The following is a 288,358-nucleotide window of genomic DNA, read 5'->3' as shown; positions in this document are numbered from 1 at the left end:
AGAAGACTATTCAAGCAGATTGCATCCAGCACCCGGGACGTATGGAGCTGAGAGCATTACGGTGCCGTGACGACCACAGCAAACGCTGAAAGGAGTCCAGGCCCTTATTGCATAAGACCTGAGCACTTTCCTGGCAGTGACTGCAAAGAATATGAAAAAAATTGAAACCGAATTTATTCTCAGTTTCAACATCATCTCTCAGAAAGAGTCAACTGGCAATGGAATTTCAAGGGGGAAGAGCTCCTATAAAACTAATGACTTTTTCTTCTCTCTCTGTCAGCGGATGATTAATTCCTGGTGCTGGAGGTGCATCTGAGCAACTTAGAACAGAGTTCTGGAAGTCATGAAGAAGCAAGAGAGGCTTCAACCAAGACTTAATCGTTCTATTCTCAGCCCTTGCTCTGCCCAAAGCGCCACTGATTAGAAGCCAGCAAGAATTTTCCCTTGAAAAAGGCAAAGGAAAACGTCAAGATAATCTCAGTTGCAACTTGGGATATCACATTGACAAGAAACTAAAGCAAGACAGATTAAATGTGATATTTTTTTTTCCAAAGTCAGATGCCTGACATTCAGCACCTAAATCTGTTTTCTGAAACTTGTGTGTCTACTCCCAAAGCCAGCATAAACTGGCTGACTGGGGCCTCTGAAATGTATGCCGCATCGGCTGACACATTAATTTGGAATTGTGAGTTTAATTAGAATGACCAGACCAGAGTTAAAAAAACTTTCAGTGACTCACCGGTGATTACAGAAAAAAAAAACCAAAACCAAAAACCACCAGTCCTGCATCTCTCTCCCTGTTGCTATGTTCTGAACACAAGAGTGTGCAAACCTATGCCCCCCACAACTCCTCAAGCCACAGAAAACTGCAGCGCTTCTGGAAACACGTCCCCCAGCCCAACGCTGACCTGTGGCACTCACCGCAGAGCAGGTCTCGACGATCAATAGCAAAACAACGGAGAAAGAAGATTTGAAAATACTTCCTGAGCAGCCGTTTATAACAAGGACCTTCTAAAAACGTCCTGTGCTAGAGCTGAGAACAGGGAGGGGAAAATAGATACTACTTTATCCTCATTCTCCATAGCTTTAAAAAGTACTAAGCATACAATATAGAACCAGTATGTACACATGTAGATTAGATTACTGTATTGTTTTATATTTAAAGATTGTTACCATTTTTTATTAAGCTCCCCTCCAAACATCTGGAAATTTTAATTTTTTAAAAAATCAGCCTTTTTAGCAAGCAGTAGAACAGCCAAAGTTTTCTTGCCAATCAAAACATTCTCAAATACTGATTTTGGTTTTTCCAAAATTTCATAAATATTTTTGAAAAATCTTCTTGATTTTTTTTTCCCCTGAAACACAAAAACTTGGTTCAAGCAGCACTGCCATTACAGACAGAGAAACTCCTGTTCCTGAGGGAGATACTCGACAGCCTCCACGTGCATTAACCATTCTCCTCCAGCACTGCCCTTCACCCAGCCCACACTTTGGCCTTCTGCAGCAGAAGCAGCAGGTGTCCCCCTTACCAGGTGGCCTGGTGCACCTCTGGAATAGCTCTACCTAAAACACAGTCTTTAAGTGGAAGCTGGTTGACATGCTATGGAAAAAATAGCTCGGGATCACCTAATTAAAGACTGTTTAATAATGCAAGCAACCTTTACTCAGCGTAGGAGGTTACATTAGCATGGCTCATCAAAGAAATTTGTACCAAAGTCTTAATTTCATTCACCTTGCCCTTTGTGTCGCTGTATTTTGTCCTGTCCCCTGAAGGTCCATCTGTTTTCCCCAGTATGATATTTCAATCCTTCCCTTGGCAGATGACTCCCAACTGATTTCCTCAACCCACGCTTTTAGCACACTGCAACTTCTGGTGACAAAGTTATCAATGACACAATTAAACTGGGACACTTTCCAGATGGTGCAGGAGGAATGCCACGGTTCTCTTCCTCCAGCTCAACCTTTGCCCTTTCAGGTGGCATCTCTGTGGCCTCTTCTTTAACCTGTTCCTTACCACCTGCCAGTCTGCCTAAAAATCCCCATCTCCCCCAGGTTAGTTCCATCTCCCACGCAGCTCAATGGCATCAAAGACCTGCTAGATTAGATCTCTACATTTCACTTCCTTTGAAGAGGAATTGTCTTGACAAAGAGAAATATCAATTAACAATTCACCTTTGAAAAACTCCTGGTGCTTTTATTTTTTCTGTTTTCTACTCGCCTTTCTATCTCTGTTCTCTGTTTCAAATCCCTGCATACTACTGAGGTGACACAAATGAGCTGCCCAGATTATTGTTCCCCTCCTTCCACGGAGGGGTGTTACAGGCATTATCCCCCAATCATAAAGCACTACCTTTGAGTTCATAGATTATTAAAAATCCTTTCTACCAGCCTTGCAATTTCCTCTGCCAGATCTCAGGCTATTACGAGATGGACATTATCCAGCTACTCTTCCATTGCAAACACATTCATTTGCACTTCTACAGTTACTCCCAACTACCTTCGTCCCCATAGTCTACCTTACAAAATATAGCCTCATTATAAAACAAAAGTATTCTTTAGTTTGAGGTCATACTTGGACTACCTTTACCTTCGTTCCCTCCTTATTTGACTGGGGAGGGGGGAAGAGAGGATTTTTTTTTGACCCTGCTTCTAACCAGGGTGAAGAAATTAATTTTGGAAACTATCTTGTCTCCAGCGACAGACCTCAACGCATGCCTTTAAAGGGTTCAGATAAGCCACTGATCGCATTGTGTTATGTGGCAGGAAAGTCCTAATACTTACAAATACTCAATTTTGAAGTTTCTTTGCCCTGGAATTACACTGGCCAATACAGTGGTAATCATCTAATCTAAAACCAACATCTGGTCCAAGAGAGAAAGGCAAACCATTCCAACATCCAATAAAACTTCCAATATTTGTCATTTTGAGTATCTATCTCAGCAAAGACTGACCAGAAACTGTTTAAATTACAATCTTACCTGATGTGTTGCAGCCACCCCAGAAGAGCTCCGTCCACGTAGAGAAGCCCCATCCGGGGCTGACGTGCCTGTGCCAAACGCAGCGGTCCTGCAGAGCCCCCCTCACCTGCCAGCTCACCCGGAGGGCACCCCACGCCTCCTGCAACCCGCATAGCCCAAGCCCACCCATCACCCAGCAGACAAAACAAGTGCACACAGCAAGTATAGGGAGAGTTTAACAATTATTTTATGTTTCTCACAGGGAGAGCCATAGGCGGGTATTCATTAAATCCCAAAAACCCTCTTCCAAGTCCTTCTGGCTTGAACGTATAAGGAAGATCCTCCCTTCTCTGTCTCAAGCTCCTTCCATCTTCACCATGCCAAACCCCCAGTTCAAGCCTCATTTAAGCAATATACAACGAGCAATTTCAATCCACTTAATATGTGTAATCAAATAGCTCACTGCTCTGTATATTCCAAAGTTTGGGAACGCTTATGAAGCTGCCACAAAGCTTTCACTGCACTGCAGAGCTCTGCTTTGAACTGCCAAAGAAACAGGAGGTTCTTGCCATAAAATTGAGGTCCAGTGTGTCAGAGTGAACATTGTTTTGTCTAATTTGAACCTGGAAACAATTTTTATGCTTTTTTCAGAACTGGTGAGTAACCATTAAGCGACCAGATTCATGTCTCCACGTTAGTAATGAAAAAGATTTTCACAGTGGGTTTGGCCTTCTAAGAACCATCTGCCTCATGATGCCATGTCCTCTCCTAACTTCCACATATTAAATTTCATTAAAGAACAGCTGAAACAGGATGCTTTTTTCCCTCGCATCACACCTCTGAGAAGACCCTTCCTTTTAGCTTCCATAAGGATTTTATGAAAGACAGAAAGCAAGACACCCCCATAACAACTTCTGTAACACACTGGTCAAAACTGTGTATTTTTAGCCAGTGTCCATAATGTTTTATGTTTAAATTAAATGGCATGCCTGCAAACTATATTCCCATGGGAGCTGCCTAAGCTGGCAGTGGCATGTTGGTGTTCCCAGGTGCTACACACTGAAGCAGAGCTGGCAACAGACCTTTGCGTACAAGGCATGCAGGAGCACTCCTGGGTTTCTGATGGCTTTAACAACATGTGGACATGAGAAATGCCCTCTGGGGCCAGACCAGCCACCCACCTAGTCCTACAATCTATCTGGCACAGTGGCTTGTTGCAAATAAGCATGTACAAATACGAATGCACTCATTTATCGGGCAGAGCGTACTCAATCCCTGTTGTTGCAATCATTGCAACAGAGCACTCTTCAGATTGGTAATGTACACAGTTATATCACGATTCGTACAGTCTTAATGACCAAACAAAACAAACTCGGTCAGTTTAATCCCTTGAGCTGCCCTCAAAGAGTTCTTCTGATTACAAACGACGAGCAGGCAGCACCTCTTAATTATGAAAAAAAAAGAACGAAGTAATAAACAAGCATAAAACCCCCATAGGCTTAACCAGTTTATTAAAATGTATTAAGCCTGGCTAGCATATGGTATCGAGCAAAGCCAAGAAAATGGCTCTAAGTGGGCATGGAGGGAGTCTCCTATTTTGCTAGTCATCTTTGAAAGACACAGAAACCCACTGGAGTAAACTGTATGGAAAGGAAGAGGGAGGTCCCCATGCACCTCCAGAAATCCCCCAAGGCTGCATGGCACAGCTGTTCCTGGCCTGAGGCATCCCAGAAGAATGATGTCCTGAAGACTTCTCCTCCCATGGTGCACCCCATCTCCCCTTGCCAACACCTCTCTTTGGGGTGCAGTCAGGACCGCCGTATGGGTGAAGCCCCAGCTGTCAGAGACATCAATGGGGTCATGAGGCAACCGAACCCCAACAGCCACCGGGCAACAGAGGAGTATACCCAAATCAAACCTTTTTTTCTTTTTTCTTTTTTTTTTGTCAGTCCAATTTTTTTTGTGAAATAATTGTAATTTCCAGAGAAAGCTGCTGGTTTTCTTGGAGGTAGGTGTTCGACTGAAAATGAAATACTTTGTCAAAAAGAAGATTTAGTGAAGAACACTTGATGTTACTTTCTTCCAACTTCCTGCCCAGCAGAGCCTGTGCTGGCCTGCGGTCCCTCTCGTAGTGCCCCTGGACTCAAACGTGCCACCAGTAACTTCTGACTTGGAGGGAGCCCCCTCCCACACTGCTTCCTAGCTCTGGTCTTGTCAGCAGAGAGGAAGGGAGATAGCACTCAAGGAAGGCAGAATCCTTAGAAACGACAGATAATGAACACAGACAACTTAAAAGTTAAATACTATAAAATGACATCGTCAGATGTTCTCAAAAGTGGCCCACAGTGGAGAACTGGCTAGTCATACAGAGCTGGCTCTCCCTAGTTCCACCTATTAAACTGTTATGAAGCTAAAATTGCATGAAATAGTTTCATAACTTCACTTTTCCATGTATGCAATAACTATCCACACCACAAGGGTGTTTCACAACTGCAAAATGGGAAGAGGAGATAGACACAAGACACCCTGATCCATGCTATGAAAAACAAATGAGAACCCTGGATCTGACCTAACTGTGAAGTAATTTCAAGTGATAATAAGATACCAATGATGAATTTGTTAAATCTGGAGTACATGTGGAATTCATCTGAAGCATACAGCCAAAAAATAAATATACTAATTTCAAAAGTGATGCAACATGACATTGTATCCATAAGCAACTAGCTGAGGAAAGTCTAGCCTGCAATTATATTTTTGTAGACATAAGTCTGGTAAATTTTTTATGCATGTTAATAGTTCTTGTTTACATCACTGGTCAGCAAAACAGCATTCTCCTCAATTCAGAGACATCAAAAGTCACTCTGCCGGGTACAGCAAAGGGTCTACCAGCCCTAGAAGACACATAGACACAGCGTATTAGTCTCTTTGCTCAGAAGAAAACCAAATACCAAACTCTAGCTTCATATATATCATAATTATTTTGAACTGATCATGAATTTCTAGTATCAGGGTGTTCAGAAAATGGCTAGATCCAACCCTTACTGCAACCATGTTCTCAATGTGTCCATAGCAGAACCAAAGAAATTAATCTTCTGACATCTTTTCCAGCATGACATTTCTATGATTTCATCCCACCAAATATGTGCTGCCTTGCTCTGAATCAAGCTCCAGTATGCCCAGACTGTCCTTCCTAGATTCTGCCTAATCTCTTCTTGAAAGACCTCAGTGACAGCAATTCGGCTACTTCCCAACAAAGTCTGTTCCAAAATCTAAGCCTTCTGGATATGTCTACAGAGTATCTCTGTTTTCCATCTACTACGTATTTTGTATTTATAGTTCTCTGAAGTTCATTGCAATTTTCATTACTGGCACTTACAGACAAGATTTTGCAATAATGTATCCCATTCTTATACACTGATTTCTGCTTATTCACTGGACAAGGAACTTAGCTCCAAGATGGATTTCTTTTTTCTCTTCCCAGTGCTAGGAGCTTGCAAATCAGTTGTAGAGATGTTGAGCACTGAATCAGAGAATTTAGTCAGGGTTGGAAGGGCCCTCTGGAGATCACCTGGTCCATCCCCCTGCTAAAGCAGGTTCACCCAGAGCAGGTCGCACAGAATTGCGTCTAGGCGGTTTTTGAATGTCTCCAGAGAAGGAGATGCCACAGCCTCCCTGGGCAGCCTGTCCCAGGGCTCTGTCACCCCCAAGGTAAAGACGTTTTCCCTCATGCACAGACAGAACTGCCTGTGCTGCAGTTTGTGCCCGTTGCCCCTTGTCCTGTCGCTGGGCACCTCTGAAAGGAGCCTGGCCCCGTCCTCTCGACACTTGCCCTTAAGGTATGTGTAGACACCGACGAGATCCCTCTCAGCCTTCTCCAGGCTGAGCAGGCCCAGCTCCCTCAGCCCTTCCCCGTAAGGGGGATGCCCCGGTCCCCTCATCGCCCTCGCAGCCTCTGCTGGGCCCTCTCCAGCAGTTCCCTGTCTCTCTTGACCTGGGGAGCCCAGAACTGGACCCAGTACTCCAGGTGCGGCCTCACCAGGGGGCAGGTAGAGGGGCAGGACAACCTCCCTCGACCTGCTGGCCACGCTCCTCCTAATGCACCCCAGGATGCCACTGGCCCCTTGGCCACCAGGGCACCCTGCTGGCTCACGGGCAACTTGCTGCCCACCAGAACTCCCAGGTCCTTCTCCGCAGAGCTGCCCCCCAGCAGGTCAGCCCCAGCCTGTACTGGTGCGTGGGGTGGCTCCTCCCCAGCGGCAGGACCCTCCGCTGGCCTTTGTTGAGCTTGATGAGGTTCCTCTCCACCCAGCTCTCCAGCCTGTCCAGGTCTCGCTGAGTGGCAGCGCAGCCTCCTGGTGTGTCAGCCGCTCCTCCCAGCTGTGTCCCATCAGCAAACTTGCTGAGGGTGCCCTCTGTCCCTTCAGCCAGGTCATGATGGATACGCCGAGCAGGACCGGAGCCAGTCCCGACCCCTGGGGAACACCACCAGCTACAGGCCTCCAGCCAGACTCTGCGCCGCTGATCACAACCCTCCGAGCTCTGCCATTCAGCCAGTTCTCGACCCACCTCGCTGTCCAGCCATCTAACCCACACCTCCTGAGCTTACCTGCGAGGGTGTTATGGGAGACGGTGTCAAAAGCCTTGCTGAGGTCAAGGTAGACAACACCCATGGCTCTCCCCTCATCTACCCAAGCAGTTATTCTATCCTAGAAGGCTATTATTTTTGTCAGGCATCGTTTCCCCTTGGTGAATACGTGTTGACCACTCTTGATAACCTTCTTTTCGTGCACATGCTTTGAGGTGACCTCCAGAATGAGCTGTTCCATCTCTTTCCAGGGATGGTGGTGGGGCTGAGCAGCCTGTAGCTTCCTGGGTCCTTCTTTTTGCCCTTTTTGAAGGCTGGAGTGATACTGACTTTCCTCCAGCCCTCAGGCACCTCTCCTGTCCTCTATGACCTTTAAAGATGCAATCCTATTTTTTGCCCTGCTTCCTCAGATCCTGAACTCCACCATCTCGTGATCAATGCAGCCAAGGGTGCCCCCAACCTTCACATCCCCAGCCAGTCCTTCTTTGTGTGTCAGTAGAAGGTCCAGCAGCACACCTTGCCTTGCTGGTTCCTCCACCACCTGCATCAAAAAGTTACCACCAGTGCTCTGCAGGAACCTCCTGGACTGTGTGTGCCTAGCTGCGTCACCTTTACAGTGGATATCAGGGTGGTTGAAGTCCCTCATGCAAAGCAGGGCCTTTGGTTGTGAGGCTGCCTCCAGCTGTCCGTACAAGGCCTCATCAAATTCGTCTTCCTGACCAGGTGGCCTGTAGTAAATCCCTACAACAGTGTCCCCCATGTCGGCCGGCCCCTTAAGCTGTAAGCTCTCAACTCATTCTGCATCCACCCTTAGGAAGAGCTCAGTACATTCCAGTTGCTGCCCCACATAAAGAGCAACTCCACCACCTTGTCTTGCTGGCCTGTCTTTCCTGAAAGGTACACAGCCATCCATGACAGCATTCCAGGACTGATGGATTTGGATTTAAGTGCCTCTAGCCAACGAGACTCATCAACATACAAATCTGTTTCAGGAAAACATATAGATTGAAATGAACACAGGAATAATTCTATGATAACCCTACAATTAGACAAGCCTTTAGTGGCTAAAATAGTATATCACTTTGCACTGGTTAGCTTTCAGAGAAGGAAAACTAGACACATCCTCATCATCATCAACAGTCTAATTTACTGTCAGGCCAGGTTTTTTTCTAACAGGTTTTAACTTTACGCTACTCAACAACATTTGCCCACTTATCAGCAACTTCATTTTCACTGTACAGCAAACAGTTGAAATATGCGAACACTGCCAAGTAACATAGGTAATGTTAAAAGTCAAAGCATTTTCTATTCCTTTTTTTGCTGTCTCCAGAGCATCACCCCTTCTCTTTCCCATAGGCTAATGCTGAAATCCAAAGTCCAGGTAACAGTTAAGGCATACTTTTATCCCAAACACTGATACGGGAGGGACAGAGATTTACCAAGGAGACAGATGACTAGCGACTCGAAAGTCCGGTGACAATGAAAAGGGAGCATTAAATGTTTAAAGGCATTTTGGAAAAGCTATCTTGGACTGCCCTACGGAGAAATCAGAAAGCTGGAGACATACGTTATACTGCAGCCTTTCACAACACAACAGCCTAAGGGCAACGAGAAGATTTTCATACTGCTGAGGGCAAGTGGTCTGTGAGTTCTGCAGTAAAATATTCCATGTCAGGAAAATGACCTCAGTCTTTGACTTCCGCATGATTCATATTCTTTCAAGTTAATACTGAAGACAAAACATCTGAAAATAAAGTTATGATGGGTGTTTAGCTGTAAACACAGGACTGTCTGGTCAAAACCACATGTAATCTTTGCTCCCTTTACCTTTTTCTTCCTGCACATAGTGTTACTGCTGATAACTAAATCCCCAATAAGCTTCTGGATAGGTTTTCAAGCTAAATTCAATTTATCGAGTGTTCAAATGGATATGTAATGAACATGGGAGCCACCCTAAAACCCTCACTAAAACTTACCCTTTCAATCTTAATGATTTAACTTACAGCAATCATTATCTTCAATGTGCTTTTAGGAACTGAAAACTTGACCAAAAGAAATATTTCTGTTGATTTCACAAACCACGATACAGCTTAACTTTTTTTTAACGTTGTCTTTAAAGACTTGCCATGCCTGTATGGCAACCATGTAGGCAAAACTGTCCCAACCAATAGGTATTTGATAAGCACAGCCACTGTAAATATCTAGTTCGACATTTACAAAGAGCATCATACAAAACAAGCACTGTGTTGCTCCACCACCCTCTGAAAATCTCTCTGGTTTGGAAACATTAAGACTTCCTCCCCAAAAAAAGAACAGTCCAAAACAAATTATAACTACAGTCCACACGCTGATAAAGTTTCAGAACAAGCTGATATAGTACTGACAAGAAAAGGCTGAGGAAAAGCAAACAGTAAGCCTGACCCTCACCTACACTGAGTCTCTTTTATGCTAATTTGGCATTGTAAAAAAAGCCTTTTCTGATGTGCAATATTTATATTTCCACCCATACAAAGACTACTTCGCTTGCCAGAAGAGTACAATGAAGCCCTGGTAAATGAAAACAAACCCCGCATTTTTATATGAAGTACATGTCCCCTCTCTCCTCAGCTGATGGGATGAAGTTTACAAATAATACCTGTTGCAGCACAAACTAGTAGGCTGCAACAAGGCTTTTACCATCAGTCACATTCTACTGCCCATGCTGTTTCTCCTTCCTCCAGACACCAGCCCCCACTGCTACCCCTCCTCCATCCAACCTCCTCTCCTACACGCCTCAGAGCTATTTAACTACTTAGTGGGAACGAGCTACAGCTGCACATGGTCCATGTCAACCAGCCCACTGCCTTCAAAGCACGGCCACAGCTGCATGTTATCAATGCTCATCAGCCCACTGCCCTCACTCCTCTACAAATACCTGTTTGCATAACAGCAAGCCCACATGCACACTCACCTTTACATAATTGCTTAAGTTTCTATTATTATATTGCATATAGTGGTAGGAATCAACATCCCACATGCAAACACCAACATTGCACCTTCAGTTACAGCAACTGCATGTTAAAAACCAGGCCTGGACTCAGCATTACCTCTAGATCTCTATGTTCCATACATCAGAGCTGCAAGCCTGGCCTTGAGTGTCATCAACCTAAAATACTTCATGGCATAACATCCCAGCAGCTACCAAAAGCAATAGGCTTGCAGCAAAGACCCCACCTAGAGCATGTGAAGATGCTCACTTTTGCTTAAATTGCACAAGCATTTCCTTAGCATCCCCAGGTCTGCAAGATATGCACGCTCCTCCTAGAGTTCCGAAAGTACAAGCACCTTGGGTCAGGACACCTACAGAGCACCATCCTCCCCAACGGGTGGGATTAGTCCCTGCAGGAGGGCTGCTGCAGGGAGACTTGAGCTGCCCCAGCCACCTCAAGGCTCTTACGGCGCTGCCTGCTGCCACACAGGCACAGCCACAGTGAGGTGGAGAGGCTTTGCACGTGTCTAATAAGTCCATGTTATGATGGGAAAAATTCATCCAATGCCAAGAGCTCCAGAAAGACCATATAACACTTCATTTGTGTGCTAAAAACTCAGTAGGGATTTAAATGAATTAGATCCTTGTGCAGAAGAGAAAGTTAACCCTTGCTGAATAAACAGAGTTTTTATTAGTGGATCAGAATTAGACAGGATATATTTCTTATGAAGCAGTTTCATTTGAATGGGAATTAAATGCTGACATACCATGTCTTCAAAGGTTTCTTTTTCATAATTTGTTTCTTTTTTTGTTGTTTTATGAGTGCAGTGTTCCACCAGGGTCTTCTTTTTCCTCTGTGTAACAAAAACAAAGATAACTTCTGAAAACAGAAGAAATAAATCAGAACACTCGAAGTCAAGGCGCTTGCTCTGGTTGGACTTGAAACAGAGAAAACAAAGTACAGCAAAAGTTTGCCAAGTCTCTTTAATGACCCAGAAACTGATTATGATGTACTGAATTTTGCAAGTTAGTAAATCTGCCCACATACACGATAGGAAAACAAAATGCTGGGACTCTGCACCAACAGGATTTTCTGTTCAGAATTACACGGATCCAGCAGCATAGTGACTCCCAAGGAAATCTCTTGGTGGTTAACTGGACAAAATCAACAGGCACAAGAAATTATCTGCAGGCACCAGCAGATGCACCTTTGGTGGAACGTTTCTGCCAGCTGCACTGCAGAATCATCCACGGTCACCCCTGGAGCCAAATCTCTATCCTGGTGTTTGTCCCTGTCTCCTCCTCTTGCCATGTACTCTCATCAGCACCCATGCCTGTGAAAATAATCGCACTGTTTCATGCTCCCTTATGCAGCAGTGGAGGACAAAGCCACAAAAGTTGCTCTCAGAGGTATCATCCCTTTTTTTCATTAGCACAAGGCATAATTAGGACCTGACCCAAAGCCATCTCAAGCTGGCTGATGTCTATCTATTCACTGCCCTGGGCTTTTGACAAGCACAGGTGCCAGGGCAGCATAAAACACAGGACAATTATTGTCACACACGAGTACACTGACAACAGGGCACCATCATTTTAAAGATGTCCATGCTGTGCCTATCAAAGCCAAGGGGTCTTAATGATAGGAAACGACTGAATTTGTATACACAAGGAGGAGGCTGGAAAATGAAATTACATTTGCTACAGAAAATCCATCTTCGTTTCCCAAGCTGTTCTTGGTTTCATACTCCAGTGTTTTGTGTTTCCTTCATCAGGAAGCACCACCACTTGAGAATGGCCACGTCCTTGGGTGGACATACGATTCATGGTGTTATTTCTGCAGCTTCTATGTGTCTTCCCAGCGTATTTCTGTCTTAATTGTTCTTCTTTTCTAAAGAAGTGTGCTTTTAAGTCAATCAGGGTTTACAAATATCTCACCAAGTCAAGTGAAGTCCAAGTGGGTGAAAGGCGGTTTTATTTTCCTGCTACAAATTTTCCAATCACACCTATTTTTATGTTAGCAGGGGAAACTCCACGATTTAATAACTACAAGCCATTTAACAAACATGAACTGAAACAAGCACTTGTAAAGAACAAAAACAAATGCTTCACTCTGAAAGGTATGTTTTCCTTTTAAACACTTCTTCCCTTAGAATAGAAACATAAATTTAACTGATTTTTACATTATTTTATTTTTTTTAACTAAAAGTTATTCCCTGCCCCCCCAGCCCAGATGGCTAGATGTTGACTCAGTGCAAGGAATTTGGGAGGTTATACAAACATGAACCTAGTTTGACAATCCATTATAACTTGGCTAATGCCCCTCCGTCACCAATAATCAAGGCTCTGCTAACACTTTCATTCCTTTTTTTCTTATTTTTGCTGAGTAAATTGCACTCTGTTCAGCTGAATCACCAGGATTTCTTTTCTTTTCTTTCAAGAGGGCCCTTTCTTTTAAAGCCTCTTAAGGGAAAAATTGTTTATTTCTCAAATGAAGCCTTTGAAGGGGTTTGCTTCTTGCAGGTGACTTTGCAGAAATGTTCATTTTCAGAATGGTTTCAGGCATAATCTTCTCGCTGCTCCCTGCTTTGCAGATGGCAGCACCATGCAGGGAAACGGTGCTGAGGTGTGGTACCTGACCCTGTACATCTGCCCTGCCCCAGCACTACCTGACTGAAAATCCCAAACTGAGATTTGTTCTTAACAGAGATGCCAAAGCCCGGAGTCTGCCCTGTACAAAGTTCCTCAACCCTAGTGGAAAACGTCCAAACAAAGCAATCCTGCTAACTCAGACTTCCTTATCAGCTGCTTTACGGAGGCCTGAAATACCAGCTTTAAAGGGATATTGGTTTTTTTTCGGTTGGTGGGGGGCACAATGTTAGCCTGTGGGCTCAGCTTCTCCAGCCACCTGAATTCAGGCTCTCGTGGGGAAGCTCAGGGATCCCACGCGGACACACAGTGGCACAGCAATTGACTCACAAGCCCACGTGGACCCTGCAGAGAAGATGTAACGCCACCTTACCTTGTCGGTACCGGTGTCTCTGGAGGCTTCAGCGGCGTGGCCACAGGCTCTGCTCCTGCCCTGCTCCCGCACAGGAAGGGGCTGTGGCTGCATGAAGGATGGGGCTCGCAGGGACTGGCACCCCAGCCCCTGGCTTGGCAAAGGAGTCTGCCGGGTGCTGAGCCAGCACACAACTCGCACATAATGCGGGGGGGACGTGTCCTGCTTCTGCCAGGCAATGTGTCTCCCCTGGCTGCTCTCCCAAGCGTGTCACACCAATGCATCTATCAGTGTGCTGCACCACACGCTGGGCTGAGGGAAGTAAAGCCTGGCAAGTTTGCATTTCCCCGCAGAGCATCGCTTCTGAGGCGGGAGCACCTCTCGGGCTGGGTGAGACATAACGGATGGGGCCCTCCAGCTCCTCCCGCTTGGGGTCTCTTTGATGAAGCAAAGCAGGACTGAATAAATAAACTTGTCTTACCAACCCTCTGTGGGATTCCAAACATTTCTGAAGATTTTGTCATCTGAAGTTGAATACAGAAGCGAGGGTAACATATTGAAAAGATTCTGAGAAAGTAAAGCTTTAAATAAGAGAGAAGTGACTTAGGAGCTCTGGAACTTACTCCTGCCAAAGCCTTCAGATGGAGGGCCTTAAATCACTTACATGATGTCAAAGATTAGGAATTTAGGATTTTTAAAAGGGGTGTCTAAGGCCTTCATCCAGCCAGTAACCTTTAAAATTGTCATATTTTCAAAGGCTTTGAAATCTCATTCCTGCTCCCCTCACGGCAAGGACAACCCACCCAAATGCAGTAACGTTAAAGCAAAAATGCCTCTAAAACACAAACACTTCAACGAAGCTTTTTTCCGTCCCTTTCACCACTGCCACCAAAAGAAGGCACAGCCCTGTGGAAGACCCTCTGCAGCATGAGACCCTCTGGGCAGGGGGTGACAGTGCTGGAGTAGAGCCAGTGGGATGGGTGGTCACCTCCTGGAGACTAGTGCCCCCAGCAGGTACCTGGCGGGCTGAGGGCAGCATGCTGGCAGGGCTGGGGACCGTGCCCTATGGGACTGTCAGCATCAGCAAGACAGGACAACGTGATGTGGCCCCACGTGCCACAGAACATTCCTACCTGCTGGGACGAGCGTGGGGACAGCGAGCTCATCTACCACCACAAAATAAAAGACCTACCTGCTGAGGCAAGGCTGGTGTGCCTGCCTCACCTTTGACACTGCGGAGGAGGAGAGGGACCCAGCTTTCATCAGTGGGAGCATCCTGAAGCACTTGCAGAGCCAAACGGTCAGGGAACCAGGAGACGTGGAGGAAGCCAGTGGAGAGTGCAGCATCCACTTCAGCAAATCCCTTAAGCATGTGTTTAAGTGCTTTACTAAATCAGGACCACAGGGCTTCTGCACAGATGGCCCTTACCAGTTCTGGGATACCTGTTAGCATCCCATGAAGGAACAAGGAGGTGGCTCAGTGCCCTCCAAAAAACAGGCGATGACAAGTAAAGACAGCATGGGAATGCAGGCAGAGCCTGTAGACCTCTGTAGCAGAGACAATCTGCATCCAGAGGGATGCTCCTTGAAGCAGTTCACTTCTCCAGGCATTCACACTGTGTTATTAACATACAGTGTCTTTTTTCTCTTTTCTTTATTGACACGAGGTTTTTCCTTTTTTTTGTTTGTTTGTTCCCCCCCCCCCCTTTTTTTTTACCCCCTCCATTTTTCCCCCAAAACGTTTATTTCAAGTTTCTCATCTCCGCTCTTGAGAGTGGAAAAGCCATATCCTACATATGTTCTGCAGATTATTGGACCCACCTCCCCCTCTGACTGTTTCAACAACAATCAGTTGTTTTCTGTGCAGTGAGAGGGATTACAGCCCTGTGGTGTCTTTCTGCATTCTTTAAAATCTTCTCTCCTCTCTGGGGAAGAATCTGTTTCTGATGTTAATGTGGTGCTACGTGTTTGTAAAGTGTTCTGATCCTGCCTGCTGTCACCACAACATGGTAATAAATTAAGAGTTTAATTTCAGCTTAATTTGCACATGCAGATTAACAAAGGCAGAGGACAGGGCATGGAAGGACAAGAGCAACTCTAATACCTCTGCCTCACTCAGCTCACCCATGTGCATCTCTGGGGACCGTAACTGCTTTGTCCTAGCGCTGATACACTAAAAGCAAAGAAACTGGAAGATCTAAGAGAGTCAATATTATTTTGATTCAGATATTATGGAAGCAGAGAGCTTAAGAAAGACTCCTTGGCAACAGAGTTAACACAAATCCTTCTCATTTGTTTCAAATTTCTTCTCTTCATTCTTAGTACTGCAAGAAGGCACAAGGTGCTGCATTTTCGAAGTATGCCCTTAACCCCAGCTGAGCTGAAGGGTGGTGGATAAACAACTGTTGCAGCACTACTGGATGGAAACAGAGATGTTAGCAGGCTGGTGCAGGCACAAACCCTCCCAAGGTGCTTTGAAGTAGATGAACCCATTGATGCCAAAGGCATGATGGTCATCAGCCCCACAGCCCACAGGGGAGCTGTGCAGGATGCGGCACCTCCAGCCATGGTCACGTATGGACAGCTGGCCTTACAGACCTCTGCAGAGGCACTGAGCCCCTGTGGGGACTCTGCACTCTAAGGCACCCCATTTCTCAGCCCCTTAGAAGAAAGAGACCGGGTCAGAAAACGTTATAAAGAAAAGGATTGGGACAGAGATGCCTCAGACCTTGACAAGACAGTTTCAATTGATTGAAGTGTTGAAAGTGAAGGACCCACATTTTAGCTGTAATATATAAAAATTGTGCTAGGCATCAGGAACTTTTCAAAGAGTGCTAATTTATAGATGCTTTTCTAAGGAGGACAAGTGAGTATATTACTTTTCCTTTAAAGTGCAGCTGCAACAGCAAACCACACACACTCTGTAGGTTTTATAACCTTGCTAATTTTCCCTAAGTCTTGGGAGCTGTTGGTGGTAAGTATAAAGGTATTTTGTTTCAGCCTAAGAAGAAAAAGAAAATTAAAACAAAAGAATTTGTTTTCAGAGTACACTAACTGCTAAACTAAAGAGTTATCAACTCTGATCTCCACAGAACAGCCAGCAATGCCAGGGATACTGGTTTATACCACTTACTCTTGAATCAACTAATTGAATTGGGTTTTTATTTTTATTCTTATTTATATATATATCAATGGGAAAACTGGGCAGCTAAAGTATACAGGGACAAACGACAACCCAAAGGAAATCAGTAACCTTTTTGGCTGTATACAGAAAACCTGCAGTCGTGAGGACAGAGATCTCGGGAGCGTCACACTGGATGAGATACTTGCATGAAGAGGAACCAGCTCCCAGGTCTGCAACACATCTTGCTTTCACGTTCCTATTGTAAAACAGGCAGCTATAACACCAGTTCATGGGAATGTGCAGGAGGCTCACATAGTGCAATAAGGAAGAGCGTGTAAGTGCCGAGACTGAAATCCTCATCTTCCATTCCCATCACCACCTAAGGCACCAACCAGCCATTTTATTTTATGCCAGCTCTTAAAGCTTTGAATGTTGCTTTTGCCCCATAGGAGAAGGAAACTATGCTTTTCATGGCATCACATGAGAATAGTTCAACATCAGGGTATCAGCCTACAGCAGAGAAGACTTGAGTTCATCTTCCCTTTCACCAGCTTTCCTCTAAAGCTTTTGATCTGAGTCAGGAAGAGCAGAGCTTTGACCACAGGTTTGCCTAACACTCTATGCAGAAGGGGTGGAAGAAACTTCCTCTGCAACTAAAGCTTTTTCTGGGGACATAAAATGAATGTCTTCTGCCCAAACTCTAACCACAGTCCAAATTTTTAAACAAAGCATTTTAGCTATGACTTAATATGAGGGCGCAGGCTGCACATTTATTTGCCTGTAACAGCCCAAAAATGGAACGGAAGATTTTTCTCTCTCCCAGTTCTCCAGACTTTTGTCCTTGCTTGACGGTCTACAGGAAAAAATTCACTGTCAAACCCCTATGGAGGTCCAAGATGCAGCAGACGTTCCAAAAGCACTGGGAGAGCTCACATAATAAAATATTTGCTGGAGAGGCACCAGGGCATATTAAGTATAGAGGCAGCCTTAACTCTCACTTTCCATACTTTCATGAGCCTGAGTCAGAACAGTAATGTTATTTGAACTGTACCTATATTTTGGATTTAACTTAAAGCATTTCTTCACCTGTCCAACACCTTTTTATTTACTCCCATATGTTATCCCATATTATCTCATTAGTTACGTTATTTTAGCTGCATTTAGCATGCAGGTGATATTGCCAAATCGCTACCTAGTCATAAAACTATGTATCCTTTTATTGTCATTGGAGTTTTCAAAAATATGCGCTAATTCGACCATCTCACAATATATTTCATCAGCTGAAGAGTACGTTATTAAGCATTTCATTACCGCAATAAAAATGAAAATGTATGAACAGAAAATCACAGATATATTTTTTTGTGTCCTATTCTCATTATTCTAATTTTCATTTGCTCTTGATTCTATATATATCCTGATTAACAAATGTCACATGAGAGATTTAAAACTAAATGGTCTGGAAACAGAAAAAGGAGTTAAGTAAGTTCATAACAGCACCCAGATATCTGCCAAAATAATTTTTAAACTGTTCCTGACCAAGCTATAGAAGTATGTGGCTAGCTATACTCACCAGCACAAAGGCAATGATATCACCAGCTTGCTAATATATTTTAAGGCCGCCAGTGGTCAAGCAGAAGATTCAGCATGTTGGGTTTGTTCATAAATAGTTATTAGTTCCATAAATAGTTATTATGATGAAATTTGAGAGACCTGTCTGGAAGTTATACAGTCATTTACTGAATTCACAGAAAAACAGTTTATCCCTTAAACCTTTACAAATGAAAACTTTATGCTTTGGAGTTAGTCAGCACAACCCACGATTCATGGTGGCTACTTCCTTTCTTAGACGCCAAACATTAAAAGCGTTCTAAACTTCTATATATTCCCTCCTTCTGAAACTAAATGCGGCTGTAGCACACATGAAATAGGTTTCCTAATCTACAGCATTCTTGTGATATTCATAAATGACTAGTTGATAAAAAGAGGACTACATAACATTGACTGAGATGGCAAGTAACAAATTTGCTGAATTATTTCACAAGAACAAGATTTTCTGTGTGTCTCATTGCTGGATTTCCAATCATGATTAACTTATTTAATAGAACTGGTGAAACATTAGGCAAAAGTAAACCGCATCAGCTCCTCTGACTCATGTCAGGCTGTACAGAAAAATCACACGTTGCCCCAGCCCTATGAAAAGCGACAGTGAGACTAAGCTGCAGCAACTGAATTCGCCAAAGATCAAAGCAAAAATAAGAGGCCAGTATCTTGCAGTGTTAGAGTTTAAAGCGTGGGGGTTTTCAAAATAATTTGCAAAGACAGGCCAAACGTTACTGGTCTTAAAAAAACACGCATTCAGTCTGCAACTCAGTTCTGCTGAGCAGCAACAGATGGGCCAGGGTCTTCAAGCTCACAGCAGCTAACTTCAGGAGCTTGTTTCAGCTCTGAAGAGCCTTTCTAAGGATGTACTGTGCACTGGAGCATGTATCAGCAAAACCATCCACAGCTGTACACAGCACCCCTGCTTCCAAACAAGGAAATAAAAAGGACAACCAGCAGGGCTTATCTTCTCCTTCAACCAGAGATACATACCTTACAGTTAGCATGCCTATGGTTCACAGGGTGGGGGAAAATAACAAAACACAACAAACGTAATTCTGTTCCCAAGACTGCTGCTCCAGCAGCCACCATCATCCCCAGGCTCCAGCAGGGCCATTGCCAAAAGCAGACCAAAATCATGGCCCCCAGCCTGTCACCTAGGCATATTTTTTGTGAAACCATGCATGCCAAAGCCTAAAAAAGATTGTGCAGAAAGTCAAACTGTGCATTTTCTGAGGAACAGTCACTCGCACGCTGCATATTAATTGACAACAGTAACAAAGTCTATGCATGCATTCTTTATATGCAAACAAAACCAGTACAGATCTTTGTTACCAGTCCAAACCTGCACCTTTTTATGTCCATCATCTTCAGCCATGCTGAGAAAGTTCAGCAATTATCCTTGAGTGAGGAAAAACATACAGGTCATACATATTCCTTAAACCCAGAGAAGCAATGCTCTGCAGTGGTTCCTGCACTAGGACTCAGTTGAGCCAAAATCTGCATTTGACTTTCCTACAGAAAGATCATGGGATCTTGACTACTCAGTTCCCCCTAATTTCTGAAAACAGAGGCTATGGATGCCAGCTACACATTGCAATGTGTGAGAGCTGAGTGTTACAGCTATTTGTGTGTGAAATACAATACTGAAGTACTATTAATTCCATTACTCTAACCACGTAACTCCATGAACATTGACCTTCATTAACACAGTGTGGAATTATATTCAGTGTCACAGGGTATGAAAATCTCGTAAGAACCCTAAATTACTGTAACTTACAGGTTATGCCAAAAGAGAATGTGTTGGTGATGCCTTCCAAATGATAATTCTTCAATTCTTACTGCAACTTGAGCAGCTCCAGCATCACTTGCCAGTTGTTTCAGAAAGCTAAATTTCTCAACGTGAAACCAATACCATAAAAGTCTGGTCAGGTGAATCTCTTTGGTGTAAAGCATGCTGTCTTGTCTGTCAGAGATTTACCTAATAGATCCTGCAATATTTAAGTTATGTATTTAACTCTATACTAATCTATTTATTGAATAAGACGAAAATTGAAGATATCACATAGTATTTTACTGCCAGCTGTCACATAAAGTATGATCACTCTGCTCCACAAACACAAACAACCCAGAGCTGAATGTTTCTTCAAGACCAGGTCAGTTAAGAAATACCTCCTTTAGGAAGAAAGCGGATAAAGCTCTCTTTCATCTGCTTCTGAAACTCCAGTCACCTACTAGCTTGCATGGCATGAGAAAATACTCCTGAGAAAGGTTGCTGTAATATAAGAAATGAAAGCTGGGAGTCTTGGAATTGTTTAAAAGCAAAATAAAAATGTAGATATCAAATTCCTGAAAGCCACAGGCTTCAGCTTAGGGCTGGTCAAAAGCCCACTAAAATTAATATGAATTTACTGATTTGCTTTAAGATCTGCCTTTCATAACCATTGCGCACGTAATATGAGTACAACCACATTTTGGATTCAGTGGGATATACCCCATTTCTCTTACCGGTTCCAGGAAAGGATCAGAGATATTACATGATGAATATGCTGCACTGAGCTGTGATTTTATTGTCCCTCCATTTCTGCTGCTTTGTGGAATGTGCAGAGAAGCTGGTTTCCATGATGAGGAGAACAATCCAAAACGAATAGGGAATAGAAGTTAAACAACTATTACTGAATTCTATGTATATTCATAGGGGTATTGTTTCTATCTAGTCCCCTGAATGCAGGTTCAGCAGACACCCCTAAGATGTCATCAGTCTGCTTTTTCAGCCATGAAGAGTTACATCCCACTGATGTAACTGGGTATATGTCACATAATTGTTCTGGGACAGCGTACTCTATAGATTTAGTATATGACTCTGTATGTGTTACTGGTTTATTACCAAAGAAGACGACATTAATCATTGTGACAGACACAAAGCGACACTATTCACACTCTGAACTGAGACATCGAATAGACCCACTGCTGATTAGGACGATGACAGCCAAGAACTAAATTTAAAAGCCTGTATTTATTCCCTGCTTCTTAAAATTATTCCTCTCTGTCCCATCCTTCTCCTTCTCACAAATCTGGTAGTTAAACATTAGGCAGCCTCTTCTGCGATCCTGCTAAACACTTTGTTCACAGACACATAATAATGATGATAAATAAGAGAGAAGAAAGCAGTCATTAAGGTATTAGAAGCTGAATGCACACCGTTCAAGCACACCCAGCATTTATATAGCCTTAGCTTGCTTTCCCAAGCCAGCAATACAAAATGATACAGAGCAGAAAATGTAAATCATCGATGATGTAATAGTGACCTGTGAGATACCTTGGAAGGGCTTAAGCATACATTAACATTTTCTTTACAAAAAACCCCATTGTCCTACCCTGAGGTAGGAACGCCTGCTTACTTTCTGCATGGCTTTCCAGAATACATTAACCCTCTGTATTACTTAACACTACATAGGTCCTTATGTCTCTATCTGAAAAGATGCAGCAATATTTTCCTGCACGTGGCTGTGCAGCCAGAAGCTTTTGCCTCATGGAGGATGGGGCTGCATACTAAGAAACATGTGGGGGGATTAAGTTCTATTTTTAAACAACTTGTAAGAAATACTCGGCTGTACTACCAGTGAATTCTTGCTGGTGTTGGTAGAAAGAAAATGTAAAAAAAGGAAAAAGGAAAAAAAAAAAAATGTCCTTCCAGATTTTGTCATGGGAACCTGGTAAAATCTTGTGTAAGAAATGCGCCTAGCAGTGTACAAAATTACTCTGCATAATTTATCTTTGGCTTGCTAAAAGAGGCATGAAGGAGACAAGGAACCTGACACATCCGTACGTGGAAGCTGCAGGCACAGAGACCGAGCAGCACGGCAGAGCTTGCTGGGAGATCCGAATGCCCGATGAGAGCAGGCATGGGCAGAGCCGCCCTCAGCACCAGACGGATTGAGAGGCACTTCCTGAATCCAGAGAGACAGCTGAGGTGAAACTCTCTCCAGAGATAGCCCTTTGCCTGTGTAGACTAATGAGCTGATAGGTGGTGATGACTGATCTTTTTTAAAAAAAGGCTATATTGGGGGATATTTGGGATGTTATTTTCTTTCCTGTTTTCTGAAGTTTGAGGCTTGTGTGTTTGTCAAGTGTTGCTTTGAAATGATCTTTTATCAAAAGTGGTTATGGTTGGGGTTTTTTTAGACAAAACATTTTTATACCATGCTTTGAATAAGTTTCAATAACCATTTCAGAAAAAACTGTCGCTGACATTTTCAGGCAGTGAAGTGTTGGAAAAGTCTAGCTTTTCCCACAAGTATTGTTTTGACCTGAAAGAAGCTCATGCTGGAATGAAAACATATTTCTCATCGAGCTTCAAAACACTTATCATTCTGAGGTTTCATTATTATTTAAGATGGTGATTCATTAGCAGAAGAAAGATCTACTCAAACGGAAAGGGTATCCCAGAGCAAAAAATGTTCACGAGTGTCAGAGGTAATTTGCAGCAGTGACTTACCTTGGTTACATATTCACAGGAGGAAGTCAGAGCAGAAAAGCGACCTCTTCAGCCTTTTTGACCAGAGACAGCACCTGTGTAGAAATAAATGGTTTGTTAGCCTACCTAGCTTTTCTTCTTCTTAGAATATGTAGCTTTTCCTCATCTCCCCTTATGCTGAAATGGCCTTTTGACCTGCCTGCATTTTGCACCTTTGTTTTACTTTTTTTTGGTGGCTGGATTTAAAAAAAAAAAAAAAAAAAAGAGTTACAACCTAGCTGCAATTTCATTGATGTTATTTTTACAAGTCAATATTGAATCAACCACAGGCTGACAAAAGACATAACAGAAGTAAAATAATGTTTCTGCCTAAGTTAACATAATATACAATTACAACAACAATACAGTGAGAAAGAAATGGTCCTTTACAATGGAAACATTCAAATAATTAAAATCATAATGCATAAATTTCTGCATGAAGAAACTAAAACCCTTTGCAGGTAATTTTGGACCCAAGCTATGAGCACAGGGCAGGTAAGTGAGAATATCCACCACCAGGACATTAATAACGAGGGAAGTTCAGTTTTAAAAGAGCCACAAGAAGAAAAACATGAATAGCTCTTAATGTTTCTCATAGCAATGAAACAGCCACTTAAATGGAAAATGAAAATTTAAAGAACAAATGGAGTGTAACACTGATTAAGGATTTGTTTTTCAAAGGCATTCATCTATGTTATACAACTGGTAGACTTCAGTCCCTGTAGTGCAACATGTTCACATTTGAGCTCAGATTTTAGGGAGTACATGATGTTTTGATTGGAAACTGGATATAAGGAGACTCCTTCAAACAATAACCAAAATAAAGACACTGACATGAGGAATTCGGCTGTGGTTTCACATGCAGCCCAGGCAGTCTGGCAGCTCGCTGACCAAGACAGGGCTTCTGCTCTCTTCCCGGCGAACCTCCCTGCTGCTGTCCCAGCCCCAGCCTTGCCCCAGACCCAGGCTGCTCCTTCCCCCCACTGCTATGACTCATCAGAAGGCAGAAACTAACGCATTTTACTTTGGTGTTGGTTTTTTTTTCCTTTTGCCTATTTTTCGGTCATTTGAGTGAGTTAAACCGGCTAACAGAGAGGCCCAGCAGGTACCAGAGGCAGCACAAGGGGAGCACTGGGAGCATAGGGCATGGAGGAGGTGCTGGGGAAGGTGCTTCTGCTCCCTGGGTCCACACCAAGCTCTGTCCACTGAGGTCAACAGGGAGGGTCCCGCTGACTCCAGCAGGCACTTGACTGGTCCCAAATTTAGCAGGAGGAGGGCAGACTCATACATGAAACTCATCTTCACTCACATGTGCTAGTGCACACAGATGCAGGTAACTCTATCTGGCAGCCCGTCTCCTCTTTGGTGGTACTGAACGCCACCGTTAGGGAGCAACACAGGTTGTACCAAAACTGTCATACGGCATTACCTGGCCAAAGTCCCCACAAGGCTTGTATCCTCCTCTTGCCCACAATTTTATTTACCTAGATGACCAAGCCTATGAGTCTTTTGGCTCGTTCCCTGGTTGCCCACACGGCCAGGTGATGACTTTGAGATGCAGTAGGAATTTGGCTGCTTTAATTTTGGCTTTAATTTTGCCGAAACCAAAGACCATCCTTCATTTCATGGACAATTTCAAGTTGCAGAAGGTTAATTACAGACAGCAGCAAGGTGAGAATGAACAGCAGTGGCACCCGTCAAACCATGAGCTGCGCTGGATTTATAAACAGGTTCTGTACTCAATTAATGCTCTCACCTTTGGCACGCAGAACAAGTTTGCTCAAGAGCAGAAAAAGACTGAGTAATACAAAGCTGCACACTGCAGCACATTATTCGTTTTTTCACACTGAACCAAGGACCTAATTAGTTATGTTGGTGTAGAACTAATAGCACATTTATTATGACGTATGTTTCTTTCCTAAACATTTTACACAAAGCTCACAAGTTTGATAGCACAGCATGCCAAAAATAGTGAGAAATGCTTTCTCTGTTCTTGAGAAATCTTGGTCTAATTAGGCTGCTCGTTTTTCTGCCTAGATGCTGAACTGGAAAGACTTTCTCCTGATTAGAATAAAAGATGCCAGAAGTACCCTTTCTTCTGGGTTTGAAAGTGCTCAGGACCCAATCTGTTCTAACCACTGATTGTAACGTTAAAGTAGCAATGACTGTATTTCGGTTACATGTCCCATAGTCATTTGTAAAACTGAGAATACTAAACAAGATACAAATATGCCCATTGGTTTAAATAATCACGGGGCTGGCAAAGGGGAAACTCTGCCAAAATAGTGATATATAGCAATTACATCAGTAATTACATAGTATAGACCCAAATATCAAGGCCTCTTTTCCTTATTTTGCTTTGTACAGTATTTACACCACAAAAGTGGTAACTAACAAAACCAGTTTCCACTCCTGCTTGCTCTTTCAAAGATCTATACAAATCATAGAACGGTTTAGGTTGGAAGGGACCTCTAAAGATCACCTAGTTCCGACCCCCCTGCCATGGGCAGGGACACCTTCCACCGGACCAGGTTGCTCAAAGCCACATCTTCTCTGCTTTTAAGAAAATGCCTGCCTGTGGCAGCCCTTTGCCCCAGCCTTCGCAGCTCCCTGCAGTCAGGGAGGGCAAAGATAATGAAGACAAATACATAGCATGTGCCTAGCCTAAAGCTTCTGCATGGTCACATTTACTAATCACAGTAGTCAACTCTAATAACAGATTTGTCTGAAGACTTCCAGTCACATGCTGGTGTTATTACAGCGAGCGGACACGCTGCTGTAGATCATGCAACACTCGACAAATACTAATGTAAACTTCACACACCCTGCCACGAGCCCTTCTTTGCATATGGCTATGAAAAGCCTAGAGGAGATGAAGTGCTTCAGACACAGAAAGAGCCTAGCTGTGGTACGACAACAGTCTACATGCCAGCTACCATTTGATTGCTCAACATCCCAATCCCTTTTTTAAAATCACATTGCTGATGTTAGCTGAGCATACCTGGGGTGCAAGCAGTTAAGTATGGCTCCTGTGTCCAACACAAATTTACAGCTGAACAGGTCAAAAAACAACAAATGAATACACTAATGGTTGGCAACTTTTTAAAAGTGAGTTAAAGGGTCTTTGAAAAAGAGAAAGGAGGCCCAAACACCCACTGTAATGACTGAGGCCAGGGAAAAGAAAGAAGCCTGGAGCAGAGTCTCTGTGCTCTGCTTACATGTCCTAACAAATGGCTGCCTTAATGTAAAGCCCATAAGCTCGTCTTGATGCATGGGCTGCAACCCAGAACTGTCTCCCCACGTGCACCCACATTTTCCCAGCTGAATGCCCTAGACAATATCAAGTCACACACACTTGTGACACCACCACCCCCTCCAATGAAACGTGATTTATTTTACTTGACGTGGCATAGCTTCAGGAGAAGGGGGCTGCGAGTCACCCTCCCCACACTGCTCCCTGACACCCCCTTTTTTCCCCTGTGGCTGCAGCTTCATTTGGCTTTGAGGCACCTCGGTTTTCCTCCTGAAAGCAAAATGCTCCTGTGAACATGCAACGTGATAGGCAAGCTCAAAACCACCTCCTATGTGGACTGCCCCAGGGAGAAACTCCTTGTCTGGATATTGCACGGGAGAAGGCACAGAACGGTCCTGAACTGCTCCCTCAGTGGTGCACAGCAGAAGAGCTTCATGGTCCCAACTGCAGCACAGCTCCTGGTGCCAGGAGGTACAGAAACCTCAGCGCAGGCCTCTCAAGTCCCTGATTTTGGCCTCAAGCACTGCCATTATTAGGTTCTGGGCCTTTAAAAACAGTTTTTTGGAACACAAATATACAGATAGATTTTTTTTATCAAGATATAAATTTTCCTTAGAAGGGTTACTTTGTTCTTTTATTATCTGTACATGAAGTATGCAGGGCATTTGTTTAGGATCTGTAAAAATCTGTTTCCCATAAGCAGCTTGGCATTCTGTTTTTATTAGCTACAGCATTCATAGAGAAAACATTGTATTATCAGAAAGAATCATTATGACTTTAACTTTATCACACCGGGTGATTACAACTGAGATAATTAGAAGCTAATTTGAGAGGAACTGAAAGGGAAGTGGAAGACAGCTAGAAGTTAATCAGTGTGCCCGTATTTCAATCAGGAGCGCACAGACATTGATTTCCAGCAGATTTTTGCAACTCAAACAGCTCTCCTCGAAGGACATAAGAAAGTACAGAAGAGCTGGAGGAGGGAGGACTGGTGGGTGCAGGGTGGGGAAGAGCACATCTGACCTGCTGCTCCATGCAGAGCGTGCTGGAACAGGCTTTGCCCATCAGCACTTCCAGGTGGGACCCAGGGGCAGAGCTCTCTGAGGAGTGGGAGGAGAGACCCTGCCCTTGGCTGCAAGGATGAGTTGGAGCTGAAGCAGCAGGGCAGGCAGATGATAATTCTGACAGCTGGAAACGTTTAAAAAAAAAAAAAAAAAGACTGCTCTGACTGATATTAGGGGGAGGTGATAACTCTGAGGCGCAGAAGGGGTTATCTGAATCACAGCAATGGCTGCTGGAGGACAGATTATGTCCTGCAAGCTCTTTCCAGAGATGGCAGCTCTGAGGACAGTGCAGGAGGGAGCTGAGGCAACCTTTTCCAAGCTCCCTGACCGAGTATGCCCAGAGAGCCAGCTGCCTTTCCAAGATCCCAAAGCAAACTCTCACCACCACCACCACCACCGCTCTGGGGAGAAACTGGGAGATGTCAGCCCATGCCAAGCCGCACTGCTTCCAGTGTCCTTGCCAGCTCAAGCAGCTCTTCATAGCTCTGTGTTACGGCTCACACATGTACCCCTTTGCTTAGCCCAGCATAACCCACCACAAACACCCAGCCACAGCAGCTCCTGTGCCACTGCTGAAGCTTGTCTGCCCCGCTGTGAGATACAGTAGGGACTAACCCCTGGCATTCTTGCTTGCTGTTGAACAGACTCCATAGAAGGGCTCGTTGCTGACCTTTGCAGAGGAGTCCCTCTGTCTCTGCAGGGACTTTCTGAGCCTGTCGAAGAGAGGAGGACTCTGCAGGCACAGGCGGCACAGCAGAAAGCACCACAAGCTGAGCTGGGTTTCACGGGGAACAAGGGATGCAGGACCAGTTCTTCGGCCTGACTGTGCAGTAGGAAATGTTTGGTAGCATAATTTTTTTCTTCCACAGCCCTCAGAAAATCCTCCTAATGGGTTGTTTGCTTTGCCAGAATACTGTATAACAGGTCAGCACGTGAAATAAGCTATTACCAATAAAAGCACTCTTATGATAGGATAAAGGAAATTTATGGTAGAGCTTTGGATTGCATAGCAATGCGGCTAAGAGAAAAATTACAATGGAAAAAACACTGTTTGCTACACCTGACAAGTGAACAAGGCAGCTCTTGGCTCCTGTTTGCTTCCTCTGATAGCATTTCAAAAGGTCTGGGTCAGCAGGAGTATTGATGCCCCAGTTAAGCGAGAGTGAGCCCTGCCCTGCTGTCCATTGTCCCAGACTCTGCCACGGGCACAGCATTCCCATCACAAACATTTCAGGTATTCTCCCAGTTACCGGCCAAAGTTCATTAAAAGATGGGACGTCCTTGTTTCCATTGTGAGGTGATTCAGCAGATAAGACTGCAACAAGGTGGGAACCAGGGACTCTTTCCTTCCAGACCAAAGCCCCAGGAATCTCCTCTCTCCAGAAGAAAGCCTTCCTGTGCATGTCTGCTGCCTACAGGTGATGTGGGAGTTTGCTGACTGCTTGACTTGCCTAAAGACAAAAAGAGGGGGGGCATGAACTGACACACAAGTGCTAGACACTAATGTCTGGCAACTGCCCCATCTCCGTTTTCTTGCTTCCTGTTTAATAGGCCCTTTAGGGAAGTTTATTGCTGATCTATGCTAGAAAATTACTCATATAATTGAAACATCAGTGTAATATTGTTTGCCCAGTATAACTTTTCTTTGGGAATTTCTGGATGCAATTATCCCTTGTGACTAATAAAAACAATGGCTTAATTGCAAATATATGGTTAGAAATGTCGTTTTATGTTTAAACATAAAACGCCTGTTGTCTCAGCATTTCAGATCAAATGGACTGTCCTTCCAGGGAGCAGGCAAGGGAACTGGAGGAGCAGAAACAAGGTAGGAATGATGGGAGCTAATTATATTTTCCTTGGGAACTTTGCTGAGAAAGCGTTTCAGCTACCATTGCAGTCCTGAGATGTTCCTAAGAGAGTCTCAGATTCATCCGAACCCCAAGGCACCTTTAAACCCACCAGCAATACAAGTGGTGAGCTTCCACTTGTTACAGGTCTGATGGCACCTCTGCCCCGCGGCCACCCCCGTCCCCAGTCCCTACTCTGTCTAAGCAGGAGCAGGGCCACACCATGACCATGGGAGCTGCTCAGCGTTTGTCCCCTGGCTTCCAGCAGGAAATGACAGTTTACAGAAAAACTACCCTGTAAGGGTTTGGTCAGGCCACTTTCATTTTGCAAATCTTTTTATTAAATCCATTTGATGCTCTACATATCTATGTACACATACCAAAAATTCTACATATATTACAGACACGTAAAGACAAGGAGGAAGAGAAGAGTGAATACTCTGTTTTGAACCCCTAGAAAATCCCCAAATTGCTTTTTTTTTTTTAAATATGTGTATGATACTACAAAGAAGAAAACTGTTTTACAGTCCTGGGTTCTGAGAAATAAGAGCTACTGGCAAAACATGACTGAGGCTCAACAGTTTTCAAACCTGGTACAATCTGCACAACTTCACTAGAAACCAACCATAAGGTATTAATAATTTCTTTTCAAAATAATGTTAAACAACTAGCACTCAAACAATCCCAGGAAGTGGCCTAAAAATGGAAAGGTCGGGTACTCAGCCGTTAGCACTAAACATGAGAGTCCTGAGCTCATAAAGTGAACAAATCATGTCCTTCTGTCCCCCTCTACATGAAAGAGAATTCAATATGAATAACATAACATTGTCCACATTCATTGAAATGGGAAAGAATTCCCACGTTATGTCATCAAAATGTTTAATTTTTATTTAGAGAGTTTAAATGTAATACACTAATATTAAGGCAGAAAAAATTAAATGGGGGGGACGGGGGACGACACCAACAACAACCCAGACCTCTAAATAAAAAAGCTGTTTTGAACTTCCTGTGAGATCACTGGGGTCTGCACCTGAAGCACAACGTATTCTTTCCTTACAACAAGCCAAGGGAAGACCATGCTACATGGGAACCACAAAAAAACTTGGATCACAGTTCATGCCCGCTCACAAATGGTTCCTGTCTTTGCAAGAGAGGAAAGCGGTCTCCAAACTCCAAACACCACAAACCCAGAGGAAGCCCAGATGTACCCTGAAACTTTGCAGCTGATGCTTTAATTTATCATGCAGTGCATTCACTTTGGGTTTTAAATGATTTACTACCAATACAGCTTAACTGTACTAAAGTTGAAATCAATGTATTACCATGTATTGAAACAATTTTGGCCTTTCGTTAGTCTTCAAACAACATCACTGTAAGCATTGGCACCAGCGTCAGCAGAATGTACATTTCGATACGTACTGTAAATTAAATATGTATGAGACCCTGAGAACCGCAATGACAATTACTGCACCTTGGAATGAGACTTGGAATATTTTGTCTGGCAGAGTTCAAAAGACTTTTCAGCTGGGAGCAGCTGCAGCTTGGTTAGCGCAAGAATGGATTGATTGCAATTCATAACTTGGAATATGGATTAATGCAATATTCATGGAAAACTATGTATGCAGAGCTCCATATGGCCGGTGGAGCTCTAAAAGCATTTTGCTTCAGGGAAGAATCATGTCACCAGAACGCGTTTGCCTTTACTGTGTCCAAGTTAGGAAGGAAGTAAGCTGTTTTCCTTGCTTAGCTGGTATGCAGGTTGCAGAGTCTAAAACTCCCTTCACCCCTACCCAAGAAGGCCAGAACAGACCTGCTGGTTCCCAGATCAGGGTCTCGGGTCTGACTGCCTCCTGATTTGTGCCCTGCAGACTGCACAATGTGTTAGCTCTATGTAGAGCATCCTCACAAATCCTTTCAGATGGCTCTCAGGAACAGACCTGCTGTCAATATAAACAATAATCAGGACCTACTCACAGTCCAGGTGGACTCTCAATAGTAAAAGGGCCACCACACATTAAACACACCCTGCAGTTTTGTACAGTACGAACAAAGACTTCGGTGACTGAATAAGCCATCAGACACACTCAGACAGGCTTGGGCAGATTAGATGAATGCAAAGACCGCAGTCAGACTGCGGCACTCTCAGTTTTCTGTCAAAGGCTGAACAGAACATTGCAACATCCCGTACGCAGAGTATGAGGGGGAGGCCAGTCAAACTCCCACACTTAGTTATTTGGCACCTGCTTTCTTATTGCTCTGGTGCTATTGAAGATCAACAGCACAGTAAGAAGTCAAGACTGAACCGTACATCAGGCAGATCTCAGCTGGGGAGACAAAACATGACAGACAAAAAAGATGCGATGTCAAATCACACTCCTAGCTGGGTCCCCACTTTTCACACGGCTTTGTTTCAAAGTGCTTCAAAAAATACTAAAAAAGAAGATTTGTCCTAGATCACAGAATGGTTGAGGTTGGAAGCAGCCTCTGGAGTCATCTGGTCCAAGCCCCCTGCTCAAGCAGGGCCACCCTGAGACAGTTGTCCACAGCCACGTCCAGTCAAGTTTTGAATACTTCAAGGATAGAGATTCCACAGCCTCTCTGGAAAACATGTGCCAGGGCTTGAGTGCCCTCAACAGTAAAAAAAGTTTCTTCTTTTGTTCAGACGGCACCTGCTATATTTCAGTTTCTGCCCACTGCCTCTGGTCCTGTCACTGGGCACCACTGGAAAGAGCCTGGCTCCGTCCTTTATGCACCCTCCCTCCAGGTGTTTATAAACTTTGACAAGACCCCCCAAAGCCACCTCTTCTCCAGGCTGAAGAGCCCCAGCTCTCTCAGCTCTTCCTCACAGGAGAGATTTTAAAGTCCCTTCATCTCCGTGGCCCTTTGCTGGACCCTCTTCAGTGTGTCTATGTCTCTCTTGTACTGGGCACAGCACTCCAGGTGTGGCCCCATCAGTGCTAGTACAGAGGAAGGATCACCTCCCTTGACCTGCTGGCAATCTCTCTCCTCCCATTTGCCTTCCTTGCCACAAGCACACATTGTTGGCTCCCCAGTTCCTTCTCTGTTGAGTGCTCTCTATCTGGGTGGCCCCCAGCATGTACCAGTGCCCAGGGTTATTCCTCCCCAGATGCAGGAATCTGCACTTCCCCTGGTTGAACTTCATGAGGTTCCTGCATAAAAGATGCTGTGCAAAGATGCTGCTGTTGGAATAAGCAACCCTCATTTGCTTTGCAAATCTAATTCACTGTGGTAGGCTTCATGCACAGAAATCATTTTCCTTCCAATAGGGTGAAATACTGCAGCTTCACTAATACATGAGGCATCAATTTAACATTTGAAGTAAATAATATTCTTCTGAAAAGGCATTTACTTCTGCAGGATGACCTTGTAAGAAAGGCAGAGTGGAATTATCTGAGTCTGAATTGAGCCAGGATACTAGAGCATGACACAGGTTACCACTCTCATCCTGTGGAGATCATAATTAGTTAGAACAATTAGGAATGCCTTTGGGAGATAAGCCTTGACCATATGAGACCACCACCCACAGCTCCACACAGGGGGGATGCTGCTCTGCAGCACCTGCAGCTCAATCCATGCTTGCACATGCCCAAACCAGGAATCTCAGTCCTTCCTACTTTGTCTTTGGCCCACAAAGATGAATTAGCACGGTAAGAAGAAAAGTTAATAACAGCAGCAGGGAGAGACACCTAATGCACTTCCCAGACACGTATTTGTGGGGAGACAGTTAAGCAAACCGCAGCCTGTTTGAAAATGTGGCCTAGTTCCCATAGTTTCATTTCTGTCAGGAGGACTGTGCTAAACACACTTTCAAAGACTTAATATGGGCATTATACCACCCAACATGCAATCCCTTTTAATGACTTGACTTCCCTTTACACTTACTGAGGCTGTTGTCTTTTCCCTGTGTTGGTTTTACTGGGTGCATGGTGCACCTTCGCACCTTTCCCTGGTGTCACTTCATCTCCTCCTACTTCTCTATGATTTCTGTATTTTTCTGATGAAGTGCCAGCACACTGGGAGCTCCCCCTTGATTCAGAAGGGGCTGTGATCTCACGTACAAATTTTCAGTAAAACCACAGCGTAGCTTTCAGGGAAACAGGAGTGTGCTTAAAGCAACTTGTGCAACTCGCTAGAAATCACACCAGCTATTCTACGGAGGAAGGTGCAATCACTGCATGTTGTTATCTTACTTCTGAGAATTTGGAGAAGCGTTGCTCTAAGTGAAACAAAATCAGTGAAAGATCCCCCACTGATTTCAGAGTGTCAGCAATCCAGCTCTAGGTGTTCAGTGCTCAAGGTCGAAGCTTCCTTGAAGTTCTTTTCCGGAGGTTAAAAGTGGCTTGGGGGGACAATAAATCTTAAATTCTAGGACCCCTGTTTCTCTGCAGTGTTTAAAAGCTACACATTTGCAGCCTGCACAGAACAGCAAACCTGCAGCCAATTTTCACATGATGCCCCTGAAGACATACTTCTTGCCGATTTGTTTTTCAGCAGCATCCCTGTCTGGTAGAGGTTGTGGTAACTTGCTACAGGACTTTATTGTGCTCTTTAGGTTGATTGTTTTCCTTGCATCGTGTCCTCTAAGGCATACTGAAGCGATCTAGGATCTGGCAGATCTGATTTGCAGAGGCAAAATTATCAGATTTGATGCGAAAGTGCATTCCAGTTTGTATGTCTTCTCATTCTTCCAGGGCATCATTTCAATTAATTTTTAAAAACTAGGGTCTCTCCTAGATCCATCGTTTAAAAAAAACATTACGCCTTATCTCCTCAGGACTACTCTACAATTACAAGCATTGCCTCACGTGGGAATATTTCACAAATAAATAATCAAGCTTTCTAGAAAGCAAAGTCAAAGCTGTCCTCCCCACCACCACTTCTTTAACAATATGCTAGAGACTGTTTGTGTTGTCTTCTTAAGGTCATTTTCCCTGCACTCAGGTAATTTTTTCCTCCAGGAGCTCCCACGGTTTTCTGCACACCACACATTTTGACAGCTTCCCTTTCCTAACAGCTTGAGAACTCTTCAGGTGGGTCAGGGCCATGTGAGGTTGTGGCAGAAAACCCAGAGGTGGCAGAAAAAGAGTGAGATGAGACGCCGCTGGGAGCTACAGAGGGAGAGCATCCATCTGATCTCCACCTGCAGCCAAGGAGCGGGGAACACGCACACCTTCCTCAAGTGCCTAAACCTCAATTTCATTATCAAAGACATATGAAAAGCTGGCCTCTGTGGTACTGACGTCTGATTCACAAAGCAAAAGGTCACCAAAAAGCACCAGTATCACCCTCACACAAGGCAAAGATCGACACAGCCTGAAGCACGCTCTCTCTCTCCCCCTCTTTCCCTACCACCCAGAAACCCAGCCAAATGAAAAGCAAAGCCTTCCCTCCAGGAAAACCAAACAAAAGCCATGTGTCTTGAACCCTCATTGTGTCCAGACAGGCACAGGGAGTTTGCCAGAGCAAACAAGTTCCAGAGTCAAAGGATTTCCGCTGAGCTCTCTGCAACCAGTCCTCCTCAGCCCAGCCCGCGCTGCTCAGACCGCGGCAAAGCGGCCTCCCGTTACAATGACACATTTGACGGCTCTGCCAAGAGCACTTGGTGAGGTGCCAAAGCAAGAAGCAGTGTGCTTCCCCAAAAAAAGCAGACATGCTGAGGAGGAATACTTGAAATGCTCCTTCTAGTAAACCTGAAGGGCCGAGCACCCCTGCAGAGAAGGGCTTTGGCTGTTACCCCAGGGGAGAGCAGAGAACGGGCTCCACCGGGCCTCTCCCTCTCCAGCGCTTGTCCTCCCACTCTCTGTGGTGTTCAAGGCATCTGCACTGAAAGGCGACCATCTCTTTCGGCACTTGGGCTCACTTTGAAGGCATTCTTGCCCCCAAATGTCAAGCTCATACCCTGCATTTGCCTTGCCTCAATGAGCAGCACTCAACACAGGGCTTTCAGCTAGGTCTCCCCGTTGCCCAAGCCAAAGCCCTAAGCCTGGCTCCGGCTGCTCGGACAGTAAGGCATGCCACAGTCACCAAGATCTTGCAGCCACATGGAAAAGCCCCAGGAGAAAAACGGAGATGCTCTTGAGAGGACACACAGTATCTGGGCAGCATTACCAGAGAGATTTCCACTGTGCTGAACGACACAAAGACAGCCCTTTGGTTCCAAAGCAGGTGTCACCCCAAAGCACCAACCCTGTGTAAGGGGACAAGGATTCAAAAAACAGTATACTTTCACGTGTCTAGACAGAAACAGAAGCCGCAGGCCTGTCCACGTTTTCTTGCTGTAGGGAGAACCCCACAGAGAAGCAAATGCCGTTAGAGCCACTACAGCACCACTTCCCACGCCCCACAGTGAAAGGACACTTTCCAGAGGCAGAGTTTTAAGGGACTTCGGAGCACAGTGGAACACCCATACACATGCGTATGGATGTGTGGAATGAGCATCTCAAACGCATGCACGATCAGGTCTCCAGTATATTTAGCTGAGGCGTCACTCCTAAACTTGTATCTTGCAGGAAGGTTTCAATACCATGACATAATCTAAGGCATGCACGGGCTCCATGTTTAAGACAGTTGACTTCTGTCTGGTTTACACAACTCCCTCTGATTTTACACACAGACAAGCATAATAGAAGGCTCTTCTTCCATTGCTTTTATGTGCCATACCCTTTCTTTCTGTTTCTTCTTAAAACACATTGAATTTTTTTTTTTTATTTAATGCAGGACTGTGCATCCAGAGCCTTGCAGATGGAATGCATAATTGAACATTATATTCCACTCTTGAGAGACACACCATAAAATTAATATTTGAACCATATTCTTGCTGATCCAGGGGAAGAGAGCAAAATAACACAAAGAAAATATTCTAAAGCAATTTGTGGCCTATCTACAGAATACTTTCCAGACATTAGCATAGTAAGAGAAAGACTTAACATTAATAAAGGTGGTTTTTAATTCACAAGCAGCGTTATACCGTGCTGGATTGCTTTGGGTAATTTTGCATTTAGGGAGTCAGAGTGAAGAGGGTTTGGGATGATCAGAAGAAAAGAGAGAGCAAGAAAATACCAAATTTCAAGGAGGGGTGCCTATCTCCCTCTCATCTCTCAACACACACACAGCTGTGCAGTGGGGAAAGAGAGCAAGAGGCTGCTGGAGATCAAACCACATTGTAGATGGGACCACAGAGGGGTCAGCATTTCACAGCATGGAGGTCCTGGCTTCATGAAAGGCATTTGAAATGCTTAGGACAAAAGATTACGGGTAACATATGATGCAGTACTCTAAAGCCAAATAGAAAAGAAAAAAAAAAGAAGAAAAAAAAATAGTAAAGTATAAACAGTATTCAAGAGAGTCAAGGTCAGGGGAAACAGAAAGGGGATGACCATTACTAATCAGCTACCTCAGTCATTACCACAGCCGTGAAACTAAGATATGAATTTGGAGTAAAAAGTGCCTCATATGGGGCTGTTTTGCCCTGGGATGTTGGTGTGAACAAAGAGATGTCAAGTCATTAAAGTTTGACCTGATGCCAGATAGTCTCAGATTTCAGAGTTAGGATTCAGAGTTTCTATTTGTGTCCAGAACTGTTTCTAGAAGCAGCGATAATGAATTTGAACTTTATCACAGGAGCGCTGATGCCTGATGTTGATATTTACTAGCATCTAAAATTATCTGAGTTATGCATAAACTGTGGTTTTGTGCATTGCTGGGGCTCCATTTTTCATTTTCACCAGAAGTTAAGGTTTTCCTTAGTTAAAACATCGAATTCTGGTATTTGTGGCTGCAGAAACAAATCTTTAAAAGCATACAATGGGCAAATGACATTGTACTGCAGTGCAAACGCACAGCTCAAAATGGTGACTGAAACAGAGATCAGCTTTTTTAACTGGGCTGACATCTCCACACTCCGTAAATGGACGAGGAACAAAAAGAAGGTGCATTATTTTATCCTCTGAAACAGCTAAGGTGCAGAACCATGACTAGCAATTACCAGAGTAAATAATGCTAGAAAAGGTCCAGGCAACAGGTACACCTATACTACCCACTGTCACATCTGCAGTTCAGATGCTTATTAGTCACAACTTGACGTTAAAAGGCCTTCTAATTGGCAAGGATTTGTTCCCTCTGATCTCAGGAAGTTTATAATTGCAAGGGCCATAGACACAACATGAACGATGTCTAAGTCTCCCCCTTTCCTTATGTATCACAGAAAGTATGTGCTGTAGTGCAGAAAGCAGGGTGGCAGTGAATAAAAAGCAGGTGAGCTCCCATCTCTGGTCTACAGGACAAAAAAAGAAGGAACTCCCCACAATGCCCAGGTTAGGTGTAAAACAGTTTCTACCTCACAGCCTCAATTACCTCTCTAACTTTGTGACTCTCTCCAGTGACCAGCAGCCAGACCCAGAAAGTATTTCTGCAACACCACCCGACACACTCCTGCTCCTTCACCCTGTGCAGGAGCCAGCCGGCACCCCAGGGTCCTCCTGACAGGGTGCAGGGGCTGTCCCCCCGCTGGCAGGAGCAGGGCTGCAGCAGCCAGTTAGGGCACAGGTGCCTCGGTGACATGGTGCTGGCCCACACCACACACGGTGCTGCCCACACACAGAGCTGTGATGCCGTGACAGGGACAGTGCGGTGGCACCGCTTTGTCACCACCACCCCATCATCTCCCTTGCTCACCCCAGCGCACCAGGCCCAGCCACTGCTGCCCGGGGAGGAAGCACAGTCTGTTGCAATGCCAGGGATGTTCTGGCACGAAACGTTTCCAGAGAGCTGCACATTTGAGGAGGCACTTAAAAAGCCCAGACCTCTTTGTTTAAACTCCGATTGAAGACAGACCCATAAGCTCTGTATATTATTTATTAGTTATTGTCTTATTTAATCCCCTTTGGAAAGGCAACAATAGAGGAGTTACAGTTCTCCATTTTTTTCCCCAAGCTAGTCATGTTATTCCTTGACTTAGAAACAGAAAGCAGAGCATACCATATATTTAACTACCAGCACAGACGGGTTACTGTGACCCACCACATTTGCCCCATTCCTGACACACCAGCAATCACCATTAGTGATGCATCCATCACTGGCACATCACTTGGGAACATGGGTCTTTGCCCAACTACCTGAGCTCAGTGGGTACACCTCTGTCCTCAAGCAAAAGTGCACCATTCCTGCTCACCCTTGAAGAACACCAGAGGTCTGGTGCTGGAAAACAAGCCTCTTGGGAGACTGCAGGTATCTCACCCCACATGCAATAGCATGCTGGTTTGAAATTCTCACCTTCAGGCCAGACTACAAAGGAAAAGCAGGAACAGAAAGGGGCACTTGCAAAGGGAAAGGAGATTACCACCAACTAAGGATGATGAGCTCATGCTCTCATGGAGGAACACCAACATTCCCACCAGCTTCAGAGAGACTGGGTTCCCAGTGACAAGCAGGAGGAAGCCTCTGTTTTTCACTATCAGCTTCCTTAAAAAAAAACCAAACAAACAAAAAACGAACAAAAAACCCCAACATAAAAAAAAAAAAACCACCACCATCACTACTCTCTCATGCTAGGTAAAAACCTATTAAAGAAGTAGGAAGTTCAGCAGATTTCCACTCTCCCTTCCACACTGAAGTGCCCTCAGACACATGCTTAGTTTAGGCATGTCTGCTGAGATTTTTGTTTCGAAGAGGCATTCATTTTCAGGAAAGATGTGCATAAGAGTCAGACTGCACCCTGAAATCAGATTTTATTCCTTTAATGGTGGGCTTGGGCATCTGGAGTGTATATGTGCAACAGCTAGCCTCCAGTTCAGCTTGTAAAAATCTTTTTGTGGGGGGTAGTGACTTTCCCAGTATTTTTCATGTTAGAATAAATTAACTTAAGTGTGCATGGAAGGCAGGAATACATATGACTGAAATGAAAAGTTGGGCTAAAAATAGCACTAAACCAATTGCATTGTTCATAGTGAGGGAAAGGAAACCTGGGGGAAAAAAAAGAAATATATTTAACAGCTGTCTCAACATAATGTCAGATTTATTCAAGATTTCTAAAATGGTCTTTGACAAGCCTTGACTCATTGTGCAGGGCTGGAAAGGGTATTGAGGGTGGACTATTTCTTGTGATTTATAAGAGACCACTGTGACTAGTTTGAAAAACCTGCCTACAAGTGCAGTAAATTAAAACAGAAGCCTACATAAGATGTGTACCTTACAGACAAAAGGCTTAAAGCATTCTTCAGCTTGAATCACCAGTGTGGTTTGCAAAGGGAAATCAGTTTCAAGAATTTCTGCTAGCCAGAGATGTATTCTCCAATATTTAGAAGAACTAATTTCTTCCATTAGTACATCTTGGAAATTAGAACCTAAACTCGTGTAGCTATATTATGCTTCCAAAGGCACTGCATTTGGACTCTGTAGCAAAAATTGCAGAAGTTTTCAGTGGATCATGAACACTCAATCATGTTCTAGTCTGATTTATCAAAAAGCTTGCATGGCACATACAGCAACTTCTACGTGAGTACAACTTAAAAAGCACTAAAGTTTGCATGTGCAGAAGAGTGGAAAACAAAACCATGTGTACTTGATCAAAGATGGATGTGTTGGCCTTCTCCTTAGCTCTGAGAGATAATTGCACAAATTTTCACATAAAACTCAAACATTACCTAATTCATCAATAGAACCTTGCACAGACTGTACCATAAAGAAAACACTCCAGACATCTTCACAGGAAGCCAGGGGAGGTGAAAACCCCACAGCTAGAGGTGTTCTGCATAAGAAGTGTATTAGTTTCACAGATCGAAGAGAAGTCAGATTGTGATCTTCCTTAAAACCCTGGGTTTCTCTCTCCCTCCAGGCAGATACTCACTCACATTCCCCTGCAGAGTCCAAGAAATTACTGAGCAGAGGTTTACTCTGACTCCCACAGCCCTCTCCAAGCCCTGTGAGTAAATCAATACAGGCAGCCCCTTTGGCTTCTACCAAACGTCTGCAGAAGTACGTGATCTACACCGAATACTTTGGGAAACATGCAATACCTTTCCTATGAAACTCTGGCACTAATTTGGATGGCCAGCATGACTGGACATGCCAAAGGGCCACTTCTCCTTGGAAGTGTGACACAGAACTTGAGATTAGGCCCGAAATCCTTAATTTTACATCATCTAGGGTATGCTAGTGTAATAGGTGGTGACATCCTACTGGAAAAGAGATTGAGGGGAAATGGCATCTTACGAATATGCTTTGCCTCCTATAACCTTTTCACCGTGCCAGCTGGTGATTTGAGTAACACCTGCCTGAAATCACTTATGGGAATTCAGGAGCCAAAACTCTCCCATGACAGTTAGTGCCCAGACTACATGATGACCCTGCAGCCTCTGTGTCACCATGCAAATTTGGGGGATCAAAACCAACAGAGTAGTTAATACACTTTGTATAATACAGCCAGAAAGGTATAGGCAAAGGCAAAGGGCTGAAGAAGAGGGAAGTCACTCCAAAAGAAAAAGAAGAAATTCCCAAACAAGAGAGGGAGCTGAGACTTCCAGCCCCTTCATCATCTCCTGTTACACAGTTCCTAATCAGAACACTATGTTTGGGCTGCTTCTTGACTGATGTGATTATTGCTGTAGGAATTGTTTTGTTGAATGCACTGCTCCCATTTGCTTTGCACAACTACAGTCGAAAAGATTTCTGTATTAAACTTTGGTGGAAAAGGTCCCTGTCCAGTATTAAGTCATCCACAGCTCCTCCCTTATTCCACAGAAACTATCCAAGATATCACTTCCAAGCTTGAGGAGCTACAATTGCCTACAGCAACTTCTCCCCTTCTTTTGTGTCAGCTAAAATAAAGAAGCCCGATTTTGAATTCCCAAACATACCCGTATAAACCCAGCTTCAAGTCAGTGCAGCTCCACCAGAGAACTGCTGTAAGATGCAAAGTGCCAGATTTCCTACACGTTGCTCTGAAATGATGGGTCAGTTATCCCAGCGCTGTGTTCTTCCTGGGCTGAATAAGGATAGGAAGTTGAGATCTCATCGATCACTCAAGCTCCTATTGCTCCTGCAGAGAGAATTGTTATGGCAACAGGAGGCTAAACCCCAGGTTTACAGTAACTGAACAGACAGATTCCAGAAGTCTGGGATGTTCTTGCAATGGAAAAGCTGATGAATTATAGAAGAAAAGTATATGCCACTTAATTAATCTTCTGATTTTCTTTGATTCTTTGCTATGACAAGAAAACAAGTCTTAAGGAAAAAAAAAAGTAAAAAATGAAACAATAAAAGTAAACAGTAATGCAACTGTTGTTTCTACATTTCATGCAGTAGTGACTCCTTCTATGCCAGCACAATGACTGCCCCTTGACCTTCCCACCTCAAAAACCTAGATTTTACCCTGATTTCTGAAAAGGATGGGGCTTATATAATAGCTGAAAAAGTGTCTCCACTTCCTCCCCCTAATCTTTTTTTCCCCACTAACCAACTGCATTAACATTTGACAGAAGGGTAGCAGCCCAAGCGACTATGTTTCTATATGAAGACTGGCAGCTAAGCGGGGGACGGAAACCCAAAAAGCGCTTCCACAGCTAACAGCAGCTGTGGGAGCCTCCACACACAGTTTCATCCTCCCTGGGCAGAGGGAGGGGAGTGAAGACTGGATATGCAATCAAAGGACCTGGTATTACTGCAGGGGATGCTGTACACTTGGTAGGAAAGCCAGTTACACTGCTCAGGAACAGATCTCTGCATGTTTGCATGAAAAGTTAAAATGCATTTCTCCCGCTGCTAAAATAGAAAAGAAAGAATTGTAGAGATGTGCTGTGATGAGGATGCGCACCCTGTGGCTGTGTAAAACAGGAAGAAAACAACTTCTGCATTCAACCTCCCCTCTGTGTGCACACACATGCATGCACACAACCAGAATACATATACACCCACACAACCAGAATATATGTATATACACACAGCACGCACGTACACACATACGTTCGCACACACACAGGGGAACACTTAAATACAGGAATTATTGCAAGTATATCCACGCACATGCACACAGACAAAACCTGGGATTTTCAGCAAAGCTTGAGTGATTCAGTGTAATAAAAAAGGGCTCCTTGCAGCAAAGCACTTAACGAATGGCAGATTGTGTCCAAAGGGTGCCATTACCCAAGAGAGCCAGGGAATTTGGCTGGAGCATGCAGTATGAACAAATGGCCTGAAGATCTGTTAGGGTAAGGACTGGATTCAGCACAATCAGAAGGCTTCATCTCCTCTGAAGCCCTACATATTTTGCCTCCAGAGCAGACAAAGCTGTAATATTTTTCCATACTTTAAAAGTAATTTTTTGTGAGATGAATCTAATTTCTAAAAACTATTTTACCCTCCCAGTATTTTCAGTCAAGTTCTCCTCTCAGGCCCACTAGCAAAAAAACTTGAACTAACACCTATTATTTTACTTTGATTTCATTATTAATTATCTTCTTGTATACCGACCAGGGAAAATTGAAAAATTTAACAAGCAATGACAACTTGCTGCTCTGAATGGCCACTAGAGATCAACGATGGCTCTGACATTGGCTACCTTCTAGAAATCATCTTTTCACTTTCCCCTATAACCCGTAATTTGAAGTATTTGCAACTCCTCTTGCCTTGAAGAAAATATATTATTTACAGCATGTTTTCTATTCCGAGAGCTCAGAATTCCTCCTTGACTCCAGCTCATACATCACTTCTGTGTCAAACTCTGACCTCATCTCTATTTGCATTCCCTGCACTGATGGAGCAGCTATTTCTGATTACAGACTGGCAAAATAAATCACAGAAAATTGGAATTCCAAGGAAAAGAACATTTCATGTTTCATCATGTTGTTGTTATGAGACAGGCAGGCTTTTAGCTTGATTGTTTTATTTTTACCAGGGGATGCTCAGCGCTATGTTTTATGTGCTCTCAGAATACGAGCCCATGTACTCCTGGTGTTCCAAAACCTCAAAACCCACAGTCAATTATACTGCTCAAGAATGATGACTCTAGATTCCTGACAACCAGTTTCTCCTGAGGTACTGCTGGCTCTATCTGTCCCACGCAGCCATACTCCTCGTGGCTTTAAAAGTGCACTGACTCACAGAATGGTTGATGTAGGAAGAGACCTCTGGAGTCACCTGGTCCAAGCCCGCAAGCAGGGCCACCTTGAGACAGTTGTCCACAGCCACGTCCAGTCAAGTTTTGAATACTTCAAGGATGGAGATTCCACAACCTCTCTGGAAAACCTGTGCCAGGGCTTGAGTGCCCTCACAGTAAAAAAGGTTTCTTCTTTTGTTCAGACGGCACCTGCTATATTTCAGTTTCTGCCCGCTGCCTCTGGTCCTGTCACTGGGCACCACTGGAAAGAGCCTGGCTCCATCCTTTATGCACCCTCCCTCCAGGTGTTTATAAACATTGATGAGACCCCCCAAAGCCACCTCTTCTCCAGGCCGAAGAGCCCCAGCTCTCTCAGCCTTTCTCCACAGGAAAGATGCTCCAGTCTCTTCATCACCTTTGTGGCCCTTCACTCTTGTACCAGGGACCCCAGAACAAGACACAGCACTCCAGGTGTGGCCTCACCAGTGCTGAGCAGAGGGAAAAGATCATCTCCCTCAACCTGCTGGCAACACTCCTCCTAATGGATCCCAGGGTACTTCTTAGCCTTCCTTGCCACAAGGGTGCATTGCTGGCTCATAGTCAGCTTGGTGTTTCCCAGGACCTCCAGGTCCTTCTCTGCCAAGCTGCTTTTCAGACTGTCAGTGCCCAGTATGCACTGGTGCCTAGGGTTACCTGTCCTCAGGTGCAGGACCTCGCATTTTGTTTTCTTGAACTTCATGAGATTCTTATGGCCCATTTCTCCACCTTATCGAGGTCCCTTTGAACAGCAGGACAATCACCTGGTCTACCAGCCGCTCCTCTGAGTTTTGTATCACCTAAGGTGATGAAACACTTTATTTTATACCTGCTGAGGGTGCACCCTATCTCAGTGGCTAGGTCATTAATGAAGAGGTTAAATAGAATTGGCCCCAGTGAGGACCCACATGAGGAAAGCACTGAGTACATCAGGCATTTCTGTGTCCTTTGTCACCAAGTCCTCTGCCCCACTCAGCAGCATCACCACATTCTCTCTTGTCTTCCATTTATTGCTGATGTACTTGTAGAAGCCCTTCATGTCACCCTTCATGTCCCTTGTCACATTCAACTCCAGGTGGACTTTGGATTTCCTAACCCCATCCCTGCATGCTTGGACAACATTTCCATGTGCCTCCCAGGTTATCTGTCCTTGCTTCCACCTCCTGTATGCTGCCTTTTATGTTTGGGCTTAGTTAGGAGCAACTTGTTCTTCAATGCAGGCATCCTGCTGCCTTTGCTTGATTTCCTGCTCATCAGGATGGACTGCTCTTGAGCTAGGATGAGGTGATCCTGGAAAAAAAAATAGCAGCTTTCCTGGACCCTTCTTCTCTGCAGGGTCATATTCCATGGGATTCTTCCCAGCAAGTCCCTGAACAGGCCTCAGTTTTCTCTCCTGAAGTCCAGGGTTGTAGTCCTGCTATTTGCCTTGCTCCCTCCTCTCATGATCCTGAACTCCACCATCTCATAGCCACTGCAGGCAAAGCTTCCCCCAGCCTACACTTTCCTAGCCAGCCCACCCTTCTCTACATGTATGAGGTCCAGCACAGCATCACCCCTCACTGGCTCCTCGACAACCTGCATTAGACTTTTACCATCAATGAACTGCAGAAACCTGCATTGCTTGTGCCCTGCTGCATTGTTCCTTCAGCAGATACTGGGGTGGCTGGAGCCTCCCATGAGGACCAGAGCCTGTGAACACGAGGCTCCTTCCAGCTGTCTGAGAGCCTCACCTCCTTCTTCCTGTTCAGGGGGTCACAATTAAATGTATGATTTAATTCATACTAGTTTGTAGCTTGTAATATTTCCACAAGTGTTTCTGTGCAATGATTCTTCACCGAAATACAAAATAAAACCTAATGCAGGAAATACCTTACCTCTGTGGAGTCAGGCCCATCCTTGTTCTTCCAGTCACTTCATCTGCGGGATTAGCAACTTGCAAAGGACACCCAATAACTCAGAACACATTGTGCTGAAATCCATCTATAATAAGTCACAATTTGAGCTACCCTGACTTATACCTTCAAAAGCAGTCCTTGATTTATGGGTGCTCGGCTTGAAGACAGACATTTTGCACTTCAGCTCCCAGCCACCACGTGAGGACTGCAGGGCATAAAGTCCCCTTCTCCAAAGGAGTATGTTTGTAAATACTGAATGGCATCACCCTCAATGAACTGCCAATTTAGCAAAAGGGGAAAACTTTTAAAAAAACTGTCCTGATTTGGTATCCACAGATGGGAAAGAGCTGTATCTTGTTAACACCATCACAAGAAGTCAGGCCCATATTTGATTTATGTAAATCTAACCCAAAAAGTAACACATACCTACACATTTCTATCACCTCAAATTTAGGCATGAGAAAATTAAAGGAACTGATGAGTGTTAGGGAAGTAACTGATACACTGCCTCTTCTCACCATGAGCAATACCAACAGCATGATGATACCACCAAGTGACCCGGGTTCAAATACACATTAAGCTGTAAATGCTCCAAAAATAGCTCCTAAAAATAGAGCCATCTGAAGTAGTCAGATTTTGTTCCCTCCTTATGAAATATGTTCTTCCTACACAAATGTCTGAGTACACTTTAAAATAATGAACTGTGAGCAGCAAGGTGCCAACTTCCCTCATGGGCAGAAGACATGCTGTCCTAAAAGGGAACATCAGAGGTTTTGCTGTATCCGTGAACATTTGTACAGCCAAACCCAAACCCTGCTTCGACAGGTAACAGGGCTGAGCATCCCCTCCCCAAGAGAGCTGGCTAATATTGAAGCATCACTTCCTCCAAACTCAAGACAGGTGCATCACTATGAGCAAGACATCAAGCAAAGAGGGCAGGAGGCCTGCATGGATGAGCAAGCAGCTTCTGGCAAAAATCAAACAGAAGAAGGAAGTTTACGGGATTTGGAAAAATGGACAGACCACTTGGGATGAATATAGATATGATGTCAGAACATGCAGGGAGGCAATGAGGAAGGCTAAGGTCTGGTTGGAATTAAATCTCATGCGGTAAGTCAAGGACAACCAGAAGGGCTTCCTCGGGTACCTGAGCAGGAAAAGGATGACTTGGGAAAATGCGGACCTGGTGCTGAATGAGGTGGGTGCCCTGATGACAAAGGACAGAGAAGGCAGAGTTACTGAATGCCTTCTTTGCTTCAGTCTTCACTGCCAAGGCCAGCCCTCAGGTTTTCCCAGACCCTGGAGGCCAGAGAGGGAATCTGGAGAAAGGAAGGCTTTCCCTTGGTTGAGAAGGATCAGGTCAGAGATCATATAAACAAACCTGACACCCACAAATCCATGGGTCCCAATGGGGTGCACCCAAGTGCTGAGGGAGCTGGCAGATGTTATTGCCAAGCCACTCTCCATCGTCTTTAAAGGTCATGGAGGACAGGAGAGGTGCCTGAGGGCTGGAGGAAAGTCAGTGTCACTCCAGCCTTCAAAAAGGGCAAAAAGAAGGACCCAGGAAGCTACAGGCTGCTCAGCCCCACCACCATCCCTGGAAAGAGATGGAACAGCTCATTCTGGAGGTCACCTCAAAGCATGTGCACGAAAAGAAGGTTATCAAGAGTGGTCAACACGTATTCACCAAGGGGAAATGATGCCTGACAAAAATAATAGCCTTCTAGGATAGAATAACTGCTTGGGTAGATGAGGGGAGAGCCATGGGTGTTGTCTACCTTGACCTCAGCAAGGCTTTTGACACCGTCTCCCATAACACCCTCGCAGGTAAGCTCAGGAGGTGTGGGTTAGATGGGTGGACAGCGAGGTGGGTCGAGAACTGGCTGAATGGCAGAGCTTGGAGGGTTGTGATCAGCAGCGCAGAGTCTGGCTGGAGGCCTGTAGCTGGTGGTGTTCCCCAGGGGTCGGGACTGGCTCCGGTCCTGCTCAGCGTATCCATCATGACCTGGCTGAAGGGACAGAGGGCACCCTCAGCAAGTTTGCTGATGGGACACAGCTGGGAGGAGCGGCTGACAGACCAGGAGGCTGCGCTGCCACTCAGCGAGACCTGGACAGGCTGGAGAGCTGGGTGGAGAGGAACCTCATCAAGCTCAACAAAGGCCAGCGGAGGGTCCTGCCGCTGGGGAGGAGCCACCCCACGCACCAGTACAGGCTGGGGCTGACCTGCTGGGGGGCAGCTCTGCGGAGAAGGACCTGGGAGTTCTGGTGGGCAGCAAGTTGCCTGTGAGCCAGCAGGGTGCCCTGGTGGCCAAGGGGCCAGTGGCATCCTGGGGTGCATTAGGAGGAGCATGGCCAGCAGGTCGAGGGAGGTTGTCCTGCCCCTCTACCTGCCCCCTGGTGAGGCCACACCTGGAGTACTGGGTCCAGTTCTGGGCTCCCCAGGTCAAGAGAGACAGGGAACTGCTGGAGAGGGCCCAGCGGAGGCTGCGAGGGCGATGAGGGGACCGGGGCATCGCCCTTACGGGGAAGGGCTGAGGGAGCTGGGCCTGCTCAGCCTGGAGAAGGCTGAGAGGGATCTCATCGGTGTCTACACATACCTTAAGGGCGAGTGTCGAGAGGACGGGGCCAGGCTCTTTTCAGAGGTGCCCAGCGCAGGACAAGGGGCAATGGGCACAAACTGCAGCACAGGCAGTTCCGTCTGCGCATGAGGGAAAACGTCTTTACCTTGGGGGTGACAGAGCCCTGGGACAGGCTGCCCAGGGAGGCTGTGGCATCTCCTTCTCTGGAGACATTCAAAAACCGCCTAGACGCAATTCTGTGCGACCTGCTCTGGGTGAACCTGCTTTAGCAGGGGGATGGACCAGGTGATCTCCAGAGGGCCCTTCCAACCCTGACCATCCCGTGATTCTGTGTGGTGGGCTAAAAAATAAGGTAAGTTCCAGAGCCCAGTGCTGGGATCCTGGGGTGCCATAGCAGGTATTAATGAATTGACTATAACGGTGTCATAACCCCCTTTACTAGACAACAAAACATACAGAGATGCAACGATTTGTTCAAAATGACACTGAATTAAGCAAAGTGGAAAATAGAAGCCAGATTTTTCCCAGCTTTGTGCCTCTTACATACAGCCACCCCTCTGCTTTCCCTGAACAAGGCAAGTTAAAGTGGGATCATATGCACACATTGCTGTAAAGCAGAGAAAAGTAGCTGGGAACTGACACCAGTAAATCAGTGTGACCTCATCAGCTTAATGTATGAGGCAACATACGAAGGGAAACCTCGAGAAACTTCTCAATAGCCATCATTCTCCACAATCAAATAGCCAAAGGAAAATCTGCTCGAGCATAAGTATTCATGGACATATTACAGATACACTTAATAATGCTAATAGGTCTACAACTACGATCAGAGATCATGGTCAGAGATGCCAGATGCTCTTCTCTCTTCCTCACAAAATTAAGAGGTCTAGAAAAAAAAGCAAACAAACAAAAAAAAAACCAAACCAAAAAACCCAAAGCAAACAAAATTCAGAGACATATCCCAAAAGTAACAGCAGGCATTTCAAATACGTGGCTAGCTCCTATGGCTATAGGCACAGCTGCGCATTGCATAGTGTTACAGAATTAAAGCTGTTACCTGCACACATTCTAAATGCATAGCCAGCATTAATGACACAGGCCATCTAGGAAGGATTAAGGATTAGTTATCATTTCAACCCAATGAAAGAAGATCTATATTTCTCTTTTAGACACGTAATTCACAGGAGAATCATGCTTGCCAACACTCTGAAAAAATAATCTTTCAGAATTCTTGCAAACCCACTGTGTTATGATTTCATCTCATGAAATACAACACCTTTACATTAAACCTCATAAAACTAAATCCTGCTGGATCTCTTCCAGGCTCAGAGAATAAACAGCTATATCAGTGATACCTAGAACAGTAAAATCTGGCCCACTGTCATATGGCATGTTCCCATTTCCAGAGAGGAGCAGGTCTGCAAACAGCTAACTCACTTTGCTACTACAAAATCCTCACATATAATGAATTTCTCACATGATTGGTCTAAGAAATAGTTCAAGGGGGAAAAAGAATGCTTTGAACACCATAATACATATTTATTTCTACTAGTGCTTTGGGTTTTGTTTGGGTTTTGTTGTTGGGGTTTTTTTCAACTTATTCCCCTTAATGAAATATGTGCTGCAGAGCTGCTCTGGTTTTCAGTGAGCAGGAGTGAGTTTAGCCGCATCTGGAACTTTGGTAGATAGCAAAGGGGGGAAATTTGTTGTCAAAACAGTTCAAAAGCACAGACAAATATATCCAATGACATTATTTTGTAAAGTCCGATTATTTTCCCTTTGCAGTCAGAAGAGCTACACAGATTCCTTTCAGTCTTGGCAGTCCCACCCAAAGCCTGAGTAAGAAGGATAGTAAAATAACGAGTATAATTATACCAGGCAGGCAACACAGATCTAACACAAAAGCCCTCCTCAGGAACTCAGGGCAAATGTCCTCCACAGATACGGGTGCATGGCCAAAGAACAAAAGCAATTTTCTACGAGAATTAGACTCTTCCCTGTCCCCCGTGAGGAGCTATGCCTTAATCCCCAAAGCTGTGCAGAGGCTGGCACGTCTTCATGCGGGAACTGCAGTTACAGACCCAGATACGCAGATGTCACACATTCCTTCCATCTTTCCGATCACTTAGCAGGCTCATTACATCTCAGGCCAACCGCAACCAGATCATCTTCGGTGCCAAAGCACACTCAGTGCAAGCACAGGCACCAAGGCTGACATTAACTAACACCACCTCGCACCAGGGCCCAAATTCCTCTAAGGTTCCCCTCTCCATTCCTTCCATTTTGATCACAGCACTCTGGATTTAAGTAGCCATGTTGGAAGATGGTATTTCTATAGTAAAAGGGGGAGCTTAACAGTGCCGTAAACTGCCCGTGGCCAGTGACAAGAAGCAGAGGGAGGGATCCCAAAGCACGCAGGGAAGCAGGCTGCTGAGGTCTCGACAGGTGGGAGCCACTGAGGAAGGGACAAAGGTTCCCTGGGAACTGTCAGGAGGTCCTTTTTGAATCAGGCAGAAGAGAAATGTCCTTGTTAAGACTGTTGATTAGATGAGCTAATGGCAGGGAGAGGTGGCTGACCCTGTCACTGGAAATAATTAGGAGGGGTTGTGCACTCGGAGGGCAGTAGATTGCACCCACAAGGTCCCCATCAAGCAGAGGACTGTGCATGATACCTTCACCACCCAGGGGCCATCACGTACCCAGTCATTCGCTGGGGCTGGGAAGGCTGATGCCCTAGGAAGGCTCTCCGTGGATTTGGGGCTATCCCAACCAGCGAGTGACTTTTGTCAGAAAGCAGCTGTACACATAGGGTCTCAGCGTGTACAAACACTCGGGGCTGGGTGGGGGGAATGGCAGCTGTTTGCACACTTGACCACGTAAGATGCTCTAACTCTCCAACGGGCTTATGATCCCACCCCAGAATTAGCTGCTCTTACTAAAGGCACACACAGGCTGACTGCAACACAGCACCAGGTGACATCAGTGTCTGCAGAGGCCTATCATCCTTAGGGTGAGAAAGGGGAAAAAAGGAACAAAACACAGGTGACAAAATGGCAGGCTAAAGTGAAGCTCTGATCTGACCTAGTATTACCATTCTTAAGGGTTTATTCTGATATTTCAAGCATCGTTTCAACAGAATTTGTGCCAAACCAGATTAAAGTAACACAACTTGGTTTCAGCTTTGTTCATCTTTTCCAGTGTGAACCATTTCAAGCTCCAAATACGTAACTCTAGACATTATTAAGTAGCAAAAGATACATGTCTGTAAACCATGGTACCTTTCTTTTCAATATTTATAGAACTACTCAAAACAACATGATTTCACCATTTTCTTACAGATGTAAATATTAATTCTAAGCTGACCCTAACACACTTTCTGCTACAACTTTAGTTACAGGGACTAAACAAACCCTGTTTGCCCTGAAACCTTAAGGGTGGGGTGGGTTGTGTGGGGGTGGAAATTACACAAGTAAACCACAGAATTACATTCTCACTTTTTTTTTTTCCAAACGTGAATCTAAGTTTTCACTGCAAGGGGTCAGTCAAGCCAGCTTCATACTAGTTGGGGACATGGGTTGTGAGACACTTGCTTCCCTCAAAACCAGCAGAGCTTCAACCAGACCAGAAGAACAAGTATCGACTTGGAGCCCAAGGTCAGATCTGTTGGCTAGGTGTAATTCACTGTCAAGTTCCAGCCTGCAGCACTTTTCGTATCACATACGAACAGTACAAGAGTACCTGAATAAAGGTGCACAATAAAGCTGCCAAGCAAGCTTTCTGTCTAGCAAAGCTGCTGCTCTAGCACGTTGCAAACTCTCCAGAAGATAATAAGGTAGGAAAAAAGCACAATTGTTTTCCTGATACTACATCATGCCTCCCTTACTGCAGCACAAATGCCATGAACAGTCCCGCTAACTCACGCAGAAGTGTGCCTTTGGTCAGGAGCAGGATTTCTAGCTCTGCAAAGCCACAATGAGCTTTGAGGTGGGACAGCAGTCTCCTTTTTTGCAGGCAAAGAAGCCAAGCTGGTGCGCAACAAGGCATTGCACCCTCCCTCAGCATGCTGTTAGCCTGCCTTACTCACACTCCTTCCCAGCTACCGCCTCAGCCACAATGGTTCATGGTTCAGCTCACAAACTATTTGGGCAGAGTTATCACAGGCAGTAGAGTGCTGAGCCGTATGGCTCTGACCCAACTGGCTTGCAGAATATAAATATTAACTACTAGACGGAGCATTTCTAGGTAGGGTTGAAACTCGATCGAACCAAGCCACAGGTTGGAAAAATGCAAGGAAATCTGCATTTGGGGAGAGGGAAGCTGAGATTAATTAGTCATACAGACAACAGAGAGCCGAATTTAACAGAAAAAAATGCTAATAATTAAAAATAAAATAATTTTAAAAAACCTTCAAAACCCTAAAATAATAAATAAATGTACCAGGCAGTTCTAAAACTTACCTCAACCTATATTACATGTATGCATTTGCATGTACTGAGAAAGAAAAAATACATGTGGAGAAGACAAGAGTGTTTAAAATGTATTTCAGACAGGGGTTTCTTTTATGAGCCTCTTCAGGTTTACTTTTCTGTGTCAAGTTCTGGAAGGTAAAACTGTAAATTTCTAGTTTGAAAGCAGAATAGTAGAAGAAAGAAGAAATTAGAGAAGATGACCAAAAGTTTGAATACATGTTAAACAAAGGTTGCTGCTGCTATTTTCAATCATTTCTGACCTTTGTGAATACTGCAGATGTAATACCATCATAAGCCATGTCACCCAAACTGCTTCAGGGTCAGCTTCTTCAAACATCTGGATTTTTTTAACATTTGGAAATACTGACTTCAGAGGCTGCAAATACATTTTAATTACTGATTACCTGCCTACTAGTTTGATTATTTAAATCACTTTGTAATTTAACTCCAATCCAACACAGAGACTAATTTGTTGATTAGGTCAATCTGACATCATGATCAGATTGTTTCATTGCTTTATTTTAAATCAGGCTTAATAATATTTTAAATTGTATAGCTTTAGGCAACGGGGTCTCTTGATTTTACTTCTAAAAATGTTTTACTACAAATTATTATTTAATAATAATTTATTTTGACAAGTAACAGGTGTCTAAACCTCGAGGCCATTAGACTATCTACCTGCAAATTTGACCGTTTCCCTACAAGTAGCAATTAGTTCTAAATATGAGTTTCTATACCTCACCTCTCTCACACACTCATTTATAGTCATCTTCTCTGTTAAGCACTGCAGAAGTGGAGGGGTGGTTATTATTTGCCCATGCAACTGCAGAACTACACCACCCCACAGCGCACAGACCCACACCAAAGCTCACCAATGTCCACAGCTTTGGCCACTCATCAGGGGAAGTACTACAGCAACCACGGATGCAAATGGCTGAAACCTACCAAAGTCCTGATTTGGGGAGTAAGATTTGGAGCTAGACCCTTCACAACCAACAACAACTGCAAAAAATTCTCTGTGGGCAACGTCAGCAGTATTTCTGTCCTGCGCCACCCTGCCTGGGCAGAGACAGCAATTCTCCTTTCTCCTCTTTGCAGGAACTGTGCCCTACCCAGAGCCCAAACATTTTGGTATAAACACCCTGTCTTTCTGTACGGCTCACACAGTGGGGCCCCACTCTGCTCAAGGTGGGTGCACCTCTACTACCAGGCTGCGGGTGGGAGAAAGGAAACATATTACATTATAGCTTTTTAAATAAAATACACTAGGAACACCAGGCACCATGCAATTGTTGTCCCCTAAGGCATGGTCTCTGCTATCTTTGTCATCCAGCACTTAGATTAGACAGATAATAAAGAGAGTGGTAATCACAAACAGACATTTTGCATGTACAAAAATGCTCACCATGACAAAAGTTGTAGCCAGATATAGATGTATGTCAGATAAATTTGTAGGGTCATAACTTGCTAAAGCACGAGCATGCACATAAATCTAAATGGATATACATATATATATATGCATGTGTGTGTGTGTACAATACAGCATCCAAGCACCTGTATTTACCATTTACCAAGCACCTATATTTACCATTTAATATAAACTGTGGGAAGTACAATTCAACATTAAAAAACAGAAACTTAGAACAATATTTAGTAATGTTCCTATGCAAAACATTCTGAATTGGCAAAACTTGGCTGAAAATTTTAAGATACTAAATGCAGGGAAACTATTGAGGGAATGACAACTAAAAAAAAAAAAAACCAAAAAAAACCCAAACAAACAAAAAAACCCCCAAGAAACTAGAAAACTCCTTGTGACTTGGTTTTGTTTCCATTTGAAAGTAATCAGCCCCAGTTTGATCTTTCCCCTTCATGACATCAAACCCTGATTAAAGATGGCCTAGAGTTTCAGGCCCCGAACACTGAGTTTCTGGAGAAGAACTGCAGTGAGCAAAAACACGGAGCGCTGGAAGATCGATACCGGGTGTCACTGGGCAAAGAAAAAACCGACACGATGTGCACAAGCGCCACCAAGAGGTTCCTCTTCCATCGCCCAAAGACGATTTTTTCTCCAAGCAGCACCCTGTGCCGCTCGAGCACACACACTCAGCACCCTCCCGGCATGAGCCACTCACTCGCACCAGGTGTTTGCTGCTGTATTTTCAGTGAGTGTTGCAAATGGAAAGAAAAAAAAAAAAGAAAAAAAATTATTTTCAGGGTTCCTTTCAGAACAGGGAGTGGTGAAAAAGATGTATCTACAGCATGCAGTTTTTGACAATGGAGCTTTGAAATGTTGTGGTAACAGAAAACAAGATCTTTGCCCAGTCCCAGATCTGGAAAATATTAAATTCCACCTTCTCAGCCACCAGAACAGCGTCAAGAGGGATCTGTTGCTGAGCTGCCCCCCACCAAGACCTGTGCAATCCTGATTTTTTCCTATCAAATGCAATTGCAAGATTCAAATAGCAGTAATATTTTGGTAGCGTGATGCCAGAGCCCCTTTTCAAAGGTAAGCAGACATTTTCATCAGATTTTTTCACCATGGGGAAAAAGCCAGTTTTGTCCTTTCCACTGTCATTTTATGGGCTGAAGAGAATGACCTAAAAAGCCGCAGCCTTTTCATTCCTCAAGCCCCAAGTTTATACTTAGCCCCTGAGGTGAGTACCTCCCTGACCTGCTTGGCCTGGCTACTCCCACAAGCGAGTGGCCAGTGAGGCTGGGCACCATTCAGGGGTGAAAGCAGCACCCAGCTGCTGGGGAAGGGTGGGTAGGTGCTTTGCACCACGTAAGGCTTGGCTGCCCATCACAGGCGTGTGCCTTCTTCTGCACATCACTGCTCTCAGCGGGGCTAATAACCCACGGTGGCAAACCAACCTGGGGGCTGCCAGCTCACAGTTTCCTTGAGGAAGGGAAGCAAGGCTGCAACACAGCCTTGAATCAAGAGACCCAGGCCCCAAGGAACCCCAGTGAGGGCTCAGCTGGGTAAGGCTGCCAGCCACCTAGCTAATCTCTGAACTCGGGGCGTGGGTTGGACTAGATGGTCTCCTGAGGTCCCCTCCAGCCACAGTTGACTCTGCAACCGAAAAGGGCAATGCTGCCTGCAGGTCAGTGAGCAAGGAATACGGGGCTGAGGCTGCGGGAGCCATCCGTGATGGCAGCTTTCACCTCAAACGCACCACGTCAGCAAAGCAGGGTCGGGGAGGGGGTAGCGCACAGAGGCCCCCATATACAGTACATAGCCAGGTAAAGGACTAAGGGATCACAAGGTAGTGGATTTGGAAAAATAAGCAACAGGCAGATGAACAAAATGATAGTATTTATAATTACCTGTGTTGAAGCAAATCTTGGCCGCTCTTCAGCAGACAGGCAAGTGTCAATATATTTTCCCTTCCCCACTTCTCAGCTTCCAGGGCTGGCCAGGGCTGGCATAGAGAAGATCTGAGTTCACGCCAAGGGTTGAGAGCAAGAGGAAGGAGCACCACAGTTTAAATGCAATGGCACTGGCCAGGCACATGCTTTAGAACCCAGTGCTACTCTTCACTCCCTGCAAGCACCAAGGGCTTGAGTCATTCTCCCCACAGTTCATTCATTACCACCATCACCCACCTGGAAACATTTGGGGGAGGTGTTGGGTTTTTTTATTTTGTTGTGGGTTTGGGGTTTGATTTTTGTTGTGGGTTTTTTGTTGGGGGTTTTTTTTGGTGGTTGTTTTTTTGGGGAGTTTTTTTGGTGGTTGTTGGTTTTTTGGTTTGGGTTTTTTTTTTTGGGGGGGGGGGACGACACGACTTGGGGTTGGGTCTTTTTTTCCAGGCAGCTCACTCTCCCACTTAACTCCCAAGTGCTAAAGTGATTGAAGCACTGAAGGATTAAAGGTGTTTTAACAGCTTATATTGCTTTAAGCATCTAAGGTGGCTTAAACGCTTATGCTGCTTCCAGCGGTTTAAAGCAGCTTAACTGTCCGTGCCACTTGATGAATTTACAGGCGCTCAGAAGCCTACCCTCTCTTTCAAACCAGACAAACCTCACAGCAGCACTGTATTCCGAGAGTGCCGTCCTGCTTGGCCCCCAGGGCGCTACCCGGGAGGGTGCGCCACCCCCGGCCCCCCTGCCCGGGGCTCCCAGCGCCCTTACCTGGCTGCGGCCCGGCCCGGCCCGGCCCGGCCCGGCGGCTGTGGGCCCCCGGCGGGCAGCCGCGCCCACGCCTGAGGGGGCGGGGGGGGTCACCCGCTCCGGGGTGCGGAGGGGCGGCACCAGGCAGCGGCCGCAAAGAGCTCATTAGTTTCATTCCCAATTAAGCGTGAAACAGGGGCCGTTTATTGGCCTGAGCCCGTGGAGCGGGGCACACCCACACCCACGGACCTACCCACCCCCCCCCCTCCTTACCCCCCCCGGGATCGCTCCCCGGCCGTGCGGTGCCCCCCCGGCCCCGCGCAGCCCCGCTCCCCAGGGGCTGTCCAGACCCGCCCGGCAGCGCCAGCCCCGACCCCCCCAACAGGCCGTGGCGGCGAGCGGGCCTGCCCGGGAGGGCCGGGTCAGACCAGGCCTCCCTGCCCTCAGCAGCCACCCCGCACCGCGGCGGCCCGCACGGGTGTCTCCTCCTCCCCCACCACCACCCCTCGAACAGGACCGCACGGACACCCAAAGCTTCTCTTCACGGTTGGGCTTTGCTAGGCTTTGAGTGTTTAGCATGAAAATTATCTGGGCCCTGGGAACGCCACAGGTTTTCTGGCTGCTATGGCTGGTCCCTGCAGCTTGCAGCCAGCTTGCGATGGCCCACGGGCCCTGCGGAGAGCACTGGGGTTCCCACAGCGACTCTGGAGAGCACTGGGGTTCCCACAGCGACTTTGGAGAGCACTGGGGTTCCCACAGCGGCTGCGGAGAGCGCTGGGGTCCCTGGGCCGGGAACGCCACACACCAGCAAGGAGCTCCCATGGGAGCCTCGTGCTCCAGCGCCTTCCCCTGCGAGGGACCCGAGCGAGGGCAGTCATGATCGCTCAGGTCTGCAGGCTTGGGCTGGTTTTGTTTACATGATCTCAGACCGTTTCAAATTTACAGTGAATGAGTTCGCCAAGGGTGATTAAAAATGGAAATAGTTAGGTCTCATAAAGCCTCGTTGCAAATCAAAGCTTAGTCTAGGAAAAACAATGTGTTTTTCCTCCTTGCTTCCTGTGGGATGGAAACAAACAAGCAAACAGTTCTGGTGAAAAAGAAAAGAGCAGATTTCTGTCAGAAATGTCTCATCCTCCACCACAGAAAATTGTTATGATTTCTAGTCTAAACAGAGTCTGTTCAGATTTGGGTTCTCGCTTCCACACAGCCCAGCTGGCTGGATCTGTGGAAAGCAGTGTATGGGGCTACCAGGAATTTGTGGAGTAGTCAAGTTGTCTTCTCATCATGCTGAGATCAACCTGAAGGGATGTCAATGACTCCAAAAACTGAGTAGCCGTGAAAAAAAAAAAAAAGAGAGAGGAAAAACAAACCACAAACTTGCCCATTTTACAAAGACCTGGTGAATAGCCTGGCCGTTCAGGCTAAGAGCAAAGGTGCTGGCAGCTCTCCTTCCACTGAAGAGGAGTTTGGGGACAAAGGCTGGTGGGACCAGCACCAGGAGCTGGAAGGGACATCTCCTGCAAGTGGCAAACAGCTACAGCCTCTGGCAATCCTCAGGACTTGGCAAAACAGGCTTGAAATGGGCACCAGAAGTCATCAGTGGGGCTCGGTGCCATGGAAGCTGACTGAGGCGAAGAGCTGACAGATTTATTGTTTAAAGGGATGAGTTGAACACAGGTAATAAATGGCAAGAATATGTGGAGCTGTAAGAAACAAACTACTTTTAAGCCCTTCCACAAGTGATACTTGACATTCAGGACATTTCTTTTCCAGGTATGAAACAACTTTAAGAGAGAAGCTGGTCCATAGGGAGATTTCATCCATCAGCATGCCCTCTGCCTTGAAACCTTCAACAAGCTGGCACTGGCTTCAGTGCGTCACAACAGCTGGCCTGGGGCAGCACTGCAGCCACCCACCTTCCCAGTGGGAATGCTGCAGGTCCCCATCTCTTTCCTGTGCCACAAGCAGCGACTCAGGCCTCTGGGAAGCCCAGTCTGGAAAATGGACATACAGGGATCCTGCGGTTTAGAAGTCATCATGGCTAAGGCTGGCTTCCCATAAAACATCTCTATAAGGAGATATATTCAGTAGCTGATTAATTAATGTGGTTTACCACATAATGATACTACACAGGCCTACTCTTTTCAATAATAATCCCATAAATAATATTACTAAAAATCCAAGAGATACCCAAACTGCACTGAAGCTGTGTTGTGATCCCAGTGCCTTGCCTGTTGTCTTCCCCTTTGTGGTAAATCAACACCAACATAATTCTTTAAGGGAGTTTCTCGGTGAAGACAGGAGCGAAGGGGAAGGGACGTGCCTGCGCTGCGCAGAGCCAGGCCCACACTTTTAGCCTCAGAAGAACGTGCCGGGTGATGGGATTTCAAAAGCCCTTGGATGCTCCCACCCGGCGAAAAACCCGTTTGGCGGCCGCGGGCCATCGAGGGGCTGTAGGGCCGGGGTCCACCGCAGCCCCCAGCTCCGGGCAGGGCAGAGCCAGGGGAGGAGCAGGGCCCCCAGCGCAGCCCCCGGTGGCTGGGCGCTGCCGAGCCGGAGCGGGGCCGGGAGAGCCGGCAGCCCCCCGCCGCTGCCTGCCGCTCCAGCGCCGGGCCGAGCCCTGCCGGCACCGCGGGGAGAGGGCGGAGGTGCCAGACACCCCCCGGGGGCTGCGGGAGCGGGCAGCCTCGCTCCCGGCTTGGGGAACCGGCTCGGCCACATCAGGACCCGCTGGCAGCGAAAGCACCGCACGTGGGGAGCCGGGGGTCCCGCCGCCAGCGGCCGTGCCAGCGGCAAAGGCCACCCCCCGCCACCCCCGGCCCGGGGGCTCCTCGGGCTTCCGTGGCTCTTTGTTCGCGGGGATCGTTCCCCCCTTCCCCGTGCTCGCACGGTAACGTTTCTTGCAAGGATTTCCTGCCAAAAGACAATCCCCCTGAGCAAAAGCAGACCGAGAAAGTAGTGACCAATCCTTTCTGGATGGCTGTCACCAGGCTCCTCCCAGCCCCCGCTCCCCCTGCCATTTGCATACAAAAAAATCCAGAAAACTCCCGTTTGCCCCCGCATCTCGCTCAGACCCTCCATCCCCGTCTGGCAGGCAGAAGCCCGGGCTGGGGGACGCTGCCTGCGGCTGAGGGCAGCGGCGCGCCGCCCGCCCCGCCACCCCGGCCCCCCAAGTCTTTCGGCAGCCCCCCCTCCCCAAAATGCAGCGCCGACTCTGCGCCCTGCTCCTGCTGGCGTCCCAGTGCATGGGCTCGGCCGCCGGGCTCTTCCCCTTCGGGGAGCCCGACTTCTCCTACAAGCGCTCCAACTGCAAGCCCATCCCCGCCCCGATGCTGCTGTGCCGAGGCATCGAGTACCAGAGCATGCGGCTGCCCAACCTGCTGGGGCATGAGACGGTGCAGGAGGTGCTGGAGCAGGCCTCCACCTGGATCCCGCTGGTGCAGAAGCAGTGCCACCCCGACACCAGGAAGTTCCTCTGCTCCCTCTTCGCCCCCGTCTGCATCGACGACCTGGACGAGATCATCCAGCCCTGCCACTCACTCTGCGAGGAGGTGAAGGAGAGCTGCGCCCCGGTGATGTCAGCCTTCGGCTTCCCCTGGCCTGACATGCTGGACTGCAGCCGCTTCCCCAAGGACAACGACCTCTGCATCCCTCTGGCCAGCAGCGACCACATCCTCCCCGTCACCAGAGAAGGTAAGAGGGGGCCGCCCCGGGCCGGCAGCATCGCCCCGCCATGAGCCGCCCCGACAGGCAGGGTTCCTCCCCGGCATTCCGCGGGGGGAGCCCAGGCGCCCCCCTCCCGCTGCAGCACGCCCCGCCGCTCCGGGACTGGGGGGAGACGGACCGGGGAGGGGGACGCAGGTCAGGCTCAGGGAAGCTTTCCCGAGGGGACCGGGGAAACCGCAGGCACCGTCGGGGAAGAGGCACCGGCCCGCACCCCGCAGCCTTTGCCCGCCTCCGTCCCCGAGGAAAAGGGCCGGGCCCCCGGACTCGAGTCGCTCGGCTCCCAGCGGGACCACCTCCTCGGCAGGGATCACCGCTGAAGCGCGGAGCTGGGGCGGGCTGTGCCGTGCGTCCTCCCTTTTTTACTCTTTCCCTCGTAAAAAAAAAAAACACAACAACAACAACAAACCAACCAACAACCACAAACCCGTTTGGTTGAGGTGTGACCGTAGGATCAAAGCACACCGTGCCCCTCTGCAGCAAGGTAAGGCGCGTCAGAGGGACGGGGCAGCGCCCGGCCGGGGGGAGGGGGGACGGGGAGGCGCAGGGTCTGGGATGGAGGGATCGAGGGATCGTTTCCCGAAGGGTTCCCGACGCCACCTGCTGTTCCTTTCTCCCCGAGCCTGACGGGGACTGTCCCTTGCATTTCCAGCACCCAAGGTCTGCGATGCCTGCAAAAACAAGAATGAAGACGATAATGACATCGTGGAAAACCTCTGCAAAAATGACTTTGGTAAGTGGAAGCAGAGCTGCCCTCGGCTGAAACTTGAGAGTTGAGGATCAGGTATAACCCCCAGCGGAGTCAGTGAGAGATGTGCCTGAATAAAGGCAGGGCTTTGTCTTATCTGCAGATGGACCCATCTGACCGTTGGGTCATGAAACACAAAATTTCATCTCGGAATAAAAAGTAGCCATTTTTATAGTCCTTTTCTGTTTGGTGTTTTGAAGTAGTGTTCTTTTATGTGGATGTTGCTGGCGAGCCGAATAGAAAGTAAAATGGGGGGGTGGGAGGGGGTAATCTCATCCAGACTATTGCCTGGGGAGAAGTAGAGCAAAGCTTCATTTAGACGTATGAGAAAGAGCTGCATGACCAATCTCACGTATCGTAAGAAAGACTCTCTCTGCAGATTAAGAATGAAGCTCTATATATCATTTGACAGAGAAGGTAATGCACAGACAATTGGGGATATAAACTTAATGGGAAGATCTGGGGTTAGAAGAGGACAAGAAAGCCCCTTCGACACAGGCAACTGAACGGCACATTATCCACTCATTAGCATTTCAAGAGGAAAAGGGAATAAGGAGGGGAATCCTTTTATAATAGGTCAGTGTTTATACCTGGAAACAGATTTGTGGTATAAATATCTACAACAATTCAAAAGTCTTTCTTAAAAAAAGAAACCAAACCAAAAACCAACAAACCATCCAAAACCTGAAACCATGACTGTGGGACATAATTGCTAAAACAAGCAATAGCTTTGGCCTGGCAAATTGCACTCAGATAAATCCTCCTAAAGCTAAACATGCCCCACAGATCTTACAGAGCCCTGTATCCCCCTTCTGGTTATTTTTACCAAATCGAATGCAGCTGTTGGACCAATTTGCCCTCCATGGGATCTATTCTTTCAAAAAAACAATGCATGTGAAACATCATTTCCTTACAGGTTTGCCTAAAATCCTCTCCAGCCTAATAAATTAAGTTTAGAAGTTTTCAGCCGCAGCAGAGATCAGGTTTCAGATTAGGTCTAGGTACTCGCCTCCCCACTCCCCTTCAAACTCTAGTTTCAGGAAGACTGTCCTCTCCCAGCAAAAAACGGAGCTCTGCTTAACATAGCAAACCTGCCCTCTCTCTGTTTGCAAACAGGACAAAAGCTAGAGAAAATATTAATTTAGAAAGAAAGGAAAAAGAGAAGGCGGGGGGGGGGGGGGGGGGGGAGAGGAGAAAAGAAGCCCAAAAACCCCTCAGCCCTAAGGTTGATTCAAACTGAAATGACTTGCGTGCCCTTTGTGGCTTTAGAAATGGAGCCACCTGCTGCCTCTTCTGTCAGCCCTGACAGTTTAATTAGCAATAGAGCACCTCCCTCCCCAGGTCCTCTTTATGTGCACTAATGGGAAAAAACCTCTCAATCTCTCTCCCTCTCCCCACTTCCCCCTCCCCTTGCTCTATTAGCCTTGAAGATAAAAGTGAAGGAGATTGCCTATATCAATGGAGATACCAAGATCACCCCTGAAACAAAGAGCAAAACCATCTACAAGCTGAATGGGCTGACAGAAAGAGATCTGAGGAAGATCGTGCTCTGGCTCAAAGGTGGCCTCCAGTGTACCTGCGATGAGATGAACGACATCAACGTCCCCTACTTGGTGATGGGGCAGAAGCAAGCTGGGGAACTGGTGATCACCTCGCTGAAGCGGTGGCAGAAAGGGCAGAGGGCTTTCAAGCGGTTCTCCCGCAGCATCCGCAAACTGCAGTGTTAGTGGCTTTGGCTCTGGCTGCCTCCAGCAGCTGCCTCTGTGCTGAGCTCTCTGGGCCTCCCACACCTTCTTGCTTTGGCCCCTCTGAGCCTCGAGATGCCACGGTCATCAGACATGGTGACTGCTGTCTGAGAGGGGAAGGACCTCTCCATTTTTGTACATAGGTTAAAATGTAATAAAAAAAAAAATCATGACTATTTTTGGGAAGTATTAAAGTATCTCGCTTAAAGCTTGGGTTTTTTTTAATGGTTGCAAATGTGACTTTGGTCTGAGGTTTTTCCCCTCTTCATTTTGGTAATGCTGGTTCATTTATATTGCTGCTTCTCTGTATACGTGCATGTTTGTTGTGCAAAAGTAGGAGATGCAGAGGAAGACAGCCATGTGTGCAACTGGCCTGTCACAGTGGGTACGACTCTTTCACTGAGGTGAAATGGCTTGCCATTTATATTAACGCTATAAAGGTCATGTTATGACTCTTGCATGTGATACATAGGCACCAGTATGAGTATATTAACCATTCTCACATTTTATTTTCCACAAGTCTGAGCCCTTCTCTCTCAGAAAAAATTAACAAGTTTTGGAGCTGGTTGGCCTGGATGCAACTTTTTTTTTTTTTTTTTAACTCTTTTGCAAATTAAACCATCTGTAGCCTAACTGTAATATACCTAGTGGTTAACCTGAAAGAGTTGTAAAATATTGCTTTAATTAACCTTGTAAATACTCCAGATAAATGTTATATTCTTGTATATAAACTTTACATCATAGTTTACCCATTGTCTTGGTCTGTGTTCACTTTTAATCTGTTTTGGGAGAACTGGGAGAAAATTGTCCAACTGGGCTTTGTCACAGCAAAGCAGAATTTGGCCTTCCACCCTAAGTGGCCCATAGAGAAGCAGAAGGAAGCACCTAGTGCTGCAATCAGAAAAAACATAGTGGACCTCATTTCCCCAATGAGAACCGACAAGACATGGGACTGAGGTTCAGTCAACTCACTTTAATGTGTCAGTTGAGCTCTTCGGGGTGAAGAGTTTTCTGTGGCTCCTTTGTTCAGCCACCTGCATTTTCATCTCATCTCAGAAGAGTCTGCTCTTTGCTGATGTGCAATTGCAGTGAGACCACCTGCTTAAAAATCAAATCTATCTATTTCTTACACTTGAAAAAGGCATATCAAGGAGTGCAAGAGTAGGCAGAACAATCTCATTTGCAACTAGCAGTTCAGAATAATAGAGGCACGCATGTTTTGTGTGTATGTACACTCAACTATTCTGAGGAAGAAAATAAAATCTACCTAATAGTGTAAGTAGAGGAATGTTTTTTAACACTTTTCTTAGAAATCTTTTCTGATTAAGAGCATTACCTGCTAGAATTTTACTGTGCTTACCCTGAAAAATAGTCTTGCTTCCCAGTGTTGTCACACATAAAACAATCCTCTTAGCTTCACCGAGAGGATGAGCTATGTCCAGTATTCCCAGGGACAATGCTTTATGTTAACCATTCACAGACAGAATACAAATCCAACACTAAACTTTTCTTTGAAGTAAAAAACCATACTATTTTCATATATTTAGTGTATTTTTTTTCACCATCAGGATGAAAAAAGAAAATTTTAAGATCCAACATGTTACATTTGTTTTAGAAAAATGAATCGTTTGCCCTCTCCCACAGTCTTAATGCTCTCACTACACCTGGCACAACCAACAGTAGGACTCTGACCAAGCAAGACAAGAGCAGTCCTCACAAATGTCCTCAAAAGCATAACATTTTTTTTTAAAAGCAACAAACCACCAAACAAAAAGCCCTATTCCAAAATGGCTCTTAACAGTTTTTAAATCAGTGTCTTTATTTAAAGGCAAATACATTACTGAAATGTAATTAAAACTTTTCTTCTAAATGGACCTGGCTTACCAGGAAACAGATTTGAGTCTTTCCATTCCACGGTGTAATTATTTTAATACCAGCACTCTCTGTCCATCACCTTACAGAGCTATCAGCATTCAGATGTCTCATTGCTCTACCCATCTGGCTCAGCATATAATGTAATACTTGTTGCTGAACAGCCTTGGGTTTAGAGGGAACAAGTTCACGGATCAAGAGGAGCAGGCTGAAGATGAGCCTGCGGAAAATGGGCTTGTGCTGCCGGGCAGAGGAAAGCCCTTTGAAGAGGCAGTCATTGCAGTGCGGTCTCTTGGGACTGAATATGAACAGCCAGGGCTGCTCTACTTGGCCCGCCTCACAGATACAAAGTCCTCCTACAGCAACCATAAAATTATCTTAATTGGGCTGTCCTAGAAGGCAGCAGTACTGATGTTGATGAGGACAGACAGGTCACAAGTTACTCACTCTGGGGTCATGTTAAGGCCAAGACTAAATAACAGATTTTTGCTAAATTACTTAAATGTATGAAGACATATTACCTATGACCAACATTGCTCTGTCTTAAAAAACCCCCAGAACATTCCCCTTCCTCCATCACAAAATAAACACATTACACCAGTAAAATCCTGTTCCTGTCAGGACAAATTCAGGAGAAGAAGAATAAACTAGACTGGCAAACATTCAATTTTACTAGTATAATCAGCATCCTGGATTAAGAGCATCCTGCCATACAGCATACCCCTACTGATAAAGCCTTCTGCATGTGGCCCTGGGCTGAATCCCTGGGACTCCCACCCTCAGGGTGAATTGGCACAGGCAGAATTACCTTTCAGATAAGCAGGATTTAGGCAAATGTGAAGTGTAATGGGACTCACATTTTCCCCATTTAGTTCCATTACCTTGTTCTAACAGTATCATACCAAAAGATGGGTCATATTCACCTCACCAAGGAGAGGGAGTGTTACTCTTTTTTATACTATCTGTTTCCAAAGGTGTATAAACCAGATATTACAAACTATTCAACTGCAAATTAGGATTTTAAGGTCACAGCCTGAAGAAGCTTCATCTCTCAGATGCTGGCAAAGGAGTCAATGCAAAAATTTTTCACATTTTTACCCCTGAAAATCTTCCACTGTGCCAGGCAAACAGTGAACAAAACATGTAACAAAAAATTACCAGAGCCTGTTACTTCTGATCATTGTGTCACATATACTTCAGAGTAACTTTATTACCTGGTATGGTATGGTTCAGTTCTAGTAGATTATTTATTTTTTTTGCAATTGATGAAAAAAAGCAACCCACTGTTGCATTTTTCAGACACTTTTTGTCTTCTTCTAATTAAAACAACATTGTTAGGCAGCCAATTATGTAGCTCCCATTGTATTTGCTTTCATAAAAGCTATAAAAGCAGTTGACTACAATGGATTAGTTTAAGAACAATAATAATGATACTTGACATTTATACAGAAGTTTCCATTTAAGCTTCTCAGACTGCCTTCACAAAAATAGGCATTAATATCCCTATTTTGCAGATCAGGAAAATGAGGCACAGTGAAGTGAAATAACTCATTCAAAACCACCCAGCAAGTCCTTTACAGTCATGAAAAGCAGCATATTTTTTGTCTCCAAGTTTTATGCTCTAATCACTAGGCCACAGCAATCAGAACGGTGTGCAATCAAGGCAGCACTTAGATTATAATTTGAAAGCATAACAGCAACCAAGGCTCCCTCCAGCTTCTTCTTCCCCCAGAGTGTGTAAAAAAAATGACTGCCCAAATTCAAATTTAAAACCCGTCAACAATATTCCTCACAGTCTTTTCCTTTCTTCCTTATTTATCATTCTTTAATTACTTCTTAATCCTTTCTTTTCTCCCTCACTTCTCATTCACTTCAGACACCCGCAGAGAAGCCACTCAGCCTCTCTCTTGCCCCTCTCATACAGACACTTTCTCCCTCAGTATGGTTTATTAAAGGACTCATGCAGTATAACTACACACAAGCCACAAAAATCCTAATGACCAGCTTAAGACATAAAAAGGACCCATGCGGGAAATTCAGCAAGAGGCATTTAAATTTAATTAATGATTTTCTATGAGGACAGGAGGGTTGTTAGATGCCACAAGGAGCACCGCAGACCCATGCTGGTCGCCTCGGGCATGGCCACTATTCCTATTCTGCAGCAGGAGAGCATAAAGATTTTAAAGAACATAGCAAGCATGAAGAACACACAGATAAAGCACATCTTCCCTTGCATGGCTACATCTCCCACCCATCTCAGCCCCATTGTTATAACCCTGTGTTCCCCACTGGGGCCACGGTGCGCCTCTCTCAACCTCCTCCCAGATGTCTCACTACCTCTCTTCAGCCATCGAGGGCGTCAGCCAAGATCTCAAGCACCATGGCTCAAGAATGGACTGCCTCATCATCTCCTAGGTGCCTGCTGGGGCACAAGTGACCCCCGTGCAGCTGGCAGGGCAGCTCCTTTTTTTGCTGCTTCTGCAGCCTGCTGCCATCCTTGCCAAACCTGCCAGCCCTGTGAGCCCTAGTGATGTGCCCACAGCTGGCAATGCCAGAGCAAGGGTGATGGATTGATTGCTACCACAGCAGTAGGTAGCCTTCCTTAGGTTGGGCAGCCCAGGCTTTTGTTATTGGAGCCAGAAGTTCTTATTTCTAGGCTTCAGAGAAATGTCTGTATGATTTATCCAGAAGTTGCTTTCTTATCAGCAGATGTAGATTCAGTACAGTCCAGCTGTCTGATGAAACAACCACAGGAATGGATCTTGTTTGCCTCTGTACAAAGAGGAGAGTGCAAGATATTCACATCACAGGGATCCGAGACCCCAGACTGTCTTACAAACATAAATTAGCCCATGCTATACCCCTTTAGGGTAAGTTAAATAGGGTAACATTTTCCAAATGCATCAACCCTCTTCAGGGTGAGCCGTGGACTCCTAAATCACCTAGATGCCTTGGAAAATATTAGCCGCTATCCCCCGCTGGAGTTAAAGCCAGTTGGCCGAGGTCAGCCAGCAAGCCTGTCACCCAGCCAGGAGGAACACCTCAGCAATCAGCCAGCCAGCCCATCGCTCTCACGACTGATCAAAATCACCAACCAATGCAGACAGTCACACCGCGAAGCAGCTGATAGAGCAAACTTCAAAACCAATTACGGCACACACGGAGAAGCTGGCTGGCCAGAAAAAGCAACACAAGTTAGGAGGTATGCTCAGTATCTTACAGAACAGACCCAAGCAAAAGCATACATACCTTCTAAGACCCATGATAAGGCAATGTTATTAAATCAGCCCTTTCAAAACCCAGATGCTGCAGGTCATCCTTTTGGAGTAATTTTCAGTCCACAAAGGTGATGCTAAAATCACAGAGAATTTTCTGTTTGGACACAACAGGTTGCCTTTAGAGGCACAGCCAGAACTAGCATCAACTCATAAATTTAGGAGTGATCTGAAAGGGTAGCAGAAATGCTAAATTAAGCACACTTTCAACTTTCCAGATCTTTGCTTTCAGAGCTTAACCCTGGAAGTCTTCATTAGACATGAAACTTTCCATATGGAACCACTGTGGAAAGACAATTGAAGAGTTTTCCATTGATACCTGCTTTTATCAGGCAAGAGATAACTAATCTTTCCCTGGCAATTTCCCTGCATTGTTAGCTTGCTTCGAATCCCTTACGTTGTCTAATTGCCTCTTTTGTTATGTGAATCTCCAGCCATGCACAATAGTGAACCCTGGCTGGTTACACACTGAGGCAGGTGCTTTAGTGGCTGCAGGGCTCACGTTATTAGGCACACACAGAGCTATTAATCATTTCAGTTTACTCTGAGGCACAAACCTGAATTAAGTCAGGCCACTTTCCTAAGCAAAACAATAGCTTAATTGTAATAGGTAAAGCAAAAGAATTTTGAGAGGTAGAGTTTCAGAAACCAGAGCAACTCCCCCCACCCCACCCCCAAATAATTAGGCAAGACAAGAAAATACACTGTAATTTAAGATTTAGGAGGTTTAATAGTTTGTTTTCAACAAGGAAAGAAAATTATTTTTAAGCTAATCTTATCGCCTCACACAGCCTATTTCCTTCAGATGCTGGATCCTTCAATATGGGAAAAATTTTCAGTACTCTCACATTCTGTGATCTGTAGCACTGCAATCATCCCATGATATGAATGGTGGGGTTTTTTCACACAATGTGGATATTTAAACAGAGCGTGTATTTTCAAAAGAGTCTATGAAACTAAGTATAAGCTCAATTTCCAAAATATTTTTAGGTGTTGATTTTTAAGTAACATACAACAAAAGGGAAAAAAATAATTTTGTCAGAAACAATATAAGAAGGCATGTTTAAAATCCTGTTAGATGCTTACAGATGCTTATCTGTTGCTCAAGGTACCCACATACACTTAAAAATTTGGCTGCAACACATATATCCTTAGAGAATTTAATGTATTTGGCACCCAGGGATTTTGGAAATGGGATCTAGACTTTTGAAAACATTAGCAAGTAGTAGTATCATAATTTGTCTCACACGTGAAATGTTAAAATTGCCTCAACCCTTTCGGTTCATCATCGGACAGAATATGAGACTTACTGGGAGAACCAAAGTGCTTCCCCACAGAAACGGACTTTATACATTTATAAGATACTTCTGGAATTCTAAAGCTGGCTCTGCCTTCATAAGAAAACACTGCATGGAAATCCATCCCTCCATCCAGAACTAAATTTTAGAAATCTTGCTAGAAAGGTTAGCATCCTTCTCAAATTTGTACTGCTATATTAAGCAGATGAACAAGAAAAGATTTGTATGAAATACTGCTTTCTAGAGCACACTAAAGCAGGAAACTGCATTAACTGTTAAGACTTGCCTTGCAGCTGCTGCAAATAGCTAGCCCATAGCAAGGAGTAATATAAATGTCAGCAATATAGTTCATAATTAATTCATAAAAGGTCTCTTATTTAATGATATCCCAAAATGGAAGAGACACTGCATTTTCTCCCATATGAAACTCTAAAGGATCACTTGGAGACATCTAGAACATGGATTACAATATAGCACATCTCCTATGCCAGTAGAGTCCCACAACCTAGCTTAGGGTGACGTTCACCTAGCAATAACCACATTTAATGTGGGCATATTGTATTGTATGTAACATATTGTATCTAAATGTGAGTTGCTCCATTTTCTGCACCCCCATCAATTGTGTGCTCCCACCACATCCCTCAGTCACACAAGGCAGGCAGTACGTCTGTTCAGCTTTTATTCAACCCCAAATGAGCACTGAATGAAAATAACTAAATATGATGAGTGGTATGTGATGAGTTCAGCAGCTGAGCAGAAGATCCACCTAGTCCTATGGCTGCACAATCTGATGCAAGGGTGACGCTGGTGGCTGGTAGGTCACACAAAAAGCATCCTAAAAATAAGCCCTCAGCCAAGATATTTGCAAAAAACCCAATATGTTACAGCAGGCTGTGTCTCAATTTGCTGCTGTGGCTTACCCAGCACCAAGGGCAGTTGGTGAACTTGCAGTATCGACTTTGTCTTGCTATAGTCTGTACCTGCAGCACATGGAAGGATTCCCCAGGGACCTACCCATCACAGCAGGCTAGGAGCGGAGCAAGGGCTGGGGTGCTGCTCCAGCCCTTTGAGCCCCCACAGGGCAGGAGAGCAGCAGGCTGGATCCCTTCAGATGGCAGCTAATGACCATCTGCAGGGCAGGGCTCAGCACACTTCTATCTTGGAGATGAAAAATACACCTTTGCAGCTTTATGGTAATCTTGGTAAGGCTGAGCACCCGAGACCCAGGCTTGCTGTATGTGCCAGCTGGGGTCTCCTCCTGCTTGCCTGTCTCCCACACTCATTCTATCTTGATCCTCTGAAGCAGAAAAAGGATCTAGAAGAGCTTGTGGAAAACTTTACACACAGCAGCACTCGAAAAAGAGATAAGAAGAAGGTGCTGGTGAATACTGTAATGGCATAATCTGCTTCAGTGGGAGATTCTCATCTGGCTGATGTATTTCATTTCTGACACATTACTGAAAGGACAGTGCAGAAACAGAGCTTTAAAAAAAAAAAAAAAAAGGAGGGACAAGATTTGCCAGGGAATTTGGTACCAACACACATTCTAGGTAGACTTTATGAAGTGTGAAATGATGGCCTAGAGCTGGTCCTAGGAAAATCAGCTGTAAAATTCCATATACATTAATAGAAGAAGCAGAGTAAACCCAGTATTGACTACTTTTGAAGAGCCTGACTCTTAACAGTAAGAGTATTTATTTTCTAAATGTCATGCTATGTATAAATAAGGACACCAACAACTCCTGCTCAAACTCCAATTAGAAGAGAAGCATTTTGATTTATTTTAATGGAGCCCTGTTGAAGCTACTGCTCTAAAATATTATTAATACAACATCTGACTACGTCTGCATAATACATGTACTTGTATATAAATGCAATAGCAGAAGCTATCTGGAAGGAAAAACAACAACCTTGATTGTCTAGTGTTTCAGCACATAAAGAGGTGGACAAATGACTGTGGTCGGGATGAAGTCATTCTCACTGTATAGCATCAGGCAACCGGCTGAGTGAAAAGCTGCCTGAGGTTCAGCGAAGTCAGCCTGGTGACATGTAGAGCAGATGCTGAAAGTCTGGCAGCTGGAAATGTTGGAAGCACTTCTCATCGGGAGGTGGCAGGAAGCTTATGTCAGCTGGAAAAGAGCCTGGATGCTTATTGCTAGGGCAGCGGAAAGGGTTTTGACAGGTAAAAGTGTTAGTGAACAACAACTAGAGATAAGAGTGCAGATCCCTGGGAAGGCAGAGGAGGGCTGGTTCTTCAAGTTTGTCTTTAGAAACAGGGATACAACAGGTCACAGCAAACCCCCAGTTTGGGGCAGGGGCTTGCATAGTCCTCAAATCATCTGCTTAACTCCAGAAGAGAATTGTTAGTTTGGCATTTCATGCTCATTCTCAGTGTTATGGTACAAATGCTACAGCTAGCAGGGAGGTTGCAGATGGGAAAGAAAGCAGGGGGTGGGGAGAAGAAAATACTCATCTTTAGGAAGAGTTAGATTTGCTAGACTCAACCCTGAGAACCTGAATGACCAAAGTTTGCATACACTTAAGTCTGCACCTGACAAAGCACCTTCTTTTTGTATTTTACTTTCCTCTGGAGGCATTCAGAGTAAAGCAACAAAGACACAGCAGATGTGTCTTTGAGTAAATCTTATTTGGTCCTAAAAAAAATAGAGGTGAGAAAAAGCCCCAAATGTTCTTAATTGAGTCAATAAAATATATGTATGTTAAAGAACGGGAAAAAAACCTGAGGACTATGAAAAAATGCAGTCTTCAGAAAGACTGAAATGTAAGACCTTGTTAGTGGCTGTTTTTACTCCAGATCCAGTAAAAACACTAGAAACCAACAAAAAAATAGAAAGTCTTTTGCAAGTTCTTTTTCAACACGTTTCCCCAAATGTACGATATTGCGCTGAGATTTTTCCAGAGCAAGAGCCTCTCCAAAAAGTGTTATAAAAGTTACAGTATTGATAGCAATTTCAGATAACTGGAAAACCCAAGGTCTATGTCAATTTTCACACTATGAGAGGTTCCTTTAACCAAGTGCAGCTGGCTGAACTTTTTTTTCATTAAATGGTTTATTGGTTTGGATGACTCAAGTAAATTGGGGAAATTCACCTAGTGCTGTTTCTTTTTCGTTTCCAAGGTTGGAAGTGGACATTTCTGAAATTAAATATTCCATTTTGGGTAGCAGACTTGCACAATCACTGGCAGTATCTGTACTCACTTATGCACACTCAAATAGATAGGTGAGATAAGATGGTAAACACTTGTCTAGGCTGTGGAAGAGCCAGCTTTAAATCTGTCCTTTCATCCCCTCTGTGCTCCATGCCCCAGTTCGGATCAAGAACTCAACCAGTAATCAGAGAGTTTGGTAGCTACACATTTGAATGGGGAGTATGCTGGGTGTTTCACTCTCGACTTTTGCTACCGAACTTTTCCAAATTGTATAAAATTATATAATAAATTAGATGGAGAAAATAAGCTTATGGCCTGATGACTAGGTTACTCACTTTGCACAGCAGTGGGAGAACATGAAGTAGAGAGGTCAGAGCCCACCTCTGATCCTCAGCCTCTCTCTTGCCCCTGTAGATGTGTGTCATGGCCTCACGTCAGACTTGTAAACAGAGAAGACTCAATGCAAGAAACCTGACCCACGAGTCCTGATTTTGCTTGCTTGATCTGTTGGGGTTAAGTTTTAGTCTAGGCAACCTAGGAAAGAAACAGAGCTCCATTCCAGAATACTTCATTTCCAGTGTTAAGGCTTTCATCTGAGTGTTAGGTGAACCTTTACTAAAAGCTTGAAGCAGTTGGGAGTCTTGAATTTAAGTTGTTAACATCCCAGGTAAATTGCCCTACTCACTCAACCAGTAGATAAAACAGGAGAGCTGGGACTACTTCCCTCTCATGTTTATGATCCAATCCTTTGCTTTTATTAAACATACCTGAAAACCAAATGAAACAGTTTTCCAGGTGTTAAAAAAAGTTTCTATAACCCCAAATCAATCCTTGTTGCTGTGCTGACAATTCTAAAGAAATGAAGTTTCCATTCAGTTCATAACATATTTTTTTCAGTTCAGCTGCCAAAATGCTTTAAACCCAGCAACTCTTTGCACAGCCCTATAAATTAGGTTTACTAAAGGAAACAATTAGCAAGCTTGTAGCCTACAGGAATTCCAACTGGTGCTGCTACAGTGTATTGTTTAAGTAATTAGAAAATTATTCCAACTATTTTAAGTATTTGCAACACAAATGTGGAGCACATAGATGTGTCCTATTAATAATGGGAGCTATAAAAAGATTGAAAAGCTAGTCTGCAGAGGAGGTCACATGCTTATTAGTCTAACCAGTATATGCTTTCCATTGTCACCGAACAGCAACATTAAAATAAAATAGGACCATACAGGGAAATGTGCTCCTGCACTGCTAAATTTGTGAGAAATTAAGACACAGATGTGTCATTTACTCCATTCAAGCTTAAAAAGATGAGCATCTGGGTGAAGACATGAATATAGTAATCAGTGAAGTTAAGGTGTACCACCAGACTAGAATTCTCTATGAAATACTGAGCAGAACTATAAAATCAGCAGCAAGATGTCATGAAACCAAAATGAGTTTCCAAATGAGTGTCGATTTGCAAATGGAATAGTGTCAGTCATAAATGTTGATCTTGTGAAAACTAATTTAATGGGAAAACTGAGCAGAGATGCTCAAACCACATTTTAATACACTCTACAATCCTGAAATGCAATTAATCTGCTTAAGACAGTAATACTTCCAAGTAATGATTTGCAGCCTTAAAAAAATCTGCACCTCAGATTTAGCTATTAAGCTTTAGAGTTGGGCTAGCAGCCAGATGTTTATAAACTCTTTTCAGGTTACAATTTAGTTACGGTTACAGGGTTAGACAATGTACTCTCATTTAGCCCTTCAACTGACTAGCTTAACCATTATTTGACACTACACTCGGCATATGCACCCTGCTGCCTGCTACTGTCCGATGCCAAGTCATCTATTTCCTCGCTACTGCTAGGCTGAGGCTGCCCCATTCATCCCCGAGACAGCCTTCTTTCAGAGGAGCATTACAGGCTCAACAGACCTCTTTGTTGGAGCTCTCTTTACACCACCATTTTTTTTCACTCAGATTGTGAAAGGAAACAACAGGAGATGGAGAGAAGACGGACTGCTAACACAGTGGACCAGAAGTCATCAACCTCGGTTCTTTGAAGTGATATGCACAGTAAACACGGAAACTATACCAATATGTGGAATAATGTGGTGGTCTAAGTGCAGTTCCCAATAGACACGTGGACCTATATCTACAAAAAGTCAGCATCATAATCATCAATAACTGGCAACCTTCCCTGTTATTTACAAAGAGCTGCAGTGTAATTATTCACCCAGCTCCCATTGATTATAATGGGATTTGGCTGGATAAATCCCCATGTAACTCTTTGAAAATTTGGGAGCTTTCGGGCAGTTGCTGCTCAGAGGTGCAAAACTGAACACACATTCAGATGGAATGTGCTCCCTTCCGAATACAGCTAAAATGCAGCAGCAAGTATTGTGAACCTCTGACTTGATTGCTACGGTCTCAAAAGCTGTTGTGAGCTAGAAACGCACCTCCCTGCAGCAGGACAGCACAATGGCCGTGTGCCTCCTACACACAGGACTGCTGGAGCACATGCTGAACTTTGAAGACGTGTTTAATACCCTTTGACATCAGCAAGACTAAAGCGCACACACGACCGCTTCATGGCACAGATTTCAGCATGCGACCCAGGACATAAGGCATCTGGCAGCAGTCCAGAGGCCTTGCAGCAGCTTCAGTTGTCAGTAAAACCTGGGGAAGCTGCTTTGCATACACACCATGCTGCTCAGCAGCTGCCTGCCCAGTATGCCATGGGCTGGCGTGCTCCTTGCCCACACCACAAAGGCTTCCACAGCTACATCGCTTCACTCCTGTGATTCACCCTGTTGACTTCAGTGGGAGCAACACTCTGCATTTCAGCGAGCAGCAGGACCAAGGCCTTACATGATGGGGTGAAAGACACAGTATGCTCAACAACAAGCTGAGCAGGCATAAAGGACTCGAGTTCAGTGAACTCTGCACCATTCAGAGAGACGTCCTACACCAGAGACACATGTACCCTTGCCGGAGCTGCTATCACTCATTTCTTTGCTGTACTCTGACTGGAATATACCTGTTATCCCCCAGCCATGCTACCTTTTTTGCTTAGTGCAGCACCCTATCACCCAGCTTCAGATTTCTCTCCAGCTCCCAGCTATCCTACTCTGTTCTGAGCTTCCCTGAAAGGCAGCTCCACATTACTTCAGTTGCCAGCCTGTAAGTTTACAAGCACACAGCACCTCACTGCTGCTGTCCGTTCTGTCCGTCAGTCTTTCCAGCACCCTCCCACTCTCCACCACTGCCTGCTAAAGCCGGGATGCCTTTGACAACATAAACACTTCTGGAGGCAAAAGTAATGTTGTTTCTCTATGATAATTATTTCCCATTTCTACGGAGGGACAGATGCCAGATAGTGCTGTTGTGTAGGATAGGTCTACACATGTTGCCTTTACCATGAATCCAGCACCAGTCTTTCAAAACATTTTATTAGTGCCCATATTCTGGGGTCCAGGGATGACAAAGGTCTCACTGCCTTCATTTTATGAAATGTGCATTTTTAGACTTCCTTTTTCAGAGGAAAAAAAAAAAAAGGATAACTAAAAAACTAAAAATTACTGGAAAGAACTGTCTTGTTATTGTGGAAAATTTTCTGTTCCTAAACCAGTCACATCATGGGGGGAACAAGGGGATTGGCTCTTGAATTTTCATTACTTGAAGCAAAAAGGTTTGCTTCACTAACTTCTGCAGATATGAGGAGAAACACATTTTCATGTCCTGCTTTACGGCAGATTAACTTACTATTTTTCCCTTGTCTGGTGTGCTTTGCTGCTTTTTAAGAGCACTTCCTTCACAAAATAAAAATGTTCTTCTTTTATCTGACAATATCCAGAGGCTGGACATAAAATAGACAATGCACAGAGCACAGTGTGTGCATGCATGTTTCAGTGCATAGAAATTTGCACTTTTAATTTTAACTAGTGCAAATGACAATTAAAAGCAATAGCCTTTCAACTTTTGCAAGAAGAGGTCCCATTTTTGCATTTTACAGGGTAGTTAGAAAAACAAAAATTTATTGCCTGTATAGGGAAACAATTTTCAGCGATTTAAGCCTATAGTGAAACCAGCTGATGTCTGTCTTGCTTTATCCATATTGCTTTATTCTTTGATCATAAATGTATCCAATTAATATTTTTATGTTACTTTAGTCCCTTGGTAAATCGTGTGCATCATGAGATAAAAAAAGTTATTACTATTTTTTTATCAGGTTTTCCTTTCCAGTACAATATTGTATTGTAGTTATCACATTGAGAATTTGCCAGAATTATCTGAGACCTGCTCTGGAGCTTCAGCAGTTCTGACATTCCCACAAAAGTTCCAAGAAGAAAAAAAATCCGTTATTTCTGGCTTCCCAGGAGTCCCAGAACTCAGTCTAGTCAGCCAGAAAGAGTTGTAAGGCCAAAGCAAGCCTTTGAAGCATATCAAGTTTATGAAAACATAGGCAAATCCAGTAAAGCAGTCTTTAGGGGGGAGCTCAAAGAATCAAATTTAAAGCGTTTGTTGTGTTCTGCTGAATTGTGGGGTAAAGCTAACAACTGACAGGGCTGCCTGGTCGTCAAGAGATTGAGATGGAAAAACAAGGCCCCAAATGTTAATTGCACATGTAATTTAAATTGCTATGATTTGGCTTACACTTTCTTTGACAGCTCCTTGCCTTTGATTAGAATTCTGCCAAGTGCTCTGAGGCTCTTGTTTGATAAGTGTTGTAAAGGTACAGTACGCATGTACTGAACATGGGCACTGTTGGTTTATGCAGAAACATTCCTCTATCACCTAGTTTCGTTTTGGCTGCATAGTCCTACTTAGTAAAGCACTGATGAAAGAAAGGGAAAATGTAGGGTAACAATATATACAATGTTTCCCTTGAATATTTCTGCTTTGTGGGAGGTAAATGCTCTTTAGCCTTCAAATTGTCCAAAAAAACCCCACCCCACGCCCCCCACCAAAAAAAAAAAAAAAAAAAAGAGATCCTGCTGTTGCATTTTAAAGAGCACTTAGAAATACAAACCCACTACTTTTACAACAGAAAAACATTTAGTGATTTAATGGTTTGATGCATATTCTGGGTTAAATGGCCAATAGAGAAGCTATACAACAAAACCGTGTAACATTATGACATGCAACCCACTGTATTAAAATATATACATATTTTTTTTTTAAAAAAGATATATCTACTTGTAGGGAAATAGCTAGGAAAGGTACCACTACCTTTTCTAGATAAGGCCTTTCCCACCAGTGGCTGATATTAATTAATTATATTACTGTAGCTTTTGTTCATGCACATACTAGGGGCTGCACACAGCCCTGCCACACAGGGAGAACTCTGTGGCAAAGACAGCACAGGTCTCGCTGGCAGGAGGCTCCAGCTGGGGAGTTGGCCAGCTAGCTGGAAGTGATTTGTGAAGCGGCCATACCTGAGCAGCACTTAGCTGCAAATCCAAGCCCCAAGCTGCTCCATACTGGTGCTGAGCCAGGCAGCCCTTGGGTTACTGCAGGGGGTGTCACACAACGAGGATCAGCCCCTGCTTCCCCTCATGGCGGGACTGGTGTCTGCTAGGAGTGAACAGTTATTGACTAACTACTGGTATTTCTCCCCTGTAAAACAGAGACACACTAAAATCCTCCTTCTGCACCACACTAAAAGCAAAGGACCAGGCTGGATGGGGTTTTGAGCAACCTGGCCTAGTGGAAGGTGTCCCTGCCCATGGCAGAAGGGGTGGAACTAGATGATCTTTAAGGTCCCTCCCCACCCAAACCATTCTGTGATTCTATGTACAAACCCTTGGCAACCTTGCCAGTCATGGGTGGCTGTCCCTTCAGGATCCTCAATAACAGACTCAGAAAGGGCCAGACTGCAAACCAACTCCATTTTGGCATCTCATGCATCAGATAATAAAACTAAGTAATTATCTGGCAACAACGAACAATGGTGGAGTTCGATGTGCTGCTGCCTTGGGAGGCTTTGAGCAGGCAGCTCAAGGGATCTCTAACAGGTCACTTCCCCACAGGAGCTCGTCAGGCACACGAAGAAAACACAACAGGGAGAATAATAAAGGCACATATGTCCTCTTTAGTGTTGAAAATGAGTAGCAGAGGTGGGAGACACCAATGGCGGTGGCCTGGGCTGCACTCACACAGCCGAGTGCTGGGGTGGACAGAGCATGGTGCTACCTTGTCCACTCAAGACCAGCCTGCAGCAGTGCTGTTGCCCAGTTCCCTGCTGGTGACAGCGATGCCAGTAAACCTCAGAGCGAGAAAAAACCCAGCCATTTGGTATAATGCTCCCATGACTCCGACTGGTGGATCAGGGACAGGCGGGCAAAGCTGAGCCCTGGCACCACCTGCCCCAGCACTGGCGTCTGGAGGCTCTGCGTGCCCTGCACTGGGCTGTCACCAAATGGCTGCCTGCCAGGGCCACGTGCTGCTGAGGGGCCATGGGCTTGGGAGGGCACCTGGTGGCGGCTCCTTCCTTCCCACCTGTGGCTGGAGGCATGGCTACCACCATGGTGCTGGTCCTGGAGGCTCAGCGGTGGGGCCAGAGGGAGAAGGAGAAGGGAAGATGGCACCTGGAGAGGGTCTGGTGGCATCAGGAGGTGAGGGGTGGCTGCCGTGAGGGGTGTCTGGCTGCAGCTGTGTGTGTGTCTGTGTGTGTACAGGCGTGCATGTGTGTGCATGTACAGGTGCGTGTGTAAGAGGTGCTGTTGGCACTTTCAGCCCCGTCGGCCCATGGGCTGTGAGGGAGCACAGGCCTTGGGGGAGGCCAGGCACTCCCCAGGCCTCCACCGGAGGGGCAGAGAGAAACGTGCACCTCGACACCTAAACCCAGTGCTCCTGTCCCAGGACACACGGGCATCCCTGCTTCTCAGCTCGCCGACTTGGCATCACCCACCCCCCGGCCCAGCTTGGCGGGGCTGGGACCCCTCCACCAGCTCTCCAGGAAGCAAGGCTGTCAGGCCCCTGTTTTCCCCTACACCTTGCTTCCCCCTTAGCAAACGGAGCCATCGAGAGGCTTTCAACATTTTCCTGCACTCATACAGCTTTTGCAGGATTTTATGATGGCTGACACGGGGTGTGACGATAGCTCTCTGTACAACTCTATGCATTAATCATAGTTACTCTTCGTTAGGAGATACTTCGTAGTAGTATCAAAAAGCCCAAGCACAATGTTTGGGTGCTTAGTGGCTAAAGCACACATAAGAACACACAGACCTTCCCCCAATGACCTTGCGAACTAATTTAAAACAAGACACAATAAACACTGGAAAATCAGTACAACACTGAAATAAAGATGACATCAATGATAATGAGCAATGCAGGCATATTTGGAAAACCAACATTTTGAAGACTAAAAAACTCCCAAAACTCAGTCATCCAGCTGAGGAAGTTAAAGCACACATCAGTGCATCTGCTTGTCTGCTCTGAAGTTTTTAATTTCACCCCAGTGTAAATAAACTGGGATTCACCTGGACTGTGACAAGAAAATAGCTCTTCTACTCAAATAAAAGCCATTCTGCCCATTCTTTTAAGCCAGTAGTGTTTTCTTGTCCTGTTGGTCCAGTTTTAGGTGGATAATGTTAGTTTCCACCTCATTAGCGAGTACTTCTTACTCAGAAGCCAGAATAGAGGCCTGACTGCACAAATGACATCTAGACTTTATCCCTGCCTGCTGCTGCTGAGGGATGCTGTGTTTAGGAAAGAGTTTAGTGTTTACAGCAAATACTTTTTTGCCGGGTCACAGTTTGCCACTACTGAGGACAAGGTCATGCCTGTGGCCTATGTTATTCACTGATCATCCATTATACACTCATGTTGCAGTCCCTAGCTGCATCCAAAACCTTTAATTGCCCTTTCCTGGGACAGGGCAGGGAGCAAATAGAACTTGTGGATACCTTAGTCTGGCTGCACATTAAACCAGAGCTTCGCTGTCCTCTTTCCCACTGCCAGCACCCACAACACTCTCCTTTGCTCCCATGCCACGCAGCAGCCCCCAGTGCTCTCCCCTACACTGCTTAGCCAGCCTTCATGGCCAGGGTTGCTCAGGGTTACTACACCCACTGCTACACACAGAGCACTGCGTTGCTGTGTAGAATTCGCCTCTATGCATTGTATTTCTCTGTGGCCACTGTCAATATACTCCACCATGCTTCCTTGTATACACTACTTCTGCTCTTCATTCTCCCAACCCCTCACCACGAACTGCAGCACCCAGGTAGCAGCATCTCATGGTACTTTCCTCAAACCCTCCTGTCCAGTTCACTGCCCTACAGACAAGGCCCATCCTAGCTGCCTTGTTGTGACAAGCCTTCACCTGCTGCTCTGGTCTTTGCCTTGCACAGCACACCCACCTAGCACAGGGCAGCCTTCATCACCAAGCCATTGCCACCACCACAGAGGAGGAGGAGAACAGTCGGAGGTTAAAAAGGGAAGTCTGGAGATGTAAAGATTAATTTCACTGTTAAAAACACTCCATGAACTGTTATTTTAAATGTTTTGGATTTTTAACTACTGCCACATCCAAATGCTGGCACAGATAGGCTGATACCTGAAGAAAAAGTGTCATTATCAGTATGGGTTGGGGGAAACAAAAAATTAGTATTTTGTACAAGTTCTTCACTTTAATAAGTTGGAAATGAGTATACTAATAGAATATGATGAAATACTAGCAAATGGTCTGCTGCCTTGGAAATAAAACTAATTTTATTTTTAAGGCCCAGTAGCCTACCTCTTAACTAGTTCCTAGCTTGCTACAGAGTCAAAATGTTATTGTGTACAGTATTGAGAAAAGTGGGATCTAAACTATCTCAAGTTTATTTCCAGTTTTATTGAATAGTAACAACAGGAATCAGGTTCAATTAGCAAGATATGAATGCGTTCTCAGAATCTGCAAGTTGTCTGCTACTTGCTAGCTGGTAAACAAATAAATAATGCAGTGTGAATTGAAACATCTCTGCTTTGAGCTGTATAGTGTAATTGTTGCAATTTAATTTGCCTGTGATGAGACTACAGTTTGCAGATGTGTAGTCCAGTACTTTTGTAAAAGTAAATTAACATACATATGAGCTGCAAAAGCAAGTCTTTGTTTTATGGCATTTGCTGACTAAGACCGCACTGTCAATGCCTTCGCTTGACTCTGCAAAAGTATAGTGAAGAATTTTTTTCTTCTCTTTCTTCTTTTTCTTCTCTTTCCTCCAAAGAGATCATGAGTCACTTGTCTCATACTTTTTCTGGCAGAAACAGCAAAAGAGACTGAGGAAGCAGAGAGTAGCAGCTGGACATCTAGATAGTTTTGAAGTTTCTGCTAGGTGCAGCTGTATCTTAAATTCTTCTAGAAGTGTATGTGTTTTTCCAAGTGAATGGTGACTTGCATTCCCTGTTTCTCCCTTAGACAAGTACAAGGTGCCACACAGTAACTTAAGGCAGACGGTAAAACTAGCATCTCCCTCAGTACTCAGCAAAACACCAGGACTCATTACCCATAGGGCTAAGATGTACTTGGCAAAAAACCAACATAAAGTGTCACCTTGACTTTTGAAGTTATATTAACAACAACAACCACTACCACCAAACATGGATATTTCAACTGAAAAACAGCAAACTTGCATAAAAATCAGAAAAAAATATTTTCTTGAGTTTCAGAATTTTTAGACTTATTTACACAATTGCAAGATTTGGAAGGAAAAACAAGAACTAAACACCATCTTTGATAATGACCTTGTCTGACAGAACCCAGTTTGGAACCAGAAGTGCTACTTTTAAACTTCATCAAATACTCTCAAACTCGCCTTTTCAGCCTTTTTTTGTGTGAACTTTACCACATGCTTTATGGTGGACTTGTACAGCTGCCTAATTAGAGTAGCCAAAAGACCTTTTTGATGAAGCCTAGGAGACATTTCGTTTAAACATCAGCTTGCTAATTTTGTTGCAGTAATTCTGTCCTCATGTATTGAAGAGGAGGATTTGCTGCCATGGGAGGCCCATGGGGGCAGTGAAATATCCATCCATGGAGATAATAACTCAGCCCTGAGCAACCTGAAGTCCTTCACTCTGTTTTGGACTGGAGGTTGGTCCAGATAACTGCCAAGGTCACTTTTGGCTGAAGTTATGCTATAACTGTAGGTCTCTGGAGTATGCCATCATCCCTGCTGGTCGGCTACCCTGAGAGGATTCATTAGCTGCACCCATCGTACATCACAGCGATTGAAATTGCATGACCATCATCTTTGGGTTTCCGAGCAGCTTCCAGGCGAGAGGGGCAGAAGGAACTCACCAACATGTTCAGCAACTCACAGGACAGAAGGGGTGGTGAGGTTTAAGAGGAGAAAACCCATCTGGCTGTTGCTCACTATGAAGTTATAATACTTGGTTTGAATGTGTTTCAGGAAAATTATTTATTATCAACAGATTTATTATCAACAGAGGAACAATGGAAGCAAGTTAATTTACATACCGCTTGTAAATGTTTTGTTAAATGAATTGTACATTTATAGCAATATCAGAAACCTTTAACATTTTCTTCACAGAAGTGTCGTTAGTAAGGAATTTTCTTTTCTTGAGAAGTTTCACTGGAACTTTTTATTCTGTCAGTTTAATCAGTTGCTCAGCAAAACAAAATAGGGAACAGCTTTACAGCGATCATTACAGAGGTTGCTGCTGGCAGTACAACGTTTTCCTTTAGGTACAATAAATATAACACTTCCTGTCCTTGCAAGTCTAATATAAAGAAATGGTCCTTCAACCATCATTTTAATGCCTGCTTAAGGTGGGGGGTGGAGAGAAAAGCCTGTTATCTCCCTGTTGCTGCCTTTAGGATGCATATTAATTATGCTATCTCCAGCTGTAGACTTGCCCACCAGCCGGTGTGCTGCCCATAAGGGGGCACCCTTGATTGCAGCCTGAGGGACACCAAGTCCATCACACTGATGAGATGCTTCCAGAGAGTTAACAGAAGAAGGTGTGGTACTTGCATAAAGCTGGAAAGACAGACATTTGACAATGGTATCGGTACCCACTTTGGTGCTGCTGTGGCATCCAAGCACAGCATCCATCACGTAGCCATTTCTTTTTAAATGTAAAAAAAGCATGGCTACTGTTGCACATTTGCTTCTGAAGAAGGGGTAGAAAGAACCACGTTTTAAACCTATATCCACTTTTCTGCGAAGTCAAAAGGTTTAACTGAATTCTAAGTTTGCCCAACATGGGATAGCAAGTGATAGCAACAAAGAACGGCTTTGGGCTTTTGCATACTTCCTTGCCCAAATCTGGATCCCAACTGGTGTAACACTGGCTGTGGCTGGACAGAGTAGATGCTGCTCATGAGCCACCATGACACAAGGTCTCAATCCACATATCATCCATGGTAGGTGTCAACCAGAATATGCTGCTGCTGCCTTCCAGCCCATACACACAGTGGTTCTCCCCTCAGGGACCAGAGCATGGAAGGGGAAGGGAGACAGTGCATGTCTGTCTCTTTAACTTCGTTTCAGGGTTAAGTTGGGGTACACTCAGCGCATACACAGATCTAGAGGCGAGGAGGTGCTGTTGAGTCCTGAAATGTAGGCCCAGAAAGCTCCAGGTCAGAGGAAAACTAACATCCAAGTTAATCTGAGTCAAGCACAGATGAAGATCAAGGTTCTTACTACATGGGCATGATCTAACACAGAAGCTCACTCAGCTTTGGTTATGAAGGAGGCTGATCTATAACTCCAAGACAATCCCCTCCTTCCTTAGGGGCTCAAATACACTTTTATTACCTCTAGAAGGAAGATATATACCAGCTACATTTCTCACTTTATAGGGAAGGAAGCTGAAACGGGTTTAAGCCCTCTTCTGTGTTTGCATTTACCTTGGGCTAGCAGATTACGTGGGGCTCAGATCCGTGGTTATGAAATGCCTGCTCAAAGTTTATAAGCAGTATGTATTTGTGGCTATATTAATGTTCAGGACCAAGTTACTAGAAAAAGAAAAGAAAAAAAAGACAACTGTCTGCCCATTACTTTACTACACATTTCCTTTTTCAGGATAATAGCTCTAATTACAAAGACCAAGTATTGTCACCTAGTTTGTTACCTTCTACCTTCGTGCATAACAACACTAACCTATTTCCTCGTAAAGTATCTCTCAGTACATAGGCTTACTGTCCCCTTTAGGTATAAAAAAAATCAATCTAGACTTTTTTTTTTCTTTTTTTAATAGCACGCAAATTTTTTTTTCTGTTTGCAACTCTGGAAGATGCATGGGAAGCACCATGGCTCTGAATCAATGCGAATGGAGATGGTTCCTGTTCTTATTGCAACCTTGCTTGTTGCCCAAATCCTGCATGTTCAGTGGAAGCAAAGACACTGTCGATGGCGCAATGTGAATAGCTTGTCAGAAAGACAGCAGGTTTGGAGCTGTAGTGGTTAAGACATCATCTTTCTCAACTAACAGTTGGGAGTCATGACATACTCCTAAGTGTTTACACCTAGACGACCGAGCCTCTGTGGAAAACAGCAAGCCATGACTCTTGATCAGGTGAAGAATAGCTTTTATGTAGGAAGAAGAAACAACTTGTATTTTATTTTCTGTGTATGCATACTGATACTATAGTCAGTCTTTAGCAGGTGAAGGCTTTTAAGGAAAAGGCTTTGAGTTTTCAAACAACTGTCTAATAATGGACTAGGTAGGAGAACAAAGTCACTACCCTTATCCAGCTAAAGTAACACTACAGAGGGTTTACTGAATGAATTCAAGACCTCTATTCATCAAGTTACTCATGCACAAGCCTAATTAGTGAGAAAGCTTGTCTTGTGGTTAAGGTGATAAAACTGGGGCTTATGGTGCTTCAGCTCACTTCCTTTCCCCTACCACAGACTTTTCTGAAAACCTGAGAAAACTAGAGTGACATGATTTCCACCCCTGACCTCCCTATTCAATAGGTAAAAAAAAAAAAAAAAAAAAAAGTTAGGCATCTCAGAAAGGGACAGTTCTTAAAAAGCAATGTGAGTTTTCAGTGAATGTTAAACAGATAATGGGGATTACACAGATGTTTCAGACAGGCAGAATTTTAAGCACACAAGCAGCTGCTTAGTTTTCCCATCTTCATCAGCTGTTGAGTGCCCTAAGCCATTCGTAGATTGAAATCCAGTTTTTGGTAGGTGAACTTCTTAATAGTAGTGGCATCAATGACTGTCACAATCAATACTTTTTGTCTTGACAATTGCTCTTCAGACTCTAAAGCATCATACCTCCTGATGTGGCAGGTCTGTTAAACGCTAAAGAACAAAACCTTGATACAATTTACAGAAACTGTTTTAGTATGGGATATAAACCCAGCCTTATCTATGACAGCTTTACTGTTAGTGGAGTTTCACAGTGGCATAAAATTGCAATACAGAGGTTGTGAAACAGGCTCTTCAGCTATACTTTACAGCGTTAGGAGCAGTGATGAGATGTTTCTCATGGCAGCATATATACAGGTGAAGTGTCTAATGAAATCATAGGTAGCACAGCTCCCTGAGGATTTTAGATTCATGTCACTAATTCTCTACCTTTAGAAACACACACTTCTGACCCTGAGCACACACAATACCTGAGCATGTATAGCATAATCATATACAATATTGCTTTACCATTATGTTCTCTTTAACTTCTCTTCTAGACCAGTTCTGCTGTATGATTCAATAATTTTATGCTCATGTCAGCATCTCAGTTCAGGCTTTTCAAGTATTTTTTCTATTAGTTTTTGTCTTATTGATTTCAACAGACCTTTAGACTAAAGAACACAACACTGAAGTGACTAAGTCACTCACACTGTCCATGTCTTTGTTTTCCATTGAAAATATTTTGCATGAGACTGGTATTGAATCAGTGCTGATACACACCTGAATTCTAAGTATGCGTGCAATGATAAGCAGCTTGGAAAGTCCCTATCTGACTGGGAAAACCTGTGGGAATCTAAAAAGCTTGCACTCTGTTGCTTTGGTGTTATCCTCCTTAGCAGTACTTAAAGCTGACACGTACTACGTAGGCCTAACCTCTGTCAAAAATGCCAGTAGCCTAGACCTCCTACAGTCTTATTACTTGTTTAGCTTAGTCTTCAGCAACTGAAGCTTCATTCCCAACTATTTGTTTACGGTAGCCAGTCACACCTACATAGCCAATATGGAAAAAAGGTACTTTTAAATGCATTTAGACTAATTTAGGGAGGCTCCAGTACAACTACAGCCATTGCAACACTTTAGTAAGACTGTGATTTTTATTTTTTTTTTTAGTTTTGCAGTGCATTTCAAAACAAAAAAAAAAAAACCAAGACCATCTGCACTAGAAACACGTTGGGGCCTCAATTTTCAGTGCATAGCTGCGTGGCAGCAGCAAGACCTCCTTCTCCAGTAAAAGAGGAACAGAAACAGAGCCTCTTTCAGTAAAAATAGTAGCACCAGAAGCTGACATTTGCACTGAGAATGAGAAACTCGCTTTGCACTTTTTGGCCGTTCCACTTCATGCTCTCTTTAGTTGGGAGAGGAATATTTTCTCACACCTACCACCTATCTGTGTATGAAGTTACTTTACGATAGTGAATGCTACTTACAGTGTATCTCTGCCAGTAGATGGATATTGCATTTATTCCATGTTAGGTAACAAGAGTGTTTGTCATCAAAGCAACTTACAAGTTTGTGTATTAATTGCTTTAATGTTTCATATCCAGATAGTTTTATACAGTTTTTGAACATATTGTTGATCTCATTGCATTAGCTTGCTTTCTTTAAAAGTATGTCATGCAGCAAAGTTAAAGTTAGAAATTTCTGTCAGCATAGTAACTGCCAAAATCTGATCCACTGTGCTTTAAAGGGTAACAAATAGGACAAACGTTGATACAAAGTAGAATGATTAATGAGATCCTTACCCAAGATATATGAAAAATAACTAGTACACATTGTTATATTAGCTAAAAAAACCTTCTGATTTAGGAGCAAAAACTGTAGATAGTCACATTTAGGATGTAAACTACTTCGTTAATGCATACAGGAAATTGTCCATTTAACATAAAAATAAACAACAAGATCTACTGCTTCCCTAAGTACAGGCAGGTCTAGACTTCTGCATTACAGTTCTTCCAGGTGGCAGTTATTATGCTTGTGTTCACGTGCATATCATTTTTGTTTGATTTGGTAGGAAACATTTAAATAAGTCAAAATTTGAAAAAAAGCCACATGCTCACTAAAGAGAAAACAGCCCTCTACTTTTGCTTGCTTATGCATTTCTCTTCCTTGCTGTCCAGCTTTTGACCTTTTGGTTTATGCATGTGTAGTTCACATACAGGTAGGTTATGCACAGCAGTATCTAATACTGAAGAAAAGAAACCAAACACTTTCCCCTGCCTGTAACAACACACTTGCATCTTTAGGAGCAAAAGAGAAGAGAAATTGGATGAAAAGGTAGAACACGTTATTTTCAACAGGAGGCTCCAGTTCTTTGCTCAAAAACTGCTTTTTTTTTTTTTTTTTTTTTTTTTTTTTTCCTATTTTCTGTCCCAAGAAATCAGAGAAACAAGTAGCCAGCCCTCCATTACATATCATGGCTTGGAAGGCAGCATCAGGCAAACCTTTCTGTCTGATTCTTCGAGGTCATGGTGGGTGTTTGCACATATACATCCCTGCTTTGGATGCTTACGCAATTCTTAGACATAGTAAGAGCTCAGAGGGAATTGCACAGTCCTGTTAGTAGAAATAAAACAAAGGATTGCAGTCATTGACTCCCACCCTCCCCTTCAAAGTGCTTTGCAAACATGTAAAGAAGAAAAGTTTGGTTTCTTTTTGAAAGAAAAAGGAAATGAAGGTCCAAGGGAGCATAAAATCAGCCCTAAATGGAAAGGGCATTCATTAGCTTGCTCAAAAAGAAAGAAAAAAAAAAAAAAGTAAGAAAGCAGCTACTACTTACTAGATGCAAGAGAAACAGCAACAGCATGTATCTTCCAAAAGAGCCTTATCCAGCCTTATCAAGAATGTAAAATATCTCCTGGGGGAGGAAAAAAAAAAAAAAAGGCAGGCATACTAGGAAAGCTCCTATTTCAAAGAGGCCAGAGCAAAAAAGTTGCAGCAAAGCAACCAAGGCTCAGCTGTAGATAATTTTGGCAAGAGGGAAGAGATTACCCTTCACCAGATGGCTACGTATAGAGTAACAGGGGTGTTATCCTAGCACGAGGGGGCGGGGATAAGGAGTAGGTTTTTTCTAGTAAGTCTTAGCCTGAAATAAAATGTAGGCTACTGACAACTGTGGGTGGTTTTTTTTCTAGATCGTTGCTGACAGTTTGGGGTTAACTCCCATATGATGAGGAAGCAGATTAAAGAAAATGATAATTTTTCAGTTACTTTTGAGAATTTTATTGTTATTTGAAATTTAAAAAAATAAATGTGGAGCCTGTGTTCTGCCAGTTCACACTGTAAAAATCTGATTTTTCAATAGGCTTGTATCTGTGTTCAGATAATGCTCTCATTTCTCCATTTCACTCACAAACTTTGCACTCCTCTAACCCAGTAAGATGTGCTTGCAACTGTAGTATGTGCTCTGGGATGTGAGGTGGCAACAAAGAATCCTAGTCAGAGAATTAACATCCTTGAAAAAACATTCCTGCCTTGTCCTAGCCTATCTTATTCATTTTTCTCAACATAAAGGCAGCAGTCTAGCATATCAAATGGGGAAGGAAGGGAAAAGCTTATTAGTGCTTTGACTCTGTATTTTCCCAAAGGAAATTCTCACTATCAGCTGATTCCTATATATACTATCCTGGTACTCAGCTGATTCCTATAATGCAATTTGCTTGCTGTCAGAAGCTGTCTATTGATGAAAGTTAAAGAAATATTATATATGTGGACAAAATTTTTCTCCTCTTGCATAACAGAAGTCTTAAAATATCTGAGATAAAAAGGCAGATTTGTCATGGTCTCCGAACAATCTCAAAAACAAAAGCTTTACATCTAGTCCCATAGGTGGTTGCCCATTTTACTGATTGTGTATCTTGTACCATGTGACAGTCATGTAATGAGAACTTACTTTGGAATACAGTTGAAAAATGAAGCAGCATAGTTATGACAGCATTTATTTCTATACCTAAGTAATGAGGCAAATCTTGAAAATAAGGTTGGTTGATTTACTTAATATAGAAATCCCTGCCAGTTTCCAATGTACTATCAAAGTATAAGCACATTATTTAAACCTTAAAAAAACCCCAAACAGCTGATTTATTATTTCTTCCATGCATATGCTTTTGAGTATTTGAATATGTCCACATCAAAAGGAACTAGATTTTTAAAGAGCCAGTTAGCTTGCATTGCCAAGTTAACAAGTTCTGGTAAGGTCAGTCCCTCACAATAAATCTAATTATTACAGTTATTTTCTTTATGTATGCAGTTTTCACCATATGCTATAAGATGGAAAGGATAGCGGAATAATGCTCTTCTGCTGAAATTGCTGGTGATAGGCATTCTTACTCGCTCGGAGTAGTGGGAGCATTGTGAGGGAAGCAGAGGACAGATGGACATTTTTCACTCGGTGCTTGTATGACCTATTTAATCTGCATAATTAGACAATGGGAAAGTTGTCTATGATGCTGATGCTGACTTCACTTCTAGGTCTTTTTGAGCTCATTTAAAGTACGGTAATGAGAAAAACATTTTACCTTTGGGCAGCAATCTGATTTGTCAGGAAATTCCTCTTGCTATGATGGGTGGATGAGGAAAATTTGGAATAATATGATCCAGATGTTAAAGCTCCCATTTAGCAGCAATACAGATGTATTATTTTATGGAATTGTCCAGATGGTGACCTTTCAGTATTAATAATAAATCAATACTGGGGGTTTCATCTGCATAACTCGATTCCTATCTTTTTCCTCATTTAAATGACAAAACACTAATACATTTCATGTAGAGGCTAATAGTATTAAAATTCACAACCTGGAAGACATAAAAATCAATAAGAAAATTTGAAACAACTACTGCAAACAATATATACCAATTGATCTGATAACAGCATCCCCAGAGCAAAGGTTGTGATACTGTTTTTTTATTTAATTAGCATTTTATTTTACAGCTAACATGATAACAAAGTTCTGTTACAGGTTTGTATTAGAAAGTAACTACTTTACTGAAGATGCATGCCTGTTCAGTTTGGGCTTTGTTTCTTCAGACTTTACTTTCAGTCTACTGAAAAAAAAGCAACGCACAGCACGTAAGCGCATTGGAGGAGGATCATGTCTGACTAGCAAGGCAGGCAGGCAACAAGGAGCCTTTGGTGGCTTCTGGTGAAGGCCAGGAGACCTCAGGCTCCATGTTCAGGGATGTGTGTGGACCACTGACCTGTAGCATGCCAGAAGGGCTGTGCAGCATGGAAGGAGCTGTCATTTTTATGGTCACAAGCAGCAGACTTGTAAAGGTCACAAGCAGGTCCTGTAAATTCAGGTGGTGAAATGCATCAGTGATGTGATCTAATGATGCTGTGTGGTAACAATTTTACAGGAGTTTCTATCTGTTAATATATTTAAACCTACATTGTGAAATACCGGTTTGCTCAATAGTTATATGCTTTCTGGGGTTTCGGGCAGTCTTTTCTAAGTTTCTTTTTCTTAGAAGAATCATAATCCAGTCCTGCTTCAACTGAAATCTGTGGCAAAACTGTGTTAGGTTTTACAGGGAGAAACACACATTCCTTCAGAATTCTGCTTCTTGGATCAAGGAAGGAGATTCTTCTTCCATAGAAATAGATTTTTACTCTAGATGGATTGTGCTTTTTGTTTGCTTTTAAAAAAATCCCCCTGCCCCAAATCAAACAAAAATTTGAAAATCATCTCCCCTTAGGTTTATTTTTCTTTATTTTTAGTAACCTGTCATGGTTTAACCCTGGTGGTAATTAAATGCCATGCAGCCACTCACTCACTCCCTTCTCACCCAGAGGGATGGAGAGGAGAATCAGAATGGAATGTGAAACTCAAGGGTTGAGATACGAACAATTCAATAATTGAAATAAAATAAAAATGAAAGAGCAACAATAATAACAACAATAACAGTTATAAGGAAAAGGAGGGAGAGAGGGAGAGGAATGAAATCCAAAGGGAAGGGAGGAAAGAAAAACAAGTCATGCACAACACAACTGCCTGCTGACCGATGCCCAGCCAGTCCCCAAGCAATGGTCAGCTCACCCTGACCGATGCCCCCCAGTTTATACACAAAGTGTGACATCCCATGGCATGCAATATCCCTTTGGCTAGTTTGGGTCAGCTGCCCTGGCTGTGTCCCCTCCCAGTTCCCTGTGCCACTCCAGCCCTCTCGCTGGCAGGGACTGAGAAACTGAAAAGTCCTGGACACAGTATAACCCTCACCCAGCAACAAACAAACCCATCCGTGTGCTGTCAGCAGTGTTCTCGCACCAAATCCAAAACACTGCACCAGCTAATAAGAAGAAAATTAACTCTATCCCAGATGAAACCAGGACATAACCTTTCTGTAAAAATGCAGGAGCTAACTCTACAAACATGTATTAAAGTCAGTCCTGCTTTATCTTTGTCATCATTAGGCTTCCACAATTCCAAATCCACAGTTCATTGATGTAATCACGGAGAGAACTGATATTACAGGGCTTTTGACTCTTCAGTGGGTTTCACATATTTGCTTGTTGGAAAAGAAGTAGAATATTTCATCACTGTGGGCAATTCAAGCAAATATACATACTAAGTTTGAAATAATTTCATTTAGAAAAAAAGGTTCAAAAGTTCAAGCCACAGCATTTTGTTGTGCTGTAGGAAGAGTTTTCAAGGAAAACTTTTGGTGCTGTGTTTGTGTAACTGAGTGGCATCCCAAACTAACACAGCCAAATGTGCCTTTCTACAAGTTTGTAAAAGCACTTCTAAGGCTTAAAGGCCAAACTGCCTCCACCAGTTTCAGAAAGCTGCTCCCAAAGACTTAGTCCTGCAGTCACCATATACAATTTGAGCTAGAAAACAAACTTTAATGTTTTTTTCAGTAACATTAATTCTATGAATAGGCAGTTTAGTTTTTTGAGGATTGGATGTGGGAGTCTGATGAATTGTATCTCAGTGTTATAACCATATACTACACTGGGATCATTAATTATTTACAGGGTGCAAGGCAGACTAACATTGTACTCTAGGGTCAAAGGCTCTCCTGTGTCAGATGCTGCACAAGTCACATTTTTTTTGTACGAGTTTTACAGTTTGGCGATCTGTTAATCAAACCTAACCATGCAAAATGGAGCCATAGGATGTCGTTACTTGGAAATTTCTGTCTCAAGTTTGGCCAAGTTGGTCACACTGCTGCAGATGTGGGTCGTTCCTCTTTATTTCACTGTCAGACCTTACTGGTGGAGATCCTGTCCATGTGGGGAGTGCTCTCAGTTATTGCCATTCAAATCACTTTCAGAGCAACCCACAAACCTCCCTTGGGAAGAACACCACAGTATGTCCTTTTTTGTTGGTTTTGCCTTTTTTGGTTTGTTGTGGGGGTTTTTTGGTATTGTTTCTTATAGGAAACCTGTAGAAGGAGAAAAGCAAATAAGAATTTCCTGGAACAAATCTTCACAGATTACAAAAAGTGTGATTAACAGTTACATTTGAAGTAATCTTCCAACTGCAATATGAATAAGTTCCTCTAAACCACTGTTTATCAAACATGGCATGCAAATGAAAAATAATTAAACAAGAGTTAAAATTAAATTCATTCCATCAGTTCCATCTTTGTTTTTCATTTTGCAGACCCTTACCATCAGCAGTCATTCCAGGTGTGACTGAGCCTGAAGAGCTCAATTTGGTATATATACCAAATAGTTCGAATTTATTCCTTAGAGCTCCCTCAGCTTCCATAAAGAGAGGTCTGTAATTCTTCCTTCTCCAGCCTTCTGAAACTCTGCCTCTCCACCCTAGACTCACAAAGACAGCTATTAATGGGTCAGAGGTTGCTTCTGCTAGGTTTCAAGTATTTTAGTTAAATTTCATTGGTGGTATACTGAATTGACTGTATCTGACTTACCTTAGTTGTATTTTACCTGTTCTTGGCCTGCTCTGGCCTATGTCTCTCTCCCTTCTTCACAATTCCCAACTGTTAGTTTTAATTATGTTAGGCATCTGTTTACAATTAGCATTTCTTGTGAAGATTGAAGCAAACCGAAAAGGTTTGGGTTTTTTTCCTGTACTTTTTCCTGTATTATAAATCAAATTCACCTTTAAGTAAGGGAGAAATACAGAAGTGTAAAACTTCCATTTAATTTATACAAATACTTCAGCAGAAGCTACATATGTGGCCTTCTGTACCACTCTGCAAAATATGCAAGGTCTTAAGCAATCTCTTTTCTCTTTTCTGCAGGTTGGTCTACAAATGGCTTCTCCTGATCTATAAGCTGAGTTATGTGATTGGAATTGTGGGTTATCTAGCCATAATATTTACCCTGTTTGGATTTAACATGTTCTTAAGGTGGGTATCTTCAGGTAAAACTGGGATTGGCAACTGTTACGATTCTCTATTTGATAGATTTTAATGTTTGTAGTGAAATTGCTCTAGGCTGGCCTCTTCACCACCCACCTCAACACATGAAATCTCTTTTATGGTGCGTAGCTGTAGGTTCTCTTACTTCTTTATTTTCATTACTGCAAAGTTGGTGTGAAGTTTGATATTTAGTCATTTTGCAACTTAGTTTGTGGTGTGAAGAGAGGAGGGGAAACCCCTTAAACTTCATACAGCCACTGTCTTCTCTTGTTTAATCCCCTAATTTAACCACTGAGTTAACCTGCAGTCCTTCGTTTATGTACCTGAAGGATATGAGACATAAAAAGGCTTGACATGAAGAGTAAAAATAGATAAGCACATTCATATCGAAACCACATTATAATCTCTGATAATTACCATTTCCCGCTCTACCAGGCTATAAAGTTGCTAGGATTTTCTCTTTTTATTTTGACTGTTGCCAAAGGCAATACTGTATGTCCAGATGATTCTTGACCTAACCTCTTAATCCAGCTAGAATTTTTGCATGGGTAGAATTTGCATTTTCTTTATGCTTTTCCAAGCTTTCTCTCTGACTGGTAGTCCAGTCAGAACTACTATGCTGGATTCTGTGAGGCATCGTCTGACCAGAAATTCCAGGGATTCCTCAAGATTGTGTAGATCAACTACATAATGCATCTGCTCCCTTTAAGTGTCTGATTTATTGCCCGTATATTGCATAGTTGATTAACCAAGAAGTACATAACTCTGATGGAAAGTTCTTGGCAGAAACTTAACAGTTTTGTATTACCAATAATGTGAAGATTTATTCTGTTCAGGTATTTTATTTAAACAGCTAAATTCCCTCACCAGTGTATTTTAAAGATATAACTGCGAAATTTGTTGAATCTATTTTAAAGGTTCTTTGTGCCCTGTGGCAGCAGAAACGACAAGTCCTTTTTAATGCTGAGAAGCTCTGGTATTACGAGTATTTGGTAGCCAAGTTTAAGTCTCCCAAGACCTGTAACACATACAGTCTCAGAGATATGACAACAGATATTAACATTTTTGCAGACTATTTTGGGTTGGGGGTGTTTTGGGGTAGGGGGTTAAATACTACTTGCTCCAATTTAGCGAAGATTTTATTACAAGGAATTTGTATTCAGGAGGACAGTGGGCTTTTAGCCACATTACTTAACATTTCTTTGACTGGTCTCTTACACCTTATTGAGATTTGGCTGATCTTGTTGCTTCTGCAAAACAATGAAATGTATCTAATTGTTCTCTATAATAATAAGACTCTAAGCAAAGTCCCTTTCTAGAAGAAACTGTTAGCTTGGCCTTGCTGTAACAAAGCTGAGTAGCTGTGGCACCAAAAGCATTTCATAGCCTGCTTTCAACATATCTTGCTGTCAAGTATGAAGGTGTCTGCTGCTGCAAAAGAAAATGAAACTAAACCTGAAGTTTGAAGGAAGCAGGAGCTCACTGAAGTAAAAATCTCATTGCTATTTTATTCTGGCATTTTGGTCAAGAACAGACTCGCCCAAGTGCTCTTGTGATTTTTATGACAGAATCGAGTCTGTTGATTCCATGGATTTTGCTGTGACACAGCTGTTTAACAGACTGTACTTTAGAGTGATGGGAAGACACTTTGCAGGGATCTGTTCTGACTACATGGCTTCCACCATTGGTGTCAGTGCTGGGCATCGTCATCCTGAATACTGCTTGTAAGGACTGGAAGTGAGCTCGTAAGCTCTTGTGCCCCTGAGCTCATGAGAATAAAGTCTACTGGATACTCTTGCAGTAAAGTAACCATGCTTTTCCTTGAAGAGACCTGTTTTTGTGCCATGGACAATCTGTTGAACTCCCTTGTTCAATGTTATGGTTAGAAGAATAGTCTTACTGAAGTAGCAGCCAGTGACATATGCCAGGGCCTGATCTGGGGTTTCTAACAGGCAGGTCCCTATGTACAAAAGGCTACGTAATTTTCCTAATTGCCATAGGAAGACAAGCTTTTTACTTCCCCCAAAAGCCTCTTCTTGCCCTTTCCTTTTTATAGCTCTTATCTTCCCTTTCCAGATAAAGTGATCATCTCAGCACAATTCTCTTATATCCCAGTTACTTAAAGTCAAGCAGAGGGTTACTAAAGTTCTTGCATCAGCAATAAGATTTTAATTATTTCTTGTTAACTGTGCATCCCGGCACCAGTAAACTAAGACCACTGCAGCCATTTTCATGCTGTCCTTATCTTTGACAGCACTTAAAATGTGTTTATGCATCCTTGACTATAAGCAAATATTTTGTTGTTCTTTGACGTTTTTTTCCCTGTAAACTTGATCTTGACAGTTTTACACCACCAGTGGCATACCAAAAAGAGATTTGTCCAATGACATCTGCACAGTCCGCAGGCAGAAAATTTTTGTGGATATAAAAGAAGAAGGGATCATTGAAAATACCTACCAGCTGTCCTGTAATCATGTGTATTCTTTCCATGTAATTATGGAATTGTTGTTTTCTCCTGTTTCGTGCCGCATTAAAAAAAAAAGAAAAAGCAACGGCAATAAATATCAAGAAAAAAAGGAACCAAAACCACATTCAGAAACAACAGCACATAAGTAAAAATAGGACCGTGAAATACATTTCAGTTCTATGACATAAGCTGAGGGCGCACAGCTTTTTGACAAACTGATGCAAGAGTGGCCATAACCCTACAGTTTCAGGCCTAAGTGCACCTTCCAGGCACGTTGTGCACAGCCTAGGTGGCTGTGCCTGGCACTGTGCTAGGCAGGATACTGCCCCATTGCTCAGGTCTGCTGATGCAAGCTCCCACATACAGCAGAGGATTTCCTCCAGCTGTGCCTGGGGCTGTGTTTGCTGGGTAGTTTCAAGGCAGATGTGGAGCCATTCTCAAACGGTGGCACTAAGATACTCTACAGTCTGACAGAAGAGCCAATGTCTCATAGTTTGGGGTACCAAACAGCTCAGTATTTTGCATTCCAGAAACTAAAATGAAAGGTGTCACGTACGTCCTGGAACAATGTTACTGATCACCCCCTTCTGTAGTTCATAAAAGTATCCTGGCTTCTTGTAAGCTGGAAAATATGAATACCAATGTGGATGTTCAGGACATTGGACTCAACTTTTAAAATAAATCTCAATATTCAAAATGTTTTAAGTCACTTGAAACTGCTCGGTTATAAGAAAAGGCATTATCCATAATCAGCCATTAAAATTACCTGTTGCTGGTTTGACCAAGTTTGCAGATGTAAGCACTGGGCCTTGTTTATATTTGAAAGATTCCTGAACAGTACACCTTATACTGGGTTTCATGAAGTTTCATCCATCTGTGGTTGGTGCATTGTTGGCAAGAACCAAACTTGCCCATACTGCCCTGAGAAAGATGATGTGGAGAGGATGTTAAGTAACCCATACCCTCTCCCTAACAAGTATGCTTTTGATTTGGCTTTTCTAAACCATAGCCTGATTACTTACTAATTCTTGTTTTGATCTGCAGTGGAGGGATGAGATGGCTACATTAAATAAATGGAAAACCAATTATTATTAAGGAACATTTATATTTAGGAAATATGATAGTTCTGTTTGGCTTTATCTTATCTAAGACCCCAAGCAAGCTAGGAAAAGAGAAGTGCATATGTATTTTCCTTCTTGATTTGATGACATCCTGAAATCATTTTTATAATGAGAGGAACATTTTAAAGAATGTAAATCACAGTTTTAGAAACACCGTGCAGTCAATTTTGCTCTTTAATGAAATAACAAAACTGATATAATCCACTTTCAGAGCAAGTGCTGGTTTTTCCCCTTTCTATCAGTAGTTAGTAAACAAAATTTTTACTTTAGCAAATGAAATAAAAGATCTGCTGCTGCACCTGTAGAAACCTATTTGAGTCGAAGCCAAGTTTGGCTTACTTTTTTGAAGCTTATTTTAACCATTTGGGGGAGGATATTTAATTTGAACCTTATCCCTATAAAAAGGAAGTGAATTAGAAAAGTTGAAAAGGCATTTCATAATTTTAACTCAATACTCTTTCTTTGAGCCTGGCTAAGAAAAACACCAAGATTTACCTATTGTTGCATTTTCTCTGCAATTTCCTTAACAACAGATTAGGTGGGAACACACACATTTTGTGTGGACATCTTTTCGCCCGGCTCTGTTATCTGGTGGTTTGGCAATCAGTTGTTACAGGTATTGTCCAAGGCATTAATTACTGAGTCTAGAATAGGACTCAGATTACTGGTGAGAATGCAAAACATTGGATATTTACTTGTCTACAATAATATATATCCTGTACTTAATTTTAAAAGACTAGAGAAAATAGCAGTTGGTTGAACTCTGGTTCTGCTATACACACTTTTACAGGATAGTGTCTCTTCAACTGTACAGTAGGCTATTAAAGTGGTTTTTTACTTTCTCGAAGTAAGAATTAAAAGAAATTGCTGCCTTTAATGGGAAGCCTGTGCTAGGAAAAAAAACCAAAAACAACAACCCAAGCTTATTTCTGAGAATGACTAGCCTCTAAAAAAAAAGGAAAATAAGTATTTTAAGATTGTTTCGTTATTAAATATACTGGTAGCAGCTTCTAGTTGAAATTCTGACTACAGAAAATTGTGCAGGAGACAAGGAGGAATTTAAGTCAAATAATGGCTTTGTATACAGCAAATTCTGAAGAATGGCACCCCAATAGTTTGTTCATTTGGTTAAACTAAGGTAATACAAGATTACTGTTAGGTTTTTTCTCTCACCTCTTTGAAGAGCTGTTGTATCGTAACTCGTACATTTTCCAATGGCCATTTACAAAAAGCTCTAACTATGGTAATGTTTATGGTGTGCTTGGTAGGTAATAATCCTATATTAAGTTCTTTTTGACTTACCGTCACCGTGCTCAAAAGGCCCACCTTCCAATAACCAGCTCCTCAAACACAGGGGGATGAAGTTACAATCCCTAACCACCAATTGTGTATGTTGCTATTGGTTTAAAAAAACAAAACAAAACCCAGATCAAAAGAGATACATAAGTCTTGCTGCTTAGTGGCAGAATATTTGACGTCCATACCACCCTGGCCACACTGTGAGGAACTGAAATGCAGCATGTTTATGCAAGAACAGGTAGTTCTGCTTAGGAATCAGAGAAGCTGGTCTAAAAAGGTAATTAGCCTAGCTGAAGTAGCTTTTGAACTCAAATGAAATATGGTCAGTATTTTAAGAATCTCTGTTATTAGAAATCAGAAATACAGGTCAGCTTAATTTATGCTTTAATATATATGTGAGAATAAAGCAGAGGTTGCATAAAGCCAGCTACCAATGAAGGTAAGGTTTAAATGATAAAAATAGGAAACGATGCAATTTTAAAAGCATTAAGTAAATGAAAGAAAGAGCAAATTTAAGTACATGGGTGAAGGTGGCTTTGCTTGGATGAAGTAGCAAAGTTAATAATTCTTATAATGTGTTATGTCTGCGTTCATATATGCAAAAATGCACATAAATAAATCGTTCATCTGTGTTACACTGTCAGAGTTGCCTAATTGTTTGTCCTCAGCTTTTTCAATGGCTAACAAAGGACAGGGAGACTTCTGCTATCACTGACACATTGGCTGTGCGGAGAAGAATTTCCTAAAAGCAGTAACACAACAGGAAGCTAGATGTGAGTTAAGACTCAATTACAACTCAATTACAAATATTGAGGTGTTTGAACAGAGATTTTGTACACGTTAGATGCCCAAGACCAAAACACAACAATAAAAACAATAACTTGGACATAATCTCATCAGAGATGCAGCCAAATGCTGTAGGCATTTCCATGTGAAGGCGCCTAAGGACTGCTTCTGTACATGTCTGCTTCTTCTGTACATGCTTCTGAAATGTTCTACCCTGTGCATAAGTCCTGAACCGATCCAGAAGTTAGTGGTCCCTCTGGCCTACCACATTCAAGCTCTTAGGGTTCATCTGAAATTTTCTGCAAGGCAGGAATCACCCAAGATAACCTTTCTTTTTAAATCATCTCTGGAGGAAGAGCCTGGTGCCAATGTCTCCCATTTATTCCACTTTTTCAGCAATCAGAGGCCTTGTCCTGGTAATCTTGAGAAAACATGGCCCCAGCTGATAGCAAACACAATGTCTGAGGTGGGATGCTCTCTACTCCCTCTGGTTTTGTGGACTGCATTTACAGAGAGAGCAAAGAGGTAGGAAACATCCTTTTTTGTGCCTGTGCTAAGACTGTTGATCGGAGAGAGGAATATGGTGTAGAATTCAAAGACTACATATATAGTCGTGTTTCTCACGTTCTAGCTGAGAATAGCTTAAACTCTATTTGAGCAAGTCAGAATAGTATTTGGGCACCACTCTGAAGCATCTATTCCCACACAGAGTACACTGAAACTAGACAGACATCAACCTCCCTAGATCTTTCAACAAGAAAGTTGTTTTGCCGTAGAACATCTATGGAACAACAGCCAGAACTGCAATGTGAAAGTGCATTTTTACATTAAGCCTTGCAGCCACAATCCTCAGGAGATCTGGACATTTAACTGACAGTGATTGAGAAATACTGCCTATTTCTATCTAATCAGTCCTTAGATCCACTAACTAGGAGAGCTAGGACAAAAACCCTTGCTGCGTAAACTGACTTTTATTGCATTTGATTAGAAGTGGTTTATCCAAAGAATGCAGAAAACCCCTTGGCTAAGGCAGGCTCTCTCCTAAAGCTTTTGCAAGGATAAAGATGGATAAACTACATAGCTGTATAGATAAAGATGGATAAACTATATAGCTGTATATCTAAACAACTTTTCACCATTTAATATCTAAATAAAACAGCTTTTGCTAACACTGCTGATTAATGTGTGTAGAAAATTGTGGTTTAACCCCGGAAAGCAGCCCAGCACCGCAGAGCCACTCACTCACTGGGCTGAGATTGAGACAGTTCAACAGGTAAAGCAAGAGCCGCTGGCAAGTAAAGCAAAACAAGGAATTCAGGGATTCATTCACTGCTTCCTGCCAGCAGGCAGGTGTTCGGCTGTTTCCATGAGAGCAGGGCTCTATCATGCCTAACAGTTACCTGGGAAGACAAACACCATAACTGCAAACATTCTCCTTTCCTCTTTCTTTCGCACAGCTTTTGTTGCCGAGCATGATGTTATATGGTATAGGACATCCCTTTGGTCAGCTGGGATCAGCTCTTTCAGCTGTGTCTCCTTCCAAATTATCATACATCTTCAGCCTACTCGCTGGCAGGACAGCAAGAGAAACACACAAGGCCTTAATGCTGTGTAAGCACTGTTCAGAAATAACTAAAATATCCCCCTGTTATCAACACTGGTCACAAATCCAAACCACAGCATCACAGGAGAAACTACGAAGAAACTTAATTCCAACTCAAACCAATACAACAATTCATGACCCAAAGAGAATAATCACAGAGCAAATAATAGAATTTACAGTAGCTCAGCTTTCTATTCTAGAGATACAGGTAGGTGATGGGACAAACAGGTAAGAGAAACAAATCCAGAGAACATTTGATACATACTCATTCTTTAATATCCCTTTCTAGGATTTCAGAGCTATTTTCAGATTAAACCAAAACATCTCCTGCCGATCTTCTTCAAGAGGCCATTCCAGGTAGGTCTTTGTGTTCATGATCTTGCGCAGCTTGCAGAACCTCCTGGGAATTGCTTTGCTCTGGATGGGCTCCAGGAGGACGAGAATCGCCGCATCGTTGTTCTCGTCAAAGAGGCGGAAGTGCGAGAAGTCCAGCTCGTATTTGCACCACTCGCTCTGCACAAAGTGCTCGGACAGCACAAAGAGCGTCTTGTGGCTCTTCTCGATGGAGTCAATGATGTTGTCCACAATCCACTTCCCGGGCACAAAGTCCCGCTTATGAAGGCAGAGCCGGAACGGGGGGCAGGCCTGCTCCAGCTCCCGCACCATGATGTTTTCCACCCAGTCGGAGTCATTCTCGCTGTAGGAGACAAAAGCGTCGTAGCAGATGTCCTTTGGCGGGGCTCGCTTGGGCTTCCGCTTGGCTTGGAGCCATGCCCAGGTCATTCGCAGGTACCAGACCGCGTGGTACTTGTAGCCCACAGCCACGAGCACGAGGATGACCAGGAAGACCACGGCGCAGATCAACGACACCACAAGGGACCTGTGGCACTCCATCAGGGAGAGGTGCACAGCTCCAACCTGTGCCCCTCTCACCGCCAGCGGAGAGTCACAGATGTACTCATCCGGCCACCCCACCAGCACCTGGGCTATCTCGGCCTGGTGGTGGATGAAGGAGAGGAATTCACAGGAACAGATGAAGCTGTTGTCGCTGGCATCCAGCAGCTCCATTTTCTTGAAGGACACAAACTCTTCCTTGGACAAGCTGTTGAGCTTGTTTCTTCTGACTGACATAACCACTATGTTTGGAATGGGCACGGCACCAGGCAAGGTCTTCAGCTGGTTTTTGGTGAGGTACAGCTCTTTGAGAAAAGGCAGTTGCAGTTCAAACCTCCTCAGGTTGTTAGCGCTAACGTCCAGAACTTCCAGTGTTGGGGGAATGCAAGCGGTGACCTCAGATATTTGAGTGCTGGAGAGATTCAAATATTTCAGGTTTTCTGGCCATTCACATACGTCTGGCATCTCACCAAAATTATTTTGGCTGATGTCTAAGAGAATTAGGTTTCTTAGATGAGACAAACTTTTACTTGTGATTTCTAAGTCACTGAGTGAATTCTGACTTAGATTTAAAGTTTGCAATGAGGGCCAACCACCCTTACAGGCTGAATGCTCCAAACTCGGGTCTCCAAGCAAATTTGCACTAAGGTCAAGATACTGTAATGACAGAAGATGTTTTGAAAGCTGGCACGGTACCAAAAACACCTTAGTATTTTCAACTGTTAGTTTCGTAACAAGAGATAATAGACCTTCCACAGTATGGAGATCTGTAAACAAATAAAATTGTTCTATAGATAATTTCTCTATTGTCAGAACTCTTAAAGTCTGTGACTGGTTTGCTAGAATTTGTGCTTCCCATCGTCCAGTACCCAAGAGTCTGCAGTCTATAATCTCTAACTCCACTAATTTTGGCATGTCTGCTAAAATGCTGACAATATCAGGCACAGTAGCATCTGTTAATAAGGTCTGTTTAAAAGAAATTTTCTTTGCAAAAGAAGATGACATGACTTTCAACAGGTGAATTTCAGCAGGTATACTAAATGCTATTTTTCTCACTTCTAACCAAGTGACAGAGTGGAGAAGGTCCGTGACAATTGCTGAGAATACATTAATACTTCTTGTGTTTATGATCATGTGATTTATCTTCTTAAACGATTTCAAACTTCCTGGCTCGTACTGACTGAGGTTGCCACCATCAATCCACAGTTTGTCGAGAAGCGCAATGCCCTCAAAGTTCCCTTGCCTTATCGTGGAGAACCAGGGGTTGCCCAGGTGGAGAGAGCTGAGGTTTCTCAGGCTAGAGAAGGGGGAGCTTTCCCCCAGGTCTCTGTAGGAATTCCCTTGAAGGTGGAGGTGCTGGAGTGAAAAAAGCTGCCCAAACCACGCAGGGTACAAGTAAGCCAAGCTGTTATTTGACAAGTCCAAGAGCTCCAGTTTCCCGAGGGAGCGAAACGAGTCCGCATCTATGGAGCTGATGTTGTTGGACTGCAGCAGCAGGGCTCTCAGGTTCACAGCCTGCTGCAGGTCCTGGGACTGGATGTGCTTTATCCTGTTGTGGGCCAGGTTTAACACTGTGATTTTGCCCGTGAGCCCTGGGGGAATGAAGTCCAAGCCCCTGGCAGAGCAGTTGCAAACCTCAGTGGCACCGCATGAAGGACAAGCCTGCTTCAGCACTTGCTCTTCAGAGAGGTTTGCAGCGAAGATCATGTAGATAGCCCACACTTGCCAAATGCGTGTCATCATTATTTTGCCTAAAATATGAGATACATTCAGAGCAAATATAAGATGAGTAGTTAGTTTTGAAGAAGGTACATTTTGGATATATCAAAAACATAACCTTTACTGTTCTGTACTGTTGACGGCACTATAAATATATTTGTATTTAACACTGTTCAGAGATGAAACAGATTAGTATACAAGTATTCCAGAATAATTTGTTAAAAGCTACATAGATTGAATTTACTCTTTTTTTTCTTGTGGTTTCAGATTTTGAAATGAGGACTATCAAATCACAGTATCACAGAACGGTCAGGGTTGGAAGGGCCCTCTGGAGATCACCTGGTCCATTCCCTTGCTAAAACAGGTTCACCCAGAGCAGGTCGCACAGAATTGCGTCTAGGTGGTTTTTGAATGTTTCCAGAGAAGGAGACGCCACAGCCTCCCTGGGCAGCCTGTCCCAGGGCTCTGTCACCTCCAAGGTAAAGACGTTTTCCCTCATGCGCAGACGGAACTGCCTGTGCTGCAGTTTGTGCCCATTGCCCCTTGTCCTGCGCTGGGCACCTCTGAAAAGAGCCTGGCCCCGTCCTCTGGACACTCGCCCTTAAGGTATGTGTAGACACCGATGAGATCCCTCTCAGCCTTCTCCAGGCTGAGCAGGCCCAGCTCCCTCAGCCCTTCCCCGTAAGGGGGATGCCCTGGTCCCCCCATCGCCCTCGCAGCCTCCGCTGGGCCCTCTCCAGCAGTTCCCTGTCTCTCTTGACCTGGGGAGCCCAGAACTGGACCCAGTACTCCAGGTGTGGCCTCACCAGGGCAGAGGGGAGGATAAATCAATTAAAAGTTGCACAAATCTTTTTCGGATTCAGTTAAACATCTGAATAATCACAACACTATTACTAAATCTGATTCTTCGCCTGATTATTAAATAGTCCCTATACACCACTCCTCCCACGCCCCAGCCCTGCATTAGGTCTTTTTCTTCTGGATCTGTGAGTATTATTCTTTTTTTACTACACAGTCTCCTATATGTGTTTCAAATCCTGGTTACATCAAGAAGAGTCAGTGTCTCACGGGAGATAAGGACATTCACATTTAATACTCATTTCAATCATATCTCAGTTCTGACAACAGGGAGAAGAGGGCTTATATGTTTCAGTCCCTTTCCTCATTTTATCTGCCTTTGGCTATTTTGTTTGTAAATGTGCTAGCAGCAGGGAAATAAATATTTGCCTGGATGTCTGTGTAGGCCATCATTATCATGTTGCCATCAGTCTGATACTGGCTAATGAAGCTAAAGGAGGGAAAACTGACCATTGTAACCTACTGACTCTTGGCTCCTCCTTTTTACTGCCACACCCTTTTCCTCTGCCAGTGACTTTTTCTGCTTTGGGTCTCTGTGACAGAGATGGTTAGGCCAAGTCACAAGGAAGAGCAGAGGCTTTTGGAGCCTCCCGCAAATGAGATCAGCTTTTTCTAGCCCCACGGCCTGTTCCTCATCTTCTGGACTGAAATGATTCAAGAGAAGCCACACAGCTGTGGATCCTGTGTCACTTCTCTTTCTTCCCACAGTTGTGCCTTTTATAGTACTGATTTGATGTGGCTTTCTGTGTTGCAGAGCTCGCTGCAATATCCAGCCCATCCTTACTCCCAGCAAGGTGACTTTAGTTCATCTGCCCCTCTGAGGAGTTGGAAAAACAACTCTTGAAACCCGAGAGGGCTGTTTTCCCTTCAAAACCTGCATTACATATTGAATTATAACCCCCTTTTTTTTTGTTGTTTATACACTTTTAAAATATAACTTTCTCCAGTGTGTCACAAATCGCGCCCCCCCCCCCGCCAGTAGGTATTTTACCGAGGGTGAAAAGAGTGAACCAGTCCCAAGATGGCCAATGAACAGATTCCCCAAGATCATCGTGGGCTCTGTATCAGGTTAGTTGGGTTAGATTGGCTCACTAAGTACCACTAACTTCTTTCTCCTTCAGTCATCCCATTAAGATTCTGTGCAGAAAAGCTACTGTACTTTGATTTCATACTCTTAATTAATTTTACAATAGCTCACCCACACAGACAAGTTCATAACAAAAAAGTCCTGCCCTTCTAGTTGCGTTATGTTTAGCCAAAATCGCTTAAAATTATTCAAAAGTGGCAGAATTACCTGAGATTGTTTGGGCATATGAGGAAATGAGGAAAAGTTGTGGATTATTTTTTCAATGATTCCATCTCTTCCCACCTGAAGGACTAGAAACAGTTTGACATTTTGTGTTACTTTCCTTTAATCTCTTTCTCTGACATAGAGCTTTGGATCTTGAAGGACACAGTCCTCTCCCCTGTCTTTAGATGCCCACAACTTAGCTGTCACCCATCATGTCCTCCAAAGTCAATGGAGAGAAATAACAACTTTCAGGGGCATTTCACATCATGTCTCTTGGACACCCATACTAAGATGTGATGACTCCAAGAGAAATGACCTCATTGACTTAAAATGGAGCACCACAGTTTAGATACCTAGATATATGTCCATGTGAATCCCACCCGAAGAACTGTGATCTGTAGTTACACTCACCTGCTGTCCAGCTGAGGCTTTTTTGTGGGGCTTTTTTGGCCTTGCGAGTCCGGATGGGTAACAGTGCTGCAGGCCACAGGAGCAAAGCTAGGAGAAAGATGAGTTTCACAAGCAACAAATTTAAGTGGTATTTTTTAAATTGCCATCCAAATGCTTAATGTTGGAAAAAGAAACAACCAGGCAACCTGGCCAATCAAAATCTAGCTATAGGTAGATTATTTACAGATGAAAAATTGGCAGCAAGAAAGGAACCAGGCAGGTACTGTGCAGGCAATACCAGCTGAGCCTAATGGCTCCCCACCTTACCAACCTGAAACCAACCAGAGAACGCAGGACTGAACCCCGTCTGGTGATATAGGATGCTTTTCTTTATTGCCACTTCCCTGAGCATCTTTCTCAAGTGTTTTTTTTTTGCTCATCTGTAATGTGAGCAGACACTTGGGGAAATCCCATTCCCAACCTCATGCATTTCCACCCATTCTCTTCCACTTCCCATTCCTGTCTAATAATTCAGCTTAAGATCCTGACTTACAAAGTTTTTTTCAGACCTCTCTACACCCACTCAGAAATACAGCCCCAGTCCAGAATATCATTGTTCTACCAAGGAATCACTTTTCCCTGTTGCACTGGGAAGAAAAAAAGCCACACACAAATTGAAATGCAGCTAAAAATACAGAAACTTGCACAGATGCCCTTATACCATAAGGTGCTGTGACAAACTACACATTTAAAGTGTTTCTGGGTTATGGACAAAGGGTCTGAGCCATCAGACATGTTCAGACTATCTTCCTTGGCCCAGGCAAGTAGAAGTATTCGAGGAAATATGTGCATATTCTTAAATAAAACCACAAGTGCCAACCGAATGAGGTTCTAGAAATGCTAACAAATGTTAAAGGCTAATGTAACCACTAAAATAAAGCACACCAACAGTGTGCAAATTGATTCTAGGTTGGGGAGCGCTATCAAGCTAGATGAGCCCTGGTAAATCTGAGCAGTGCTACAGAGTCTGCAGTGGGAGGGTCACTGGTTGGTGAAGGCATCAATCCACAGGCAGACTGGGGAAAGTTGCTGCTTTGCACTTGGTTGTGTGTGTGTTACATATGTCCCAGTTATCACAGAATCAAAGAACGTTCAGGGTTGGAAGAGACATCTAGAGATCACCTGGTCCAACCCCCTGCTAAAGCAGGTTCACCCAGAGCAGGTCGCACAGAATTGCATCCAGGTGGGTTTTGAATGTCTCCAGAGAAGGAGACGCCACAGCCTCCCTGGGCAGCCTGTCCCAGGGCTCTGTCACCCCCAAGGTAAAGACGTTTTCCCTCATGTGCAGACGGAACTGCCTGTGCTGCAGTTTGTGCCCATTGCCCCTTGTCCTGCGCTGGGCACCTCTGAAAAGAGCCTGGCCCCGTCCTCTGGACACTCGCCCTTAAGGTATGTGTAGCCACCGACGAGATCCCTCTCAGCCTTCTCCAGGCTGAGCAGGCCCAGCTCCCTCAGCCCTTCCCCGTAAGGGGGATGCCCCGGTCCCCTCATCGCCCTCGCAGCCTCCGCTGGGCCCTCTCCAGCAGTTCCCTGTCTCTCTTGACCTGGGGAGCCCAGAACTGGACCCAGTACTCCAGGTGTGGCCTCACCAGGGGGCAGGTAGAGGGGCAGGACAACCTCCCTCGACCTGCTGGCCATGCTCCGCCTAATGCACCCCAGGGTGCCACTGGCCCCTTGGCCAGAGCATTGATTTAATGGTATGCATGTGTATACACACACACGCACATCCATAGGCATGCCTCTTCTTATTTCCAACACAGAGGATGTGCAACAAGGCAGAGTTAGGTGAGGAGATAGCTGATCCCGCTGCCTTGAGACCGTTGCTCAGTGAGCTCTTTCCTGGTTGAATTCCTCGAGCAAACAGAGCCCACCTTCATGTCCAGCCTTCCCTGGGCAGCAGGTATCAACACACAAGTGGGGCAACATATAAACAGGACAAAGAACATACAAGGCACCCTCCCACAAGGAAAATTAGCAGAAACGGCACAGTCTGACCCAGCTTGTCTCTTTTTCATTTGATGCTTTCCTCTTTCCCATTTCCTGAAGGACATTGCTCCCATCAGCATGTCTTGGCTCTCCCGGCGAGCCTTCCTTTTGCTGCCTGCCGGCCATGCAGCCCTACCAGCTGCCTGTGATTGCACCTGCCTGTTCCACTTCTGCTGGAAGCCAGGAATCCCTCCCCACCCTGCACTCCTGCAGGAGCTGGCCCCTGCCCAGCAGCCCCAAGCACCCTGAACCCCCCACACAGAGGAAGACTCCGTGGCAGAGATGAGATAGCCTCTTCCCAGTGCTCCCTCCTTGCTTCTTGCTCTGGTGTTGCAGCTCCACTCTCTCTTCCCATGCCTAGAGCATTCACCAACCCGCAAACTCACCTCTGTACAGAAAAGACTCCCGTGGGTGCCAGCTCCAGCTCTGGTGCCTGCACAGTTGTGTTTCATCTCTTTTGCTGATTGTTCTCTACCCAGCTTCCTCTCATGCTGCTGGTTCCTTCCAGCTTCGCCCCTCCGTCCTGGCAATGTAGCAGGGGGATTCCCGCCTGGGGGATCTGGTTGGCATAAGAGCTGTAACGCTATCGGTTCTTTTAAATGTGCCAACCCGTAAAAGCCTGGGTCAGTGATAAGAGTGCAATGTGTGAAAGCCAAGGCTGCTACTGCCTCTCTCTCTGACCCTCCCTTTGGAATGACCAGCAAGACGTATTTCTCCCTTACCTCTTGTGGTCTCTTAATGTGTTTTATCAGTGCTCAGTGTTTGCTGTCAGATGGTTCGCTCCTCACTTACCTGGAGTTCAGCTTTGGTTAGCCCATGAGCTATTCTTCTCCAAGGGCGTGAGCAGAAAAATTCTTTTGTAGCAGGCTTTGGACTAACCCTACAGATACTGTTAGCACAGGAAAGTGGAACTGAAAGTGGTGTTTGCAGGCTACACCCACGGAAACTATCAGCTTGTGTGCATATATACATATACACATACATACAGGAGTGTGTATATACACATATATATAAGCATGTACAGAGGTATACATACATACGAGTATGTACATATATACCAACACACAGACTTGTGTGTGTATAAGCAAATTTTCCCATTTTTCAAATACTCACTCAGCCCATATGCCAAAGCTTTGGTATTTCACCACGAAATAATTGCATGTCTGAAGGTGAATCAAAATTAATTTAGGTTCTCCTGTACTTAAGCTGCAGCCACACAAGCAAAGGGGAATATAGAATTGCCGAGTTAGAGAAACCCACACCTAACTTTATCCCCTCAGAGACAATTCCAGGTTGCCACATGAACCTCTAAAACACAAAAACCCACAACAGCTGTGACTCCAGGCACTCAGAGAGGCACCAGCTATCTTAAATTTAAACATCTGTATCTACCTGCTCATCTAGATTCCCTTTGTAATTGGTGAAGAGCAAGACAGATGTTCTAGGAGATACCTCATACTGAAGCAGAAAGATGAACTGCCTTTTATCAGTGCGATTTTCTTCACTGGTTATAAAGGAAGCTAAGCAGAGCCGCGAGGGGTGCACAGCCCAATAATTACTGCAATGTGCTGTGCAAAGGGAAGAGCGTAAGCAAGAAGCGAGCCAGCCTGCAACACCACCTGGCCCGCTCACTAGAAACACAGCCTCACACCCGACAAATAGAAGGCTTCAGCTCTATCTGTGGGGAGATAGAGGGGAATGTGGTGGTGGCCATGGAGGCAGAAATGAGCATTCACAGGGAGAAAGAAGCCTAAGGAAACAACCACCAATCAAACCACCAGTGATTTAATGCCTCTGTATTTCACCACCGTTGTACAAGGTGCCAGGATGATTCCTTCACAGGTGCCGAGTGAATGCCAGTCCATGCATGGTGGTATGGACCATGGTATAACTAGCCAGAACAACAGACTCGTGAACAGAAGTACATATTCGAGATACTGTCTTTTTGTGTGCTGTACAGAATGTTAGAATTTATTTTAATGTAAATCCTCAGGGTTTTTTTTTTCAGAATTTAATTTTAATTGCTGTGCTATGCATGATGGCACTGAAAATAAACTAAAGGAGAATAACAGACGCAGGGGAGTATTGAAGTACTTGGCTTTTATTTTCATTTCTAAATTACAATCGCATCATTAACAACTAGCTGGGGATGTGGTAACAGGAGGAAAAAGTACAGAAATGCCCTACATACAGCTAAATGAATTTAGATAAGTATATGAAACCCAACATGGCTTTCAAATATCATAGTTATTGGCAGGGGTTCTGAAAGATCAGAGTATCAAATCATGGGAAAGCCTGAAGTGGGTTTTCACATTTAGTAAGATGACAATTATTTCTATACACAACAAAGCCAGTTCTCCTTAGGCAGAATAATAAGAAAGAAAAAACGCTTAGCATAAGCAAACACTGACATAGATCCTTTGGAAATATGCTGAAATGGGTACTGCTGACTTGCTTTACGACTTCAAGGCTCCTTTCAAGTTTTCCCAAAACATCTCCTGCCGATCTTCTTCAAGAGGCCATTCCAGGTAGGTCTTTGTGTTCATGATCTTGCGCAGCTTGCAGAACCTCCTGGGAATTGCTTTGCTCTGGATGGGCTCCAGGAGGACGAGAATCGCCGCATCGTTGTTCTCGTCAAAGAGGCGGAAGTGCGAGAAGTCCAGCTCGTATTTGCACCACTCGCTCTGCACAAAGTGCTCGGACAGCACAAAGAGCGTCTTGTGGCTCTTCTCGATGGAGTCAATGATGTTGTCCACAATCCACTTCCCGGGCACAAAGTCCCGCTTATGAAGGCAGAGCCGGAACGGGGGGCAGGCCTGCTCCAGCTCCCGCACCATGATGTTTTCCACCCAGTCGGAGTCATTCTCGCTGTAGGAGACAAAAGCGTCGTAGCAGATGTCCTTTGGCGGGGCTCGCTTGGGCTTCCGCTTGGCTTGGAGCCATGCCCAGGTCATTCGCAGGTACCAGACCGCGTGGTACTTGTAGCCCACAGCCACGAGCACGAGGATGACCAGGAAGACCACGGCGCAGATCAACGACACCACAAGGGACCTGTGGCACTCCATCAGGGAGAGGTGCACAGCTCCAACCTGTGCCCCTCTCACCGCCAGCGGAGAGTCACAGATGTACTCATCCGGCCACCCCACCAGCACCTGGGCTATCTCGGCCTGGTGGTGGATGAAGGAGAGGAATTCACAGGAACAGATGAAGCTGTTGTCGCTGGCATCCAGCAGCTCCATTTTCTTGAAGGACACAAACTCTTCCTTGGACAAACCGTTGAGCTTGTTTCCTCTGACTGACATAACCACTATGTTCGGAATGGATATGGCACCAGGCAAGGTCTTCAGCTGGTTTTTGGTGAGGTACAGCTCTTTGAGAAAAGGCAGTTGCAGTTCAAACCTCCTCAGGTTGTTAGCGCTAACGTCCAGAACTTCCAGCGTTGGGGGAATGCAAGCGGTGACCTCAGATATTTGAGTGCTGGAGAGATTCAAATATTTCAGGTTTTCTGGCCATTCACATACGTCTGGCATCTCACCAAAATTATTTTGACTAATGTCAAGATTAATCAGTTTGGGTAGACGAGTTACAGAATTTGCAGTGTTTTTCAGAGATTTTAGAGAGTTTTCACTTAGATTTAAAGTTTGCAATGAGGGCCAAGCACCTTCACAGATTGTCTCTTTTAAACGATTATTTACAAGCAAATTGTCACTGAAGTCTAGATACAGAAGTGATGAAAAATGCCTTGCAAGTTTGCATGCTACCATGAAAACTCTGGAACTTGCAATGGTGAGTCTTTTTAGTTGGTTTATTTGTGACTCCATGCCTTCCAGGTCAAAAAACAAATGAAAATTCTGAATTACTATATTTTTTAATGATACAGTTTCAACAAAACTTTTCCCACTCCTTGTGATTTCTTTGATATCCCATTCTCCTTTCCCATCAAGCACACAATCAATTGCCTCTAACTCTACTAAAGATGTGATGTCCTTCAGTAATACTAGTATTCGGCTCATGTATTGATCTGTGAATGAAGCATCTCTAAATGTAAGTTTTTGTATCCTAAAAGGAAGCGTAGCATTCTGCACCAAGGTTTCTTTTTCAATCTCTAATCTAATGTCTCTCACTTCTAACCAAGCAACAGAGTGGAGAAGGTCCCTGATAATCGCTGAGAATACATTAGTATTTCTTATGTTTATGATCATGTGATTTATCTTCTTAAACGATTTCAAACTTCCTGGCTCGTACTGACTGAGGTTGCCACCATCAATCCACAGTTTGTCGAGAAGCGCAATGCCCTCAAAGTTCCCTTGCCTTATCGTGGAGAACCAGGGGTTGCCCAGGTGGAGAGAGCTGAGGTTTCTCAGGCTAGAGAAGGGGGAGCTTTCCCCCAGGTCTCTGTAGGAATTCCCTTGAAGGTGGAGGTGCTGGAGTGAAAAAAGCTGCCCAAACCACGCAGGGTACAAGTAAGCCAAGCTGTTATTTGACAAGTCCAAGAGCTCCAGTTTCCCGAGGGAGCGAAACGAGTCCGCATCTATGGAGCTGATGTTGTTGGACTGCAGCAGCAGGGCTCTCAGGTTCACAGCCTGCTGCAGGTCCTGGGACTGGATGTGCTTTATCCTGTTGTGGGCCAGGTTTAACACTGTGATTTTGCCCGTGAGCCCTGGGGGAATGAAGTCCAAGCCCCTGGCAGAGCAGTTGCAAACCTCAGTGGCACCGCATGAAGGACAAGCCTGCTTCAGCACTTGCTCTTCAGAGAGGTTTGCAGCGAAGATCATGTAGATAGCCCACACTTGCCAATTGTGTGTTGTTCTAGATTTGTATTTCATTTGGTTGAACATTTTGCTGTAGGAAACAGAAAGGAGAGAAGTTAGTGCCAATTTTTAGTTTCGAATAGCAACCAAAAACCGTTGAAAACCTATGTGATTTTATTAGGAATTTCAGGTTCAATTTTTTTTATTCTAAGAGTTATCTTGTAACATCAGTCTTCCTCTCATACTTCAGCTGCTCAGCCCTGCAGACGTGGTGTGCTACCTAGCTGTGGAGTACAGCCAGATCATGTCTCGACAGTCATAAGGGATCATTTTCAATGTCCTGCCTTTCCATATGCGCATTGGCTACAGCTCTCACCTCTAACGCCTCTCACATCACGCCTCCTCTCAGCCATGAAGCTACAGCTGGACGTCTCAGCCCTAAACAGGGGAAGATGGTTAGATCATCAATGATCTGGCTGAGGGGATGGAGCGCACCCTCAGCCAGTTTGCAGATGGCCCCCAGCTGGGCGGGAGTGTTGGTCGGCCTGAGGGCAGGAGGCTCTGCAGAGGGTCTGGGCAGGCTGCACCGATGGGCCGAGGCCACTGTACGAGGTTCCACCAGGCTCAGTGCCGGGCCCTGCCCTTGGGTCACAGCAACCCCCCGCAGCGCTCCAGGCTGGGGGAGAGCGGCTGGGCAGGGCCTGGGGGGAAAGGGCCTGGGGGTGCTGGCTGGCAGCCGGCTGGGCAGGAGCCAGCAGGGTGCCCAGGTGGCCAGGAAGGCCGGCAGCATCCTGGCTGGTGGCTGAAACGGTGTGGCCAGCGGGGCAAGGGCAGTGACCGTCCCCCTGCGCTCGGCACTGGTGAGGCCGCACCTCAGGTACCGAGTTCAGGTTTGGGCCCCTCGCTGCAAGAGGGACAGGGAGGTGCTGGAGCGTGTCCAGGGACGGGCAGGGAGGCTGGTGGGGGGTCTGGAGCACAAGTCTTGTCAGGGGGGGCTGAGGGAACCGGGGTGTTCAGCCTGGAGAGGAGGAGGCTCGGGGGGACCTTATTGCTCCCACAGCTGCCTGAGAGGGGGTTGTAGGCAGGTGGGGGCCGGTCTCTTCTGCCAAGTAACAAGCGATATGATGAGAGGAAATGGCCTCAAGGGGAGGTTTAAATTGGATATCAGGAAAATATCTTCACTGAAAGGGTTTTCAAGCACTGGAACAGGCTGACCAGGGAACTGGCTGTGTCACCATCCCTGGGGGTATTTAAAGGATGTGTAGACATGGTGCTTAGGGACATGGTTTAGCGGTGAGGTTAACAGTTGATTCAATGTTCTTAAGGATCTTTTTCAACCGAAATGATTCTATGGTTCTATAGCTGTGCAATGCTATGCTTCTGAATGCTCACAGCTTTGCAGCATCAGCCTGCCCATCTAGCACGGCTACCCCGCAGGCAGAAGCCTGAACAGACCGTGTCCCCCCTCTCAGCCCTTTGAGTGGGCTGTGGCTTCCAACACCGCAAACTTTCCTGGAAGAGATTTTGGGGTCCCCCGTATGGAGTCTCACCAGCCTCAGGGCTTCTAAAAAGCCCTGTGTAGGCTTCTGGCACACCCTTTTACACACTGTGTAAGCCATTTACGTTCTTTACTGGAAAGGTAGAACAAGCTGATATGCAATCAAACAAGTCTATCACTTTTTTTCTGTAAATCAACACTGGTAACTGATGGGAATTGGATGTTACTGCCACCCTATAAACAGTGGATATAATTAGAATAATACTGATTTTAATTTACAGAAAGGCTGTGTTTCCTGCCGCGGGTGCCAAAGAACATTTCACCAGTGGTTACACCAGAAAATAAGTCACTTGGTAAAAGCTCACAAGCTGCTGTAAACAGTTTCAGTACTGCAGATGAACAGTACCCTCAACTCCTGAACAAGCAGAGAGTAAACAACTTACCTTGTGTACTGCACCCTGTGTTTCAGCCTCCTCGCGTGCTGATCATGTACTCTGGGATCCAAGCAGTCACTTCATATCTGCAATTACAACAAAAGCTGGAAATCCTTTGGCAGGTCTGGTGCAATGACAGTCCTGGAGTGAGAAAACATTTCAGCCTGTACTCTTCAAACAAAACTTGACAGTTTCCCCATGTCCTCCAACTACTCAGCCAGTGAGGCACACCAGTCTGCACAGCTTTGCTTTAATGGCTGCTCCCCTAAGGAAACCATGGCTTCTGAAGAGTTCAGCACTGTCCGGCACACATGATGCTGCCCTTCAAACTCACATTTCAACCAGTTCTATCGCTGCTGCTGACTGAGGACGCAAAAATGAGCATAGGTCATATTTGCACTTTCTTCGTTGCAAGATGAAATTCAGTGGCAGGTCTCTTCCTTTTTGTCAGTCGTCCATCACTGGAAAAGCTGATGCAACCATTTTGCACAAGTCATTCTTTCACAATCACTTCCTTCAGCATTAAGTGCAGAAATAGTTCCTATGGAGAACAGCATTCACCTCCCTGTATCTTTACTTTTGATACTTATTGTTTGGTATGCACTGGGGGTTGTTAACTGTACTGAGCAACAGAACATCTCAGCACAGCCAAATTATTTTGTTGTGTAGGTTCTGTAAAGTGTTATCAATATATAGATTGATATATATATTATATTGATATAAATGCTGGAGTCAAATTGTTTAGTCAAAGAGAGTACTGGAAAACACTTAGCATCATTTCATTTCCTAGGACACTGCAGTCATATGTAATCAACAAATAGAAAATGCATAAGAATGGGATGATATGCTGTCTGAAAAAGATGACACAGATTGAAATAAAGTACCTCTCTGTAAACATCCAAGGCAATTTTGAGAGGGGAAGTTTGATGATATTTGTTTTAGCTTGACTGAATGGAAACACACAGTTGGTCAAATGGCCAAGCATGCTGCATGCGTGAAGGAGCAGGGAGTCTTCCTACCAGCTCTGAAAGGAAAACCCATGACATTCAAACCCCCAGCCTTCTTACTGCCGTTTCTTTTCTGTGCACAGAAATTGTGATCTGCTGCCCCCTTGCACCAAGAGGTACCTGCCTTGCAGTAGACAGACAGACTGACTCCTGCCACCTGCCAAGTGTCAGAGGGCCCATGGTGGCATCTGCATCCTCAAGGGCGGTAAAGCCCAGGCAGAAGCCAGAGTGCATCTCATAGCAACTTTCAGTTCCACTGCGTTGAAATTAGCGTTGCACATTAGGTTAACAACTTGACGCTTTCCAAAAAAAAGGAATTGAAAGACTGAGATACCCTTGTATTTTCTGCCTGCTACAGAGAATAGATGATAAGCATAACCGCATTCTAAAACAGAGACAGAGCAGCTATGGGACACAGCAAGGGAGGGGAATAGTCTTTTTAGTGAAGGAATGTCATCAGCTTCCCCAAAGCTACCTCTTCCCTCTAGCACCTCTCTGCAGAAATCGTTATTTTTCTTCAACAGAGAAGACTTTCAATTTTCGAAATGTTTAAAAATGTTAATTCTGAGGTTGATGAAACTCATTCCTAGAAGTTTTTGTCATTAGAATTGAAACTCCTTAGTAAACTTAAATGTAGTTAAGAAGAGCTTTGGAGAAGAGTAGACCACATATGAAGCCACGTACTTCATTCAATGTGAAACGAGCACGCTTTTCTACCTGTTACAGCTTCACCACCATGCGTTTGTGGAAATTCAAGGTAGGCACCAGCTATTTTTTCAGAAGCACTGACTTTCTCCTAACATCCAGGCTCAGCCCGCTCTCATCATGTTTGTGAACTGGGCCAGGCTTCTGGTTTCCCTGAGAAAGGGAAGACCAGAGCAACCCTGCCCACCTTCCCATGCCGCAGCCCACAAACCAAGCTGTTCAGCAAGCTGCTTAAAAAGCCAAGAAATCAGAGTGGGACTTCTGCTGGTTTCCTTCAGTAGGGAAAAAAGTCAACAAGCAGCACAACTTCTCCTCTCTCATTTCAGGTCAATTTGTCAGGATTTATCAGGTTATCCAGAGTCAGGAAGGTCCGAGGATGCTCAAGATGGACAGAAATGCCCTCCACAAGCTGCCCCACACACAGAGGCAAGGTACCAGCCACCTGCCTCCCAGAGGATCAGCTTCCAAATTGAGCTCCAGCCTGGACTCAAAACAACATCTTTCGAAATCAAAGAGTCTAAAGTAGGAGAAAGCTGTTGTCTTTTAAGATGAGAATACCATTCATCTGCTTTTTCTCCAGAGTAACTGCATGTTTAACACTGAACGAAGTTGCACCTTGTGGGTGCTTTCTCTACTCCTCCAACTTTAATCTATGACTATCCTTCCTCCTTTATAGTCTTTTAAAAAAGGTACATGCTTCCACTGGTGCCAGTACATTACTTTTTCCCAGCAGAAAGGCACAGATGTGCATCAAGCCTGTGCTTTTGTAACTGCAGATGTTCCAAGCAGAGATGCCACACAAGCCTTTGCTGGCAGATAGGGCTGAGACAGAGCTGGTCAGCACTTTTGAAGCTCTCTTCCTTTAGATGTTCCTGTTCATCAGAGAGCAGCTCAAGAAGCACACGCTTTCTTCAGCCAACTCTTCCCCGACCCCCAGCTACAGCCCACTCAGCATCCCGGATTCCTGTGGCTCGGTGCTGGGTCCCTGCGTTGCCTCTGCTGGCAGAGGGACAGGCTCCTGCCACAGCCCTCCTCCATTAGTAAAACCCTACTGCTGACAGGCAGGGCAGCGACCAGCGATGGGCGACTGTATTAGATGGGTGTTGACCAAAACAGAATTAGAAACAGAGACAGGTGTATGTGGCACAGAACCCCACAAGGAGGGACTTGATCAAAAACCATGAACCATGTGGCAACACTGGTCCTCAGTCAGTCTGCCACCAGAGTTACAAGGGTTATTTCACCATTGTATTCCCACTGTCTCCTCTTTCTGCATCTGTGTGGTGTTACTCAGGGAACACAGCTTTAAGATCAGACCCCAGTTTTAGAGCCCTGCAGCCTCTTCCCCCTGCCTGCCAGAGGCACCGACTTCTCCATCTCTTGCAGCGTCTGGGCACGTCGCACTCCTTAAAGCACTTCCCCTTCCCAGTCCCACACGAGAGGACCCGCAGCCTGTACACTCCCTTCCTCTGTTTCTTCCTCTATGTCAGCATCCACACTCAGCTGCTTTTTGCTTTTTTTGCTGAAAAAAGACAAGCGACCAGTGCAGAAGGGGCCCAGCCCAGGCGACACCCGCCCCCAGACCCCGGCCTCAAAGAAAAGGCAGAAGCAGTAGAAAAGGGAGGGAACTCACAAATCCATTTGTCAGTCTGGGATACGAACAGAAACGCTTTCCAAATCTTTGCAAGCAGGGCACAACTGCTTCCTGACACTTACCCTTGGTAACTGGGATGTGTTGGTGTGTCGGCTCGGCCGCAGTGGTGCCAGCCCAGCACTCTGCTCTTAAGCCCCCCTGGAAACGGATGGCAAGGAAAAATGGTCAGATCTGTGTTTGCAGTCTTTGGAGCAGGAGGTATAATACTTGTGTAATTGAAAGCAGAACGGCTTGGCATCCTTTCATGGTCCTGGAAGCAGAGCCTTGGCATGTACTGCTGGTGCCTGTGCTTTAATCTGACTTGCAGGGCTTCGGGTATTCATGTTCGAACTACAACAAAAAGAAACATTATAATGAAAAATAAACAATTTTAACTTTGTTGTGTTCTGTATCAGGCTTAACCTTCCAGCTGCTCAGTCCCCTGGTTAAATCTTCAGACTGAAAGTTCCAACGCAAAGGAGCAGATTCCCTTTATGTTCCTTCCGGACTGTCCTTGCCCTGCTGCTGTGGCAGAGGATGATGATGCTGTGTAAGAGGTTACTCATTCAACAGCCAGCCTCCGCCAAGGAACCAGGGCCGTGGGGTTTTTTTTGACCATCTCCTTTCAGGAAGCATTCAGTTGGAATAACATGACACTGATTTGCTGCCTTAACAGGGAAGCAGCTGGCAGGGGAGTTTGCAGGCTAAGACATCGAAGCTTGTTCTAATAATATGGAAAGTTTTGTTTTTCTAGGACAGTTACATCAGCACGACTCGACAAAAGAAAAGACCTCATTGCTGCCAAAATAGTCCTGGTAGGGGCCAGGATGTGCACGGGGGAAAGGTCCGTCTGGAAATACATCTGGTGGAGCGTAACTTCCTCCGAGCACCACCCAGGGCTTCCTGCATCCCTGCGGAAGAGGTCCAGCTCCCAGAGAAGATGCAGGGATGGGAACCATGCATGGAGGCAGGTGCTCAGGACCCATAAAGAGTCTGCTCAGAGCAGCCTTGACTTCGGCTTTTCTTACAGGCTAGCTCGCCTGTACCAGCCCTTATACTTCCCCTATCCATAACCCTGGTTCTCCACAGGCACTCTGCAGCCTAATCAGGCTGCGGGACTCAGGAACCTGAAACACAAACGTCACAGCACTGGGACCTTGGAGGTCAGCCCAAACGTACCTCTCACCACCTGAGCAAACGGGCTCCCAGTTGACTGCTGCTGGGCATCCATCCGCTAAAACAGACATAATCTGGAAATCACATTTTCTTTTAATATATTTTCTGCTATTTTCATACTACTAATTGGTTCTACATTATCAACATACAAAGCTACTTCAGTTTTTTGGCTGTCTTCAGGAAATACCTCTGGGTAGCCTTCCAAAGTACCGCTCACCCAGTATTTTGAAGAACTTCTTTTCTTTGCTCTCCATCTATCACACTCTTGTTGTGTCCATCAGTTTGCTGTATGCCAAACTATATGACAGAGGTCATCTGTTATGCAGAGGTATTTGGAGACATAAGACATATTTCCAGTTTTTAAGAAAATGAGGTGCCATGCCTATTTCAAAACAAGGATTTTGCAGGTTTCCAGACAGAGCCACAACCACCCTGTGCTCTGGCCACCCAGAAGGCACCAAACCTGCCCATGCTGAGGCTGTGCCACCCCCCAGCATGTCCCCAGCCACTGGGACCGCTATAGGTGCCCCAGGGCTGGGGTTCTCAAGTACCCTACAAGGCACAGGCTGGACTACGGGGGCTCGGGAAGAGAGAGGAATGGGATCTCCAGTGCTCACTGTTGGACAGCTTCTGCTTCATTTCAGCTCACCAGGAGAGAAAATATCCTGTCACAGCCCACCAGGTGCAAGCCATCACTGGCAGGCTGTTGTGAGGAAGTTAGGGTTTAACATCCCGGCACTGGAATTTCCCGTAAGGAGGGAAAACTGCTTTGCTCATCTCCAAGGATAAGGTCCTTTGAGAGAGGCTGGGCAAAAGGACACGCGTGTTGGTGCACTTCATTGCGGGAAAGGTCCAGTAAACCTTGTCTTGCCTTGTTGAGAGAAATGCATGGATACATGTCTTGTGCCTAGGTCTAGCTAGTGCTAATACACTGAAATAAGGGGGTTGTTTTTTTCTGTTTATTTTTTTTTTTCTTTTTTTTTTTTCTTTTTATGTAAGGGAAACATTCCTGGGAATGGGACCAAGTCATTGCAGAAGCAGCTAGAGTTTGCTTCCTGTATGGAGGTGGAAAACACTGTGCTGGGATGCAAAGATACATATTTAACTGCTTGTTACAAAAAAAATAATAAAAAAAATAATTGTGTTTAACAGTTGGGCAAGAATCTGAGCAGGAAATGAAGCAGATCATTATCATATGCCATAAAAATATCAAGATTTTTGTATTCATTCCACAAAAGACAACGCCAGGATATATTCTGCACAGGTAGTTCAGGCTTTGCATTCAGCTTCTGCCTCTCTCTGTAGCTGTTGCCATGAAATATTTCAGACATGGCAGCGCATTTCAGAAAGAGAAACCAGTCCATTCCAAATCTTTTCAGTTATTCAAAGGATCAGAAGCTTTTTCTTCAGTGCAGGTAGTTCTCCTGATTTATCGCCTATCAAAACTCCATAGTTTTAAAAAATAGGAAAATTCTAATGACCTATTTTCTAGGTTTTTTTTTCACTAGAAAAATTACATGTTTCATGAGTTTCTTGCAGGGATTATTTCTATTGTGTTCTTTTGCAAGTGTATACTTTTTTTAAACCAACGTTTTAGAAGCTTGAATACAGCAGAGTTGTAAACACTCATGAAAAAATCATTTTTACTAAAAATGAAAATCCTGATCATACAACAATGTCAGTATTTGAAAAGTGTGTGTTGACTCCGACAGAGCCACCAAAACATCTTCAAATAATTAGATATTTCCAATATCTGACTATTCTCTGACTTTCCAGACTTGAACATGATTGAAAACAGGCATCCCAAGCTGATTTTCAAGTACACACACAGCTATTTTAATAATTCCTCCTAAATTATCCTCAGATTGCACTTCTTGCTCATCTGTAAGTTTTCTTCAGTGTAGCAGTACCAGCTTAGCATTGATGGATTCAGAATGGACTGTGTAAGTCTTCTGCCTGTGCTGCAAGATGCCTTTTTGTCTTTTTTGCAAAAGAAAGAAACGCCCCATACTAGGGGAGCAGCCCCCAAAACAAGGTGCTTCCTACTGCTGTGAAATACCCACGTTTACAGACTTCGAGTTGAATTCCTCTCTAACATCCAAACAAAGTTACCTGGATATGCCACGTAGAGCATGGCTGAGCCTTGGCAATGCAGGTATGACCAGGATGGTCTGGAGATGCCTGTGGCAAGCCCCACCACAGCTGACCATGCTCGCCCAGAGCAGTGTGTTTAGGCAACAGCTTCGATGGGAAATGATTTGCTTTCTTCAGGTTTTGTTTCAACCCAGCGGTTTCTGCCATGTCACGGTGTCCGTTTGAAGAAAGGGAGCAAAGGCTGGGCAGCAATGGCACTTGAGAGGGAATAGCTGTTTCTTAGCAATATCCCATTATTCCAATAATGATAGTCCAGAAACATTGCTGATGCTGTAGGCCTTTTAGCATGACTTAGGAACTCCAGCAGACACCAAAACCCTAGTGCAATAGGTGATTGCAAGCACAAGGCAACAGAAAACCCCCACTCTTCACTTGAAAGCAAGTAGGCGACTTACACAAAAATTGCAACAGGGAGTTGTACTAATGCTAAGAAGACTTTTGTAGAACTCTAATAAGTATAGGATGCATGGTAACTCATGCTTACACGAAGTTTGCTCTCCCGTTTGCAGATTTTGGGCAGAAGAGTTATCAAAGGAAGAAGAAACAAAGGAAATACCATAAACAAAAAAGCAGTAAAACCAACCAAATTTCATCTCAACAGCTGGAATTACAGGAAAAGAACAGATTGGTTCAGAGAGAACCATAGGGTAATAAAATTTGTCTGCCTCACGTCTGCTCTACTGTGGGGAAGATCGTCAAATTAGATGCACTCTCTTACCTTATATCAATTCAGGTGATATTCTTCCAATGCTGAACTCATCATGAGGTTTGCACCTGTGGGCACAAGATGATCTTTGTTTCTTTGGGTCTTAGCATCCAATCTTTAACAACTGTTAGCCAACAGACTGGCCACCTGGTTTGTTTTCAGCTTATAACTTACACAAGTGTCAGTATAAAGATTCTTTTCTATTTATAGAAATTATGTTACATTTTCACTTCTTTCATGTGCTATTTTTATGACATCATTTTACATTAATTTCCTGTATGTTCCATGATTAATAGTTTGAATAAATTTCCTTTAAAATCAGCCTGAGTACTTTATTTCTCTGGGGCTGGTTCCTTGAACTCCTTGTTCCCATCTCACAGCTGGGACTAAAAGGTCAAGCAAAGCATACTGAGGTGCACAACCCCCTGTTGAGAGGACTCTCTCCGTCGGCTCTCTGGTGTCTCCGTGTTTCCATTTGACAATGTCCTCTCTGATGTTTGTGAAGCCTTCTGGTTGAATAGTATCTTACAGGGGTTGCTAACAAAAATGCAGTGAGCAATGGGAGAAGGGATGGATAAGGTGAAAGCTGGCTGGACTCTTCTCCCCCACTGTTCAAAGGGCTAAGTTTTTCCCTAAAATAAGTATTCCTCACACTTGTCATGATGAAACATAGCCTATGAGTGAGTATGACTTGTTCCCTGTTTCTGCAGGTGGAGAAATCCTGTCTCCAGGCTGGGAGGCCCCTTCTCTTTCATGGGGAACTCAGCAAGAAGCTGGCAAGCTGGTTAGCTGGACAAAAACACCCCTGTGAGCTCATACCTACTCACCAAGTAACAGGACAACATCGATACCACTGACTCACTCTGGGTAAGTCAAGCCTGCAACTGGATTAAGGGAGAAGGGAATATTTCCATCCGTTTTGGCTCCTCCTGCCAAAACAGCCTCCTGGCTGTGAAGGAACCACTTTGTGCTCTGCTCTGCCTTTTACTCCTGCTAGGAAGTCCCCAAAATACCCCCCTATCCCCTAGGAATGCCACCGATCATAAAATAATCCCTCCCCTTTAGCTTTCCCTAACTCGGCTGGCACAACACCGGCTGGACGCGCTGCCAAAGCTAACAGGCAGGCACATGAACCCGTCTTCTTGCTGGAGAGCCTTTCCAGACCTGCCTGAGCTTTCTGCCCGTGGCTGTGTACAGGGGCAGGTTTGTCTCAGGGCGATTCCTCGCAAGCCTGTCCGCTGGGAACGGCAAGCCAGCGCCTCGTCTGAGAGGGCTACGGCGCTCAGAGGCCGGGGAGCAGCTTCGCCGTGCGGCCGGGTGGCTTTTTCCTTTGCAGCTTCGGGTGGTTTACTTTGGCCGGCTGGCTGTGGTAAACATGACACACCACTGAAACCAGGAAGTACCTGGAAATAAATAAAGAAGTTACGGTTACTAACAGTTCTTCCTCGGGCCTCCCGAGAATTGGCCTTACACGGGCCAGATCCTACCATCCCAAGAGGAGGAAAAGCGGCGCGGGGAGCTGCCGGGGGCGCAGGACACCCCCAGCTGGGAGGCAGCCGGGACGGGGGGACATGCGGGGGCCCAGCAGGGCGCTGCCAGCTGTGGCTCTGCCTGCCTTGCCCATGCCTGGCTGCACAGGCGTCTGGAAATCGGGAGCAAGCTCCAGGCTCAGGGAGATGAGGCGCCCACCACCCTGCCTCGCGCCTCAGAGGCTTCCCTGTCCTGTTTCACCCTTACAGTTCTGCACTTACTGCTCCAGAGTTCAGCCAGGGGTTTTCCTGCCCCTCTGACCCTTGCTTTTCCCTATAATTTTTCAGCATGAAAGAGAACAACTTTGTAGATAAAGCCGTGCCTTTAACAGTGTATTTACTCTCTAATTAGATGGACCCCTACTGCATTTTAAAGAGGAAATCAGACGGCGAAGGCGCTGCGGTGCTGCAGGGCCGTCTGTCTGGGTAGGGGCTTGAATCCAGCCCTCCTTGCTCTGTTCCCCCTCCTCCAGGGCGGGAAGCCAGAAGACGGGACAGGCCAGAGACAGCGAGATCCCCCAGCTCCCCATCCCTACTGGTGGCCAAGCAGCTGAGAGCCAGGTCGCTGCAGGCGCACACGTGTAATGGACATTTGGTGGACAGCAGGACGAGACCGTCCCTGCGTGCAGAGACGCTGCCTTTGCCTGACTCTGGAATGCCATAATCTTCCATCTGAGAGGCTGCAGCAGGGGGAAATCACCGAGACAAGCTGTCACAATTGCTCCTTTTCCTACGATAAGCACGATACATACAGAAATTCAGGGCAGATACCACATGATTGCTTTGGTCCCGTGGCACAGGGGATTATTTTGGAGCCAAAGGACTCCCTAAACCTCTGTAAATGTTCCTACAAGTGAGATACAGAAGAAAAGGAGGTGCTACTTTCTACTTTTCTGGATGTTTTCTGAAGGAGCCAGGTGATTAGGAACCGGACTAAGCCTTGCAGAAAAGGTAGGCGGGGAAGATATGAGCGAGAGCTTAACCCCAGGACACCAGCAGAGGTGGCTGGCACCAGCTGCACTGAGAAATCCTGAGCATCCTCAGATGCAGAGCCAGAAGCCCAACAGGAACGGTGGTATCTAAACGCCAGGGCCTCCAGGTATGAGGTACCAGCCGAATACGGGACACCTGAAAACAAAATGCTAAACACTTGCATGTCTAAAGGGGCCCCAGGATCCAAAAATTTGGTTAAGTCTCTTTCTTGGTTGTCCCTGACATAAGACTGCATTGCCTAATTCTTAAAGCATATTACAAATATCACTAAATGTGACTTGCTGACGATCTACCTACCAAAAGAAAGCTGACCTTCTTTCCTTCTTTCTTTATTGTAGGAGGCGCATTAAGGTCTAATGGGTAAGATGGAATTCAAAGAATGAATCCCTGCCATGATTTTTTTGCACCATTTTCAGAAGTGACATTGACCTCCAGCTTCTTGCATAGGCCTTCTGGAAGATCGACTCCAGGCCATTTTGATGGGGAATGCAGAAGAAAGATATCATTACCAGATCCAGAGGTTTCTTAACTGTGCTCTATATTTCCATCTCCACCACCAAAACCAGGCATTTCAACCAAGCCAAGTAAAAGGCTGAACTCCTTAAAAACAAAAAACTACACACGTAACAAACAAAAGAAACAGAATCCCATGTCCTGGGAAGCCAAGCTTCAGGAAGGTGGAAGGAGCTGAGCGTGATGGTGCACACAGCAGCATTCCCCTCTGGAAGCACGGGGTTCAGCTTACAGCGCAGAGCACCGAGGCGCAGGAGGGAGATGGACTTTCAACCAGTGTTCAGTGTTTGTGGAAAGCAGAAGCAGCTGTTTTGCAGGCGCACTAATAAAAGTTGGCATCTTGCATAAGAGCAACTTTTAGCTCAACTGTAACTCTAAAAAAGTCTGGACTCCCAAAGGTTTATCCCAGCTGGGGAAAAGTGGTCTCTCCTACACTCAGAATAAATTATACAACTGGAAAACAGTTTTCAGAATAAACTGTACCACTGGAGAAATCAGCAGTTTGAGCAGCTGGCACACAATTTTCCACCTGCTGCTGGGCAGTGCTGGAGCTCCGGTGGGTTTGGTCGTGTCAGGCATCATACGTACAACGTGTCCAGAGACCACATCGCAGCACAGAGCCAGCTCGTACCAGTCTAAGTCAGGCATGCTATGGTCCGTCTCCTCCCTGGCTTTTTCTGGGAGTTAAAGCAGATACCCACGAGTAAGCGGATTGATCTAAACATGAGGGAATGCTGACATACTCAGCCCCTTGAGGGGACCTGGGCAGCTCAGGGGCTTCCTACCTCTTCCTCTCATGAAACATTCCTCACCAGGCCCTCCCTCAGACCGCAGACTTGCAGGCTTCTCTTAATATCTGCAGTATGTTCGAGGGAGCGCTGGGTCCACAGTAGTAGTAATTTAAAAAAAAAAAAAACAAAAAAAACCCCACCACCAAAAAAACACCAAACCAGAGCAGTCATTAGGCTTTATTCACTGCAGGAATACATGGGGGAATTCGAAATCGGCAAGTCACTCCCATTACTGTAAGGATATATTTGGTCTGTCATCTATTAAAACGCATGGCTGCATGTGCCTGGCAAGTGTTTCAAAGTTGTTCTTTTGATCTTTGCAAAGATAAAACTGTAATATTTTTGTAGGTATACGACAACATTAGTTACTGGACTAGTTAAAAACCACTTAACTTTTGAAACTGGTGCCATCTGTTTCCTATTTTTATTTATAGAACTCAATACTCAGTCTCTTGAAGACTTATCTAACTCTCACTGTAAGAAATATCAGTGATGCTTTGGCCAAGACAGCTGAACTCCTGCTTTACAAGTCTGCAGATGAGGCTGATCAACTGACACAGAACTACTCAGACAAGAGAAAACAAGAAGGACAGAAGGAAGGCCTTGTAGGAGCCTTTCGCTCATCCCTCAAGTCAGCTCTTCAGAAAGAAGAAGCCTCAATTAGGCTTCAGGCTCCTCTGTTATGGAAAATGGCATATGAGGTTCTTGCAAACAAACCTGAACCTGCAGCTCATCAAGCTTCAGTCATGTAAGTCACTCTGGAGGATGCTAACAGGCTTATTTTTCACTAAGGAAACTAATAAATAAGAGTTAATGAATACTTTATAGCTCACTTAATGATTCTGAAGCATTTCTTTAAACCGTTACTTGGTCCTCAACAAACTGTGTGACAAACTTTAGTCCTTAAACTGATAAATGATTAAAAACCTCTGAAGTGAACAAAAAGGTTCCTTTCTCAGTAACAAAGCCAAACCAACCCTTCACCGACCAGTGAATGTACAGGCCACCTATAAAAAACACAAAGATATTTCTCCTTAATGATCTTGTGAGCTGAGGGCTTCCAGAAGTTGCACATTGCTGTAGGGTATCAACCTGGGTCATGAGGTTCGGCTATTGCAAGAGAAACTCTTATTCTTGCCTGTGAACCTTGCTCAGAAAGCAGAAATACTTACAGGCAGGAAAAGCTTGTACCACCGTGAGCTCAGCCCGTGCAGGCTGCCCACCCCAGCACGTGTCCTAGCTTTCTGCTTGTCATCAGGAGTATCCCACCCTGTAAGCAGCAGATGACTCAGGCCAAGCCACGCAGAGCTGCGATGTTCAAGGCTGCAACCGAAAGCGTAAGCAGACCCTGCAAGCCAGGAGAGAGGGAGACCAGCTGCACTTGCTGTGACGTGGTGGTGGTGAAAGCAGTAGCAAAGTGCCAGGAGAAAATTGCTCAGCCACATCTGTGCTCACTGGAGTGACAGTGTGGGAAAATTGGACAACTGAGCTTTGATTAAGCAGAAGATACCTACGGTCTGATTTCTTGCAGCCCTGGAAAGTGCGTTTCAGGCCAAGGACACAGAGCTGGGAAAAACTGGAATTGAGTACTCAAGGCCATTTGGTGAGTGCATGGACTGAAGGCCGTACTGCCAGTGGGGGCCTGAAGGCAGGCATGGTGTGTGCCTGATGTCCTTAGCTAACAGGAAGGGGTGGTAGGTGCCTAATTAAAAGCTAATAACCGAAGGAGGAACACAAGCTGTGATTGAGCAGAGGCTTTCATCAGCAGAAGTAAGGCTGGTACCTCCTCCGGTTAACAACTGCTTGCTGCCTGCAGACAGACCGATCGACCCGCAGGCAGCTCTGGAAAGAGCAGATCAACACAAAGCTGCCACCGAGCTCCAGAACCAGCTTAGGCCACAAACTGTGGGTTGCATGGCTCAAAAGCATGGGAGGGACCCCAGGGGGAAAGAGAGCTTTCTCTTTTTCTCTTTCCTGTTTTGTGGAAACAGGGTGGCAATGAGGTCATTTTCCATTCCCTCCCAAGGTCCACGCACCCCATCCTGGAGGTACGCACACTGTTGTGGGCCGGGCTGGAGGCAGGTAACCAGCCTGCGTGCGAGCCGCTGGAGGAAAGCCACCAAGGGGCTGCCTTTCTCGTGCAAGCACCATTGAGTAGAGAGCAGTAAGATCCCACCACCACACCACTGTCTCACAGGTCTGAGGCGAGCAGCGGGAAGGTTACGGTGTTTTCTGCTGTTTCTGCAAGGTTCCCTTATCAGTTTCAGCATCTGGTTTGCGCCCTTCAGCATTTCCTACGCCGCACTGCAAAACACCTTTCATCTAACAAGGCCGCAAATGGAGTGAAACATTTCTCTCCCTAAATCAGAACCAGCAATCGTAGCAGGTTCTCACAGGGTGTTGATGGCCAAGCACGTCACCGCAGCACCTCAGCGCTGCGTGAGAAAGAGGTCCTTTCTAGTTCTGAGGCAGCCCCCACCACAGCACCCGCTGCCCCCAGCCTGCCTTCCACGTCGCCACCCCCGAGCGCCGGCGCGGGCCCAGCACGCAGCTTCCCGCACATCTGGGCTAACGAAGACGTGCGAAAGCCTCAGCTTCCCTTCACAAATTGTACATTCAATCGAAATTAAAACCAAACAAACGGCTCCCAGCGAACTGAGCGCTTTGCCAGCATGGCTGGAGGAAGGAGGTCTGGCAGAGCCTGTCCCCCCGCGGGTACGGCAACCGTACCCCAGAGTGTGGCAGGGGGGCTCGTAGGTATGGTCTGTCACCTCAAAATCACCACATGGGAGCTGGGTTTACTGGAGAGGATGGGGGCTTTTTGGTCGCTCATGGAGTTGACATGCTCCTTCCAAGAGATGTATACATACGTATGCAGAGTTGCAAGCCAAGCCTAGCTGCTAGTAGTTTAGCTGACAATGATTAAATAACTGGTTTATGCTAGATGAGAAGCTTGTCCACACCAGCTAGACAAGCTCATCTGGCACTGGTTCGTACTCTGGGGAGGCCCCTCATTCCAGGCCAGCATGGTCCCCGCTTGAGCAGGTTGCTGGCAGCCTCCGAGCAACAAAAACTCCAGAGGGATGCACGGGGCCGCAGGGGAACACCAAAGCACCGTCACCTCTGGACAAGGCTGCCAAAACTCCAAACAACCCCGGGGGCAGCTCCCACACGGAACCAGGGGAGCAACAAGGAACGGCCGCCCTTCAGAGCAACCTCGGAGTGAGCAAAGGCTGGAGAGGTTGTGCTGCTGCTGCTGTTGTTGTTGAAAGCAGCAAGAAATGAAATACAGCAGAGGTCACAGAAAAAACAAGCCACATGGTGTGCAACTCACAGTGACGAAGGAGGCATTTTTGTCAGACAGGCACGGACCGACAGCTTTTGCAGGAAAACCCGCTCCAGAGAGGGAGGGAGGAGCAGCAGCAATATTCAGCTTTCAGCAGCAGGGGAGCGCCTGTGTCCGTGCAACAGCGATGAGCTGCAGAGGCGGGTGGGAGCTCCCAGGACCTCAGCTGCAACACGGCCTTTTAGGGCTGGGACAATAAATTGTTGTGCTGTTGTCACTTGCCCGGGCTGTGGCAGAGCCCAGCTTGCCCACTGCCTCCCACCCCTCCGCATCCCCCGGCTCGCAGGGACAGGGTGCATCGCGGAGCCTCTGCTGGTACAGGACTGGGCAAGCGCCCCAACGCCAAGGGGCTCCTTCTCCAGCTGGGACACCTGCTCTGCCAGCCTCCCGCCTGCCAGGAAGGCAGGGTGAGCACTGCATTGCCACCAATAGAGAGGACGGCCGCAGCAGCCCCGGGGAGACAGTGAGCCCTCAGCCCACCCAAAGGCACCGCAGAGGAGGACGTGGCGAGCCCTGCGCTGAGCCATTTTCCCTCTAGAAGTGTACGGATGGACTGAACAATGGGATGGGGCAACCTAAGGCACAAGTAAAACGTGCCCATGGTGACAGGGAGGAGCTGCTGTGCACCTTTTCCACAAATTGCTGAAAGCAAGTAGGTGAGGAGGGTAAAAGATGGTGGTGACTCAGTGACTAAGAAAAATAAACAAGTGTTCCCTGAGGCTGGCAGCGATGAAAGCCAACGCTGGAGGGCCATGCCCAACCTACTACCGCAAAGGCCAGCCAAGAGCTCACCTGGCAGGATGACGAACGTGGTGCTGGCTCTGCAGGAATCTCAGTGCTGCCAAGGCCGCGGCTTCCCGGGCGGCACTGGGGCTTCTCCTGAGCCCGAGAGAAGTTGGGCGCTGGAGCTGAAGGCACTGCCAGCCCCAGCGCAGGTGGGGAGCACCTCCCCAGCTTCCTCCCCTTCCGCCTCTCCAGCTGACTCAGATGGTTGACGGCTCTCTTTGATGATCTCATTTGCCCCCTGGCAATCAGATCTCGCAGCTGCCCTAAGAGCTTTCAGGCTCATTCCCGCAAGCGCAGTAGCAAGCCGATTGCTGGTCATTGCTCCTTCGAGCGGCTGCAACAGTCCTGCACGCCCAGGTCCAGCTGCAGGAGCTGTAGGACAGACCCAGCAGTTGCCATCACGCTCCTGACATAGTCCTGAGAGCAACAACCGCGCTCTGGCGGAGCCTGCCTTCGGGAGCCTGCCTCTGCCCACACGCCTCGAGCCTCCCAGGCAGCATCCAGCACCCGCAGCGCAGTCTGGCCAGCCCGTTACCCCAAGCAGTTTGCACCCAGCTCCCAGGCCAGACGGGTGGCTTCTCCCTGCAGAAGCAAGCTCAGCACCGCATCTGCCCCACTCACCAAGAGACGGCCCCAGCAGAACGCTGCTCCCTCCTGTGGGGAAGCTGCTTGGGATGCTCCTCTTCCCTTGGCTCTCCAGCTTCCCGCGGTGAGGGGCTTGCTGCAGCCTGGTGAGGCTAGGGCAGCTGAACACCCCTGCACGGGGTGCTGCCTTTGCCCAAATGCTGTCTCTCATACGACCTATAAACCTTCACAAAATGTACCAGGAATATTCCCTGGCTCCAGGGTGGGAATACTGGACCAACCAGGCAGGCTTGGCCAAGATGCCCTCTGCAACTCAAGGACAGCGGTAGCCTGGTACCCCCAGCTCGCAATGCACACGTAAGAAGGCACAAACCCGCTGGGCGCGGGGAGCAGGTGTAGCTGTTGTTTCTCCCATGTCTCTTACAGGGAAAACACTGAATGTCCCCAGTTCACGTAACATTTGCGCTGTGACAGAAATTAACATCGAACATGGGGAACGGCCCATGATTTCTCTTCCCCCTCCACCGCCAGCCCTATTAGTGTGAACTGCACAAGCTATTCCTCTTTTATACTAGCATTTTTGTTTTTCCCTTTGCGCTTTTTAACATTCCTTGGGTTAACCGAGAATTTACTTTGCTGAAATTTCTCAAAAAAAATTTCTAAAAATGGTACCATTCAGAGAGATCCGTGAAACTTCTGATCCTGCTATAAGGAACTCCTGACACAAGGCAAGAAATTAGGAATTATTTTGATCAAGACTATGAGATATCTTTAGAGCAACCTCTCCCATTTCACTCCAGAATTATAATCATTTTGGTACAAAGAAATACACAGTAGAATTATTTATTTCATCCTCCCCTTTACTGTAGGAAGAAAGATTTTTAACCCAGCCCAAATTCACTTGTATTCAGTGGATTGCTAATTAAGATACAGATGTCTCCTGATGGCAGCAATTATTCCTGGTAACCCTAATGAGCTTGTTACATTCCTTAGTTATTGTTATGAAAAGTTATATGAAATACTTTGCCTAATACTACACAGCTCCCGGGGGAATTACTTCTTGATCCGTTCTGGTTTGATTAAAGAGAATGATTGTTTTCTTTCTTAGCAATATTTCTCAAGTTGTTTGCGGTTCATTTTCCTTGTCTTTTGCTGGCACTCTAACAACTCTAACCAACTTTTTCAGAGAGGTTTTATTTTCCAAATGTTTCTAACGTTTTTTTGCTCTCCCTGAACTCTCCGGTGTCTTTGCTTGGTTTATTGCAGGTTTTTTTCCTCTCTCTTCCAGTGATTTATTCTGCCTGGAACATGTATGTTACTTACAACAGGGACTTGGTGCCAATCAGTACGCTGTGGTTTTGTTGCTACGGTTTGCTGCAGATATAAGAAAAGCATCTCCTTACACTGGTACTTGAGGAAAAGCTTCACTTCGGTGCATGGAAAATACAAATCTCCAAAAACAATTAACAGAATGAGCTGAGTAAGCTAATTAAGCAGTGTTGTACATCCTTTCTTCTCTCCTGTGCCTTTGTACATCAAAAATTCAGTGAACATGCTACACAACAAGCAACATTATCCAGGGAATAAAGAACTACATTGCATTTCAAACCAAATGATGGCTTTTTTTAAAAAAAACCCTCGTGTTTATTGTGTTTGCACTCCCACTCTATTACTCCTGAAGTCTCCTGCCATAGGCAAGATGTGCACAGAAAACATGTCAGCGGTCACGACTACTCCCCATGGCATTGATTTCACGAGCGTCAAAGTTCATACGAACATGTGAACTTTCCTTCATAACCACAAGTGATTATGATGGAACTCTGGTCAAACAGATTCCTGCCCAGCACAACACATAGTGCAAAGCAGCCAAAGACTCCAGGCACTAGATCCCGGTCAAGCCATTAGAACACCACGGTTTTGGAAAGTATTCATGGACATTCCTGTTTTTCTGCCATCAAAACCAAAGGAGGGCTTAGGGGCACCTTCTGCACGAGCAGTGAAGGCAGGTAAACGTAGCAACCTTTTGAGTCTCCCACCCAGCCGGTACCTCCTCCTGAGCTAACTCAAACACACGTGACAGCATACTGGCAGGGATATCCTTCAGCAGAGCTTTCTTTGCGGGAACTGCTGATTTACTGAAACAAACTTCTTGCGGAAAAGCACCATTTGCGGTGAAGCGTTTCAATGCCTGGGATGGCATTTCTGCGAAAGCCTCAACACCCTGCTGCCAAACACTTCTTGTCGTCCAGTCAGTGTGTGTTCAAAGGGCAAGAGGAAAACAATTGAAGAAGTAAGATGTAAGGAACTTGCTCAAGTTCACAGAATCCTCAAAATGGTGACTGAACGCTGGTGGCCGCTAGTCTGACCTCCCACAAGGAGCAGGACTGCCACCACCACTAGAGCCGCTCACATGTGGCTTCGTTCAGCCACGTCATGAGCACCTCCGAGCGGAGAGCCCTGTCCACCACTTGGGGCAACCTGTTTTCCCACAGCACCGCCCCCCCCAAGGGAAGTCACTCTTCCTCGTGTTAAACCTGAACCTCCCACGCGGCAGCCTGTGACCGCTGCCATGGGCTGTAACACCTGCAGCCACCGCACAGGCTTTTGTTCTGCCATCTATACGTCTCTCCTCCAAGCAGCTGTACAAGGCTGCTACTGGATCCCCCTTCATTCCCTCTCCAGGCGTAACACGTTCCCTTGTCAAGGACACCTCTGAATCTAAGGGATGCCTTCCCTTTGACCCCTAAGAGTGAAGATCCCCAGACATGCTCTGCTATGCCAGAAGAAAAGGCTCTACAGGCACAGCACGCAGGGACAACGTGCATGATAGATTCAGCCCTGACACGGGTGGCAGCGCTTCCCTCGTTACCTTTCCCACTACCAAGATTCAGTGTTATAACATGAGCTAATGCAATCCTGTTTTGCTTTGGAGAGTGCTGTGAGCTCTGCTCTCAAAGAAATACTTGTTCCAGTCTCCAAGCTTTGGCATTTTAAACAAGGACAATTAACTACACTGAAAATGCTATTGCAACATGAAGGCTAAAAATATAAACACAAAATGTCAGGAGTCACTCGCAAGAAAAGCAAGAAAATGCCCACTCACCCACACTGCACATAACATCATCCATGTGACAGTTTGCATTCTGAAGCCAGATAAACAAGCCACAATTCAGCCTTTTTTCTACTGCCAGAAGTTTACACCCACAAATAACTGTCAGCAGTAGAAGTGGCACCACTTTGAAAATCTGTGATCTGCACCAACATGTAGGTCCACAGCGTTACTGTTTCACACAGATGCGATTGCTTACGGGTGTAAGTTTGCACCTACAAATGCTAAACCATTCCCAGTTTATACCGCAAAATGTCAACTTCAGAAGAAACATGTGCAGTACAGGTTCATGGATGTATTTAAGAACCTAATACTGTCCTTATTCTTGAAAAAAATTGAGTTTTAAATTTATAGCCTTCAGTTCACAATAACAGTGTCCTGAATATGCTTTGCTTTTTAAAATGCACTGAATGCTCAGACTTAAGTAAAAAAAATTTATTTTCAATATAAAAGTGCCAAAATATCCACCAATATTGTAATCTATTCAACAACCAGCTTACTCTAGTAATCAAAATTGCAAGCATCTTTATTCACATTTTAAAATCAAATTCCTTTCACACGTTTCCACAGTAACCCGAGTCCCTCGAAAGTGGGAAATTTGCATTTCGATTGGCTGCTGTAGTCCATATGTCCAAGTTCATGTAGGCACGGAAGGGGTTAAACCTCGGATAGTATTCCTGCTTACACATAACTGCCTGGTTCTCCACGTGGGTTGAGTGCTGGGCTGTGGCACTGACGGGGCAGCAGCTTTCATAAACATCACTCTGAGGTGCCCAGATGGAACCAAAAAGTCCAGACATTGGAGACAAGCTTCGGGTGCTTGAGAGGTAGGGCTGTAGGGCAAGATAAAATCATCATAGGAAACTGCAAAATGGACCACCGACCAAAGAAAACATAGAAATGCAGCACTAAATGGGAGGAAACAGCATTTCTGCAGAGAACTTAGGAGATGCACACGTGGAAAACTACGCACAAGTTTACAAAGCAATATGGTTGCAGAAAATCTTACAGCAGCATTAGTGTGTGCGTGTGTGTAAAGGCACGTCACTAAATGAAGCCATATGAGTCCCTCCCTGCATGGCACTGACATTACTGCAACAGGAATACAACATTCAGTTCTGGTCAGGCTGTTAAGAAAAATAAGGGAGAAATGGAAGATACACTAAAAGCACCATGCAATGTTTTGAGAATTAAAACTAAAAGAGAAGGACGCCCAAGAAATGACAAGAAAAAGGCTGAAGTATGTGTCAGTATTGAAAGACTACGCACGCCGAGAGCAGAGAGGGATATTCAGTATGGAAAAGAGACTATAATTGGGAGCTAGGGAATTTAGTTAGAAAATTTCGAAAGCTTATAAAGAACCTCCTGGAGGGCAAGATGTGTTAGTCTGCGAGGAAGTCTCTCAGAGAAGGTCATGGAAGTCTTGGGACTTTTAAAACTGAATGAAACACTGAAATGTATTGTGGGGAAAAGCTCGCCAGGGAAATGAGCTGAATTATCTAACGTATTTTCCAATCTCTACCTTCTGTGTTTCCTGGCATTCCTGAATAAAATATGAAAGAAAGCCACGTTTATTTTAGGAAACAAGTCTTCTACCAGTTTTGCCACTTCTTAACACAGCAGAATTTTCACTTTTGCAGTTGGAAACATTTCTTGCTCTATTTGGTTAGTTTTATTCAAAGTAAACTGACTGTAAATAAAAAAATAGAATTCTAAAATAGAAGACTTTGAAATATATTTAGAGGAGAAGGTGGTTACAATTAAAGACCACCTTGAACTGAAGTCACTCCATTGAACTATGGGATGACATAAACATGGCTAGTCTGGAGTGCAGCAGGTCAAAGTCAGCGTTCAGAAATCTGCACAAATCCCGCTTAAATCACTTGGATTTCCTAGCAAAAAAACCCCTGTCAAAGTCACTGAGAGCAGCTGTCCATTCAGCTCTACAATTTCCAAATCTCTCTGGGTTTTGCTGTCAGCACTTTCTGTGTTTTACGCTCATCTGGAAAGGCTGATTTTGATAGGAAAAAGTCTCAGTAGACTACATAAGTCCGAAATGTTTTTCCATATGTAAGATTATTTCAGTCAATTTTCAGGCAAAAGGATCTGTCTTAGAATTTTACAGACAAGGTCCAGTAACAGCCTTGACCAACAGCTGGGAAAAAGCCAGGCTACCAACGCCAGCGTCAAACACATACAGTAGGCTGCTTGAAGGGTTTGTGAAGTACGTGTGAGCAACAGGTAGGGAACAGACAGGAATGCGCTGGGAAGGCTTTGAAGAGGCACACGAAGGCAGTGCCTCGCCGTGACAATACTCACTGTGGAGTTGACGTAGTTGGCAGGCTCCCAGGCAGGTGGCATGTTGGGAGGCGCGTTCCAGGTGGAGGGACAGTTCTGGTCAATAAAGGCTGTATTCTGCACTGCTGCGGTACCTGGGAAGCCACTGGGGTAGTTCATGTTTTCTGCAGTTTATAAAAGCGCGAAGACAAAATAAGGCTTTTGCAAAATAAACGCTACTAACATTTCTGTGAAGGAACACTGAATCTTGTTGGAGCGAGCCAGGCTGGAACTGACCTAAAGCCTTCAGTGACTACAGGCAGCACAGCAGTGAAGCGTTAACAATTCCTGTTAATGGGACTACCACTCCGTGTTAGGAACCCACCAACAAATTGCTATCAGGAGGACGGGATAAAGAGTTGGTAATCTCCCTACCGGAGAACAGAGTCTTTATTAGCCACAGAACGTGCATGGCAGAGCCTACCCAGGCTTCACTGCCAACATGCCTCAGCTCTAAGCACCCAAGGGATCACTGTGCTGCCTGTGATACTGTAGCCTGACCTTTAATTATTGCTTAGGTAATGCTAAAGAATTCTAGGTTGCTGCCAGTGTGCTTCCCAAGCCAAGAAACTCTAGCCTGGAAAGGTAATCGGTCAGAAGGGGCCTTCTGTTTCACACACTGGAAGGCAGAAGCGTGCCAGAGGGGAAACAAAGAAAATTGTGCAAAAAGATTTGTGTAATGCTGCATTCACGAGTCTCTCTCTCTATTCCCTCTTGGAATCCTGTATACTGGCTTTTCAGGCTTAACAACTCCATATGAAGACCAGTCTTCTCATCCACCACATGCAGACATCATTTATTACTACAGAGCACCCAGTCAGCTGGAAACCGTAAAGTCCGCTTAAGCAATGAATGCCCAGATGTTTATAGACAAACTCAGCCTTTTGCTCTACAAAAGGTGAGGGGAAAAAAACCCCATGCTCAGTGATAATTCATAAGCTTTATTTCATCTTACCTTCTGGGAAAGCACCATATTCGTTCATCTCTAGTGGACAATACATGTTGGAAAACTGGCTGTCACAGGCCGCATTCCAGTCAATGAAGCTGTCCCAAGAAAAAGAAAAATCTGCTGTTAGAAACAATTTGCAGAACTTCTGGAAATTATTTGGAAATACTTATTTAATGTTCAGCTATTGGATGCAAAATGTCTGCAACTGATGATGAGGCTTTTCACATTCCGCTTGCCAATTCTGCCCATATCTACTCTGTGCCACTACGCAATCACAGCGGTTTTCTCACTTATCCCTTTTTCCTCTGGGAGGATGAACAACTTGTAATGACAGCTACCAGCATCCTGCAACACCTAACTGGGTTCAACTTTTTGCTCTGTAATAAGAAAATAATTGTACTTCTTTCCCATAAACATGGAAATAGTAGGTATAAAGTGAAATCATGTGATTTGAAATAGAAGAACATGTAACGCGTTCATTCAAATGCCTGAGAACAGGAATTAAAATGGAGAGAGAATAGGAATTAAAACAAAGATTTCTACTTTCCCTACCACACATGTTTAAGTCCTGTTAAGCAATATGTTTTCCAAACTACACATTACTCTGTAAGGATTACACTTCTTTTAAGTAAAATAATTTCAGAATTTCAAGGCGACCATTCAAAAGTCGTTCTTGAAGATGTCACGAATAAAAAAAACCCTACTATGCAGAAAGCTTGAAGAGGTCCAGGTCTGGACCCAGTCCAAACAAGGTAGGCATATAAAAGGATTTCATGTGAATCTGTGCTAATTTACTTTTACTATTCATGCAAGAAGCTACTATAAGTTGTCACTACTACATGTGAATAATTAATTAGATGTATTTTTGCATTCAAAGTCCAAATTGAGTCGGGCATATGAAAGCCAAGCAGCATAATACAGAATCTGCCACAAATCACCATATATTTCATCTGACTTAAGAGTCTGACAGATCGCCGACCATTGCTCCCAATCATTAGGGCCGCAGTCTGTTGATGTGACAGCTGGAACTGAGGTTAGCAGGCTGGTTGGGATCACAAGACCATTACTGGGGGTTTGTGCGTTACCACTCTGTCATTTCAGATGACAGGGTATGACCTGAAGAACTAGCTGTATGTCACTGCTATGTGGTGGCAGAATATTTCCTCTCACCAGTTTGCGGTGCATCTTTCATTAGTAAAACCTGCAGTGTACAGAGCCACTAAAGTTCATTACCACAATCCAATTCTACACAGAGCCTGAAGCAGTTAGACTGGCTTGTGCCCTTACACCACGTTCAAGTTGGACTATTTGTCCTTATTTAACAATGCCTGTTTATGCCATTAACACGAGAACACACCGCATAGCTTCTGTATATCATGGGGTGTGTTATGTATTTAGCAAAAGGGCAATGCACCTAATAGCCAGGCCCTCTCCACCTGGCCATGCAAAAGAAGTGCAAAAAATTAAAAGCTTTCCAAGAAGTACTTAATTAAATTTGAAAGAAGTTCTGGAATATCTATTTATGAGCTGGAACACCAGTGAATGTGTCTTAGCAAAATTAATCACGAGGTACTAATGGAAGAGCATAAACAACTAGAACTAAGACTAAAGTGACAGCAAGATTTCACTTTAACTATCATCTGTCTTACAAATATTATAAGGCAAGCTCAAGCACAGTCCTCTGCCGTCACAGGAACTTAAAAAAACCATTATCCATACTGTTTATATAAAATGTAACTTGCCTATTGTGGACAGAGGGGGTTTCTTGGATCATGCACGGTATATTATTCTCAAGGTTGTAGTTTAAACTGTTTGTCAGGCAGACTGGCTGAGCAGGCCACAAGTCTCCTGTTGGGTAAAGACCTAAAAAGGGAAAAGGGAATGAAATGCAGAACTACAGGAAGGAGGCTCCACAAACTCCGAGTACCACAATGACACTTTATTCCCAGATCCACAGTAAGGACTGTATGCTAGATAAAAAAAATACAGAGTTACTAACCAAACTATGCTTTTGTGAAGATGCTCATCGTTAAACAAACCAAGATTTTTATTTGTTAAAAAAATACATATAAAAAGACTTGAACCGAGAAGCTGAAATTCAATAAAACAGGGCAAGAAATGCCTGGAGAGAGTCCTTAAGTTATCAGCCGTCAGCACCAAGGCGGCACCCTTCCTCACGGCAGGACAGATGGCAGGGATGTGATCCCCACCAGCCTCCCCCTTGCCCCAGTCTCTGAAGTCCAACCACACAAATGCAGCGGGAACAGGGTTGGGTTTTTAATACACTAGAGCCATTCATGACCAAACAATACGTGAACTCAACACGGCTGTACTTAGCCCCTAGGGCAGATACTCATTGTGCTGCTCTCTACAGAGTACCCTGACTGCCCACAGATACTTTGTTCCTATCAACCCTGTGAGAACAGGCAGCTGGAGAAAGGAAAAAAAATCCAAATTAGCGGTTTCCATGAGACAATTGTTGCAAAGTTGGCTCTGTTTTGTTATCTCATATGATAGTTATTATGAATATCGCTACTGCAGAAGTTCAATCAGCATTTGTATCCTACCAGACACAGGTTAAAACCTACAGCAGAAGGGACAGTCACAGGCAGGCAGCTCTGCTGCCTGAAGAACCGTGTGTCCTGACCAGCTTTCAAACTCCACCTGATGCTTTTATGAATCCCACTCAACATGCTAATATTACTTCCCTTTGAGATCCAAACAATGAAAACTCAAGAGAGTTTTAACAGCCCAACCCAACCTCATTCATTACTGCTTTCAAAGAGAGCAAGTCCTGACTATGGTAATTTAGAGAGAAAAATGGTCGTATTTGATTTCATGCCAAGCTTCATTTTAACACAGCAGCCAGTGCTCTTGATCTCCCAACCGCATTACTTTTAGACATAGATCTGTGCAAAGCAAGAAAAAACAAAGAATACCTAAACCATGAGTTGAAAGCTAAATATTGTCTCCACACAGAGAAGACGCAGCAAAAAATCTCAAGGTTATAAGCCTTTGTTTCCTAACCTTCCTCTTAACTTGTTTAGAGGTAACTCAAGTTCTAACAACATGTCTATCAAGTTGGTGTATACAAGCGTTATTAGCAACGTCACTGGAACTACTTGACAAAGTGTGCAAAAACCAGCTCCAGCTGTTAATAAAGTAACTTACCTTTATTTTTGTCAGGATCAGTAGCTATGTCAGTGAAATTGGGACACAAGGTTTCAGGGTATTGGGGGAAGCTCCTCATGTCTCTGCTGAATGAAAACAAAATTTCATTTCTTAAGTCTAGACACACTTACGTTTCAGAATCCGAAGTAAATTAAAAGGAAATACACAGAGGTGTAAAAATATTCTAATGAACATCATTGACTGCTATCACTTTCCCACTTTCCCGATTTTTCTGATTTTGAATTACCACTGTGCAATTTTTTCAAGTTTTTTCCCAATTAAAAGCCAGCTACTTATTACACATGCAAAATGAATAAAATTGACACATCTTAATTGCCCCACTTTCATTATCCAAATATCAACCTATTGCAAATTAATTCAACAGCTCTTCTCTAAAACTAGAAAACAAGCTACAGTTCATGAAGATGAGTAGTGTCTCTCCTAACATTTCAATGTTCCAAACAACTTCCAGGCAAGTTTACTTTTATGTCTCTGAAGACACCTAGGCATACGTGAACATCAATTTCATATTTATCAAAACCCATCAAAGAAACTAGTCGAAATGAATGGAAAGGGAACATTTTCAACCACCGGAATCCCAGAAGAAAAGGATTAAATTATTTCTGCTAGTGAAAACAGAGTCATGAATGAGAAGTGAAATGAGGATTCACAGTAATAAAAATTGTAGATGCTACTACAGTAAAGAGACAGAAAGGAATGTGGGGGAGGGGGGGAATCAATTTTCATGCTGTATATCCTAGAACATTATTCCCATTAAAAGAATAGCATCAACTTGAAAGTCTCACTCCCACCTTTTTTTAAAACCATTATTACTTTAATATAACTAAGTGGTAATGGAAATGTAGTAAGTTGCTAAGATCTAGAAGAAATGAGAGGGGAAAACCAATTTCCTTTCCCCCCCCAGTTATATTTTACATTTGGAAGCATTTATCATACTTCTCCAGCATAATCCATTTTTCATGTATCTTTTCATGGACTGAAGAAAATCATTCTTCTTCCAACTAGTAAGTACAATTCAATGATCACAAAAAATGACAAGACAACAGGTAGGTATAATTTATCAAACTGAGACAAGATTTCAAGTTGGTGGTGTTTCTTTAATGTCTTACAGGAGTAGATTCTAATTTTTTACCTGGTATTGCAGATGTTATGAGACAGATTTAAAGTGATAGGAGTTTCAGATGGAAAATCATTTTGTGAAATATTCTCTCCTAAAGAAAAGAATGACTGAAAATCAAAGATCCTGAAAAAAGTATGCACAGAATATACATACAGACAAATAGAATCATCAATGGTGTTCATCAAGTTCTCTCTGACTGAAGTATCATTACTTGCACTGATTTGCAAGTGTGCTATCTGCATCCACATGGTCTTAAATGTATTTTATGACTTATAAGTGATTACCACACTCTTAATGAAGAGGTTCTTTGTTACTACCAAATTAATTTTGAATTTGAAATGACTGACTGACTTTTTTTTTTTTTTTTTTAAGAGGCCTGACAACTTAGAAGAACAGAATAATCATGTACACACAATTTATCTATTAGGTTGCAGGTTCAGATACATCACATACTATCTTTTATACATAAGTACATATTAAGTACATGCTTATTTTTAAATTATTCAGAACAGCTTATTTCAGGTACTCTAAGCTGGGTTTACTTGTGTCACTTTAGCACTTTCTTTAGATTTTACTTCTAGTGCTACCACAGTCTGGATAGTGATGGCAGTGACAGCGTTCAGGCCTTCAACTATTCCGAAGATATTCAGGAATTCAAAAACTGCAGTAATGAACCACAGTTCCCATTTCTCACCCCAGTCAAGTGGCTCGGGTCTCCTGACTGCTTATGCTTCAAATACAGCTACCCAATCCCAGCATCCTCACATCTGGACTGCTTTCACACATTCCTCATTTGTGGATTTCTTAAACGGCTATAACGTTTTCAAGAGAATAATGTGATGTAGCATAAATTCAAAGGCAGAAATTGCTTTGACTAGCGACTCACAGTTCTTCCATCTTTCCATGAAAACTAACTGTGCAGCTTCCTCAGCGAGGAGCCTAACACTTTCTCTGTAGCCTGACAACTCATCTGCATCTCGATAAAGCTTGTGGGGCTTTTTTCTCAAGTGTCAAGTTCTTTAAATCTCCTCGTGTTTCTGAGAGGTGCCCCATGCTATGGGCTTTATCATTCAGAAGAAAGGCTGAAAAACCGCCCACTATTGTGCAGAAGTGGGATTTGTAGAACTTACTGGATGGAAGAAAATGCCTGGCAGTAATCATGGGCTTTTTATCTCCGTCTGAACTGCTGGTACTGCTCCAGCTACCCCAGCTCCCACGACTGGCACGAACGCTTCCTGATGAACTTCCACAATCTGAGCTTGAATCGGAACAAAACTTCTCCAAACACTTCTTTTTGGACCGTTGATAAAAGCTTTCTAAAGAAGTTGCAAAAAAGCCAAAAACACACCAAAACCAACAAAACATTTAAGAAAGTCTTTCAGCTGAAGATTCAGTGAAAAGTCATCTGAAACACGAATTTACGTGGATACTCTAAATTTACTGATAGCCACAAGAGAAATGCACCAGCCCCTATCACGAGGAGCTTATGACCTACACATCATCCCCACCACAATGAATGCAAGTGAGGATACAGTGCAGTTAGAGGCGATAGTTTGAAATAGGAAGCTCAAACTGTTCTTTGAAATACATAATTAATATTTGAAGCAGGACATGTATCCTGGCTGTAGGAACATGCAAGCTAAAAGCAATGACAAATATTGCAAGTAATTAATTCATAAGTGATAGACTCCTTTCTTATGATCTCACCAGGGATGCAAAGGACAATCGTATAAACACTGATACCTTCTTTAGCCCTCCTCTTCCCAAAAGCTGGGGAAAATAGCTGATTAAAATCCTGACAGAAAGGCAGGAAGGAGGTACCTAAGCTAGTGGTTTTTAAAAAGGACCTGCCTGTTCTTAAAGTGGCCTTTAAAATACAGCTGCCTCAGTTAGCACTGGCTTTGATCTGAACATACAAGCAGACTGGCATCCTTCACCCAGGACTGATGGATTATGGCTTCAGACTGATTCACCTTCTGATTTGCACCACCAACCAACCCCACAGAGAAAGGATGCAGAGCCCTTCAGAAGCGTGCAGGTATTACTGTTTCAGGCACTGCACTGTGCCAGTCCTGCTGGCTTCACGGCAGGCTTTGAAAGGGAGAGAAGCACAAGTCTCTCAAGGAAGGAATACAGCTCTACTGCCACAAACCCCACGTTACATTTCTTCCCATTTAAGACAATTAAGATTGCGTACCTGTTTCTCCCTGTATAGACAAGCTCCCGGCTTTTTGGTCTGCTTTACAATTTTCCCCGTTACCCTGAGGACACCAGGCTCTTATTCCAATATTCGCTCTCAGATCCGGCCTTTCAAATTCACTGCACATATGCTTCAGCTCACTCTGCTCGGGGACCCTAATACAACCACACCCAAAGAAACATGTTTGCATTTTACATTTCAGCTGCACTTTTCGTTTTCAGGCATTAAACACTCCAACCCACAGGGCTATCGAGGCAGGACATGGGGCAAGGAATAGGTTTAGAAGTCTTACTCCCCAACTTTACAGAAACCTAAAAAACCTTTCCCAAAATGCAATATCCCACCTCACAGACTACTACTTCTCAGGGGGAGAAGCAAAACCACCACCACCATGTGTGTTTTAACTCTATTCTCGAATGTATTTGCAGAAGGCAATCAGATGTTACAGTGATAAGCACAGTCCAGCGCTGCACGAGTATCTGGATCCACAGGAAAAACTGCCCTGTGTCTGTTTCACTGGCATAATTATAACTAGAATAAAACCAACACCTGAACTCATCTTAACTTTATGCTAGTAAAACGGAAATATCTGGATCCAGTATCATAATCACAAAGTACTGTGGGAAAATTAATAAAATCCAGCTGTCAAGTTTCTACAGGAAGGGAATGGTTACATCTTAACTCCGAAAGCAGCAACTGCTGAATCAGTTCAAGGAACAGACACCAAATTTCAGTATTTCACTTCAATTATTTTTATTGTCCCTACCTACAAAGATGCGCATCCTACAAAGATTTACACGTGCTGACTTTGCACACAATGAATAGTAATTTGTTTATAATGAGTTATAACAGCCCCTTCAGATTTACAATCTCCTTGTTAAGTCCACTGACCTCAATAGGACCACTTGCAATAAAAATTAAGCCTGTGAAGGCTTTGTAGGATCATGACCTTAATTCAAAGAGCTGGGGGAGGGGAAGGAGGAGGATTTTCTCCTCCCAAGTGTTTCTATTCTAGTAGCAGTTTATAACTGGTATTTTTTAGCAATAATCTGAGGAACTTAGCTTTAAAATACATAAAAAAATAATGAAGCGTAGTTTACAGCTGACTTTAGAAATGCATTTAAACAAACCTTGGTGTCAGGGGAGGGGAAGTAACTTCCCAGGGTGATCGCAATATTCTTTTGAGCCTAGTGCTGCTCTCTTTTTTTTTAATTGTTACAACAAAAATGCAAGCTGCTGTCCCTTTTCTACATATTTCTCTTCCGCTTCCAAAACTACTAGAAGATAACACTCCCTCAGTGACTCGATATAGCAGATGATTCTCTTGAAGGTGGAATGATTTCAACGATTTTGTTTCCCTTTTTTTTTACTGAAGAGAATACACAACTGGATTTTATTCACACAACACACAATAGAAAGGAAGCTAACCACCCAAACTTCAGAGACAGCAAATTCCACTCTGTAACAGACAGCAACCACTGCTATGCAGAATGGGGCGTGCCTATATACACACAGATTTACAAATGGTAAATTTTTCTAATTTTTTTTGCTGGTGATACTTAGTACTGCACATTCTTAAAAATAAAGGCTCAGTCCAGGATTAAAGTGTGTTTATTTAAATAGATAAAGCAATCCTGCCTAAAGTACTATGTAAAAACCTGCAGAAACATTACAGCAACGCTGGATTTCTTCATGATTTGGTGAGGCAATACATACCTTGTAGATATATTAACATTCTTCTTCTTATTTTTTCTAGATGTTCTATTTCTGTTCCAATTCATATTTGGTAAATTTCCTTCCTTCTTCTCCTGAGGTTTCTTCTTCCTATACGCATCTTCTTGCTAAATGTAAAAATATGAGCTGAGACAATACATACATTATAAAATGAAGTTAACTCAGTAAATGAACTCCACTGGATTTTTCTAGCTAAATTTCTCTGGACAGAACGGCTTGACCCAAATGCATAATTACATCATGATTTAGTGCCTTTCCACAGCACATCCTCTTCCCAGCACCATCAATTTGACCAGCCTTTCCAAGATTGTCCTTCAAGCCACCAAGAGATGATGAGAGAGAAATTTTTGAATTCCCAGTGTCAGCATTTTCCCCCTCACAGTATCTAGCTCTGACTTCCAGGGAAATAAAAAAAATAGGGGGAGAAAAAGGAAAGCAGTCAATAAAATTCCCAATGTGCTAAAAACAAAAAACATCTGCCAGATTTATGATCAGTTTGTGAGCAAGTTCAGCAGCAATAAATCCTCCCTTTCCTCAGCAGCTGGGGGGTGGGTGGGTGTGGGTGGGGAAGGCATTCATTTGAATTACAACTGAGGAAATTATGGGGTAAATTAACTAACAAATAATAGTAATTTTTAAAAATTCAAGAAACAAACTGAGCACCATCAGCCACACATGGAAAGAAGTTTCTAACAGCTCCTAAAACAAGACTAGACCCTGTCTTTTCTGATATATACTCCTCAAGCACGGTAAGCAATTCCTCTTTACATCTTTTTGCCATGGGATACCTATCCAGTAGACAGGACACAAACACAATGCAGATTCTTGGGTTTACTAATTCTGTGATGAAGGTTTTTAAGTGTTTTACACTGCCTGCAACAAAGGTACAGTCTGCTGTGTTTATCATGCTCAGAAACCAGGCGTAAAGAACGATCCTTCTCAGCAGCTTCACAATCTTGTGAAGGGGCTTCTGTCTGCATCAGAAAATTTGAGAACACAGCAAAGTCCTGTACTGTATTTGGAGATCCGCAAACGAAGGCCAATATGCCCATCTAGGACACCGGCCCTCCGAAGTACGTTCCCACGTCATCACTGTGGCTGACAGATGGCATTAGATTCCAGTATGTTTCTGCCTGTTCTGACAATAACGAAGACTATCTCTAGTTGTGATATGGCTAATATCACAATACGAGGGCTGTTTTAATTTTTATCCAAACTGTTCATCATTCTACAAAGCAGCATTACAATGCAACAGTTGTGGGACAGCACGTCTGCATACTTCCTCATTCATCTGACTTACAGTGTTTCAGATCTGTGACTCTACGTAGCAGTCCCTACACACACACATACCTGTATGCGTATACATATAAAAATAAACAACAAAAAGATCATTTAAAATTTTAAAAGTAGAAAGATCACAATACAAACCTCAGAAGCAATCTCCTCTTTTGCGCAGCATGGAGTCTCTTCCTTAGGTCCTTTATTAATCTTTTTCTCTGTGGAAGGCTTTATGTTGATCTGCTTTTTTAAAGTCTCACAGTTTTCTGTTTCAGTCCTGAGAGGCACTTGCTGGCTATTCCCTACAATTAAACAGTAGTATCAGTTGGCTTGGGAAGAGAACGGGCTCCCAATCGTAACCACAGTATCTTCCTTTTCTTTAAAAACAGACTTGTGTTCCTTTTCAAATCACTAGGAAAATTACCTTTAGGCTGACGATGCAGAAAATTTCAAAATCAAAAGCTAATGCTGTATAAAAATTCTTAGAGTAGTTGCAAAAAACAGCTCTATATTGATTCATGCTCATGGGCACATCACTCCTAGCACATCCATAAATTACCCAAGTCCTCCTGCTCATCTCATCTAAATTTGAGCTACGTGGGTCCCAGCCATGGGTCTGGAAGGTAGCATCTGAAGCCAGAGAACATGGGGCTAAAAAACAAACAGAAAAAACCCTGCAAGCTGGGTGGGGAGGAGACTTTTCAACAATGGGTAGATTGAAGTAAGGACTGATTTTATTTGGTGCTTTATGTCTCTGAAGTGCCCTCTGCATTCACTATGAACACAAATGGAAGTCATTGTTTCTTTAGGATGGATTCCACATTAAAAGTTCATTTTCTTGAGAGGCTTATGAGCAAGAAAAATTATCCTTGTGTTTCCTATCTACCAACCAACTACAATATCCTAGCTCTGAGTCAGCCACCCTCTCCCCTCTGAAGCAGGCAGTCTTGATGACTGCAGAAGGAGCCCACGTGCATGAAACACCAGGCAAGGGAGGCTACCACAGCTCTACAACACACTCCGCTGCTCTGCAGCATACAAACGTGTGAGCACCCAAGGTCTTGAAGACTCCCCATTTACACAAAACCAAGTCTGTAACTATAATCAAGATACAAACACAGCAACACGGTACTTTTTTAGACTTCATTTACCCTACCCAACTTCTTGAAACACAGGAATACTCACGTCCCTGCCAGTGCAAAAAACCACAACTGCTAATTGACAACATGGCAGATTAACTGTAGTGCTTTACTAATGAATGTAAGTAACTGTTACTACTCTGGAAACGTTCTTTCAAGGTGGAAGTTTTGTCAGTGAAAGTTAAGTCTAGTATCTCCCAGCTGGCTTACGTATAACCATGATTTCCACCGCCTGTACTCAAAGTTAACCTTCCTGTGCACGCAAATACAATTAAGACATAATTATTTCCTTTCCTCCCTCCCGCCCCTCATCTGATTTCCTAATTCAAAGCAAAGAACAAACACTGCAGTTTAGGAGCACACGAAGAATATCAAAGTACTTTTGAAGTATAAGTGAAATTAACCCACTTTCACCTGAGACGGCACACTTGTCACCTGCTCTATCTCACAGACAACAACACAGCGGGAAGCGACAGGCCCAGGGTAACAACTACACACAGCAGCAGGGCCTGAAATCCCTCTGTGATGGCTCACTCACTAAAACTCTGCCACAGCTGCAGCAAATGCCAGTCTTCAGCATTCAACTACTTGCCAAGTGCCTAACTAAAGTCAAGCTTCCAGAGGACACATTCTCCTGCCCTGCTCTTGATCTCCCCCGGGTGCTCCTGGGCTGCTTTTAAAACTTGAGTTGTGAACCTAAGAGGCAAGACTGACCAGGCAGCTTAGTTCCGCAATTAAAAAAAAAAAAAAATCATAAAAAACACAGCTATGCAGTTACTAAGAGAAATGTTGATCTGCAGATTCCTACAAAATATAACTTCATGATATTCTGATGTCAGCTTTTGTTATTTTAGGTGGTTTTATGATGAGTTCTGAATATCCAGTACTGAATGTGGCGACTAAAAATCAGGCATCAGATTTTCAGTGGACCTAAAAATTGCAGACTGGGACATTTCTGAATATTTGGAGAAGGGTATTTTGTGGTTTATAAGCATATCTATTACAACAATTATTTTAACCTTTTAAATGCTACAGCACAAGCTTGAAATCTGTAAACCAAGGCAAATTTATGATTTATGAAACAACTTTTAATGCAAGCTGTTTCCTTCGGAATGTAAACTGATAAATCATAGTGAACACATGAGAAACAACACATCTCCTTGTCCCAACAAAAGACAAAATCCTGATCACTGTGAACTCAACAGAAGATTTCACCCAATAATTTCAACTGATGGAAACTGGGAAAAAAAATTACCACTGTTTTTCCTAGAAATTTCTTGCAGTTCTGGCTGTTGCTGAGGTGAATTTCTGGACAAGTGACTTTCAGGTAGTTTCTTGGACATCTTCACAGGACAGAACTCCTGTTCTTTGAGCTCAACTAGATTTTCTGAAGTTTTAAGGTTAGTTTCCTTAGGAAACATACATGTTTGAAGATCTTCCTTCAGATCACACTCTGAAGAAGTATTTTTAATGAGAACTGTATTTTTCAGTGCACTTTCTTCTTTATCCAGAAAGTCTTCTGGAAGAGTTAAATTCTTGTTAACATTTATGCCATTTGCATATTTAAGAGTTACCCAGTTCTCACTGACATCATCAGTGCAAATGTCCTCTTTTGGTGCTGAGATATGGTTCTCCGCAATCTGATTCTGCTTTTCATCAGGAGCTGCAATGGCACTGCCAGCTGCTGTGTTTGGTTTCTGCTTACTGTAGTAAACTGAACATTTGTGTTTCTTCTGAGAATGGCTGTAGGTCGCAGGACTTCTCTTCGCTGCATTCTGACTTCTACTGGAAGAAGTGCCTACAGACAGGAAGCCCTTCCCTTTGCCTTTATCTGAGGAACTATAGGAATCCATAAATGTTTTGCAGCTTCCCCTGTAGAAAAAAATAAATCATTTGTGATTTGGTTTTATCTATGAAGCTATCATGAATTGGTTTATGGGATATTTCTGCAAGAAAAGGGGGGGGGCTATTCACAAGCTGAGGAACTGCATTAGGTCTTCAATTTTTCGTACCAGCTATGGTACGCACGTGCTCAGACTTCAAACACACTTATATGCTTCACTGAGTAAGTGCCTAACTGACCATCCAAGAGGGTCAGATTCAAGGACCATTAATTTATTTTCCATTCTTTCCATGGCTGCCACACATGATGTATCCTTTACTTCCATCACATAATTTTTAACCTACGTACGACTGACAATACACAAGATGAATAAACCCTTGAGTTCTTCCATTTCTCCTTTATGAAGATCAATATACACCACAACACTGAAAGCTCTCTGAAGGAGGTTGCTTGGAACACAATCTCCTCTAAAACAGCCCACAGCAATATCAAAATACAAACAGACAGAAAGCATCACTCCACAATAAATAGGGTACGAAAAAAGGCAATTTAAAGAAGAAAAAAGTATTTTTACTTGTAGGAATCAGAGCTGATTACGTCAACAGAGTTGCTGTTCTGCTGCGGTGAAGAACTAGGATTTGGCCTCTGTCTTGATTTCATGAACTCTGCTAGAATATACTGGGCTTGCTGGAAGGCTATCAGAATCACTCCAAGCAGGGACAAACTGCCAAAGAAAACAACAGATACTGGTGTCTACAATTCCCAGGAACATTCAGTGAAAGAGCTGAAAAAGCTTCTAACAAGATGCACTTTTCAAGTATTTTTTTAATACATTCTAAGTGAGAATTTACTAATTGAGAAAAACTACAGTGTAAAATAACAGTTGTAACGCTCTTTTTCATTTTTTCCTTACAGCCCTTGCTAGTTATTCTCTCCATAAAATCATTCAGGCATGAGCTCTGCCAAGAAAAAAATCTAACGAAGAAAAATATCATTCTAAACCAGCTAATACCTGATCTGAAGATCCGTTAGAACCAAGTCTCACTACAACACAATGGCAATATATCATAGTATGATACCTATTAGTCTTCTGAGTATCTTAATTCATAACAGTTATGTCATTATATTTATTTAATACGATCTCTTTCTTTTCCTAGGGAAAATGCTGGCATAAAATGGGCTACAAATGCCACTGTACTTCTGAACCGAAACGGAAGCTGCAAAATATCCTCTCTGGTGTATTAACTACATTGCATGTAAATCGATCAGAACAAAAATCTTTGTAATTCATCAAACCACTGCCTCAATTATGCAGCATAAAACAGAATGAGAAGATCCTGATTTTTCAGATCCTTGCAGCCTCCTTCTGTTGCATCTACAACCACGTCACCCCGTCATTACTGTTGCTTCATTTGTGCTCTGTTTTCAGTGTCAAAACACCAATGCAAGCAGAAGCAGTGTGCATCAGGATCTCAGCTAGGTATATGCATCGGCACATGTATGTATCACCATGACATTCACAGTCACTGCCTGTTAGTACTGACTGCAGGAGTTCAGGGCTGGTGGGATGAAAAGACTGGATATCATCTGTGACAAACACAAAACATTCAATTCACACTACACAGTGTGGAAGGTTAATAAAGGAAGAAAAAAAACCAGTATGCATAGGATCAGAACCCTTCATTGTTGTAAAAAGGTACCAACCTCTTAAAATAAGTTCATCATGTGCGAGCAATGAGTCAGCCAACACAAGCCAAATAATCTTTCTGAGGTAGCCTATTCAGCAGTGTGCCAAGCAAAAGCTAATAATAAACATGAATATTTTTTAACAAGCGAAAGAAGCAGAAGAAAGCAGGTCTTGACTTGGTTGTCACAAACTTTGTAAGATTTATGTTAATTTTCCAGAATGTTTAATCGACCCGTCTGCTCAATTCTATTCATGATGTTCAGATATTAATATGTTACATGTGGACCTCTACAGTGAGGGAGCAAGTCTTCCAGCAAGGGGAACATCCAGTGGGTATTCCTGTGGGGGTATCCTAGCCCTTTTTCTTTGCCGCCTTAACACTGAAGTTTATCAGGAGGAGCAACAAGAAATGCTTGACAACTCCATCACCAGCTAATGCATCACACCTAAGATGTCACCGTCAGCTGGCAGACTCTTGGGAGACACGTGCAGTAGAGATTTAGGCCTGTCACCACTAAAAATCTAACACAAGCCAAAAGTGCTTGCTGACCTTTCACTGGCAGGTCCCTTTCAAACTGATGCAGGGGCCCTGACATTACCTTACAAAGAGGACTGTGAGCCTCCAGAAAGACTCTTCCCAGCTGGGTCCTGGCACCACATCTGCACACAGCGGTAACAGATGGTGAGGAAGAGTCACATTGAGCGTGAAATGGAACTCCAGGTCAGCAGCAGTCACCAGCGTAAGTTCGCGGATTACCCAAGAAGATGTAAAGTCAGGAGTGAATCTGTCAGGAAAAGCAGATAGAACAGGTGTTATTTTTCCACTGTAGGGCTGAATTTCATTTTCTGAAGTCACACTGATACCAAAAAATACAAAATAACTTTTGATTTGATAACATGAAAAAAAGACAATGAAACAAGTGACCACTGTCTGCTTAGACTATGCAGATGGCATCAACAGCTAGCAAAGATTAAGACTTTTGAGGTCATTTTCAAGCAGTAAAACACGTGATTTTATTGTGACTCTTCAGAATACTCTCATTACTGCGCATGTGCATGCAATCAACTCACGAACCAAATGGTTCGTTAACCAAAACACTCTTTACCAAAAGCACAGCTGTCTAATGTACAGGCAGCATTACTTTGGAAACGGGCCAGGTACTACAGTTAAGTCTAGAACAAGGCGGGGAAGATAGGGAAAGCAGAAGGAAACATCAGATTTGTCTCTTCTTCCAGTTACTGCCTTGACCATCTCATTGTTCTGTTTGACTGCCATGGGTACTGCTAGAAGGTATGACTTGCCTTTCCAGGCGGTAGAGGTGACACGCTGTATATGAAACTAGAGTTACTGTAATACAGTAATATTAACTATACTGATGTTTAACTCATGAATTTCACTTGACAGGATTTTAGAAAGAATCAATTCTAGACTATGTGTAATGTTAGGAAAACATGACTAGATTGTGGCCAGGCTACTTGGAACAAGCTAGGGAACCACAATCAAATAAGTAAAAAAAGCCAGTGGCAAAGCATTTCTTAATCTTTTATTGTGACCACTCTTTTGCTTTGATTTATTACTTCATAATGCACTGATAAAAGCACGTGTGCTACTTGCTTTTTAAAAAATGGATTCTTTTAAATAAACATTATTGCATTATCAATTTGTTAGTGTTACCCTTACTGAAAAGGAGAAATTCTTATGAAATCTGTATTCAAAGCTCACCAAATTTTGTGTATGGGTGTGCTACTGGAGTGTCTGTTACTGAAATTAATTATTCAAAATTTCCACTTAAATTAACTTGTCAGCAAATTTGTCAGTGCTTACACAATGCTGATCTCTCGTGATGAGTTCTGAGCCAGGAAAAATTGCTGACAGTCTAACACTTCAAATCCATATCCTTGGCAACTGTAACCATTGATTTTCATTGATGAAATTGTTATAGGAAGAGGCCCGATATTCTCTACTTTGAAGTTCTTCGTAATGGATAGAATTTGCTTGCTGTCCTTCAGTTCTTAAAAGGGGGAAAAAAAAAAGAATAAATATTTTAGAGTGCTGAAAAATTATTTTCTTACGTTTATAAATAAATCACTATTTATACTTTCATTCTAATAAAAATTCAGAAGTGACCAGCATTTTAATACAGAGTGTTTTGTAGTAGCGTACTTCTAGAATTTGTAACTATCCTCAGTCAGTGTTTTGAGAAAGAATCTACACCTCTCATGACCAAGCTCTTCACCGTTTTCTATTTCAACATTCCATTTACCTAACATTACTGTACCATATCAGTACCACTATGGAGTAACGCAGCCAGCTACAAAATCAGAGACCTGTTTCTTCTTACTCACGTCGTCTGCAGTCCATTAGTGTAGCTTCTGGCACCTTGAATCGAAGAGATCCTCCTGCACCAGGTAATCTTCCCCCTACTTTAAGCAATTCTTTGGCTCCAAAGCCTTCTACACTGACCACATCCAGAACAGTCAAGTTGTTTCTGCCATAATATAAGAATCAAGCAATCAGCCACTATAACACAAATGAAGCTTGCAAAATCACAGCTTCGCCATCTGCGTAGCAACCCAAGACAACAGTGTTTCAGTAACAGAATCAGCGGCCACACCTGGATAGGTTTCCCCTAAATACAAACAGGATCACTCCAGAACCAGTCACCAGTAGTAAATTTCTGACAGTGAAGGAACAACCTTTGTGACCACTGCCGCTGGATAACAACAGTACCACCTAGTAAAAATGATAGCTTCCTCCATAAACTCCTCTTTTCCTCCCAGGATAACCAATGTGTGGTTGCACATTAGACTCACTGAATACTTAAATCCTATCATTATGGAGTTAAGTTGATAATAGCAAAGCCACGTAATGTGCTGCTCAACTCAAAATTGCCTCAGTACATATGCATTTTATAACCCACTCATCACCTATTAAGAAAAAAAGGCTATTTTTTAATGACTGAGACATAAGGCACAAAGATTATTTAAGCAATTTTTATTAAACTGGAGGATTCAGACTTTCAAATTTTGACCATTTGTCTTTGCTCCAAGATTTGGCAAATTCATTTTTACCCTGCGTTGTTTGATTCTCACTTACAACTGAAACTTGGCTTACCTGATTAAAATAAGGGAAGCTACTCTTTTGTAGTCAACTGGTGTAAAAATCACACCAACTTTTCTGGTTTCCAGTGGCTGTAAACTTAACCAAAGCAGCTCAGAACTGCATTTCTTGTTGATAAGATCCTCTTGATGTGCATTCTGTTAACAAAAATGCACTTCTTACTCACAGAAAACATGTGTGTTTGAAGATCTCAACAAAGAAAGCACTACATCTTCACTTAGCACCACATAAGACATTTTTGGCAAGGTGCAATAACTGCTGACTAACATGTCATACTAAAGCATTTCAATTTGACAACATGGATCATCAGATAAGGTAGTTTATTTGAGCAAAAGTTCATATTACTGCACTTATTATGAGGAATGTATTACTTCATTATTTTTTTTTTGAAACAGCTCTTACTTGCTCAGATGGAAAAGAAATCATACAGTTCTTTCATATTATAGGGATCCTGAAACACTTCACAATGCAATGAGAACTGACACTATACTGATTACACAGGGAAATGTGACAACCATTATACCCTCAGTGTAAGACCTGCAACTTGATTTAAGTGAGAAAGGGACTGTTGGCAAATATGTTGAGCCACTGGGAACAAACCAAAGTGAACTCGCTACCACATTAATTGAAGACCAGAACTACCAGAAGTTCACTGAGTCTGTAAATCTTGTACATTTTTTGATTTATTTTTTCAATACTGCTGTTTGTTCTTTTTCTTTTGTTTTTAAAAAAATTAAAATATCCCCAAAACTTTCTATTCCAGAACTTTTTCTATTTTCTATTCCTTTTAGGGGTGATCAGACACCTACAGCAGTCAAAACCACCATAAACATTACAAAATGGGCTCTTGCTTGGTTGTTTTTCAACTTATGGCTGCAGTACTACTGGCTTTTCTGATTTTTTCCAGTCCAAAAGGTTTTTATTCTTAGTCTATTTTAAGAAAAAAGAACATATACAAAAAAGTTTCAGAACCTGCATTTAACAGTCAATATTTATTAAAAGCAAACCATGTATGGCATTTGCAAACTTCACCCTGTCACTCCCTACAAACAAAGACACGCATGCACTCAAATGTGAGCCTAACAATTCATTACACATGTATATAAAGTGACTAGGGAAATGACGACAAATTCAAAAATGTAAATATTAACAACTAGTGATTTGGTTAACAAGCCAAGATTCATCTCGTACATGCTGAATACCTATCTAACCATACATGTTCCCCCTAGCTCTTCTAGTCTCTAATGAAAAACAGATATTACACACATTGATGTAAAGATCTACTACTGTTTTTCCATTTGGTCAAGAGTATGGTGTATGGGACTGTGGTAACTCAGTTCCACCCATCCTATCCATGTACTAGTGGAACTACCTTCTCTTTTTCAGCATGTGCCTACAGGCTAGGATTTATGAACTGCTGTCTCCTCTCTTTTAGAACAACTTTTAATAACTGTTGCCAGAAAGGAAAGGTCAGCTTTGATTACTGTAGCAAACAGTCTTTTCTTTTTATAAGCTACTAATCTTTCACTAAGGTCTTAAAGCCTATATGCAGAAAAATGTAACCTACATAGGACATTAAAGATGTGGCTGCAGCATGCCCAGACAGCAAGGAAAATATGTCAATTCCAGGCTTTTGCACAAACTCCAAACCCAGGAAGAAATTCTCTGGGTACCCTGGACAGTACTCTGGTTGTCAGTATATGCCAACATCCCTGATACAGCATCTTCTCTATTTCTCTTATCACTGAAACAACATCTCAGGGTTTAACCACAGCTCAGCACTGGTGTGACAGAGTCAAGTGTTATCAACGCCCGTGTTAAAAATGAGGCAATCAGAACCAGAGCGCACCATAACATTCCAACAGGAATCTGGGAGTTGCAATGAGACTGAGGTGAAGTGCAGAAATCCAGACTTCTCCTCCCTTGAACTATCAGACAGTATTTTCCTCTGCTGAAAAGACTATCAGCTAGGTTCTGACACGACTGACTCAAAAGCCTGTCATTTCGCTAACTGTAAGTCCCAACACCGAACGTAAATGGTGGCCTTTTCAACACGTACACACATGCATGCAGGCATGCACACACTCCCTCATTATAGCTGTTTTTAAAACACTCAAACTCTGGAAAAAAAACAATAACTGCAAAGATACAAGCCTAACAAGAGAATCACAAAAACACAATTAAATTGCTGTAAATAACACTTGGGAACAACTCAGATGTAGTGTAGCTAGAAAAAGCTTTTTCTAGTGTGTCAGACCACTTCTATCGAAATTAGCCAACTTACCTTGGGAGAACATTCATCCATGAGCTTGAATTCAGTGGTTGTGAAATTAATAGCTTGTACATTTATGCCAAACCTGAAAAAACCAAAACAAACAAAAAAAAAGCATCTCAAATCAGTCTGTCAGAACTACACCGACCTATATTTAACATGCTGGCATTTATTCTTAAAAAAAGAATGCTTTTACAACTGCATTTTAGCAGATGTGAAATACAGTGGAAATGCAGGCCAGCATTTTAACAGAATACACTACCAATCATTTTAGGTGGATTCTACACATTTGGAAAACAGGCAAATGGCTGCGCACTTTAGATCTCTCAGCAAAGCTGCCGATAAACTGCAGATCACAATAAAGAAACAAAATTTCTAAGCCACACAAACACAAAAGCCCCAAATCTTCTTCTGCTCACATAACTTCTAATAAATAATCATCATCAAATCTCATTAATTTACTCAAATATCCCTCTTGCTGCTCATGATTTTTATGGGACAAATTCCTATTGTCTTTCACATACTTTGTAAATCAACTTCATTTACAGCAGCTGATTATTACCTGACAGCAAATTATAAGCATGTGACATTAAGGCATTAAAAACAGATATAAGAAAACCAATAGGTAAAATTTACATTATAGAGGACTAATGGATCTCCAGCCACTGACTTGGAAATTCACTTGTCACAACTTTCTATGACATTAGCTTAAAAAAGAGCCAGTTAGCAGACATGATTTCTGGTAAACCTAGATCTGCAGAAAGGAAAGTGTGCAGATGAAGAGAAAATGTAATTTCAAACCACAAGAAAAAGGTTATGTGGAAGTTATATTTAGTATGCAAACTGATGTAGTTATTAATGTGTGTGTATATATGCACATACACATATATATGTAAAGAGATGAGGTTAAAGAAGCAATTACACTGGGATTTGAACCCCCAAGCAGCATGTTACACTTAAGCACGTGAGCAGTTCCACTGGCTTCAACCAAACAGCCAGCCCTACCAACTACACAATTTTTCAAAGTGTGACAGCCAGGGCTTACTTTGGTGAACTTCAACCCACCTCACCACACCCCTTTATACTGTTCATCAAACTTATCTAGATTTCTCATTAGATCTTCTGAGTTCTAAAACAGAAAGTTCAAAACAGCATAAAAACATTTGCTTAGCTGGCCCTAAACATTTACAGTTGGGGTTCCTGGCTCTGGACCTTAATTCTTCTTACTGGCTCCTGTTTCCTCTTCTTCAACTACGTTTTTTACCTAAGAAAAAACTAAGAAAACTTCCTCTAGTGGGAAGGCTGAGTTACCTTCCTCCTCACTGTTTAGTCTACAGACTCTCTAATACTTCCCAACCAGACTTGCAGGAGATGCACACCCCCAATTCTGCAAGTTGCTCCCCTCACCCAGGCAGCTTGCACAAGCTTGCACTAAGCTTCAGATCTTAAAGGATGACCAATTAGGTTTTGGCCGGCAAACAAACTTGCTGAAAACATGCTCAGTTTGGTTTTAAGAATGATCAGGTGCATTACAAAGTCATGCATCATATAGGGAGCTGCTCTAAATGTGATTATGTCTTCCAAAAACGGGTCAGAATGTTGTCTCCACCTAAGCTGCACTTGGAATAATTAAAACAAACAATAAGCAACAATCATAAGGCATGGCAAATAGATCTTCTAAATGGGAAAACAGTACCCTGAAATAGTTATACTCATTACCATTTGTTGAGAAGATTCAGTGAAGCTTGGGGATCAGGGTAGTAAGAAAGAGGCAGAAGCTGCAGCGTAACTGGGAAGGATGAAGGGTTTCTTAGTACAAAGTATTTTACCTAAATGGAGGGGAAAAGAAAAAAACAACACACTTGAAAATTGGAAGGTAAAATAATTCAGCACTGGTAACATGTTCTGTGTTTTCAAGGGATCGAATCTGGCTTCTGTCTTAATGCAATATAATCATATGTGCACAAAACTGCATGGAACAGCAGGACACGTCACCACGTCATCATCGGCCAAACCAGCTAAGAGTGCATGAAGAACTGCATGTGCAAAAATACAGATCTCCCCTGCGCCCCAAACAACCCTTTCATTTGGATTAACACAGGCAGACATGAACAATGCTCTTCCACAGAAGAGGGTGATGTTAGTGAAGGGCCACCCTTCCTTACAGAAGTCTGAATGCAAGCAGGTTATACACATTACTATAATGACTAACAATTAAATGGCACAAAAGGAATATTGAGGTAATGCACAACAAGCACATCTGGCCCAGGCTAGTTTAGTAGTGACCTAAATCTGACAAACGAGAAAGAAACAACCATGAGGTGGTTGGAAAACACATTGCTCTGCTGATCTCTCAAGCGTTGTGCCTCTCACAAATGCTTTACCTGCTTCTGCTACGTAAGGCAGCGGCCTGAGGAATGCCATTCCATAACCACACGCAGCATTAACGACAGTACACCCTATCCCCAGTCTCTTGTTCAATTATTTTTATCACATGCATGTAAACTTGTACACTGATAGCAACTCTGAACAATTGTTAGTTAAAACTACACTGCTTTACTCCTCTTCCGTATTGAAGTATTACAACTAGGTAGTTAGAGAACTCAAAGAGCCAAAGGGATACAAAACTGGCGTCTTAAATTAGACTTCAAAACATTGACCTACAAGCAGTATGAACACGTAAGCATCACCAAATGTTAACCGCACACTTTGTTATTAAATGAGCTAAGCATACATCAGTTCAGAAAAAGCATAACCACCATCCTCACCATACTACTTTTAACTGCTGTGGCACTGAAGTTGAGGGTAAGGCCAGGTTCTGTAGTCAACCGTGGCAAGAAAAAGGCAAAGGACTCCTCTTTCGGCTTCTTCTGGTAAATAAAGCGAGCTGATCCTAAAATACTTCTTCTGCTTCATTGGCAAAACCAGAAAACTTTGTTAATTTTATTTTCTTTTTTCTTCCAAACAAAGAACAACAACAACAAAAAAGTAAAAAGATGATTTGCCAGGACCTACAATTATGTCAACTAATCTTTGATTGAAAATGTTCTTCACAAAATAAAGCCCATAAAGCTGTTACCTAGTAGTACAGAGTCAGTGTAATTTATGTGCATCCCTTGAGTGTCCACTTTTCCACCTGCGACACGACTAGTTTTCAAAGCTCCACCTCTTTATTCTGGAAAGGGGCCAATGTCACTGATGCGCCACCTTTACAAGAATTGCTCAGTCACAGTGACTGCATCCTCCCCAGCATCCCCAGTATGCAGTATCCATTAGGGCAGGGACTAAATACCATAAAAGATATTGAAAGATCTTGATCCTGAAAGGACTACTATACCACCTTGTTGGACTCACACAATTTCATAAATGACGTGGTAAGACATGCTCTGCCTGCTTTCACACTGGGTAGCTGTGGTGGGGTTATTATACTCAGAACATTATTTACATTCTGAAGTTTGGGAATCTGAAACATTTACTCATGGCTGGCAGCGCCTTGAAATGGAAGCTGGGGGTGTCTGGGGTACTCTGCAACTCCAGCTGCTTCAAAGTAACTAACTTTTAAGTGCAGGTAGGTCAAAAATTTTTTTTCTAATTAAAAATACTTCAGAGCAGATATATTCTTTCTTACAACACTGTACTGGCTTGAATTAAGAACCTCAACAGATGCTATACAGACCTGCAGGCTTCCCCATGTCTTATTTTTTGCCATCTTTCATAAAGGTCACTTGCAAGCTCAGAATCCACATCCCAGGCAGAACGGTCCAGAGAGAGACTCTTTTGCCAAAGCAGATTTGCTAAAACAATAACAGATTTTTCGTATTTTTACAGAGATAACATTTACTCCTTTCATCAATCTACTTCTGAACATGAGTAATCAGTACCTGCAAAGGGTCTTGACACAAAAATAGAAAAAGGTAACCACTTTCTCCCTTCAAAGCAAGCATACGTGAGGGTATATATATTATTGTACAAATCTGATTCACTTAAAGAAATTATCTGAGAAACAACACCAGTTCTATATGCGAACAAGAGTATGGGTATTGCACAAGCTTTGTATGCTCTAAGTAAGCCCATTTTATTGCTGCTGTTTCTAATGGATGCCATTGATAAGTCATCATGTTATCAGTATTCTTTACACAGAACTCTCCACTGATGCCAATCAAGTACCAAGATTATATACTAGTCCCTACCTAGTGGTACAAAATTATAATATCACAGCACAGCAGGGAGCAAAACAAAGCCCAGTTTGGCAGAAATGGTGTTTTCATTTCAGCTTCTCTTTCTGGTGTGCTGGTAATTGTCTCAAATTCTTCTTAAGATAAAATTGCAAGGCTTTAAATCAGTCTAAAGATTAATGCCTTTTAGAAAGAGTAGACTCACATTGGTTCAAGCATTTTCACATAGCAGAAAGGAGTTAGAAAAACAACTTTCTTCTGAAAGAAAACAGAAATGGCTTATTTTGAAAATACATGCACTATTTTATAATCCTTAGTGTCTGAAGTAACCAATTGAGATTAACGATGATTGGAATAATGCAGTTCTTTAGGTCAGTATTTTCAAGCTTGTGCATTAGACTTTTCTATTTAACAAATACTAGTATCCTAAATCAGAAGGCAGAATATCTGTACGTAAAGATCTGATTACGTGTATTTTTAGAATGGAAGGAAAGTAAGCAGGAAGGACTCACTTCTAGCAGCAACATTCCTTTATACAGATTAAAAAAAAAAAATAAATCAACAAACAAAACACTAACACTTGTTTCTAAGATATGTACCTAAGTGTGCATAGATATCAGTAATTCTTCAAGCCACATGTTTCCATATGTCATCTTAATTCTCACCTCAACTCTCCTTTTTACGTTTGACTGATTACTATCGCCTTCTTCATAGCCTCATATGAAAACACATTTTAGGAAAGCATCATCTTGAAAAAACACTCAGCAGAGCACTCAAACGTTTACAGCCTATGGCACCCAGCTGCCTACTGAAAATCCTTACTGAGCAGAGTTTAAAAAAACCTCCACTATTCTGAATCAGCTTTCATCAAATTCAACATTCATCAGGCAGTATCATGCCCGTGTAATACCTAACACTGTATTCTGGAAAATGCCAGCCAGGTATTTAAAACAGCTCCCAGCATTACAGTATCTGGGGGTAGATTCCTCAGTTCCAGAAAGAATGAGACCCCTTCTTTCTATTTCACATGATGCACCATTAAGGATGCTGTCTTATAATCCTGATAATCATCTTTCACAGAAATCTATGAAATTATTGCTGCGAGAAACATATTTAACTCTGGCTAAAGGCAGAATATTGGTCAACATTTGTTTTTCATCAAAGACTTCCCAGGATCTGGACCCACAGTATGCACATTTTCTAATCATACTGAGCTAGTTGACAGCTTTATCATTCTACCTCAACATCTCCAGACAACATGTGTATGAAGAAAGCAAGGAGCAGTACATTACCAATGAGAACTTACAGGACAATATTAAGTCCCCAAAAAATGTTTCAAGACAGAACAATAGCTTAGCATGTGCTATAGAATAAGAGGTATGAAATACTGCACAGTGTACTCAATACAGGTTACTGAAATCGCTTTATATACTCCCAGAAAAGTAGATATTTTTAAAAGACATAAAACTAAGTACTTGTAATGAGAATATTGAGATTGTTCATACAAGTCCTGATACATAAAATGAATTTTCTATAATAAACCTACTGTCAGATGCCAAAAAAAACCAAGACAAGCCTACCTGAATCAGACTTTCCCAAGTAACACTGAATATCACAGTAGGCAGTTGCTTCAAAACGAAGGTCTCCCTGCTGGAAAAACAAAACAAAACCTAAAACTGAGATATGGCAAAACAAGAGGACAAATTCCAGTTTCTCAGTGCACAACTTGGGTAAGTCAAAGACAATAATGAAGGCTGTGTAGAGAACTGCAGTTCCATCTCTGTTCAGCTCGGGGGGCTTAAACTCTCAAGCTACAGAACGGTTTTCACAGAGAGGTCTGGTACTGAGTTTTTCTTTTGGGACTAAGGGACATGTTTCTGGCCTAAGAAAGAGGCTGCTGCAGTTCAGTTTGCAGTGCACAATCATCATTCAACACAACTGAATACGGTACCTTGGACACAGTCGAATATATCTGCAGAGGTATTTCAAACATTACTCCCACATTTGTGGCCAAACAAATACTAGAAAGCACATTTGTTACAACGTCTTTCACACCGAGCTTCAAAGAAAATACATTCCAGCAGCCTGGAGGTAGAGTCAAAGGTTCGGCAAAGTTCAGAATCTAGAAAGAATCAAATGACAACTGAATTAAAATTGGTACAAGTATTTTTGGTGCAAGCAGTACCTTGAAGAATGTAAACTTTCTCTTCCTTCATGTTTTTGCTGTTATTACACACACATATGTGCCCATAACTGATCCAAGCAGTGCACATATGTAAATCTCCTATCTAAATATACGAAGAGCCAATTAGATGCCTACATCATATGCTTATTCATAAACCAGATTTGCCTGGTTTGAATCAAGCAATTGCACGAGTAAATTATTGGCTTCGCCTTCTAAACTTCAAAGCTCATCTACGTACGAAAGACTTCCATTACCATTACAGCCTATGAAGAAATGCTGAATCCTATAGAGCACAAACACATGCAACAATTCTGAGAACAGAGCAATGGTCTATAATTTGATGCATCTGTAGCTGCAATTCAAATGAAAGAAAGTTGCTAATAAAACAATACAAAACCAAGCCTGACAGTGAATAATTCCTATTGAGAGAGTAAGCTTGTCAGAACTTAACAGTTACAGGTTTACATATACCTTTATTTTTAACTGATTTTAACCAGCTCTGAGAACACAGAGTTCTTCAAACAATCTATTCTGTATGTCAGAGTACTGTATCCTTCATCAAAGACAAAACATCATATGAAGCAGAAATAATACTTACCTTTAAAATGTTCTTCACTTCTCTGGCGATGAAGACTTCATTCAGTTCAATGCTGAAGTCAAAATTGTTTGTAAACCATATGGACCAAAACCCTGAAGTATTATGGTGTGGTTCTATATGAAACAATGCTGCAGAAGGATCTACGTCAAAATACCTGTAAGTAAATACAGAAATAAAAATAAATACATCTGCAATTGTCCTTGAGCACGCATAAGCGGTCCACAGAAGAGAACTGTAGTATTCCTGCATAATAAGGCTCTTTTAAGGTTTTAAGGAGAAAGAACAAAATTATTTCCTTTGGAATACCTACATATAATATCAGAGTAAAAATTGACAAGTACAGTATAAAAGAGGTAGGCAGGTAATCACTCTACCCCCTTGCTATGCTATAGTACAACATTGCCTACTGCTCCGTGATGTGGTAGTTTTGATGAAATTAGCAAAAGATGAATGAAGAAAAGACTACAATTTTTTTCTGTAACTATCCTGCTTCTGCACTGGAGTGGAAATTTTATCACAGACTCTAAGCAACATTTATATGATATGGGCTGCTAAGGTGTCTCCTCAAATTCTTCCTGGATAAACTACAGAACTATTGCTTGAAATATCACAAGTCCGTTTCGGCAAATGACACAGCAACAGTAGGAAGAAGCCTCTTCACTGTCCTTGGAATCGCTGGGTGACAAAGCAAGTTAATCTCATCTCTTAAAAGTAAGGTACAGTATTATTCTTGTAGTATCAGTGAATGTTAACAAACAAACAAGAATCCACTGTCAACCTACCCTTCCATCACAGGACAGGAAAGACAGGCTTTTAGTGTTGCAGTGCCTTCCAACAGATTATTCCTCTTGCTGTCAGCGTAGGGACTTTCCCTGTCACAGGATGCAGCTGGGCAAAGAACAGACACGCAGGAGAACACATCAGCCAGAGCGAAAGCACATCTACAACGATTTTTATGTGAGGATTTGGAAGAACACTACAAAGTGGAATATTTGCTGATCCAATTCTCACATAGGTGAGCAAAGCATCTAATTGCTTATGTCCTAATTTTCAGAGGTTCCAAACCTTGCTTTAAGAAGAATTTATGAATGCTATACACCTTCAAAAAACATGCACAACGAGGTCAAGAAGAGTAACCTGATCAGTTTTAACCACGTGCCACTGGCACAGCAATTCTTACTTATCCATGCACACCACCTCTTTTTAATAAATCAAAACTGTTCTGAAAAAAAGAATGACTTAATATATATTCCCTTCTTCCCTATTTCTTGCCTTTTTTTGCTAGGAAAAAACAAGTCCCCGAGTATCATTATGAAAGCAGCCTGCTTCATAAATGTTTATAAAGTCTATGCACTGCAGTCTAGTGGTCAGAATAGGAAACAGGCTGGAGTTAGCAATGCTTAAATGTTAATCTTTGCTCTTCCACAAACATGCCTGGTCTCAGGCAAGCCTCTTCAATGATCCTGCCAAGAAATGTCATAGAAAATGACCACCCAAGCACAATAGCCTTTTTAGAAAATACATTGGAAACAGAAAAATAACCACAAATTACAAAAGTATGCTGAAAAAGCATATTCAATAATTATGCTTACTGTAAAATCAGCTAACATTTTAGCAAACGTTTTCTTCCCCTTTTTGAAATATGTATAGCTTAGAGCCTTCAACTGGCATAAGAGGAAGCGTATATACATAAAAATGGTGGAAACAATTAGCAGAAAGAATTCATCATCCTTCTCAAAAGTTCAGACAAGTTGATTTTGAGATCTTTCAGGGTCTTTATCTGCTGGAAAAAGCTACCCTTTTGTAATCAAATCCTGTTTAATCATATTATCTGTAAGTATACATATCCTGTACCTTTACAAGGAATAGAAGCAACTTTTGTAAAGTTAGTAGATGATGAAGATAGCAGTACTGGCTCAAACTCCACAGGTGATGTGTCTTTTTGTGACAACTGCCGTATTCCCTGCATGAAGACAAGACACAATAATCCTTCTAGCAGTACTACCATTATTATTGTAGCTCCTGTATTAGTGCATCCTCTTGTCATATTTGCAAGCCAATATCTGCCATTTTCTCACATCTTCTAAATCAACCCCTGGATTTTTATTCAAGTTAACAGCTCTCATGTCTTAAAAAAACCAAACAAACCATCACTGAACTACAACTAATCATCTAAAAGATCTATTAGATGTTTGCCACCACCAAAATCAATCTGCCACTAGAGAGTAAGCCAGTGGGCTAATTCATTTCCCAATGAAATAAAACACCCTAAAACACAACATCCTGAAGCCCATGATTACCTGTATATGCACAAGGCTGTTGCCAGAATGCATGACATACACATCTACTGAGGAATCACCTGTCCAAAAGAATGAACATGGAGGTAAGTTCACAAGGATTGAAACATTCTTGCTTTGTCAGATACTCCTATGAGCAGCAATCCTGATCTAAAATTTAAAAATCTTTGTGTGACAGCTACCCTTGTGAAAAGGAGAAACTATTCATGTCTTGAGCTGGCGATTGTTTCATAAAGGAGTAAAAATCCACTCAACAAGGCTTTTGGCCGCAAATATAAAGTCAAGCGTCAACAGGGAATCTTCCTTCACGGCATCTTAAATTCAAGATGGACCACAACTCCCCCCCTTTGCTACAGGCAGTGAGACAGGAGGCACAAATGAAGAAAAGAAGGATGGCTGACGCTGCCATAAATTTTCTAAGTCTAAGGGCCACCCTACCAATAGCACAACAGAGGCCAGTAAAAAACTCTTCCGTACATGCACACAGCTATGCAAGATCCTGGCTCACCTCCTTCGAACAGCAAACATTCTCCAGAGACAATGTGAAGCCAGATTTGGTGCTTAACAGCTTTTGGGCTTAAAACAGGAATTGTCCTATCACTTGGTAGGGTAGTGTTGTATTGACTAAAGCAACAGCAGATAGGTTTAACTCAGCTTTCACCTGCTGATAAGGTGGTACAGCTATTTCACCTGCTGATAAGGTGGACTACCCTTTGCCACTGGCAAAGCTATGTTCTCATCCACAAGACACTACAAAGATGTAGAGCACCAAAAGAACAATAGACAACTATTATACCAGGGTGGTCACCACACTTCCATGAAGGAAGACCGAGTTCTAGCCCTGGCTTATACCTGAATTACACCAGTAGGTGCAGGCTGACACAAAAGGACATTCTCTCAATTCACCAGGCACAATTTCTAATAAGGAGAGTGCTTTACTCAGCTGCTTGAAAGCAAAACTACATGTACCAGCTTCCAAAAGAGGGTTCAAGATGTTCACTGAGTGAGCAGATGCTCCACATACCTGAGCTGTTTAAAGCACGTAACTCTTCTTCAACCTTTCCAGCTGGCTAGCTCCCCTGTGCAGACCTTGCCTACCTGCTGTCCCACTCTAGGTGCTAACACGCGCTGTACACTGAGACTAACACAGCACCTTGCCTTCTGTCGTATCCTTCCCTCAGGACCACATCTCCCATTTAATCACACAAGCAGAAGGCAAGCAAGCATTGCTGTTTGATATGGTAAAGCCACCAGCAGTACTGATGAAGCAAGACATGGAACTTTCCACCAACAGCAAGTCCAAAGGACTTATATGACCAACCTCTAACACAGCGAGGATTGCATTATACTTAACAGAAAATAGCCTTAAGAACATACTTCTTATGTTATCTTTAAGCAGCAAAGGTGTTAACAGTGAGCACCCCGACATGACAAATATGAACAATCCCCTACCAGCAACAGAAGAGAAGTACATTCACAACTCAACATTAACAAAGCACTGGCATCTCACCAGCAGGAAAACAAGGTTTACAGCAGGATTTCCATTTCAGTTTCAGCGCTGTCTAAATATCACATCACAGAATAGGCACAGAAGGAACAGTGTATCTTGTTTTGTGACTATATCTTGAACAGAATTTCTCAAAAGACAAAAAGATCCTTATCTTTTCTAACTAGTATGCTAAAAATATTATTTTAAACCGGATTCTTAAGCAGGTCCTTCTTCTACTTCTTCAATCATAAGTAAAACTGGCAGATATTGTAAAAAAAAAGCTATTCAAACAGACTGCAAAGCCCTACAAATAATTTAAAATTCCCTGGATTTAGAGGACTTCTTCACCCAATAACTGTAGCATAAAAAAACCGCAAGGAGTTGATTGTTTTGCCTGTGGAATTCTAATTTACAAGAAAAAATGATGAGTGCGCCTGTATTACCACATTACCCTACTTTCCACAATGGCCACTATCCCCAGTACTGTACAAACTTCATAGTCCTATTATGGTTAACTTAATTAACGGGAAACCAGAAATGCAGTTGTAGAAAATGAAGGACCATGACATCCTTCCATACCATTTAAGCAAATGCATAAGCATGGGGGACTAAAGACTGGAACAGATGTAGCTTACAAGTTTACTATTGTTACCTTTATGAAGACTGCGCTTACAGTAACTGCCCTAAATAAAATGGCTGACAAGCTCTGTTTAACTAAACTGATTTGTCTTCCCTTACTCGCAACATCTGACTCATACTGAATTTGATTCAGTTTAGCCCATCAAATTACAACTTAGGTAATAAAATCAAGCTCTACTACGATTAACAGTTGTATTTAGGACTTACCCGAGGTCTTCGTTTTTACCATTGCTACGTAAACTACAAAAAGATTCTCCAGTAAGTATTGTCTGTGCTCCACAAAATCTTGTTGGGCATCTTCCATTCTTACCATTAAGCTCATTTCTAGCAGCACTGGGTCACCGGACATAAAACAGCAACTCTGGAGCGAGACAAGGAGATATGGTGTGTGTGTGGTGGTGGAGGGAGCAGGAAAAATTCATTATAGTAAGATATCTTGAGAAGTTAATCAAAGGTATTATCTAACAAACAAGGTTTGCAGCACCAAAGGGCTAGCAAAACAGGAGTAATTAGGACCTCTGCTAAAATCTCAGCAGAAACCAAAGACAGAGCGGGTACAGACAGCACAGCAAAAACAAAGATGAAAACCAACTAAAACAGACACTGGACCTTGAAAGAATGCAAATTTATACTGTCTTGTTCAGTCTCACCTCAGGGACTGCAAAACAGTTTCCTTTGTAAAATCCTCTGCCTTCAATAATATGTGCCATAAACAGACTGATGCATGTGTCTTAATGGTAGGAAGACAGTTCATGTTCCCTGGTCTGTTTATAGTTAATTTTTCCAAATCTTGTGTTTTTTGTCTCCATTTCTCACTGAAGTAATTTTAAAAAAAACAAACATACATGTACAATTCTTAACAGAAAACACTGCCTGGCTAGAATACTTCAGATAAATACAAATAGGATCCTATTTCCTTCTCTAAGTAGTGGCTGCTGTTAAGACAGCGGAGTCTTGGCAACTACAAAGACAGGACAGCATTTCACAAAAAATTAAAGCCAACAAATCAAAACAAAACTAGACAATCAACGGTGAGTAACATAAATTGGTCCTGCGCGGCACCATGAAGGTTACTAAAATGCTCCGATGCCCAACCGGGAGGACTAATTTGGTCGGGTGGAAGAGGAGGAGAGACCCCCGGCCCCCGGCAGGGGGGCTGCTCTCCAAAGCTCCCCCAGAACACCTCCAGCTGACCTGGAGTGCTGCAAGGAGGCACAGCGGGAGTGGGGAAGCATCTCTGGGAACAAGGTGTCCGTTCACCACTCGCACAGCACCCAAGAAACGCTCAGCACTTGGAATGGCTGCCAGGAGCTGGGGCGAAGGCTGCTGTGAAGACCGGAGCGCAGGGATGGGGTGCCCTCGGGAAGCTCGCAACAGAAAGCGGGCAACCACACTGTGCGCCATCTCGGCCGCTCAGGTGCCCTCATGCATGGCCTTACCCACCAACCAACGCAAGAATCACACACGGGACTAACACAGCGCAGGACCCCATGCAACGTGCAACATACAGAGAAACAACTGTGGAGCCTGGGCCTCCTCGCACCTGATGAGAGAAAGGTGCCGCAGACGGCGGCACGGGCCTATGTGTCTGACCCAACAATCACCCCACCGAGCACCACCGTGGCTGCCAGCCAGCGCCCATCTACTGTGTGAGGACGTTTGAGGAGAGAGGGGAAGAGGAGCTTCGGATGGCACTGCCCAGGAGGAGCAGACCTCCTGTCCTGGAGGCTCAGGGCTTTAGGAGGACTTTTTTTCTGCTAACAAGCTGTCCCCTCCTCAGCTCTGCCCCACGCCATGGCCACCCCCAGAGCCTCCTGAGCCCAGACGGCCCACTGCACCCTTCTCGGCAAAATGATCCCAGGTCAGCACGAACCAGAAACATGTGAAACATTTCTGGAGAAAAGAAATTACAGGAATCCGATCACTTTTGTACTCCATGTAAGTGCTGCAACACCTACGCGTTACAACACTTAGCCTGTTTGGCTGGGTTTCGGTTTTTCCAGAGGACTGGGTGTCTTTTTCTACCTCCCCCTCTCCTGAAGGTTACAGTGTGATGTGTGTGACATTTTATTTATACCATAGGGTATGGTTTTATAAAAGCATAGCTAAAAACACAATTCCCCTTTAAACTGAGACAATGGAAATTGCACTGTGGCTAGAACTTCTAGAGTTCTGGGAAGTGCCCCTTTAAACTTGGATTAAAATAAGATGACTTAAATAGATACAAAATGATAATAAAACACACCTTAACTTGCTGATATGCATCATTAGGTAAACTGCATTCAAGGTGAACACGTAAGAGGCTGGCATTCATAGTTTCTGCCTGCAAGAAAGAGAAGAAAACATCAAGCACATTGCTTCAAAAGACTTATATAAATCTGATTCACACACTGTAATTTATAAAGATAATAGAACTGTTTCCACACATGTGACACAGCAACATAAGGAAATGTTTAAAAATAAATACAATTATTCTGTACAGTAGGCCTCCAATCAATCTCCAGTTCTCAGGAACTCCATCAATATCTACTTACTTATCAAACTATTGTTATACATGATTACTAAATATTTATAGAGCATCAACATGAGCAACCCTTTCATATGCTTTCACATGTTGATGAACTGTGTTCAACACAGTCTTTTTGTGTAATACAAAGGCTTCTTTCCTTGTTTTCTGTGTATTTTCTTTGCTGATTGGATACTGCAATACGGCTGCTAAGCCAAGAACATGATGTTTCTGTTTGATACACAGGCTTCATGCCAAAATGGACAGAGAGAAAATACTTGTTTTGCCTTTTTATTGATTGGAAAGGAAAGAGAAAAGAAAAGATGACATTGATTGTGCCAGCTTGTAAAGCACTCGTAAATCTAACAGGGCAACAGAACTGACAAAGCCAAGCACGGTTCAGGAAAGCTATCTGGAAACCTGGACCACCACATTACTTGCACAAACTGCTCCACCAGTATATTTTAATTCTAAATTAAGAAGACAAAACAAAGTTAGAATAACAAACCTGTCACTCCATCAGTGCCTAATTACAGCAAAATTACCAGGTGATTTTAAGACTGATGTGGACTCCCCACCCCACCCCACCCCGACCCATTTCACTTGTGGTGCTGAATTAAATATCTGAGCGGGGTATCTGCAGGTTCAAGTTTCTGAAGGTGTCAGTGCAACTGACTGAAGAATTTCAATAATTTGATGCTGCAAAGCGAAACTGTGAAGAAAAGTTTTGGAAGCATCCAACACCCTATTTTGCATCTCCCTGGGACAGTCAGGAGGGGAAAGGGTGCATGTGCACAGAGTGCAGGTCTACCACACACGTGGCATTTCATGGGGTCTAGTTTTATAAAAGCAAAGCCAAAAGGAAGCCAACATACATTCTGCGTTCCCGATTCAACCAGATTTCATACCAAAATGACTGGGGCTTCACACAAGAGGGCGATGTAACCTCTGCAAAGCTGTTCAGCAGCGACCCAAACTTTGTCCCCGGTGCAGCTCTCCCGGGACAGAAACCCCTGTCAACTCCTTTCTTTTTTTACAAACGCTTTTGTCCTCATCAGATTTTGAGAGAATAAAAAAAACAAAACATTTGATTCCAAAACATGCACCACTTACTAACCTCTCACGGCCATGACTAGTAGTGGAGTTTTAACAAGACACTAAGATCTTATGAAAAGCAACTTTGTGGGTCACTTTCTGGTCAGATCAACCTTTACGCTTAGAATCCCCTTCTCTGTGGTTCTTGAGAGAGTGCTACTGCTGTCACGGTCCTAAATAAGGAGTTGTTAGCCCTTATTCAACACTATTGTAGTTTAAAGTAGTTTAAGACCCCACACCCCTAAAAAAAAAAACAAACAAAAAAACAATAGTAAGTTACATCACATTTTTCCAACTTTTTTTTTTTTTCTTGACCTGCCATGTATCTACATGGGAAGCTGCTGTCACCTTAAAATTGAAGCTCCTAATCTAACACACATGGGGGGGGAAGTGTAATCGGGGTGTATTATGTTGATCTATTTTCTACAGGAATTTTCTGTTTCTCTTTGTGAAGCTATTTTCAGAAAAGGAAAAGGGTTTTCATTTATCTAAGGCAGACAACAGACGCATAACTGCCATGCCCACTATCTTACAACACTGGTAGGATGGCTGTGTTAACCATAAAGAGCAGATAAAGCATCTGAGAAGAAAACACTGTCAGAAGCAGAGTTTCCAAGGTGACAAAACCAGGACCATGTCCACGTCTTCCAGCAGTGCAAGCACTCCGTTTACACCGTAAATACCACTGCCTGTGAATCAGAGCAGAGAGCTGAGTTACGCAGCGTATGTTTGCACCAGAGGTGAACTGAAAAGGAGAGGCACGGCACAAGGGGAAAAGTTAGAAAGACCGCTGCAAAGTGTACAGCCACTGCCACTTCATTACCTGGTGTCTCTGTTTTTTATTAGGTATGCATGCATGCACACATACTTGCACGTATACACATAGTCAGCACCCACAAATCCTATATGAACTGAATACAGAAGTCTGATAGAAGCCACACGAATTAAATTCTTGCCAGTTTTGGTAAGACCTTACATTTAAATTTTAAAACTGAGGCCTCTTTCAAAAAAACTCTAAAAACATGAACCATCTGACCTGCAAGGAGCCCCGCTGAAGATCTAGGATTCTCAGTGGGGGACAGTACAGTAAGCAATTACTAATTGATCCCTCAAAAAAAAAAGAGACAGAGCACCAACAGACCAGCTGGTGCAGGCCAATTCAACAACCACCAAGCAACCACAGACCCAAGGTCACTTTTAGGGGTAGAATTCCTTATTCTGCCTACGGTGCTCTGTCAAGCAGACATGACTCTATACAAGATTTTCACAGAGATACTCCTGCATCATTATCAGGACTGTAGAGCTCAAACCACTTCCTGGGGTTTGGCTACAGTGTAATTAGAAAAGAACAAACATTGAACAAGCCTTCCCTTCTTCCTGCAGGCTGATACTTCAGCTCCTCTCCTGGACAGTCCTTGGCCCTAAAGAGTTATTTTCACTCTGAATGGTGTTAATGAGCTGTCTCTGCAATAATGATTCAGCAGAGTTTCATCAGTTTTTTGCAGACAGTTATCAGGATGGCACACCAAGAAAACCCCACAGTCCTACTACCTTCCTTCTCCACGCCCAAGCACCACACTTGCACGTATTTGTTTCTCTGATTCTGCATACAACAGCACAAAACATAGCTTAGGGAGTCCTGGGTTCCCAACAGTACTTGCATTATTTCCTATGTTGTTTGTTCATAAACTCTGAACGCCTCTGGGAAATCAGCAAAGTGATGCCTGTGTCTCCTAAGGCAAGACATTCTGCCCTGCAGGTCACTCCTCCATTGACACTTCCAGTGTGTTTGCACAGCATTTTGAACACAGCAAAGCAGCGATGTAGCTGCTCTGTTAGTGCCATCCCAATATTAAACAATGCCAAAAAACAGGCAACTGGAACAAAGACTACATCCAGAAGCTGGATAAACAAAGATGACCTATATGGGTTCCACCATCTGTTACAGCTTAGTGGTAACTAGCCAATGCTGAATGGCCACATGGACACACTATGAATTCAGTGTTGGACACAGGTCTTCCTTTCTCACAAGCGAGCCAGGAGCACAGAAATCCAGGGATCCAAGACCACAGCCAGAGCACACCAATCCTGAATCCTTCAAAAGCTGAAACTTTGAAAAGAGTAACAGAGGGTGAAATTCAACAGTGGAAAAGGCAACCTTGTCTTTTTTCTTTCTTTTCTTATTAACCACAAGAGTTTCTGCTAAAAAAAAAAAAAACCACAACACAGAGGGAATGACACAGAAAAATGAAAGGCCTGCATACCTTTGCCTATTAAAAGGATAAAACCAACATACAACATCAATGGAAGTTAAATTTCCACAAAAATTGCAAACACAAAACCTGTCACATATAGTATTTCCAATGGAAATACTACTGTAGAGGTAAACTTTCATCTATAATCACTGGGGATATATCATATTTCCAACATAAATACTCCGTAGAGGCAAGATTTCATCAACATCCCTATGTACAATTCTGACCATTCACCTTCAAAAGAAATCTTTACAAACTGCAGGAGCTGCAGAAAGCAGTAGTCAATTTGGTTAAAAAACAGACAACCCATCACTGAAGAAAATACTACAGAGCCCAGGCCATTCAGCTTGGCAAAGCAAAAGCTGAAAGATGCGATGCCACCTACGCATGCTTCTGGGTATAAGTGTCAGAAGCAGGAGGAGCTGCATAAACTAAATGTGTATCTTAACAAACAAATATAAACCAGCCACAAAGCAATTCAGACTGGAAGTCAGGTGTAGGTTTCCAACCATCAAAGGAGTAAGAGTAAGTATTTTGGGTTATGGCAACAATGCCTCCAGCAGTTCTGAGGAACCATTTTACCAAGCACATGATGGGACTAAACAACGTTACCTTTCTGGCCTTGATGATCAAGGATGTCAGTATTACCAAACAACTTAAACACAACCACCTTTAAAAGAGGAGACAACAGAGGCGAAACATACAGACACACACCGTGCAGCACTTGGTAAGCTTTACCACAGGTTTCCAAGTAGTATCAGTAGACTTCAGAGGTAAGGACACCTTTAGTCTATCAAACTAGACATTGTCACCCAAGATTATAACTCATTAATCCCAAGATGACAAGGGATGTGTAAATGATGCTTACATTATCCTGAACTTACGCTGGTATTTTACTGTGGTTAAAAATAAAGAGGGGAAAGCAAATACACACAGTTAAGTGAGTATGACTCGTTTGGTTTAAATGTTTTTTTCACTACAAATCTCAATTTTACATTTAATCTTTAGATCTGCACATGTGTAGTCACTCACTCAAGACTCATAGACCTCTCTTCCTTCCACAGCTTCTGAGCCTAAAATAAAACCTGGGCAAAAAAAGAATCATACCAATTTTTATGGGATCTGGATCAGAATATTAGTAGGTTGAATGGAAGGAGGCACTTCTGGAGAGGACAGCTATCTGTAGAGCAATGTCCTTCTAAAAGCAACCTGTACTCGAGCAAAACATGACCTTATAGGAAAACATTCCTCACTATACAGTAAGGGAAATGTCAAATGCTCCCCAGAACTTCTCTACTCAGAAAGTCAGACAGAACTGCGAAGCTGCAGAGTCTGCATCCAAACTTCAGACAGTACCTGACAAGAACCCATTGAGCTAGACATGAAGATGCAGACAGACATGTCAGGAACAGCATCCAAAAAACCCTTCTCAGTTCTACTGCTAGCACCCCAAATTACAAAACCTGAAGATGTTTGCTTCCTTTGCAAGAGTCTGTCTGTGCTGGCCCACAAGTAAGCACACCTGTGTGATTACAGGAAAGAGACTGGTATAGAGGAGAGGAAAGGAAAAGGAAGAAATTGTGCATTATCCTCAGGTAGAGGTAAGCTTGACAGGTCTGAACACAATGACCTAACATACAGACTGAAAAATATCTGAGCTGAGAATTTTTCTCAGGCAGAACAGAATACAACATCATGAAGACAATCAGCACAGCTTACATTTAGATAAATGATTGAATTCTGTTACATGCCAAGATATTCTAAATATGGTTTTGAAAAAAATAAAACTGCATACAATACAAAAGGGAATTTGAAAGATCAGTTTTTCCAGTTAAGTTATTCCCTTGAAAGGTTCTGTATGGCCTGAAAGATTATGAAAATACCTGCAGCTGCAACCAAGTAAAAGAAATCATTAAAGCTTCTTTCAATTGAAATAGTTATGCCTCATAAATCCACTTTGTTGTATTCTCTGATGCTCCCTGGTTTAGTCAAGCTGAGGTAAGCAAAGCTGGGACCTTCTGCACTGATCCAGGCAAGAGGGGATACTCCAGCCTGACTCCCAGCTCCTGTTCTCAGCCACACGGCACGTTGTGCTTTTTAACTGTGGCAAACTGTTGGCACAGCCCTGCTGTGAACTGGCATGGGGAACGGGTCTGAAGTAAAAACTAGAAGAAACCCTAACAGCCCCACCTCTGTGACTTTATAGTACAAAGCTGGGGTTTTTTTAGGACAGATCAATTCTCCAGTTTTGTTCAGAGCAGGGCATCACAAATAGTTTTGTCAGCGCGCCACAGGAGCATGAACAAGGAACAAGTGGGAATAGTTCAAATGCCAAAGACTGTCTCATAAAACCAGAACACCAGTTAATCACAGTAGCCCTGTACCTTGCGACCTCTCTCCTGCAGTCACTAGTCCTTGGACTTTTTGTTTATGTTCTTTGCATCCCAACAACCTGAGGATGAAAATCTTTTATATCTAAGACGATGATGTTTTGTCACCATTTGAAATGTATACTGTACCAGTGTGTGTGATGCCTGGATGTTTTCAATGTGTGGAAGCAGTAAGTAGGCGCTCGCTAGCTGCACTCTAGGTTCTTCTGGAGAAGACGTCAGAGTTCCCATTCCAAAAACCTGGTGTTAAAAAAACAGGACATTACAGCAACATCTAGCTTTTCAGTTATCACAGTAACACAGATAAATGTTTTTTTAATTATAACAATCTTCCTAAGAAACAGATTGGTTTTTTTACATGAGATACTTTTAAAAGACAGCTCAGAAAGTTCCAGTGTGGAAAGTAACTATACACACAAATGGCACCTTAGCATCTTCACTCATTCAGGCACTATTACAAAAACAAAACAAAGCACTCACCAGCAGAGCATTAGGTTATCTCAACAATAAAGAATCTAAACTCTCTCACTATTTTTCAGGCAACTACAATACACATAACACCATTTGGCAGTGCAGTAATTTCTGGACAAACTTTGCTCCCAGTCCAGTTGCATACTGAATTCAATGGCTTTGCCTTAAAAATTGAGCTAAATAATTTTTGCTCATTTTGGTTTTCAAAGTCTGCTGTTTTCAAAGCACTGTAAGATTTGCAAGTTGAATGTTTTTACTGCATTCATATTCCACTCCATCAAGATTAGTTTATGACAATGAGATGCAAGATAATGGGGGGTGGAGGGAATAAATCATTAGAGATAAAGAAAAATGCCTTGGGGTTTTTCACTTGTATGAAAAGATTATTTTTTTTTAATAGAAACCCCCCCGTGTTTTAATTAAGAGGATAATCCAATGCATTCCATGTTCACTGAAGATCTCTGACTACAGATAGAAAGTATCAAAGGGAATATACTTTTTTTTTTTATGGAGGCATTTACAAAGTGCATTTTACTATAATGGTACCTCTTCTCCATTTGGGTAAATTTTCTGTACATACTCTTGCATAAATGCATTAGAGAAACATCAACATGTTTCAAGGCTTCTGGGCTCACAAAAGCACTGTAACGGTGCATCAACTTCTCAAGTTATGCCCAATTTTGAAATTCTTATAAACCTAAGGCAAGCTGAAATCATGGGCAGCTACTGCCTCTGTTTCAGGTGGCTGGCAAAACAGTCCATGAAAACCTGTCCATTACTGATTTCAGCAGCAGTCCAACAGGAGACAAACTGATTTTTTGACGGCACTGACAACTGCTTCCCTGCAACTTGTTGATATAAGGCCCTGGCTGAGCCTGGCAATAAATCACAGGGTCAGAAGGGAGTGCAGGGAGACGACAGGTGTCAAAAAGAAAAGGTCAATCACTCTACAATGCACTCTTCACTCATCCTTGATGAAAAGTTCCTGCCAAATGTTCCTGTTCTAATAAGTACTAGATAAATGCAACATTTTTATTAAAAATCATGTATTTCAAATGAACTTACCTATGCTTCAACTCAAGGAGCTTTGTTTCCAGCACAGTATCAAAGTGTGGGAATGGAATAGCTGGATGGTTGATTAAAGCTGGCATTGTTTTTAAAATCACTGAATTCAGAGTTAGACTTTTCTTTAACAAATTAATAAAAGCAAAGAATTTGGAGTATATAATGTCCCTTATGAAAATTAGAAAAGCTTAAGACTTGCTTCAATTCACTACTTCATCAGGCAATAAGTGGCTTTAATGCACAACCATTACTTCAACTTTCACATTTAAGGGCCTAAACCTCTCACCCTGTGTGTCACCCCCAATGTGTTTACATAAAATCCTGCACAATAGCTGAAAACCACCTAAAGTATTTCCTAAATAGGTTTTTCATGACAAATGCATTCCAGCACAGTGCAGTCTAGACTGCAGTATTATATGAAACCAACTAGCAGTGACAGAACCATGCTCTTATAAGTACACATATACCAATACACTTAGTGTTACTACCCCAAGTAGCCCCACTAACCGTAGTAATTTTAACCATACACATGTATGAGGGATCATGAGACTAGCAAGACCAGGTAAAAGGGATGAATTGCAAACACTACCCCATCTGATTTGTACCAGGAATTCAATGAACTCTGAAAGTCTGTAAGTTCAAGATCTATCAAAATTACTTAACACCCAAGTAAATCCAAAACTCAAGCTAAAAATAAGAGCAGTTACCTGATATGAAAGTAGTCCATGAGATGAGGTATTTATAAATAATGAGCTTTCAATACTGCCTTCTTCTGTTGGCAGGAAGAGTACTCTGAAAGAGATTTTTCCCATCACTGGAATCACCTGCAGAGACCACAAAGAAACTTGCTTGCTCGAGCCAGTGATCACGACACCCTCCGTTCAGTCGCGCAGCCCAAGAGACGTTCCCACATGCACACACCTATCTAGATCCCACTAAGCAGAACCTCAGCCCCGAGAAGTTTCATCTGTCCACAACTCTCGACTCTTACCACGGAGAAAAACTGAGACCACACAGCAACTTGCTGGAGTTTTGTGGCTAGCTTGGGCCTTGTCAGTCAAGGCTCCTTTTTGCACAAGAACAGCACCAACAGCCTCTGCATAAACAAAAATGCTTCCCTGCATATAGATACCTATTAAAAAGTGAATCAATGCCCCCTGTGATATATAGTCAGCTGAGTCAATGACGTTTGTGTCCGCACAGTAGATCCATGCAGCCACAGTAAAAACACAAATCAGATGAAAGCACAATAAAAACCCTTTGCACATCAGCAGAGGATAAAATCTGGGCTTCATCAAACTGAGATCATAGTGATTCATTCTTAATATGCCTTATATTGTTATACATTGTTAAAAAAAATCAGAGTTAAAATAATGGTCTTAGATCATAACGCAATTCTGCTCATAATTGCAATACAAAATACATAAAACGTTTCACTGCACTTTTTTGAGAAATATGCAAGACCACTCAAAAGAGTGAAATTCAAGGCTGTAAAACACCCACATGCCTGTGGATTACTGTATAATGCTGCACAGAGCAGAATGAGATTCAAACAGCCTCTTTAACACTGAAAAATTCTCCTCTTTCTCTGTTATTGTAAAACACATTTCCTACTGTAGGTTTTGGATGTCTTCTCCCTTACCCGTCTAAGCAGAAGTGAGGGAAAAAAAGTGCTAGCAAAACAGAAAAGAAGTTGGAGGTCCTACAAAAAAGCACGAAGAGAAAACGCAGAATGAAAAGCTTAGGCCAAAAGAAGCACGAAGGCTTGGCACCTGGCCATTACATAGTTTCCAAAAGTACATCAACACTCACCCGGCTATGAGCAGGAGACACATGAAACTGTCTAGTAGCTGTAAACACTGAATTCACTACAACTTCTCTATCTCTACTAGGGTTGTAGGCCTGCAGCATTTTAGCTCGGGGTAACCCCAGTAATCTAAAGGCAGGGGGGAAAGAGAAAGAAGTTACTCAATTTATAAGCACAGGCAAATACACAAAAAAGGCAACAAACACAAATTGTTCTAAAACATGTTGATATGCAACAATTTCCTATTTGTAATTTCTCTGGAAACATGCCAAACATATTTTGTCCTTTAGTATACAAAGGCAAGTAACATTGGCATGTGAGAGGTACACTTCATCTGAGTCACCAGGAGTCTAAGAAATAAACCACCCATACAAGGCGCAAAGTTTGGAATCAAAAAGTTTAAATATCCAAAGTCTTGTTTTGTCAACTAAAGCAACAATTCTCTTAAGGCTTCTGCTTTAGCTAATGCATCCTAAACCCCAGCATCTTATACATTCCTTCTGTGCATCCTCTGAAACATCCCTTTAACTCACAAGGGGCCTGTGTTTCTTTCTAGTTACTGATAAACCAAAGGCTGATTATCATTTGAGAATAATTTTTGAAATTTTCTTAGCAGAGAACTACAAATAAAAATCTCAAGTATTCTACCAGTATGTTTTGCCTGGGACTTTCTGGATTTTTTTTCAGAAGTTAAAGGAAGCAACAAGCTCCCACTCCACTAGGAAGGCAATTTTTCAAGAAATAAACCACCAACACGAAGAACTGGTTTGACATCCATGCAGAATCACCTGAAATGTACCCATAATGTGTTATGGTTCCCTATTCTCTTTTCCTCCTTCCTAGAACTGTGTTGATTTTCATTTACAAAGTATAGCAAGGCAAGAAACACAGCTCCAACTCTGTGGCAATTACTTATTATTTCTCTTTTTCTTTCAGAGGATGGCATGATCTCAGCTAATGCTCTTTACCCAAATGTAGCCCAGTATAGTCGTCCCTCCCCACTTCGTTACTGAACAAAATAAGAATAATGGAAAATACTCACTGCATTCCAAAATGCAGAACTGATGGGTGAAAATGTAAGGCCCTCCCATTTGGAGGCATCTTTGCTGCGAAGCTGAAAAAAGGGAAAGAAGCCACAGTTAATATTTAGCGGGCATGATGCTACACATTGCAGGGAAGGAAGATTACAGGCGCTCATTACTCTTTGTATTCTAATCATACTCTATATCCCAATCTTTTCATACATTCCTCTCACTACCATAGACTGTGCTTTAAAAAAGTTCCATACAACAGCATGTGCTGGAAAGTTCATGCCAAAAAAAAAGTGCAGTTTGATAAGTATCCCATTTTAGAGGCAATGCTGGCTTGGACAACCTCCCTTCCTTGCACACATCCCCTCATTGCTGCTGATATACCCGTTCGTGGGGCTGTGCCGTGAGCTACAGAGGGAAAACAACTTTAAAACGAGTCCTGAGGAATGAAAATTATGTCAGCATGGAGCAGATCCTCAGTCTCATCAATTCAACATCCACACAAGCACTGGCACGAGCACACCTGAGACACACAGAGGCAGAGGAGTAAACAGCAGCTTGGGCAAAAGCCAACGTCAAAAAAAGTTCTTGCTTAGCTGTGGCTTTAATGCAAAAGCCAAGTAATTTCTTATATGCAAAGAGAGTAAGAAATAATGCGAAACACATACATCATCATCTTTCCTTTGCCCTAGGAAAATTCACAATAAAATTCCCATCAGTTCTAGCACTTTTTTAGCTTATTTCAACATGAATCGATGCCCTATAACATAGAAATCCCAGGCTATCTTCACCACTTTCTCAATTACAACTTGTCCTCCACAAGTCCCAACAACCACAGTGGTAAAAAACAAGCCCAGCACTCGTTCATTATGTTGACGTAGCCAGTCCTATGCTGTTAAAAACTTCCCCAGAAGCAGTCTGCATGTTGCGTAGCCAGAACCAGTTTCATCTTCACTGCATGATACTAATAAGCATCCTAACAAGGATGAGTCTGAGGAGGGAGGGACGGACCGTGGGCTCATAAGTTACCCAAGCTGCTTTGCATAAAGTGTGGTAGTACAGTTAATTGTTCCCCAATTTAAAAATGTAGTTCTGTAACATTACACCTTTAATATATTAAAGTACCTACATAATTCTGTTGTTACATTCCAAACCAAGAGAGACGTCATAATTTATTACCAGTCATGAAAAATGAGATTTACTATTATGAAAACCTACAGCTTTATGAAAATGTTTCTCATACAAGGAAGCAAACTCTCTCGCTGTTGTAGGGGGAGGCAGGCAATATATCCAGGTAGCGTTTCTGGGGAGCTGCTAGCAAATAACGCAAGAGCCGATGATGCAGAACTACAAAGTCTGGGTGAATGACAGTCTCCTTCCAACCGCCTTGTCTCCGGCCAGGCCAACCTCGCTCCATTCCTAGAAACACCAGGGATCCAGAAGGGAACCAGTAGCTTCTTCCCCTTCCAAAAGACAGCCTCGGAGACGTACCCAGGGGGGAAGTCTGAGTACTGTTTTTGTAAACACACACAAATTAAAACTATTACTACAGTAAAGCCCCAGGCATCTGGGGGAAGGCACACTCCTGAAGGATCCTCAGATCCTTTTTGTATATGCACCCACACACATACAGTAAAATAGAAGTTAAGCCAGTGGTTTATGCGCTCCGTAAGTTTCTAGTGTCTTACAGTTACTGCTGAAATACTTTTCCCACCAGAAAAACCTTTGCTGAGGATGAGAAGCTGAGTGCTGCTCTGTGCCCATTGGTGTAATTGGCAGTGGCTCTCCAAGACCCGCTGATCCTCCCCCTGGGGAGCTCTGGCAGCACCAGCTCTTTTCCTCTGACCCTCCCTCTCTGCAACAGGCACCAACGCACTGGGTGCAAACGCAGCGTGGATGTAGGAGACCGCATCTCATTCGGTTTGGATGAAGAAGGCTTTGCTGTAGCACTGGTTCTGAAAAACACACTGCATTACTGTTCAGACAATAATCACAGCCAAGCCTCTCCTGGTCAGAAAATGGGAAAAGCCCTATGAGAGCAGCAGCAGGATCCCAGGGCTGCCGTTGCATTCCTTCTGAAGACTGGGATGGCTGAAGTGAAGCCTCAGCTAATAAAATTCTGCAGGCTCTGAGCTGCACGAAGGTAATTTCAGAGCATCCCTACACACCACTCCCCAGCAGCCCCGGGAACCGGCCCATGGTTCCAAGACATCCAGCTTCTGCTCTGCACCCCACAAAAGCTGCCAAATTGCTCCAAGATCCACCCTGGCCCTAAAAGCAGAAGAGCCACATTCCTTCGGCATGGTGCTCCTAACCCTGCCCGCTGGCCAGCTCCACCGCCTCTGCGCTGCTTATCAGCAGCCCCAAAGCACTGCCAAAAAATAACTTGGGAGCCGCATTTACAGAACAGCAGGACTAGTGGAAAGAGAAATCCACCACTCTGGGGCTGTTCCCGATCCCCAAGGAAACAGCAGTTTGGAATGGGAATGGGCAGGCGATCATCTCACCTAACAACCAGGATGCATTTAAAGCCCACCACTACAGAGAGAAAGGGACAGGCAATGTGTGTAGATGTCTTCTACATCTACACACACGCTTCTCCAATGTGTTGCTGCAAGCCTCTTAAATCTAGGTGGAAGCTGGCCCAACACCATGATGCATCCCTGTACTCCAAACACATCAATACATCAAGCTCTCTGCAGGGGACATGGAAATAAACGTCAAAGGAAATTTGTTAAGACATTTAAAAGTTCAAGTAAAAAAAAAATAAATATTTTTAAAAGTTAAGAACCTCAACTCACTAATAGATTCACCTCAAATTACGCCAAAAATTTCTCTTTTTGCTGCAGATGACATGTCCAAAAAAGTACACGGGTCATTTCATGAGAATGTTGCAAGGCCTGGGAAAAATACACAAATATCAACCTAAGAATGGAAGTCTTGAAACAACAAATGTAGAGAAACAGTCCTCTCCAGGACAGAAAAAGCCTGGTTTCCAACTACTCTTTCATTGCTTTTGAAATCAGCTAACATCACATTAGGCATGCTGTCTAACAAAGCCACACTCCACAGCACCTGTTTTCTTCAGGCAGCCCAGCTGAACACAGAATTCTGAATAATAAATTCTGATACAGCATGTCAATTCTATTATTTCAGGGAACATTTTTAAGCACAAGTGAACCACACTGGAGGGAAACAGCAAAAAAATAGAAGAGGGGAAGGAGATTCCCAGCAACTACTTTGAACACTTAGTAGTAATTGCCTTTGTATCAAAAAAAGTAGTTTAATTGGTTCGATTATCACTTGCCAGCCCAACAATTCAATGCCCTTCCTCCTCTCCATCTTCACAATATATTTAAAACACTGACACCCTGGACCATCCATCTCCAGGAAAAAATAAGAACAGCTGAACCATTGGGGAAGGCTCCACATGGTCACCCAGGGCAGGGGGAGATGAAGGGCAGGCTCGGGGCGGAGAAGGAGAGAGTGAGCCCACGAGACCTGCCGCTCCAGCTCATCACCCCAGTTCCCAGAAAACACCCAGCAGAAAGGGATAAATCCTAAGTGTGCACACAACTCCCAGCACCAGAGATGCTGGCCAGGGAGAAAGGTGGACATACAGCAGCCGAAAAGGGGCTGGAGGAACAGGTGGCATGAGGAAGAGAGGTGACACCAGCAGAGAAGAGTGGAATGGAGGAATGCAAGAACCCCTGACCGCCTATGCAAGCGGAGAAATGTGTCACTCTAGGGCAGAAGTTTTTGGGGTTTTTTTGTTGCTGTTTCTTAAAAGCTGTAAAATCTCAAGTCATCATATTCCCTCCAACGAGAAGCCCCTGAGGTGCTCATCTGTAGGGAAAAGGGCATCAGAGAACATGGAGAAGTTCCAGCCTTTTACAACACATCCTGCTCCAGGAAAGAACATTTTGGTGTCCTGTTGTCATGGGACTAACAAAAGGGGATGCTAATACAGGGATTAAATGTGGGACTTAAACAAGGGATGCTCACTACACACACGTTGAGTTTGCGGGAATTATTTTGCCCTTGCTTCTTTCAGTTCTGTTACTCTTTGATGTAATTAGTAGAAACAGGTAAACAACCAGGTCAGTATGATTTTTATATATTTACTTACAGCCTCAAAACCTAATTTATATGCAGTGTATATTACACACAAACATTTGTTCCAAATAAGCAAAGACCCTTTTATTTCCCCCGAAGTACAACAGAAAGAGATCCTTCTTCGCAACAGTATTATTTATACTTCACTGGCCAAAATCACAAGAAAAGTGAAAAAATCCAAACAAAAGGCCAAATCTACGCCGAACAAATTTCTGGGGTTTGTGTTGGGGTTTTTTTGGTTGTGCTTTTTTTGTTGATTTTTTTAGAAAATAAAACTTCAAAATTGAGTTAATTCATCTAGCTATATATATAAATAACAACACTCAGCAATCTGCAGAATAAGCTGCATCTGATCAGAAAGGAAGGGAAGTTTCCTGGAACAAAGTTTATCCCAGTGTCCTTTTTTCTCCAAGTCTTCCTTGTATCTTTATTTTTTTACTTTACTTGATTACTTTAGATTATCTTAGGATGCACGTCATCTGATGATTCAGATAGCAACGTATTGCCACTTGGTGCCCTTTCTTCATCCTTCCTTTTTGTGCCCTTTGTTGACAGGCAACCCAAGAAAACGCAAGTCAGGAGGAAGGTATTCTATTGTCAGGGCTTTTTCTTTATGATTGCAGGGTCTTCTTGGAAGCGGCAGGCAAAAAGGACTTTAACGTACAAGAGGTCCTTTTTGAGTGAATCTGCTTAGGCAGTACTGCTTTATTTTTCAGTATATCGCAAAAAGTAAAATTTGACTTATGTTTGGCATCTTGGCACTTCTTATGTTCAGTGCAGTAATATTAATGAACCCACAGGATGAGATTTTGAGATATGGAAGTACGTATGTATTGTATAGGAAAGCAAAAGTTTTATATGTAAACTGAAACACAGAAAGGAAATTTAAAAAAAACTCATTTACTAATTTTAGATTCGTTCCTCTAGACTACACCAGATTAATAAAAAGCAGACTAATAAGAGTGAGATTTGCACCTACAGAAACAACCAAACCCTAATACTTTTAGTAGTTCTGATTACAGCTGATGGAAAGAAATTATTTTGGCAAATGTAAATTGTTAATTGAGAGGAAGTTAACATAGAAATAGAAATGGATCCCAGCTGCAGCTGAACCAGTCTTGTGAAGAGCTGACACAGAGCTTTGTTTTGTCATATCACCTTGTCCCTCGCTTCACTCAACCTCCCATTCACTAAAGGCAGTAAAAGCACCAAGCAGTACTTATGAAGGTTAAACTGAAGCTCCTGGAAGACAGACAATAGCTTTAAAAGACGAGATAAAATTGTTTGGAAATGCAAAATTACAACTTTTGTTTACCATCAAGACAACCCTGTCAAAAAGAAACAGAACATTATTAAATTACAACTTTTTTTTTTTTTTTTAAACCAAACTTGATTTATTTTTCCTGGAAGCAGAAAGAGTCATCAGAAAGGATTTACCTTGGAACAACACAGCTCACGGGCGAGCTGTATGTACCGCACCTGAAGAACCGTGGCTCTCCCTGGCCTCAGCCCTGCCATGCTCACCACCTCGGCTCTGCAGCCTTGCAGGATTTCTCCCGGACCACCATACCTACGTGTGCTGGTTTTGGCTGGCACAGAGTTGATCATCTTCATAGGGTCTAGCATGGGGCTATGTTTTGGATCTGTGCTGAAAACAGTGTTGGTAACACAGGGATGTTTTAGCTGCTGCTGAGCAGCGCTTGCACAGAGTCAGGGTGTCACCTGCCTCCCACCCACCCACCAGCGAGCAGGCTGGGGGGCGCAAGGAGCTGGGGGGGACACAGCTGGGACAGCCGGCCCCAACTGACCCAAGGGGTATTCCAGACCATATGGCGTCATGCCCAGCATATAGAGCCGGGGGAAGAAGCAGGAAAGGGGGGAAGGACGTTGGGAGAGATGGCCTTTGTCTTCCCAAATAACGCTGATGCGTGATGGAGCGCCGCATCCCTGAAGATGGCTGGACCTTTGCCACTGCCCATCAGCAGGCAGGTGAATTCCTTTGTTTGCCTTGCTTGTGTGTGGGGCTTTCTCTTCACCTATTAAACCATCTTTATCTCAGCCCATGAGCTCTCACTTTTACTTTTTCGATTCTCTCCCCCTCCCAGATGGGGGCAGTGAGAACAGCTGTGTGGGGCTTGGCTGCCAGCTGGGGTTAAACCATGATACTACATAAGACTCAGGTGATAACATATGAACCAATCCGTGCATTATTTTTATTTAATGTTTTTTTATTATTATTTAAGAAAAAACATCCAGCGGGTAAAAGAACAAAACCGTGAAATTTAAACACTGGAAACCTAGAAGTTGAAAAAGTCCCTTATTTTTAGCACCGCATTGTTTAGGGAAGAGGGGGAGGACTGACTCACTGCTTCTGAATGCTTGGGGACTGGCAACCCATCCTGAGGAATTCACTTAACGTGCTTTACTAGAGAACCATGCTGCTGCGGGAAGAAGGGTGGGCTGTCTTTTTCTCTGAACTACACCATACATCAGGGACCAAATCCCAAAGCTTGGGAAGCAGAAAAGGCCAAAATGGCATTACCCATCAAATAACACAAACGCATACCTGCATGCCCGCTATTTTGCATATCTGGGCTACAGGAAAATAGGAAAGAGAAGCTAAACCAAAATAAGCTAGCGTAATGATAAAAACTAAAAACAAGTCCCATGATTTAGGGCCAAAGTCATGATTTAAGGAGGCAGACAGGACTAGCAATCTTTTTTTTTTTTAAGCAAAAACTTGTTATATTGGCAAAGCAGCATATAGCCAAAGACTTGCTCACCAAAGTTGCAATGGGCTGCTACTTAGTTTATTTTCAGAAGTACTGAGATAAAAAGGTAGGTAAGCCTAGCTCAACCTGTAAAGCACAAACCATTCTCCATTGCTTCCATCTGGCTCCTTGCACACACTCTCCTTCAGTAACTGAAGCAGCCCGCTCTGCTTATCCGCTCTAGCCCCTGTGTTTCCACTGCCATTTACTTGTCTTTCTGGGTACCCTCCTCTCACTGCCTGTGCTCCCTTTTCCTATAAAATTCTGCGATAACGTTTATACAAAACCTTTGCAGGATAGTTACCTAAGCCAGCAGTGCTTCAGTTTTATTTACTACAAAACAACAAAACTGCAACAATCAAACTCACAGTATCTCACAGTATCGCACTTAAAAAGTCACATTTTTTACGGGATGGAAATGGCAGGACTCAGATAAAAAAAGTGGGCTTTTCTCCCTACTCTCATATGCAAACAATCTCTTTGGAAAAACCTCCAAAGCAGTTAAATGTGGGCCACGACAAAAATCAGAATAACACTCACAAAGAAACGTAGTGGAGAAGATGAGCAGTGAGGCACGAAGCGCTACAGTGAGCTTCCTGGTGAAAAGAAAAGGCTTTCTTTTCCACATGGGCCTGCGGTTTGTATTTTAGCAGCAGCAGCACAATGAAGTGTGTTTAACAGCAGAACGGAATTATTCCCTGCTATAAATCAGTCCTCAACTTCTGAAATAACTGCAATCTGTACTAAATTAAGAAATTAATTCACAATGACTTGAGTTCATTTGAAATTGTTTTCTGAAACCTCTTCTTTCAAAATCCTTTAGCCACCCAGATTTCAAGCAACAACCCATGCTCTCTAGAGATTGTCCAGGGGGACCCTGTCTTTTTTAGGCATGTTGCACAGTCCGCTTTAGGGGGGGGAGGGGAAAGGCCGAAATTTTAGAAAGCAAAAGGTATGTAACTCCCTAGAAATCCACAAGCACAGACCTGGGAGAACAATAAGTGGGTTATCGGTGAATTTGGCAGGCAAATCAGGCACCCATATGGCCTAAACTGAACCTGCAACTACTTGTGGACACACAAAAAAAGAAGTCTTGTTTCAGCGAGGCTGAGAAATATCCAAGTTATTTGTACTGGATGAGTGTACAGGGCCCACTAGTTCAATATGCACATCAAACATTTTCCTCTGAAGCATCTCTAGCACTGCCAGCAAATCCCAAATATCCTGGCAAGCAGAACATCTACCTTCATTTACCTTTTTGCTTTAGGTAATTTAGCGATTGCCTATTGGCTTTGCAATATTTCATAAGGTAATCTCTAAGTACTTAAGACAATGATAACTGCTCTGAAATAAAACCTCGTTTGCCTTTTTTAAGCTTCTTTACAATTTAAGTAGTAGCAATTTTCTGTTAAACTATTAAAATCACAAAAACAATAAAGTTTACTTTTTTTTTAGTTCTTCCCAAAAAAAATTAAGAGAGTCACTTGCCTAATACAAACACACACTTTTGGCTCCATGAGGAGCCTTGGCATTCTTGACATTTTAGCTTGAATTACCAGGTCCTGGACTTCTGGGGTTATGAGAAAATACTGCATTTGTCTTTATAAAGAATGCTTCTGGCCCATGAGTATGCGAAATAAAAACACAAATCCCAAAGGCACACAAAGCAGCTCCTGCTTTTTTTTTTTCTTCCCCCCTTTCTAAACCTCAAAGCTTTTTAGCCGAACCTACTTTCTTTGAGTAATTTGCTTACCCTGTAGTAGCCAAACCCTCCAAGAGAAACGCCAAACCAACAAAACACTAAAAACCAAAACCACACCAAAACCTTTTAAACTGCCTGCATAATCCAGGTTTGTTCTTCAAAAACTGACACTAAGGTCACAAATAATTTCTGAGATGGTCACTTTTGCCTACCCTAATTAAAAAGCATTAAGAAAGGCAGTCAAACCTGCAAGTACCCTGGCCTACTTTATACATGTAAAGAAATGGCTGCTTTTTGAAGGACGCTGCTCAACCCTCACAACTCAGAATTGCTTCAAGAGCAGCTATGAGACTCCATGCCTCTCAAAGATCACACTGTTTATCCAAGCTCCTACCCAGTCTCTAAACTGAAAATGAAACGTTTTCAAGAGATGTGCTGCTCACAGCCTTTTTCAGACCCTCTGAAAACATGAACCCTAGGCACAAGGAGAAGCACCTAGAGAAAAGGCTTCCACTGTCAGCACGGTGCCTCCTCTATGCTAAAGGCAAAGAGCTGCAAACCTTGCACTGAGATACCATGAAATTTAAATGACTGTTCACTACCCACAGTTTTCAAAGCATTTTACTGAAAGCAGTCAAATTTCACAGCATGGCGCTGTGAAAGAAGTAGGATAAAAGACTCTTTAAGAAAGGCAGAGGATAAACCACATACCCACCCTGCCTTGTACCTAAGGAGAGCATGCTTGTTTTTACTTACTAGATAGTATTTCATTCTGTTCTTGCAACGGCAAAACCATGGCAAGAGATTCTAGCAGCAAGGGCTGTTTTTCAGCATAGTCCTCTACTAACATAATTAGGGATCTAACAAAGGAAGAAACAGATATTCAAGAAGAAACAAATAACAATTCTATTACACCTGCCCCAACTAAATTCCCTTAAAAATAACAGTGAGCTTGCTTTCTGTTCCTAATATACTCCGCGTAAGACTGGGGGAAAACATCAGCTCTGCTCCACGTTTTAAAACTACATTCTAAAGGGAATGTGAAATTTTAAATGTGAACGGTTGCTACCAACAAGGATATTTTTATTTATTATTAGAAAGAAGCAGAGCATCTATGGGACAATTAGCAGCACAGAAGAAAGATCCAAGTGAAAACAGACCTCACCTTTTTAACGTATCAATCGTAAATCTGTTTTTACTGGTTAAAATAAAACTTGATCAAGTGCACAAAACTCCATTCAAAAGATCTCCCTAGACTGAAGAGCAAAGGGCCAATTTCTGTCAATTCAGCAGCAACCCCTCCTTCAAGCATTTCACTTCGAAGTGCCGGAGCAAGGCAGCATTTCTCCATCTCGGGGGCTCCGGCTCCTGCCTGGAGAGCAGGGGGGGCAGGAAGCACAGCGGGGCTCAGAGCTCACAGCAATAGGAAGTTACAGTCTTGTCAAATATCATTGCACCCAACCATTTCCTTTTTCTAATTACAGCCCCAGCCAAAAACGTCCATCTTTACAGAAACCATTTGAAGTTAGAACAGCTCATCAAAATGCATGAAAGAGCTCTGTGGTTGCTGATAAGCTTGACCTGCTTAATAATTAAGAGTGATAATCTTCCTACAGCAATTAAGAGTGATAATCTTCCTACAGGAGCTGCCTTTTGCTGTTTCTGCATTAATCCAAGCGCCTTTATAATGACAGTACAGGCCTGTAGGACAGCTAAGAGACAGATTTGCATGGTAGATCTCAAAGCCCATAGGAAACCTTTACACTGAACATGTTAAGTACTAAAAATCCCCTTCCCTTTTTCCCCTGAAACAGAAAAAAGAATAGCAACTGAAAAGGAAACTAAGATAATAGAAAAAAACCTCAGATTTAGGACTTAAAAAAAAAAACAAACCCAACTTAAATTTCTGCTTTTCACGTGTTCCCTTTGGTTTGGACAATGCACCTGATCCCACCCTGCCCTGAAAAAAGCAATGGAAAGGTCAGTAAGGTCACATCTCCTAAAGCTGCCAAGTCCAAGTTTGACACAACAGTGGAAAACATCAGCCTGGCCTCCACATTTCTTCTCTTTTGTGAATTTCGGCCCAAATCTTAAAAAACAAAGTATCATCTTTGTACATCAACCTTTAAGCATAGTAATTTACCTGTGAACATCCACTATCATTCCTTCTTGCAAACATATGAAGAGAAGACAATAAAAATATGTGATTTTCCATATTGAACCCAAGTTACCTACACAGTACTTTACCAAAAAGCTTCAAATGCTACTATGGTGGAAAAGCAAACACTACAATATACAGCTTAGACACATTAGGCAGTAAATTACATCACAAACTGGTAAAATACTGGGGAAGTCCCTCTTGAAAACCTAAAATACATGCACCTCTTTCAAAATCTTTTTACCAAACATTTGCTTGAGCAAGACCAGCTTTCTCAGTTCTGTTTGAGTTTTATAAGGCAAAAAATTTTACTGCTATTGACTGCCAGACTTATTAAAAACTCTCTTCTCTAACAGATGAAACTTCTGAAGCATGTGCAAACTCATACACTAGCTTTCTAAGAATACTTAATTTTTCCTGTCTTTGAATAGGATTTTCATAAGCCATATTATATGACTGCAAAATATGATGCAAAGAAGAAATATATAAAGAGAAGGCGCAAGGCTACACTTTGCTCCAAGGTACTTTGAGCGTGGTGCACCAGGGTAAAGCTGCGGTATACACAGTCGCCCTGTGTCCAGCAGAGCAATGAAGCTGCTCTCCCATACCCCACAGGCCACCACCAAATTTTAAGGAGGAAAAGTTGAAGATAAGTCACTAACCAAATAGCAACACCAAAAAAGCAGCTTTGGGCCCAGATCAAAGCCTCCATCTCACAGGAGCATCAGTCTCTTGCTCTTGTTTTCCAACCCTCCCAGTTGGGTTGTATTATACCCTCTTCAGTTCCCCTTCCAAATGTTTCAGTCACTTGACAAAGCTTTTTGTTCTGGTGTGGCAAGATATTGGATCTATGCCATTTTACATATGTGGCTGTATTGTTACTTATTAGATGGGACGTATTTTCTCCAGAGGAGTACAAAACCTTTTTTTAGGAAAAAACTTTTAAAATTACAATAGCAATATAAAAAACTGCAGACTTTTATTGTTCATTCACTTTTTACTAACTGATGGCACTGTGCATTTTCATCTTCATCTATATGCTTCAACAGCATATATATCTACTCTTAAACTAAAAAGTTTTTGTTTTCCAGCTCCCCACACAGAACTCTGCTTATATTTCCAAGTGCATCCCCTCCTGCAGGCAGAAATGAAAGGGGGAATCCTCCACAGCATCGGATCATTTCCACTTTCTCACCTGTAGCCAGCAAACCCCTACGGTGGCAGGATGCCCCGCAGACAAGCCTCCCAAATTCCCCCAGCTGCACCTTTTGAAAAAAGCAGCTTGCTGTGCCCGCCTGTCTTCTGTCACTCGGCGCTCTGGGCCATGGTATGCAAAATGGAAAGACAGTTCCAGGATTTAGAGCTATTAAAAGGAAGCACGCTCACGGTGTATTTGTGACCCACTCCTAAGCACTACTGTACATTTATGTTAGATTACGTTGTCAAAGGAAAACGTAAAATATGAAAAAATACATACCAGAAAATTCAAACTGGCAAAAATTCGGGCATTACCAGGATTAGTAGTTACAACGCGTATTGCAGGAATTACCAGGTCCTTACAAAACATCTGGGATCTGTTGAAGTCAATGCACAGCATATGTTCGGAGCCAATTTCTTCTGACATACAAAATGCTGCAACCTTCTGCTATTAAATAAAGCAGAACCATATGAAACAAACCCTGTTTCACAGGTTTATTAACAAAATGTCTACCACCAAAAAAATCCCAGGTATGTTACAGCTGCCACGTTAGCCTCTAGAGTTCTGACTTCCAGCAAGGGGCACCTTGAGCCAATGAGTTAACATTTGTTTCCTTCAGCAGGATAGCTGGCGGGGGAAGGAAGAGGGGGAAAACGAACTGGGAAAAATAGCAGGAAGTCCGCTTTTGGTTGTTTTGTATCAGTTAAAAAACAGCACTCGCAATCAAGTACTGGATTGGGGCTCTACCTCCCCTGGATTCTTGCATTCCCTCCCTTATTCCAAAGCTACGTGGCTAATCAGAGCCCACCAACTGCAAATTTTCACCTGTGACACTAAGGGCAAAGAATCAGTAACGCTATTTTTGAGTCTCTTAACAGACCTCAGACCAGAGGTCTGCTCCTGCTGCAGGACGGGATGCACTTTGCTCCTGCACGCTCCGCACATTAACCGTCTGACACAGCGTTTCTCAAGCTGCCCGCGAGAGGACAAGCTCCCTTTGGACAAGCCAAAGATCTCTCTGCAGCCCAAAGGCATATCATCGCTCCTTCCTCTGCCAGACAAGCAAATAAACGTCACAGTGGGAACCCCCCGGGACCCTGCCCCAAGTCCGGCTGAAGCCAGTAGGGTTCTCGTGGGCCGCGGGGCAGGACAGGTGAGCAGCACCTTGCCCCTCCTTACAGCCGCATCTGTAAGCACGGACACACACGTGACTTCAGCGCAGAGAAGCAAGCCTGGCGAGGGCATTCAGTCTCTGAACAGGCCTCTGTGTCACTCCACAGCACTATTTTACACAAAAAAAAGGAGCAATGAAGCTTTGTAAGGCAGACCTCTCATCGTTTCAAAATGTTAGACGTGGCTTTGGCAGGAGCCTGGCAAAAAGAGAGGGAATAAGGAAGCACCAACCCACGGCAAGCAGTAGCTAACATACGCGTTTGCAGCTACCACAAGGTCACGTTTTCCACGCCTCACCTTCCCACAGCTTGCAAAATTTCAGTGGATGGAGGGAAACTAAAAGAGACGACAAGTGTTCAACCCAAGTGTCGTTGCCCCCAACCCAATACTCACACCCAGAACAACCTAGCCTCCAAGCCAGACCTCGCGACAAAGCCACAACAGACGTGGGGTGACTTGCAGTTCTCCAAGTCCCCAATGAGCTTCCTCAGTTCAGGAACAGAAGCAAAGGTGCCCATCCTAAAATTTAGGAACGTACACGCTCTTTATGGCTGGGCACTGCCCTCCCCTCCCTGCACATCAAACATTTCAGTAATTATTCCAAGAAAAAAACCATCCACCAAAACACAGTCCACTGCTTCAAAGACCAGAAAGCATTAATAATTGGTTTTGTTTACAAGGAGAGAAAAAAAAATCCACGCAAAACTGAAGCATGGGGACTGGGGCAGGGGTGTGTGTTTGTTTTAAAGCGACTACCCACATCTGCGGGATCAGCCACATTATCCCAGCAACACTGGGAACGCTCACAAAGGCCAGAAATGCCCCCTTTTCAAAAGGGCAGTTTAAATGCTGCAGAAACTGGGTCAGCAACAGGCCACAGAAATACCTAAGCAGGCAGCAGGCACCTCGTGGATTGCAGGCAGCAGGCTTGCGGCAAAGGACTCGAATAAAAGACAGAACACACCAAGACAGAAATCAGACAATAGCTATTGAAGAAAGGCAGTTAATAGCAACAAAGCACGTAAAGCACGGGTCAAGGAGTCGGTCAAGTACAGGCTCTTCAACTCCCTACCCTCCTCCAGTTGCCAGGAATCAAGATTTAGACACAAACCAGCAACGCACATGGTGCACACACTAGCAGGCAAGCACAAAAAATAAGCAGACACATGAAATCCACAAAATGGTAAGGAACTGCAAAACCTATTCTGCAGTACTACATGGCCACTCACTTCCCAAGGGCAGTGCAGTGCTCCTTGTTGTTCTGCTCTCATTTAAAAAAAGCAAAAGGTATTACACGATTTATGCTCACACACGGTTAGTACATTCTTCATCTCTGTGTTCAGGTTTTTACTGTTTGCGCACCTACTGATGTGTTTATTGCAGAGATGTTGATTTTAAAATATCAACCCACAATTTCAGTCGACAGGACAATGCAACCCGGCACAAAAAAAATAAATGTGAGAGGCGACCTACAGTGTCACTAGTGAGGTCTGACTTGCTGACTGTTTTCTACCCTATGTAATGGGTGACATTAACAGAGCGTGCACAGCAGGGCTGTTACACACTTCTGCCAGCCAGAGCAGGGAGACTTGATTCCATTTTGCACAGACTCTTAAAATCATTTTACATGAAGGGAGGTGGTGGCTACACAAGGTGCAAGAAGTTATGAATCAGTCACTCCCTCCTCTCTCTCATTTCGCTTCCCTTTTGCTATTGTGCATCTTTCCTTTCATGGTCAGATTGCAATCTGCTGTTGTCCCTTACCAGTTCTGCCTACCACTTGAAATAAGCAAGCTTTCATTTTACCTTTCCTACCAGTATCTTTGTTCATCTCACATTTTTATCAGGGGCACCTTTTTTTTTTTCCCCCCTTTCTTCACAATCTTTAGTCATTTTTTCCTCTTGTTACCATACTCGCCACGGGGCAATTATACCCCGTCCTTCCCCCACTGCCAAACTGTAGCCCAGACAGGTTCAGCATCACATCCGAGTGGTTTCCGGCACCACATTGGGCCAGATGTCTCACCAGCATCACATGCAACTCACCGGCTGCCCAGCCTCCCTCTCCCCAGCCAGGCAGCCACGCGTGGACGGCAGCATCCTGTTTCGGTAGGGTTTTGCCTTAACCAACATGCTGCTCTGAGCTTCAGGAAGAGGAGCAGGCTGAAGAGGAGCACCCTGTGCACCAAAGCAGATGGGAGCCATAAGCAGCAGCTTCTCGAGAAAGGGCTGATGGTTACAGGGGTGCCCTTTGCTTCTGCAGCAAAGTCCTGCAGTATCCAAGGTGCAAACTGCTAGCCACAGCCTCGGTCCCCGAACACCACAGACTGAAGTTGGGCATCTCAAGCCTCTGGACTTGTATGAAAACCTGAGCAGAGACAGCAGGTCAGACTCACTGTGCAAGTCAGAAACGTTCGGGGGTGGTGGTGGTGAAAAAGCTACTGCAACTTCACTTGCTGCCTGGCCCTCTGCAGCAAGGGGAAGCTGCATGCAACAGGGGAAGCAGCCGAGGCAAGAAAGCTCAGGGAGATGTGAGCACTCCCTCACCCCGGGCTCCGAGATTAGGAAATCCATCATTCCCCCTTCCCTCTGAAGGACCAGGGAAAAACAGGCTGCTCCCAAGGGCAATTCAAAGCAGCTAAATTGAATTCCTTGACCATCCTCTGGTGACACCTTTCTTTCTCACTGCAGAAGGTGCTGGAGGTGGCCAGCCTTCCAGCACCTAAAAGCTCTGCCCTGAAATTACTCCTCCACCACCGCCCAGATGCCCAGGGAGGGAGGTTCCCCAGAGACATACTGGTGGTGAGGATGGATCCTGCCTGTCACCAAGGGCCCACTCCAGGGGCAGGTGACCCTTGCCTGGCTGCTGTCCTTACAGCTTTCTGTTGCTTTGAAACACATTTTTTATCACGACTGGTGTAATCTGACCACCACCATACCCTCTACGTTAATCTGGTTTCAAGCAACAGATGGGCAACGCACAGATGCCACGATGGCACTGTAAGTATGTGGGATGCCACACAACGCTGTAATTACAAGGCAAGAATACCGCAAAATAATCTCACAGCCTCAGTAACACTACTGGTCTTCCCACTCAGCTGTTACCTTGCTGCCACCTCCTCCTCCTCAGGTGCACGGCCCCTCGGGCTCTGGCTCCCCATCACGGAGTGGGACTGGGCTACTGCATCCACAGGGTCTGCAGCAGCCACTCCAGGGAGAGCTCTGCTGCGCCAAGGGTACGATAAGCCCAGAGGGGATGAAAAGGGGAAAACCCAGCACTTCGTGCAACCTTGCAGTGTAGTCTGCTGTGAGATGAACACCACTGGGCACCCAGACTGACAGGGGGCGCTAAATGAGGGGGAAGAAAGCCACCCCTCCTCCTCCTCCTCCTCCCATGTCCCACAGCAAAACCCCACAGCCTCTCTGCCCAGAGATTTAATATCAAGACACTGGTGTAACCCTGGCACTGGGCAGTATTCATTAATTTGAATTAATGAATTAATGACAGTAGCATCGCTACTCTGAAACGCCTGGGACCTGGGGCTAGTGCACTGCACTGGAGCTGACCTGTTACAGCATTACTGCAGCCAGGAGCTGGTGCCTGATGCCCAAACTGCACCAAAACCATGAATGTCCAGTCCTGTGGGTGATGACAGTCATTTGCCAATCAATTTGGTAGAGTCCTATGGTAAAAACACAAACCTTTAGTATTTCAATTTCGGACACTTCTAATAATCCTTGTTAGACTGTTGCTACTTTTCAAGTAGAGAGCAAATAACTTCACACAAATTTCTTCATTGACTCCTGCAAAGGCAACCAAGTTTTTCAGGATGACATCTAGCATCTACAACTCTGCAATTTCATGCAATGTACATCTTCATACTCTAAGCAGTGCCTCAGTAGCACCAGTCACAGAAGTGTATTTACTTTAAACTTTAAAATTACAGCTTTTATTTTCTACCAAATGTAACCAATTTTTCCTTCGTGAATCACTGCAATTTATTCTCAAAGAAAATAAAACTACTGTATTGGAGCTTTGAGCAACCTGGTCTAGCGAAAGGTGTCCCTGCCCACAGCGGGGCGGTTGGAACTAGAGCATCTTTAAGGTCCCTTCCAACCCAAACCTTCCTGTGATTGTCAGGTAATTCAGTAAAATTCAACCCAGTTTGCTCGTTACCCTACAGCTCTTCCAGGACTCAGCTCTGTTGCACAGACAGCTGCTAACACTACAATGGATGTGAAGACGTGTTTCAGAGTGACACGTACCCAATAGCCCCCACCTGTTTATAAAGCACCCAGCCCGAAACAGGTGAGTAATTAACAGCTTTTACATATTCCCACCAAGAAAAGCCTCCGAGAACATGGTGCACTTTGCTCTGGCGCTCCGACACAGAGTGGTGAGGAGGTCTGAGCACCTTAAAAAACAACACGTGTGCGTTTTTAATTGCTTGTGGAAACCGTACCTCCCATCTGGGCATACTACAGCGACGGAGTTAAAAGGCAGCACAATATACAGGAACCTCGAGACCTTGGAAACCATACAAAGGATCCTCCTCACAAATAATACAAAACCAAGCATGCATCTGTTTTTTCTCTCTCCAGTGCTAAACACATCACACAGACTGCTGGCGCAGAGTCAAGGAAGTCTCCAAAGTCCCTCTTTGTGCCAAGTATATTCCCAATGGCAGTGCAACACATTGCTCCAAGAAACACGGATCAGTGTCCTAAATGCCAGGAGATGGCATTAAAGCACATACACGTGTATTCATAGGGCCCAATTTCAGTTTGATACATGACTGCTGAATTTCTGTTCTCATTGATAAGAAACAAATACCTACAGCTGAAGGACTGCAAAGAGTTGCCTGATCCCACAAAACCCACATGCTGCCCATGATGCTAGGTGGCTTTTTTTTTGGTGGGGGTGGGGGGGGTGGGCACAGGGGCTTAATTTTGATAACCAGGAGTTGCAAAAATAATTGAAGCAACTTCAAGACCTCAACATTTTAAGTTTGTTGGTGTATTAAGTATTAATATTTGGATCCACTGCTTGCCAAACACAGGCAGCTCCAAAAGAAGTGTGCAGGAGTTGATGGCAGCACTAGCATGACTCTAAGCTAGTCTATCAAGCTTCTGGAAATCTTAAGAGTCTATATAACAATCAAGTTTTGGACCCTCTCTGAGGACCTGCAAAAGCTTTTCAAGTATATGCCCACCACACGGGTGGCCAGGAAAAGCCTCCAGTAAACCAGGAGGGGAAACAGGGCTGTAAGAACATGGCAGCATTTGGGGGCACAGAGAACAGAACAGTAAAACAAGAGAGATTATGAACTTACCACTAGATCAGGTATAAACATTTGCACATGATTAAAAAAAGCTGGAAAATCCCCAATCCACACAGGAGATAAATATATACGTGCTACCAACAAGGCAGATAGTAATGTGCTTCTCTTGGCTCCTGCTACTAACTGGTCATTTGTATCTTTCCCTACTTTGTAAGGCTGAGACTGCCTATTTAATTCAAGTCAACTTTTTTTTGAGGCAGAGTTGCAGAGATACGTAACAACGCTATTCTGCTTCAGTCCCTTAAAGAGAATAACCAGGTTCCAGAGAAACACATTACAGATCTGCAGTTTAAAAAACTGGAAAGCAATACATAATGATTTATATAAACAAAAAACAGTGAGAATGTATGTCAGAGCAATTTTGACTTAAGGTCACTTTTTCTTCGTCATATGTATCATTCAGGTTTCTGAAAGTCTTCCCAGGCATTTAAGTGTGTCAAATTATCACCCTATTGATATACAAGTGTATGCAAAGGCCAGACCAGTTTCCAGTCTTAGGAAAGGAACTGAGGTCTTCTGCAGCGTGCACTCAGCTACAGTACCACATCAGCATCCCATCGCCTGAAAGAACAGTTTCTAGCCTTCAGAAAGATAGTGAGTTTTCTGCATTTCTCATGTTTCCTTAAGGAGCTTGCTGTTGCAAACAAACATTAACAAAACTTTTTTCTGGCTCAGAAAGCGCAACTTCTAACTGAAACACAATACTAGCACGAACCAGAGTCAACAGAACCCACGCTTTCAATTGCACCGAAAATGACACACCATCTTAACTTTCTCTTTTTTCCTTCCAAGTTCTTACGGCCTCTTTCACTCATCTTCACAAAGTTCTGAAGTAGAAATAGGCTTTTATCAGTCAGTAACAAAAAGAATTATTTTGCACTTAGAGTTTCTTAATTTTGACATCTGTGTTCTGGTATCCAGGTGGGTGAGATGATAAACCCCTGACTACAGCTCACTGGGTCCAGCAACAGGATCTTGAAGCAGACAGGAGGCTATCAGAAGACAAAAACTTCACTAAGAACAAGAACAGAGGGCTACTTCTCACCCTCCTCTTGAAAAACATTTTCCCTTCTATATTTTCCTCACAATTCTGAGGGAAAAAAAACAACCAACTTCTTCACAGTGACTGTTTTTGATTGAGAAATTCCTGTGTTTAAAATTTATATAAAGTCCACTTGTTCTACAGAAAGCAAGGTCTGTTTTGTACACACATGGAAAATATCCCGAGTTGTTCTTGTCTAATTGTATTTCCACTGCACTTTCTAAAAGTTACCAAGACACACACACAAAAAAACGCAGCTTTATTTGTACACCACTTTGGGGGCAGGACGTGGAGAGGGAGATGAGGTGACTATTAACACAGCCAGCTTTGCTCTCCATCTTCCTTATCTAAGGTGGCAACCCAGACATAACATAGAATGGCGGACCCCTGAGAGGATAAGCAGACACCTAAATTATTCACACTAACCACATGTTTCTCCTAGACAATTAGTTTATTTGATTAAAGCAAATTCTTCTACAAATATAAAGCAAGCATTTGCAGTGAGTACTGAGAACTCTGCAAAAGAGTTAATACATGCTGTTGTCACATACAAGTATAATATTTGATATACTTTTCCTCTCCCTGAAGCTGACAGGACCGTTTTGTCCTGATGAAGAGGGGAGGTGGTCACCCTGCAACAACCACAACGAAAAGGTGTATTCCCAAAGCAGCTACCAAAGAAAGTGGATGAAAAAAAATTGTGTTTAAGACAATGTAACCAAGATGGCTTTTAAAACTTAGGCTTGAATTTATAACCAAGACTGAACTGAAAGTGGTACAGATGAGCTATTGGCTTTGTTCTCCTGTCAGTGTTTTTACCTATGTTGCTATGGCAAATGCCAAAATTACTGAAAAGGCTCCTTCGCCTACTTGCCTACGAAGTCCTGCGCTCAGAGCCCCTGCCAGTGCAAGAGCACAGTTTTCCCAGAGCACATTTCCTACTCAAATAAAAACATGTGAGGCATGATAAGCTAGGTTTGTGTTACCTTTGAGCCTCCAGGAAGACGAGCGGCAGGTGACAGCACTGCCTGTAACACCGTATTACACTGCACTGAATAGAGTTCAAGTAAATTTATACTCTGCTTACAAAAACCAAGCCAGCCTGCTGGAGTTGATAATTCAGAAGTGGACTGCTTGCAACTTCCTGAAATCAAGCAAGCTGTTGTTTTGGGTTTTTTTCTATTTTGTCACAACTTGCCAATCTGCAACAGCAGAAAAACTATGACGATAAACGCTTACAGGGTGTCAGTCTTCAGACTGCTGACACTGGTCTATTCCAGATGTATATCGTTTCACTGCATAATGGTGAAATTAAAATTACTGCAAATTAAGCCTTCTGAAGGGCAACTAAGAAGCAGCTACTAGGGAAGTAAAAATAATTTATTACTAATAAATGTATAGATAAAAACCTACATCTTTTACAGCCCACTGCCCACAAATCAGAAGGATTAACCCAAGATTAACACACATCTAAAATTCTTTATTAGTGTGTTAAAATCTAAAAGTAGAACCCTAAGAAGAGAGTTCCTATTCTGAACTACTTATATGATAGAAGAAGCACGTATGGGCAAAGGGGACACTAAATTTATAGTGATTAGGACAACGACAAACATGCCACAGCAGTTATTTGCTTTTGCTTTTCTTTCTTTTTTTGTCCCCCCTCTTCTCTAAACATACAAAACGTGTCCCAACATCCCCTTTTTCAAAACAAGGCAGGTTAAATTTAACAAGAAAAGGGCCATGTTCCAGAGCAGACTTGCAGAGTGCTCACAGCGTGTGACTGCTTGGCACGAAGAGCTGACCCTCCCCATGTGTTTGCTGAATGACTACACTAACAGCCCGTGCCACCACCAGGTCTGCCTCTGCTCCTGCACAGCTTTGCAGCCAGTACTGAAACAAACACAGAATGAGAAATAAGACACCATATGCCCTTTTGTCCCACCTGCTCAGATCAGGATTGTCCCAAGGACCACGCACTCTGGGTGGACTCTGTCCCAAAACACAAGCTACAGGGGTTTACCAAGAGCCTGAAAAAAATTAAAACTGTGCATGAGTGACATGCGTGTGTGTGCACTTGCCTTCAACTTTCCATACAGCAACAGGCTGTGTGATTCGCCACACCAACCACCCGAAACCCGGCCTCCAAGGCTATCCATCACACCAAAGTAAATGTGTTACCCCCCTCCTGCTCAACAGCCACTGATCTGATAAGGCGTTACTCCTAACACACGACAAGATGCTCTCCCTCCCAGCCCCATACTTTTGGCGACTAACCTGTTCATCTACCTCACCAACAGTGAGCAGAGCAGCAGATGTGGCTGGGCTCCTCCCCAGCTCCTCCTGCACCACGGTAGATAAGGGAGCAGAGTCAGCCTTGGCACCAGTACCACCAACCACCCACACCAGCCGCAGACCGAAAGGCAGGTAGAAGACGACCAGGCACTGGACTAAGGAAAGAGCAGGAAGATGCACGAGGCCTGGACCAGAGCCACCGAAGACACAGGCAGGCCTCCCTGGGAGCAGCTTGGGAGGAGCGAACCATGATGCTGCCCTGCAGGTGAGCGGTGCTGCCACGCACGGGCTCCGGCACCCATACGGCACAGCACAGGCACAGACCCAGGGAGCCCTTTCCTGCACATTTTCAGCTGACACTGCCACAGATAGCAGCAGGGAAACTATCACAGAATGATTACAGGTAAATGCTGAGCTGGCAAAAAATAAAACAAAAGTGCTTTTAATCCCCAGGAGTCTTCTGATACAACTGCTAGGGCTGCACAAGGCAGGGGACAGCACCAGGGCAATGGAAAGGGCAAGGCAGCCTCTTCCTCTTGCAGTACAGAAACTGCAACCACCACAGGTATGGACCAGCCAGAAACCAGAACTGCAAACCAGAAACTTCTTTTGATGAGATGCCATGGAAAGGCATGCAAGAGATCTGCAGAAGAGACAGAAAGGTCACAAAGTGGGAAAAGCGAAGAAATTATTAACCGAAGGTAGACAGATACAGGACACCAAAACATAAAGCACAGTTTATTTGTCCATTTAAAATGGCTCATTACATGTAAAAAAAGTTTACTTTAGTAGCACATGTTCACAAACACAGCTTCTTCACAGACACTAATCCCTGTGCAAACAAGCACCTCACAGCCCCAGCTGGGAAGAGAGTGTCACCGCCTGCTATTTTTACCAGTATAGAAGAAACGGGGGTAAAGACAGCTTGTAGGCTTATGAAGGCAATGTGAGCCGTACGAAAGCATAAGCATCAATTCTCAATTACCACACCAAGATTTTCTTAAATTTCTCCAAGTCAAATTGTCACCCATAGATGAGAAAATCCATTTTAGGTCAGCATACAAACGGACATACAGATCGGTCGCTGATCTGATCATGGGCATCTTCCAACCCAGGAGGGCTCACAACAGCCAGGACAGTATGTGCATACCAGCAGGGTTTTTTGCAGACAAGATTTTCATGATAAGTAGGATTGCAACAGCATATCAAATAGTAATTAAATCTGGTCATGCATCACCTTTAAAGTATTCCAGTTAAGATCAATTAGGACCAACAGCAAGGACAGAAGTCTGACAGCTCTTTGCAAAACGCAGCAGGACTGCCTCATTTGCCATTAATGAAAGCTATGGCTTTAGCTCCTCAGTCTGGTGTGAAACGCAGTGCAGCTGGCCCAGGCCACTGCTCTCACTTCAGAAACATCTGAAAGCAACTTACAAACAAATAAGTAAATGCATAGCTGCCTCACTTGCTAGCACACAGCACTGCCATGGAACAGTCCCAGGAAAAAGAAAAAACAACAAAACAAAGCAGGTCTTTTTTTACTCCCTGGATAAGCAGACAAGCATCACAATTTTGCAAAAGGACCATTATTTTGGAAGCAGTAATGCACACAAGGGCACAGGTGTCCCTAACAACACTTAATACAAAGGTCAGCAAGGCAAAGTTCACCAGTGAACGAATGACAACACATAAAACAAGAGATAAAACTTTAAAGCAGCAAGAGTTCAGCCTGCCACCCTGGCCGTGCCTGGCAGAAGTGTAAGGAAGGAGAGGAAGAGGAACAGATAGCTCCTTCCAGAGCAATCTGTTGCTTCATCTACAAGAGACACCCCCAGCTTTGTTGTTCTTCTAGCAATTTTCTTCAGTAAGCTGATTTTTATTCTTATCTCATTACCCTTTGGGTTCCCTACAGGTGTTTCCTTGGGGATTTTCACCCAAGTGTAACAGGTAGGTGAGGGCATCTCATTTCTACTCCTTTACTGCTAAGGACTGTATACAGTAAGTTTCATTTCTTTAAGCATCCAGTAAAACTTACAATTTAGTAGTCCCTTGGTGAAATTGTAGAGTAGGGTATCAATTAGAAACAAAAGTCAACCAGTATCGAAGCATTTTTTTGGTGCAACGCAGTAAAAACACCCATTCTGTGCATACTGTAGAAAACCTGTTACTTTATGCAAGTGCATTAATCGTGACTAAAAAGCTTTTTCCCAAGAAATGCAGCGCATTGATTTCTGCTTTTTTTGTAAAAAAAACCCCAACTATTAAACATTTAATAAAAGCAACTAACTTTGGCTATTACAATTTAGGACCAAACATATATCCTAGGAAAAGTCTTCATGTCAATTTTCAAATACTTTTGGGGGCTAGGTTTAATGACAATCTAAATGATTAGTGGTACTTGACACAAACTTAGGTTGAAAATATTGTTTTAGGATGGTTCCCTTCAGTTTAAGCACTCACTGGCACTCTGAAAACTACTCTTCAGCTTTTCATTTTGAAACACTTTCTCAATGGATACTCAGTTTGATTTTAATAAAGGTGTTTAAAAAGGAAACGCTGCATAAAACAATTTTAAAAAATATTTGCACATTTCTTCCGGCACAAAATCAATGTTCCTTTCTATAACATGCAGTTGATCCTAACCTATTTTTTTCTGGCTTAGCCACCACCCAAGCTAGTTAACTGGTACAGGGGCATCCCACCAGTCCCATGCCACTACTTTCCAATAACTTGACTGTCAGAAATTAAGGCACTAAGACCACAGCCCAGCCACAGCACCAGACTCATCTGTACCTCTTGACTGGAGATGAGATGAAGCCGTGGCCAGTAAGAAATGACCAGGCAGGACCTTTGCACACGAAGCAGGCTCATTCTTCCCAGCCAGCGTGGATGATTTCTGAAGCAAACATCATTAACTACATCCCTTAAGTATCCGCTAAACCCCTGAGCAATTTTGCAGTCCATGCACTTTAACTGCTTTGTCGTCTCTCGGCCAAGTAGTAAGCTACTCCCTTGCTACCTTCACCTTTCAATTTCTCTTCCGTGTGGGAGCACTATTTCAGACAAAGCAAAAATGACAGATTAGGAGTAATCCCACTTGGCAATCAGGAGAGGTCAAAGTGCCAGGCACCAGCTGTTACTCCCAGGGCTGGACTATCACCATAGCAGGAGCCCACTGGGACCTGATACCATCTACTGCCCCAAGCAGCTCCAGTCCACAAGGTCAAACACTCTCCCAGTGATCAAAGGCAAAGGTTCAACAGATATGCTTGACTTTAGCTAACTGCATCACACATTTTCCTAGCAGTTGATACCTATCTACTCAAAGCAAAATATGCCCCAGCTGTCAGAGGTAAAGGCTGGAAAGTGTCCTCTTACTCACTAATTCTATACAAAACTCTAGTATTGTGTAACTTTCCTTTCTCATGGACTGCTAATCCACACCACATATTAAGCGCACATGCTCCACATTTTGAGTACAGCAGTTTATTCTGGTGCAAGTGCTCTTTAACGTGTCCGTGGGAAACTGGATCCTCAAAGGCCTTCCTCCAGAAGTCCTCAAAACCAAGGATTAAGAATGTCATACGTGTGAAACATTTTTGGAGTTTGTTATTTTTCCTTTTCGTAGTCCAATGTCTACTTCCTTGAAGTGAAAAGCTGAAAATTTTGATAATCATCATTTGTGCCCATCACCTAATAGTACTGTCCCTTGATCTGTGTGCAAGTTCTGTGTTTGACTCATTCTGCTGCTTTAGCAGAAATGTAATAAAAAAGCAAGCACCTGCATTTTCAAAACTTGCTACTGCCAGCTGTGGCAAGTGAACAGTCACCAGCACAAAGGAAAAAAACCAAAAAAAACCCACAAACAACACCCACACCACCCTTCTGTCATCACCTGTCACTGATTTCCTTCTAACAAAACTTACTGAACCAAAGTTGCTCTGGAAGGCAGCTTTTTACTGCTGAATTTCAAATGTAAGAAACAGGTTTTTAAGGAAACTTGAAGGCTTTTTCAATAGGCTAGTCCAAATGCATGCAGCTTTAATTCTGTCCCAAGACTGAACTGTGGCCTGAAGCAGTCCATCCAGTAAGTCACATATCTACTGTCCAGCACTTCTCATCTCAGAGCCAGATCCAGAGACACACAAGACGGCGAGAGCAACGGCAGTACCACCCAAGCAATGAGAAAGGCAGGAATCGCAGGCTGGAAACTGAGGAGTTGCTAATCACCTTTTTCTCACTCGGGGCAGCTGCAAACCCACAGACCAAATATCAACCACTTCTCATTCACCTCCAAAATAGCTCTTTACAGAAATAGGTATTTTTTGACAATGTCTTTTTACCTCCACGCAAACTTCTGTATTTGTCAAAGGTAAATCTAAGGCAGAAAAAAGATGACATCAATCCCCCTTGCGCACCTGCCACACGAAAACAGCAGCAAACCAAGAAGCCCATCCCAAATGAAAGATCCTGTGATGCCCATGTACAGGAAGTCAATTAACAAGACTTAAAAAAAAACCCAACAAAGTATCAATAAAAAAGTAGGTTGGCAAGCTCCCAAGAGAGCCCATCAACCCAGAATTAAAAACTGAATAAAACAATGTCTTGGGAAAAGGCTTTCTCCTTTACGCCCTGAGAAGCTGAACTCTACTATCTTCAGCTCTGGGGAAAATTCTGAATTCCCTCTCTCCATTAACATCCCTTCACACCCCTCCTTTAAGGTGCTTTGCTTCTAGGCGCTTCACATCAGATTTCAGTAGCTTTAGCTGATTTCCCTAGGGCATGCTGACAGACAGTAAGATGGAGATGCTGCAGGCTCTGCAGGTTTTGCTGCTACGGGGAAAGGAAATCCCCATGATTTCACCATCTAGTAATATAAGCCAAGGGAATGGAAGTTAATCTGGAAAAAAACTAACAGATTCTAGTCTTTCTAACCATACATTTGCTAAGTCTTCTTCATAAAGTCTACACTCTAACATTCCTTCAGTATACAGGGCACACACAGATCAGTGTTTATACGCCGCAGCAAAACAAAACAATTTAAAAGATGCTCATAAACCAGCATCTGTTTAGGCAAGTTTCCTGAAGCATTTCAGCATGACAACAGAAAGATGTTTCCATCCATGCAAGTGAACATCATAAACTTTAATTTCAGAAAACAAGTTAATTTTTGGAAATGAGTAATTACTAGAAAAATCTTTAAGCACCTGAATGAACAAAAAAATTTTAAAATAGTCAAACCACTTTTTCCTATTTCCTATCTGAGTTTCAAGAACTATTTATCTTTCAATATTTTTATTATTGCCATAGTAGTCAGTTACTCCATGCACCTCCAGAAAAAGACAGACAGGTAGAGATTTGTTTTCCCCCTCAACTACGACTGTGCCCAATAATGAGAATCTCAGAAAGCACCTTCAGCACAGTATTTGAGACTGCTGTCTTCTGACTACCTCAATGAAGAAAACCTGCTTGGGCACAAAGTGAAAACTTCACATTAAAACCATAGTAGTCCCCAGCTGAAGGTCAGAAAGTTCTGTACTTTGCAGGGAAAATGCCAGCTTTCAATAGTTTACCCCTCTTTGGGCAAGAGGAGGAGGGAAAAAAAAAAATCCCCTAATGCAGGTAGGACCTGGGGGACATGGGTGATCACGAATGATCAGCACCAGCTGTCAGAGGCAGCAGTAATTCTCCCATCCCATCTCTATACAATCTTTGTCATTCCCACAGAGATGAGGCACAGGAGCCCTAATGTGATTCTGGGTTTGGATGAGAAGGCTCCTGATGGGGCAGTAAGAGGGGCAAAGCCCTGCAAAGAGATGCTGCAGTGCAGGACAGGCGCATCCCCTCCCAGCCCCCCAGCTTACCCCTCCTGCCAGCTCCCAGCATGGTTTGTGTTCCATCAGATCTATTTGCTCTCAGACCCAAGCTAAGGGCAAAGACGAGATAAATGAGAAAAGCATTTCTGGCTACCTGCAGCCATCAGAGCACGGTGGTGCTACACATGTTTATTCTAAGTCTTGTGATCTCTCTGGCTGGCATGGCACTAAAAGCTGTACCCAGATTAACACACACCAAAGGAAGGAAGTGTTTCGCTGGTAGACATCCAAGCATTTTAATCTGAACGCTCAGAGGAAACAAAATGTGTATTTTAAAATATAATCTGTGATGTTATTTACCTAACCCTTCAAAACAGAGGAGGCCTGATATTAACAGAAACAGCAGAGTTGAGGCTACAGTTCTTAACAGCTTTATTATTTATCCAATTTCAAGAAACAAGGCACAATTTTTATTGTTCCACAGCACCGCATTAATAAACCTTTAGCTTCACATCTCCTTTACCTCCCTCCCCACCTTGGTACAAATTAACACTCCAAGACTACTTACTTTTGCAACTTTTGGAGCAGAAAACTGTCCTCTTGTTTAAAGAAATTAATTACAAAATATACAATAAAGCAGAATTAATAAACACCTATTTCTTTGTGTAAAAGCAACGAAAAGTAAATGCAGCTCAGATAAAGTAAGAAAGAGATAAAAGGAGGCATTTCAGTTTTCCATATGTTGCACACCATTTTCTGGGTTTGCTAACAAATTAATATTAACAGTAGTTGAGAAAACTGTAAGCCACAAGTAATGAAAATCTATTTAATACGCAGCAGGAAAAAAAAAAAGTCATTTCTAGTAGTCTGCCCAATTACGCTTCAGTACTTCCTACGGGAAAAACCAAAACCAGCTTCAATTCTCTTGTTTTTATTTGAGTTTGGCTTACCTTTGCTCCTGTGGATGCTCTTCCACATCCTCCTCTGATTCAGCCTGATAAACAGAGAAAATACTATGTAAGAATCTCAGAGTTGTGACAGGTGCACTGGACATTATGTACTACCTTTAACTCTCCAGAGATGGACTCTTACGTGAATGCTTGCAAAACAAACCCAGAAATCTACAATTCTCACAGCAACTCCTTTAATGATTCAAGTAAGGTGATGCTGGCCATCCCATTTGAAGTTTCAGCTCATTTTGCCAAGATAAATGGTGACTTAATGTGGCTACTGCGTCGTTTGTTTGCTTGTTTTTTTCACATGGTGATTGAACAGATTCATTTTCCATGTATACAAATGCATCAATACAAAATTCTGCTCACATACACAATTTCAATTTAAAACTATCAATCGTCCTCAAACTACAGGAAGACCGCTTCGTCCACTTTCAAATTATCTGCGCCCTGTCAGTAAATTTCATTAGCCAGTTTCTGAGAAAACAGGATGCGGAATGCCTTGAAATTCAGATCACACGGCAATGCCAAAAGCACAGGCAAGATACACGTTCCAACAGGGATGCGAGATCCCAAACCCAGATCTTATCACTGATCTGCAGCACTTACAGAAATTTGAGAGTAGAAGTTTTAAACACAACAGCTTAGCTCAGCTGCTGGACTAAGGTAATTTCTGAGACATGCAGTTAAACTGCCAGCTTGCAGTTTGCAACTAACTGCTTTGAGCTGCCTACAAAATGAATCCAAGGGCTGGTTCAATGAGCTCCCTGCAGGAAATCCATTTAAAACAAGCAGGTAGCTGCTCTGAACCAGCCAAGATCTCCAGAAAAGCTTTAGGTACGACTCGAAGTGGAGCATGTTACAGCCACCCAACCTGCGCTGATGAAACCAGGGACAGCTTTAGGGAGATTAACATTTTTCAGTAAGAGGTTCCAGTTATCCTGCCAGGAACAGTGGGTAAGTGGAACCATCACCTGCAGTAGCTGGGAAAACAAGAAATGAGCTGCAGACCTTAGCAATAAAAAGGTAGGGAGGGGGGGGGGAAACACACACCAAAATTAAGAGGGTGCACCATCCACCACCCCTCCTACATGTTTCCCATGTAAGTGCATCATGGAACACACCCCAAGTCACCAGCTTTGACTCTAGCTCCTATTTTTACTACATACTGGAAAAAAAAGATCACCTTCACTAACACTCAATATATTTCTACAGGCTTCAGATGCTCAAGCAGCCCAGGGAGCCCTACTCGCCTACCCAGCAGGACAGCGAGACTTCTGAAGACCTGAGCCTCATGAAAGGGGAAAAAATGACAACCACATTAAGGCAGCAAATGTGGTTAATATTACTATTAATAAGTAACATCATTATGGCTAAAATAATGGACCTTAGGGCTAATTATTACAGATCTTGCCAAGAGCTACCAGATGCATCTAAACTTCCATCTTTTGCCACAGGCAGCTCACCCAACAGGCGCAGCACAGCCTTCACCATAGCGTGATCAAATCTGTACCAAGACTGAGAGGAAAGTCCAGGTTCATTTGAGGATGTGCCGGTCTTTCTGTACATCTGCCCTTACAGAGAGATTGGAGACACTGTGATAATTGTCAGGCTCTGCAGCACATCACAGCTCTTCAGCCCAGGTTTACCCACCTAGAGGTCCTAGCACCTGGCCCTTGTGAAGACCCGGCCATCTCCTCTAACAGCTGAGCTAAGCCTTGCTGTTAGACTCTACCAGCACAGCACAATACAAACCCACCACCTGTTTTCCAGCTTCCCCAAGCTCCTTCTGTACTTCCAGGATCGAATTAAAGGACTCCTCATCCACCTCCTCCAGAAACAGCCCCTGTGCCACAACAGGCTGGCAAGCTATCCTCATTTTAAATGGCTTAACTCCTCCTTTAAATGGCTTAACATATGCCAGGCATCAGAAACCTGGGACTTAAGCTTGCCCTTAACACTAGCTATCTTACCACTGCTCCTCTTCACTTGTTCTCAAGCAATGATGAAGAAAACCTTCCCAATCTACGTGCAGCCAGAGCATAAAAATCTCAATTGTGCAAGAAAAAACAGTATTAAAAAAATCACCGACTGTAAGCATGCACACAGAGCTCCTTGTCCAGTTTTCTCGTCTTCTGCTCTCTGTATGCCACAGGCTACATGCATACTTACACTGAAGATGTGAAGGAAGAAGGAAAAAAACTCTCTCAAACTACCGTATCACCAGGCAAGTACCACAGGGGGAGGGACAGAAAGGAACGACTCCTGAAGCCAAAATGCAGGTCCCAGCAGCCTATCCACGGCAGGAAAACAATCCCCTTCCTCCAAAACCTTATTGTGAACACAGGCAGGTGCTTATCTTGTGCTAGAAAGCCCCTGAAAGCACCCCTCTCATGTCATGCAAGTCATGCAAGCCTGGGCTGACAGCTTCTGCATAATCTGCATGGCCAACCAGCCCCAAGTCCTATCAGCACCATCCAGAAGCTCAGCTGGGAGGCTGGAGAAGCATTTTAACAGCACAAAGAGGAACACAATTCCCACCCCAAGTCTGTCTCGGGCTTTCACATGAATTGTGCACCTTCAGACAAACCCCGCTTTGAAGTAGGCAACTCTGTACATTCAATTTGCGCATAGCTGATGGGATGTGCCTCTGTTAATGACATACTGCAGTGCGCATATCTTGGATACGTACATAAGATCAAGGTGTTTGTCAGCTTTCAAAACCAGCAGAACAATCAACCTCATTAGACCCTGCTCTGCACTGAAGAACAGGAACTGAAATGAGTCGCTACTACACAGGAAAAGAAAAAAATAATAATCTTCCAGAACCCAGCAGAACCTTTAAAGTTAAAACTCAGGCAGCCGCTCTGTATTTGCCCAGTGTCTGTATATGACTATGATACAGTAAATATTGTGGCATCTTTCTCCAAAATCCAAGCACCTGAAACAATCACAGCAAACTGAAATAAGCAGTCCCTGTCATCTCCTAAGTATCTGCAAGCAAACTGAAACACACACAAGGCTTCCCTCTAACGAAACATCTCACTCATCTACACGCAACACACATAACAGTAGAAAACCCACCACTTCGGACAGACGTGGCACTGACACCAAAAAAAGTTCGGTGTAAGTTGCCTTTGATGACTTACTGTCATTTTCAATCATGGTAACAGGGCCTACCACTTCACCTTCATTATTCCAAAGTAGTTCCTCCGAGCTGAAGGGGCTGAAAGGAAAGCGCGGAATGCCCTGCTCTGCAGGTACCCAAACTGCCCCCCCGCCTTCAAATGCGCACAGTAACCACCTAAGCAGTTTCTCATGGACAGAAACATACAACTATAACTCTCCGATCCCTCTTTTACGTGGTGTCTACCATGAACAACATTTATGCTTCTTTCATACACTCATGGCCACAGGGCCAGCATGTGGGGGTTTTTTACTGTGCTTTTCCTTGGCCTCTTTCTTCTCCTCTTCAGGAAAAAAAAAGCACAACAAAAAACCCAACAAACAAATGAACACCCCAAAAAGCAAAACCCAGCAACTAACCACCTTTAGCTTTGCACTGAAATGCTCCAACATGGCTGTTTATATTTGGAGCTTTTTCAGCCTTTAATGGTGAAGGACTTGGATGTCAAGTCCTACACAAAGGAGCTTTTCTCCCAAGCATTTTAGTTAAGTAAGCATTAACAGGTTATAAACAAACAAGCAAAACCACAAAATTACAAGGAGTCTGAATAAAAACCACAACTGTTCTAATCAAGCCTCTCGCACCTGAGATTTTTTCCATATCAGAATCCCACTGGTTTTCCATGCATCTCTCAACCGTCAGAACAAGCAAGACTTCACATTTTTCCACACTGAGGACAAATGATGGGAAGAAAAACAAAAAACACAAACCCCGCCACCCACCCCAGGGACATCTGCGATAAAAAAGAAGGCAAGGAGGAGAAGGAGAGCAAGGCAGGGGCTCTGCGGCTACCCCACACTTCACCTTAAAAAAAAAAAAAAAAAAAGGAACTGGGTGCAAGGGAATATGGACACATCCGACTGGGAAACCCAGTTTGTCTCCAAGCAAATAGGGAACTCAGGAAGAAACATGAAAACGCTGGAGGAAGCTGCAGACCAGTGGAAGAGTGTCAGCACACTAGGACAGGCAGCTCCTCCTCAGCTCCGGCACATGAGCCTACGCACACCCTCACCAACTGCAACGCTCCGGGCAGCCTTGAGGCTCGGCTAGGGAGCAAGAGCAGTAGGTGAACCATCCCCAAAGAGCTTTGCAGGCTTCAGAGGAAGCCAAAAATCAAAAGATCACAAGTACAAGGAGGGGAAGAAGAAAAAAAAAAAAGACAAGAAAGAAAAAGCACAAATATACGTAAGAGGGAAGCTGGGAGGGGGCATGCGAGAAGCACAAACAATGAAAGGGAAGCAAGAGGAAACAGAAGGAAGAACGACCAACCAGGGTGGAGGCGCGGGGGCCCTGGGCGGCTGCGCTCCAGCATGCAAATTCATGCAGTTCACATAGACAAAGCAATGCTGTGAGAGGCCTAGAGAGCAACTACAAATATTAAAATGCTTTTTTCCACCCTCCCTTTTCCCCTCCTCCCTCGCCTCTTAACACGATGTCTTTATTTGGTATGTGCTCTTGGAACAAAAGCATGCACAGGCAACCTGACAGCTGAATGGGCTACCAACCCAACCAACTTTCATCCTCTGATTCTGCAGGCAGCAAGGAATGCTCAAAACTGCTCTGTCACAGGCAGCTGATGATGCATGGAAAATAAGATAATAGTGCAAAGCCATGACAGAAAGGGAAAAATATCCGTCAGACAGCACTGGTAACCCACCAGAAACAGGCGAAAGCTGGGCAAACAGGGCAACCTAATGCACATCCCTGCTCAGAGCCCGTGATACACAGGTGGGAGGGAGGCACTTTGGGAGAGGTGCACGCATCAGTCCATCCCTGGATTTTTCCTTTCTGCATGCAAAGTCCTCACTCTCCTGTGCTGCACTCCACCCACCCGGCCCCCTCCAAAAGGGAACAGGAAGAACCAGATCAAGGAACCAGGACACTTCCCAAAGTCTTCCCCAAAACGGATCTTTAAACACATGAATGAAGCAATCCTTGGATATTCCCTGTCAAACGACATTATCCACTCAAACCCAAGGTAGTTTCTCCTCTTACTAGACGGTCACCATCACATCACCACTGCTGTGGTACACAAGCACCGGGCACAACCCTCTGTGAGGGTTTAAGTTAGAAAGCCTGTTCCTGCAAGGAAGAGAACACGGACAACACCTCCTCGCAGCCATATGTCAGACCTTTCTCTTTTTTTATTTTAGTGGAGCTTAGAGACCAACAAGCAATAAACCTCTTGCGGGTTTAAGCATCCCTCTAACAAAGAGAGGGCAGTCAAATGTTAACAGAGGAAGCAGTTTTCCGAATCTCTGCAGCTGATGCCAGCACCTCTGCCAATGCCCCTCACTGACCCAGAGCCGTCACCCATGCCGAATTGCCTTCGGGACCTCGCAGACACCACAGGGGACCACAGCAGGGTGGGTAACGCTCGATTCCTCGGGCGCTCAGAGCCGCGACTGCCCGCAGCAGAGCAGTGCCACCGCTCCATGGAAATGGTGTCGCAAGGGTCCCTCTCCACAGCAGCAGGGACAGAGGGAGGTCTCCTTTCCTCCTGCTCCCAGCCACAGGAAAAGGTGGCTTCAAATTCGGCCACAGGCCCCAAGCCTGAGAGGTACCAGGTACAGCCCAAGCCCATAAGGGAACAGAAATTCAAGCGCTGGGGTTGGGCCTGGAACCAAGCTTTGGTCTTAAAACCTGTTTGAGGAACCCAGGCCCTTCTGCTCCAGCTTGAGCAGTGGCTGACATGTCAGATGCTGCTGTGGTCCCCAAGCTCAGAGGGAAAGCCATGCAAAGCAGCCGATGCACCACTAGCGCTCGGAGCCCGCTTCACCTGGCTTTGAACGTCTGCCTTTTATTTCAGCGAGCCTATTGCGATTTTCACTTCTCGCTCTGTTGCAACTGAAACCAGAAGACCTGTTTTCTTTCCCGCATATCCCACGCAGCATCTACAGAAACAACAGAGGACCAGCAGCCCCAGCTTCACCTCTCACGGCTGCAAGGACTCAGCGGAACCACCCGCTCAACCACGCCAAGTTCAGGGGCCATTTGTGCCTGGTCTTCCTTCAGCCATGCTACAGCTCGTTTTTATGAGGGTGCTCAAGAACAAAGTGTTTTCTAAGAGGACCCAATCTCCTCAGGAAGCAAACATCACGTCATCATCACTCAATTGCAGCTTTGCTGCGAGAAGTGACTATAAACGACTGCATTACATGGCTCTACATCTAACGCATCTTAATGTCTCCAAGGTAAAGAGCACACAAGCAAAAGGCCGAGTTCCTTAAGCATCCCGGGCAGCCCAGACCCTGCACCCTCCCTTTGCTACAGCTACACCTGCGCCAGGAAAATTATGAATGGTGTGATATATGGGTTTTTTTAATTTATTTATAGATACAATAGATCAGACTTTCATAACACCATGATACAAAAAGCTGCGCCCTGGTAAGCAGCATCAATTGCTAGCTAGCTGAGGGAAGAAATAACCCTTCTGCTCTTTGTATCGGTATCACTGGCTGAGTACTACTGAGGGAATGATATAATGGCTTAAGAGAAATAAATTACGCTCTTTTGCCTCTCACATAAGATGACATCCCTAAGGACTGCTTCTTCCCATGTACCAGCCCGGTGCCTCGAAGACTCGGAAGGCCCAGCTGAGCATATGGCAGCGCCCGCAGCACAAGGTAACGCTGCCCCAGAGGCCACCAGCCCCCCCCAGCCCCCCGGCCGTGCCCGCACGGCGCCGGCTGCTCCTGGAAACACGGGATTTAACAAACCCTGTTCGAGCCCGGCTACGGCGGGTATAAACAAACCAGACCGGCACCATAAATGATGTGTCATTTCTGGGGGGAAAATGGCTTCACCTGAGCAGGTCTGAGGCGTAAAGAGACGCATATTCGTTATACGCACATCCAGCAGTTACGGTGCGCAAATACGTTCATTTAAAAAAAAAAAAAAATAAGTAAAGAGAAAACGGAGGAAACAAAAACCCCAGGGAAAGAAGCTAAAGCCCGAGCAGCCACCGCGGGCCGCAGCGGCACGGCGCCGGGGGGGGGGACCCCGGGGGACGGGGCTGCGGCGTGACAGCGGGCGAGGCCGCCCCCCCGCGCCCCGCTCGCCCCCCGCCGCGGCCCCCGGCCCCTCGGGGCCACCGCCGGCCCCCGCCCCCCCGCACCTCGGCCCCCCTCGCCCGCCCCCCGCCCTCCCCGCGGCGCCGACCACCGCCCCCCCGGCGCCCCCTCACCTGGGCGGGCAGCAGGAGCTCCCCCTCCTCGGCCTGCCACAGCTCCACCACGCCGGGGATGGGCTCGATGGCTGCGGGGGCAGAGAGAGAAAGCGCAGATGGGCCGGCCGCGCCGCGGGGCCGGGGGCCGGGACCCGCAGGCGGCAGCGCCCCAGGGCTCCCCGCGGGAGGGCAGGCCCGCAGCGACGCGCGGCCCGGCTGACACCGGGAGGGACCGGCCGGGCACCGCGGGGCGCAGGGCCGGGGGAAGCGCGGGGGGGATGCGAGCCGCGTCCCGGCCCCCTTTGTGTCCCCGGGCTGCCACCGCGGCGGCCGCCCGGGGGACGGCGGCAGGGGCGGCGGCGCGGCTCGCACGCCCGGAGCGGGCGGCGGCGGCACCGCGGCTCCCCGCCCCGACCCGCGCCCTCACCTTGTCCCTGCGCCTCCCCGGGGCGAAAGCAGGGCAGGAGGACGTGGAAGACGCCCAGCAGGAGGTTCATGGCCGCGGCCGCGCGGCAGTAGCCGCTCTGCTGCGGGTAGCGCAGCCCCGCCATGCCGTGCCGCGCCGCGCCGTGCTGCGGCTGGGCGGGGGCGGGGGCGGGGGGGGGCGGGGCCACGGGGCACACAGGCCCCGCCCACCGCCACGCCGCGCGGCTGCGCACCGCCCCGCCCCGCCCTCACCGGCAGCACCGAGCACATGGCGCGCGGCCAGGCGGGCGCGGCCCGCCCCTCCCCCCCGCGCCCGGTGCGCCCCGACGGGATCCACACCCCCCCGGGCGGCCGGGGGGGACACGGGTGCCTGGCCCGGTGCTCCCGCGCTGTGCGGAGGGCTGGCGGCGGGACCGGGAGCTCGGGGCTCCCTCGGGACGTCGCCGGCTCGTGGCTCCCCTGCTATTTTTAGAAAAAAGCATGAAAAGAAGAAACCCGGGGTGCAGCGCGAAGGGGGAGGGGAGAGCACCGACAGCGGCAGAAATAAAAAAAAACCAACAACAAAGCGACAGCCCCGGCGGGGTGTCCCCAGGGAGCGGCGGGTGCAGGGTGCGGAAGCGAGGGGCCGGTGGGTGCCGCAGCCCCGGTGCTGCACGGCTGCTTCGCAGTGCTGTGGGCCCGGTGCTGGCACCCACCAGGGCCCCCCGTAGCTGGGGGTTTAGGAGGGGCAGAGCGGAGCCCCCAGCCGCATTCCGCTGGCTGTGCAGCTGTAACGTGTGTCTCACGCCCTTCTACTCGTACTGTACCCGCTTGTCCCTTCTGCTCAAAAAATAAACCCTCAGATGCTGAAATCACGGGAAAAACCCGTTGCTGAGCTAGTTCTGCAAACCGCGAGGGAAAAAGTGAGCAAAGAGACCTGGCCGGCGAGGTCTGCACGGCCCCCGCTCTCAGCCGGGTCTCTCCCTGCGGATGGTGCGTGACCGTGGTGCTAGCCCCCCGTTGGCACACAAATACCCGTTGGCACACAAATACCCATCGGCACACAAATACCCGTTGGCACACAAATACACCCCCGCAAGGACAAAACCCACCTTCGGCCCCGCGCTGGGGCAGCACGTGAGGCCGCCTGACACCTTGGTCCCCGCTGGCAGCGGGATGGTCATGCGATGCCCGCTCCGTCCGGTGGCTGGAAGAGCTTTTCTCACCCAGAGGCGCCCAGCTGTGGCTGGGGACCAGGGCAGGCATGGCTGTGGGGGCATGGCCCTGCGGTGCCCACCCCCCCCTCAAGGAGAAGGCTTTGGCATCCACCAGGATGGCACAATGGCTGACATATGGCTGTGCAGCCTCATCTCCCGCCACATCCCCCTCTCCCTTTCTCCTCTTCCCCCTTTTTCCCCGCTCCCTGCCTGCTAGACTGGCCTTTTGTTTCCCACCTTGTGTCCCCCCATGTCTTTGAGGTCTCTCTGCCCCACAGGCAGGCAGGGGACTGAGTGCCCCGGTGGCACGGTGCTCCCCACGGCACAGGAAAGGGGAATGGGAATGGAAAATGGGAATGGCTGGATGAAATGGGAATGGCTGGATGGGCAGCAGACACGCAGCCAGGGGACAGCTGCTCGAACAGCCACTCCAGAGAGGAGGGTGATGGTGGCATAGACCCTATAGAGCAGCCCCACCAGGGGCTGCAGGCACCAGGCACCTACTGTGCATTTGGCTGGGAACTGTTCCCACTGCTCTCACAACCGGTCCCAGTTGGAACACCAGTTAGAGCCGTGGACAGACGTTATTTGAAATTATTTGCTGGGTTTTTTGCCGTGTTTTTAAAAGCCCACGTCAGCCCCAGCTGATGGTTTTGCCTGCCCCAGGCTGTGCAGGCAGGGGGCCGGCTGGCCCTGGGTGGGGGGTCCAGCAAAACTCTGCCGACAGGCCTGAGGCTGGTTTAGCCAAACAGGTTTTAAAACATCAGGCGGGAGAGGTGGCCTGAGCTGCCACCTGTGCTGGGACCCGGCTCACAAGCAAGGGGCACGTTTGCAGCTGGGGGAAGCAGGGGCAGGCAGGAGGCTTTCTGCAGTCACGGTGGAGCCACCCCAGCTCGATGGCCCGGCTGAACTTGCTTTCTGGAAGCTTTCGCAGATGCAACGGGCAGGTCTGGAGGAGATCAGGGCCACAATGGAGGTGTTGCGATGGGATGGGGAGGTGGTAGTTGTGTAACAGACATCAAACAGAGCAGGCAACCCACTTACAGTCCTGCTTTTGTGCCTCCTGCATCTCTACCGGCAAAATATCCCTGGGACTGTTCGTGCGTGAGGTGGAATGAAATGTGTGTGCTGCTAAATATGCAGAGATGCTCCTGAGCCAGCCCCAGGGAAGGTTTGAGAGCTGCCACCCCTGTGGTGCAGGGGAACCACAGAATCATTTAGGTTGGAAAAGACCTTTGAGATCATCAAGTCCAACCATTAACCCAGGACTGCGAAGTCCACCACTAAACCATGTCCCTAAGCACTGCATCTACACGTTTTTTAAATGCCTCCAGGGATGGTGACTCCACCACCTCCCTGGGCAGCCTGTTCCAGTGCTTTACCACCTTTTCAATGAAGTTTTTCCTAATACCTGATCTGAACCTTCACTGGTGCAACCTGAGGGCATTTCTTCTCATCCTGTCGCTTGTTACTGGGGAGAAGGGACACCACCTGCCTACAACCCCCTCTCAGGCAGCTGTGGAGAGCAATAAGGTCCCCCCTGAGCCTCCTCCTCTCCAGGCTGAACAACCCTGGTTCCCTCAGCTGCTCCTTATGAGACTTGTGCTCCGGACAGGGCAGGGATGATGCTGGCAGGCAGAGCAGAAGGGAGGTGGAATCTTTTCCTCCCAGGCAAGGCTCAAAGCAACTTCTGCAATCAGAAGCGAATGAGTATTTGGGTTCCTCCAGGCTGAAACATCTGCCTTTATTGGCCTTGGTCGTGCAGGAGGGGACCCGAGACCCTTGTGTCTGGCACCAGCATCCATTGTCCCACTGGTTTTCACCCGGACCACGCTCGGCAGGTGCTGGCACCCAGGGAGGGTTGGCCTCCCCCTGCAGTGCGAGGGGGCTGCGCGGGTCCCCCCAGCCGCAGCACTGCCTGCAGCAGGCTGGCATACAACATGCAACCCCGCGCTATGCCCACGCCGCCTTCGGGCAGCCCTAACGCCGCATCCCTCACCCCCGGGGTATGCACACGGCACCACCGACACCAGCTTTCCAGCTGCATCCGACCTACGTTTGACACCCTCTGGCTGCCACAGCTCCACGTTGTTTAGAGCAGCCTCGCTCCTCCAGCCTCACCGGGGTCCTGTCGGCGAGAAGGGGCTCGGTGCGCAGGACGCAGCGGGGGGAAGCAGAGGCTGCCGGCATGTCCTGGCTGACCCTCTTTGCCAGGCCACCATGATACTCTTCCATTCCCCAGAAATGAGTGACAAATTCAGAGCCAACAGGTTCACCCTGCCCAACCAGGAAAAGGAAACAACCAGTAAAACACTTGGATGAGGGACTTGTGGGGTGATGCTTTTGGAGGGGGATGGTCCCGCTGCATGAACCCAGCATGGACTGGCCCGTGCAGCTCCCCCTGCTACCTGCAGATGTGTCGGTGCTCTTCCCAAGCTTGCAGACCTATTGACGATGCTGTTCTCCAGCCAGGGAAGATCCTTTTGAGGCTATACACATATTTACTATTCATGTGAAACAAATCCCTGCACTGGCATACCTTAAGATCTTTGATTATTTATTTTTCTTTCAGTTAGTAGGATGTGCTGCTGAAATATTTATTTTTACTGTTTCCCTCGCCCTTGAACTACAAGGAAAAGGAGCTGAGTTTTACCTGCAGCAGTGTGGAGATGCTGCTGTAAACTTCTGCAGATTTTAAAGCACACAGCAATTCATCCAGCCCTAAATGGCATTACAAATCCCCATTGCTTTCAGCAGGGGAATAGCTACTCGCCTTGCATAAAAGCCACGACACTTTAGAGAAACACTAGACAAAATTAATTTGGGGGGGAACCGAGCCCAGCAGAAGCCTTTCCAGTCAAAGTATGCAATCATTTCATTTGCAGCCACGTACTGTGCCATATGTGGCTAATGCTCAAAATAAGCATACTGGTCATCTATTTAGGGGGTTCCATTAGGTACAGTTTGAGAGATAGTATTTACCACAGGTGTTATATTTTTAAAAAAATAAGCTCCAGGGGAGGGGTGAGCTCGCTCTGGAGTATTATCTTCACCTTGTCATCCCCAGCTGGGAAATCAGCGGTGATAAGCCCCGTTGGCATGGGCTGAAGTACGCCTGTCCTGGGGTCTGCAGCGGTCTCCGGTGGAGCCCAGGGCCTCTCCTCGCCATCCCTGGCAGCCCCCCTCCCTCGGCGGGCTCCGCTTTATCAGCCCCCAGGCTGTACACCCCCACACCCACCCTGCACCCAGGGCTGGCCCTATCGGCCAGTACAGCAATGGCCAGTCCCACCCGATAAGGCTACAAATCCCAAAGAGAGACTGGGGGGGATAACACTTTCACTTGGGTCACCCCCCCACCCCGCTAGCTCCTTCTTCATCAAAGGGGCAGCATTTCCCCAAACACCTGCTGCTGGGCAGGTCCCCGGGCTCAGTCCCACCCAAGGAAAGCCAAGCCCCCCTGACCCTGCCACAGGGCTCCGTGCTCCCCAAAGGCCAGCTCACGGGTGAGCGCACACGGAGGGGGGGGGAAAGAGAGAGAAAGAAGACCTGGCAGGGTACAGCCGTAAATTTCTGTGCTTGGTTCCCTGTGTGACAACAGAAGATAAGCAGCCCCCACTTGCTCCGCCAGGCAGCTTTCTGGGAGCAGGGACTCTCCCAGCGTCCCAGTGTTTGTGTAACTCCCAGTGGAGCGGGGCCACGATCTCCGTCGGGGTGCCTCTGCATCATTAGAATAATAAAACAATACAGGAACAAGAGTGTCTCTCTTCCTCCTGGTGACAATTACTGTTGCGCGCTCCCCCCGCGGCCTTAGCCGAGGTTTTTTAGCTAAGCCGGCGAGTGCAGCTCGAGCTGGGCTGAGCCTAATTCTGTTAGAGACTAATTCAGCCTGATAACAGCGCCTGGGACAAAGCCTGCCCTGGCAGCGTAATTAAAGCAGTACAAATTGTTTCTAAAACCTCATGCTGGCAGAATTTTTACAATTAATGACCAGTTGTCACTGTTGGGGCTTGTCGGGGAGGAATCACTCTCATCTTACGCACCCGATCTGGGTCACCAGCCTATCCATCGCCTGGTTGAGGATGGGAAAGCGAGCGGGCGGCAAGGCACTGCCCCAATAAGCTGTTAATGACACCGTGCTCATCACCACAGATGACAAACATTGCGCTCTTGTTTCTCAGCAGAGGTTTTGCCAGCTCGCTTTGACTTCCTAGGCTGTGATTAAACACAGCCAGAAAAATAGGGTGCCTACCTGGCCTAGTTTTTTTTTTCGTTTTCCCCCTCCTCATGCATTTTTCATCGAAAAAATCTGCACAGTGAAAGGAGCATCTATATGAGCACACAGAAGACTTGAGGAATGTAGGACAATGTTAAGTTATTTTAATAATGCAGCTTATGAAAGACAAAAAAATAATATGGTTACGTGATCTCTTAAAAAAGCACCACTTGCTCTGGAACCTCAAATAAGATAACAGTATACATACACACACGCACACATATATACGTATACATCCCAAACTACTTTGTGTGCTAAAGAAGAAAGGACGGTAAACTTTTTCTGTTTTAAAAAGCAATGTCACCATTGCGGTATCAATCAAATGCTAGGTAATTCAAAAAATATGCTGACATGCTCTGTCCTTTCCTTGCCCTGCTCTGCCTACATTTTTTAGCACATACAGTGCATCCACTTGAAAGCGCGGTGGATCCTTGCACACAGCAGGATTTTGCAGTCTCCTGCGGGACCTACCATGTCACAATAGTGTTCAAAGCTTTATAAGCTTCATTTAGTTTCAGCAAGCCTGTTGGAGCATTGTCTGTGCTTAAAGAGGCATTTAAAACTAAAGCGAAGCTTTGAAAGCTTCAGAGACAATGACGCTGGACTCCCTAAACCCATGAGTTCACTGCACGGTTTGAAGTGATGGCATCATGTAGAAAACATGACACACTGCTCTGAGAGCCCCGCGGTACCTAGGCAGGAAAGAGGGGGGAGCAGAAAATCTGGGGTGCGCCTTGAGTTCCTGTCACTGAAGGACGTGCCTGTACTAAAGCATCCTAAATTTTTTCCTGCCCTTGAGATTTGTACCCGTGCGTATTTACTCTCTTGCTCTGGAATGATTTCTAAGCCATTGCTATGTGCGTTTCTAAGCTATTATGAATAAAAGAAAGCAACGCCCGGAGCGCACCCAATAAAAACAAGTGGCGATGTAGCAGCCGTACCATGAGGAGATGTCCGGCTTCTGCCACTCCTCCGTCCTGCAGCGCTGCGCTGCTGCAAGCGGTTTGCACATCCCTGGGCTGAGTAAAAGGCAGCATTTAACACAGAAATACGCTATCTACGAGCTGAGGGAAACAGCTGCAAACCAGGCATCAGTAAAACCGTGCTTTCCCAAAGGGCTCTCATTTTTCAATGTGCAACCCCGCCTGTCACCATTCCTAGGCAAGGGCATGCCTTTTTTATAACCACAGTGATAAACTGCACCAATAACATCTGAAGGCGAGAGAACATCCCCCCGAGTCCCAGAAACAAGTGTCCACCCTACCCGTGCCACTTCCCTTGGACTGTGGGGCTCACTCACCTCCTTGGGCCCCCGCTCCCACCTCGCAGGACTTCCCCAGCAAAAACCCCAGCGCTCAACCTGAGGCAGCAGCCTCTCAGCCACCTCGGCCACCAGCAAGAATGATGAGGAGAGAGGGAGCCCCACAAAAATAGGAATGATCCATGTAAAATAGCACCTTAGGGATCAAAGCTATGTGGTGCCCATGGTCATCGGATGCCCACGGAAAGGACGGTTTGTAGCAAACAGGTGCAATAAACGCTGGCTTTGTGAAAAGCCACTGGGCCTGAGTGGGTTTAGAAGCAAACCAGTAAAATAGGATTTCACAGCCTGTCAATAAAAGCGGGGTGCACCCTGGTGCCAAGGTGGCGCTTCGAGAGCCATGTTGTGTCCTGTGGGCTGCATCGCGTTCATAAGACCATGGTATTTCATTGGGGTGCAGCTGCAGGCAAAGCTCGATGGAGCGGAAAAGGAGATGGTGTGAGCCATGCCAGAGTTACCCTGTGGTTTAATTTTCAACTCCAATAGCTGTAGAAGGTTTTAATAGGGGTAAAATGTAGTTTTACTTAACCTCAGTCCAGTGGAGCTGTTTTTCACTGCAACTGAAGATAAGGAAAATAAACCAGTTGGAGGCAGATAATGGGTACGTGAAATTTTAGCCCCAAGTGTTTAAGCCTGGTAAAGGTGTAAGGCAACCAGAATCAGTTTAGTATTGCAGTATGTCAGAAAAGTATTGCAGTATGTCAGAAAAAAGCTTAGCCATTAAGGATGCAGCATGTAGATGCATTTGAGGGAGGAAGATGCACTGATAACATTGAAAAAACACACCACAAAAGTAAGAAAGATTTCAACTACATCTAAATTGGAAACGCTAGTGTTAGCAGCTTACTTAAGCACAGTAAAATACTGTTGTAACAATTTTCGAAGTCCTGAAGTGCTACTATAACAAAAATAAATATGCCGATAAAATACTAGAGAACAGCAATGCCAAACTCCCGGAGAAGTGAATGACCGATTTGCCCCAGCCGTGCTTCAGGCTTGGCTCCAAAGCTGGCTTTGCAGTCTGCGATCCAATGTTAATGGGGCACAGATGTTCTCCTGTAAGGAAAAAAAAAAAAAAAATTCAACGTGTTTGCTTCTTTTGTGGTACGGGCCAGAGGGTGGTTAGGGGAGTGACTGGGAAACCTGCGAGTCGCAGTTACTTGATCAAATAACCCATTTGAGAAAAACCTTTTGCCATGCAAAATTATCACCACCACCACCACCACCACCCTTTTCGACAGCAAGTAAGAGTTTCACTTCCATCCAAAACTGAAGGGGAATTTAGGTAACCTAGAAAACCAACGTGATGCACCGTTTGTGAAGCACCAGGGATTTTTCACGCTGCAGCCTCAGTGCCATCTATTTCCTTACAGTCTCAGCGGACGCGGGGTGCTGCCCGCTGCTGCTCAGCTTGGGGCCGGGGCATAGCCACCGTGGGGGTCTGCAGTGGGGCAGGGCTGCTGCCTGCTGGGCCAGGGCTGGGGGGTGGGCATCGCCGCCGGGCACAGCCGGTCTTCTGGGCTCGCCTATCGTCAGCCAAGCAGTGCAGCCACAGCCACCGGTTTGTCACCCAGTGCCCTTTCCCAGCACCTGGGCTCCATCTCTAAATGGAGGAGCCAATCCTTCCGGGAAAAGCCAGGATATTATGAAGGAGAAAATAAATCTGTCCCAGAGCACAAGGACCACCATTCCAAAGGTGCCCTGACCACCCCAAAGCGCTGGCATTTGATGTTGCTGATGTCGGGGCTGGTTGTAATGGGGGATGAGGAGGGGCACTGCCTTGCGCCCCGGCTGCGCACGGAGCAGGGGGTGGGTGGCAGGCTAAGGCAGAGCAGTACAGCTCGCCTGAGATGGCAATAGGAAGGACGAGACCCCATCCCAGCCCACAGCATCAACAACAGTCCTTTCTGGGTGGCGGTATCACACAGAGCAGCACCATCCCAGGCAGGAGGTACCTCGTGACAGTCCTGCCCATACCGGGAACTGAAGCCCTCTCCAGAGCCCCCCTTCCACAACCACTGAAGTCAAATGTCACGTGTGAATACGGGGCAGTATTCTGCACACCTTCCAGGGGTGGCAGGCATGGGTGCCCAGCTGCCAACAAGCATTCCCCGCAGAGCACAAAACATATGCAACGCCCTACAGCCCCGCGGCAGCACAGCCAGCTCAGTTGAGGAAAGGTGGGGGGCAACACCTTGCCCGGGGCCAGAAGCCACATCATCTCCTTGCTTGAAACAGTTTGATTTCTGGAGCAGTCCCTGCAGAAAGCCTTGCCGTGTGGCAGGGGAAAAGCAGAAAGAGCAACTTTTTTCTCTTATTCCTGTAGTCAGGGATCAGCCTAGATACTTACATGACTTTCTCATCTGCTTTTAAATGCTACCTGGAAAAGCACTGCAGAAAAAATCAGTTGATTTGGACATTTTGAAGATTTTTTATTATTATTATTATTTTGCAGAAAGCAATTTTAGGCTCGTTCATTTCTTTCCACAGAACATCTACAATTCCCTGTAACTGTAATTGCTGTCATTGTGTTCTGAAAATGACACTGGCATTTGTACAGCCTCCTTCCAAATAACTGCAGGTACTTTCAGTTCCTTAGGGAACTGCATTTTTGATGCGCAGGGCGCTCCCTCACAGCACCTCTGCCCTTTCCCTGGGGATGCACATGCACATCCCGGGGGCTGTGGCACTTACCGGCTGTTCCCAGGGGCACGGCGCTCACAGCTGGGCAGCACAGGCTGGATGAGGAGCCGTGCGGATCCCATAGCCCGGAGAGCTGGGTGCCTGATCCTCTGCGTGCCGTGCCGAAAATGTGCTCTGCCAGGTGCCTGGAGGCCACGCAGGGTCGCTTCTCCAAACCTACTGCATGTGCTGGGTGCTGCTCAAATGAAATGCAACTGCGGTGTGGCTTTGAAGGGCTTGATAAAGCATTAAATAAGTAGACCTCTGAAAACAAGGCATCCGTTCTAGGAAATACATTTTGGTTCCTCTAATGAATTACGTGTTTACGTCCAAAACCCGTTTAGTTTGCAGCAAGACATCAGAAGATGGCCAACATGCAATGTTTCCTTAGATTCTGCCAAAACAAGGCATCTGGCAGCTGGGTAAATGCAGAAGGACCAAGACTTTAAGATCTTAAAGACCATCATACAAATAGAAACACAACCTATTATTTGTAACCTATGTAAAACTGTTAGCTTTTCCACATTCAACGCTCCGACTTTGCTCACAGCTTTCTGAAGCGTTACTCCTTGTGCTGCTGACTACACACTTGCACCTACATGTTTTCTTATTTTTTGGCTCAGTGGAGCAAGCAGGCAGCTTTTCCTTCATTCCTGAGGGAGATCAGGTTACAGCAAATGTTGTTCTCCCTTATATACTTTACCCAGTGGCACATGAAAAATGCATATTTTCCATTCGATTTTTCTCCTTGCCAGGTCTGGGTTTAATGCCACTTCTCGTCTCCCACTCGCTAGGTGCCACTAACAAGCTACTTACTCCCAGGTGTAAAAAGGCAAGGATCACCACATGCCCTGTTTAACCCCGGTTGTGGATACAGTCACAGAAGAGCCAGTTCATTTTTAACTGAGGAAATATATAGTATATCCCTGCAGCTAAACAGCTATTTTGGAGTGTTTTTTTGAGGAAGTTGGCAAAAGATGGGTGTAGGGCGGCTGCCTGGTAATGGTCAGCCTCCTGCAGCAGCCTGAGTCCCTGCCGCGCCGATGGGTGCCACGTGTGGCCGTGGCAGGTCCCAGAGGGGCTGCAGCGCCTGCGGTGGGTACCGCACCTGCTCCGCACACGCCGCCACAGGGGAGCACCCGCTGCGGAACCTCTGGGGACGTTCAGGGCCCCCCATTGCTCTCAGGTTTGTTCCAACTTTGAGATCCGATCGGTTACTGAAATTGAGCAGCAAGTTCAATGGAAAAGTAGCCAGAACTATGGCGGGGGCTCCTTAGAGCTGCGCGCTGATGTCTGCGGGGCGGTGAATAGCCACCTGCCTTGCCCTCACCACCACTGCCGTGGCTCAGTCTGGCAGTTTCTTCTAAGTACTGGAGGAAAAGAGGTCAGGATAAAACACCATGGGGTAGGTTGGACCCCTCACAGGCATCACCTGCCCCCGCAGCCGGCTCCGTCCACCATTCAGCTGCCCAAAGCCCAGTATCAGACCTGAGGAGAAGCCCAAATGCCACAAGGCCAACACGAGACCGTCCTCCTGCTCTCCATGCTACAGAGGGGTGGTTCATCACCCCAGCCCTCGGGCCGAGACACTGCAGTCCCACCTTCATGCACTTGGGGTGACCCCGGCACCTTGTTCTTGGTCTCCAGACTCTTCAGGCGAGTCTTGCATGTATGTTCGCATTCATCAGTACAATAAAAAAAACCCCACAACTTACCCATTAACGCTTTTTTTCTTGTTTACAATTAGGTTAAGCACTTTGAATCATTAACTGATGTAAAATACGCTTTTACGAATGCTCTAGAAACTGTTCACATAGGAGTCTCAAAAGACAATTTAATCACTATCATGATTCTTTGAAACACCAAGAGGGGGGATATAATTGCTTTTCCTAGAACAAAAAAGGGTGAAAGTTTCAGCCTGAAAATACATGGTGATTTGGTAATTGCCGTATGTGAAGAGCATGAACTAGAGGACTAGACAGACGGAGAAAGGATGGTAAACCACACAGATGTAAAAGCATGTTACCACTCAAGCTAGAAATACTGCGTAAAGGAATTATATTGTCTGTTGGCATAATATTTTATTTTCTCTTAATCAAGCATATAAAGTAGATCACTACTCAGTGCAAACTTCTGAATTGGTACCCCACTATTTAGATTTATCTGTGGCCATACAATTATGGATGATCAAAACCAATTAAATGCATCATTAAGTAGTCATCTTGCCAACAGAAAACACATGAAAATGAAAAGTAAAAAATGTCATAGGAGAAAATATTCTAGAATTATATTTATATTTTAATATGATGTACAATAGCAAGGAGGACAGGCTGATATTTCTAAAAGATCAGTTATTTGTGCAAGTAACCAGAATCTTGTATTCCACAGGATTCATGATCCTAGCAAACCTTTGCAAGCGTTTGCACAGACATACCATAACTCTTAACCTACGAAGGGACACACCTAGGTTTTATGCCAACTCATGCATCTTCAGCAAGTGAGCCAGGCTATCTTTTCTTGCTTTATACAAATTTAAGCATTTCAATTCCATCCATTTGGGAAAAATTCAGAAGACTTTTTATTCTATTTAGCATGACCAACATGTGAAAAGAAAACAGGATGTTTGATGCAACTTCCTCATGGAAGAAGAGTGCAAACTCACCTCTAACTTTCCTGGGAAGCTCTCCCATTCCAAACAAGAAAACAAGGGGGAAAAGCATAATGGACTAAACATGAAACTTTGTTTGTTTCAATTTCTGTTTTAAGGAGTTGAACGTAACGCATCCACCCTTCAAAAGCACCGAAGGAGTTGAACATAATGCATCCATCCTTCAAAAGCACTGAAAGCTGATGAGAACTGAGTCTCAAACTGACAGGACATGAGACTTCTGTCTATTCCAAAACCAGTTATTCAGAAAAAAAAAATATTAAAAAAAAACTGCTTTACTGCTGGTTTCTGTGAGAACCAAGATTCTCTCTGAGGTATTTTGGGCTCTGAAGACAGCAGTAAGCAAAATGACTTCCATCTAGTTTGCATATTCCTGCTGTATCCAGAACCAGGCTCCATTGCCCCTGCAGTAAAGGATGATTTACAATCCTGCTGCCTTTGACAACAGAAAGATGAAGTGAAAAAAGCTTCACAAAATCTCCCTTGCTTACTTGAATTTATCTAGCCACCCTAGGGAAGAAACTTAAGACTAACTCAGGCAGATTTTTAGTGGTCTCCTAAAAGGCTCTGAAGAGACACAGCTTCACAAGTGCCTTGCACGGCGTTTAGCAGAGCCGTACTCTGAACCTCTGGGAACGTTGAGGCAGATGCTGGAAAACATTCAATAACCTGCTGAGGGGCCAGGAGCAAAAGAGACTGTATTGTGCTTAAAGCATGCCAGCAAAGGTTCAGTTGCAGAAATTGCACCGTAGAGCAAGGTCTTTTCCTTAGTTCACAGGTAAAAGTAAAAAAATAATTCATTCAAAGAAAAAAATGTAGCGATAGTGTTTATGATGCTCATGAAAAGATCTGCTCGGGCTGGTCCCTTCCAGAGGCTAGGCTGTGATACAACCACGCTTTAAGTTGTGTTTGACAGAATCACATTTTTCAACAAAACCTCTTTAGTCTGGAAACCTTCTGATGCTGCGGAGAGTGCTACTTTTCTCCACAGCGGGCTAAAGCTGCACCTCGCGTCTCATTTTGACACCAGACAGCTGTTTCTGCAGCAAGACGTTACAAAACACACAGTGTTTGAGGCTTGCTCGCAGAGATCGTCTGCGTGACTAATCGAGGAAAATCAGAAGTTTTCCTCGAGAGAAGCTTGGCAGCGTACAGCAGATCACCATGCTCTGCCCTGGCATCAAGTGCTCAGGCTGCAACGTGTCCTGGGGCTGTGATGGAAGGAGACAGTAGCAACGAGGGGAAGGCCACAGGCACAATATCCTGCACCATCTTGCACAACGCTGCCTCCCAGACCCGCTGCAGAGTGCTCCAGCACATTCTGTTCTGATAAAAACCGGGGGTGATTCCGAAAGCTTTAGCCAAAAGGTAAGACAGAAGCCACACACCAAGGAATTCTGCAGCATAAACCTCCCAGATTTTTATCCCTTTAGCGGAAGGTACCAATTTCAACTCAGAAGGCAGAAAGGAGTGGAAGAGGGAGACTGGGGGGCGGTGACACCCAGGGGACACTTGGTGGAGGTGAATGGAGACAAGAGTCCTGATTGCCTAGAGGTGAATAAGGTTCAAGTAAAAAGGAAATTTTACTAGGCTGAGCAGATGATTCCTAAAAAGGAAATAAATTTCCCCTTTTCATCAACAAAAAGATTGTTCCAGTGAGTTACCATGGAAACCGATTTTGAGAACAACAAGAAAGCATTTATGGTACAGAGCTTATTTTAAACGATGGTGAACCAGCAGCACCTCATTGCCCAGTTAACCTGATCAGATGGCCCAAAGAAAATAACCCATTTTAAAGTGCTAGGGACAGCAATGCTAAACGGAGCTGTCACAGCTCCGTATCACGGTGCCTTTACAACCTTCAAAGCTGTGGACAGGGGACTCGAAAGGAAAGTTTCTCCCAGGACGCAGCTTTAGCAGCCCATTTAGGCTGATGGGCACCGCAGCTCTTGGCAAGAGAAAGGCAGAGACCGGCGAGCACCTTTCCTCGAGTTCATTCAATTAGCCTATCGTTTTCTTTTGTGCCATTCGGTTTTGCTATGAAGGAGGGCTTTTTTTCCCCCCAGTAGAATAAAAATTCACAGTTGTCAAACGCAAGGGCACACGCGACTGACCGAAGGGAGGAGGGCAGCACTCCTGCTCGCCCTAGTGCCTTTACACTCACAGAAACCGCTTCGTCCCGCAGCTGCTGCACAGACACGGAAAGTGAGAAATGCCTGCTGCCCCAGGGGCTGCCACGGTGCACAACCTGGTGGCAAATATTTCCCTCACCAGGTGTGGGGAAGCTGCTGAAAAAAAGCAACTAACCTTACCTGTACAAGCCAGCACACACCGAGAGAAGCACACAGTCCAAAACTGCCCGTCTGTGATTTACTCCAGCTGAAACAGAAACAGGTCGTCCCTTCACACGGAGCATGGAGGGGGTTTCCCATTATCCCAGCCCTTGGATCGTGAAAAGCCAGGAAGAGCTATGACCTTTCAGAAGGGCCCACCACCTTGCCAGTCTGCTCGTTACAGCGAGGGGGTTAATTTCTGTCTGGGAGCTGAAGCGCTAAGGACAGAGGAGGAGATACTACCTCTCTGTTCTCAGTGAGAGCTGCCCCTCTGCAGCAGGGAACAAAAAGCCGCTATCGTAACGGTTATTGCAAGCGTGAAGGCACTGGCACCTAAAATTTTCAGTCCCGTCAAATGGAAACACAAGCAAACAAAAGCTACTCATACACATTGCCCCAAGGTTTCCCATCTTGGGAACAGCCGTGTGAGGCTGCGAGCGATAATAACTCATCCTCTGTGAAGAGAAAGTCTGGTTTACATTGATCTGGGATGCAAGCACAAGGCAGAGATAAGGAAAGACATTTCTAGGGCCTCTCGCAACACGTAATATCAAAATGCGGACTTCAGAGTAGAAGTCATGAGGTTTTTTTCCTTCCCCTCATCTTCAGTCTTTGCTCTGTTTTCTATTTACTTTTTATTATTATTGCTTCTCCTAGAACTTCAAAGGCTGAGGGACGGGAGGCTGGACACGTGCATTATCTGTATTTCAGGCTTCAAAGAGAAAGAATACGTGGACATGAGCTCTAAAATAAAGGGAATAATGTTCTACTTGCACTGCCACAAACTTTTTCACACAAGGCTATCTAGAGCTTTTCAGCTTTCCATACAGATACAAGGCTGTTCTCGGCACACAAGCAACCAAGGAGCAGTATCTCTGCTCACAGCCACCCGCGGCTCGGGAAGGAGAACCTCGCAGCCCAAACCCGCGGCTCAGGAAGGAGAACCTCGCAGCCCAAACCCCTGGGGCCAGCCTGTAACAGCTAAAAACCAAGATAAGATGACACCTGTCAGGTGGAGCAAAGACTAGAGGCAAACCCTGGGCTTTCAAAGGATGCGAGCACAGAAGTGGATGAGAAAATAAATGAACTTCAGCAGATATGAATTTTTTATAACATACTCTGAAATCGAGCAAGCTGTAAAGCCGTTACTGCAGAAATGTTTCAAGCAGCCCGATGCCGCTCAGCGTTCTTCCTCTGTCGCTGGGTACATGAGGTGGCAGAGCCACTGCATTAGCATCGGTGTGGTGCATGAAGCTAAAGCATCTGAAAGGTGTTAGCTTGAGAAAAGTAGATCACTTGACATCAAAGGGTTTCTTTCAGCACACGTGCAAGCTTGGTCCTCTGAATTTTTTTATTTAATTGTAAATGATTGCTTACACTACTGTGTACTAGTTTCTGATGCAAAAGCACTTGCACTAGGGTACAATTATTCACCACCCACTTGCCAAGATAATATTTTATTAGGTTTAATATGGCAAAAATAAAGTCTAGAAGAGCTGCTGTCAAATGTAAATCTAAGCTTAGATCTTGCTAGTGCTTTTTCAGCAGCAAACCCTCCTCCCTCTGGCCCTAATTCAGGATGGACACATAGTAACCAATAATAGTAACTGTAAAAAAAGCAAAAAACTTTACAAAAGCTTACTGTCACTTTTTTTGTATCTGCTCCCTACCAAAAGCTAGATGATGCAGCTGGGGGGTAGGTATAGGAAATATACCTTGCATAGCAAGTATATGACTTGCATAGCAAGTCAGGAATCAATGCTTTTTTGTTTATGATTTTCTAAATCAGGAAGTTGGTCCCAAACAGGTCAGACAATGCCCATTCCGTTGGCTCAAGACCGATGAGGCAAAAGCCTAAGAAGAACCAAAAAATTGAAATTAAATTCCCCTTTTTCATTTCTCAAGTTCCCGTCAAGTTTACAGGCAAATTTGCATATCAGTAAAGGGCACCTGACAGAAAACTCTCTCCATTTCAGTAATTAGCATAAGCATTGACGAAAGAGTAAGAGTGAAAGTATGCAACCCCAAGACGCAGATTTTGTATCACGCCTACTCTAAAGAGTGAAGACCTCTGTCCTACTCAGTTTTCCCAGATTTGTACAATCTTCTAACAACTTAGACAATTAATAAGGAAAGGGCTCCTAGACTTTTTTATTTGGTACAGAAGAAGACAGCTTCAAAGATACAATAGCCAATTTTGAACAAAATGTTTTAAATTGAAGTTTTGGTTTTTAATTATTTTAACTATTTTCATTTTTACCACCTCCAATCTAAGGACGAACAGTAAACCAGAACTTTTATAACACCTTTACTTGAAAGGACCAGAAAAAGTTGATGGACTCCAAAGATGGATTTGAAGCTGGTTTGTTCAAAATACCTGTTAAAAAAAAAATTGCTCACTCACTGAACCTTTGATGGTAGTTACACCAAAACCAGAACATATCATCCAGGTGTTTTTCCTTTTTTCTTTAATAGCTGAGGATGCTAATGATGAATATTGAAATCAGTGCATAGTGGAAACAAAAAAATAAAGCTTCTTGCCTTTCACCAGATGATACTGAAACTATTATTTTTGAGCTCTTAGAATCATAGAAGTGCTGGAGCGTGTTCAAAGGGCAGCAAAGGTGATGAGGGGTCTGGAGCACAAGTCTTGGCAGGGGCGGCTGAGGGAACCGGGGTGTTCAGCCTGGAGAGGAGGAGGCTCGGGGGGACCTTATTGCTCCTACAGCTGCCTGAGAGAGGGTTGTAGGCAGGTGGGGGCCGGTCTCTTCTCCCAGATCACAAGCGACGGGACAAGAGGAAAGGCTTCACATTGCGCCAGGGGAGGTTCAGATTGGCTATTTCTTATACACCTTTCTCAAACATATACAGTATTAATGACCTTGGAACAACAAACAGGTCTGCTACAGAGCGTTGACTTTTTTTTTTTTTTAAAATCACTGATCTCGGGAATTGCCTGACTTTTAAAACAGTGAAAAGCATACTGCCTGGAATATATTTGAGGAGGACAGAAAGCCCACAGAGGAATCTAGTTTACTGTGATGATTAACTGATGTCCATGCAAAAAATTAATCAAATAGCATTTCTGCCACTGGGAGCATAACAGGGGAAAAAAAATTAATCTACTAGCCAATCAATTTTTCTGAGCAGCTGAAAATAAAATATGAAGATCTGACTTTTATCTTCCTTCAAAAGTCCTCCAGAATGCTAGAGGCAGCCAGAGGCATTATTTTGCATGGATAGTAATGGTAATTCAAGAACACATGATGTTACTGACTTCTTTCCTCTCCTCCTCTTTTTGTCCTCAACAGAAAGGAGAGGGGGAAAAAAAATAATCATTTTTCCCACTGTGGACTGCAGAAATGAGAAAAAAAAAGTTTTTGCACCTCAGCATATAAATGTGATCTCCAGAATGCCACTAAGGCACAGCCTGAAGGCAGGTGACAGGACCAAAGGTGGCCAGGGAAAGAGGTGGATCCCTGTAAGACCAGCAGTAATTCTGGCCTTTTTCACTTTAAACACAACTTCTTCCTCCGCTGGCTTTCTCTAAGAGCCCTAACTTTTAACAGCTTTTCCTTTTGAGCTTCAGCAGCAGCACAATTGAAGTTCATCACCTCACCTGAAGACAGGTGCCCTCAGACTGTTATAGGATTTAGAGCTGGTTGCCAATAGACCAGTAACATTTTTTGAAACAAAAGGATGGACTATTTTTTTTAAATGAAGTCTTTCATGTGGAATGGTTCTTAGTTTCTCAGAATAACTTGGGTTTTCATCAAATAACTGGAAACAAAAAATTGCCCTGCAAGTTCTGCTTGAAAGCTGTTCTTTATAAATACTTCACCAGGATTCTTTTTTCCAAAAGGAATTTTTTTCTGACTAGGTTAGGTGAAATAATGACTGGATGACAAATTGTCCATAGTATAAAACCTGTTCATTCATTTGTCAGGCATTATAAGGCTTCTGAATTGACCCTGAACAGTTCAGTGGTGCTTGTGGTGGTGTTCACAGATGTCTTTGCCCTCTAGTCTTCTTGACATAAAACCTTCTGCACATACAGTTTAAAAAGGTAAGTGTAACATATAGATGTTTGCCTTCCTATATGCCTGTGCACTGGAAGGTGCGTTTGCTGGTAGGTGTGTCAGCAAGAGGAGTACGACAAGACAACCGTCTGTACTGTGCAGGGTGTTGCTTGTTCAGCCTACACAGCTTCTGTAAGCAGATCTGCAAGGGAAATGGCAGTGGAGGAGTGGAAGAGAAAATGCAGAAGGGATAAGGAGAAAGGGACACCAAAGAGAAAGGCTATCGCTGCTGTGAAGGCAGATCTCCTAAGCACAAGCACATTTACACAAGCATGGCATCTAGATGGCAACCAACTGCAAACAGAAGAATCCAGTCACCTGTGTGACACCGAGGATTAGCCAAGGACTTCAGCTGTTGAAGCAACGAGACATGCACTTCTGGGGTGTGTGGATTCTCTAGAGCAGGCAAGACACATCTAATCGCTGTCTCGGTGAACCCTTGTGTGAGTTTAGAGTGCCACAACTCCCCAGACTAATAATCATAGCTCCGTGAGCAGCAGAAGTAACGAAGTCTGGCTGCCAAGAGACCAGTTTCCTAGATCCCTGTTCCTTCACACTGACATGATGCAGATACTGTCCCATCTCAGCCACCAGCCGGCACCTAAAGCTTCCAGGTCTTTTACAGCCATCTTCAACATTTTTCCTTCCTCCTCCCACCTCCAGCATGTTCTATCCCTTCTCAGGTCCCTAAACTGGCAGGTGGGAAAGGGAACGTCTGTATTTATCAGGCAGCCAGCCAAGCAGAGCAGATAAATCGTGCGCTCACGCTGCAGCCCCTCAGACTGAATTTGGCTGAAATCCACTGTGAAATTTAAGAACAGTGGGAAGGAAAAGGAGGAGAGAAATGACTGAAAACATAATCATACAAACCTCACCTCTACCAGAAACAAGGGGAAGATAAGCACCAGCCAGATCATCTGACTAGTGGAAATTATCTGGGTGACAGGAGGACTCTGTAAGAAGCTCCTGCATCATCTTAGTCATCGCCACAGGTTGGGTTTCTTTTCCCATTGTCCTCCCAATTAGTTTCAGTTCCAGTTTTGCCACTTGGTCACAGCACCACTGTGCCATTTGCTTCAGAGCATGGGTTTTCCCTTTTAAAGCATGTAGGTTAATACACCCCCAAAAAGTTAAGATATTTCAGAGAATCCATCAATGAAAGGTTTAGCAGCTGAATTACATCAAAACCTAAATCTTTGACTGTTAACATTTTAATGTTCTGCAAGTACCACAGAAGGAGCCCTAGATCCGTGCCTGGTGTTGTACAGAGCACGCAGGTGGCTAGTTAAAAGAGAAGCTGAGGAAGAACAGGTTGTTTCAGAGCAGATACAGTCAGCAAACTTTCTTTCAGCTGGTAAGGTTTCTAAGTAGATCAGGTACACACAAGTATTTTCTCCTGGGTCTAGCTTTGCTAATCAACATCAGTCCCAAACAGCAGGCTTACCCAACGCCTCAGCCTGGTACCGTAGTGACAAACTCCTCATGAGGTAATTTTGAAAAGCTGGACCTGATACTGCTCCTGTCAGAACCGCAGACTCTGCTAAAAACAATTACCTTTGATTTACACACTTTGCACTAGCAGCTACTTTAGTTATACTCCTGAATTGTAGTTAACAGCCTGACCCCTTGACTTAGCTGTTCACAGTTGAAAATATTTACCTTACATGGGCAAAAACCTACTGGGCAGAGGAAAAAAAAAAAAGAAGAAAAAAACAAAAAAAGAGGAAGACATATACATAATATAGCTGTGACATAACCACAAGAGTGACAGCAGAAGTGAGCATTTAAACCCACCATTTTAATGTTAAATTCTTCAGAAATATCCCAGATTCTATCTCAGGAAAACTCTGAAGAAACAAATTGGGACACAAGATCGGATCGAGCATTTAATTTTTGTTATAGACTAATAGGCAAATGCATCTCAGAAGGAAAATAATTCTAACTCTCAGTGACTTTTAACTCAGCAGAAAACAAAAGTCTCAGTTTATCTTAAAAATGAAAGTGAACACACATCTCAAACCACATAATCATACATGGTCTCATACCATGGGATTTAGCAGTCTGCTACATCTCTTTTTAAGAAGAAAAGCTTCCAAAAGTGAGCAGATGCAGCAGTTTGAAAGTGTCTTGGAATACTGAAGACATACAAATTGTTTCACAAAAGGTTCTGGATTTGCTTTTCCTGTTGAAAATCACCTACACTAAAAATGCAGAACCACAAGAAAGGTAGCACAAAATAAATCTATTCCACTAGAGGAATAAGCATCGGTCTCTGATAATGCTCCACCTCTTCCCTGCCTCTTTTGAGCTGAGAAATTTCTGTTCTGTCCTTACATGAGGAGAGACATCCTCCTGCCAGGCTTGCTAACCAGCACCAGAAGTAGGAGACAGGAGCAGAAAACAGTACAACTGCATGTCTGTGCTCTATTCTGTGCCTGCAAAACAAGCTCAAGTTGCTAAAAATTCCTTGTACTTGGACTACACGAGTTTTGTGTCCAAAGCATGAGGGCTGTGCTTGACATTTTAAAGGCACTGTTCATGTGGGCTGACTGCAGCATCTTCAAGCAAGTCTACCTCAGGTACAGTTACTTAGTTGCTATTTACTGTATTTCATGGTTTATTACAGTCCACAGTGCTTTAATCCCTACAGACAGGAAACCACAATATTGCAGCTAAACTTACATAGCTGGTCATCTTCATTTCCTTCTTGAATTTGGGAAGCAGCCAAAGCAGTAAAAATCAGTAGGAAACCCTCATCCCCGCAGGTCCAGAGGAAGTCTCGCTGCACTAACTGCTACACACCATAAATTACCCGCGACTCCTCGACGAGTAGTTCAGCCATGTGAAAGTGATTCTAAGAGGTAAGAACCATCAGTAAGTTCAGGTGCTCAACGTTCCTTCACACAAACAAGCCTTTTGAGTCACTATCATCATCTTGTGTGTGGCAGATATGTGCTCTCAAAAATGCAGATGTGCCAAGAAGCTTCCGACACCTGTCAGGTGGTTCAGAATAGATTCACAGAAAAAACAGACAAGTAGTAAAAAAAAATAAATAATAATCTACTTCAGAGATGTTCTTACAAAGAACAGGAAAAGCTCTTTCTTTAGTTTTTCACAGTACAAAATCCAAGAGTAAGAACAAGCACCCAAGCTACAGGTGCATCAATACCTTGGGGTTTGGCACCATCACTTCGCTGTGGTCCCTCGCACTCCGTTCGTGGAGCAAAAGCCAGGGCTGGTAAGAAGCACTGCCTTCAGCTCAGTACTACCTACCTGCATTAAGCTTTTACCAGTTGGCACACGGTAAGCTGTAACTCGGATCATAACACATTGTATGTTAAATATCATCATACATATTACAAATAACATCTTTCCAAACACAGAGAAGGAAATATCTCCATTGCAATCGTAAGCACAGTGACATTGTACTACGTGTCGGGCATCACGTATGTTTTTCCTTAGGCAACAGATAGCTTGCTACGCTACCTCTACCAGAGGAAAATCTTCCACTTGGTATCTTCCCAATAACTTCGCTGTCTTCATAGACGTGAGATGACAATAGCCATGGGCACGCTTTTGCTTAAGCAAAAGAAGAGTAAAAACCCGTCTCAGGACTTTGTGACAATTATTCTTTCTAACCCTTGCCCGTTCTTTGTCTCAGAGAAGAAACAAAGAGATTTACTGTTCACAGAATACAAAGAAAAAAAGGAGATGCAACAAATATTTTTAGAATTTTATTAACTTTAACAAAACCTGCAAATTAAAGGGTGGTCAGTTGTTTGGAGAGGATTCAGATACATATTTAAATAACAACTGAGAATATTTAACAAACTATGTACAACTGTTAGCCATCAACTGCTGGACACTAATCAATGTAATCTAAATCTTCTGGGATTCCAAAACCTTTGTCAATTCTGCTCTCTTCAAATCCAAACTTACGTTTGGCCCAGGACTTTATTGAAAAGATGTTATCTGTAAACAGAATGAAAAACATTCGGTTTTGAATAATTAGAAAAGCATGAATTATAGTCTTGGCTACAACAAAATTCTTCCATTTGCATTATCTCTGCATATATGAAAACGGTACGTAGCAGGGAACATTATCAAGTAGATTTAGGACAGAAAACAGGAGGCTTTTGTTAATGACATACTTTTACACAGCACTAAATAAAATGCGTCATCTTTTCTGGAAGTTACCTTTTTCTTTTCTTGCTCCTCTTCTATGAGGAGACCGAAAACTACAATTACAGTGTAAGCCTGCTGTAGGGTGATGCGGTAAGTGTGAATACACACAAGTATTTTACAGATCCTTTTTCAGCTAGACACCTACTGTGTGACTGTCTACAACTGTAAAAATCAGATTCACATTAACTAGAAGATCCTTTCTAGTCCCTTGTACGTTTGTTCAGATAATGTACATTTTGTCTGAAAGTTAAAAAAAAGGCATTCAAGTAGCTTTATTTTAGCCAGAACTTCTCTTTTAGCATCACAATACTATTATTTTAGCATATGCATTCTTTTCAATGTAACATCATTTTTCACTGCAATATTGATTGAAACTAACTACATCACTCCTAACACCCATAAATTGCAGCATTCTTTAAGGCAGGGAGTGTTGTCTGTGTCTGCACACCTTAGAAATATTTTCTTTTCTTTAACCATCAGACATTTGCTTTTAAAACTGTCTCTTCAAAAGAAAATTATGCTACAGCACATAACCTACCTAATTGTCTAAACAAATGGCAAAGCACTTTCTACAGGCTGAGGCACACTTCCTTTACCTCTCTCAAGACCTTGAGATCAACAGCTGGTCACCAGCAGTAGAAAGCCCTGACAACAGTACTCCCAGAAGTTATTTTCAAACATAACTTTATTTCCCCATATGCAGTAAACAACCCAGTACAAATGAAGAAATAATATAGTAATAGTCAAAAGACTTTGACAATGATATCCGGCTTAAACAATGATAGGAGCAGTCCATCAGTAGTAGATGAATTCTGAACAAAAAAATCACCAATGATATTCTAAATAATTTTTAAAAAGGACATACATATCGCTGGCTCTGCAAAAGGGAACTATATAGCAACATAGCAAAGCTAAACAGCAACAAAATTGAGTTAAACTTCTATACAAATGTTATCCCAGTAAACTTCCTCAAACCTGTGCAGATTTTTCTTGCACGTCAAAGCTGATAAATTAGTTTGAGAAATACCTACTTAATATTAGCATCCATCATATGGTAGCAGCAATAAGGTTCCATAAAGAATTCTACTCTTTAGAAAAACAGATGAAAATTAAGAAAATAAGCTATTTCTGAATACCTGGACACCACCATTTCCAGTCTCTTTCTATTAACATTTTCCTGATCTTAAGAGATTTTCACTCAACCAAGAAAATGAGTTGCGGGTTTTAACACAGTGTACAAAATCGCAGATTTATTCTTCTGGTGCTATGTGACATGAAGCACGTTCAGTAACTAAACGGAGAAAATGTTGTGGTTTTTTTTTAAATCATGATGATTTGTTAGTATATTTCTGCATTCTTTTATAAGCAAGGGTTATCCTACATCAAGTCTTAATCACATCTAGAATTCTTAACAATGAGTAGGTCTTTTACTGAAATTGCTTTAGTCTGAAGCTGCATTAAGCAATATAAATGCATACATACCAGTCCATCTGTTGGCTGCCTCCTTCGCTACTTTGTTTGTTTGCCCTGAAACAGAGGAGAAAACAACAATCAAAAAAGCATATATCACAGTAAAAATCATACCATAGTTTCAAGGCACAGAGATTAATTTTTTATTGATGTCATTTTTAGGGAACCACACAATATAAGGAAGTTATTCTACTGCTTCCAAACCATTCTTCTGTTTTATGCTTTTAAGGATCCAACAAACACAAAGCTCAGCTAAAGAAAAACAGGAGCAAAGAAACATAAAAGATACCATATGGTAACCACTGTGAATTTCTGAAGTATATTTTAAAATAAAATAATCCTAGTTTGGTTTGCCTGGGGGGCTTAATTGTCTGCACAAAGATTGGAACTAGACTCGTGGCCTGGAGATACTACAGGCAACAGAGATGGAAAATATTTTATAATCCTCTCTACACATAAGTAATCCATCACATAGGTATGCATGACTCTCTATTAGATAAGGAAAATTACAAGGGTAGCAGTCTATCACATCAATCCAAAAGTTTATCATAAAGCTCTGGAAGGTCTCCTGAGCTTTGGGAACCCCCTCAAAGAAATGAAGACAAAATAATGTTCCTAGTTATTAAACTTGGCTTCCCTCCCTTACCACTGCTCCAGATGCAAATACATAATGGTAAATTACCATTACTACAAATAGCTTTTATATAGTTTCCATGAGGCAAAACATTATCAAAAAAATTCCTCTTAGAATTTTTGTTCCTTTGCTCTTACAAGTACTTGGCAATCCCAAGCACAAAGCCAGGCTGGGCGGAGAACGGACCGAGAGCTGCCCTGAGGAGAGACTTGGGGTGCTGGTGGAGGAGAAGCTCAGCGTGACCCAGCAACGTGCGCTGGCAGCCCAGAAAGCCAACCCCGTCCTGGGCTGCATCACAAGCAGCGCGGCCGGCAGCTGGGGGGGGGGGGGGGGATTCTCCCCCTCTGCTCTGCTCTGGTGAGACCCCACCTGGAGCGCCGGGTCCAGCTCTGGGGCCCCCAACGTAAGGAGGACATGGGCCTGTTGGAGCGGGTCCAGAGGAGGCCACGAAGCTGCTCGGTGGGCTGGAGCACCTCTGCTACGAAGATGAAGACGGGCTGAGAGAGCTGGGGGGGTCAGCCTGGAGGAGAAGGCTCCGGGGAGACCTTCTAGCAGCTGCCAGTGCCTGAAGGGGCTACAGGAAAGCTGGGGAGGGACGTTGTACAGGGGCCTGCAGTGATGGGACAAGGGGGAGCGGCTTTAAACTGAAAGAAGGGAGATTTAGATTGGGCATTTGGAAGAAATTCTTCCCTGTGAGGGTGGTGAGGCACTGGAACAGGTTGCCCAGAGCAGCTGTGGCTGCCCCATCCCTGGACGTGTTGAAGGCCAGGTTGGACAGGGCTTGGAGCAACCTGGTTTGATGGAAGGTGTCCCTGCCCATGGCAGGGGGGGTGGGACTAGGTGATCTTGTAGGTCCCTTCCAACCCAAACCATTCTGTGATTCCATGAATCAAATGAAACAGGTTGGTTTGTAATGTGGGAATTTATCAGAATCATTATGGTTCTTGCACGTACACAACTTCATTTTTCCCAGTAGTCTTGTTAGTACTTCCATGATAATACTCATTCAAATGGTCAGCATGGAATTGTCTCCAGGGGTACTAAGAAGTAAATATATGATCAGGTATCCATTGTTAAAAAGATTATACACAGGCGAAATTAAATTATGTTGAAAAATCATCTGCTAGCACACAGGAAGATAAGCACTCATTATTCTATCCTTAATACTTCAGTAACTGATATGGAAAATGTTAAATCAGAGTAAAACAACATTTCAAAACCAGTGTAGTTTCTAAAAGTGGCCTACAATCAGAAAGTTTGGGCACAGCATGAAGCAAAAAAGAATGATGAGCAAAAGAAGGGAGTGGGTGAGAAGATGGCATTTTTGCTTGCATGCATGCATCAGAAATTCAAGTCACTCCTAGCTTGAGAGAGATATTCCTTATTTCCTTTGCTGACCGCTTGTTGCCACCCCCACTTGTTCAGCTCCCTGACCGGCAGCACTGACAACATACTGGCAGCCAATGGCATTTTGAACAGTACTTAAAGCAATGCTAGCAAAATTATTATTACTTAAAGCAAGCCTGCAGGGTAAGGGCTTCCAATGGCCAAGATTTTAAATATGTTAGCTATCATACTTCCCTCAGCATCTTTCTGAAACTGTCGAGTAAAACTGGAAAGCTGTCTTTGACTCCAAGTAATGAAGTTTGAAATGAAAAGCGGGAAAGTGGAATAACATTAAACTCCATGGATCCAGAGCTGCAAGGTGACAGCATCCTGATGGTGGGCGAGCTAACCCAGCCCACTGCACCTGCTAGGTCTCAGCAGAAAGCTCTGCTGTGCTGGAAGCTGCTAACCAGCTGAGCCCTGTGCTTCTCCATCACACAGCAGCTCTAAGTTCCTGCAGCTTTCAGCACCCAGCCCTGTGCTTAAAGCTCAGTGACCACACGGTGCAGTGCATTAAAGAAAACCCAGTATCGGCAGCATGGTGCATGGCCACTCTTTAGACATTGCTTACGCATGTTAACATATACATATGTGATCAAGTGTTTCAAAAATGTGACTTCTTACCTCTGTCAAAGAAAAGGCTGAGGTGACCAACAGATACAGGTTGGGCAACAGGGAGGTTAGAATGGTGGCAGCTGCATTATAATCGAGTTGTGGTTAGAAATGAAGTCATGGTAGCAAGAACAGGAAGCGATAACGGGGAAATCCCACAGTGGGTAGCACCTTCAGTGACTTAAATAGCAGAGAAATAACAAAAAAAAACCAATCCCCAAACCCAAAAGAAACTCCCGAGAGTAGAAGTTGTACAAATTAAGACGTATTTTAACCATGCCATTCTTTCCATGCACCACTTGGGACTGATCACAGACTGGCAACAAAGTGTTACAAAAGAAGTGTGGATGAATCACCAGTGGAGGCAGAACTTCGGGATGGGGAAGGTGACATTCAGACAATCTGGCTGACTATCGAGAGAGGCTGCCTCAGTCCTTCAGAGGTGGGGGACACACATGCCCCACATTGCTGTGCTGCCAGGGGGCTCACAGCTGGAGAAACAAGAGCCACTTGTAAAGCCTCAGGCACGTGACATCTCCAGGAAATGCATTCACAAGGGGCTGGGGAAAGTGTCTGCTGCTTGCTGTTTCCCATTTACACTAGCTGGCCCACACGCCCATGTACATGACAGCACCACAGGGATGCAGGTATGGATTTATTCTGCCCTGTTGAACGCTGCTTTGACCATCAGGCGTACTGTATCAACAACGCCAGCCAGCTTGGCAAGCTGCAAGACACCCATGTGCTCTTCATGTTTGCATGAGCTTGCTCAGGCTGGACAAGACAGCTTGCACTGTCTCTTGTCATCAAGTGAGACTGTCACTGCCACTGCTGCAGGACAGCACTGCAGTCTGCTTAACCACCAATTCCTTCCCTTGAATTTCCCCCTCACATTTTTTGTTTTTTAATTTGAGGCAGGGGACACACACCTCATCCATCTCAAGACACTAATATGTCATCATCTCAGCTCCTGCCTCATGGCTATGGGGGCTGAGCATTCAGCAATCTGAAGGCAAGACTTAAGTCCCTTGGAATCAGGCTCAGCTCCTTTCTATCATGCCACTGCGGGACCTTGTCTACCTGCCGTATCTAACACCATGGCTGAAAGAGGAAAGAGAGACAAGTATTGGTAGTTGCAGACCTGCATCACCTGAAGACACCAGCTACATCTGCATCACTGCCAGCATCATCCAGAGGCCCCTCAACTCCATCACAGGAACTGACAGAAATGAAGGAATTTGCCCCTTGGCTACTTTCTGGAAACCTTTTACTGTTGCTTATTGGGACTTTCACTGGTTGCGTCATCTGTATGCATACATGCATTGAGGGTGAAGGAGAGGAGGAGGAGTAAAACAGACATCCCCAGACACGCCTACTTTATATACTGATGTTACTCAAGGTTACACTACTTCTGATTGTCTATTCTGTACCACCACAGGATCACACAGCCATCGGCCTCCTCATTTTTAGACTGCCCTGAAAAACAAAGTTCAAGATCTTAGACAACAACAGCATGGGAATTTGAAAACATATATGCCAAAGAAGAATCAGGACACAAACTATATGAACTGTAAAAAGGAGAAACTCAAGAGACAGTGCTGAGGGCAACCGGCTAATTGCCAACAGCACCACAATGACTTGGACCCAAGCTCAGCTGGAGTCCTGCTGATCCTCTGGCTGAGCAGAGCTGCTCTGTCAGAACGTGATTTTTGGCAGCTACCAGTGCTCTGGTACAGAAGCTGTGCAAGACAATGAAAGGGCCACACGTGCAGCAGAGGTGAGCACAACAGGGGGCAACGTGTTCTAGGTGCTTCCAGATGTTCTCATTACTACTACTGGGCCCCAATTACACTCTATATCTATACATCTGCACACAGGCTGACAATATATACAATTGCTGGATGGAAGCAACAGAATAATCCATTTGTTCTGGACATTACATATTTATTTCACCAATTTGTGTGACAGTGCATGAATAAGACCTTCCTGCTCCCATGCCTGCAGGATACGAGTCATTCACTTGGCTGAGGCACACACCCATACCCTCTGCTAACCAATTTCAGGCACACTTGGTATTTTCTAAGCAGGAAAATGGAAGCTTGCATTTTCTCTCTTGAACTGAAGAAAGCAACCGCTACGTGTACAGCAATGCAAGAGTCGGGACACTAGTCTGTTAGTCAGCAAAACACACCTAGAAATACGTCCTAAACAGTGAAAGGCTGAGGGTCAAAGAGTTATTTTTGACCAGTCCTCAAAGTCTCTTCTTCCCTCAACCCCAGGTATCTCTGGAGAACTGCAGGGAACTCAAAAGGTCAGATTTTGGGAACAGAACTATTGTCCTGAGTATCTGCGATTGTCCTTATCACAGGGGCAATCCCCTGTATCCCCTTAAAGTAACGCACAGGTAGGGAAAGGAAGGTCCAGCAGCAGTGAATGTCTAAAAAGAAAGTGAGGAAGGGTTGGGAACATGCTTTTTAATGCAGGCGAGTGACATTCTACCAGCAACCCACTGGGATTCAGGAGCAGACAAGGGGACAGAGCTGACAAAAGGGTGTGCAGGAGGTGCAGTAAGCAGCCTTCTAAAGCAAGTGGACAGCACCTGGTCAGCAGCGAAGGCCAGCAGCACAGAACATGAACACAGCAATGTTTCTGGGCAAACCTGAACTGGCAATATATATTGGCTCAAATCTTCGCACAGTAAGGCCACATTGTTTCTGACGTAACTGATGTAACTCAGGATGCCCTTCTAAGCATACTGCAGACCTCCAGCTGCCTCTTTCTTCTCTTCTTCCCTCCTTCCCCCAGATTCCCTCACTTCTTTTGGAAGAGAGGGTGGTGGGAATTAAATGTCTTATTTGCATTCCAAAATGGAATGACCAAAACCTGACGGTTCAAATATTTTCACAGGAGGGGAACACCACCACACGTCTCACCAACACAATATATATACTCCAGGACATTAAGTTAGTCTTTCTATCAGACTCTGGACACTTCCACAGGTGAAAAAACAACTGTGAAAGCAACAACCACCACCATCTCCTCACAAACATTTTCCGAACTTACTTTCAGGTTCTTTCTAAAAGCTTTTTTAAGTCCTGCACATATTATTAAAGGAATACCAAGGAAGCAGTCACTACCAGAAGGACACTGAGGTGCTGGAGTGCATTCAAAGAAGGGCAACAAAGCTGATGAAGAGTCCAGAGCACAAGTCTCATGAGCAGCAGCCGAGGGAACTGGAGTTGTTCAGCCTGCAGAAAAGGAGGTTCAGGGGAGACCTTATCGCTTTTTACAGCTACCTGAAAGGACATTCCAGTGAGGTAGGTGTCAGTCTCTTCTCCCAAGTAACAAGCGACAGGGCAAGAGGAAATGCCCTCAAGTTGCACCAGGGGAGGTTTAGATTGGGTATTTGGAGAAACTTCTTCACCAAAAGGGGTGGTCAAGCAGTGGAACAGGCAGCCCAGGGAAATGGCCGAGTCACCATCCCTGGAGGTATTTAAAAGACATGCAGATGTGGCACTCGGGGGCATGGTTTAGTGGTGGGCTTGGCAGTGCTAGGTTAATGGTTGCACTCAATGATCTTAAGGGTCTTTTCCAACCTAAAAGATACCGCAATTCTATGACTAGTATTTAAAATTGGACTGTAAAGATAACATGTCCCAGCTCCAATAGCCATACTAAAAAAAATCTCAGCTGCCAGAACCAGCTCCTAACCACCTACAGACCTGGAAAAGCACAAAGAGCTGTAGCTTTCTTTTCTCTCCTACCTTCTACTCTGGCATTTTCAGGATAACTTTAAGGATTATTTTAAGGTTTTTATGTGTAAACAAAATATTCAGGTCCAGGAACCTCTATTTCTATAGAATAACAAAAGCTAGTTATATTTATAGAACTACAGAACAGTTTGGTGCCAGTTTTGACCTACCACAAGAATACAGTATGGATTTCCTCACTTAAAAGGCTTATGACTGCAACAGGGAACTAGCACCTTTTCAAGGATACAGTCACCCACCAGCCTGTGGGATTGTCAGCAGATACGTGCATGTGGGTGGGCAAGGGAGTAATTTTACAGTGTGAATTGCAATCCTTCTGCATGAAACGCAGACAACAGCTGCAATTGTTCTCAGGGACCAGTGAGGATTATTAGCCCAAAGATTCCCAGTCTCTCTCATGAAACTGGTCAGGGTAAATTAATTGCATTAGGTGGCTTTGAATTCCAGTATGAGTTCTTCATCCAATCAGAATTAATTTAAATACAAAAAATGGCAACTACCATAAGAACAGCATGTGAACCTGAATCTCCAACGACTCTGATTATCCATTGTCTTTTGCAGAGTTATCCACTCTCCTGCTCACAGGCTGCCTTCACTTTCCAAAAACATTATCTACCTTGCTATCATCACACTGTGACAGAATTGTGTTTCCCTACCTCTCTTAGAGAAGCATCACTAAAATATCTTGTGATGCAGTTTCCAAAATCTTTCCCATTAATGAAAACATCTCATGCAAATAACGAGCCCATCTCTAAATGCCAAGGTAGAAGGTGAACATAGAAATTATACACCTGTCATCCACAGAAAGTACAAAAGGTAATTGCCTAGTAAGTCCTACTGACATGTCTATCCACAGACTGGTACCAGAGACTCCAATCAAGAAACTGTAGCTTGCCATTAGAGACTAGTCATGGCAATTATGTGATCGAGTGGCGGCTTTAAAGTCTATTATTTGAGTATCCTTGAGACCAAGTAGTTTACAACACTGTCAAGTAGGGTAACTCACAACAGAATCGCTTTAGACTAATGTTTTGCAAGCAAGTATAAGGCAGAGATACCTCCACACTATATGCAGTCTTTACCTTTCCCCATACTTCCCAAAGAGTTGTTTCATAACCAGAATAAAGAGCTCTTGTGTAGAAGTGATAGCACATCAAGATTCTGTCAACTCCTTTGAACCCATAATAACAGGGAATTCCTCCCCCATATTCCAGTATCGCACGTAACACTTATCCCCATTGTATTAATCAGCAGGTTACAATGCTTCAGAACGCAGGACTAAATTCAAGTCAATGCATATCTATGGTTTCTCATTTAAATGACATCACAAATTAAACAGAACTACTTACTCTGACATACTACTAAATAATAAAAAGAAGTATCTCTTTACATACAGAGCCTGAATTTTCAGAACTACAAGAAAGTATTGATTATGAATCTACCTACTGATCTACAACTATTTTGAAAAGCACAGAGCACAAGATAAGCCATTTGTGACAGAGAAATACTTAATACATTTTGATTTATGACTTAATTAAATTAGCATTTCTTGTTGCAACAGCTGTGTGTGTGTATGTTTGAAAATAAACCAGAGTAAATACATAACATAATGCCAGTCCTGTCTATATGGTGAGACATGGCAGTGCATAGTAAAGCTATTGATAAGCTGATCCACATCTTTGGGAATATGCTTTTAAAGGGTCTGCTATCTTTGTTAGTGTGTTCGAAAAAAGCGTCAAGTCACATCAGCAAAGGCTCCAGCTATCCCATATGAAAAGGTCACACTGTCAAACTTCATCTGGATATACACATTTTTGAAAAATGTCCAACAGAATTTATGAGAATTGCTATCAAAATTGCTACCTCTATGCAAAAGACATGCTCTTGCACTTAAGTTTACTGTATTCATGTACTCACAGAAAAAAAAAAAAAACCAAAAAAAAGACCGACCATTTACCTTTCAAGTATTCTACCTGAAGATCCATGCTGAAATCTTCGTTGTATACCTAAAATACATCCATCCTTATCAAAGAATGGAAGGAAGCAATGTGCTTACAGAAGGGAAACAAGCACACCACCTTTCTGATTCAGGGCTCCCTAACAACAACACTTTGTTTTCCTTTCAGTGGACAACTCCTCCCTCCCCACTTCACTTACTAATAAACTCCGTACCCACAGCGCAGGTCAAGGAATGCACAACCTTCTGTGCTGTTGAACTGCATTTTGCAAGGAGGCCTGGTCCAGAGCACTACGGTTTTTGTCAAGTCCTGGCTGTCACTCTGCTGCACGCCCCACGTGTCACAAGTTGCACAGAAGAATCTGGAAGGCATCGCAGCAGGTCCTCCAGTCTCTGCACCCACCACTCAAGGTACGTCCAACTTTACTTATGCCATTTGGGAGGTATTTGTAGCCTGGTTTTAAGGTTTCCAGTGTTAAAGCTTTTACAACCTTCCCAGGTAATATAGCTCTGTGTTTGATTATTGCTACCATTAGAAGAGTTGTTCATCTTTTTTTTCCCCCTGATTTAAGGCTATTGCTTCTTACAGAGTTCTCCATGAATCTCACCAACAGGCTATTCCTTTCCTTTCTTGAAGGAGAGACACATACGTGAAACCCACTAGCTGCAATCTTCTTTTGAGCCCTATTTTCGGGAAAAAAATTCTTCTAGATTGCAGTTGCTCAATGTCTGGCCTTTTTGCTTACTCTGAATTCTCCCCGATTATTTATATACCTCTCAGGTAGGATATCCCATACTGACAACTTATTACAGCTGAAGCCCCACTAATGCCAACTTTAGAAAGATTATTTCATACATCTCATTGTGGTTATACTTCTGTTTCTGTATCTTAGTACATCAATTTTGATTTTAACAACAAGAAGGTCTTATATTCAACCTATAAACTTGACATCTTCAAATCCTCCCCCTCTTAACCAACGTCTTCAGTTCATTTGCATAACACGATATCCCTGAATGAGTGTACACCCGTGCCCTTGCCCCTACTGAATTTTATCCTGTGTTTTTTAGACTATCTTTGCAATTTGTCATGCTCATTTTAAAATCCCACCTTGCCCTTTGTCCACGCAGTCTCTCCTACTTTTGTCATATGCAAATGTAACAGAAGCGTATCTTCTATTATCCAGCTGTGCTGGTTTTGGCTGGGACAGAGTGAATATTTTTCATAGGAGCCAGTATGGGGCTGTGTTTTGGATTTGTGCTGAGAACAGTGTTGATAACACAGGGATGTTTTAGCTGCTGCTGAGCAGAACTTACACAGAGTCCAGGTCTTCTCTGCTTCTCATCCCACCCCACCAGCGAGCAGGCTGGGGGGCACAAGGAGCTGGGGGGGACACAGCCGGGACAGCCGGCCCCAACTGACCCAAGGGGTATTCCAGACCATATGGCGTCACACCCAGCATATAAAGCTGGGGGAAGAAGCAGGAAGGGGAGGATGTTGGGAGCGATGGCCTTTGTCTTCCCAAGTAACCATGACATGTGATGGAGCGCTGCTTTCCTGAAGATGGCTGGACACCTGCCTGCTGATAGGAAATGGTGAACAAATTCCTTGGTTTGCTTTGCTTTGCTTTACATCTGCAGCTTTCTCTTTACCTATTAAACTGTCTTTATCTCAACGCCTGAGTTTTCTCACTTTTACTCTTCAGTTCTCTCCTCTCTCCCCTCTCCTGCTGGGGTGGGAGGGAGCAAGCCGCTGTGTGGGTCTTAGTTGCTGGCTAGCACAGAACCATGACACCAGCTCATTAATATAAACACTGAGCATATGCACAGACACAACAGACCCTATCTCAGAGCTTCAGCAATTCTACCTCCCTTTCCGATACTGAATTACTTACGAATACACCTTCGGTATAATTATAAAATTGTCTGACATTCAAACTACTGCAGTTTCATCAGGATTGTGTTTCCCTACTCTCCTTACCACAGTATCATGCAAACTGAGTGAAAACACCAAAGACTAACTTCTGCCAGTCTATAAAAGTCTCTTACAGTTGCAAAGACAAACCCCTCTGTTTTCAAGGTGTTTCCAAATTCGTTCTCTGTTCCAGATTTTTTTTCTGATACCCTACTCCTTTCAGTGAAACTAGCTCATAAGATGTTAAAGTGAGGAGGGGAGAAAACCCCTTAGAAATACTCTCAAATACACCATCAGTGCCAAGATTAGTCTTGCACTCATACAACCTGCTCTACAAAATGTTTGCAGTTAAATAGCACAGAACAGGGCATCTACATTAGGAATATATACTGATAACATACAGTTCTAATCTAGATAAACTCACAATGAAAACATAACTTACCATCCCATAACATGTGGGAGATTTCCTAATGTGAGATTGGCAATACATTTTTTTTTAAACAAGGCCGAGGAAGATTAGATTTGACAGTCCTGCAACCTAGCACTGAAGACAAGGAATTAAAAATCCACAATACCTTCCCTGACATCATTTTGCATATGGAAGTCATTAAAAGATATAAAGCAGTATTTTTTTTTTAAATTCCTTCGAATATCACCATAACTTTATCAAAGCAGTCTGAATGCATGGTGCCACACAAACCTAACCTAGCAAGTCTAACACTGGGAGAGAGAAGCAAAATAATCACTCTACAAAAGCCTTTTTGTTTCAAATATATAAATGATCTATAGATTACTTCCGTTTGATGCTCTCTTCAGGGCTTTAGCACATGGCCAAATGGATTGCTAGCAATTCACTTCTAAATCAAGGATATCTAAATCATAAATGTAGTCACAAGTAGCCATTTTCCACATGACAAATTTTATCAAATGTCTACCATTCCTTAGCAGCTCAACAGCTTTTGCCATAAGGATTTACTGGCTCAGACAATAAAATTATTCCTGTGTATTTCACCTATCTGTCTCTCACCCTACACATTTTTCTGCCATGCCAATATAAACAAGTAAGAAACAAAATAAGCAGAGAGAACAAAAATAAGCCTTGTGAGCCTTCTCATCTAATTTCAAGAAGTAACTTGCCAGAGTAGCCAGTTTATTTAAGCAGGGTGTTACATACATTAGCTAAAGATTTGATCTTCCAGCTGTCTGCCTTCTGAGTGTCCAAGTAAAACCCCACTGACAAAAGACAAGGTATTTTGATTTGTTTTTTCTTAACCAGTTAAAATGCAGCTTCATTTTAAAGCAAGCTGGCCTAACTAGACACTCCCCAAGAAGAATAGTTTTGCTAGAAAAACACACGTATGCATGTGTCTAAACATTTAGTTTTTCATTGCAGTGACGTCTTAGCTGCAGTCCAAACTTTAGGTCAAGCACACAGACAAGTAAATTATCCAAAACACAGAGAATTAGGGCTATTTGCTGAAAGCCAAATGACCCCTCAGATTCCCAGCCTCAGCCAAAAGCCTCACATTTCATTTTAAGCTTTGCACCTTAGGAATATACGTGCAGATGTATCTTAAGCTGCACCAGTCTGTCCTGGTGGTCCTTGGCTCATTACTCTTCGTGGTTGTTATATGCTCCTTCCTTTCCAAGCACCAGGAGCTGCTCACCCACTTACCTGCCCCTGTTCCTCTCTCATTCAGTTCTTTTCAAATTAATTTTCTACACAATTCAATTCATTGCAGAGTTCAGGAAGATACCCTTTGAAAATCTGTCACTTGATGTGCTCCCAGTTAGTCGGAGGATCCCTGGTTGCTCTTCAGGGCAACTACCACAGGACAGACAATTCTGGAAGATGCATGACTAATTACCACACGCATGAAAGCCTTTTGAAGAAGGCAGCAAAAGACTTCATCAGACAGACTGCCTGGTGGGAACCGATTCCAAAGACCTCGGGAGAGTCTGCCACAAGACAAGGATATATACACCATCAGTTCCTAACTCGAGCTGACAACTTGCTGTTACCATTGGGAAACTGCAGCTCAGGAATGAAGGGCCACGGTGACGATTCTTTAACCTACTTTTGCCAGGGAAGTTCCTTAAACCACCACGTTATGGCCTCCGGTAATCACAGCCAGATTCTGCTCTGAAAGTGTTTGCTCTGTCAAAGGACCAGCATTTTTGATAACCTGAACTGCAAACAAACCTCCCTTCATTTTCAAGATAAAAAGAAAACCGGAAGGGATGAAGATAAAGGAACAGAAATACGGCTTAAACTTCCAATTCCTTCTCACTTGCTACGATTACCAAAAGAGCCTGGAGCATTAGTGATCAAGTATACATTTGTAATTCAACTAATTAGTACCTTGTTCCTTTTTCAACTTTACTTAACAGTTAAAAGTTACGTTTACTGTTACTATGTGTAACTATGATTACACTCAAGTACATTTATTATTTTTAGAAATAATTAGGAATAAAGTTTATGTTTAGTTTTGGTAAAGCATTTTGCTTTGTCTTTTAATGTAGCTTTTGAACAGCTAATTTAATTTGCCAACCTTCCAACTGAATGACATGCCATTCAAAGAACAGTATAGGGAGCAGGGAAAGCATAAAAAAAAAAAAATCTTAGCACGATGCAATTAGTTGAGTAAATGTGCTCTGTCATTACTGGTGTACATCTCTATACATTCTGGTACTCTATGATGAAGGAGGGAAAAAGGGAAAAAATAAAGGAGGTGGGGGTGGGCTTTGTGGTTTCGTTTTCATTAGTAGCAGATAGCCCATAAGCCACGTATGTGAACATATATTGTCTATTTCCTGTCATATCCTCATCCAGATCTTCAGGAGATGAATACATTAAACATACAAACCTCTGAAAGATGCAACTAAATTAAGAAAGGAGTGCTTGCTTTTAAATCTATTATATTTCTACGTACTTTTAAGCAAGTGTCCGATTCACTCCAAAGCTCAGTTTAACCCTCTAAGGCTAACCTAAGTCAGGGTAGAGACACTAGTGTAACTTCAAGAGAATGACTAATTTCTAGTTGCAGATCATTGTTGATGGTGTTGATGCATAAACCATAAAAAGCACAGCTTGTCTCTCAAGATGCCAGGTGTGTGTTTCATGGTTAGTAGCTAGAAAACATCCTCTTAATTACAAATGGAACATATTGAATCCAGGGGCGATTCAAAAAAAACCAAAACTACTTTCTATAGGCTTGATCTGTACCCTATTGATCTTGGTGGCACCTAGACTGGGCTTCAAATTAGTTGTAGACATTCACTTTTCCAAGTGAGTCATTATATTTATAAAAATAGCTACTGAATAGTTCATTAACTGAAAGCACTGACAAGGATCTTTAGTTTAAATAATCTTTTTGATATGTTTACTGGACAATAGTCTTTGCTACAAAATGTAAAACAAAACCCATTAAACCATTTTTAAAATTACCGGTGTTTTGGCAAATTTTGAGTAAAACCAGTGCAACTCATTTTAAAGCTTCTCCATTAGCCAGGATAGTCTAATCTTAATTTCATTTCTTCACTACCATATCCCCTCTAGGAACAAGTACTATTCATGGTATTAGTAAGAAACGCCCAGAAGAATCTAGCACATGGTACTCAGTTTTTGTAACACTAAATACATCTGCATGTATACACATTGTCAAATTTATTTGAACATAATAGCTGGGTGTATCAACAAATAAAAAAATCCCAAACAAAAACCAAATTATGCACCCCAAAATTCCAGCAGCTAAATCAATATTACCTTTTCAGCATTTAGCCTCAAGATATTAAGATGAATGAAGAAATTGGTAAACCTAGAACTATTTTCTCATCCTGTCTGTATACCCCAACATAATTCTTCACAACAGTCTGTCAAGCTGGAATTTTCAGTGTTCAGACACATCAGAACTAGAGATTTTTGAAGCATCTACAATGAAAAAAAGACACTTTCAAGTACATACTACATCTAGCATGACATTTTCATGGTACTCAGTAAAGCCTACACAGCCACATAAGTATTACTTTTAGAAAATAATCTAACCCTGAACTAGACTGAAGTGATGCCTCTGAGATCACACCTGTAGAGATTCAAATGGAAAACTATCTGGCATTTATGGTTTGAAATCCTGTCCATTTGAACCACTTATGCCTCTTGCTACCAGACAAAAATAAAGAGAGCAAAAATAAAAAGGTTGACACCAAAATTACTCCATTACATGTGTTGTATGGCAGTCTGCTAATTTTTTGAAAATACAGTTCATCTAGACACATTCAGATCTTTGTTTTAAAGGTAAAAGCCTAAAGCATGAAAATTATCAGTAATTTGACATTCTAAAACCATGCTAAATAAAACAGGAATGCTGACAGGCAACATCTAAGACAAGCACCAAAAATATTAGCAATCATACCACTGAGAAGTCACTTACTTCAGTCAGTATGTAACTATTTCCGAGATTACTGTCCTATGCAAAGGCACAAAGTAACCAAAGCATGGCTACTGTGAAAACATAGCTAAGACCCAACAATGTTTTTATATAGTATGAATCAATATTCCTCTAATTACAGTGGAAGAACAAGAAATTTGAAATTCTAGAAATGTTTGTTTTACAGTGAACACTGAAAACATCTAGCTGTTCCCAGTTACAAGCGGGCCAACAACTCAGAGCAAAATCCGTATCATTTACACGCTTAGGTTGCCAGATGAGCCTTTCTATAAAATTAATTATCAGAAAAATTTCATTAGCTCCCTAAAATTTCTCTCTGGAGGGCTGAAAGAATTAAACTTACGCAGAAGGTTAATCTTGACGTGTGGAGCTTTTTTGGTTGGCCCTGTGAAATTCTGGATAAATTATGAACTACTGAAACCTTGCGTTCTCCATGCCTTGGTCCTCTACCATAATCTTTAGGGAATCTAGCAGCATCACATGTATCCAACTCTACACATACATGTTATGTTATAAAAGCCTTTCTCCTGGAGGACTAGAGAATCTCTTCTCTACAATGAGTGCTTTCCCATGAGAATATCCTCCAGCCTACAAAAATCTGCCTCAAAGCTGAGAAACAAGGGCTCTGTCCTGTGCTAGCTGAACCAGGATCACAAGTTTAACAGAGAAGTATAAAACCCCAGTTGGTTGGGTTTTTTTTTCGGCTGTTGTCAGTTTTACTGCCTTTAATGTTGAGGAAGAATTTATTACTCAATCCTAACTCACACAAGATGGCTTAACATTTCCCAGTGGCAAAGACAAGCTTCAACCACTGAACTGCAGTGGTTGCTAGAGAAATCCATATATTTTGCAATTCTAGATATATTTTTATAATACCCTACCTGTAAAATGGAATTATCCAAATATATCCACAAGACCAGACTATTATGTAGCTTCCTCTAGTGGTCAGTCTCTAAATCTTGTTTCTTCTGCTGTTTACTGTAGTTACATACAAATACTGAAATTCTGTGTTCAAATCCTGTAAACTTGGGAAGGCATTAAAGTTTATACTTCAGCTCTCCAATACGAAAGCCAAGGAAATTAAGCAGAAACATATTGCAAAACATTTGTTACTGATATTAAAAGGACAAGCAATGAAGTCAGCAAAAAAAGAGAGCTAGTATTTTAGTACTCTGATTTGCCCACTTGTGAATATGTGTTATAGGATATTTAGTTACATGGTCAAACATGACTTTCCCACCGTAAGACTCAGGAAGCAAGACAGATGTTCAGCTTTTAGTTGAGTCTTCAAGTATTTGCTATGAATCATCCAGACTCTGTTTTGACCCTGGAATTAGTATGCATGTGTTTTAATGAGGCTCATCGCTCTACAATAGGTTTGTTTCTGCAATACTACTTTGAGGGAAAGGGCAATTAAAAAGGCATAGCAAAGCATTCACGAAAGTTGAAGGCCACTGAAATCAGACGACAGTTTGATTCACCCCTAAAATACCATGACAAAAATCAAGGCAGCTCTATGATATGGGATGGGAATTTATTTAACAGAGTGAAATTTTATACTGAGTATCAAGAAGATTTCCTTACAGTTTGAAGTCATTAAGTAAGAGGGAAAACCCAAATGTAGAAAGTGACAACTGCCCATTACTAAACATACTATATTGAACAATCCAACTCTTAAAACCAGTGCAATTATATATCATAACAGCCATCTCTGATATCCGACTCAAAATTAACATAAGGTAATTTAGAGTTAGTAACCTGCGCAGGTGAGCTAACTGAAAGTAATCACAAGGATTGTGTTACCTAAATTGTACAGCTAGGAAAAAATCCTATCACTCGCAGGTTGAAAAGGCTTTAAAAATCTGTGAACCAGTAACTTTGATTATAAGGTTATTCTGTGAAACAGCGGCAGTAACTTTGATGTCTAGCTGAACACCTTCCATTGCCTGAGATTCTTTATGGCCACCTTACACTAACCCCTCTAACTTCTGCATCTTGTTTTGCCTTTGCACTTCCCTGCACTGTGGAACAAGAGAAATGCCCCCCAATTTTTCTTTTTTTTTTTTTTTCTTCCCCCTCTCTCCTCCTTTTTCCCTTAAACCTGTAAAATTCCATTCAGCTTTGACAGAGACACTAAGTCTCCAAAACTGACATTGTCATTTATTCATTTATACATTATCAGCAACAACGTGCACTGCCAGTGCAACAATGACTGATGAAACACTTAACGAAGCAGAAACTTTTTAATCAAAGGTCAGGGAGAAATTACTTTTGAAACACGCCTGCATATTCCCCTGGGAACCCTACAGGTAGCCCAACAAGGCTAAGGCCACCAACCCCCTTAAATGCTCATCCCTCCATTGCAGAAGCTCACATGGAGGTTAAACACACACACAAACACACAAGTAAAAAGAGAAGGGCATGACTGAAGTAAGTAATGATTACATTTCTTTCCCCTTCCCTCTTTTCAGAATATTAGTCTCTGTGTTGCCAGCTAATGCAGCTTGCCCTAGCATTCAAGCTGTGATTTGTCCCCCTTGTGCCTAACATTTAGGAACATGCTCACTGCAACTGCTTCAAATGAGAGGTTCCTCCAATCATTCAGTGCAATGCTTAATATAAGGGTATCTCAGCAGTTAAAATACCTGGCACTATGAACTCCTCTGCTGTCAGTATTTGCCTAACCTCGTGCATTTTTACAGCTGGAATCAGCTGGAATGTGCCTTTCACTTGTCCTCAAAGAGCACACAGCAAGGGATTTACAGCACAGTAACTAACCTCAGGTCTAGAGTTTGCTTATTCCCTGGCATACCGTTACAACCTCAGGAAAAGATAATGCAGCTGACAAAAAGTGTCACTGCTCCTCAAAAAAAATAAAAAAAATGGTCCAATTTTGGGGTGTGCTGCCAACTCTTGTTTATGTTTTTGGCTTCATCTCAGCATGTTTCTAGAACTGTTGATTTTGTTAGAAGAATAAGGGAAGAAGAAGATTTGGCCAGATATCTCCTCAGAAAAAGGTCTGTGCCTGTTCCTCATCATTCTGTAATGGCATTTTGGCATGACAGCAACTGAATACGCAGTGGTATTTGGGTAGCAATGTAAGAACCTAATAAATAAAACATGAAAGTTGAAGTAGAAAAAATTCAATAAAATTTCATGTATGCTTTTCATTTTTCATGCTAAGGATCAGAATATTAAGTACATTTCAGTGCCCAATTCTGTATTAAAGTCACTCATTGTTCCTCATATTCCATTAGAATTAGAAACTCCAACCAAAACCCAGCATGTCAGAGGCAGTACAAACAGTAAGTCCACAGTGTAATACCATACTTACACCTAAGTGACAATGAAGCATCTCTAACAAAATGCTTATGTTCTAAACAGACAAAGTAAGTAGAGAGATACCTGTTTTGCCAGCATGGAATTGAAGGTAAATAGGAGCCAGAGACTAACTACTCTTCCTACACACATCCTAGGGTTCAGCACACTTAGAAATTATAGAATTAATATGGTTCTAGAAAGAATGGTCCTGATATTAACCCTAATGCATCAGAGTATTTCAATTTTAGGACTGTTTTTTAATTGCTCAGTTCCTGGCAGAGTAATTATCAACAACCACCGCCTTATATAACACAACAGAACATGAAAAGAAATGGCCAGTGTGCCTGTATTGTACTGCTTACAGCTTTAAAAAGAAAAGCAGCTACTCTTTGACCTATCTGCATACCAGATTTGAAGCTAAAGAAGTGCAAACCTTTTCATGCAAAATTTCACTTTAAATAATATACGACTTACGCATTTCTTCAACAACATCTGGATCACATTCTCTGTATTTGTCTATTTCTGCCTTTAGCTGCTCTTTTTTTTGCCGAAGGGCAGCAAGTTCCTCTATTAGAGCTGCACGTTCTGCCTGACGATTCAAAGTATGTTGGGAGAATATAAAAAAAACCAAACCAATAAAAATAAAAATCAGTAATTATTACACAGAACATTTTTCAAAAAAACAAAAAGATGTAAATTTAAAAGCTGTTTTCACTACTGCTTTCTGTCAATGAACCAGCTGAGCATTTTATGCACACACAAAACTCTCAGTAACACTAAATGATACTGAGTACAAATTGGAAGGAAAAAAATAAAGCCAAAATGGGTAAACAAAAGAACTATTTTCTGCAACCTTTGAACCCCATGTGGTTTGACAAACTCCAAACAGATCTCTTAATTGTTTGGCTTAAAGGTTAAACAGTATTTAGGAGTGCTAGTCTTGTAATTAAAAGACAGCATTATGTAAAAACCTACCATTCACACTTCCACAAATCGACCCTGCATGAATACCCTCTGAATTAATTTTCCTCGTCCTTTTTTCCACACCACTTAAAAGCAGCAGTCTCAGAAATAAATTCAGGTATTTATGACATGGTAGTATTTGCTGGGAGACTATAAAATATTGACTTCAAATATTCTATTGATCAATAAGAATTTGCAGACACTGACTCAACATGAGCCCTCCCATTGCCAGCTCAGCACATACTTCTAATTCAGTCTGTAGCTACAGCCAAACACTGTAACTGGCTGATCATGTTAGGGCACTGGGTAGCCTAAAAAAGCCAGATAGCACGAGTTTGTTAAACATCAGATTTTCAGCCAATGCCAATCTCCACAGCAGCCCAGCAGTCTGAGGTGGTTTTTTTGTTTTTCAGACTTCCATATTCCCAGTGCTTTTGCCAACAGTCTGGATTCAGCATGTTCTGAAAATGCAGATTGGAAATCAAAAGCTTCCAGATGCTGCAATATGGAGGCCAGCTGCTCAGAGACCTACATCGTGACACAGATTTCCCAGGACTTCTTCCTGACTTATAATCCGGAACCAAAATGTTGGAAGCATCAGCCAGAACAGAATTTCCAGGACCAACAGCTTCTTGTGACTAGGGCAGGTCCCATGGTGGAGAAGCCAAGCTTCAAAATGCCCATTTGGAAACCTGACAAGCACAAGTGCCTGAGAAACTGTGATTCCCTGATTAAAGGTCAAATCCAGAGCGTTTCTATAAAACATTTTACATTCTAAGATTTGGCACTTTCCTACAAAATTCTATTCCACCTGAAAGCTTCTGGCTGGTCCTGTTAAGCATTCACGTTTAAGTTTAAATCACTGAGCATCTCAAAACAAATCAGCAACTTCAAATATGCTACTTCCTATGTATGGTAAATGTGAAGCCTAAATATTTTGCAGTGCTAACAGCTTCAGCATGCAAAGAGCACCAAGCTTACATGGCTGCTCAGAACAGTAATTTAGACGTCTAGATTATAAATAAGTTTGTTTTTTTAAAAAAAAAAGACCCCCAACACCTAAGTTTGCAGTTACTAGATTTGTCAGTTCAGCAACCATTTGCAACTTTGGTACATGTGTCTGGCTAGTTCAAGTTTTAAGATATCTTTAAATCTGAAAAAGCCTGGAAGATTACCAGACTTCAGGCAACCACACATTTTCTCAGCCTTGGAGCAGCCAGTTGTCAATATTACACATTAGTGCATGAGAAACTAAGGAATAATCTAGTATCTGGTTATTTCTTTCCTGTCCCTTTCTCATCTGCAGTATTTAGAATTCTTAATGGATTTCAAGTTACTACATATTTACAAACTGTGCATAGTTGTAGTTCTATTTTCTGGTACAAGTGCCTACCCCCCAAAAGCAACTTACAGTATCTTCACGTCCAATTTTTGATTTCTCAATGCTTTTTATTAAAGCCTCTTTCTTCTGACTGCTTTCAGCAAACTGATAAAGGAGACAAAGAACAAAATCAGTAACATATAATAGACATACCTATAAAATGTGTATATGTAAAAATATAGTTAAATAAACAGGTGGATGTACACTTTTAAGTATGTATTTTTTATATATTTATAACTTGTGCAATAAAAATAAATACAAAAGCACCCAGATGTAAGTCTGAGGCTCTGAACCACAGAAAAGAATTTCAGTAAGCATCTTAAAGTATAAGAAATTTTCATCCCTCTGGGACACAATCTTGTTACGTACTGCATGTTCAGCATGGGACCAAAATCCTATTTCATACCATAACCTGGCATCTCTACGCAAAGGACTCCATGACATGGAGGCTTTGGATTAGATGATTTCCTTTGGTCCTTTTCCAGCTCTCCTTATTCAGAGGAAGCAGTGACAAAAGCTGTAGCAGATGCACCTGCTCAGCGGCTGATACATCTTCCCAAAGTCTGGTATGCCATTGGCATGGCCCCAATCCCTTTTGCATACTGATGAATAGAACCCTCTATAGCTCAAAGGCATGTAAAGCCATGGCCCCCTTTTTCTGTGCAGCACTCACACCACTAGACTTCAGAGCTCCCCTCCTCCAGGCCTGAGGCAGAGGAATCTCAGACAAATTGCATCTCACTAGGGCTGGTGCCTCATTTCCCTGCAATCCAGGAGGACTCATTCATAAAGAGGTGTATCTCTCTGCATTAACCTGCCACCCATTAAGAACCAGGCCCTTCCAGTTCAGCTGCAAGTTTTCCAGAGGCACTTCAGAAACTGTTAAACTGAGCAGGATGTATGACTCGCCCCTCAGGGACACAACATTCAGCATTAGCCAAAGCACCTTGAAATGTTAAGTGAGATCAATAAGACTGGAGAAAAAAAAAAAAAAAAAAAAAAAGCAGCTAATAAAATATAGCTTGGGAACTGGTTACTGCATTTGAAACCAACACAAAAAGGGGGGGAAAACAAAAGGAATTAAAAGTAGCATGCTTTGTAAGTACTCACTTTTTGATTTAGCTTTAAGATGTTCTGAGCACCAGTAAGGTTGAAAACTAGCATATGAGACTAACTGTGAAGATGGTGAAGGTGGCTGTCAGAGCACAGGTTTTATTTTGCCTTCCCCTCAATACCCTCATGTGAAGTCTCCACTTCTACATTCCCTTTCTCACTGAGGATCCTGCTTGGTGGAAAAGCACTCCTAGGCATTTCTTGCAGTCCCTAGCCTTGATAATTTAATCATATCATTTATATTCTTGTGCAGCTGAAACACCAAGACCACAGTCACACAAAGCAAACATAACTACTTTGGAGCTATAATCACTTCTCAATTTCTATTTAAACTCACGTTCAGTCTGTATTTTCAGAAATAACATGTTAAATGTAAATGCATGATAAACATCAGGCAGAGCTTACTGCCAAGTCCTAGAGATCAGCCATAACGGTAAAAAGAAACTCTGTACTGGTGGTGCGTATAGATTAGGACCCAGCCCAACTGCAGATCACTAGGCTCCTTTTATAGCTCAATATTTAAAAATTAATTACTCTTTCTGGAGAAGTATGTGTTCATACACATGTAAGCATACATACAGACAAGAAGGTCTCCTTTCAAAAATAATGTTTCAATTTTTCTTCAATTTACATCAGAATCACACTAATGGTAAGGCATATATAATTTCAGGAAAAACATGTCCAGCTGTCTACTCATTGCTATCAGTGCAAGCAACCACAGAGGCAGTGCGGGTTTCACTAGGTGGCTTGAAGTACACCAACATCTTCGTCTTGGTGGCTAGTTAAACAGTACTTTCTGGGCTTTCCACAAAATTCTTAAAAAATTAAGTGTGTTAGTCCCCACACTATACTGTACTAAACAGAAGTCTACAGTTCAGAAGAGGACAATCTTAGGTGCATATCACAGTTCATGAAATCCAGGGAAGACACACCAGAGCACACATCATTCAGTATCTCTGAATAATGAATTCTTCTGGAACAAAACTCCCAGGGGAAGCAGAGGAGGCAAGGAGCTTATCTAGGCACATACACCACAAGTGCAAAGAGTAAGCCAATGCCTTCTGCAAGACAGGTCAGGAAGGTGTTGCTTTCTCTGTTTTTTTTCATATTCATTAAGTTCTTGAGAATGCAGAAACATTTCTATAAAATGGAAGTACAGCAAGAGCTGTCAGGGAACTGCAATGAAATTGTAAGAACTAGTTTCCAGCTTGGAATTATGTTTCCCAGTATGGCATCTGATTACATCTTCTTGGTCCTCTATATTCCGCAGCATTTAATTGTGAAAGAGACAGTAACGACAAACACTGAGAACTAAGAAATTTCTTAGACTCTGACCGACATAACATGCAAGGTTGCCATGTCACAAGGTTAGAAGAATTCTATCTAAAAGCAAGGATGATTTTTGAACAATTTTAGTCAAGATTTTGCTTTCTTCTCTCACAATTTTAATTTATTGGAGGGCTTTTTTGATTCTGTCTTCACAATCAAGACTTTACAAAATAAAAAAACACCCCACAGCTCTTTATGTATTATTTAGAATTCACAGTGGGTATTCCCATGACAACAAATAAAAGATGAGGATATGGAAAGAAATGGCAGGAGGCAGTGAGATACTGAAAAAAACCCCAAACACAGGATGCAAAGGGTAAGGAACAGATGGCCAGGGTCTGTGCAAGGAATCTATGACGATGGCAGAAGCAGCAAGGCTTAGATACCGAGGTGGGAACACAGCTGAAAGTAACTACATGAAAGAAGGAAAGGCAGTCAGCAAGGACAAAGGAGTTGGAGGAAAGCTGAATACAGGGGATACGATACTTAATTGAGAGGTAAGGGCAAATGGCAGATGACAGGTTATAGGGCATTAAGAGGAAAAAAAAAAAAAAGGCAGAATTTGCAAGTGTTGTGTATGCAGACAGCAGAAGATCACATCTGCCAAATACAGTGACTTACTTTCCCACTCACCAGGCTGTAGAAAAGCTTGACTGCAAAGGAGCACAGTAGCAGCTAGAAGACTTGAATCCTTGGAGCAATCTTGGGACATTTTTTCAAAGGAATTGGCAAACAATTTCTCAAGAAACATTAACCACCCTGAGCAAAATCTGACTCCTGCCAATAGCAGTGAGTTTGATCTGGAGAAAAAGCTACTTATCGTCTCCCCTCTACACTGTCTGACACACGAACAACCTTGTCTGACACAAGTATAACTGACCAGGTGTGGAAAACAAGTACAGAGAGAGACACTCCGCTGTATTAGAAAGTTTCATGTCTCCGGTCTGACTGCTCTGAATCAGCATATAGTTAAGCAAGATGCAAGAAAGCTGGAAAAATGTCATTAGGGGAAAGCTGTTTAAAGAAGGAGGGGAGACTAAATACCTCAAAAAGTAAAAAAAATAATCCTCCACAAGAGCATCTTCAGTGTTTGCAAAACATGGTAGGAGCCTGCAAGAAAAGTTTAATGAAGTAACTAACTAGAATCTACAAAACAGGAGAGTTGGGAAACAGTTCCTTTACTTTTACAGACCACTGCAGTCAATTAACTGACCACTGGCCTAGCTTCAACACTAATTCTCAACCCAAAATCCACAAAAGGATGTTCTTCCTTACCCTGCAAAGGTCCTTCAGTGTTTAGCCATACATTCGTGCAGCAGTTTGCGTGTGCTAAGTGCTCCATGCTGAGGATAACCATCAGTTCCACCACAGGCCGTGGGGTCTGGTTTGTATCAAACGATACAGACTAGACATACACAGGTAATTTATAATATACTATGCATGCATTACTGTTAGGGTTCCACTTTGGCAAGTCAGTGATGTAGAGTAGGAGGAGGAACGTTCCTTCCCAAAACCTGCCTTATACTGTCCTAGCTCTACACAACGGGATTTTTATTTCCCAGCAATAGTTTTTGTTGGTCGTATTCCTTCTGGTTTCTCGTTCTTAACCACTCTAACCACCAATCTCCCACCAAACATGTAGCTTGTCTCCCTAGCATACATTAAAATATCTACAGACATGGTGTAAGCCATGCAAACACAGACCCCAGAGTATGCATGCTGGACAAGAATCAAACCAAGGTCTCATATGCTAACCACCAAGAGCATTCACAGCTGTTAGGCCACTGTCATTATGGTCTTAAAGAGAAATATCATATGCTCAGTTTTCTTTCTGCCAAAACATTCATCCAAAAATGGTATTCAGAACTACCACTATTGTGAGCACTACTCTCTGTGGCACTACAGAAGAATTCAAGACATTCATTTTTTAATTGTTTATAACTTTGCAAAGTTATTTACTTTGGGTTTGAAGCTCACTATGCTCCGTTTCAGGCCAGAGGCAAGGGCTTGTTTGCTTTTAGCTTAAACAAAAGCAGTTCAAGAATTTTAGGGTGACATTTGCAGTAGATGGGTGTTATTTCTTTCCTATGTTAAACCTAACCCACCACCGAAAAACTTAAATGGAATTGACAGAAGGCATGGAGAGAAAGTACTTCAAAGCATTCCTCTAGATTTTAAAGAAAGAATAAAAAAAAAGTGAACCCAGAAAGCAGACTAATAATATAGAGAGAGTAAAAATGCAAAAGATTAACAGCCAAAGAACAATCTGAAAATATTGAAAACAGACCTGTTGTCTTAAAAGAAAGGCACAGAACATTACTAAAAGAAACCACTTAACATTCACTGTTGACTAAACGAATAAAACTTAAGAGAAGGGGGGGGACACAAACCACAAAGACCTCCATGCAATGATGTGTGGTATTGCTTCCTAAAGTACTACACAAAGTAATCACACAACTACTACTTTGACACATACAGTCACAAATACATACTTGCCAGCGCCTCCAAAGACACAGGAGTGAACTTTTAAGTTAGCTGATTATGCTCACAGTGGAGTAGAGAGCACCGCCATGAATGGCAGCATTGTCACTTCTGCTCTGCTCTCAGGACACCTGTGCACCACTTGTGAAATACCAGTACTGCAGATAACCCAGCAAACTGAACTGCAGGAGGAACAGGCACCAGGTTCACTGCGACTTTAGTCAGGGATGGGATGTACTCATGGTGAAGCACTGACAGCAAACATACACGCATTATGTAAATACAATTAAAAGATTTTTTTTTTCTTTTGTGAAAAGTAAGAGAAAAGAAGCATGCAACATCTTACCCCAGGTCACTGTAAGTCATTCAGCAATACGAAGCAGGGAATCGTGTTTGCTGGGACTTAGAAGGAACATGAGAGAAGCAACCAGGAGACAGCAGCGGTTCAAGATATACAGGCAAGAAGAAAAGTAGAGATTAACACAATATAGAAAAATAATTTTTAATTCAGAAATTGAAGAATTGACAAGACACTTTAGCAAAAGAACACCATAAAATGGATAGTAAGCAAACTGTAGAAAAAGAGAAGAGAGAGTCAGGGCCCACTATATTTCCGTACTCACAAGGTTATTCTTTCCTTAATTACGTCATTATAGGTATACTGGAAAAATGTTCAATACAAGCACTCTTTCTTCTATGCATGCTACATATTTTACCATAAAAAGATTACGTCATTTTTAATGCAATCTTTGAAAGAGTCAGTTCAAAAACTTGGGAGAAGGTAGGGAATAAGTATAGCTTTCTGGAGAAAAAGGGGACCCAAACCAAACTGCATTCGCTATTCAAAATGAAGGGCTGGTGTGCCAATTCTTTTAAGTGAATAATGATTCTTTTAAGTGAATAATACTTCTTCCAACATATCATGCTATTAATTCTGCCAGCGTGCAAGTGTTGTCTTTTTAAAGTACTATTTTTTACTTTTGGATTGTTACTTATGTCAGTGAGGGAAAAAAAAAAAAGTATCAGACACTCAAGCTAAATAAGTGAAGGTTTTTTCAGGTAAATAACTGAACAAATATCTGACTTTCCATAAAACTGTCCAACAAAGCACTATAAAGATTCTCAAAAAGTAAGAATTCTGAAGTTAGATCTCTGCATTCATAAGTAGTATTTATGTTTTGCTGGAGTATCCATGTTGGTAACACCGATTTACTTGCCTCTCCCACAAACACAATCCATTTTGTGTTTCAAGATTAAATTTAGGCCTATAATCCTGGTTTATTTAGCATGAGAGTGAGACTAAAATATCACATGGTAAATTAGGCATGGCTCTATTCTCAGTTCATGCTGAGTATGAGACAAGTTCTTCTTCCTGCAATTGGTTTTGGATAAAGAAAACAGAATGTGTGGGTTATCCAGAAGAAACAATGAGGAATTTCCCCTCCATTACAACCTTCACCAATCCATGCACAAGCCTTATATTGCTAGCTGCAATTATTTTAAAGATTGTTACTGTAGTAAACCCTCTACATTAAAAGTAGCTTTTAATTCAATTATTTTCTGATTTTTTACATTTGCCATAGTTGTTAGGTTAAAGTTTATGTAGAGAAGATGTGTTGCCATGAGCTTTTGGTTTTGCTTCATTCATTTGCAACACCATTGGTAAGTACTAGTTACGCCACAGAAAATAACCACTCCAGGCCAATCTCCTTAATAGACTGAAGGTGAAAGAAACAGCTGTGCAGCCTGAATGAAAGAACTGAATTTCTCTGGCTGCTTTCAGAATTGGCATAATTGGCACAACCTGAGGGACAGATGGCCGTCTACTCAGATACAAATACTAAGTATGCCTGATCAACCTTAAAAAAAAAAAGGGGGGTGGTGGGGGTGGTGGTGGGAGAGAAGCTGAAACTCCTCATTCTTCAACACTGTTTCATAAATGCAGTCTAATAGGGAAACTGAAAGAGCCAAAAAGCACCCACATGACTGACAGAACTATAGAAAATTTTAATACCTGGACACGAAGGGTGCTTGTTACTGCCTATTAGTGTCTTTACTAAACCTATGAAGTCCAAGGTCATAGTTAACAGGTCTGTTCAAGGCAGAAAGAACACTGAAAAATATCTTCCCTTGGAAAGAAAGGGAGAGGAAAAAGAAAAATTTTCACCTTCCCCTAAAGGGCTTTTAAAGATTGCTGTCCTAAGCAGCTTGACCATACGCTGACATGGCCTTCAGGGACTAAGCACAGACAGTCCCAACTTAAAAAACAATATTCATCTGATATTCCCTGAGCTGAAGCCGTGCCTAAAGACTACAAAAAACAAATCAAAAATTTATTCCACAGACTTCTTAAAAAGCCCAAATTCTACACTGAGATGTTATCAGTAAAATAAAAAGCCTCAGTAAAATACACGTATCGAATTTCAGAGTTTTGGCAGCACTCTTACATATTCACTCTTTGTGCCAATTTCATTGTTTTTAAGTAATGCTCAGACAGATAACCAAGTCATCTCAAACTCCTGATAGGAAGAATAGTCTTTAATGGAACTACCATGTGCTCATTAATGAGCTGTTTGACTGTGATGAGAAAGGCCTTTCCTCTAAAGTCTTCCTGCTTCAAACTAACTCCACACATTTTGGTTTTATACTACGGGGGTTTTTATTTTTAAATTTCATTCCTTTCAGAAGGGGAAACTGCTATGAAGTGAGATATAAAATTGCATGCTCGTATTTTATTTCTGCATGCATGCTAATTTTCTAAAATAAAATATGCTATATTAATTGAATGACAAGATTTTAAGATGAAAGTCAAAGTTAAAATTAAATAAGATTACAACTCGCTGTCACCAACAAATCCAGCTTTGAAAATTACTGTTGCCTCCACCCTATCCCCAGGCTGGAAGCTCCTGGCCTTACAGCAGAGGCAAACTTCCAGGTTTGCCCGACAGTGCAGAACATCTAAGTCTTTAAACTTTCTCAGGACGCTGGGTTTCTGCCGATATGCTGAACTGTCAGTCGCATATCGCATGCCAACGCTGGGGCAGGGGAGATGTGCAGGGCACAGGGCTGCATCTGTGCCAGATTTGACTGGGCTTCTGGAATGACAGCCCCATGTTTATTCCCAATGTCTTTGCATTTCAGAGTAACAATTTTCATTGCAATGTCAGGAGCGGAGCCAGCAGCGTGCAAGCCTCTTCGAAAAGGAAAAATAAACTATGTGATATTACCTAAAAAATTCACACTTTCATAGAAAACACTGTTAGAAAAACCTAGTACTTCCTCATGCATTATCAGAATTAATATATAAAATACACTACCAGGGCATCGTAACAATATATCCTTTTTAATATAGTAGGATTCTTCCTTCAAGCCTTCTTTATAATCTTTACAGCTACTACAGAGCCCGTTGTTTTGGTTTTTTTTGTAAAAAACATAATTGCTATTAAATCATGCCAATTTTAGCTTATGCTCATCAAGAAGGCAGGAAAGGAAAAGCTACACTTCACAGTTGCCATCAATCTAGTTATATATTAACAGCTAGTGAAAGGAAAAGCATGAAATTCAACTAATGAACACCAAATTATTAGGTTGCTTAATTCTAACAGAAGCCTCCAGAGCACTGTATTTTTAGAAGTCTGCCATGACAGCAGTAACTAAGCATACCCTCCCAGGGCTTGTAGCATGCCATTAAACATAATTCCACAAGGCTCTAATAAGTTACAGCATTAGAAGAGTATTCTCTGCTGGACATTTTAGGACTTACTAAATTCAGAATCATTTCAAGACATCAACATTTTTACAGTGCAAGATGCAAAGAGGTAACAAAACCCCTGGATGCTTCAAATAAAAAATTATTAGCATCTTCCAGGAGACTGATCCAGGGAATAAGCTTTACAGGATCAACAAACAAACAAGCATAGATAATCAACATATTCTCAATATTTAAATGATGCAAATTCTCAGCCTCTTGCTTTTAGGACACTTCCTACTGCTACAGCTCTCACTGGACGGTATGAAGTTAGCTGGTCATAGCATACCAGCTTCACAGCTGGCCATTTCTTTACGTGTCTAGTCATTATTTCAAAGAAAACATACAGGTTAGTGAAAGCATGCAGGCTGAAAATAGGGAGGAGTCACTAATTGCATCTGTTGGGAGAGTTATTACTATGCAAGGGAGGGAGGGGGAGAAAGTGAGCCATAAAGGAATGGAACCACCCAGCAGACTGGGGCTGCAATTATCAAGCTGGCCAGGTCAATCCAAGTAATAATAAATAAATAAATAAAGTAGAAAGCTAAATGAGATACCCTCAAATATGAGCAAAAAAGGGAGGTCCAGCATGGATACGGGAAAACTGCTGTAAATGCTTAGGCAACACATTGGGATCCTGCCTGTATAGTATAGTGGGCATTAAAAGAGACCTCTTCAGCAATTAGACTTTTATTTTTCATGGAAAGGGACAATTCATTACGTTTTCTGCAACCTAATAAAATTAAATTGTAAGCATACGTATTAGAGAAAAATGTCTAAATAAATAATCCCTAACACAAATCACACACATTAGTTGCAGAAGTACTGATGTGCTTCTCTGGTTTTAGAGGACAATTCTTTAACAACTCTAACTTTGCTATTCTCCAACATCAATAAAATTCATACTAAAAAGATAAGCTTAGCTGAAATACCTTTTAGAAAAGCTTAGAGCTAAGGTCACGATAAACCTTAAGACACTTTATGCATGCAAGTCCTTTCTGTTCACTACAGGAAAAAAAAGTCTTTTTAAAAATGTACTGAATTACTACAGGCATTCAACTGATCATAAAGTGAAAATCTTGCACCTCCAAAAAAACTTGTTTTATAAAAAGCAGTAAGCTGTGGATTCCAAAGATGTTGCACTCAGGGACATATTTTAGTGGTGGACTTGGCAGTGCTAAGTTAATGGCTGGACTATCTTAAACGTCTTTTCCAACCTAAGCAATTCTGTAATTCTATGACCTCTAGGGATAGACCATCACTACCACGAGGAGAAAGAAAAACAACCAACCAAAACAAAACAGTGAGAGACCCTGCATTCAAAACCATCTACAGAGGCTGAAAACTGGAAGAGATCCAAGGTCTGCAAGGAGCTCTGTTAAAAGACCGATACAACATCTACTGAAGACACTTCTGCAGAGCCGTGCAGAAAGCTTGCTTCACAGCAGGAGGTCCCCCAAGCACACTGGCTGACTCAAAGCACCAGCCAGCGCACACATCCTGCCTGACATATTCAGCAGCATCACGCGACTCCAAGCGCCATCAGGCTTGTTACCCCTCACTGAACATCTGACTTCTCCACCTCAGTTCAGGATTGATTTCTTTAACCCAGCCACCTCTGAGCACTTGTACCTATTAGCAGTCCAGAACCAATCTCCAAACTCTGTGGAAATACACTGACAGCCGAGCGAGTCCACAGGATCGAGGAGGCTGCTCAGACTCAAATAGCATGGACAGCAAAAGTTTCTCATGCTTTGGTCAGTGGTCTCGAGCAGTCTCTATTCAGCAACTTTCCACACAGTAATCCAGTCACAGTATTTGAGGACGAAAAATACATCTGTCTAAAAGAATAGAAATAAACCAAGCTGCATCTTGAAAGGACTTTCTGATGGTTAAAACTCAAAATTTCCTGTGTCAATTCTGAACAAATCAGGTTCTCTCCTTTTAGTTATGTTGTCAAACACCTCCAGGAGGCCTTCAAGCCACGTTACACACCAATATGATTATTTTTTCGCATTAACTATTTCAAACTACATGCATTCCTAACAAAAGCACACATTCCTAATATAGGATTCCCCAAGTCTTTTTTTTTTTTTTTTTTAAGAAAAAAGAAAATAAATCCTTTCTCTTTTCATATTTAAATAATTGTAAGTACAAACAATTTGGTACATGTGAAATCACTATTTAAACAAGTTAATTCCTGGGTTGTTTTTTGGTGTTTTTTTCTGGTTTGGGTTGGTTTTTTTTTAAACTAGCTGCCAAAGGAGAGTTAGGATGTACCAACTTCAAGTTCTTCCCCTGGCTCAATACATGAGTCATGGGAAGTGAAAATCCCTGCTTTTACAAACCCTAAGGCTGGGATTTAAGGAACGAAACATCAGCTAATTCCTTCCATCTCAACTAACACTGGCTCAATGCAATGCTTAGTGGGAGAAAAAAAATTGCCAGAAACTCTCCTCAAGTCTCTGATGCTCAAGCGTGTCTCGAAGTGAGCACAGGGAACAGCATAAAAAGCCCGTCTTGTGTCCTGCTCTAAAAAGACTGTTTACTCTCTGTTGTGGTACAAGGTGACATCATCCTGCTATCAGTCTCAGAAGGAAAAGCAGCTATAATACGTTTGCTGTTATTGCAAAGCCTGAGAATACAAAAGAATAACCCAAAAGAAAGCAACGTCACGAGAAATAAGGTAGGTGTGACAACAATAAAACGGTGAAATGAACAGTTTTGCACTGAACAGTGAAATGAGCTGTCACAAAACCAGACTGGGGAAAGGAAGTAAAGTGGTTGTTTCCCCAAGCTACTGAAGTACAGTGCTCACAGCACTGTCAGTAATGACATTAAAACCTGCAAGATCTTTGAAGAATTTGGTACTCCAGGTCCCTACGTTAAGATTAAAAATATTCTATTATGCTGTGGCAATCCTCTGTGACCTTATTGTTCAATCATATATCCCTGTCACACAATGACAGACACCCTTGGATGTCACCAAGGATCACCAGAATTGCTCCTGCCTCCCTTACGCCCTGTAGTGTCAGTACTCAGCCTGCCCTGTGCAGCTCCAGCCTAGATCCCCCCAGTCATGCTGGCTATGGCGGGCAATGCACAGAGAGATGGGACATCCCTTATGGCTTCTAAGGGTTGGGTGAAAAAGGCCTCACTGCACTACTTACCTTAACTAATACTTAATTCAAGGCACTATAAACCAAAATGCAAACAAGCATTAATCCACCTTATTTAAAACAGACCGCACAGTTCCAAGCGTTCTACCAAAGATGTAGATGAAGAAATGAAAGAAAAGCTAAGCAGAATCTGTTTATACTAAGGTTACACCAGAAAGGTTTCTCTTACTCACTGATATGCCATTCCCTACCTGATAAACCTTGACAACAGTTGTTGGCTGCATACGTGCCTTTTCTTCTTCAGCAGGTAACATATCCTTCACATTCACATCCCTTCTGTAGCAATACCTACATCGGAACAATACAAACCCCAAACACGCAAGGGGGCCGGTTGTACAAAACACATCAGCAGCTCTTGCCTGAGACTGAATGTGACTGTGATTAACATGCTGGAGTTGCTCATCTCCATTCTCCTCATTTTATGCATGCTATGAAATCAATCAACAACAGGCAGAGGAATCATCAATAAATGATGACCCTTCTGTTTACACAAATTAGGTCAAATGCTTTGTTAGTTTAATAAAACCCCTAAGCTTCCAGTATTGTTATGCCAAGAATAAACATCTCATTTTTTCAACATATAATTGATCATAGGTAATTCAAAGCTTCAGAACCTGACTGCCAGGAAAATACTGATAAAGAATAAAACCGCATCCTTTCAGCTTTTCTTACGGAAGGCAAAAAACACCCCACCCTCTCAGTGAAGCTTCCACAGTTCTCTCAACAAAGGTGAAATTCCATTAAAAATTTCTCCACTTATAAACCTTGTTAAAACAAAACTCAATCCACACCCTCGCTCTAGTTTCACCACTTCATAGCTGTAGTGAAACAACTATAAACCCACCTAACCAAAATGCAACCTCCAACATCTTTTATTTTTTCAGTGGTCCAATTCACAGCTGCATAAGCATAACCAAGAGGTGAAGAATAAGCATATGGCAGAAGGCATAAATCTTAAAGAGCAACCATGCCACTGCAAAACAAATCAATACAAAAATTCATAGGAATCTACTTAGTAATTCTTAATCTGTGAGCTATCAGAGAAAAAAAAAATGCAGTAGATGCTACACAAACTTAAGATATTTGTTGTCCTAGCTTTTCAGAAAAACAGGAAGAAATCCAAACAGTAACCCTGGGTTAGAGCAGCACCCAGATCCCAATCCTAAGCAGATCAGCACAAGATTTGCTATATGTCAGTTCAGGGATTAGCACCCCTCTCCGAACACCTGCCCACACAAAAGTAACTTGAAAGATGGGGGTGGGGAGGGAAGCTGTGCCTAAAGAAAATATATTTCAAGCATTGTTTATAATTGCCACATCTCTGCACAAGGGGATCACACTGACCATGTAATAGATCCTTCCCAAAAATAATTCTAGGGTATATACAACAACTGTAGAGTTGTAACTTTAAACATCCAGATAAAACTGCCTTGCTCTTCATTATGAATGTTGAGCCAAACTTCTTTGCTACCAAGTCTCTACATTGGGGTGTGGCTTGATTATCACTAAAAAAACCTGAAACAAAAAATAAAAAATTTAGTTCCTAAGCCAGCCTCCCCACAGTCACAAGCTCTGTAAGATGCAGAGAGCTACAAGCAACTTGGCTAAAACATTACGAAGTACCAACATACTCAGGCCAAAGGTCCTGTAGCAGGCCCAACTCGTCAAACATAAGCCTCAGCACTAGGAATTAATAAGAGAATTTGCATCGTGGTGAAGCTTGTTCGATATTCCTCCACGTTATTTCCCAATGTCCCAAGTTCAGCATTTGGCATCACTCCTTTCCCTTCACTACTTAACCATACCCTCAGCGAAAAAAGGTAACTGCCTCCTGGTGAAAAGCCCTTAATTGCAGTATCAACTGAACTGCTTGATTTTTAAACTTGTGCCTTAAGTAAGGCAGCTTGGTTCTGGCTTTTAACTGCTGAAGAAAGAGACCAGCTCATGTAGTTAACAAGCAATCTGGACAAGACACGGAAAGAAAACACATCTCTCTCAGCATGCCACAAGCTGTATCCAGGAATGATCAAAGACAGGCAACATGCAACAGAAATGGTACAATCGCTTACTTTTTTCCTCTGCTTTGCATACTCTGCCAAGAAGTTTTGTGATACTTGGTGACTGGATTTAGAAACCCTTAAGAAAATCTGTATGTGTTCCCATCAAGAAGAATACAAATACTAAAATAGCTAACTTGAACTCACAGACAGAATCTGTTATCATCTTGTAAAAATGTTCAGAGTGATAATTCATTGAAAATGCCACCTTTCCACAGTGTCAACAGAGAAGCTATTTTCAGCAGTGAAAATGTTTTTCCCTGCAATACTGAAACATTTCCATTCTCATCAGAAAAGCAAGGTAATGAATATAAGTACTTTTAAGGACTCATAACGCGGCCTAAAGAGAGCTCTTCTATCAATAAGCCCATATGCAGGACTTGGTTTGCAAATAAGGGTCTGGTAACAAAACTATTTCATTCAACCGGAACAGGTTTATACTGCAAAACTCTTTATGTCAGCACAGTTTATTTCCTACACAGAAATAGCCATAAAATAGCATCACAATACAATAACTACATGCCTATTATAATTCCATAATAATAGATGGGTTTATGTTTAATAATGTAACAGTACATTTAAAGCAGTACAGCATATGTTTGTAGTAACGCCTGGATACTTCTGGTGGAGCGCATTAGGCAGATTCTGCAAGACGTTTCAAGGAAGTTATTCATCAGGGTATGCCAGAGACCTGCGTGATCAATTACCTTTAAAATTCATCATGGGACTGGGCCCAAGGGCAAAGACAATAAATATCAACTTCTTCATTCAACTACTTGGCTATAATATGGAGCACAAGCAAAACCAGAAAGTATCCAAGAGCAAACCATTCGCATTCAACAAGACAGTGGCACCAGGGTGTTTAGTGAACAAAGCAGGCATTTTGGCATGTATTTGTTCAATTGCTCAGCTGACATTTACATTCTGCAGAGTAAGTAACCTGGTCTAAAACTGGTGTGACTATACTAATAAGGAGAGTAACTTTACCAGGAAACTGTTCCAAGTTCAGTGCAGAGTTAAACTGATCTGTTTCAGATAAACAAAACTTCACTGGTGTAGGAATGAGCACATTATTACTATCAGTCAATATAAGTGAACTTAAGCCCAGTCATGCCAAACTAGGTCCGTGCCTGGAAATATTACAAGCATATCCAGTTGAATCGAGGAAGTTTTTAACATCTGGACTCCTTTTGAGTTCTGAAAACAAGGCAGTAAGGAAAAGACAAAACTGTCAGTGGGACAACTTCATATTAGCCAAGTCTCAGTACACACAAGGTACAGTTTATATCCAAGACACTAACAGGTCATCCGAGATGTTGTTAAAGTTACTCAAAACACAGAGCAAGTCGGTGGCAGAAACTGTAATTAAAGGGTTGATAATTTTGATGACCCATACACTACCACAACAGCTAACTCAAGTGGCACTTTCCAACCCATCCAAAGCACCTGCCTGGAAAATTGTCAATAGGCAGTTCCAGTCAATGACGGGAAGGACTGCAGCATTTCCTCCTTACTGCCACAGACCCCTGACTGTATCACTGGGTCATAAAGATGACATGAATTAGTGAATAAGGAGAAAGGAAGTGAAAGTTATAGCAAGTCTTAATTCTTGGCCTTGAAAACTGCTGCAAAGGAATCGGGTATGCAACACAGTACCAGTAGCCTCCTCCCTCTGCCAGATCCACACAAGCAGACACATAAAATACCTTCAGATAGCCATCTAGAGCATCCAGGCCAGTAATAAAAATGCTCAGGGCAAAAGGAAATAATCTTACGTTGGTTAGAACAGAACAGTGGACTGGCCTCTTTCAGTTTATTTATGACAGAGATTCACAAGCAATGACAGCATAGCAAGGGATAACTGACAAGGTTACCTCTCGGCTGGTCACAGAGCACTCTATGCATAAACAAGCAATTTCAACTGCACTGATCACACTTTAATCTGCTTTGAACAGTCTTCAGATTGACAAACTGCTTTTTCAATTGAAGCTGGGGAAAAAGCATGTTTTAATAGAATTAATTTGGAGCTTTAAAAAGCAGGTGAAGTTTACAATGCCGTGCAGAAGATGGCAATGATGATACCAAAGCTACGCCTGAAGAAAATAATGTCTGAAAATGTTCAGATGCTACCAGTAATTTGCATTAATTCAAATGATTCTTTGATGAATGGACATAATGCTAAACAAGCACTGGAGAAGTTGACACTGTTGTGGTGCAATCAGACCATAAAGATAGTTTATTGATCTTGTTATCACGTACTCCAGCTGCAAATAAACTCATGAAGAGATGATTTCCCACCCCAATTAAAAGAAGCAAGACAAACAGTTCCTAAAAAGTAGGAAAGAACCAGATCAGTAAAACAGCAATGTTGCAAGGTTGCAAGAAAAGACGCCTTGCTCTTCTGCAGAAGATAATGACCAATTTGCTCTTCTCTCCTAATAAAGGTGCAATATGGGATTACAAAAGCACTCACAAATTAAGCTACTGCTAAAAACAGAGAGGAAAAGCACAATGGCCATGAGCAGAAACTATCGCTACGTTTAGTTCGGTTATGCATTTCAGTCCTTTCATAGATTTAGATCATTACCACTTGATGGTCTACACTATATAAAGACACATAAAAGCATATGTTGCCTAAGCATTTAGTGGAACCCTTTAAATGATGTTTTGCATCACGTTTTGCACATGCTTTCAGCAGCAAGTAGACAAAAAGTCTTCTCAAGCTCCAACAAGAACAACCTCCAAAACTTTTTTGACATGATAGCAAGATAATGAGAATGTTGCACCATGCATGCCACACAATTCCTATAGCAAAAATCTGTGTGCATACATACATATGCACACACGAAGAGAGTGTGATATGAACAAGAATGACAAGGGGTATACGAAAAAGCAAACCCATTCAGGTAAATAAGTACTTTCCTTAAAATAGATTTACCTGAGACTTCAATTCTTCCAATTTACACTTCCTGGCATGAAGAGCCTTACTGGGAAAAGCCCAGAAATAATTAGAAGTTCCAATTCTATCGGTGTCCACCATGCCATCATCAACTAAGCTTTGCAGAACCTCTTTCACTGACATCGAGGCTAATAAAAAAAAAAATCAAATTAGAACTGCATAGCATCTAAACTATGGAGAATTATGAATACCATAAGCCATCATCTACAAGCACCTGTATGCATATTTCACTACAGTGTCAGCAACCTGGAAGAGTTTAAGAGGACACCATGCTTGATGCTTCACTTCAAGGGATGAATCTCTTTCAAGTCAGCAGTTTATAAACATAAAGGCTGCTATTCTGTACCATCTGCTACCAGATGTTTGTAAAACACTGCTCGCAAGTATCATAAAACATACATGCATATTATAGCACAATACAATAACAAACTCATGTGAGAGGGTACTTGAGAAGTTGTCTTGCAATCTTAAGTCTAACATGGATTAATTTATAATTTCTAGATTAGAAGTGTAATTGCATTTCACTTTGTAATGTTTATCAAAGCATTTAACAGCAGCAGAGGCAACAAGATCACCTGGCTACAGACTCAGGAGGGGCAGATTTTACTTTTGTTATATTCAGTTCCAATACAGAAAGTCATCTGCATTCAGAAGGACCCAAAACATTTCTGAACATAATTGTTCCTTTTCTAGCAAATATGTGGTATAATTCACCATTTCAAAAAAATTATACCTGTTCAGCAAAGCAAAGTAATTATTATTATCCTCCAGTGTTGCAGATAAAGTCTTCTGAGCAAATTCAAGTTTTTCAGGGACTGACTTTCCATTTCAAGTCTAAAGGGAATCACAGATCAGGAACATCCAATCTTTTGCAAGCTATAGGCCGGGTGCCAGTACAGGGGCATTTCCACAGGCTAGTTTTTCTTTTCAGGTTAACTGGGGTTTGGATTGTGTGGCCAACTGCCTTCATATGCAGAGGCAGGATGAATTTGAACCATTCGGAGGTGTTAATTGTTTTAGAAACTCTACGCTCCAGATTTTGAAATGTGAAATTTCATTGCTTGTATTTACTGTTTTGCATCGTCTTCCTCAAAATTACAATTAAACATATGGCTTGAAAAACCAATCAAGACAGCACCACACCTCTCCAGAAACCTATGAGCGTGTCTGTCAGCTGCTGACATAACCAAGAAACACTGCTTTGCAATATTCACATATGCCTGCAGCTCTTTCAACAAGTTCATTTACTCTTGAAGTACCACAAAGATATGCTAGTCAAGGACGGTGTCAACTACACAAACAGTATGCTTCGCCCAGCTTTCGTCGATGAACATAGAAAGAAACAGAACGGGGTATATACAGAACTGAACAGCATAAAATAAATCCTCTTAGACCTAATCCTAAACCAATGGATCTCATCAGGAAGGCTTCCATTGAAAAGACAAACCCATTTACAGCTGTCCAGCCATCTTTTTTCTAGAAAAGCTCAACAGAACATTGATCATGTACATCTGGACTGGCATTTTATATTTTTGACATTACAGACAGATATTTAAATCTTCTGTTCACTACCTGAGTGCACATAATCATTTCATTCACTGAAAGTCACTGTAAGTCAGGCATCTCAGACTCCAGGAAAAACCTCATCCCATGTTCTAGTGGTTAACCTGGAGTTAACTGTGACATTTTAATCATCTCCCATTCTGGCCCTAACATCTTATTGCAAGTGACAAACATTAGCAAACCAAGGGAGGAGCATGCTGTTGATGTCACTTTTAATGCTACAGCCCTGCCATTGACCAGTCTCCCTTTCCAGCTATTTTTTCCATTATTACAATCACAAACCCAAAACTGTAGCCAGGAAAATTTACACTGTATGACCCGTCCCAAAAACAATGAATGCCTCAAGAGAAATAACTTTTGTAAATACTTACTAATCCCTTTTTCTTTTGGAGCAATCTTCTCTATATCCTTCAGCTGGAACACATCTTTCTGTGCAAAAACATAAAAGACACTTCAGCTCCAAATGACAGAGTCATCTAAGCGTGATGTTTTTTACACTAAATTAATGCCAACAAAAGCAAGTAGGAAATACACTGCATGTTTATGTTTTGCTATAGGAAACAGGCTGCATATCTCTCAATAGAATTATAATATTATGAGAATTAAAGGGAAAGAAAAAAAAAAGACTATTATTGTAACAAGCCTGTTCTTTTGTTTGGTGCTCTGAAGTTACCATATTTTTTTCTCAAGTTAGACTGTAAACCCCTTAGGACAGACAGAGTCCAGGTTACAGATTGTCAGCACCAGGTGTACCACATTGCTCAAGTACTCAAATGTCACAGTGATTTTTTTAATAGGTGAAACATTGTGAATTACTTATGTCACCAATATAATTGTAGCTCTGCTTCTGGATCACCAGGTTTTTTCTCCCCAGTGACCTCTTTCAGGTCAACTCTCATCTTTTCTAACACTCAGATTTCTTCCTCCTCCCATAAACTGCAGCAAGATGCTGTCTTATCTCTTGCTATCTTTCTTACAGTAACAGAGTCAGGGATATTTGAATAGGCAGCACATGAAGCATTTAACACCACCTGTGCATCTTCATGCGTTGGCTCCACCTGGGGATGAGCCACCTGATCAAAAGTTACATGACTCAAGCTCTCTCCCTGTAATTTATACATTAACGACACAGGGCATCAGCGAAATGCATAGCAGGATATACAGAGTTCATCTACATCTACAGTTAAGCTCCTTTTAGGACCTATTTTCCCAGAGATGTAAATACAGGTCAGTTACAAGTCACTTACTGTTTCAAAAAAGATCTCCATCATGCGAACTCTCTTCTCCTCATAGCTCAGACCTTTTTTCTTGGACTAGAACAGGAAAACAAACAAAAAACCCCAACAAAATCCCCCAGTGAATTCATGCATTTGAATAATTAACATCTGCTCAGAATTTAAACCCGTTTACCTATAAGTTGTATTTGCCATCCTTAAAAATACTTTACCACTAACCCCAGACTTCCAGAAAAACTACTTCCCAAAGAATTATTACACCAAGCTAATCTACCAGCAGTCTATTAAACTGAAGAACCTATATTCTAAGTTTGGAACCAACCTTCCATACAACCCAACCCAGCTCAAGCCTCAATGTGACTTGCCATACCCATATCGCTCCTTGTTTTACCTTACTAGATTAGAAAAACATGTATATTTACACCAATTCTCAGCAGCTCACCCACATGTTTAATAGTCCTTAAAAAGATAAGAAGGAATATCTTTGGGGTTGGGTTGTGGTTTTTTTTAGAATTGGGTTTTATCTTGTGATATACAGACATTAGTGCGAGATCTAGGCCATTTAGCATTTAGGGCTTGTTTTAAAAACATAAAGCACTTTTGAGGTACTACCTCTTTCTTCAAATCTCCTACTCAACTTTAGAATTTCAAGGTCACATTTTAAAAACTGTGTTTCAGAGAAGCAAAAGGCAGAAATGACTACTCACAAACTAACACCAGCAATACAAAACTGAGAAATACCCTCTTCTGACCACTTTAAGAAACACTATTTTGACATGCCTATTGTAAAATCAGGGTAAAAAGAATGTCACGGAGAATTGGAGTTTTAATAGCGTTTAGTATAGTCCTCAACAACCCAAAAGCAGTGGCCATAACATTAATCCGGAATGTTTCTCCTTGCCCCACTCCCGGCTTCACAGGCTGCAAGACCCTGCACCTCTGCATGCTGCTAGGGGAAACTGAAAGGAGGACAAAGAGCAAAATAGAATGCTGGCCAAAAAAGGTCTCCCTATAAAAAGAGAGAGAGAGGGAGACAGACAGACAGACGTATGTATTGCTGCCCTTGAGTCTATGGAATTGGAGATTTTAGTAACATGGTGCTTTGAGAAAGACGACATGGGTTTATTTCCAAGCCCTGCAGAAAGGAGTCAGTACCATTTTTTTGTTCCTAACCGCTGCTTCCTTCTTAAATAAATCATGCGGTGGGGCAGCGTAACATCCTAAATCCGCATCAAGAGCAAAATGGCCAGACTGATAAAGAGATTTTTAAAAATAAACTGAAAAACTAGCTTACGCAGCTAGAATGAACACACAGACATGAACAGAAGCAATTCAGTATTACATCTAATAGAGGCATATTAGTATTTTTTAAAGCCTCCCTTCTACTTTAGCCAGTGACATCCTTGTCAGCATCGATGTCACAGCTGTCCCCTACGTCAGCACGTCACAGGACGTACAGCCACCATGGACACTGCAGTAGGAGCATGAACAGAAGACAGACCGATCATCATCTTCCTCCTGCCTTCCCAAGCAGCCCTAACACCGTCAGCAGGAACAGAAACACCTACACGCACATGGCGTGGAAGTGAAGCCGTGCTCCTGCACGCACGGCGCCAAGCCTCAGGCCAGCCCTCCAGCAGAGATCAGGAACAGCGCCGCGTGCCTTCCGAGAGCTTTTATTAATTTTCACACCGATTCCTCCTACCTCTCTGCCAGGTGTCCCACACCGTGACTACCGCACACACCAGGCCCACCCACCCCCGCCGTGCCGAGGGGGCGCAGCGCTGCGGGGGGCACAGCGCGGCCCCGCCCGCTCAACCCGGGGCTCGGCGGGACGGGCGGGCACCGTGTCCGCCCCGAGCGACCGCGACGGGCCCTGCTCAGCCAGGCGCCAGCCGGGAGCTACGTCGCTCTGCAAGAAACCAACGAAACGGCCCGCGCCGCGGTCACGCCGCGCCCCCGGGCCCGCCGCCGTGGGCCTGTGTCGGCAGTCGGGGGGGCCCAGCCCGGGAGGCGCGGGCCGGGGGCACCGGGAGCGCTGGTGCTGCCTGGCGGCCGCTGGGGACTCGAGCCCGGCGGCGGGCGGGCACCCCCGCCGCTCCCCCTCAGCGGGCCCAGGCCCGGCGGCGGGCGGGCGGCCCCGCCGCTCTCCCTCAGCGGCCGCAGGGGCGGGGACAAGGCGGGCACCCCGCCGCTCTCCCTCAGCGGGCCGGCGCCCGGCGGCGCCCTCAGCGGGTGCGGGGGCAAGGCGACGCACGGCCGACCGTTACCGGCCGCCACCGTCGACTGCGCCGCCCCCTCCCTCAGCCCTGCCCGGCGCCGGAGCCAGTGCCGCCGCGCCCGCCCCGCGGCTCCCTCGGCAGCCCCGCGGCCTCGCTGCCCGCCCGGCCCCGCGGCCCGGCTCACGGCGCCAAGGGAGCGGGAGGCGAGCGGCCGGCCCCGCCGCGGCAGCCGCTTACCATGTCGCCGCCGAGGCGGGTGCAGGGCGCGGTTTGATTTCGGCGCCAGCGGGCGGGAGGAGGCGGCCGCAGCCCCAGCCGTGCGCAGCGCAGCCCGCAGCGCCGCCTGCCGCCCCCCGCCCCCGGCCGAGCGGCCGCCTGGTGCCGTAGGGTAAAACTGAGGGAAAAAGAGGCGTGAAGTGACGGTCTGGTTTGTGCGCCTTGTGCAGGCGGGTAGTGCTGCCCGCGGCGTAGCTCCTCGCCTTTGTATGGAGCAGCCTTGCCGTACCAGCAAGCTGGGCATCGCTTCTCTCTCGGTTTATGTATGGCAATACCGGCGAGCGTGTGTTCGGTGGATTTTTTTTTTTAAACCCGAACGGTAGGCACTCACAGACAGGTGCAGCTGAGAAGCGAAACGCGGCCTTTATCACCAACTACCTCAGAGTTACACGTGGTGCAAGTCACAGAGAACACGATGAGAGGCCGGGGCTGTACGTCACTTTGGCATTGCCCAGGCTTTAGAGCAAAATCTCATTTTGCCTTCATGTGTTTCTCAATACCTACACCTTTTATATTTTGTGTAGAAAGGGCAATGGGCAATGACATCTGTCAAGAAAATTGCAGTATCTTCAATATATATTTGCTGTATTATCGAACACAAAGTTTTTAAAATCCCACCACCATTGGGTGGGATCATCAGGGAGGAAAATATTTATTTCTGAACCCGCCTGCAGCTGTGGGTTTGCAATGGGACACGGGCTTTACACCCCCCAGCAGCTACTCCTGCAAGGCCAGGCACTGGCCCCATGTGCCAGCGCTGCCCGGGGTGTGCACAGCGTGTTCTGTTTCTCTCTGAGGCCCAGCAGCAAAGGTAAAATACAAACACGTTAACGGTGGTCTAAAATGACGTGTATGGTACAACTAGCCTCTTACAGGAGCAGCAGGATGTGGAGAAATAAAACCCTCTTTGCCCATGAAAGCAAAGGACCTGGGCACATCTGGTGTTCCTTGTAATAGTTGTTCATTGAGATGACTGTTCTAGCGACTCTAATTACTTACAGTTTGTTTTAATTATTATTTGTGCTGTAAATTAGCTTCCTTCAGCTGCAGCAGTTCTGGGAAATTGCTTTTGCAGTTTAACAGCAGCGGGTTCATACCTGCCATACTAATTCTAGCGTTTAAATTGAACAAATGAAAATGCACAAGCTGGAATGTTCAGGCAGTCCCCATGAAGGTTTTCCATTGCCTTTGCGAGGTGCCCCCTCCATGAAAGCATGAAAGCTGACATTCACTTCGGCGATCCTGTTCCTATTGTCCGCACCAGTGTATAATTAAAAATGAAATGCAAGTTAGAAAGGACATTACTAATGCAAAGCTTAACATTGGTACAAAACACAAAGCTGCTTGCTCTTTAATGATTTCTCGTGCGTCGTGTTTTCAACTCGCTAACTTGCGATGAGCTCTGTTGGCACGCCTCCTCATCTCTTGTGAAGGCTGGTAGTCTGTCCCCTGGCTTGTCCCTTCCTTTGGCCAGCCCTCAAAGTGAGTATGTCCCCACGCTCCCTGTGCCAGTTGTTTTCCTCCTGTCACCATGCCCTCCTCTCCCCAGGATGTGGGCCCCTTCCTGGCTCTTCACAGCCTGAAATAAAACTGAGCTTTGCTTCTTTTTTTTATCACTGCCAAGCAGACGGTTGCTACGACATTTGCAAAGCACCTGTTATTGCGTGGGCTTTCTCCAGGCGACAGTGTGAGCAGCAGAGTGGGTGTCAGAGCTGAACATGCTGCTGGGAGAAGAGGAAGAGGAGAGAGAGGAAGGGGGTTTCAGAGGGACGCTCATTCTGAAGCGGCTTGGGGCACACACCTTGCATCTTCTGTTCAGCCCCCGTGAGGCAGCAATGCTCCCATCCCTATGTCAGACCTGACAGTAGACTGGCAGCAAACACCCAAGTCTCAGCCCCAGATGGAGCCAGCACACAGCCAGAGCACACACCTGGAGCCACAGCTGGAAGATGTTCCTGGTTTCAGCAGTTGCATGTGATCACAGCCACCAAGCCAGCATGGCAGATCTGCCTCTGAAACAGAAGGTCATGCTTTTGGGCGATGGTGGCACAGGAGGCTCAACAGGTTCTCTCTGCCTGCGCCCCTGGGGACAGCCAGGCTCAGCTGCCCCAGTGCGCTGGCAGCCCTGAAGCCCTTTCATGGCCAAATCACTAGGCCTGATTTACTCGGTAATAGAAGGTTTCTTGACGCCTCCCAGATTTTGCAGCATCAGATCAAAACTAGTTAGTTTGAAAGACCATGGGATGGAAGAGGTCCCAAATAGGGAGAATACACAGGAGCATCTCATGCTTTGTCATGTGAGGGTGGTTTTCCGTTACTGAGTAAAGTGGGATGAATGACTCCTAAAATACATAAAAGTCGGACGTTTTTAATGGGCTTCAGAATGTCAAAACGTGATATTTCACAAAAATTCTAATCATACTATTACTATAAAAACAAGACAATGGATGGAAATACTGTGGAAGGGGACTCATAACTGTGCCTTTCAATTAGAAGATTGTTCTTGTTTCCCTGTGATTTCAAGCTTTAGCAGTTTGGGCTGAAATTTTCTGCACTAGGTGTCTGACTGAAATTTCCAAGGACCAGCCAAACCAGTTTTTCACTGTTCCTGAGGTAGAGAAAATACATTGCTTTGTCAGTGTTAAAATATGCTTAGATGAGATGAAATTTGTACCCTTCTTCATTTTGTTCTTTATGTAACTTTTGTAGTTGCTTTCTCTAATTGAATTAAATTCATAAATTCTGTTTTGAAAGGACATTAAAGTGACAATGGCAGGCAGGAATGTTAGGAAGTAGGAGAATGAGAATTGTCCTGCTGCAATTTTTTTCCTTTCATGTATCTGCACCATAGTGCAGTCTTTAATTACAAAAGTATTTATTTCAGCAGAAGGGAAGAATTCAAGCTGAACAGCAGATCAGTTTATTTCCAGAAAAGTAATAGCAAACCTTCTGAGTCCTGTGGCTACCTCCCACAACATCTGTATGACTGACAGCAAAAACATGCTTCAGTAGAGCTTGAGGATGGACGACAAGGAGAGCTCTAGGAGATGCTCACCTGTGGAAGGCGATACCAACTTCTCTGAGGTCCAGGCAGTTTGTGGTGGGATATGGTCGGGTATGAGCATCCCACAAAGGCCAGTCCCTGCAGCATCTGCTGCCTCACTTCCTTCTGAGATGAGTGTTTGGACTGTAAGCAGACGTTCTGCCTGTAAACATCTAACTCGGTGAGAAACGCTAGCTGGCCACGCTCCAAAACGTACTGCTTCCACAGCTTTGCTAGCGGAGCTGCTGAAGTAAGCGCTTACCGATTCATTTAGGTGAGTAGCTTAAGTACTAAGGGTTTGGTAACTAGACATTTCACTAAAAGAACAACTGAGCATTCATATGCCTAGCTTAGCCAACAGGTCTGAGAGTCAGCAGCCTTCAGCTGGAGGTAGCAATGAGCAGCAAGTGCTGAGTATCTCTTCCACCAGCACAGCTGGGGCCTGGGGAGAACATCTGTCCACAGAAATTACATTGACTGTTGCGGTTCACTGAGACCATTTTGTCTGGTGCAAATTAGGTGCCATTCACATGAACTGTCAGCAAAACTATGGGGACAGTGTCATACGGAGCAGCACAGCTGGATGTGAGAGAGAACTTCAGCCTAAGGGACAACAAAATGTTTTTGAACATGCAATGATACGTTGTTAGTACTCTAAAGAGATCCGGGCTAACAATGGGTGTCCAAAATACATGCATGTGTTTTGGCCTTACTCTCCCCAACATACTAGTCGGTGAGACTGAGTGCTGTATTCTTGTTTACAGAACTTCCAAAAGATGCTGCTGCCGCCTTTGGGTCAGTATTCACCTAAGTACCATGGGAAAGCCAAAGAGCAAGTTGGCCGTTTACTGCAGAATTTTCCTGGTGAAGGGCAGCACTCCCCAGCCTCAGCGTCCTGCCTGATTTTGCTCAGTGGTGGAGAACCTTTGCTGTAATAATCCAGGGGGCAGAAATAATTTCTAGCCTATCATTGAGAAAAGAATGGGAATGCAACAAGAGTCTTGCCTACACAGCCCTGTGGCTTCAGGGTATCCTGTGCTATTTCTTCTGTTCTTCGTGACCTTGGGAACGAACAGGTGCTCTGCAGCTCCGAATGTCAACCCAACACTGCTCTGCTTCAAGCAGTGAGGGTTTTTTAGCTGGCAGCCAAATAAAGGCTCTTGTAAACTGATCTGAAATTCAAGGCAGATAGCATACTCCAGTAGATTCAGCACCATTTTCTGGACATATATTATCTGGAGACTGACCGAAAAAAAAAAAAAACCAAACCCAACCCCAAACTGATCTGGTATGTTGCACTAAGTTTGCCTTCAGGAGAAAAAAATGGCCTTCAAATGTGGCTGCTGACATTCCTTATGACTTGCAAGAAAAAATAACATGGGATTCCTTTAGAGGGTTTGGGGGCAAGGTCCATGAAAAAGGATGGCTGCTCTGTATTTCAGCCGTCTCATTTCTGAGTGTCCCACCACCGGGCAAACACAACACCGAGTCTGATGTCTCCGGTCCCCTCCAGTGAGATTGGTTCCAAGGCACGTGATGCATCTGAAGGTTCTCTCTTACTTCATCAGCAAGTTCCCAATCACACTGAGTTCTCCAAGGATTCTGGTTTGGAGAGTTCACCAGTGACCCAGAAGATACGTGTACAATGTCAAATGAAAGTTAACAGGAGCTGAAAATCTGTTCTTACAGGAAAGGAGTCGAAGTGAGCTCCTAAGGCAAATTTTCTGTTCTTCT

General features: G+C 43.7%; 5 protein-coding genes and 3 long non-coding RNA genes across 17 annotated transcripts; 1 reads left to right on the top strand and 7 right to left on the bottom strand.

The window, feature by feature from the left end:
- Positions 1–19,514: 19,514 nt before the first annotated feature.
- On the bottom strand, positions 19,515–22,870 carry LOC129783906 (uncharacterized). The gene is made up of 2 exons (XR_008745996.1): positions 22,730–22,870; positions 19,515–20,843 (listed from the first exon to the last, which is right to left on the bottom strand). It is a non-coding gene; the product is annotated as an uncharacterized LOC129783906 (long non-coding RNA).
- Positions 22,871–57,736: 34,866 nt separating this feature from the next.
- On the bottom strand, positions 57,737–92,085 carry LOC129783804 (uncharacterized). Of its 2 annotated transcripts, XR_008745713.1 has the most exons (4): positions 90,285–92,085; positions 87,868–90,131; positions 60,261–60,504; positions 57,737–58,178 (listed from the first exon to the last, which is right to left on the bottom strand). It is a non-coding gene; the product is annotated as an uncharacterized LOC129783804 (long non-coding RNA). The 2 variants fall into 2 exon arrangements; XR_008745712.1 differs by having other exon boundaries at positions 87,868–92,079.
- Positions 59,039–63,078, top strand: SFRP2 (secreted frizzled related protein 2). Its single transcript, XM_005232497.3, has 3 exons — positions 59,039–59,803; positions 60,486–60,566; positions 62,004–63,078. Exons 1-3 carry the CDS (start codon positions 59,311–59,313, stop codon positions 62,306–62,308), a joined length of 879 nt encoding a protein of 292 aa, XP_005232554.2. The 5' UTR covers positions 59,039–59,310; the 3' UTR covers positions 62,309–63,078.
- Positions 92,086–97,163: 5,078 nt separating the features above from the next.
- On the bottom strand, positions 97,164–108,801 carry LOC129782537 (toll-like receptor 2 type-2). 3 transcript variants are annotated; one of them, XM_055795380.1, is made up of 5 exons: positions 108,686–108,801; positions 108,280–108,452; positions 105,869–105,955; positions 105,461–105,543; positions 97,164–103,340 (listed from the first exon to the last, which is right to left on the bottom strand). In XM_055795380.1, the coding sequence occupies exon 5, from the start codon at positions 103,330–103,332 to the stop codon at positions 100,981–100,983; it is 2,352 nt and encodes a 783-aa protein (XP_055651355.1). In that variant the 5' UTR covers positions 103,333–103,340; positions 105,461–105,543; positions 105,869–105,955; positions 108,280–108,452; positions 108,686–108,801; the 3' UTR covers positions 97,164–100,980. The 3 variants fall into 3 exon arrangements, with proteins under 3 accessions (XP_055651355.1, XP_055651354.1, XP_005232555.2); XM_055795379.1 differs by lacking the exon at positions 105,461–105,543 and having other exon boundaries at positions 97,164–100,661; positions 100,961–103,340; XM_005232498.4 differs by lacking the exon at positions 105,461–105,543.
- Positions 108,802–109,976: 1,175 nt separating this feature from the next.
- Positions 109,977–130,217, bottom strand: LOC101923386 (toll-like receptor 2 type-1). Of its 3 annotated transcripts, XM_027779904.2 has the most exons (6): positions 129,922–130,217; positions 123,122–123,360; positions 121,970–122,025; positions 118,005–118,272; positions 114,586–114,662; positions 109,977–112,735 (listed from the first exon to the last, which is right to left on the bottom strand). In XM_027779904.2, the coding sequence occupies exon 6, from the start codon at positions 112,729–112,731 to the stop codon at positions 110,350–110,352; it is 2,382 nt and encodes a 793-aa protein (XP_027635705.2). In that variant the 5' UTR covers positions 112,732–112,735; positions 114,586–114,662; positions 118,005–118,272; positions 121,970–122,025; positions 123,122–123,360; positions 129,922–130,217; the 3' UTR covers positions 109,977–110,349. The 3 variants fall into 3 exon arrangements, with proteins under 3 accessions (XP_027635705.2, XP_055651353.1, XP_027635706.2); XM_055795378.1 differs by lacking the exons at positions 118,005–118,272; positions 121,970–122,025; positions 123,122–123,360; positions 129,922–130,217 and adding an exon at positions 113,021–113,082 and having other exon boundaries at positions 114,586–115,047; XM_027779905.2 differs by lacking the exons at positions 118,005–118,272; positions 121,970–122,025; positions 123,122–123,360; positions 129,922–130,217 and adding an exon at positions 114,911–115,029.
- Positions 130,218–134,029: 3,812 nt separating this feature from the next.
- Positions 134,030–216,994, bottom strand: TMEM131L (transmembrane 131 like). Of its 4 annotated transcripts, none has more exons than XM_055795375.1 (35): positions 216,830–216,994; positions 216,421–216,491; positions 209,045–209,088; positions 180,496–180,567; positions 179,459–179,582; positions 178,354–178,470; positions 176,240–176,350; positions 170,110–170,187; positions 168,072–168,225; positions 165,740–165,798; positions 165,294–165,402; positions 164,222–164,327; positions 163,440–163,593; positions 162,608–162,778; positions 162,237–162,306; positions 160,158–160,275; positions 159,250–159,391; positions 158,201–158,310; positions 156,494–156,566; positions 154,204–154,346; positions 153,435–153,577; positions 152,914–153,100; positions 151,688–151,873; positions 149,976–150,125; positions 148,814–149,430; positions 146,570–146,721; positions 145,124–145,248; positions 143,405–143,562; positions 142,338–142,523; positions 141,220–141,298; positions 140,067–140,152; positions 138,638–138,758; positions 136,902–136,990; positions 135,929–136,071; positions 134,030–134,442 (listed from the first exon to the last, which is right to left on the bottom strand). In XM_055795375.1, exons 1-35 carry the CDS (start codon positions 216,951–216,953, stop codon positions 134,164–134,166), a joined length of 4,851 nt encoding a protein of 1,616 aa, XP_055651350.1. In that variant the 5' UTR covers positions 216,954–216,994; the 3' UTR covers positions 134,030–134,163. The 4 variants fall into 4 exon arrangements, with proteins under 4 accessions (XP_055651350.1, XP_055651352.1, XP_055651351.1 ...); XM_055795377.1 differs by having other exon boundaries at positions 140,067–140,149; XM_055795376.1 differs by having other exon boundaries at positions 159,250–159,388.
- A 5,385-nt stretch (positions 216,995–222,379) lies between these two features.
- LOC114010824 (uncharacterized) lies at positions 222,380–231,679 on the bottom strand. The gene is made up of 2 exons (XR_003552496.2): positions 231,281–231,679; positions 222,380–224,674 (listed from the first exon to the last, which is right to left on the bottom strand). It is a non-coding gene; the product is annotated as an uncharacterized LOC114010824 (long non-coding RNA).
- A 7,422-nt stretch (positions 231,680–239,101) lies between these two features.
- On the bottom strand, positions 239,102–283,880 carry MND1 (meiotic nuclear divisions 1). 2 transcript variants are annotated; one of them, XM_055795143.1, is made up of 8 exons: positions 283,543–283,880; positions 281,096–281,161; positions 280,220–280,277; positions 278,265–278,413; positions 261,450–261,524; positions 259,550–259,664; positions 241,048–241,092; positions 239,102–239,352 (listed from the first exon to the last, which is right to left on the bottom strand). In XM_055795143.1, the coding sequence occupies exons 1-8, from the start codon at positions 283,543–283,545 to the stop codon at positions 239,246–239,248; spliced, it is 618 nt and encodes a 205-aa protein (XP_055651118.1). In that variant the 5' UTR covers positions 283,546–283,880; the 3' UTR covers positions 239,102–239,245. The 2 variants fall into 2 exon arrangements, with proteins under 2 accessions (XP_055651118.1, XP_055651117.1); XM_055795142.1 differs by lacking the exon at positions 283,543–283,880 and adding an exon at positions 282,789–283,180.
- Positions 283,881–288,358: the final 4,478 nt, after the last annotated feature.

The sequence above is a fragment of the Falco peregrinus genome, chromosome 2 (assembly GCF_023634155.1).
Source record: "Falco peregrinus isolate bFalPer1 chromosome 2, bFalPer1.pri, whole genome shotgun sequence".
NCBI lineage: Eukaryota > Metazoa > Chordata > Aves > Falconiformes > Falconidae > Falco > Falco peregrinus.
Note: the sequence above shows the minus strand (reverse complement) of the source record. Positions and strands in the feature narration are given on the sequence as shown.

Excerpts from the sequence above, each read along its gene's own strand:
- SFRP2 (XM_005232497.3), top strand. The coding sequence starts at position 59,311 with ATGCAGCGCCGACTCTGCGCCCTGCTCCTGCTGGCGTCCCAGTGCATG. Across the intron at positions 59,804-60,485 it reads CCTCCCCGTCACCAGAGAAG|CACCCAAGGTCTGCGATGCC; the intron begins GTAAGAGGGGGC and ends TTGCATTTCCAG. Across the intron at positions 60,567-62,003 it reads CCTCTGCAAAAATGACTTTG|CCTTGAAGATAAAAGTGAAG; the intron begins GTAAGTGGAAGC and ends TTGCTCTATTAG.
- LOC129782537 (XM_055795380.1), bottom strand. The coding sequence starts at position 103,332 with ATGATGACACGCATTTGGCAAGTGTGGGCTATCTACATGATCTTCGCT.
- LOC101923386 (XM_027779904.2), bottom strand. The coding sequence starts at position 112,731 with ATGTTCAACCAAATGAAATACAAATCTAGAACAACACACAATTGGCAA.
- TMEM131L (XM_055795375.1), bottom strand. The coding sequence starts at position 216,953 with ATGGCGGGGCTGCGCTACCCGCAGCAGAGCGGCTACTGCCGCGCGGCC. Across the intron at positions 153,101-153,434 it reads ACTAATGGACTGCAGACGAC|AACTGAAGGACAGCAAGCAA; the intron begins GTGAGTAAGAAG and ends CCCCCTTTTAAG. Across the intron at positions 142,524-143,404 it reads GTCTATACAGGGAGAAACAG|AAAGCTTTTATCAACGGTCC; the intron begins GTACGCAATCTT and ends CAACTTCTTTAG.
- MND1 (XM_055795143.1), bottom strand. Across the intron at positions 259,665-261,449 it reads AAATTGGACGTGAAGATACT|GCAGAACGTGCAGCTCTAAT; the intron begins GTAAGTTGCTTT and ends TTGAATCGTCAG. Across the intron at positions 239,353-241,047 it reads GGCAGCCAACAGATGGACTG|ATAACATCTTTTCAATAAAG; the intron begins GTATGTATGCAT and ends TTCTGTTTACAG.